Source organism: Cygnus olor, chromosome Z, assembly GCF_009769625.2.
Source record: "Cygnus olor isolate bCygOlo1 chromosome Z, bCygOlo1.pri.v2, whole genome shotgun sequence".
In the NCBI taxonomy this organism is placed as follows: Eukaryota; Metazoa; Chordata; class Aves; order Anseriformes; family Anatidae; genus Cygnus; species Cygnus olor.
In genome coordinates, this window is record NC_049198.1 from 15,139,148 (window position 1) to 15,379,687 (window position 240,540).

The 240,540-nt window shown below is 39.9% G+C and overlaps 3 protein-coding genes, 3 long non-coding RNA genes and 1 other non-coding gene across 12 annotated transcripts; 4 read left to right on the plus strand and 3 right to left on the minus strand.

The window, feature by feature from the left end:
- The first annotated feature begins 18,716 nt into the window (after positions 1–18,716).
- Positions 18,717–38,960, plus strand: LOC121061371. Its single transcript, XR_005815062.1, has 3 exons — positions 18,717–18,834; positions 36,567–36,746; positions 37,054–38,960. It is a non-coding gene; the product is annotated as an uncharacterized LOC121061371 (long non-coding RNA).
- A 2,848-nt stretch (positions 38,961–41,808) lies between these two features.
- GHR (growth hormone receptor) lies at positions 41,809–180,668 on the plus strand. Of its 5 annotated transcripts, none has more exons than XM_040540091.1 (10): positions 41,809–42,019; positions 93,328–93,412; positions 109,957–110,036; positions 163,883–164,012; positions 166,488–166,648; positions 167,701–167,879; positions 172,439–172,610; positions 174,769–174,859; positions 177,516–177,585; positions 177,866–180,668. In XM_040540091.1, the coding sequence occupies exons 3-10, from the start codon at positions 109,967–109,969 to the stop codon at positions 178,823–178,825; spliced, it is 1,833 nt and encodes a 610-aa protein (XP_040396025.1). In that variant the 5' UTR covers positions 41,809–42,019; positions 93,328–93,412; positions 109,957–109,966; the 3' UTR covers positions 178,826–180,668. The 5 variants fall into 5 exon arrangements, with proteins under 5 accessions (XP_040396025.1, XP_040396027.1, XP_040396026.1 ...); XM_040540093.1 differs by lacking the exon at positions 41,809–42,019 and adding an exon at positions 42,168–42,289; XM_040540092.1 differs by lacking the exon at positions 41,809–42,019 and adding an exon at positions 42,640–42,773.
- Positions 180,669–186,088: 5,420 nt separating this feature from the next.
- Positions 186,089–186,170, minus strand: TRNAS-AGA. Its single transcript has one exon. It is a non-coding gene; the product is annotated as a tRNA-Ser (tRNA).
- Positions 186,171–188,708: 2,538 nt separating this feature from the next.
- Positions 188,709–196,523, minus strand: LOC121061376. The gene is made up of 3 exons (XR_005815064.1): positions 196,363–196,523; positions 193,781–193,857; positions 188,709–189,035 (listed from the first exon to the last, which is right to left on the minus strand). It is a non-coding gene; the product is annotated as an uncharacterized LOC121061376 (long non-coding RNA).
- A 121-nt stretch (positions 196,524–196,644) lies between these two features.
- On the plus strand, positions 196,645–218,843 carry CCDC152 (coiled-coil domain containing 152). Of its 2 annotated transcripts, none has more exons than XM_040540097.1 (9): positions 196,645–196,923; positions 199,934–200,015; positions 202,307–202,412; positions 212,968–213,036; positions 214,207–214,271; positions 215,745–215,847; positions 216,991–217,118; positions 218,080–218,166; positions 218,707–218,843. In XM_040540097.1, exons 2-9 carry the CDS (start codon positions 199,953–199,955, stop codon positions 218,827–218,829), a joined length of 744 nt encoding a protein of 247 aa, XP_040396031.1. In that variant the 5' UTR covers positions 196,645–196,923; positions 199,934–199,952; the 3' UTR covers positions 218,830–218,843. The 2 variants fall into 2 exon arrangements, with proteins under 2 accessions (XP_040396031.1, XP_040396032.1); XM_040540098.1 differs by lacking the exon at positions 196,645–196,923 and adding an exon at positions 196,966–197,577.
- An 84-nt stretch (positions 218,844–218,927) lies between these two features.
- LOC121061373 (selenoprotein P) lies at positions 218,928–228,095 on the minus strand. Its single transcript, XM_040540096.1, has 5 exons — positions 227,963–228,095; positions 226,447–226,650; positions 224,400–224,612; positions 222,489–222,606; positions 218,928–220,709 (listed from the first exon to the last, which is right to left on the minus strand). Exons 2-5 carry the CDS (start codon positions 226,635–226,637, stop codon positions 220,062–220,064), a joined length of 1,170 nt encoding a protein of 389 aa, XP_040396030.1. The 5' UTR covers positions 226,638–226,650; positions 227,963–228,095; the 3' UTR covers positions 218,928–220,061.
- A 159-nt stretch (positions 228,096–228,254) lies between these two features.
- On the plus strand, positions 228,255–238,402 carry LOC121061375. The gene is made up of 4 exons (XR_005815063.1): positions 228,255–230,004; positions 230,633–230,878; positions 235,632–235,712; positions 238,177–238,402. It is a non-coding gene; the product is annotated as an uncharacterized LOC121061375 (long non-coding RNA).
- The last annotated feature ends 2,138 nt before the right edge of the window (positions 238,403–240,540 follow it).

The window sequence follows — 240,540 nt, forward strand, 5'->3', positions numbered from 1 at the left end:
ACAGGAGGAATTGCAGTTAAGTGGTACTTGATTACACAAATGATCAAGGTTTTATTTTTGACCAAAAATGAAACTCTTGTTTTTCTTAGAAAGAAAGAAACTTTCATGTGAAGTGCTTTTATGTATCTATTAAAAGCAAATCTACTGATTTTATTAAATTAAATATGGTTAAAAATATCTCAAATTCAGGACTACTCAGGATAGTTGTGAATAAGACAGGAATCTTCTTGTCCAGGCTCTGAAGCAATCATAGATCTGTTTTATGGTTATTAATATGCAATGCCATGCTTCACTTGCAAGAGTGTGAAAATCCTTCTGAAGCTCTAGTACCCACCCACATATGTGCCTGTAAAGAAGGTCTTGAAAGGACTTTTCTTTATTCAAAATAAACAGCTTTTCTGGAAAACAAACAAACAAATATTTGACAGCTTATTTGCCTGCTACTGAAAACATCATGCAGCCTAGTAGAAAGCAGACAGAGCACGCACTGAAAAAAAAAAAAAAAAAAAAAACCACAAAAAAACCACCAAAAAACAGAAAGTATATTTTTTCCTACAAAAACAAGGAGCAATAAAAGCTGTTCCTTATGTTTTTTTTTTTTTTATTCCAAATCTTAAACTCAACATACTACTAAACTTATTTTCATTTCCAGTGATATCCCAAATGCCAGAAGGAAGGGGTTTTAAAGATTCATCAGAATCAAGGTATTATTTGCTGTGTGAAAAATGTTGTGCTTTTGTCGAAGGAAGACAAACACTGATACCTACTTTTGCGATCAACTTTTTACTATGTTTTAGAATAAATTTCTAAGGATGAGTCAGGGAAGTTACAATAAAAGGGGACAAAAACCAAACAAATCAAAACAAAACAAACAAAACAACAACAACAAAAAAAAACACAACCAACCAAACAAAAAACAAATGGACTATTTAATTCCATATTATCTTATTATATATATTTTTAGTAATTTTCTAGGCAAAACAAATAGATTAAGCCTCAGAGGGTTCTTACCTCCCAATTGGGTACCTGGCAATCACAATACAAGCAGCTCCTTTCCAGAACGCACTCGTGGATTCACTGGTGATCTTACAAACCAGAAGATGTATATATTCTCATCAGCCAGTCGGCCGGCTGAGGGGCAGACGGGGTATCTCAGCCTGCGAGGAAGGCTAAACATTTTGTGCTGCCTTTCAGCACTCAGGTCAAAGAAGCCAGATGTGGGAACTACTGTGTTATGTAGGGAAGTTTGCAACAAGTAGCAGAAGAAAGAAGAGAAACAAGATGACAAGCGCGGGGAGGTAAGGGACATTGTGGGTCATTTGGAAATGGAAATAGGGTGACATAATACTTTACTGCCCCAAAGTACCACATGGTGTGGTATGTGATCTGATGGTGGTATTTGGGCTCTATAATGACTCACCTCTTTGTTTCATCAGAGTATTCTGGATCTATTTGCTCTTTGAAAACACAATGAGTTTATCTGCTCCTAGTGTCTACTTCTGGAGAGCTTCCCAGGAAGTAATAGTGGAGGAGTTAAATTTCTTCAGTTTTATTCTCTTCTCTGAAAGATGTTTACCTGTTTTCCAAAAAGAGATCCGGGAACTCCTCCTTTTGGTTTTGATTCTTTTTATGAGACTGAAAATGTGTATTTTTAAACTCTACTTTTACTCACCTTTATCCATTTGCCATTTAGCTATGGTTTTAAGGGAGGTTAATCCTGTCACTGGAGAGCAAGTTTTACTTATTTCCTTTTCAGTTCCTATGATCTTTCTTCAAGTAAGTTTACAGCAAGGTACCATTTTTATTACCATGCCATTTTCATCCTGATTATCCATTTCTCACAGCAAGGTGGTCCGTTTTCCCTTGCAGACCCTCTGGGTGGTTGGAGCTGTGTCCTCCTCTTGGTCTTTGTAGTCTATGCCAAGTGCTGAGAGATTTCTGCAAAGTGACATAGTCATCTGTGTTTATTGCATCTTTTCTCAGACGCCAAACATCCTTCTTCTCCCTTTATGTTTTTTTGTTTGTTTGCTTTGCGTTGATCTTTGAGCTTTACATGTGTACATCTCAGTTCTTTTCTGTTCTGCAAAATATTTTTTTTTCAATACAGTGATGTGATAACTTTGTTTGCTCTCCATTAATTTCAAAATGAAATGTATGACTTAGATTGCTCTGTGAAGCCTAAAAGCTGTATAGAAATAGGCTCTTGATATGTATAAGATAAATACAAGATCTGGATATCCTAATAGGTTCTCTCTGAGGTTCTGGGTTTTCTTTTACTTATTCTGATTGTAAATAGTCTGACATTCTAACATCATTTATACGTCAAAGTATTATCTCCATTTCTGCAACTGATTGGTACAGAAATTATGGGCAAGTTGCATAGAGGTCATACATGTAAAGATGCTTAAGGTGCTAAGTCCTTTTGCAAAATCTTTATGCATCTAGCATTACTCATCTTATCACTTGTCTTTTTAGGCTATTTGGATTATAAACTCTATGGAGAAGGAGTGCTCTCTCCACTTGCGTATACCTGGAGTACTGGCCACATTGAGATATATCCTGGTATCATCCAAGCGGTGTCTGGGCTCTGATGTTATATAGGAAGTAACAGTACATTTATATACACTTTCAAGTTTTATTTATTTATTTTTTGTTTATAAACAATTATGTATATATATATGAAGCTACATTTTTTCCTGCTGGAAGTTGTGTATACTTGATATACATCAATTATGAGACAAGTGATTATTTTGAAGAAAAAAATATTCTTAACCATAGAAAGAGCAGGGGACCTAAAAAATACATATTAAAGAACATCCTTTCATTTTAGCTTTCAAATGGTCAATTGTGGAGATCAGAACGTGAAATATGAAGTGCTTCCAAAACATTAGCTATGAGTTTGAGTGCTTTTTATTTTGTTACCTGCAGGTCAAAACGGGCAGTCACATTAAGATTGAAAACAGAGAAACCCTAGCACTGGTGTTCTTGCAATTTGGCATATGTTGGGTGAAAAATCAAAGAAAACATTCGTATATTGTCAAGATAGCTGAGTAGGAGATGCAGGTGCAGACCATCAATATCATACAGTATTACCTTTGAACTGTAATAGTATAGAACTGTTACAAGCATGTAATAAAAAGATATGGACTTCAGTCTGTACCTAAAATACAAAAGGTACTGAATAGAGGCTGTTTTCATAGCATAATTGCAGCTGTTTTCAAGCAAGCTATAACATGATAAGGAGGAAAAATTCAATGTCGGTAATATAATTGGGTATCATATATCAGTGTCTCTTAGCAACAACCCAGTAATATTCAGTGAAGGCCATGCTCAAATGGAGTAATAAATAACAGCAGAGAATATTTTCAATGAATGGTTACGCTTCAGATTTTTCCCTCTTTGAAAAAATGTGGATGTTAAAAAATCTTTCCGCTCTAGGTTGGAAACATGAATCACTGGGTTGTTTTGTTTTGTTTTCAAAAATCTGGTTATAATTCAGCTGTGATAGTGTTCACTAAGCTAAACAAAACTTGTTTCAAAATATTTTCTTTATCTTTGTTATACAGGTAGGTCCTCTGTCCTGCCAGGAATCCTGTCTTTCAGCCCCTGAGATCTCTCTCAGGTAAGACTCTTGTCTTGTGATGCACCCATAGTGGTGAATGGGTATCTATATAAACCATCATTTAAAGGTAGAAATATATGTATATTTTTTTCCTATGTTGAAGATGTGTCATCTCAGATACACTCACAGCCCTTCTACCTCAAAGTTCAACTCATTTCCAAAAGCAGGTAAACTTCTAATGTTCCAGCACCAGAGGGGAATGGATTCAATCAAACAATTAAAAACAGAAAATGCCAAGGAGCAGGAAAATATGAAAAATTGCTACTGAAACCCTGAAATTATAAGTTACATTTTTATTGCCTTATGATTCTTTATTCATCGCCCCAAAGTCAAAAAGTATGTGTGAATTAACACTATTGTAACAGCAACTCAGAAATGATCAGAAGTAAATTCCCTGCTGCCGTTCGCAGATATGTGACTTTATAACAATTTGTGTTACCTGAACCTCTCACCCCTGCTTGGTCAGAACTCTTGAGAAAATCCATCTTCTGGAAATTTCCCTGACAGGTAACAAGGTGACACTTGAAAGTAGATGACAACGTAGTGAAAAATTGAGAAGTATTGACCATAAAGACAGTATGTCTCCCTACAACCAGTGATCTGTATGCATGTTCGTTCACACAAGCCATTTACTTCACTACCAGAGTCACAGCATCTCAGATTTCTCAAAGGTGTGGAAACATTGAACTTGGCAAGGCAACATTTCTATCTCAACAGGCCACTGAAGGTTTTACCTGGAGTGGAAAACTAACCAAAACAAATAGGTTCTTTCTATTAAGAGCCCTTCCCAAATAACATATTTTTGGCCAGGGCCTCTGGGCCAGTCTCTGCATTGACAACACCTCCACTCACAAGAGATAAAATCCTGATGTCATTCCCAGAGTATTCAAACACTGATTGCAAAGCTAACTGGGTCTGCAAATTCTGTGAGTGAAAAAGCTTATTTTCCTAACTCCTCAAAATAAAATAGAAACAACCAAAGAAAGTACTCCCGTAGATGAACCCACAGCCTCGCGTTACACTCTGGAACTGATCCCCTTGCCAAGGCCACGCGAAGGGCTTGTTGACATAGGTGGGTGCAGATAGGGCATATCTCGCTCACCCCCCTCCAGCCAGGTGGACACAGACTGGCTTTGGGCAGGAAACCTTGAACTCCCATAATCATGCCACCAAGCCCAAGGCAATATACTTTGTCCCTTTCAAGACTTTTAGTTCAGGTTCAGCAGTGCTCTAGCATTGCTGTACAACTTCTGAATGCGAGCCAGCTTCTATCTGTCAGGCCCCGAGCGGGCAGGGGACAGACACACAGCTCTGCAGTTGTTGCTGGAAGCAGGCCATGGGTCCCACCCACTGATGCACAGTTGAGGTAGGAGGACAGAGCCTTCTATACAAAGCTACAAAACGTGAACCTAACTGTGGTCAGCACTGGAGGCCGCAGAGGAAAGCACGAGAAATCTGAAGCTGGCATTTCTAGAGCAGTGGACCCACTAGAAAACTTCATCTTATGGGCTTGGCCAGTGGAATAGGAGGGACAAACATTTCTTGCAGTGCTTGCGACAACCCATGCTGAACTGTTGTGCCCAATCTGATGTGCTGCCCTGAGCAGCACACATGGTGACTGCCTATATCTGTCTTACCTATCTTCCATTCTAAAATGCTCTTTTTCACTCCTGCACTGCAGACAGTTATAGGAGAGAGGTCAGAGGGAGGAAGTTTTAACAAACCTACAGAACACAAAGTATCTGTACAATCAAAATATACTTTTTTCGTAAGTCACCCAAAATGATACAGGAAGCTGGCAAGGCACGCCTTTAAATTCTTTTCCAAGGCCATTCTATGATATGCCTATAAATCCAACATTTAGAATAGATTAGAATATTATTTTTCCCTTTCTTCACTGGAAGTTTTCTTTTGGAAAAATCATTTTAGATTTATTTTTGCACAAAATAGATCAGCAGCAAAAAATGCAAAAGCAAATGTGATGTGGTACTTATGACTTGGAAAAGAAACCTAAATGAATTGTAGACTAGATACAACAGCATTAGCCTGCTAGATAAACAGCACAAGCAACCTTTTAGCTCTCATAATTGCACTCTGCTTTCCACAGGGTTAACTGTGCTTAAATAGATGGTGTGATGATATTGCATATGAAGGAATAAATTGGGTATTCTACCTGTTAATCACATCATGGTAAATGATTTTCTCTAAATCAGTTTCTGGAGATACATCAGTGTTCTTTCCAAGACTTCGCCAATTTTGAACTAACCCAGTAACACACTGGAAATCTTGCAGTCTGTATTTAAGTCCATGGTGGGGCTGCACAGATGTGACTTGTTTGATGGAGGTAAATCCAGTGCTTCCAGGAAGGGTCAGTGTTGAAACATCAAATGTGTTTGGGACTACTACAGATTTCTTTGCTCAGTCAAACCAACAGCTCTGTGTAAAACCCTGGCTGCACTGCTCTATAGAAATCTTTAAACTAACATTGATAGTCTATTTACAGTTCATCTTAAGTATACAAAAACTGCAGTCTCTCCACACGCTGAGCACAGGAGTACCTGGGTTTCATGACAGTGTCGTGGTTGGTCTGTTCAATCTAATACCTCAACTACATCATTTATTTCTTTGCTTGTTTATTTATTTATTTTAGACATGAATTTCCCATTTTCAAAACTGGTTTCTTTGGCATTTAGAATCTGAGTTAATTAATCCCTTTGGGCTCCTTTCTGTGTTAGGAAGAAAATGTGTAGAAGTAGAAAAAGTGAAAAGGGAAATTTTATTTGTGAGAAAGTAAAAATAAGCTCTTCTGGTTTCTACCAAATTCAAGGAAAACCCAAAATTTCATTCTGAATCAACACAAAAGGATTCAAAATCCACATCACAAACATAACATTTCATTTACTTTCTTGAATACTTACACTTTTTATTAAAAAAAAAAAAAAGTTTTTTCATTAAAAAATGATCAATTTGTAAACTTCATTTCAAATTAAAAAAAAAGAAAAAATGCTTTTTGAAGAGGTTGTAGTCAGATATTTCATTTGCAGCAATTTCAAAATTTCCTCCATGTTTCTTTTTCTAAACCAAATGTTTATTAAATTAATCTTATTTTCACAAATATTTCAACTCTGTTTTTGCTTAATTAATTATTAGAAAAAGAATTAAAATGATTCACCTGTAGCTACGAATGAACCTTGATCTCTGTAGGCATTCAAACTATGTTGGGTGGGATGTCAGTTAACTTGTGTTTACCTCAGAGCTTGTTATTTTTCCAAGTGTTGAAAAGTCTGATATATTTAGAATTGCTCAGTCCCAAAGAGCTTCATTCTATTAGAGCTCTAACCTTAGCTCTATTTATAGTTTCTTTGGTTATACAATAGAATCTCTTTGAAGGGCACCTGTGTAAAAATAAAAGTGAATTCTTGGGAAATGTTCACACATTACACAAGTATACCAAAAATGATGTCAGATCATTGTCATGCTTTTGTAATCATCAAATCTGTTGAAAATTTCATAAGCTCTACCCTCAAGTACTGCATGCAGTTTTGGGCCCCATGTTGTAAGATATAAAACTGTTAGAGAGTGTCCAAAGGAGGGCTACAAAGGTGGTGGAGGAGGGCAAGACGTATGAGGAGAGGCTGAGGTCCCTGGGTTTGTTCAGCCCAGAGCAGAGCAGGCTGAGGGGAGGCCTCATGGCAGCCTGCAGCTCCCTCACAAGGGGAGCGGAGGGGCAGGCGCTGAGCTCTGCTCTCTAGGGACAGCAACAGGACCTGAGGGAACGGCATGGAGCTGGGTCAGGGGAGGGTCAGGCTGGGTGTTAGGGAAAGGTTCTGCACCCAGAGGGTGGTCGGGCACTGGGACAGGCTCCCCAGGGCAGTGGTCACGGCACTGAGCTGCTGGAGTTCAAGAAGTGTTTGGACAATGCTCTCAGAAATATAGTTTGTTTTTTCGGGTGGTCCTTTGGGGACCGAGGAGTTGGCCTCAATGATCCTTGTGGGTCCTTTCCAACTCAGGATATTCTATGATTCTATGATTCTAACTTTGACTTCAGTGATATGTTGCCCTTATTTATACTCTTGTATCCAATGAGGCCAAACTGACGAAAATGACTTTTAGCACATGCAGTCCTAACACTGCGGCTTGTACAACTCCTAATGGAGTTCCTAAAAGCCACTAGTCTGCATTTTACTGGCCTTCCTGAAGTTGGCCTTAAAATTTGTTACAAATCTTAGCAATTGGAATATGCTTTCAATACACCAGGGTCTGAGAGACATTCAACTATGAACCCTTACATTAACGCGCAGTTTTCTTAGGCTGAGGCTTGGAATGACTATTCAGACTTGTCCCACAGCTTACTAACCACTTGAACAACTAGGAAGTTATATCAGATGATGGCACTCAGGTTATTTTGTGAAGTAATAATCAGATTACTAAGAGGCTAAAATAAGAGTTCAAACACCTATGCTTGTTTTGGTTATTGCCTTATAAAACATAAATAAGAAGGTTAGTTTTTCCAGAGCAAAATAATTTGGATTAAAATGATAAATCCTGTTTTATCTTAATAAAAGCCCAAGTAATGCTATACAATTAGAAGACTACTTGTGATGTTTAGCAAGCTGGTATCACATTTATCTAAAATTCAAAATTATTTCCTTAGTACATCCAGCATGACAGGGAAGAATCAGTAATCCAATGTAGAAAACAGTCATTGCCCTAGTTGCAATGAATCAAGAGATAAGAAAGAATACAGGAACATTACAATGAGAGAATTAGAGAAAAGAGTGGAGTAGACTGAATAGAGAAATATATGTTTTTGTCATTTCTAACTGCTTGCAGTGTTCAAGAAAATACAGTAACAGTGGCAAGATATTTCAAATATTTAGAATTAGCCTTATGAATAAATGAGTTTTTTTTTTGTTTTTTGTTTTTTTTTTTTTTATCACAGGTTTCATATTTCAGGTTACAATAATCTGTAGTTGATGAATGTCAAAGACACCTGCTGTATTGTTGGTTAGCTTTTCATAGAAATAACAATTTTGTCACTTCATATGAATTAGTCGACACAATTTAAATACACTACCTTCCTAATTTTAGAGGAAACAATTGCAGTTCACCTTCTAATTTTGCCAGAATATTCAGGAAATTGTGTTATACTGGCCTGTGCTTACTCTTGGAAAAAAAAAAATTGGTAGCATTATATATCAGTGTAATTAATAGATCTGGAGTGCTTATGGCTTTCAACAAATGTCTGCTACTCTTGACAGTGTGTGCTCCATCAGGAAATCAGTCACTCCTGACCTGAAGATATATTTTTCACTACCTACAAATGATGGGACTTGGTGGAGTTAGTAGGCAGAATCTTGATGACATTTTCATATGTAATTTGTTCATATATATACATATATACATTTGATAATGCCTCTGAGTTTGCAGGTATTCAAGCCTTCTGAGGGACATACTATAATTCCATGCCTTAAGAAAAGAGTACCTTCACTGAACTTAGTGTGAGAAGTTCTCTGAAAGAAAGATTGTATTCAGAATTACTAAATTTGTGCTTTTCATTAATACTAATGGAGCAAGTCTGAGATCTGAAACTTTGCCCGTTGCCAGCATGTACTATCTCAGTGTAGTGAAAACTGTCACTTCGAAATACTTGAGAATGTTTATTCTTCATGGAAGAAATCTACATGGAGATATATATATATATATATTTTCCTGAAATTTTGTATTTGTGACTATGTCTTAGCATGCATTCATGGAGCAGTGGGTTATTAATGAACTGCTACAGGCAGCACAACAGCCTGTGGAGTGCTGAGTGTCTCCTGAAACTTGCTTCTTGAAGGTGCTGCCAGAATAAAGATGCGCTGTCTAAATGTTTCTTTCCTAGAGCGTAGTTCAGAAGGAGATGTACAAGGATGGAAGGAACCCCAGGGTGATAGCTGAGCTGTTGGGCCACTCTGGTAGCATTGTCCCTCTCAACATGGTCTCTCTCACATGGGGCTGCCCATGGCAGTGTGGTCTCCCAGCTCCTCTGCTGCACCAGGTTCTCAGAGGGCTTCCAGTCCATGGGACAAGATGGCGGCAACTCACTGCGCCTGGCCTGTGGGGCTGACCAGCCTAACCACAGCCTCACAGAGAGCTGTCCCTGTCCCCTGCCTTCCTCCTGGTGACTTGTCCTGCTCCTGTGCAGTCAAAACAGCTCAGGTTCAAAACTTCAAGGAACTTGGCAGCTCGTGAGCTTCAGGGATCTTCTTTGTGGAAGGCTTCCAGTAGAACAGCCATGCTAGGTCAAAATGAGGGCCTGCCAACCCAACCCAACCCAACACAACACAACACAAGCCAGTACCAGTGTCTTATGTGCTGTACACCAAGCACAGGTTCTTCTCCTTGTACTTCATGCCCAGAGCTTGCTACTGTTATTTACAAAACTACAATGTGAGGTACATTTTTAGAGGTAAAAAAGCTCACTGGAGGTGATTTATGCATGACTTGAAACTTGCAGTCTCATATTTTTTATGATTAATTCTCCATTTTTATGATTATTTCAATAATGGCCCTTATTATTACATGTGAATGCAGTTGGTAGGCTGCGAGCAATCACAGCATTACTGTCAGCAAAGCAGCCCTTATTTGTGTGCCATGGGTTCCTCCTGAGCATACAATACTACAATAAGTGATTCTCTGGTATCCCTTTGTGTACCTCAACAGGTACCAATCTCATTTCCATTTTATGCTTACCTGTGTGAGTCACAAAGCAAGTACATCCAAGGTCCTGGGCTCTATTGATGAACGTACATACTAGCCTAGCATTATTTTACCATCCTAATGTATTTTTCTACAGTTCTGTTATTCCTTCAGCCAGGCACTTTATGGTTTCAAGCTTTTGCAGTAATAAATTGATTACCATTTATAAGGCCCTCTCTGTTGCTTGGAGACAAATGCCTATAAAACACACCTGGAGGAGGTTTCTTCAGTTGTACCTCCTTTGCCCAGTTCCTGTTCTGTTCCTGTTCAAGCACAGCTGGAAGCAGCTTGTATGACTATATGCTTGTTTGACTGATACAGCACATCACTAAGGTCTACAATTGAAAATCATTTGCTATTCCTAAACAGATTAGGGTGTTTAATATTTGGAGGCTTCAGCATGTTTAGGTATGTGTTTGTGCATGTGGTCAGAATGAGATGAAGCAGTAATGTGAATTATTGTGCTGAGAAAAGTTTAGGATTATAGCAGGATTCAGAAAAGGAACTTCAGACTAATGCCTGGCTGTGTTTCACAAAGGGAGCTATGACTTGCTACAGTGGTCACATTGCTGGCAAGTATTACATTCCAGGGCAAATATCCTCTTTAATTTTATATATGAAATCTTATTTGTTCTATGGTAATTCTTTAAATTTAAATTAAAGATACATAGAACCAGGTCTATCACGTATCCATATACTTTCAACAAGTTTAAATATGACAGATCTGTGCCAGCAGTATAAATTAATGTTGTCTTCCTTTTTTTTCTAACACAAAAGTCTATCCAGCTTTAATTGCAGCTTTCACTTAGAACAAAGGATTAGTTCATTTGTATGTGTGCAATGCTGTCATCAGTTTAAATATTGTCTGTTTTCACAACAAGAAACATTTTTATCCTTCTGACCTCCTGTTCTTCCCAGGACTATGAATATGCAATACCCAGACTCACTGAGATAATTGGAGTAATTGGCTCTAGTGTGGTTGTTTAGCTGAGAAGGCATATACAAGGATCAGGTATGCATATTCTCCCTACATGAGCTATAGCACAAAATAATATGAAATATTCAAGCAGTATAGATGGTAAAAGAAACCAATGCCCCTTGAAATAACTTTGAACATTTCTTTGAACTTTATTTCTAACATATATGGATGTGAACAGAAATATTATAGAAACAAAAACATACATTAATGTTTCAAACTTTCAGAAAAATAAAAATATGTTATTAGAAGCTCATGGTATTTTGAGAGAGTTCAAGACAACTTAAGAATAAGTCCAGACAATACTTTATCTTCAGCTCTTAAAATTTTAAATAAATAAATAAATAAATAAATAAATAAAAATCTGATGTGCAATATGGATTTGCAGCACCTGTAAAGTACCTCGAAAAGAGTTTCTAAAATAGTTCTCTTAATGGAGAACTTCATTTCATTCTGCAGTTTCATTGTCATTTATTGTTCCTGAAAGAGTAGTTAAGAAAATATGTTGGTGCTCATTATATAGTGCTGATTACATGATGAATAAGGCACTTCTTCAAGTGCTTCAAGTCTATGCAAGGGTTTCTATTCCCCATAGCTAGTAAGTGAAATCACCCGCATGGGTACATGGCCACAAGCACAGCTACTCTGCCTTTGAGAGGGAGGTCCATATGCCACAATAAAGGGCAACTATCAAAATACCACAAATGTATTTTTTGAGCCCACTAGCTATGTTAGTGTTTCAGAGCAGTGGTGGACTGTTCTGACTCTTTATGTGGCCTCCACCTCTCCAGAGAGGTGACCCAAAGCCAGCATCTTTATACCTTCCCTAACAGACAAAAGGCTGCCTGTAAGATGGGGGAAGTCCCCAGGCAAGCATTTTATTCAGATTTTATTCTGTCTTAATTCTTGTGTCTGTTTCTATTGACGACTATTGGAATGTGAACCAATGCCTGACTTTCAAATTTTCACTACTAAGATGTTAGAAGATGACTTTTTTTTCCCACCCCCCCTCTTAACCGGGAGGAAAACAAAATCTTGTACTTAATCTCACTTGCAGTATTAACATGCAATGAATCACCCCTGGTATATGCTGTACAGCAGTGACCATATCACACATGACAGTGCACCAAAAGCATGTAGCTCCAGAACAATCACCAAGCTATCACATCACAGATTACAACAAATATTGTCTTCCAATATTATATGCAAATCACACCATTTTAGCACAGAAAATAGAGATTTCAGAGTAGTCTGTGCTTATAGGAAAAAAAAAAATTCTGCTCTCTGTATTATCTCATCTAAAACACATCAATTTTTTATTGCACAAAGCTATGCTGCGTACTGCATAGGTTATGCAGAAAAGATAGTGATAGTAACTAACATCCTTTCCTCCAGCATTGGTTTTATTGTTTGCAGACATTTATAAGCTGCTAGACATGAAGAATCTTCTGTAATATTGCTGTCATCAAGATGAGAGAGGAGAGATGCCAGGCTATGAGTTATAATATATACATAAAATCCTAATGATGCCATTGCCTAGCAATACCATAAGTCCTCTGCCTTGTTATCAGCTTGAAATTTTTCTTCTTCCAACAACATGTCAAAATAATAATTTGTCAGAAATCAAATATTTTCCCATGTAATAGGAGTAAAGCCAAAGGACTGACAAGTGTAGGTTTAAATAACTAACTGTAGCAATCATTTCTATTGTTTGCAAGAACCTTTCAGGAGCCCTCTTTTAATTAGCACTGCAGTTGTTCCACTGTCTTGAGAATTGCTATGGCAATATTTACTGCTGCAATTGAATAGAAAGCATTTGTAGCGGAGAAATACACATGTCATGGCTGAGCTTGCACTGCTTTTATTACATGAATATGAGTGCCACTTAAGCACGTGCGAACTCTTATGAAAAAATAGGCTCCTCTGTCAAAAATCCCAGTCATCTGGGGAGTGTGGTTCAGTGCCACTAATCTGCCAGCATTTGGTTTCAAAATATATTTAAAAAAAAAAAGTACATATCCTTTCTGATATAGTACCAAAAAAAAAAAAAGCAGTGAAAAAAATCTGTCACATACCATAATTAATACTTCGATTATTGATTTTCAGTAATTTGAAAAAATAATTTAATATTTGAAGCTGAAGAACTTTTATTTATTTACTTTTATTGAAATACCTTCTTCTGGTTTCACATTCTCATTGTACTTTCTTCAGAAATATTGCACGCTCAAAATTAGATTTGAGGGATAATATTTTCCATGGCTACAGTTATATATATAGTTGTATATTCAGATAAGAATTCATTTGGATATTGCAAGGCCATAACTCACCTTCATCGTAAGGACTGCAAAATTTGGACTAGATTTGTGGTTTTAGTGTAAATGGGCAGTAACTGTTCAGACTAACAGAGTCACCAAGTATGAAACTGCCATACAGACTGAAAGTCTATTTCAACTCTAAAACAACTTGAATGACAGCAATAACTGTATGCTGGAGTTATGTCCATGAAAACATAGGAAACATCTCTGCTTTGGTATCCTAACTGGCACCTGGAAGTGAACTTTAGTACTAAGAAAACTGACAAATTTGGAAAACTTATAATAAGTTCAGTAATTTCTCACTGTGTGTGGAATGGTGGGGGAGACTTTTTCAATAAAAATTATTTTTGACGAAACTTTCTTCTGAAGAAATCTTTATGTTTAGAATGAAAAATGCAGATAAAAGCCATTTGACTGCCAGATGTTGAAAAACAAGAGAGTGGTTTAATTTTTAATCAAAACCAAAGCTTTCAAACAAACAAATAAAAACTCTTCTCCTGTAAAGACTGAGGAAATGAAAAGTTTCCTGATACATTCTACTTCTTATAGCTGCCATCCTTTCCAGCCATTTGCTGCTACTCACCCCTAAGAAGCACCATGGCTGTCTTCAATAGCCTCTTCATGAAACAGAGCCTATTAGATTAATAAGGTAATTAATCTCATCACTAGACTCTTGTTAATCTGCAACACTAATCTCATGTTTTGTTTCTGAGGTATGCTTTACCCTGGGTAGTAGGTTGTAACCTCTGCAGATTAAGACAGATTTCTACATTATTAATTGCTACATCATAATTAAACACCGTGTAAGAACAATTAAAGGGAAAGTTTCAAATCTTTCACTGATAGAAAAGTAACATTAAATTTGGCTCAAAAAATATGACTATCTATGCCAGTCTGTGTTTAATGTGGGATGACATCTTCTATACAAGGTGTATCAAGTTAGTTTGCTAATCAGTGAAAAAGCTACCAGCATGCTTTCCACTAGAAGGATTTTTTTTTTTTTTTTAATTATGGGTGCCAAAAGCAGCAAAGTTTTCATTTACTACTAGAGACACGAGACATTTGAAAAGAAACTTTTTCTGGCATTAGTAGTAGATACTCTAATAGAGATTGTATCACCTGTTTTTCCAGCTAAAAAAAAAGTAGAGGCAGGCATTGTGCCTCCATCCTCTGCCACTCTTTAAATCTCCCTCCATTTTTTTTCATAAAAGCTATGCATTTGGCATACACTTTAAAATGAGTTATTCTATTTCACTGAAAAGTAACAGTCTGTCTACCCAGCAGAGGGAGAAATTTGTCTTGAGAGCTGAACTCTGAACAAGTTGTAATGGAGAATTATACGGATTAAGCTCAAAGATGAGGTTAGAGAGCAAGAAAGGGCCTGGAGGGGCGGCCGCTGGGTGCTGACAGTGTCGAGACGACCCCAGTTCAAATAACTGAAAACCTGCATGCTCACTCTGCAAGTGTGTGCGTGGGCAAAATTTGTCAAAGAACCTGGGCTGGTAAATCACGCTCCTTTTTAGCATCTTCACCTGCATGTATGTAGAGCAAATTTTTTTTTGTCCCCCGCCCCAATAAAATGCACTCTCACCGAAGTAATACAGTCTTGTAGACAACATGAAGTGGATTTAGTTTATAAGCTGTATATATGAATGGCTTAAAACGGTTGTATAGACTTGGTCTCTGCTCATTTTGGCCTCAGTAAGATTATTACTTTTCTCTTGCTAGTTGCATCCAATTATGTGAATCTTTCAGATCTCACAGGATGAGCTTTTATCTTTGTCATAATTCCTTTTTTTATCACTAACAACTATATGGATACTTTTTCTGTCATTCAGTGACAGTCCTTTTAATGCTTACAGGTAATGATTGGTGTAAGCAGAGCAGTAATGTGAATCAAACATAAATGTCTCCAGTCCTGTAAAGTGTGTATTCCAGGAGGAAAATGTTATTAAGGAAATTGGAACACATAAATTAATATTTTGTAGTTGGTTATGACTAAAAATACTATTTCTATACAATTAAAATAATATTGAATGTTTAATATACAACATAGTGCATATTATATATTCTTTATATAAATTAAATAGATATATATTGAAAGGTAATTGAAATGGCTATATTAATACTTAATATCTGAATTGGGCAGTTTGTGTTATCTGCGCAGCATTCTTGGATAATGCATTCCATGTAAGGCTCTGGCTCCCTTATTTGTTGATAATATACTTGCTCTGAATTTTGCTCTGAACTTACTACTCTGAATTTTAGAAGCTGGAAAACAGCAGAAATCCCAGAATGAAATGTGTCTGTATAACCTTTCAGTTGCCTGGTGTTTGCAGTACAGTGATGCAGAATGGGATTTGGCAGAGCACAAGTACCTTTGTTGTTCAGCTGAGCAAGTCACTTGGATGCTCAGAGGAACCCACTTGAACTTTCTCCTTCTTTGATAGAAAGAAAGCTATTCCCTCATAAAAGGTCCTTCTGTGCTGTGAATGGAGAATGCAGAGTAGATGAAATAGTGTTTTACTGCACGCCATCTGAACCTTTTATCCACAATGAAGTGAGTTATTTTATCTTTGGTTTCTCTCTGATGCGTGTTACCATAGTCTCTGTGCAGCCTACAAACACAGATGAGTTTGCTTTCTCAGCTCCCTGACACAGTATTTTGTAAACTCCGTGAATATTTAGTCAGCATTTACAGAAGCTACCTCTAAACTGAGTGTTTCATTACCTGCGTACTTCACCTGAGGTGCTCGGGACATGTCTTACAAGCTAACAACCACTCGCGGCTTCTGCTGGCTTCAGCTGTACAGACTTGTCAGCATCTATGAAATCAGACCCTGGCTGCCTCAGGCTGGGGACCTGGAAAACAAGGAATATATTATTAGTGGTCCAGTGTGGTTGTTTTCTTAGTATAAAACGAAAATCCACAAAGTTGCAGTCTGGAATCAACTTCCACCGCAGTCTGCACTAATCCTGACTTAACTAAGTTTATAGCTATCTGTTTAAATTCTTGTCGTTAAACTCATCCTTTGAAATAATGCATGTGGTTCTTTCTTTTTTATATACATGAGCTGCACAGTGAAAATAGTAGTGCAATCCCTTCCAAGGGACAGGGTGTGCCAGTCAAGTTGAATTCTTTACATATGTGCCCTAATAAATGTCAGTATGTCAGTCTTCTCATGGGTAACACCAAGAACACTCCCAGAAAACTCCACAGAGCTTCTGTGATTATCACCTATTTGCTTAAACTGTGCAAACAGAAATCAACAAACATATTTTAAAAATGATTTTCTCTACACGAAACCAATGCAAAGAGTCATAACATTTGCATTTTCTCTTAGAGGATTAATTAGATTGCTGTAGAATGTATCACTTCCATAGGAAAATGCACTCAACTGTAAGAGGTTATAAACGCTTGATTATAAATGAAACTTTTCTCATGGGACATGTCTGACAGATACAGTACTTCAACTTTCATGTCCTTTCTCCTTTTCCTTTTTCACTATCATGCAGAAAAGAAAAAACAAACAAACAAAAAAACCCTGGGAGATAGAGTCTGTTTTCCAGCAAGCCTGTTCAGGTGCCTACGGTTATTTTGGAGACCAGGACTGCTGGGGAGTATAGTGCAGACATATAACCCACCTCACCCCTCCCTTACAAGACCTCCTGAGTCCCAGAAGCTTGCTAGGTTTGATGCAAGTCCATACAAATGCCTGGACCTGGCTGTGCTCAGTACTGTGTTGAGTCCAGCAAATCCAGGAACCAAGGAGAGCAATGTGAATACACTTTGAGGTGCATTTCAAAGGTAATACTGAACCTGATCTCAAGGGACAGGACTGGCTCCTGTAGAGAACATCTGCTTCCATGTACTTTTTCCTTTGAAGATTCATTAAGTGATTCTACTTATTTTACCTGACCTTGGGGCTTTTAGGAGGATGTACTTCCTTGAATGCAGCACCTGGGAACATGCCGGGTTCTGCATTGTACTATGGCAGAGGCAGCACGCCCACCCAGAGCACCACGGATGGTACAGAAAAGCATTGGAGTGGCTCTGTGCAAGCCAGACAAGGTCAAGGAGAATTTCTGGTAAACTAGAGCTAATAAAGCCTATTTGTTTCCTGGAAAAGACACGGGTGCTTCTTTGCACCACATTCTCTCCAAATAGCTATACTCCATGCACAAAGGGCATGCGGCACCCCTTCCTCTTTGATCAGTAGATTATTCTATAGGTGTGGCTACATAATCTGAATTTAGGTACCTAATTTAGGTGGTGCTACGAATCACCATCCCACATTTCTCTGCAGGCTGTTATAGACATTTGGGCTCTTGTGTATACGTGCTGTGTATCAAGCAATCAAACTAGTCGAAAACAGATGCTGCATGTGTTTTTTGGTATCTAGCAGAATGGAGATCAAATCACAGCTATGTCCTCCTGTTCTATTACCGAGAAAATAACTTCAGAAATAATTATCTGAAAGTTAATGTTGGAACAAAATGGAATGTTGAAAAAAATTTGACTGTTTCAGCTCACTGTTCTCCTTTCTTGAGCTTCTGTTCAGTTCAAAGTAACAAAAGTACAATTATTTCAGAGCTACCAAAGTACTTGATGGGGTCAGGGACCTCAGAGAAGAATCTTCTGTCAGCATCTGCTAACAAGGAGGGAAAGTGAGCAGAGGCATCAAACAATGGTTATGCCCCAACAATGCCCAACTTGTAGTACCTCAGGATACTTTTATTAGAGAACAAATAAATGATGAAGCTGAAGTGACTGTGGGACTGCAACATCTCTGGAAATTTACAGAAATTAAAGCTTTCACAAATATTCTCACAGGCAAATGCTACCCTGGCTGCAGGCAACAATGATAAGGTGAAAGAGCTTGAGACAAGAAAAAATCATGGTCAGTGCTTTCCTTTTTTTGAAGTAAAGAGTATGTTTGTATTCTCTGTAAGAGTGAAGCACTAGAGTAACCTCTTGGATGGCCTAAATGAGCTCACGTGTTGAGGATTTTCAACGGCTGGGGAAGTGCTGTGGTAATGACAGCCATGGGTAGGGAGGCAGCAAGAGCTGCGGTGGAGCTGAAGAGCAGCCATACAAATAACAAAAGCTGCCTTGTGCTTCTTAGATTTGCTAAGGAGGTTAGCCTACATTTGGACTGCTTTCCTGGACTTGTGAGAAGGTTAGTAATCTTTCTGGCTTGTAGCTCCTTATGCAGATTTTTTTTATTTTTTTACTGATTTATTGTTTAATAGTATTTCTTTGTCCTTTCATTAAAGTCTTGTTTATTCAAAGCTCTTTGACCTGTGAAGGGACTCCTCATAGCCTTGTGCCTTTATTCCCTAGGTTTCTGAGTGGGTGGCTTAAATCACAGGTAATTCTAAGTTTCAAGAAGAAAGTGGTAGAACTTATACTTATTTATTTAAGGTGTTAATGAACATAATCAGGTTGTGATTGCTACTGTCTAGGCAGCCATGAACTTCAAACTCTTTTTTATCTTTCTTTCAAACTCTTTTTTATCTTTTAATGATCTAAACCTGAGTGACTATGTGAGCAGTGCAACACTTCCCATGCTGAACTATTACTCTACATTTTTAGAAACTCTTACTGTATTGTACTTTAACAGAATTTTCCTCCCTTTGCACTTATTCTTAGAGAAGATCTGTGGAGTTACAGCATATAGCATTGGGTTGAGCTGTATTTGGCTCTGTAGTACTTTCCCCTGTATTTTTAAGTGCTTTCCTGGCTGTGTGGTTTTGTGGCTGGATCCAGCTCCGCTGAAATCAGTGTAAACGTTTTATGGCTGGTGGGAACTGGATCTTATCTTGCAGGCTGGAAACCAGTTAGTCAAATGTACATGAAAAAATCAGAGGTATTTTGAAATAAATGCATGATGCCTACTAAATTGACCCATAGCTGAATTAATCTGACAGGGAAATAAATTTATCTTTGATAGAATGGTTAAATAATTCTTTTGAAATACTAATTTATGGCTTTTTATGTTTTTTTTTTTTTTTTGTTATCACCCCTCTACAAGCTTTCCTGGTTCACAGGATCATTATTTATATAAGTAAGTCCAGACCACTATGGGTGAGTTTGATGGTAAATCTTTATCGATGATCTGGATGAGGAGATCTAGTGCACCCTCAGTAAGTTTGCAGATGACACCAAGTTAGGTGCATGTGTCAATCTGCTCGAGCGTAGGAAGGCTCTGCAGGAGGATCTGGATAGGCTGGATGGATGGGCTGAGGCCAACTGTATGAAGTTCAACAAGGCCAAGTGCCGGGTCCTGCATCTGGGGCACAACAACCCCAAGCAGAGCTACAGGCTGGGAGATGAGTGGCTGGAAAGCTGCCTGGCAGAGAAGGACCTGGGAGTACTGGTTGGTAGTCGGCTGAATATGAGCCAGCAGTGTGCTCAGGTGGCCAAGAAGGCCAACAGCATCCTGGCTTGTATAAGAAGCAGTGTGGCCAGCAGGTCTAGGGAGGTGATTGTCCCCCTGTACTCGGCTCTGGTGAGGCCGCACCTCGAGTACTGTGTTCAGTTTTGGGCCCCTCGCTACAAGAAGGACATGGAGGTGCTCGAGCAAGTCCAGAGAAGGGCAACGAAGCTGGTGAGGGGTCTGGAGAACAAGTCTTACGAGGAGCGGCTGAGGGATTGTTCAGCCTGGAGAAGAGGAGGCTCAGGGGCAACCTTATCACTCTCTACAGGTACCTTAAAGGAGGCTGTAGCGAGGTGGGGGTTGGTCTATTCTCCCATGTGCCTGGTGACAGGACGAGGGGGAATGGGCTAAAGTTGTGCCAGGGGAGGTTTAGGTTGGATATTAGGAAGAACTTCTTTACTGAAAGGGTTGTTAGGCATTGGAATGGGCTGCACGGGGAAGTGGTTGAGTCACCATCCCTGGAGGTCTTTAAAAGACGTTCAGATGTAGAGCTTAGTGATATGGTTTAGTGGAGGACTTGTTATTGTTAGGTCAGAGGTTGGACTAGGTGATCTTGGAGGTCTCTTCCAACCTAGATGATTCTGTGTGATTCTGCAAATGCACCTCACTTGGATATCCCACTGGAAAGCTACAGAAGCATGCTGGGGAGGTGGGAATGAAGTTTTGAAATAAGAAAGCAATATGGGGTGTAGTAGTAATGGTGGTCAAGATTAAAACTGATTCAAATGAACAGTGTATTTAGTGAACACTCCTTGGAGCACGCGTGTGAAGATAACAAAAGGCAGCATTGGGAATGACTGTTCATCTCCTCATTCATGACAAATCCTTGCTATTTGTGTCCCTGCTACTAGGTGCACAAGGCTTATTCCTCCCACCCTAACAGTGTTGATGGAGGCAATGGAAATTCCTGCAAGATAAAAGCCACTTTATCTCAAGATAATGAAAGGGGGGTTCCTGCCTTACATCATGTTAACCTGGTAGTATGAACGTGTGTCTGTATATGCTTCTTGCAGCAGTTTACTTCCACTCTGTACTCCACAGTAGCATCAGTGTAAGGGGAGATAAGTAACTGAAAGTTAGCATCTGTGAGTGCATTTCAAACCTCAAGAACATGCTTTTTCTGTTCTGGGAACAGCTAGATCTAGAATTATATGAGAGTAAGAGAGAAAGCTCACTGCCTGTTGTTCCTAAGGCAAAGTTTCCAAGTCCAAGGAAAAGTTTCTGTTCTTGCAATGCTGTGTTCATCTTGGGAGGAAAAAGGCATATTCTAAAATTGCAAGTGGGAGTACCAGGAGCCCAATGATGTGGGAATCTAGTGTGAGCTGTAGATGTACAGGCTTTAAGGAATGATGAGGCTTTATGAACAGTGGAGTGAGTTTGCAGTAGTGGGAACCAGGCTGACAGGAGATGGGAGGTTATTGTGTCAGAGGGAGACGGCACAGGGATGAATAAGAGCACCAAGAGCCAAAATGAAGAGGAGCAGTTGCTAAAGTAAGTCATATGCAGACTGTAGCATGTGCATTTCAAAAAGAAACGGTGGAGGAGTGCATAGGCAGATTGAGGCTACAATGACAGAATGACATGGGAATAAGGGGTTTCTATTAACAGGCCCTTCATTGCCAAGGAGCACTAACAGGAGAACGTTACTAACATTCTCTCACTTTGATCTAAATGCCATCTTTCCTAGCAAAACGCTTCTTTCCAAAAAGGTTTTCTTCTCTTGGAAGGTAACTGGAGAGGACTGCATCCTTGCTGAGTACTCCTTGCACCTGACCATACTGGGGGGCAGCACAGAGGCTGGTAGTCCAGCCACTTGAGCTATATTTCATCCAGCTCTAAGGATTCAGATGCTACGATGATAAGTGGCATGCCTAATTAAGCTGATTAGAAGGTGGATCATTAGAAGGGGGTGGGGGAAGGTAGAGGTATGATTTGCCAGCAAGAGGCAGATGTGTGGTAGACCTAGTCCCATATGGATTGTAGTGGGAAGCTGCAATTAGGAGTCTCTGCAGCACCATGCAACCACTTCCTACAGTTCCATAACCAGGAAAGCATGGACCATCTTCCCTCAGCCCCTGGGATGGCTCACAGTGAACTTTCTTTCATTCACTAGAGGCCAGGTAATCCTTCTACCCACCACAAGAATACACAATTAAATAACAAAATTAACATCCTCAAGAAATATCTCCTTCAAACTGCGTTCCTTTGGGGTCTTTTCAGCTAGTTGAAGCAAGCATTAGATGAAAAAAAAATCTTCGTTTCTTGAGGGTTTTTCCCACATGCTCTTAGTGGCCCTTTTGTACTTGACATCCTTGTAGGGAATTCTCTCTGCACAGGACACTGAAGTATGGCCATCTGAACTTTTAAGATGGCAGAAGTGATGGGCCTGCTGCCCTTCCTCTGCAAAAATAAATAAATAAATAAAGACCTTGAAATATATATAAATGGTTGTCCTCACATAGAATCTTTCTAGCAACTAGTTGTAAGCAGAAAACTGCTAAAAGATCTTCAAATGGTGGGGGAGGGGGAAAGTTCCGTAGTTGATTAGTGAAGATAAATTTCACTGACTATAAGACAAGGTACTCAAAACTTTATAGGTTTCGATTATAGGAACAATCTAAATTTTATTTTCCTGTAGCTTCAATATACATGACATCTGAGTCTGACTTGAAATGAACTTTTAACTTATCCAGAGCGTGGGTATTTTTTTTTCTTTCTGTCAAAAGCCCTTGGGATAGATGTCCTAAAATAAACTTAACCAACTGTCATGTTTTTAACCAATTATAAAGACCTTTCATGTGTGTACCATCCAATAGAAACCCAAATGCCAAACATTGCAACACTCAGCCAAGTGCTTTCTCTTGCAAACAACTTTGTCTGTTCCAGATGAGGTTTATATACTGAATGTATTGAGAAGAGGTAGTTGTATTCTGTGCTTTGAACTCTACTGTTTATCAGAGTAGCAGTACTCAACATGAGCACCTGCAAAGGAGAAATATCAGTGTACCACTGTATTTTGGATTGATGGTATTTGCAGAAGAGCCTGAGAACATCTGCTTCCCTCTGTCCTGTTGAAATCCATCTCAGGAAAAAATGGTTAAATCTTGAAAATTACTGCTGTACCCCAAAATGGTTTATGGTCTAGTTTCAGCTTACACTGTGGTATAATTTGAATGACAAATATTGTCTCTTGTTGATGATAAATGTGATCAGTTGTCAAGGTGTGCTCCAAGAGATGCAACTTCAACATATAGTCCCTGTCTGAAGTTAGAGGGTCAGTTTGTCTTTACAAATTTTGTCTCTCTATATATTTATTTCTCCATTTCCAGTTAGCCATTGATTTTTATAATGGCAGTGCAGTGGGAGTAGCTGCCTATCATTACCAAGTCCTTCTTATTAGCTTGGAGCCCAACCAATTGTAAAAAAGGGAAAAAAAAAAGGCAAAATTAGAATCCTCTTTTTTTTTTTTTTATTTCCTCAAATGGTTCATTGATTGTCCCTCTAACTTACTTTGGAGTTAGATGCACCTCCCCAGTCTCTTACAAATACATGGAGGGGAAAAGACATCTTTCTTCAGATTACGAAAATGACAGCTGCTTCTTGAAACCAAGGACTTTTTTTCCCCTCACTCTTACTTTTTTTATCCCCTGATTTTTGCTTTTTTTTTTTCTTCCCGCACAAAAAGAAGGTGCAAATACTAATAGGAAAAGTTATCCAACACTTTTGGTGATATTGTAGGTTACAAAATACTTATGCTCAATTTCCTGAATTGCTAACTACTTCCCCTGTGATCTTCAGTGACAAATTGAGGATAGGATCTAACTCATGTTTAGATATTCTAGTCTCTGCTGTTATTAAAAGGGTGTCCCCACAGGCAGTGGGGATAGATAAGCATGTTCAGAAAATGAACCTCTTTGAGATTCACCCTCTGGAGTCCTCAATTCCCCATCTACAAAGAGAGATAAAACACTTTGCTGTATCAGAAATATATTCCGAGGATAACTGCATTGAAGAATGTAAGGCATTTGCACTTTGACACTACAGCTGTGTCAGTGCTGGAGACAGACCACATTATGGAGACTTCACAATAAAAATGGTCAGGAAACTTACTGTGTCAGGGTAACTGTGTGATAGAAAATGGAGTTTGGCTTGGCCTGTGCTTCTAGAATTTCTTGTAGGCATTTGTGATGATTGAAGATACATGCTGGAAGGACAGTAATTCCTTCAGCTAGAGAAGAACTGAGATCCTATTTCTGCTCAGGGATGAGCAGAGCTCTGAAAGGAAGATGGATTCAAGCAGCATGCTAAAAAGGAAAGCAAACAGAGGCACCAGCTGATCTTAAGCACTAAGGAGAGTTTACAACAATGAGCAATGAGTAAGCGAGCTGAGTAGAAAGCAAGAGTTACTGTAGAGCAAACAACAGCTCTTCACTACCACAACAAGCACATCCCAGCGTAACAGCCTGACAGCAAAGGGCCCTCTTAGAGGAATCTGGAGGGAATGTGGCCTTTAAGTATTTTCTAGGAAATAAGTGCTCAAAGCTTAGAAGCTTAATCAAAGCAAGTCACATATTAACTCCTCTCCCCCACCCCCAATAATATATTTTATCTCTGGGAATAGAAGAGAAGGGTATTCTGCATATTTACTAGAGATGAGTGTTTTTATAATAAAATTATCATCAGAAAACTATCACTTTTATGCTGGTGTAGGCTTCTTTGGTGGATTATGGGTTTTGCTTTGGATTGTTTTCTTGCTGTTTTTTCAAGCTGAGTATAGGATTTCTACTATAGACTGTTGTGTTAATTTTCAGGAGCTAAAGCAGAATGGGCAATGAATCTTGATCCAGGGCTTTTCCTCACCATGGGGGCTTCAACGCTCTATTTTGTCAGGGAGGAAGGAAACCTATTCTGTAATGGCAGAGCAATGGGGATCTGAATGGCAGCATCTTGCCATGAAACTCCATAATTCTCCTGGAGCTCAGATGCTGATGAACTATAACTGGCTACAGAAAAATGCTGTTAGTGGCAATGTGGAGCATGAATGTCATAGGACACATCTCCCTGGTTACTTAACCCTTGGGAAAGGATGAAGGGTGAACTGAACCACCAGAGCTGATAGCCAAATTCAAAGTTTATGTTAAGGTTAAGCAGTGGTCCTTCTGAGGCATTCTGCCTTGCCAGGGGAAAGCGCTGTTTTCATCACCATTCCCTTACAGTAACTGTCAGAGATGCTGTGGACCCATCATGTGTAGTAGTTTCTGGTAGGGAAAAACAGGGAGATAATCAACAAGAGGCTACTTGGAGGGACAAGGCCCTTATTTAAATGACCTTCGGTTACGCAGATCACAAGGCAGAGTCTGGCAGAGATGTCCCCATGCTACTCCCAGTCTCTGCTGTGACTATAATCAGAGGTCATGCCATGAACTCTGCTGAATTTGGAGCTCTGCTGGTATTTACTATTCCAGCAAACAGTATACTTGCCAGACCAATGAATTAAGTAGCTCTGGGATAAAAGCTGCAACACATGAGACTCATTAGCTTATTGTGAAATAAACAGAATGTTATGGAATAGCACAGATTATCAGGAGAGGACCAACATCCTCTTTGTCCCCGCGCACAGGATTCTCAGGTTATGGCATAACTTTAGCAAGTCTTGCTACTCTCTGCTTCCAAAATTTACAGGTGTGTAACTGCTCTGAACTCCTTGTTTAACCAGTTGTAAGACCTCAGTTTGCTTCGATCTAGCGGTAGGGTCAATTCCTGTTGCTTACAAAATAGAGCAGGGAAAAGAATGATTACTCTCATGGTTAGAGCAACATTTCAGTTATGTTCTTCTGAGCTACATGTCATTTTCAATAAAAATTTCTTGGGTTCTGTCTTTGAAGCAGAAGAGGGGAGCTTTATCCTTCACAAGGATGCTAGCTTAGTTTAAAAACAGATAATGAAAGCTCCATGTAGAAGTAAGCTGCTCTGCTCTCTTGGCTGCCTACAAATGCCCAGAACACTCTTAAATAGCTAACATTTGCACAAATAAATAAAACACTTCTCTGAATAGTTTAAGGCATTAAAAAATGTATTGTTATGCTAGGTTATGGGAACTTGGAGGAAATCTTTTTTAATAAGGAAGTATCAGAGACAATTTAGGGATAGAGAGAAAAACAGCTGGACACATTAAGAGTTGAAAGGCAGTAAGAGAGAAATCAACATAGCAAAGGAAACTTTCAATCCTAATGTCCAGAAGGACTTCCATGATATTTGCAGATACTTAAGTATTTGGTGGAGGTAGAAGAGGTAGTAACCACGACCTGAGCTGGCAGCATTTGGAGGCAGAAGAAACCAAAAACTTCTGTAGAGAAGACAAATGAGAACTTAATATTAAATGTGTGACGAAATATAATGATCACGCCAAACTTGTACTTTGGAGTGCAGTGATTAAACACTTAAAGGACGAGTGGCACACTTTTGAATGTTGCTAAGGGTCTAGGAAATATATAGGGAGGAAAAGTGATCATCCTTACTCACAGGCAAATTAACCCTATTCTCTGAGCAACATGAAGATGATCGAGGTTATTATAGCAGGAGAAAGGACTAAGAGATTCTGTACATCTGCTCTACTGCTATCAGTAAGAACCAAATCATTCTCATCTGTTGTAATCAAATGTAGTTAGGTCAAAAATGAGCATGTGAATATACTTCAGACTTAGCCTGCCAACACTGGATTTTGATTTAGACTTGGTTCTGCAGTTTTATCAGCTTCGCATGCCTTGAAAGAGGCCATTTCAGTTTGTGACCCAGGACACTCTGCAGCTGTTTATCATTCCCTTTTTAGCAAAAACACAAGGTCTATGAATAAAACAGCAAGAGGAAACAAACAGTGAAACTATAACTAACTGCACTCATTAGCTCATTTTGCTATTAATCAAAGCACTGTTTAACAGCAATATTTATTTATTTTTAGTTTATTGTAATGATAAATATTCCCAGTAGCATCAACTTTTACTTCTCTAATAACAATCATGGTCTTCATTTTGCTGGAAAAATGAGTGTGACAATTACCACCCAATGGGAACAGATGAGGATTAAACTCAGCTGTATATAATATTGTTGTATACTCATAAACCTAGCTCTTCTGTTTGAATACTTCATGACCAAAATTGCTGAGGAAACTTGACAGCTATTACATGAATGAAATTGTCAAAAGTTTTTATTTCTTTTTCTTCTAGCCACATTGATATGTGATTCTGTTGCTTGCTACAGTTCTCAGCCCTGTTTTGATTATCAGACACTGGGTCCTGTGTTTGAGGTGGTGCTCAGAAGAGAGCCCAGTAGACTGTAGAAAGGGAAAACATTGCCAAACAATGAGCCCTGCGATTATCTACCTCATTAAGTAAGTGTCTCAGTGCTTGGTGTTACACCTTCATGTAGTGACCTTTCTGCTTGAATTCAGGTGTTGCATTTCTTCCCGCAGTTGCTGTGGTTAGCAAAGATCTCATTAGTATGTGAATGGTCAGGTCCTGGGCTGTGTCCCTTATTTAAGCTAGTCAGATAATAAGCAGTAAATATATTAAACAGCACAGTTCAGAACACTATCTACTTGCTTTAAGAATTCACAGCTTTTATTTCAACGATATGAATGAACAAGACAATTCAAAATAGCCTTAAATCTTTGTTTCTGACTAATATCTTCGCTGTCTCTTCTCCTCTAACATACTTATTCAGATGAATCTTTCAAACCTGTATCTTTAAGAGGCTTGAGGAAAAGAAAAATAAATTTTAAAAAAAATCCTTGAAAAATGGAAAAGGAAGATAATTCCTCTCCCTCCCCCTCCCATGCAATAGGGAAGAACTTAACTGACTTCTGATAAAACAGCACAGGAGTACAAGGTATTGCTGTCATGGGTGCAGAGACAAATAATCAGATCAGTGACCAGATAAGAGACATTCCTCCAACAAGTCTTTGGAATTTATAGTTTGATTACAGGAGGGGTCTGGGAACTATCACAAGGAGCCTCAGCCTCCCTGAGAATATTAAGCTGAAGTGCAGCAGAGCTGTGCAGCTGAAAGTAGGGAAGGAGAGGTGGGATCTGAGAATGCTGGCAAAGGTTTGCAAATAATGTTAATATAAATAAACATTAATGTTTTCCTTTTACACGGAACAGACTTCCAGAAAGCTAGGCCTGATATAGGATGCAGCAGCTGAAAGGGGTAATTGAAGACAATGAGGACAGCTGCACCAGTACTTTTAATTCCAACTGTGTACTTCTGAACTGTGATTTCCAAAATCTGTGTCAGGAGTGGGGGTAGGAGAGTTGTGGCTGGAGGACACCATCTGGGAGAACTGTCAGAACCTTACACGAAGCACCACTTAAAAGCTGAGTGCACTGGCTCAAAGCAAGCTTTTGCTTGAGTTACGGAGACAGGCAACTGGTAGATGTTTGGATATAGTATAATAACTAAAAAAAAAAAAAAAAGTTATTTTCACTCTGAGTTTTAAATTATGGAAGTTAATTAAAGACAGCCCAAGAAGGAAGATGACCATAGCTATATCTGTACAACTAAGTGAAACAGAACTGGTCGCAGATGGGCAATGCCCACACGACATAGCTTTTGGTAATGGGTTTCCTCTGGGCCCCCATCCAGCATTTGTATAGCATAATGACTCTTTCTGTGTGGTGGTTAAAATTGTGTGAAGGCTCAAGTTTCAGTCTGCCAGACCAGTGTTTTCATAGTAAGAAAGTGAGGGCATTTGTTGCATACCCCTGACATGTACTATGCTGCATACCTGGGGATTCAGCTGCTGGGATAGTGCTGGAGGACAGCGTAAGAGAAACGTGCCAGCCCTGGTGGCTTAGTCAGCTCCTCGTTGTCTACTGGGACCAGTTTCTAGCAAGTGTTTCTCCCTGGTGTTATTTAGGACTTACTGACTCAGGCCAAAACTATGCCAAGGAGTGTGTTAAATGATGTGGATGATTTTAGGCCCCAGTAAGTGAACTCATCACCCCGCCCTGTTTTGTTTAGCAATGTGGGAAAAATATTTGTGTTAAAGCGGAGAGGATGGGATTGAGTACAAGATGAAAAGGGAGTACAGAACTGATGACTGCACACAGCTTTGTCAGTGCTGCTCATTGAATTGTGGTACATACATCCCCATCCTCCTGTCAGGGCCTCCAAGGCCTGTTTTGTGTGCTGTGTGGCGTGGCCTCTCTTCCTCCAACAACTGCCAGCTCTATCAAGCACTGCAGTGACTGTGGCCTGCTCTAAAGGACCAAAATTGACAGAAAGATGGATCAGATAAGGGATTTTGTACAGAGATTAGAAGTATTAAGAGGACAAAAGGAACAATTCACTGAACCCTGGAACATGTGATATGAAACCTGCAGGCTCCGTGATGCTTCAGCAGAACTGAGCTGAGTTGCTGGGAGCCTCCCCGAATGGGTGGGTGCTTTCCCCACACACACAAGTTTCAGCAGACTGACCACACCAGGGGCTGACATCCTGCGGCTGGGATTTCAGGTTTTGTGATTCCAGAGCAGCCAAATCCAATATATGGGAGCAAAGCATGTGGGGTGTGTCACCGCCCCCCCCCAAAAAAAAAAAAAAAAGAAAAGAAAAAGAAAAGTTTTAGGCTTGGGTCCTCAGCAGCAAAACTGAGGTGACAACTGATGCTCACATGGGCAGATTTTGAATGACATTCTTAGAAATTCAGAGAATTCTCAGAAGTTTCAAAGTGTTCGGTCAGCTCAGCAATTGGATTATTAGAAAAATGAAGTTCAAAGCCCAAATGGGGAAATCTCCTGCTATAGCTATTGCAGCAGCCTCTTCCCTGAGAGGGGACTAAAGCAGTTTGATGAAAAACAAAGTGAAAGCTGAGGGGAAAAAAAAGCAATAAGGTAACTATTAATATGCCTGGGAGAAGCACTAGGGAGAAGGTGAGTAATTTCAGGTAAAGGACAGTTTTGATACACAAAAAGTGGACTTTTGCAGGCCATGAATGTCTTCAGGTTGAAATGAGAAGAACATGTGTAACTACTAGAGAACCCAAGTTCTGATGCCCCAAAACTCAACCCTGTGTTGCTTAATATGGAGTTTGAAAAAGTTCGAGATGTTTGGATGACACAGTAGCTGGAAATAGTGGACTAACCCCTGCACCTTAACTGCATCCTTCCCTCTTTTCCACGTGACTAAGCAGTTGAGAGTCAATGGTGTGCTTGCACCTCATGTTACCCATCTGTCAGGGTGTGTGTAGGCTATGTATCTCATTCTATGGGTTGGGAAACGTGTCTGTTTCGCTTTTTTGACAATTATTCAAAACTTTCCTTCCATCTCTGTTCTTGCTGTCTCTATAAACTTCACTAAAACTGGCACATCTGGGGGAAAAAATGAGTCAGTCCCAACATGTGAGTAGATTTATGGCTACAACAGTATTTTATTGGAACCACTGATATATACGCACATATGAAAAGACAGTAATCTTACTGTTGTAATTCTTGTCCTGCCTGCCCCAACTCATCCTACTCAGCTGTATGCTACTCATGCTTTCTCCACAACAGATAGATGGAGAGAAGTTGGAGGTTCCAGTCCTTCAGGCAACTATGAAACCTTGGTGCTGATTTTTTCGTTTTTTTCTGTATGGTGTACAAAACTGTCTATGTTCTGCAAATTACAGAAGCTACGCTTTATCATGTGATAGGCTTCCAGAATTACAAACTTCCTGTGAAGTTCTCTGCCTTCGGGAATATTAGTGGCTTCTTTCATATTTTAATTTAAGCATCAAGAACCCAAATGAAATATTCCAGCAGCACATCTGTACAGACAATTTAGCCAGGCATAGATTGATCTGCGGGGGAAGGCAGAGACAAACAGAACTTTAACCCTGTGCCCTCGGTGTGGGACAGAGACACAGCTGCTGGCCTCCTCCTCACGTCGTCTTGTGGCGGGGGTAACAGCTGAAAACTGCTTTGTCAAAGTAAACAAATTTATGAAAATGGGAAATGGCAGTTCTGTGACAGTTCCTTTTGAAAGGAAGTGCATGCAAACTTCTTGTGTAGTGAGCGTATAATAGTACACATGAAGTCATGAACACGATCACTGGGGTGGAAGTAGGTGGGATTCTTACTATGCAGTGCACATGCAAGGAGCACAAGTCCCTCAATGCTACAGGGCCCTCCTCTTGGCTGTGTCAACTGACTTACGGGATTATTTCTGTACAAGCTATTTCTAGATGTGGTCTGTGTCAGAGGTTTCGGCTGGCTGGATATCTAAGCATCTGTTTACAAGTGTCAGGATCGATGGAATGTTATCGAGTGCTGTTAAAGGGAACTGGAAAGGACATGTCTGCTGGTGCCTCACATAGGTGTTAGAGCTGTTTCGTTTTAAAAGAAATAAATAAAACTCACACTAGGTAAATATCACTGACACTGTGTTGAAGCCATTTAAATGGTATTTGCAAATGACTTCAGGGCTGCTGTCTAAAGTGTATTGGTCTCAAGTCAATAACAATTAAAAAAAAAAAAACAACAACGATTTGACTACACCACCACCACAGAGAACAGAAACATGCAACTGGCATAGAAGTTGGATTACGAAAGCTGATTACCCTGTTTGTTTTTTTCATATTATTTTTGTTCATTTGATCAAAAATATACAAATCCTTAAATAAAAAACAAAAAAAATCATAAACTTCAGGAAAGAACAGAAAGTAACATGCCTAGATTTAATTTTATATATGTCACTCTGTATGTATGTGATCATTTCAAGTACATAAAGCAGATTTTAAAATACTTTAAAAAAAAAAATAATGCATGGAGGTAGAAGGATTGTGACAAGCCAAGTAAAAAGTATAAGGAAATGTGGGAAGTAATACAAGGACCAGGGAAACCTAAACCACAACCACAAAAACAAAATAAAACAAAAAAAAATGTTGGCAAAGCATAGGCTTATGAGCATGATAATTCACATAATAGGGCTCTTTACTATTAAAGGATACAGCTCTGCACGGGTCCTGAATTCCAGAGGTGAGAAAAAGTCAGACTCAGAGAAAGGATCTGTGTAACAGTGAAACATGACTGCTACCATTGCTAGTCCAAACACCTCATCTGAAAATGTCTGCTGTGGAAGCCTTTTTTTGTGAGCCATATGACAAATTATTCAATGCACGGGGCTAGAGAGTCAGAGACTTTAGCTGTCCAAAGGACTGTTAGGAATGGAAAACATCAGGACAGATTGATTAGCAAGCTCTAAATGGAAAAGCACTGGTCACCATTTCTGGTGCAGTAGAAAAAACAGACAGACAAGAGGCTCTTCTAGATGTGGTTCTTACCAGTAAAGGGTAATTGTTTGAGAATCTGATGATGAAAGGCAACTTGGAGACAATGCCTATGAAATTACAGAGTTCACAGTCCTCAGAAAGGAAAATACAGAAAACAAGAAAACCATGGACTTCAAGCAGGCAAACTTCTATCCACTCAAGTCAATAACAAAGTGAAAGGAAAATGTAAATCATTTCTTGTGGCAGGAAGCACAAGCTATCCCTATCAAAGGGGAAAAGTAATGAGAGATGAATTCAGGTAAGCCAGAAGCTTTTAACTGACCTCAAGCTCACAAAGTTGCATGTGTAAGTGGAAATCAGATCAAATTCTAAAGCTTATAAATAAGAGCACGTGTATAAAAAACAATCAGAAAAACAGGCACAAAACCCATATACAATTACAAAAGTCCTCAAAAGTTAAGGTGCGTTAATAATAAGGAACAGCAAGGAAAACACTACTTGTTTTTCCTGTCTCTCAGAGGAAAGGGTGTAAGGCGATGACATGTAAATTGATGATCCAACAATGTTTAGAGTATTTAAAACCTCTTTTGCATGTGAGCTGCATGCACATGACTAGCATAATTAACATTCATGACAAAGGGTTAAGAATTCAATCTAAAACAGGGTAAAAAGAGAATGAGAGAGAGTGACAAAATGTTCTCAAGTCAGCCTGACCAGATAGACCACGACCTGGTATATTTTAAGAATTAGGTGAAGTAATCAGATTATCTATAACTTGAGAATTCATGAAAGATGGATGTCTAAGACTGGAAAAGGACAAAAATAGGTGCCTTAAAAAAAAAAAAGGGAGGGGGGAGGTAAAAGAAGAAGAGCTTGGAAATAATGACCACAGTTTCTACTGTGGATAGAAGAATTCAGGAATTTAAATTGTAGTAAGAAAAAGGGTTAGGCATGTGGGAAAACATTCTAATTGTAAATTTGTGGAGGTCTGATATAGGTGGCTTTGGTAGGTAGGGAGGTCTTTACCACTGAGACTTCTTAGAAAAATTAGTCAAGTAAGTATGAAGAATTAGGTAGGGACAATTAATCTTGCTCTGGTATGCACATCAGGAGTAGGTCACCTGTAGGTTTCAACTGCACTTGGCTCAACAACAATCCAAATGTTACCATGTCAAAGTGATGAAATGTGAAGCATTCCAAGAACATGATGAGCAGATAGTCTGCTCTGGTATGGGAGCTACGGCTGGATCTGAGTCTCCATCTATGAAAAATAGTAGTCATCAGATCTTATTTAGACTGAAATCACCTATTTTCCTGGAACCCTGCTTTATATTCAGCTTGGCCCCATCCCATGATGGAACTCTGTAGTCCCATAAGAAAATTGTTGCTCATATGACTCCTGGTCCTTGGCCTCTCCAAGGCACACGGTATGCATCCCATGGCTTCTGTCCAAATCAAAACATTGTTATGCAGATCCATTAATCAGAAAGGCTGGACATTCTGAACTGGATGACTCCTGAGGTCATTCCTTTATCAGCTGATTCTTGCCCTCACTGCCCTTCAGTACAGTTATTTGTACTGAGAATCATCAAAGTGCAAGCACGCAAGATGAAACAAGTTTAAAATAATCTTATGCAACAATTTCACCCAGGCAGTGGTTGAGGGCTAAAGGACATCAGATCCTGTGGATGAACAGCCAAACCATTTTTTACAAGTTGAATGGAAGTCCATGGGAGGACCTTGAAGAAGTAGGACAGAGATTTTTCAAGCAAAAGAGACGCAGTCCAGAGATCTGCATTTTGATTGCAAGGTAGTTATGGTGCAATTAAGATTTCTGAAGAAATAAGTGTAATCCCATCTGCAAAAAACAATTTTTGGGATGATCCCAGGAACTGAAGACCAGCGGGTCCGGGTTTTACACCTGATTAGATGGTGAAGTACTACAGGATAGGGGTGGGAAGCACGTGAATGAATGTTGCCTTTTGGAAGAGTCAAAGTGCTATCTCACTTATTATTATGAACTTTGTGTATATAAACAAGATTCTGTTTTCAAAGACAATTATTTTTAGAGCATTTAAATGACACTTTAACAGAATAATATCAACAAGATTTTCCTCTACTGATGTTAGATTTTTCTCAGAATGGTCACTTGATGTGAAAAAGAAAAACAAACAAACAGAAAACACATGCTGTTCAGAAGGTTCATGTCATCCTTAATAGTAAGCCTATCAGTTCTGCACAAAAGACAACAATACATACTCTATCAGACCGACTTGAATTCCTTGCCATCACGTACACTTAAGAGCTGTCAATTATGGACTTTAAGCTGCATTTTAAATTGAAGGGTGCTACTGTTCCAGGAACTAACAGCCTTATGAAAACAACAAACAATGTTTTCTGTGGTTTCATTCTCATTCTTCAACTACCCCACGAAATTTAAATTTCCTGCTTTATACACTGTGACCTTGGTCAAATTCTTGTCTGTTGCTTTTTGCATGGTAACGCTACTGCTTAGCTTAAAGTGAATTTGAGTATCCTGATCAACCAGATACAGTCTCTGCTTGAAATTCTCTCCTTTCCACCTAAATCTGACAAAAGAACTTGTGGAAGGGGTGGAATATGTAACAAGAGTTATAGGAAAATGCTCATAAAATGTGGGCAGACAATGAGTGCATGTTCTGAGCAATAAAATGCAAAATTCTTTGAAAAGCAAACCAGACAGGACTTTAACATGCCAGAATTTAGTAAGCTAAGTAGAGGAAAACAATCCAAGACAATCTTGTTTAATGTGTTTAAACTTTTGAGACACTTCAGAGACTAGTATTTTAGGCAGAAGCTTCATTGGATGCCTAAACTTGTACTGTTAGCAGAAAGAAATGGAAGCCAGTGTAGACTCATAGATGTAGGAAGTGGTCTCAGGCTCTGGAGTCCAGTTTTGCATATGTGCCTGGTTCACAACATCCAGCAAGCACTGAGAAGACTAAGGATGGAATTCAGGCAACTGCAACAGACATTTTGGGTTATGTTAGGTACCATAGGGTGTCTCAGATACACAGAGGGTGGTAGAAGATATGAGATAGTACCTCAAACTCAACAGATCAGATCCCCTTTAGCACTTCGGTGAACACCTGTCTTGGGCAATCAAGGTAAGCGGGTCCCAGAGTGAGATGCCTAGAGCCCCTACACATTGAACTGGGATGTGTAGTTAGCACTAAAATGCATTTTGTTCACCAAGGCTGAGATAGCCATCCCTGAACATAAAGATATCTCTGGACACCCACTGTATTCTGGAGCATAGCTGTCTGCACGTTTGTGATTTAGACATTATTTCTCTTAAAAATAACTAATGTTTGTCATTGTTCATTTGCAGCAATTCTTCTGGCTAATGTACAGATAGGGTGCAGGATAGACTGCTTAGTGCTGAAAGTGGGCTAGGACACCGGGTGTGAAATTCCTTGCCTTCCAAAAAGGGCTCTGAATATATTGGGTGAATCAAAACCTTCACTTCCACTCTCCTCCATCTCCCTTCTTCACAAACAAAACAAGCAAAATACTTACATCGTCACTTTTCTTTTCACAGAGTACCAGAAAGTCAATATATTCATTACAGAGTCTGCTAGGTCTCCAGTTTATATTAGCTGTAGATAATGGCATGATAGATGCCTTAGAAACAGCAGAAAGAGAGAGCAAGAGGCTGCATGCTGCAGCAGGGTGTTCTTTCATTTTCCTTTCTCACTTCGCCTGTGCCTTTCTCTCCTGCATGCATGTTCACATTGATTCCTTGGAGGTTAGTTGTTTTTTGTTGTTGTTGTTTTTTGTTGTTTTGTTTAAAAAAAAAAAAGAAAGAAAATTCTGTTTCAGATATTTGTTGGCTATGTAATTATTCTGCTTTAATACAAAGTACTCGGGGGAGCTTTGCTCTGTAGCTTTAACGGAAGTAACCCAGACAACCCACAACCTAAAATTTTCCACATATCCAGAGGCTGAGAGCAGAGCTGCTATTAAACATTGTTTTTACTTTTGCATACAGCTAGCACTGTGCTTTTGGTACCGCTCTGGGTACAAGTCTGATCATGGCTGGGATATGCCTCTTATTAGTGTGGTTTCCTTTTTGCGGTAAGTGGTAGTGTGCCGTAACAAAACTTTTTCTGCAATTCCATTTATGATGTAGGTTTAGATTAAAAGTATGCTTCTCTTATTTCAGTTATTCTTGTATCTTGGATTAATAGAGAACATGAAGACAGTGAAGTGAGAAGAGAGGAGGCCATAACCTACCTACCGAACAGAAATTTGACTTGCACCTATCCTATAAACAGAAAGCTCCATGGAACACATACTGTGTGCTTAGGAGATTGATTTACTCCATATTGAGATTATCAGTTAAGTTTCACACAGCACAAGTAGACTTTTTTTTTTTTTTCTGAAGTCAATATATAATGGGTGGTTGGGTAAACAAACATTTATGTGAACCAGTCTCTATCTCACTCTACAATACTAACCTGTTCCTCTTATGTCCCCCATTTTTCCCTTACCATCCAAATAAGATCAGTGGACATTAAGTGGAGAAAGATGTTATATTACTGAAAAAATACAGATCCATAGTCCTTATGCCTGGAGGCCAGTAACAGTGGAGTCTCACAGGATCTATGGTACCTTTCCTGCTTAATGTCTATACCAATGACCTGGAGGAGGTAATGTGCACTCTCATCGAGCCTGCAGATAACACCAAACTGGAGAGACCAGTCAGTGCACTCAAGTGCAGGGCTGTCTTCCAGCTGCAGGACCTAGACAGGCTGGAGGAATGGCCTGATGGGAACTGTATGAAATTCTGCCTGGACAAATGCGAAAATGCTGCCCTGGGAAGAAAGAAGCCCAAACGGTGATACAAGCTGAGGACTGACTGTGTCGGGAGCAGTCCTGCTGAAAGGGACCTGGTGGACTTGATGGTCCATCCAAGTGTCCTGCCAGCTGCTGTGGCAGCAGTTAAGAGCAACAGCACTACAAGCTCTGAGAAGGTGAGCACAGCCAGAAGATTGTAAGAAATGTTTATCCCCCTTCATTTGGCACCCATGAGAGGACATCCCAAGAACTGCATACGGCTTTGCCACCTGTCCATCCAAGAGAGACATTGCCAAAATAAAGTGAGCCTAGCAGAGGGCCACCAGGATGCACAGGGGCTGGAGCAACCACCTTGCAAGGGCAGCTTGATGGATGGGGCTGCTTCAACCTGAAGAAGGAACGGTTTTGGGGGCACCTCAGAGCAGCTTACCCCTACCTCAGTGAGCAGTTCACTGAGAAGATGGAGCCAGGCTCTTCACAGCTGTGCAAGGCAGCAGGACAAGAGATGGTGGGCATAAGTTGACAGGGGAAGATTCAGACTGGAGGGAAAAGGAAAAGGTGAGGACAGAGCAGCAGTGAAACAGGTTGCCCCAAGATGTTGAGCACGCTCCATCCTTGGAAACCCAAGTGGGTAAAGCCCAGAGCAACCAGGTCTGACCTCTTCACTGGCCCTGCCTTGTGTGGAGGTGTGACAAGGGACCTCCTGAGATCCTCCAAGATCTTTGCTGTCAGAGCAAAGAAAATAGATAAAAACACAGACTTAAGCTGTGGGTAAGAATGTGGAATATGAACAATGTCTGTATTTAATTTCAGTCTCCTACAGTTTCTCATGCAGTTTTGAAAAATAAAAACTGTTTTTCTCATTAATATAAGTAGTTCCTCACGCAAGAGAAACACATTCATAGTCACTTAAACTGCATGCAGAATGGAATTTTGAACTATTCACACTAGCCCTCAGAGCCTCTCAGCAAGCAGAGAAATATCAATTAAGAGTGCGTGTTGCAATAGCCTATTGGCAAAATGCCCAGCAGCAAAAAAGTCACTATTTCCTTCCAGCATAAACTGCACCAGCTAAAGAAGCCCCTTTTTCTAGCACGGACCCTACATGTGGAGCCCTTTACACTGTTTTAGAAATGTATGTATGCACTAATGAAGCTTTTTCTATCTATAGGATGTTATCGCCTGCTAAACCAAGCAGCCAGAGTTTGACCAGTGTAACTCCACCTGTGACAGACTTTAATGACATAGCTACTCTTACACTGTACAAGCACAGACTTAAGCCAGCACTTACAATAAGCGTTCACAGATAGTCTTGCAGAAGTACTGCCAATCCTCATCTAAGGAGCACTAGCTGTAGTCACTTTAAAGTGAAGGAACCTCTTCCAGATGAAGAACTATGAGCTGAGTTGTTAGAATCCCATTTGACATCCTGTTGATAAACATTGCATTATACAGTAACATAAATAGAAAGCACAACCAGATTCAGTCATCATTTTTTTTTCTGCTGTGCCTGGTTCCATAGCATCATGTTCAGAATGGAGATGACATTCAACACTACTCTTTGGAAAGGATTGAAGTGGACACTGAGTGTATAGAGAAGAGAATACTTATGTTAGCTGACGTTGGTACTGTTGGATATTTTGCAGAAAAACAAAATGTCAGAATAAATGGTCAACATTCAGGTATCTTTTATCAAGTGTATGCTAGTCAGACTTAATTTTCCAGGCTTGCTAAGGGGTTTGGAGAGGATCTGGATGAGTGATAATACACCATAAATGAAGGGGGAGGGGGAAAAACAGTGACATACATAGGCATATGTGAAATTATATGTAGTTAAAGAGGCATGTGTTTCCTAATGGATATATAAAGAACATTATCTATTCCTACATTGTTGTAGGGCTAAACTTAAGATTTGTGCTCTGTAAGGTACACGTTCTGAAACTAATTTCTGGTAATGATTAAAATACAACCACAAGCTAGCAGAACAGAATAAGTGAATCACAGAAGCCCCTAAATCCTTCACTGAAACTGAGTATAACAGTTATTAAAAATAATTAAAATAAAATCAGACTTTTTTCAATAAGATCACTGACCATGTATTATACTACTTTGTTTTACTGAAGCAATGAAGAAAATTCAAGATGTTTATCCTACAGAAATGTAACATGCACACCATTGTGTTTTGCAGCTTCAGGACTAGCTGTAGACAGTGTGGAGACTTGAAGCTTAATTTATGGGCGAAGTCTTAATTATTAAAAAAAAAAAAAAAAAGTCAAATTCTCTTGTCTTCCATCTTTAGCTAATTTATTTCACAAATGTTCAAACCTCTCCTACCTGTGTACTGATGACCTCCAACCCTGCAAAGCCCCTTTGCTATCACAAGCCAGGACCCCAAAACAGCACTTACCTACACTCTTATGTGTCTCCTGACCTCCCAGCCCTACCCACATCCCAATAAGCCTGCCGACTGAAAATTACTTAGGCTGCTTTTGCCTAAATCTGGTCTGGCTGGCAGTGAACTGTGCTTGACGTAAATCCCTGTGAAACTAAACCACTTGCCATATGAAGCATTAAAAAACATTATCTAGTACAAAGTAACTGCAGGAAGGCATAAATCAGTAATATAGAAGTCTACTGATTTATAATTATCTATGCTTATTTGTACATACAAGGAGGGAGCAGTAAAGTATTTTCCCTGGTTCCTCTGTCTGCTCTTTTAGATACTCAGCTATCACTGCTACTGGGCTGACATAGTTTGCAATAATCTGAGATATGTTCTCATTATGGTACAAGAATGTTGTGCTAAACACCATAAACATCTCTAGAGCTGGAATACAACTCTGCCTTTTCTAACAGAGTGCTCCAAACCACAAAACTACAGGGTCAGGATCAGGTTTGTGATTGCAGTTTCTAACCCCATGAGTTACTAATTACACTCTCCCATAGCTTCAGCAGCAGGAAATAAGAATGAAAGGCCTCTGGAACGACCACGGGCTTGGCAGCACAAGCATCTCTTGGGAGATGCTGATGTGAATCCCCTAACCAGTGGTAAGAATTGAAACTGTGTCCATTGCATGTGTGTTAATGGACAAGCTATTCTATCACTTGAGACTCTTGAGAAAATACAGAGTTCTGTTTCCATGATTTTTGAAGTGAGGGAAAGGCAGTAGATGGTTCTGATGTAGGAATAAGGAAGATGTGTCTTCATGCCCTGAAAGCACTTAGTTTAAAGCCCCTGTGAGACTTCTGGCAGTTAGTTATTGACATGTTAGATTTCAATTCCCTTACGCCAACCCAAAATCAATGAGGTCACACCTCACTGCCCATTCTGCCCCAGCTGTGTATTTTTGCCCTCTCATTTGGTCTGGCACTTACATGAGATGAACAGAGAGACAGCCTGAAGGGAGAGCTTGCCTGAGGACTGATCATTTATCATAGAATCATAAAGGTTGGAAAAGACCTCCAAGATCACCTGGTCCAACCATCCCCCTACCACCAATGTCACCCACTAAACCATGCCCCTAGGTACCATGTCCAACCTTTCCTTAAGCACCCTCAGCGACGGTGACTCCACCACTTCCATGGGCAACCCGTTCCAATGCCTGACTGCTCTTTCTGAGAAGAAATGTCTCCTCATTTCCAACCTGAACCTCCCCTGGTGCAACTTGAGGCCATTCCCTCCGGTCCTATCACTAGTTACCTGTGAGAAGACGCCAACCCCCAGCTCCCCACAGCTTCCTTTCAGGCAGCTGTAGAGAGCAATAAGGTCTCCCCTCAGCCTCCTCTTCCCCAGACTAAACAACCCCAGTTCCTCAGCCGCTCCTCACAGGACTTGTGCTCCAGGCCCTTCACCAGCTTCGTAGCCCTTCTCTGGACATGGTCCAGGGCCTCGATGTCCTTCTTGTACTGAGGGACCCGAAACTGAACACAGCACTCGAGGTGCGGCCTCACCAGAGCAGAGTACAGGGGGACGATCACCTCACTGCTCCTGCTGGCTGGACTATTCCTGATACAAGCCAGGATGCTGTTGGCCTTTTTGGCCACCTGGGCACACTTCTTATTCGCAGGTCAGATTTTGAGACACACCAGCTCCCCAAAGCCAAGCAGTATCAGACACATGAGCACCGGTGCAAGAACAAGGGCAGTGCTGACTCGGGCAGCGTGGGCTGCCAGGAACAGCACCACACCTGGCCCCTGTAACCCAACAACTTCCATGTGGAGACACAAGTGTTCGTGCCCATCGCACCACAGCAGGGAACAAGGGCGAGCTACGATGTCCCTACAGCTCCCATCCTGTGCCACATGATGGGTGGAGGAAGGCACTGAGGCACCCCTCAGGCAGCACTGAGGGCTGCCTGAGGGGTTTGCCGCCTTCCCCAGCCCAAACCCGGGAGGCGGCCGGGTTCAGGCCGCGGGGCACCCTGAGGTGGCTGCGGTGGCTGTAGTGGCAGCGGCGGCAGCAGTGGCGGTGGCGGTAGGGGTGCGGGGTCCCCGTCCACCCTCCCGCCGTGCCCTCCGTCAGGACGCGCTGCAGTGTGCCGCCTCCTCCCCTAGACGGAGCCGCACGGCCCCGCTCCTCGCCTCGCCTCGCCTCTCCTCAGCGCCCCGGCGGCCATCGCCGCTGCCGGGGCCCCGCCGCCGGCCCCTCCCCGCGGCCATGCCCCCCCCGCCCGCCGCCGGCCCCGCTCCCTCGCCTCGTCCCCCCCGCGGCTGACGGCCGGCGGGCTGTCGCGGCCATGGCAGGGGGAAGACGAAGACGAGGAGGAGGAGGAGGAAGAGGAAGAAGCCGCTGAGGGCAGGCGGAGGGGGGGCAGCAAAGTGAGTCCCGGCCCGGCGACGGTGAGGGGCGGCCCCGCTCTGCCCGCCCGCCCTCCGGGGAGGGGGGGGGGGAAGGACGAGGGCGGCGGCGCTCAGCGCGGCTGCGGGCGGCTCCGCTCCCTCCCCGCGAGTCGGCACCGGCCCGGCCGAGGCAGCGCCGTGCCCGCCGGCGCCGCCGTGCCCCGGTGGGGCCGATGGCGCCCGAGGCGGGGCGGGCGGCGGCGGCGGCGGCGGCGGAGGGGCGAGTCGGGGGAAGTTTGTGAGCGGCCGGTGAGTAGCGGCCGGGCGGCGAGCGGGCAGGGGGCTGCCCCGGGGGGCTCCCCCCCCGCGGGGACGGAGCGGCGGGCAGCGCCTTTTTTCCTCCCCGCAAAAAGACCGGCAGCGACCAAAGCCCAACTTTTTCCGCTCGGTTATGCATCTCGGTGTGTGTGGTCCTCGGGGAGAAAACCTTGGGGGGGGATGTTGATAAAAACAGGCGTAAACACACGGCGCAGAAGGTGTTGGGGGGGAGTAGCCGATGTTGTCGAATACAGCAGGAGCAAGGGTGAAGCAGCTGAAAAAACTGCCGCCCGAATCGCATCCCGTGCTATAAATCCTGTGAACCTTTAAGCGAGCGTTTGGGTAGGAAAAACTGAAATCGCTCCCCGGATAAATAGGTGCTTAAATGCAGAGGGCTCCCGGTGGTAGCACAGGCTGGGCTGCTCGCGCCAGTGCTGAAAGTGCAGTTGGGAAGGGATCAGTGTAAAGAGGTCTGGTAAGTTTTATTCCTTATGTATTTGAGAGCTGCTATTTGCAATGCCGAGATTACAGAGGGCTGCAAGTGAGATGTTTTGTGGTTCCGAGCAATAAAAATGAGTATTGCTGAAAAGTTTTTCGGGCAGCTTGAAATGTTTAAGTAGGAATGCAGTGTCCTTCATCTCCACCGCATCTCAGTCTGGCAGCACTGGAGTTGCTGCTCGCTGTGTTAATTCAGGACGTTAGCGTGTTTTAATAATTATAAGGGATTTACAAACAAGATGGTTTGCATGGCTTCTCCAAGGAGTCGTTTTGAAAATTGCCAGTAAGTGGTAGTAGTACTTTTATTAAATTCACGAAGACAGCTGCTGAAACTTACTCTAACGTGCACAGAAGTCCCAGATACCTCACGGCTGGATATTCTCGAGCCAAATTCTCGCTGTATGGTCCAGCTTTGTTTCCGTTCCTGCGAGCCGTCTCACTGTCTCCCGGTGCCGGTATGCGCACGCTGCACAGAGCAGCACTGTGCAGTCGCATAAACCTGGGGGCCCTGCGTCCACCTTTGCAGGGGTGCTGCTGCCTGTAGCGCCCTGCAGGACGGCAGCACAGCACCCAGTGAGTGCCCGGGTGTCTGCAGAGCACTGGGTGCCCTGGCTGGGCGCAGGGAACTCGGCTCTGCCCGTCCTTGCTGGCCGAACGGGTGTGTGGTGCTGCGGGTGACCTCCCGCGCCTGATTCCAGCAGGGAAGGGTAGAAGAAATCTTTGCTGGAAATTCACTTATTTCTGGGTTGATATCTCTGTGTTCCATGGTCTGGATCGGTCCCTTTAGCCCGTATCACTTACAGGGCTTTATTTCCCTTGACTGTACATGTGTTTCTGTTCTTGTATATACGTTAAAGATAGGCCTTACTTCTTTAAAAAAAAGATGCCTTTTGCTTCAGAAATTGTTGTGTTTTTTTTGTTTTTGTTTTAATCAAAGTGAGTATTTACATTCCACTACTAAAGGGAGCATTGGGCTGAATAAATGTAAGATTTTGTATCTTATTTGAAATACTGGACTTTCACGGACAAAATAGAGGCTGGGAATACTTGTCACTGAGAAAGCAAGATAATAAAGTAAAAGCTATCTAAAATAAAATAATTAAAAAAAATAGTTTATCAAACATGGTAGCACCTGCACTCAAGCCAGGTGAAGCAATTTCCATCTTAAGACAGGTGTCAAAACAAATTCAAAGCTTTGCAAATAAATAAAAATATTAATAACAAAAAGAGGGGATAAAGTTGTTGGGGAAAGGCAAGGCAAGGATAACAGCAGCGCGGTAACAAGTCCACACAGGAGTCCCTGAACAACGGTTTTGTTAAAGGGTCAGGTTCCTTTTAACTAAAAGGATGTTGCTGATTTTTTCATCACCTATTGATCTGATGGAAAGATGAATCTTTGGCTCAGCGGAGTTGGGTTGGTAATTGCAGGAAGAGGGCAGCGTGAGGAAAGCAGGCAGAGAGCAGGCACCACAACAGTGGTGAAGGCAAAAGGCTGATGCAACGAGATACGAGCTTGGCAGGAACAGATTTATGTCAGGGCTTGAAGGAACACTTTGTGCTCCAATTGTAATCGCAAGGTAAATCTTTCTTTACTGTATACAAATCCCAGGTTAAGTTCTTGGTGTGAGGTGGTTGCTTGTTTTACACATCATTTTAATTCATGAGAGGTGTAGCAAGCGTCATCTTACCGGAGCTAGTTCTCAGTGTAGGAGACATACATTTTACTAGTAAATTATAAAGGCTGTTTCCAGACAGAGGGAGATGTTTTCCATATCATATATGCTGCAGATTATGAAATCAAAATACATCTAAGCACGATATTTTATTGAATATCTATTTAGAAAGCAGGTATTCGTTTGAAAAGGAAGTCATCACCAGAAACTTTGGGTTTTTGCTGATAAGCTAACACAGACTTCAGAAACACTCTGCAGTAGCATGGTGTTTTGCAGTAGGAGTGGACTTAGTGTTTTACCTGAACAAGGTAATGTTGCGTACAGCAGCGTGCTCCACAGCCCAGTGTCTGTCCTGCTGCGTGGCAGAAGCAGTGGTGATGTTTTGAGGAGGGGAACCGCAGTGTGTGAACGTGGTGATAAGGGCGAAGGAGAGGGAACGGGGCTGTATGGAGAGCTGTGGAGATGTGGTGGAGACAACAAATGCTGCATGGGGAGTGCGGATGGAAAGAGGTGGAGCTCTGGTAAATTTAGGAGAAAATCTCAACTTCTGTGCACTGAGAGAATAAGCGCAGTGCTCATTCCTCTGGTGGGGAGGGAGTTATGCTTTCCTGTCTCACCTCCTCTGTAGTCGTTCAGAGAGATGCACAGTGTTAGGGTATGATAGTGCTGGACCAGTTAAGCCTGTGGATCAAGCACTGATCACTGTGTAGAGTACACAGTCTGGGAAGTCAAACTTAGAGTGTATGAAGTGAAGATGCTTCACCAGCTTTACACTCATTAAGGAGAAAGATTTCTGTCTGTGATCACTTAATAAGCTTATGCTTGTAATCCCAGAACAAAGATGATATATAAATATGAATAATCAATTCCTTTTGGATACCATTTAAACATTGGATAATAACAGGGAGATAATTGACATTTAGAACTCGAAAAGCTGTTTAAATACTAAAAGTCCATTGCAGTCCTCAAACTCAGTTTATAAGTAGTCAGTCCAAACATAAAGTAATATTTCAGATGCTCCACAGGGTAATTTTGTGCAATACAGGTTTGTCAGCAGCTAACACATAACTCTGTGGGTTAGTTGGAAAGAGCTGGGTTATTAATAACAGCTCGGTCTGCTCGCCATCGTGTTGCATCATTCAAGTGCTTAAATTGAGCTTGAAGTTTTGCTCCTTCAGGAGAAAATAAGATTGGTAAAACAGGGCCCTTCAGTAGGAGAAAAAACATATTCTGACCTGTTGTCAGGAGTTGTTCAAGCACAGCACTAAGGGTCAATTTGCTTGTACCCAGGTTATTGTCGCTTTGCAGCCCTGTGCAGCCTGATGCATGCGCTCAGTATCGCAGCTTTTACGGTGGCAGCAGCCATTCAGGTGTGATGAGCCTACAATTTGGGGAGGACATAAGTACTTTTACCTGTTTTTTCCCAGGTAGAAACATTGAACAGCTGTTTCCAGTCTTGAAAATCCACTGCATCTGTGAAATAGTGTTCTTGTTTAAATCCATGTGGGCTGGCTCCGTATGTCCGTACACCTTCAGGATGCATTGTTGGTAACCTGCAAATAGAAACTGTATGTGCATTGGTCACTTCTGTGAACAGATGCCTAGGTGGCTGTCCAGGGTGCAACAGTTTTGTGCTTTATTCCATGCATAGCTCATCTCTACAACCTTACCGATACATCTGAACAACTCCTTTTTTGTCTACTGGAGTGTGGGGAGTGGATGGAGATGGTCTGACTGTAGAGTTTGTAGGCTGTGAGAAACACAGGGAAAGAACCAACGCGTTTTGTTTTAGCGGTCTCAGTTATATGAGCGTGCTTGTTAATTTTTGCTTCACTTCACAAACTGTGTGCCTAATTGGAATTCCTAGCTGCTCTCAAATGTTCAGGTAGCAGCCAGATTTCTGCTCTATTTCATGGTTGTTTTTTTGTTTGCCTGCCTTTTTCATTCACATATAGGAGTTTGTCAGTGTTACCTTGAGAACGAATTGGTGCAGTGGGCTTTCCTTTACTGCATGACTGCAAATATTGTTTAAATTTGGTACTGAATGCATATTAAATTGCGTTTGCTCATGAACAGTGCTATGAACCTACTTTGTCACTTGTAATTATTTTGAGTGATGTCTAGTATACTGCGTTCATCCAGAAGAGCTCAAACTGTTTGATGTTTTGACTGCTCAAGAGGTTGCTTGTCACTTCATGTAACGCTGCAAAAAGGGAATGAAGGAGTGTAAGAATGTGAGATTCCTTCTTGGTTCTTGTGATGGTTCTTGTCCCTCGCTTTGGACAAGTTGAAGGTGCCTGAGTGTGATGATATGTGGGGCCAAGCTTCATCTGTTCTGCCTGTAGTATGGAAGGTCTGGCATAACAATTGAGAGGAGGAGGGCAATTAGAAGTGATGAGCTGGCGTATCTTTGCATGTGATTACTGAGAGTAGTCGTAGGAAGAAGATATCAGTATCTCTGTAAGAGCAAAAGGTATGTCTGGGGAATGCTATGGAACTTGTACTTACAAAAAAAAAATCAAGAAAACTACGGCTTTTGAACTGACTGCGACAGTGTGAACTCGAGCACAGAGCAGCTCTAAGGGCTAAGTCAAATGTTAAGTAAACAGCACAGAGCGCATCATGGTCAGGGCTCTGAGGCTCTGCACACCCATCTGCACCTCCGAGCACGCACAGATCAAGCCTTGTCAGCAGTGCTTTCAGTGGGGTTTCAGCCTTCCTGGCTGATTTTCAGTGTTTGTAGGGCATACTGTAGCTCCGTGCTTGCCTCAGTGAGTGGAGCCGCTATCAGGAACGATTTGCAGTGTGCTTTGGAAAATCCTGCCTTTTATTCCCAAATTCCTGTGCAGAAGTTCTTGGCTCATCAACACCTGTAACCAAACTGCAGGCAGCCAAAACTTCTCAGGCTTTTCTTGCGCTTGTTCCAGACAGTGCTAATCTGCCGGTCCAGGACGCATAGGCAAACCCTTCGTGCCCGCGGCTGCAATACTACTGCAGCAGGATGACAGAGGGATTGTGAGAAGCAGCGTCCTGCACTTGTGTCCAGCCTCTGGAGAGCGGCCGTGAGTCTCAGGGCTCAATCGAGCTGGGTGGTGGTGGCACTGCTCAGCAGGCGCCTGTTACGTGATACGGTCACTGCCAGCTCTCTGTAAGCAGGCCAGCTCTGTGGGTGCAGGACAGCTTGTACTGCACAGGGGAACCGTAGCCTGGGACAGAGAGAAATGTCCCCACAGCCTCCTGGAGAGGAGAGCTATTTTTGTGGGTGCATGTGATGAGCTCCGGTGTCTTCCAGCACAAAGGTGCGTTCAGCGCGGGTGGCCATTATCAGTTCAGAAGCCATTTCAGAAAAAGCACTCGCTCCCCTAGAAGCAGCCTGCACCTCCTTGCTGCTGGTTTTTAGTTAAGTATTTTGCTTGAATAGCTAGCTTACTTGACATAATAGGTAGCTTTAAGAGAATGGGTTTCTTTGATTGTGCAGGATTCAGGCGCCCTTTTTTCAGTGACGTGTAATTTCTCCACCATGAGGCGTGCACAAGTGTGTTAACTACAGAGGATACTGTCTGATCGCTCTTAAGGCTTTGGCTGACTGCAGGCGCAGCAGCTGGTGGCATTAAGGAAGGTGGCATTTACCTGTTTGAGTGCAAGTGGTGTGAGCAACCTGCCTAACTTGCATCAGAGCAACAGGGACTGCAGCGTTTGCGTGAGGAATCTTTATACACCATTGATTTTTTTCAGGCTTTTTGTGTGTAACTGTAGATCGCATCTGACATGTGTGGACATGCAAGGGAAATAAGCCATACATTGTACACTTGTGTCTTTGATGCAGCTTGTGACATAGGTGAATGCATATAATGCCAGGATGGAAAAAGCAATGTTGTTTACTGTTGTGCCTGTGCATTTGTTTTAGCCTGTTCTATTTTTTTTTTCCAATTATAAATAAGCTAATGTTTTATTAGAGTAACAAAAAAGATTGTGAAAATCGTTGCAGGACCCTTTTCCTCTCTTCTACTACTGTACACTGAGGACTTTCTCTGTAAGAATCCAAGGCAGTTCTTTATGGATCCAGTGAAAATAAAAAGTACATCTATCAGAAAGAAATAAAGTATGATTTAGGAAGAAAGTCTCTCCTTGTGACTTTCATGCTGTGCATTAATTGCTTACTTTAATGTTGAACAACAGAATGAAAACCTTCATACAGAAGCAGTTGTACTATTTTGTGTGCTAAGGTATGAATTTCAGATGTAATTCAGTTTTCGAAGAATTTTGTCCTATTGCTTGAATGTTATTTCAGGCCTAAGGTAGCTGTGTGCCCAGTTAACAACAGGAGATCTCAGAGCTGAAGAGGGAAGACGTTTTCCACAATGGATGAGCATGTCCTAAAGGTGTTTCAGTTTGCTAAATCATACAGAGAAGGAAAGTCAGTTATATGGTATGAAGGATCAAAAGCCAGGTGCTGAATATAGATTGTGGATAATTTCTGAAATAAAGGGGAATATGAGTAAGTAGGAAAAACAGGACATGAAAGCCTGGGGTATTGTTGGATGGTACTGGAAGTACTGAAGTTATATACTTTGAACTCCTGTTGTACTACCTTAAGGTGAAGGCTAGACAGTATAGGACCAATAATTAGAAAGGCATGTTTAAGACTAACTGTAATGATTTGTTTAAGGGTGTTTGAGATGGCTTGAAACATTTAAAAAAAAAAAAAAAAAAGAAAAGAAAAAAAAAACTCAAGATAATTTGAAAACTTGAATGTAACTTGAGTTACACCCAAAAGTATATTTTCATACTGATTCTTATTTTTTCATACTGAAAAGACTATGCCATTTTCATGGTAGATCTGTGGTAAGAGTAGAAATGTTTGTTTTGCCAGAAGCTTGCACTGCTGTGCTTTCCAAATGGAAAGCATATTGGTTGCAGTGTTGTGCAGGAGCCTGTCAATGCAGCATCTTGTAACCAGACACAGGGAATGGAACAATGGTATTTTTGCATCAAACAACTGATGTCTTTCACCAACTCATTTTATATGTGAGCAGTTGGTACACACAGTTTGTTCATATTGCAGCTTTCATTTCATTTCCTGATACTGAAGCATGAAGAAACTGAAGATGACATTAAACATGAATGACTGCCACCATTTGTTCTTAAGGCTGGCACAGGTTTCTCTTACCAGTTACTTATTACTTTACGGATTTTTTAAAACTAAATTTAAAAGGTTCTTGCCCAGGCGCCAGATCTGACAAGAGGCTATGATGTGGTAATCCTGTCCATATCAAGCAGAACTGTACCCTTACTGGCAAAAAAATCCTCATCCTTCCCAGCAATCAGGTCTCAAACACATGAATGCACCAAGTGCCTTGAAAATTAGTCTGAGATGTACGTGCGTTCCCACTCATGCAACCTTGGCTGTGGCTTCTTGGTCGACCAGCTGCCTGTTCCTGTTGCTTTTTGCTTGCTCTGTTTAGGAGTGGTCTGGCTCTTGGGCCTCTGGAGCCACAGACCAAAACCTGAGACTGAGAGGTGAATATGCTACGTCAAGTAAAGTTTTATTTAATTTTGAACCGTTAATCACTTTCTAGCAGGGGCATGAACTCTTTTATAAATACATCATGTTTATATCACAGCATATGTAAACATGCTTTATATTGACAATTTTCATAGGCACCATAGGTTGGAAGGCCTGTATAGAATCATAGAAAGGTTTGGGTTGGAAGGGTTGTTAAAGACCATCTAATTCAACCCCCCTGCCATGGGCAGGGATACCTCCCACCAGACCAGGTTGCCCAAGGCCCCATCCAGCCTGGCCTTGAGCACTGCCAGGGATGGGGCGTCCACAGCTTCTCTGGGCAACCTGTGCCAGGGCCTCACCACACTCTGAGTGAAGAATTTCTTCCTAATATCTAATCTAAATCTCCCTTCTTTCAGTTTAAAGCCATTATCCTTTATCCTCTCACTACACTGCCTCACAAAAAGTCCCTCTCTAGCTTTCCTGTAATCCCCCTTTACGTACTGGAAAGCTGCAGTGAGGACTCCCCAGAGCCTTCTCTTCTCCGAGCTGAACACCCCCAGCTCTCTCAGCCTGTCCTCATAGGAGAGGTGCTCCACCCCTCTGATCATCCTCATGGCTCTTCTCTGGATCCGCTCTAACAGCCCCACATCCTTCTTGTGCTGGGGGCCCCAGACCAGGACGCAGCACTCCAGGTGGGGCCTCACAAGGGCAGAGCAGAGGGGCACAATCCCCTCCCTCCACCTGCTGCCCACCCCTCTGTTGGTGCAGCCCAGGACGCAGTTGGCCTTCTGGGCTGCAGGCACACACTGCTGGCTCATGTCAAGCTTTTGTCCACCAGAGCCCCCAAGTCCTTCTCTCTGCAGGGCTGCTCTCAGTGGGTTCTTCTCCCAGTCTGTGCTCATGTCTGGGATTGCCCCGACCCAGGTGCAGTACCTTGCGCTTGGACTTGTTGAACCTCATCAGGTTCACATGGACCCACTTCTCAAGCTTGTCCAGGTCCCTCTGGATGGCATCCCTTCATTCTTGTGTATCAATCACCACTCATCTTGGTGTCATCTTCAAACTTGCTGAGGATGCACTCGATCCCACTGTCTGTGTCACTGATAAAGATATTAAACAGCACCAGTCCCAGGACAGAACCCTGAGGGACACCACTTGTCACTAGTCTCCACCTGGACATAGAACCGTTGACCTCCACTCTCTGTGTGCAGCCTTCAAGCCAATGGGTGGCTGCAGCCAGTTTCATAGAATCATGGAATGCCTTAAGTTGGAAGAGACCTTAAAGACCACCTAGTTGCAATCCCCCTGGCATAGGCAGGGACACCTCCCACAAGACCAGGTTGCCTAAAGCCCCATCCAGCCTGCCCTTGTGCACTTCCAGGGACAGGGCATCCACAGCTTCTCTGGGAAACCTGTGCCAGTTTCACCCTAGTGTAGTCTACCATGATGAAAGTCATTAGACCTACTGAATATTCTGTGGAAAAACTACTATGAGTTGGCCAAACAGAGAGGGGAGGAAGTATTGCATTCAAACTTTGCTGTGTCACTGTCAATATTGACTGTGAGTAAGAAGGCAGATTACTTGTAGAGGCTTCCATAGCTGGTTTTCTTATCATCTTCTGAATGTTTTTAAGCAGTCATATTGAATAATTAATACAGGCAAATATCAGAATGGTAATCCATTGCTTACTGAACATGAAGTCAATGCATGGCTTAGAAAAAATGTGGAAGAACTGACAGCAGGTTCTTTTAGAGGACGAGTGAACGATCTCTAGCTCTTGCCACATCATTGTGTTTTGGAAGGGTGGCTCTGGAGGGCAGTGTCAGAATGCTGTGTTTGTGATGTTACTTAATACTATAGTTGATCGGTATTTCCTGAATGTTCTTTGCTTTGATTACTCCTGTAACAATACAAATAGGTGCTTTTAAAAAGTGTTATTAAAATTCCCAGACAGAAGCAGTGCAGTTGTTCGCAAACTGTGGCTTGTGGAGCACGTCCAGACAATGCATAGAGAAGCCAGTTCTGGGAAAGTGCTGAGCTGTGCACAGCCGAAGGAAAAGGCAGCCGTGGCTTCAATTGCCCATTCAGCAGTCTGCAAGCATAGCTGCCTTGTATTCCTTCCCTGCTGCTCGCTCGCTGGCTTGCTGAGCAGAAATTGAAGTCTGCCTTAGAGTTTGTGGAATTGTATATGAATTCAGCACATGCTTTCCTGTGATGCCCGCAGAGAAGCAGCAGCGCATGATAAAGGCCACACATTACGGGACCTTAAGAGAGCAGAGCTGCAGAAGGTGGTGGAGGTGTAGCACTGGTGGAGTTGGAAACCAGCTAATGGAGAATAGCAGGAAGCCTGAGCAAGCAACCTGGATTCATTACAACAGTTACTGGAAGGAAGTAAGGCATCTTCTGAGGAAAGATGGGTGTTAATCTGCATTTTGTTTGGTTTGTGCAGTCTGTAGCACAGCTGGCTGGCAATCACTTACTTGTAGGCGCTATAACAACACAAGTAGTTAATAACTTAAAAAGAGAAATTCAGACATCTGAAAAGCAACAATAAAAAAAAAGAACCAAAAGTACATTGAATTGTAACTGTGCTTCCAGGTTAGCATTGATTCTTTAATTTGTATAAGCTTTGTGGGATACATTAAGGGAAGGAGATGTGTACAGTAGTAAGTTCTTGTACTGTAGCTCACAGATGGAGTGTGTGTACTGCTGAGTGAACAGCACAAATGTTTTTGGAGGTTCTACATTATAAATAGCTGATTTTTGGCAGCTTTGGCCTTGGGCCTTGACTTTTGACCCCTACTGCTCTTAACTATTCATTCCTTTGTTTTTTTCTTCACAGAGTGCTTCAGCTAGTACAGAAAAGTACTAGTGCCACTTACTATGTTGTTGTGTCATTCCCAACAGTAAAAACAAACAGAATACTCAGGTTCTCTCCACTTTTTCATAAGACCTGTGTGCTTCTGGTGGGTGAGGGATGATGGTTTCAAAACTCTCCTGGTAATTCCTTTCTGAAGAGCAAAGCAGGACCTTACTGGTAGGGAACTCTCTGCAGATAGCATTACAAACCTAGGTTATGTTTTATATGGCATTAGTATTTCGTGCCATTGTTTGTCTCATAGGTCTATCTGTTGACATCAAAGGTTGGCTGCTTTTCTAACCGTTGCTACCAGCAATTCACTAGGTAGAAAAGTCACTTAATTGTACTAAATTTAAGAAAATGTTGAAAAAGTAAAGAAATGCCATGTGAACCATTGGAAATAATTATCTTGGGACCAGGAAGACCCACAACAATGTTCTTTCATCTTCAGTTCTTAGTACAGTCTGGCACTGAGAGGTTGTGAAGGAAGTTCAAAATAAGTTTTGCCAAGATTACCCAGTGAAATTGCTTGTTGCCAGGTGCTGATGCTGATCGAGAGGGAACAGCAGCCACCACTGGGGGAATTTGTTTTCTAAAATTACTCAAAGTCGATATCAATACAGTTGTTTATGTATAAACTAGGAGTTTATTAATAGTTTGCAGACTACCCGACAGTTTGAATGACAAGCAAGCAGGTAGTAAAGATGCTTACGAGTAAAGTATTTCTCATCTGTCCTGATAGCTGTGGGAATTCCTACAGCATCTTTAATTGGGAAATTTAATGTGGCTTTGAGAAAGGAGTTGTAGAATAGGCTGTAGGACTGGAGTGAAAGATTCGGTCTGTATTTCCCAAGCAGTAGCTCCTGGAAGCAATCCGCTTCTTGTGGCTAGGAACACAGCCATATTCCTGGCCGTGCCTGCATAGCAGGCTCTGCAGCAAGCTCAGAAAGACCTCAGCCAGACATGAGTGTTCAGAGGATGCTTAGAGTGCTGCGCTCGTGGCACTGGTTTCCAAACCGTGGCAGAACCACTACAGGAATTCTATTGGGTTTTGATTTTGTTCTTTGTTTCTTTGGAAGAGGGGAATACTTGAGTGTTTCAGCGTTGTTTTGAATGTATTGTGCTCTCTGTGCAGGGTTGGATTAGTAATAAGCCAGGTTCTTCTTGTGTTTTAAGGATAATGTACCCAACCCAAGATTCCAGGGAATCTAAAAACAGGCTATTCCTTTTGTTCAAGCCATTATCTGGCAGTTGCGTGAGCTGAAAGATTTACATGAATTAAAGATGGGTGGCAGAGTATGAAGTCAGGCCATTAAAGTTATCTTGCTGCTGATCAGACCCCCTTAAGCAGTTTGTTAATAAAGAAGTGACAGTCCAGCGCTACATGGTGTAAATGTATTTAATTGTTTCAATGGTAGGTGCAGCTAGGAGCGATCTAGCATCCTGTCTGAAGTCTAGTTTGTTGATTATTGTATGACCCAGTTGGCAGCAAGCCTGCCTTGTGAGGCACAGGACAATAATATCCTTCACAGCTACTTTGCTAAGTAATTGGAATACACTGCCAGTATTATTTGGGACAGATACGTATTGGATAAGCCATTGCTGCCAAGTTGCATGATAGAAAGAATTCTTTTTTCCATCATAAAACTTTCCTGCACTGTTCATCAGTAAGCCGAGCTTGAGGAACCCTGCTTCTGGTAGGATTTAAGGGAGAGTTTCTAGTCAAAGGTGACAATAAGCTTGTTCTTTTGCTCACTAACAAATCTGCTGGTTCCATGCTGTACTAGAACTCTTAGGCATTTGCTCAAAATCCTGCATTACTCTCTGAAAATTCAGATTATGATGTCAAGTTTTTATCAAACAGTGATTTTTATAAATTCAGAAAAAAAAAAATTACCAAACGATGCCAGTAGATACCTGCTTAGGCAGATAATTTCTCACTGCAGTCTCTGCCAGATGATAAACTAAGTGCATGAAACAATCACTTCTTCACCAGTCTCAGAAAGGCTGAAATTATCCTTTTGGGAAAGACGGGAATCTGGTAGGCTCCAAGTGCAAACCAGTCTTTTTGTAGAGAATTACCTACAGGCTCTTAGAGATGCTGGTTATTCCTCTGCAAAAAATTAATATAAGCTCCTGATAAAGTTGTTATGATCTTCTTTCTTCTCCTGTTTGAATTTCTCCATCACTTGAATTCTTCCTGAAAAGTAGATTGGCACAGGTTCTCTTATTTTTTAAATTAGTCATGTCAGCTATGCATAAAGGAGCTAGAGAAAAAGCATTCCATATCCGTTGTTAAGTGTTTTATTTTCCGGATTAAAAGCTGAATACTTTCAGCTCACATGTCATTATATGCCTGTAATTCTTAATTACTTTCTGGCATGTTCTTGGGTGTTTTGTAGACAGGAAAATATATTTGACTTTTTTTAAACACACAGCTGAAATGCTTCCATAATTGTAGGCTAAAAAAAAATATTCTGTGAGTTCTGTGAGGCTGAGAACTATAGGGAGAAATAAATGTGTGGATATATTAATTTCTTAGTGCTTTGTCTCTTATTATCAGTAATCGCTTTGCTCTGAAGGATTGAGACTGATAAATTTCATTATTGGAAATTGGTTATCAAGCATATTTGGATATTCAGAGCATTTGTATGAGAGCATGGTATTTTATATACTGAAGCTTGTGAATTTTTGTTTTATATAGTACAGGAAAATGTGACCTTCACATTCCACATTATGTACACACAAATCCGTAAGTGTACATGTATGCAGAAACAGATGTACAGTTCTGACGCTTGATACACATTCAGCGAGCTACAGTAACTCTCCTGAAGCTGTTGGTAAATAGAAACTCCATCAGTGAAAAACCGACAATTTCCCAGCTGTGGTTGCCTTTGCTTCATGAGATTTTATTCTCTTGACTGTCAGTTGGCAACTTGACTGCCCTGATGATTTGCTGGAGTATAAGAAGCCTATTATTTCTCAAAAGAGCTGCAGTTTCTGAATCCAAATCTCACTCTTCAGAGCTGCCACAGTTAAGAGAGATGCAGCTTTGCTGAGTTTGTTCCAACGCATAGTCTGCTTAAGATAGTTTCAGAAATGGAATACGCCCAAAGACAGAGGATGAAAATTAAACACACGTATTCTGTGTAGGATTAATTTGTTCAAGGGGCTGACATTACTCTGTTATGTAGGCAGCAATGTATGCTGCTGCCCGGAGTGCCTGAGCTGCTCTGCTGCTTGGGAGCATTTACCACCTGGGTCAAGCCAAGCCGAGACTCTTCTCCCCCTGGGAAAGGTGGCTGCGCCCTCTCCCACATAGGATCCTGGTTCCCACTTTGCCAATGTCAGCACAAACCATTGTGCAAATGTCAGGTGAATCAATTTGCATTTTGAATCAACAAGCTCATATAACCATATAGGAGGAGAACAACAACCACGACCTTTTTCATCCAGGTCAATGAGCTGATGCAACTTCTCCCTCAACTCTCTGATAGCAGGAAGGGTTGGGCATCTGTGGTGGTGGGCTGCCTTGTCACCAGGAGGGGTGTCAGCTCGTTCTGGCAGCAGACCACAGCCATGTTGGTTTTTGTTAGGCATGGGGATGCTTTTTGACAGCCCCACATACCAGGTGCCAGTAATCTTGCTGCAGAGCCAGGGTCAGAGGCAGCCTTGTAGTGGTTGGGTCCCATGTGCTGCTCAAAGGGGGATGTTGGGCTCTATTCTCCTAGCAGCTACTGCAGGAAACTGCAAGGTGGCCCAAGATCCTGCTTGCAGCCATCGGGTGACCCAAAGGGTCATGTATCCACAGACAGGGGATTCGAGAGCTCTACAAGCAGGGCATTGCCATCAAAAACAAATTTTAGTTAGGCAGGGATGGGCAGATGCAGCAACAAATGGGAATGTGACCTAAATGCCTGGTGTGTCTAGGTGATATCATAACTTTGTTATTTTTGTATTTCAGTGTATGTTTCTAATTAAGAAATCAAGATTTTCTATTTAATCCAAAATATTGTCACACATCTGCATAATTTTAGCATTGAGGTGGTTTCCATTCCTATGAACCATTACAAAAAAACAGAACTTCACCTAAGAATGTGAGTTGATAACCAGTTTGTTTGTTTTGTTAATTATAAATGGGTCTGGTACCTCCTGTGATGGTAACTTGCCAGGGACAACCTAGCTCACAGCCGAAGAGAAAGGATACAGTAAGCATCTTTCACATGCTCTGTGCCTCTGAGGATGTTAATCACACAGAGGAATAGTGCAAGCACTTGGAGGTTAGTTAGTACAGTTAACCTTTTTGCAGCTTAATTTCTTCTGTGAGGCGAGTAAGTGCATATTGGACACCTGATTGGACAGGTGTGTGGGTAGGTATCTACCAGTATCATAAGCTTTCTCAAAATACCAAGTGTCATTAGGCCAAGACTTCAGTTGCTGAAGGGTACCTATATGATCAAATATTAAGTATCTGCATTAAATACCTCAATTATTAGCCTTCTCCGGAGACTTTATTGACTGTGATAAAACCTAAGACCTTAATTCAGCTAAGTTTAGTACTTGATCCTCAGTGGTACACACAGGATTTCCCTAGTGTGCACTGCCTGCTGTGATAAACAGGAGCAAAAACTCTTGCCTCAAGTGACAATAATTTATCACTCATACGGTGTCATAACCATGGCTAGCAGTTCACTAAACTATGACAGAGAAATATGAAGAAACCTGCTCTAGAGAACTGGCAGGTTGCATTCTTGACTGCACTCAGGAACAGCAGGATAATTTACAGTGCAGAACAAAACAAATGTAATCACATGCTTATTACTTGTGCTTTTAAAAAACTCATTTTTTTTGTTGACACACTCTATGTATGCCTGTTGAAATCTGATGCTCCCTGATATTAACTGTTTATGCCTTGCTAAAATAGCTGAACGAAAATATTTTTTTCCTGAAATCTCAGTTTTTAAGTCAGTTTTGAATGTAGCCTGATGAGATCAGTAAAGAAATGGAACAGTAAAGGAATCTTTGGATATTGAATTTAGAGTGAAAGCAATTAGTATTTTCTGTGCAGCATATTATATAAGCTTTTCATTATAAGCTTGCCATTGACTGGATGAGATAAAGTAGTAATTCTGAAAAAAAAAAAAGTTTCCAAGAAACCAAGCCAGTTTATAATTTTGAGTTGAATTAGGCTAACAGTTTCATCTACAAGTAGCTGGGACTATTTCACTCAAATATTTTAAATAAAATGATTAATTCCTCAGTCTGAAGCTTGATTTTAATGGAGTCAAATGAAAAAAAAATAGTTAAACATAAGTAATTTCAAATAAGTTCAAGTTGTAAGTTTAAATATTTTCAAGTGCATTCAAACAAATGAAAATGTATTTTATTTTGTTTTGCATAAAGTGTTATGGATTGACTAAAAATAAAAATTTCAGTCCTCCTTTAAAAATATATTCCACTACAAACAGAGCCAAGTGAATTTTTTTCACTGTGCCAGAATGATCTGTTGTTGAACTGTTTTTTGCTGTTATGCTGTCTCCTGCCAGTTCTTCTTTATAGAGAAGCTAGTGTTTTTATGAAGTTTATGAAGCTATTAAGATGCCTTTAAGCAGATAAAATTTTACTAAATGAGTATTTACTGATGCCGGAGACTATTATCTTATCATTATTATCTTGCATAATCAATGTCAGATGAGGTTTAGGATATTAGTAGTGGTGCCGCTAATGATTAAGTGAGCGGACACTTTGTGTTTCTCTTTCTTCCTCTGCTCCCCTGTGTGTCTCGCTTCTTTCGTAAGCCAGATACCATTCTTTAGGTTTTCTCCATTGGTCAGTCTTTCATATCTGTATTGCTGTCTTCTGCACGCTCTTTGGTTTGTCAGCGACCTCTGCATGGAGAAGCTGCCCAAACGTGACGTGGTGTTCAGTAGCACCCTGGAGAAGAACAATTAATCTTCAGTCCCGTTAATGCGTTACAGAATTGCTCTTGCCTTTGAGACGATGACATCACGTTGTTGACTCGCATTCAGTTTGTGGCTTACTCCAAACTCCTCTTCCATTATAGGGCACTTTTTTTTTTAAAAAAAAAAAAGAAACATTTGTTGGTGGTAGCATACTACAGTCTAACGCTTAATTTTATAATAAAACAATGATAAAAACTGCCTTGCATCATGGAATTCCCCAGATATAATCACTTAAACCCCTGTGATTTGAGATGTCTTACTCTTTTTTTTTTTTTTTTCCTTAACATGCCCCAAACCAAAGGTGTTTTAGAAAAAGCTTCAGCCTGAAAAATGCTTTACTGAAGTAGACAAAATCCATCTTTATTTCCATGTTAGGGGTGATCAGAACAGATTTTGCTGAGGATCTGGACAGCTTCCACCTCCAGCATTAGCGTGACATTGGAGTTCTGCCTCTGGCACTGTCCTGTGTCAGATCAAACGTTCAAAGTCCTGTTTGCTTTGTGGTCAGTAAAGATCCCAACACTGCTTTTTTCATGGATTAAGGTGATAACTGTGGTGGCCAAACTAAGCTTCTGACAGTATAGTTTCCCCTTTGGCCTTAACTGCTACTTATAAAACTTTGCAAATGTAACTACTAAACTGGCAGGCAGTTTTCTTCAGCTACATGTTGAGCCTTTCTAAGAGCTTTTGCTCTCCCTGAGGTTTATTGCAAAATGAAAATGTTCTCTTTGTCTCTGGCATGACTTCAGGTTTGTAAACTTTGTTATCCAAAGAAATATTGAGTTCATATTCCAAAATACTTGGAATCTAGTTGTTGACTTTTGGGTACACAGGGCCATTGCTCTCACTCAGCACAGTTTTGCCTTTAAACTTCCGGATGATCCCTGTACACATTTTCTTGTTTATTCCCTTTTCTGTCAGAGAGCTCTTTCCTGGAAAACCCAATGTGAGTACGGTTTCCAAACTGTGCTGAGGGTGATCGTTCACTTTTGCTGTAAGAGCTCTTGATGGGATGGATTGTGGACGTTTTGCGTGTTTGCACTGAGTTTTTATCGCTGGAGATGGGGATATTCGGATTACCGGCAAGGATGAGTGAATGGGATATATACCCAAAGAGGAAGACTGGCAGGTAGGAAATGGGAGCGGGGTTTAGCAAGGAGATTCTGCCTGTAGGGCAAGTGGTAGGGGGTGGTGGCTGGGAGGGGCTGTGTTGGAGAATACTTGCCAGTGGTGATCTTCTGACCTTCACCCATTCTCCTTGGCACAGCTTGCCCCCTTGCCCTCCAGCCTGTCTCCTTCCCCTGGATATCACAGCTTCTTTCTTCCTTTAAGGTTGACCTTGACTGCACATGTGCTGAAAGGTGAGCTCCCACTGAACAGCCTGGTTCTTTGTCTTGGCTGGATTCCCAATCCAGGTGCTGGATTATTTCATCTTTTTTAATTGTTATTTTCTTGGCTTTGTGGGGACGGGAAGGACAGAAGGCAGCGTCAGATTATAAAGGCTGATTTACAGAGACTTTGAAGGTGGAGCTGCTCTGTCTTGAGGAGTAGTGCTTTGTTTGTACAACACGAATCAATTTGCGTTCCATTTTCACCATAACAGCTCAGATACAATTAATCCTCACCATGGGCTACTTGGATGAGTACTGTATATTCAATTGAACTTTTTAACCTCCTAAATGAATCACAGAGAGAAAGTTAATGCTATTTATATTTAATTATGCATTTGCAAACTGGGCAGGAGGGGAGAGTGTACACAAAAGTGATGTTAGCCTTTACGTTCAAGCTAATAGAGGGAAGCCTGGTGTCTTTTTGAGGGATGATGAGTATAAGCTTCTGCTACAGTCAATTGACTGTAAAAATGGGGTTGCTTTTTAAAATGGACACTGTCCACTTGCATGTTGTGAAACTCAGTAATGTTAAAAAATGCCTTGTGTGAGTATAGCCTCCCTTTCCTGATTGGTGTTGTTTATTTCTTGATAGTTCTATCGTTAGAGGGTTCAGGGAGCTGAGCGGAGATGAATGCATCTGGTAAAACTCACTGTGTTTTACCCCCTGTATTCTTCCATATCTGTTCAGCACCTTTCTAGACATTTGATCATACAGGTCACTATAAAATGCCTGAAAGCATTTTGTATTCAGAGTTGCAGCAAGCCTTTATCTTGCTTATGATGCACGTTTATAGCCTTCCTTGTTGCCGACAGAATTTTGCAAATCCTAAAGTTTGAAGCCCCAGGGAGGAAAAAAAGAAAAAAAAAAAAAAAAAAGAAACTGATTTTTTTAAGCACAGTTTTAAGCCAACCCAGTGAATTTTGAATGCCTGTGGTATGCTTGACAAATGAAGTAACTTCTTAAAGCAGTCCCATTCACTGTATTTGGTATATGAATGCCTCAACTATTTAAACGAAGAGAGTAGAAACAGTATCTTTCTCTACATCTTTCCAGCCCATGAGCAAAATGATTTACAGATAAAGAAATTGTATATTAGAGAGAAAAATGAGTCATCAGAAATACCGGTCCTCTTCTCTTTCCCATGTTTGATTATTTCCATCGTAAACTGTGGAGTGGTCAATGCCTTTCTGAATAGGGCTGAGGATGTGAGATAGGTCTCAGAAGCCAGAATATTTTGCAGTTTTTACCCTACTTCGTTTGCTCCATTTAGAGTTGCTAGCTTTAAACATGCTAAAGGCTGGTAAAGTTTAATAACTGTGAAGGATGTTTGTCTAGTTTATGCTAATGCTTCATTTATGATACACTGCCTTTATTAAGCAAGAAGGAAGAAAAATGAACAAATAGTATTTTATCTCATTTCTGAAATTGTTAGCATGAATGCTTATATCCCACGCTAGATGATGACAATGAACTCCCTGGAAATATTAGAGTTGCTCTCCATTAAGAAATGTGCAGTGCTGCACCTAATGAAGCAGCACTTAGCTTCGCTAATGTTGCACTGGAGCAATACAGAGGTTCTTTTAACACACAAGTGAATTCCCAGAACTCTTGCTTTGTAAATAAAGTCTGTTCCCAGAGAGTCCCAATTGATAATGACAGTTAATGTAATACCTGCTGGCTAGGCCTGGCCTTTGCTAAAAGAGTTCTTTGAAACTTATTTATTGATTAATGCAATCAATTTAGTCTGTGTCCGTCCCCCCTCTCCCAAACAACAAACAACCATTAATTTGGCCTCAGTTTTTCTTCAGCTGATGGGGTGCGTGAGATTAAAGTCTCAAAGACCTTGCCTATGTTTTTGTTTGTAAAGCACTTGGTGATTTTGATTTTACATGTGATTATGGCCCTGGGAATTACTATTATATGAATATTAAATAAATGTAATTTTCTCTTCAGGTCGACCAATGGCTACCCAGAAATAGAGACATAAAACATGCCTAACTCTCCCTTTCATCAGTTCTTCAAAAACTATTTTTTTGTTATTTGCCTGTGCAGAAAATGGGGTTTAGTTACAAGGTTGAGATGTCTCTCTTCATGTGAACAATACGTTAATGCATTAGAGGAAAGCATTCCCCTCTGCGTGCTAAGAGTCATCGATACTTTCCCCTTGCATGCTACTGTACAGAGATCAAATAATGAATGTTTGCCCCATGGTGCTGACCTTAGCCAGCTTTCCTGCTGTGTCCAGAAGTGATGGGAGGTGTGCTTTGATCTGCAGAGATCCGCAGGGATACCCATAATATTCCATTAGAAGTCAGAGGATTGACTCGATTGCTGTTATCAGAGAACGAGTAATGCTAAACATAAATCATCTAGTGGTGACATCCATCTCATGTTTTTTCTGTTCCCTCTCTCTTTATATACATTTTGGTATATAATTCTGCATACTGAATTACTTCACTGTTGGGAAGTAAAAAACTTTTAAAGGGAAACATGTTTTTGTTTTGTCTTTTTATACTTCTACTTCAAAAATGACACTGTTATGAATTGATACACCTTGTACTGGGCACTCTATGGATGCTCAGTGGAAGATACGATTTGTTGTTAATAAGCTGAAAAATGAGAGTCCCTGAAAGGATAAGTAAAAAAAGAATTAACCAATGATTCTTAGTAAAGATTTAGTTAATAGATAATTATTATTCTTTATTGCCTAATGTTGTTTGCTTTGTGCTTCTGATTGATTTTGAGTCATTTTTAGAATGATGGCAGTGTCTTCTCTATGCTACACCAACAGGGGAGATGATACGTTGTGGGAAAATAGAAAAGAATATATATAAAATTTAGCAGGAGATTTTAGTTGGGGTGGCAGTGAAATAAAGTTTAAGCAACAGTTTTTGATGAACTAGATCATGATTTTACTATGCCCCTTTAAATTGGGGTAGTTTGTTCCCTCATTCACTCCATGCATCCCTGCTTTCTTTTGGCTTCACAGTTGTACTCTGAACTTCTTGTTAGAAGTTTATCAGGTTGTTGGAACAATCTTCCTGTTCTTGATCTTAAAGGAAACAGGGTTAGAGTAGTTCAAGATTTATAGCTCTATATGTGCTTTACTAGTGACTAATCTGCACAGTGGAGAGAGGATGCAATTGTAAATGTTTTAAGGCACATGGAATGCAATAAAGCAATTCAACCTACAGCAGGTCCATAAAAAATTAAGGATTATTGCAGTATGCTATAGAAGCCTTGTCATGGTGGAGGCAGTCATAAAACATGCAGAACAAATTACACAACCCTCTCTTATTTTGCCATTACTCTGTACAAATAACAACAATTATTAAGCATTTATTTCCTAGCTGTTGTTACAGACTAGTATTTTAGTCCCAGCTTGTGGGGAGAAATGTGATTAATAAAAAGTACCCTACTTCGTAGGAAAATACATCAAATACAATAGAAAATTATAACATTTTGTACAAATTTGAACATGCCATGGACTTATGGATTTTATAGACTGTTAAAAGGCCTGTGATTTTTTTTTTTCGTTCTCAAAATTTTTGAGTTCTGCAGATTGTTTGTCCCACAACATCCTAGTATGGACCTCCACATAGTTTTGATCTTTGTAAATAGTTTCCATTTGAGACTTTATCTCCGCTGAAAAGGACTCAATTGCTAGTGTGGTGAACAGTTTTCAAAACTGATATGGAAACTTGCATTTTTCTCAATGTGTTAGGAATGATTTTGTCATTTCCATAGTGCCTTTCAGCAGCACTTCATTGGGATTGCCTCTTGACAGCAATGTGGGATTGTCCCAATGTTAAGCAGGGCCAGGCAGTGATGGCCAGCCATGTGCTCCCCTAGTGCAAACATGCATCCTCTGGCCAGGAATATTTCCAACAAGTGCTTTTTCTGAGCACTGAGTTGTTGTAGAGCCAGTCCATCTGGTGAAATGTGGTACCAGTCCTTTTGCTCCTCCTCTGTCACTCAATACAGAGATCAATATGGCTTCAGCAAGCAGTTGGTCAAGACCTTTTCAGGTTTGTGTCACTGTGGGTGAAAAGGGGCAATCATCATGAGTCCCAGTAGTGGAGGAGGGAATATGCACACAGATGCTGTGGCCAGACTGGCCAAGGATTTTGAACAGGAGGAAAGCCTTCACTGGAGATCTACTGTGAAGAGCAGGACACAGAATTTTAATTTCAATTTATTTTACTGAGCAAATATTCTGCTGTGTTTCTGTGCCAATTTTTTAGGGTGCCTGCTCAATTCTGAATGAAAGTGAATACCAATAAGAAAGCCTGGGGACACACAGTCAAAATTTATGCTGTTGGTGATGTGCTGTGCGATGGGTAGATTCCTTTCTTGCAACAGGTCCCAGGTGGGACCAGGTATGGTTAGTCCTCTCAACAACACACACCATTTAATACTGAGATTTTTTCTCTAAATCTTTTCTGAATCATCAGTCACCTGTGATTTAATCTATGGGGAGGGACATGGAATTGAGACACATGGGGGTGGTGATGCTGGTTTGTACCTGCTGATCTCACCAGATCAACACTGAGGAAACAGGGAGGGGGGCTATAATTAGCAACTGAGTAACTGAAGTACACTTGCCTAATATTGTTGCTAATTCTGTATATGGCCCTCCCTTTATTCAGTTTATTTTACATTGGTTTTCAAAGGCTTGCACTGAGAACTTCTTCTGTGTGAAACCTGGACCCAGTTGTCCCAGAAAAATTTTTGAATGTATTGATCACCTGCAAGAGATAGTTTTTGGTTTTTTATTTTTTATTTTATTCTTTTAATCTCACTTCCATGATGTATAATTTGGCTTCTAAGTTTTGTTTTTTTTTCTCAAACCTGGCCCTGGAGATTGGCATGGCTAAACAGTGCTGTGTAAGGTGTCCTGCAATGTCATCTGGGTTGATGCTTGATGTATCTTGCTCATATATGTAACGTTAAGGTTAGATTAATGAGGGGACTATTAAATTAAGAATAAGAAGTTGGCTTCTGTTATTGTAGCCAGTGATCATCTGGGCATTTTCACCTAATATCTAATTTCATATAATTTTCTCCCTGTTTTTGCAATTCTTTTTCTTAGTGAAAGAATCTTTTTTCTTTCAAAATATTTTTTTTTTGTATTTTACAATAAAAAAAAAAGGGGGGGGGGGACAGTGTTAGTGTCCTTGATCTCGTCTACACTATTCCTGTTGATCAAATTAAAAATTTGAAGTTCTAAAATCCTGTCTGAGTTTCTTCTGCAGCAATCTCCAATATCCTGCAGACCAAACATATTTTTCTTTAATGAAAGACAGCATACCTCAGTGTACTTTTAAAATATATTTCCATTTGCGTAGGAATCATAAAGAATGTGATTATGACCCAAGAAGTTCCTTTTTTGGAGTAGACGTACCTAATTACCTGCAGTTTTTTAAGTCAGGTGTTATACAACAATATCATAATCACACAAAACTACTCTTTTTAATGGCTTTCCAATAGAGAAATCACCAAAGATTTTATTTATTCATTTATTTATTTATTTATGTTGGTGCTTATCATACTGTGTAATTGGTTTCTGGTAGTATCAAACCAGTAGAAAATATGTCTCAGTAACATAATTAATCCCTAAATGTTATGATTCAAGTTTAGCAAGATCTGCTTTTATTGAACCTCATATTTAACAACAATACGCTGTGAGTTGTGTGCTCTGTGTTAATGTGCTGTAGTTTTGCCACTCAGTGCAGTAGGATCACAGAATCATTTAGGTTGGAAAAGATCTCTAAGATCAAGTCCAACTGTTACTGTGGCACTGCCAAGTTTACCACTAAACCATGTCCCTAAGCACGACATCTATATGGCTTCTGAACACCTCCAGGAATGGTGGCTCAAGCAATTCTCTGGGCAGCCTGTCCCAATGCCTCATAACCCTTTCAGTGAAGACATTTTTCCTAATATTCAACCTAAACCTCCCCTGGTGCAACTTGAGGCCCATTTCCCCTCATCTTACCACTTGATGCTTGGGAGAAGAGGCCGACCCCCAGCTCCCCACAGCTTCCTTTCAGGGAGCTGTAGAGAGCAATAAGGTCTCCCCTCAGACTCCTCTTCTCCAGGTTAGACAACCCCAGCTCCCTCAGCCGCTCCTCATAAGACTTGTTCTCTAGACACTTCAGCAGCTTTGTAGCCCTTCTCTGGACATGCTCCAGTACCTCGATGTCCTTCTTGTGGTGAGGGGCCCAAAACTGAACACAGTACTCGAGGTGCGGCCTCACCAGAGCCGAGTACAGGGGGACAATCACTTCCCTAGTGCTGCTGGCCACAATATTTCTGATCCAAGCCAGGATGCTGTTGGCCTTCTTGGCCACCTGAGCACACTGCTGGCTCATATTTAGCCAACTATTGACCAATACCCTCAGATCCGTTTCACCGGGCAGCTTTCCAGCCACTCTTCTCCTAGGCTGTAGCATTGCATGGGGTCGTTGTGCCCCAAGTGCAGGACCCAGCACTGAGCCTTGTTGAACCTCGTACAGTTGGCCTTGGCCCATCAGTCCAGCTCATCAGTCCAGCTCATCCAGATCCCTCTGTAGAGACTTCCTACCCTCGAGTAGATCAACACTCATGCCTAACTTGGTGTCATCTGCAAACTTACTGAGAGTGTACTTGATCCCCTTGTCCAGATCACTGAGAAAAATATTAAAGAGCACTGGCCCCCGTACTGAGCACAGGGGGACACTACTTGTGACTGACCTCCAGCTGGATTTAATTCCATTCACTGCAGCTCTTTGGGCTCAGCCACCCAGCCAGTTTTTTACCGGGTGAAGCATACACCTGTCCAAGCCTGGAGCAGCCAGTTTATCCAGGAGAATGCTGTGGGAAACACTGTCAAAAGTTTTACTAATGTGTAGATAGACAACATCCACAGCATTTCCCTCATGCACTAAGAGGGTCACCCTTTTCATAGAATGGGATCAGGTCAGTCAAGCAGGACCTGCATTTCATAAAACCAGTGCAGACTGGGCCTGATCACCTGTTTGTCCTGTATGTGCCGCACAGTGGCACTCAAGATGATCTGCTCCATAAACTTGCCTGGCACTGAGGTCAGACTGACAGACCTGTATTTCCGTGAGTCCCCCTTCTTGTAGATGGGTGTCACATTTGTTACTGTCCAGTCAACTGGGATAACTGATGGAAAGCAGCTTAGTGAGTACTTCCAACAGTTCCCTCAGTACCCTTGTGTGGATCCCAGTGATGGGTTCAAATTGGAATGTGTAGTGCTTGCATCACTTTGATTTTGGCTTTCAGCACTGTGTCATTGGGCAGTATTTACATCTGGAGCTATATATCATAACTGGACCCAAAAGGTTATTTAAGTACATAGCAGCTTCCTCAGAAGATTTGTGGTGGTCCAACTTATATTAATGATAAAATAGCATCTAAACATTACTGAGAAAATGGTTTTTAATTAAAGGAAAAAAAAAAAGGTAGATATAGTTTAGATATTAGGAAGAAATTCTTTCCTTTGAGGGAAGTGAGGCACTGGCAGAGGTTGCCCAGAGAAGCTGTGGATGCCCCATCCTTGGAAGTGCACAAGGCCAGGCTAGATGGGGCTTTGGGCAACCTGGTCCGGTGGGAAGTGTCCCTGCCCATGGCAGGGAGGTTGGAATTAGATGGTCTTTAACATCCCTCCAACCCAAACCATTCTGTGATTTCAGTGTGTGATCTTTTGGGTCTATAATTGGTTGCTTGCATATCATATCAGTTATTAATAATAGAAGAGATTTGTGTAGCATTTATATGTAGAAACTTTTATGTATGTTGAATTTAACAGGATGCTCCTTAAAACATCATGGTTTCATTATGTGTGAGTTGTATTCAGCAGCCTGAATGTACAGAGGGAAAATACGTGAAATCAAATTTTGGGAGCAGACCTATCAAAACTCATTGGAAAATTAGAAAGAAAACTTCCTGGGACTTACATTCTTATATGCTGTATGTAGGCCACTTACTGTGGAAGTTGATACACTCTTGATGTCTGCTCTGCCACCTGATGCAAGTGCTATCCCTGCACCCAGAGGAAAGAGACAGTGCAACTACCAAATTTTGATCCTAAATAATTTGGAGGATGGAGCAAAAATAAAGAAATTGTGCAGTTCATATTGAGTTCATTCAAGACCAATAATTATAATTTGGTGATAAATCTCTGGCTTTCACTAAGCCAGTTCAAGTTTTGCAAAAGGTAAACACAAGATATGAAAGTCTTGAATCTATTCATGCTAAAGACCCATACTTAAAGAACAATTCTCAGTTTAAATAGAAAGGGCTTTTGTCATTGTTTAGCTCTGTTGAATTGTAAATTAACAGGCAATTTTCTGTAAGTAGCAAACCTTTTTTAAGCTGGCAACTGGCATGTAATCCACTTTCAAAGCAGGTTGGCCTACCTGAAAAGGACTATCTGAATAAAATAAGCTGATTTACATTAATGTAATCCTGAAATACCAGGATTTTTGAGGGAACAGAATACACCTGAAAATAACTGTGGCTGTTATTAAACCAGAGGATAATCATTTGCACCTCTGCGGAACTAGAATAGTTCTGGTGCTAGAAAAAACTAGCCCAAAAAATGCTCCAAGAATTTTAAGTATTGCTTTAGAAAACCACTCATAGTTCCATGAATGTGAAACCTTTGCCTCCAGAACGCTAAAAAGGGTCCTTCCTAGCCATAATTTTGTGGAGTGAGAAGTTCGGTTTATACTTGTCAGGCTCTTCAGAGATGTACCTAAATTGTGTAATGCATAACAGTTGTGAGACATTCTTGTTTTCGATATTATACACTATTATTTTTATTTAAATACTGTCTAAGGAGATTGTGGATCTCCAGTACTCTCAGTCAGATTTAAATAAATATATCATGGGTATACAAGAATAAGAAAAGACTAACTCAGGTTGCACACCTTATGGCCTGATGCTGTTTGTTTTAAGCCAATGGAAATTCAGATGTTTCCTTTATCTTAAACCACTGTGACTCTGAGCTTCAGCCTTCCACATTTTTCATTAACAGAAAAACAAACTCTACTTTCTAGCTAATAAGGGGACAGTGGTGATTCAACAATGGGATTATAGATTATCTCAACCTCATTGAAAGTTCATTACAATGATGGAATTGCTTAACTATCTATTAATGCAGAAACATAATGTAAAATTTGCACTCATTCGGGTTAGCCGATTTGCTTCCAGTGCATAATCTTCTGTCTGTGTCTCTGCTGACAAGTCTTAGAAGTTGCTATGCTTATGCAGAAGAGTTTGAATTAATGGCACTGTATAATGAGGGATGTTTTTCATGGTTGTGCTAGACCTTTTGAATCTGGAATTATTGCAATGCACTCTGACCCCCCTTCAAAGCACAGGCTAGAGAAACTTAACCCTGGGACGTTCACATCGTGATATTGATGTGTTACAGCTGCAGTGTGTTATGCACTGCACATGCAGAGTCAGACACAGCAAGCCCTAGCACACTTGGTCCAAATAGGACAGAACAGACACAGAAGGAGGACAAGGTGCAGATGAGGGGAGTGATAATTCAGTATCACACAACAGACAAAGGCGGATTCAGTCCACAGATGAGCTGATGCCTGGTCTGCTGGACAGTCAGTATGGTACAGTGCTGAAGGCAAATGAACATTTTGGGTCTGAAATGAATTTCTGATAAGATGCTGACCACTTATGATACTCAAATTAACTTTGTCAGTAATCATGCTCCAACTATTAGTCTGTATTGTTTTCTCCTTAATGTAGAACAGTTTTATTGTATAATTTTTCAGACTTCACCCCTCCCAAACAAAAATATCCACAACCAAGAAACGAGTGTCTTGTGTTAGTATTAATATTTTTGTTGGGATCGTATTTAATTTGCTTCTGTCTCACAGTAGCTTGGCATGTATAAAACCAAATCCCAACTCAATGACATTTAGTTTTAATGTGCATTTAGAATTGCCTTATGTGATATTTGATTTCAAATTTAACATTCATTATAAAAATAGAGAGGTAAATTTATGTGACAAATAACAGTTCTGCAAGATTCTACTCAGATTTTTCTGGTTTTTAGGAATTGAATTTGTATTGATTTTTTTTTCTTTCAAAATAATTTTACCTTTCTGTGAGAGTAATGTAGTCTACCACGGGATTAGACTTCCAGGACCAATGAAGCACTGCGGGGAAGGAAAGCGAGAAAAAAATGTCTGTCTGTGCCATAATAAAGTTTTCTTTTGAATATGGAGTGGAAAGGCCATTGCCCATGAGCTACTTCACTTACATTTCACTTTCTGCTATTATATTGAAATAAATGTTCATTTTCAAGTACACCCTTTTGCTTGTTTGGTGTTTGTACTGGGTTTGGACATAATTTCTGCAGGCATGAACAATTTTTCTATGTTCTGTAAAACATCTGGCATGCTTTTGACTACCGTGACTTATTGTGACTTACCTCAGCTTCTGCTGAGGTCAGTGAAAGTAATCAAAGTTACTCTAGAGGCAAATCCTTTGAAAATATTTCCCACGTGCAAGCAATGATGATACACTTTGAGGTAGCATGTGTCTCTTGCCACACATAAGCCTGCCTCTGAGTGATGGGAGTACCATAACCTTGTCTTGGTACCTACAGACCAAAGTTCCCCCCTCTTCCAAGCTTTATGCCCACCAGTCTTCTGGACTAAGCACTACAGTGGGAGTAGTTACTTCCTTGGCCCTCTAGATCTGGTTCTTAGTGGAGATGTGATATGGCTTTGTACTGTAACGCAGTTTTTAAAGTGCTACTTACCCAAGGCAAATGCATATATAAAAGCTATATGGTTCTCTGCAGTGTCTATGGTACATAAGATTCTTCCATTAAAGTGTAGTGAAATGTGACTAGTCATTTCTCTGATTGTAAAAGTATCCTTAATATTTTATTCAGTAACCAAGGGCATAATGTGTGTCTATGACTGGGATTATTAACTTATTAATAACTTACTATTAACTATTGGAGTCATTCAGGCACGTCCCAAAATCCATTTCTTGATATCAGTAATTTTTTTTCAACGTTGCATTGACTGATGACAATATTTAACAATTTCTGGTGCTACAGTCATTTTATAAGAAACTGATTAGGTTTTTTATGTTTTTGATGGCTTGTCCATAGTAATTGTGTTTTTATTTAATTTATTGGAAACTTGTATCACTATATTGTTCAATTTTAAATACCATTACTCTATAATTGAGTTGTACTGCAGCTATTTTTTTTTCGTTTAGTACCAGCATTTATAGATATGTTTCCATTTTCTGTAGCTTTTTGTAGTCATCCCATAGTTTTGGCTCCAGGTAATTACATACTGATATAAATAGAGTCTGACTGCGAAGCTAACCTTTTTTCATGTAGCTTTGTATCTAACCCACTGCTAGACTGCTTATTTTAGAGTATTGCAGAGCCGCCATATAGTTTTAATGGGAAAAAATTAGTTAGAATGACAAGCTTCCAGTAATGTGAAGATTAAACTTTGAGTCAGCTTAATCTGGGAGGGAAAGGGTGGTAAGGTAATAGGCTCAAAACTGTCCTCGTACTTATTTTATTTTTTTTTACTGCTTTGAGGACAGTTAGCTTCTCAGAGGGCTGACATCAGCTATGAACTGAGAGTTGGTTAGAGTTTAAAACTTGTGCGTTGTCATTTTATTGCTTTTTCTCCTCTAGTAAGGGTAGTAGCAAACAAAAAGTGTTGTAGTAGGACTACTGAGTCCAAGGACTCAAATACTGGTTCCGGGTCTATTGCAGTACTCCTGCTGTAATAGGACTCAATATTGCTCAAGTAGAAGTTGTCAAAGATACTAGGTAGACACAATGTGACATTTATTTCTTCAGGTAATTTTCCTGTTTGATTAATAGCTGGAAAAATAGAATGTAGCCTTATTACAAGAATCTATGAAAATTGAAATATGTTCCAAGGTATTTGCAGTAAAAAGAAGGTATCTTGATGACTGAATTAAGTCTTTTTTATTACATGCTAGTTCTGATAACTTCCTAAGTTAGAATTTGTACTTCTCTAGTATAAGTAGATTTTATAAGCAATTAAACTCATTTGTGATAATAGAAAGAAAAGCTGCATGTATCCATGGCCAAGTGACCATCCTGGCATTTCTTTTCTGAAGCAGAAGTGTAAGATGTATGTTCATCTTCTGTTAAGAAAAATCAAAACTTATCTTCATTGTTAGGTCTTTTTTTTTTTTTTGAACAATGGAAGCATTGTTCTTTTCCCATACCAATTTTGTTTATTTAAACTTGACGTTTCTTTAAACTATTTTAAGTATTTATATATTTCAACTTTAGAGAAATTAAGGGAATTCACTTCACTTCTTCACACTTCCATCAAAGACTGTCATAGTAAAGCCAGCTAGGTTTGTATGATGATGTATGACTCTATTATAAACTCAAGTGAGTACAGATCTGGTCACAGCACATTTGTCCTCTAGCTTAGCCAGAACACTTTCAGGCTACTAGCGAAGTTAAGACCAGATTCAGTATCTGTTGATGCTTTGAAAGATACAAATGCATTATATTTTTGGCAAATCCTAGGTGGTTTGTACTTTAGTATAAATAATGTGATGCTGCATTGTATTATTTCATGTACACTTAACACCGTACACTTGGAGTTAGAATGATTTGGGGAGACTATCTCCAGAAGTAGCTTTTGAAGTCTGAGAGTGTTATTTTCCATCAGATGTGATCGTTTAAAGTCTGGGTGGTTTTTTGGTTGTTTTCCTTTGTTGACCAGGATGCTTTTCTGTGTGTTTTACAGAATCAGCATGATCCAGGATTAGAGCAATCTAGTGTTCTCTCTATATAGGGACTGCGAGAGGCTAAGATGCAGCCTGAGGTACAATTCAGGGATGTCCCTATTAGTCAGTCATAAGATACTAAAAACACATTAGCATCTACACAAGCACATATAGCTTGTACAGCTGCAGGGTGGGGTTTTTTAATGGTTGGCAAGCATTGTATTGCACACCAGCGTGAGCTGATTGTCCTTTGTATGTAGTTGGAAGGATGAGAAAGGCTTTGTCTCATCTTTACTGTCCTCACAGGTTACTATTTTGCAATTGGTGTTGAGGTTCATACTCCCTGTAGATTAATGGATGCTCTGGCTGGAGCGAAACACAGCCGGCCTTCAGCATTCATCAGTTTGTAAGTATCCTGTGTCTTTTTACACACAGTAATAACTGTCAAACCACTGGATTTTGATGAATAAGCTGTAGGATTTTTTCTTTTGGTGCCCAGCTTGGAGCCCATGAAGATCAGCGGGGCCTTTCTGCTGGTTCGTCTTTTGGATGAGGCCCCACATAACCAGTGGTAAAGACAGAGGAATTATAAAACCATTAGGAATAATCCCAAGGAGAAATCCTACCACCACCCAGCCAGGGGCTGCCCCAGCCCGGGCATTGGGCACCTCCCTGGGGATGGGATGGGCCACAGGCCTACACATGAGCCCAGCTCGCCACGGCAGGACTGTGGGGAGTGGGAGGCAGGCCCTGCTGCGGCCATGGTTGGGCAGGGGCTGGTGGTCTCAGGGCTGATACGGGGTGAACCCTTGGGTGTTCACAGGTGTTTGTAACTGGCATACAGGTCTCTGTGCATTAAGTACTGAACTTTAAGTTAATTACAAGTTTTAATTTCTTCACACTGTGTTCTGTCATTTTTCCAGAGTTTTTCTGGGCCTTTTCTTGCCATCCTCATAAGAACTTGGAAGGCAAGAGCCTTCGTCTCTGTTGAACATATCCTTTGTTAATAAATCACCTGCTCATTGCTTAGAAACAGCATTATTTCATTTCCTGACCTGACCTCTCCTGCTAAGCGTATTTGAAATAGTTTTATTATTTACTGTAGCTTTTAGTTCAACCTGTTGAGTCCCCGACCTGTTATCAGTATTTGCTCTTACTCTACATACAGTCTCATTCCTGTTCTTGTTATTCAGCTAAAGATGTGTTAGGGTGCCCATGCACACCAATATTGAATGTGATTATTTCATTGGCTCTTTAGATGAGCTCCTTTACCATTTCTGTTCAGTTCCTCCAGTTTTGTATATGGCAGGCGCAGGCATGAGCAGGAGCAGGTATGCTTCACACCGCTAGCAAACTGCTGCTCTTTCTGTGTTCACACTGCCGTTAGCACTGGGGAGGCATGTTGGTACCTTCTCATGGCAGCAAGGTAACTGGTCATGAGTGCTTGTAGTCTAACTAGAAGGCAAATTTTTAAGAATTACCGTTGCAGTTGCATTTAGGTAGTAGCTAATAGTGACAGTGCTTCCAAAATCTCCGTTTTACTACAAGGCACGCTTCTGCAACTGCAGGTGCCTACAGACTGGTTATCTTTGGCCGTCTCCTTAACACTTTAGGCAGACCTAACTTGGGAGTAAGGAGAGCTAGCCACAGGGATCCCTGGATAAAATCTCAAGCCCAGAGTAAACAAGTAGCAAATACACCTGTGAGGAGTCGGTGCCTCTCCAAGGTCAGGACTGCAGTAAGACTAACCTGACTGTGAAGCTAAGATCTGAGAACAGTGAGGGAGGATCTAGATATAACATCCAGCTCATTTTTCATCCACAGCAGCACAGAACAGAATGTGAACACAGCTGATATCTGCCGGTGTTGTCATTTCATTTAGGGTTCCCCTCACACAGATAGGATTTCACTAAAGTATTAACATCATTCACTGCCTATTTGAAATTCTTAAATCTGTGTTTCATTAAACATTCAAGTTCCTTAGTAAGAATACCAGAGGACCCCATTTTTTTCTTCTTTTTTCGTTCAGTTATTTGAAGAGTAAATACAGCTAGGCTGCCCGCTTGGTGTGATTCATCTTTTATCTCAAGGTTGTGTATAAAGAAAGCTTTCTTCATCCCTCTTGCTGTAATATCACAGTGCACAGAAGTCAAGTGATGTTTGGTATTATGTTCTGTATACTTCACAGCTGCATGTTAGTCATGTGGAACTATCTTGTTAATGTTGGTGACAAATCTCTCCAGAAAAGTGAATGTAAGATAGGTGTACAAAAAGAATGACCTTTTATAGTTCTGGATGGTGTGTCACACATGCCTATAAAGGACTCCTACCATAATTCACAAGCCTAACATGGGAAACAAGCGTGCATGTAGCTGGCTGGTATTAGTTTTGGCAATAGGTGTCTTTGTAGCCTAGAGTATTAATTAAAGTTCTAAGGGCCCTGGGGATTACTTAAACATCCGTGTGATTATCTTAGTGTTCAGGAATTTTATATGTTTATTTTTAAAGACCATCTTTCCTTCATTTTGATTCCAGGAGTAGGATGAGAAAGATCAGAATGCCATAAAAGTTTCTGAAGTCTATTTCTGCATTAAATATGTATTATGATAAAAGACTTCTCACTGATGCTCAGATTAGGAATTATATTCAGAATATTGTTCCTGTTGTGATTCCCTGCTGAATTTCTCCATCTGGTAATGTTACTACTTAGGAAGTGATAACATATGCACGTAACAAGTTAATTGTAAAAGCTCAGAATGGATAATTTGATTGTGCTACTAAAACAATAGTAGTGAAGCATTCTGGTCTGTGGTTGCCAGCATTAAATTACCATGATTGTTATAAATCATACGAGAGGATTGTGGGAAATAGAGCTTTCAGCTTTTCATTACAAATCCCCCATTTTCTGTCCAGTGATCTGAAGGGGAACAGCGCTCAGCCATCTGTCTAATAGGCTGCGGTGGCACTTTACAGACCATTACTCTCAGTGCTCTGGGGGAATGAGAGTGGGAAGAGGCAACATGCGTGAATAATGTAGTATCCTTAGGATCACAGTGCTTCTTGCTCTGCAGATTCATAGCAAAGAATTGAGTCTATCTATACAACTGCTGTACAGGGGAGCCCTGGCAGGTTTCCACGTCAGACTGTGCATATGTTAAACAACCACAATTCAGAAAATGTGGGGGATGAATAGGAATTACTAGGAAATGTGCATATTTATTGTGTTGCAAATTATAAATAATAATATGGTTATTTCTGAGATTGTGAAAAATATGCCTGGCAAAAGTAAATGCTGTCATGGGCAGTTTCTTTAGCAGGCCTATTTCTCAAAAGCCTGTAACAACAGAAAGCTGAATAGTTCATATAGGTTACTAATCGGAACAGTTGTGCAAATCCTATATAAAAATTCATTAAAGCTGGTAGTAGTGCATCTCATTGTTATTTAAAATCACTTCAGATACCCATATGCTTGAAGACTGGCTAAGGTCAGGCTGAAAGGGTAAAGAAGACCTTGGTAAAAGGATTTGGGCCAGAAGGCTTCTTGGCCCTTCCTTCTGAAGTTAAGCCAGCAGAAGAGGCAGACTGGTATAAATGGGCTGCCATTCCCCATTTTCTCAGAGTTTCATTTTGATACCATTGGGCCTTTACTTTACTCAACATGGATGACAATTTGACCAGACAGAGCCAGATGATACATCGAAATTGCCACTGTCAATGACTCCGTGTCCCGCTAAAGCTTGAAGGATGTCTACCATGTGAGATTTGTTTCAGCCCCATCTTTTCCGTCCTTAAGCTTTACCATCTTATAGCACTAACAGTGCAGTTTCCCCAAGGCTCAGAGGTGACATCTACGCTGACATAGCTGAGGTGCTGTTTGGGCTGGAGGATGGAGTGGTGAGGCACAGCTTGTGTCCCTATGGGCAGGCTCTCGCACCCTCTGCCCTGGGGTGGCCATGTTCACACCCTCGATTGAGAGCAGCTGTGGAGCCCCATGCCAGGGCACAGGCAGCGGCTGGGGCTGTGCTGGTAATTGACCATTGTGTAAGGATGATGGATGCCAAGAATTGGGCACATTTCCTGGTCCTTTTCAGTTTACTAGTAAAAACATAGTCAAAATGTTACAAAGGCCATGTGATGCTTCTGGCATTTTTTAGCATAAAAATAGCTAGTCAGCACCAGGAACAAGTTGTATTTTATATATGCTTTTCTCTGCTGTATGAGGAAAGTTTCTCCTTTTGCATTTAAAAAACAGAATCCAGTTCCAGCATACCTCAACTAAAGTATTCTCCACCCTTTTTTAAGTACAAATACTCACATAGGGGGAAATAATTGTTAATTTAAAACTGAAGCTTTAATACGTTCAAACTTTTCATCTTATGTCTTCAGAATCTTCATTTGATGTTACCCATGGGACTGGGACTGGAATGCAGGCTCTTCACTCTGAGCCCTGGTCCAGCTGTGGATATTCTGTGCTTGCTCTGCAGCAACAATGGGGGTTCACACTGCCTCTCAGGGCTCATTTTTTTCCCATGGTGTTTAACAGAGCAGCACTAAAAGACAATTAGTTCTTGATTAATGAGTTGTGAACTCAGAAAAGGGAGGAATTTAGCTGGTAAATGAGTGTGTTGCTGGCTCAATGTATAGCCCAACTATATTGTTTTCCCTATCAAAAAATGAGTGAAGCTTACAGGAGCAATGACAAAATCACTATTCCTGTGGCCAGAGGGCATGATATTTGGGTTAGTGTCTCTTGCCAGTTATGAGACATACCTAATGCTTAGCTCTGCCTGACCCTTCTGGTGACATTGTACTGTAAGTGCATATCGTATGGCCATGATGTGTGGATGAGTGTCGATATTTCTGAGATGCCAGTATCCACATCTGTTGCAAATATGTGGAAAGTCCATGAGTTCCTAGTCTCTTGTTTCTGCCTACCACACTTCACTGTCAATTCATGCCACACCCATCTTTTTCCTAAAATAATAATAATTAAAAAATAAATAAAAAAGAAGAAAATCCAGATTAAAATAGTACTCTACAGAAACTGATGTCTACTCAAGTATATAATATAGGAATGTGTCCATCTCTATTGGAGAAGAAATACGACAGTTATTCTTAAAGTAAATGTAACACATGCACGTGTGCTGAGGGAGTTGGCAGAGGTGATAGCCAAACTGCTCTCCATCATCTTTGAAGGTCCTGGAGAACAGGAGAGGTGCCTGAAGACTGGAGGATAGCCAATGTCACTCTGGTCTTCAAGAAGGGCAAGAAGGAGGATCTGGGAAACTACAGGCCAGTCAGTCTCACCTCTGTCCCTGGAAAGGTGTTGGAACAGCTTGTTCTGGATGCCATCTCCAAGCAATTGGAAGAGAAGAAGGTTATGAGGAGTAGTCAGCATGGATTCACCAAGGGGAAGTTGTGCTCGACCAACCGCATTGCCTTCTATGATGGCATCACCAGCTGGGTAGATGGGGGGAGAGCAGTGGATGTCATCTACCTTGACTTTAGCAAGGCTTTTGATACTGTCTCCCATGACATCCTGCTGGCAAAGCTGAGAAAATGTGGGATAGAGGAGTGGACAGTAAGGTGGGTTGAGAACTGGCTGACTGGCCAAGCTCAGAGGGTGGTGATTGGCGACGCAGAGTCCGGCTGGAGACCTGTAAGTAGCGGTGTTCCCCTGGGGTCGGTGCTGGGTCTGGTCCTGTTCAGCATCTTCATCGACGACCTTGATGAGGGACTAGTGTCCGCCCTCAGCAAGTACACCGATGACACAAAGCTGGGAGGAGTGGCTGACACGCCAGAAGACTGTGCTGCCATTCAGTGAGACCTGGACAGGCTGGAGAGATGGGCAGGAAGAAACCAAATGAGGTTTAATAAGAGCAAGTGTAGAGTCCTGCACTTGGGAAGGAACAACCACACGTATCAGTACAGGCTGGGGGATGACCTGCTGGAGGGGAGCTCTGAGGAGAAGGACCTGGGGGTCCTGGTGGATGACAGGTTGACCATGAGCCAGCAGTGTGTCCTGGTGGCCAAGAGGGCCAATGGGATCCTGACGTGCATTAAAAGGAGCGTGGCCAGCAGGTCATGGGAGGTGATCCTCCCTCTCTACTCTGCCCTGGTCAGGCCTCACCTGGAGTACTGTGTCCAGTTCTGGGCTCCCCAGTACAAAAAAGAGAGGGGTCTCCTGGAAGGAGTCCAGCGGAGGGCCACAAAGATGATACGGGGCCTGGAGCATCTTCCCTATGAGGAAAGGCTGCAAGACCGGGTCTGTTCATCCTGGAGAGAAGAAGACTGAGAGGGGATCTTATCAATGTTTACAAATATCTTAAGTGTGGGAGACAGAGGGATTTGGCCAACCTCTTTTCAGTGGTTTGTGGGGACAGGATGAGGAGCAATGGCCACAAAATGGAGCACAGGAAGTTCTGCACCAACGTGCGGAAGAACTTCTTCACAGTGAGGGTGACAGAGCACTGGAACAGGCTGCCCAGGGAGGTTGTGGAGTCTCCTTCTCTGGAGATATTCAAGGCCCGTCTGGACGCCTACCTGGGCAGCCTGCTCTAAGGAACCTGCTTTGGCAGGGGGGTTGGACCTGATGATCTTTCGAGGTCCCTTCCAACCCCTACAATTCTGTGATTCTGTGATTCTGTAAATTATTACTAAAACAAGACAATTGTGATTTTATTCATAAATGCGTATTTAGAAATTACATCCAAAGAAACTGTAACTCAGTTCACTAAGCAGAACAAAGACTGATGTATTTTAATTAATCAGAAGTCAGTGTGATTTTGTTCTTACTGTGGGCAAAGCTAATATTTAAAAGCATTAGCTATTTATGCTCAATCAAAAGATAAGTAGTGGTGGTAGAATCACTTTCAATTGACTTTACTTACTATTATTTTGGCATCAGATAAAAGTAACATGATACTTTCAATATAGAATTCTTGATTTCAGATAGAGACTTTTCAAATTGATAGTGTCTGTGATATGATGCCAACCAAATTTGCCTTGATGTTCTTTTGTGTTGGCATGGTAATGAAAAAAAAAAACCACACTTATTTGCTTCAAGTATATGAAATCTTTTGCTAAAATGAGATTGGTGGCTTATGAACTCTCACATCTGAAGGCTGTCTGCTTTGAATAGCTTCAAGAGCTGTTCCAGTAATTTACTTATCAATCTAGTGAGAATTTTAAAACAGAAATCTGAATTGCGTGAAACAAATACAAAAGAAAAAAAAAAAAAAAGAGGTTTGATTACTATTTTCTTTGGTCTTTACAAGTTGTCTCATCTAACTTTTTAAACCTTCTACCTTTTAAGTTTAGATTCAGGTGAGATTTTAAAGATAAAATTGTCTTTCAACAAAACCTTTTCTTGTATAACATTGAATTGGGTACTGACTTAAGGAAAGAAAAGCTTTTGACATTTTTGCGTCTCAGTTCTGTGAAATTCGGTTTAAATGTACAGCTGTTAACAAGTTATCCCAAACTGTGTTTTTCACTGGGACAAGAGAAATGGATTTGGAGCAAAAGGTAGAAGGAGTATTCTCAGTTAGAGGATTTTATGTATCATTTAAGTTGTTTTGGTTTGAGGTTTCCTGAAAATACAGGGGAAGGAGAGAGCACCATGAATGGAGGAATGAGAAGCTCTATGGAAGCCATCAAGTAAGGCAGGATTAGCTTTCAGGAGTATGGTCAGAAGAATAAGTGAAGGAGACTGATGGTGGGATCAGATTCTGAGTTTTGTTCAAAAACAGATCTTGGGAAAGCTCAGTGCTATGTAAAAGAATCTGGACTTGAGAGTTTGAAACCCAAAGTGGAGAGTTTGAAACCCAGAGTGGAAGATGAGTCCTCCAGACAGTGACTGAAAGAACTGTTTGAGACAGTAGTTTGAGACAAAAAATGGTGGAAAGACACACAATGCTTCTAGTTTAAGGAGGCAGAGGTTTTTTGTTTGTTTTGTTTTGTTTTTTTAAGATGAGAAATACTGAGTACAATTTTAACATGGGAGTGGTGGGATATAGTGAAAGGTTAGAGGAAAGCCTGAAGGAGAGGAAATAGGACAGAGTGCAAGAGAAGGCCAGAGGAGTTAGAGTAGGCAAGAAAAAAAAATTGACGCTCACTGGAGAGCAATCTTCAGATTGTTTCAGCATTAATCCACCCCTTTCTTCCTTACTCAAAAATAAAAGTAAGCAAAGGGGAAAAGTCACGCAAGGATCCCTCTGACTGGGGACCTTGTGCTGTGTCCAGGCAGTTGCTGTTACTGAGAACTTGATAGGCAACTGCCTAATACCTGTTATGCATACTCCTTGGAGATCTCTGGGTAAGCAGAAGATTGATCTGGCCTGTAACTACCTCTTTTCCTGGATTTATGCCTTGGAATAGCTTAAATGTTTGGACATAAAAGTGAAAACGAAGTTAATTCAGTTCTTTCGATGTAATCTCAGTGTTATCTGCCTAATGTCCCCTAAGCACATTTTGGATACCTGGAAAAGCAGCTGGGCCTCTTACAGGCTGGCCTGGCAAAGGAGGTTTCCATGCTTTTTGGCAAAGCAACACTACCTATACTATCTGAATGATGCTACCCATTAGTCATTGCTTTTATCAGCAGAGCCAACCTGTGGGTGGGTGCAGAGGCAGGTTGTTGGTCAGCATAGGCTGTGCTGTCCTGGGAGCTTTCCTGCTCTGCTTTGGACCTTTCTTTGTTAGTTTGAAATTTTGCCTCAGACTATCTCCTGGCTTGTGGTGACTGAGATGTGGGGATCTAGATAACTGACATGCAGCCTTCTCATCATTGTTTCTACCCTACCAGGCTTTTCTTGTCTTCCCTCTTGCCCTGACTGTACAGTTGTTCTCATCTCTTTGAACTAAATGTACGTAGTGACTAATGCTTTATTAATCTCCTGGTTTTTTATTGCTTGTTTCATTTCAGCCTCTTCCTGAGCTGTTTTAGACCTCCACTTTCAATTTTTTTGTAAAGCATAGTGAGTGTCAGTTGAGCTCTTTATTTCACTGTCACAATTCAGTATGTATCTGTGCTCAGTCAAGTATGTCTTCTTTAATGCACTGCTTTCTTAGCGACAGGTGTATCTCTTGGAAATATGATAGGTCGCAACCCACAAAGTCATATTTATCCAGCAGCTGAAAGATGATCAGGAGCCATTCATCAACAGTGTGAACTCCTCTTGAAGATAGGACTGAAGGGCATGACATTCAGCTATACCTGACATATCAGATAATCAATGTGGCAGCTAGGACATATCGAAGTAGGGTGTCTGCCTATGATTCAGTAAAAAGATGATGGGCTTTTAGACGGGTACTTGAAAACTGCTTGCCTATGTAAATTATCAAAAGGAATTCAGTTCTCTGTTGGGCTGAAACTCTTCTGATTTCTCCCAGTGGTCCTCTTTTAAGCCATGGCTACAGAAATGGATTGCTAGTAGCAGGAAAAACTAGTGCAGGAGAAGTACAATAGATTCATGACACAGTAACTATAGCTTGCTTTGGTCTTTCAGTCTGACTCTACCGATAATTTTCATACAAAATGCATGAGCTGTTTGGAGAAAAGCACTTACCGCAGTGAGAAGCGCTCTATTTCTCACATCTCTATTGCAACCTGAGTCACTGGGAACAGTTTCTTTCTTTTTTAGGTCTCTGAGTAATCAGCTACCAAAGTAAGAAATATTTCATAAAAGGGCCAAATCATGGACCACTTAGAGAAGCCCAAAAGTTATGGGTCATAACATTATCAAAACAATCCGACATCAGCAAATCATCTAAGGACTAACTGTTACCTGGTTTTAGAAGAAAACAAAGCATGATGCACATTGCATAAATCTTATCTACACAGATTTTTTTTTTTTTTTACAGATTTGTGAACAAAGACTAAAATGATACTTGTCTCTTACTTATATAGCCACTGTTGTATTTTTCAGTCTGAAGATGATACATAGTATATAATTTGTGCTGCTCTGGCAGACTAACTGCTGTCCACTGTTCTGATACATTCTTTTTGTGAAAGCAAAGTAATGTCCATCAGAGTTATGGAGAACAAGTTCAACTGAAATTTGTTTGATTTTTTTTTAAAGCAATGTTTCTTTTCAACATGATGCTTTTTTTTTTCTGTAAAGATCATTTCAACTTTGGTATTTTATTTATGAAAGTTGTGTTGTGGTTTTGTTTCTGGAAAACTGACTTTGCTTTTCTTTATGCTCTCAGTATAGAACTGCTTAGAAATAACTACTTGTCAGTAATCTTTTCAGAAACTTACAGTATAACAAAATGAAACCCTTGATCCCTTAGCTGAGCTTCTTAAACACTGACAAGATAAATTAGAGCTTCATTAAATTAATGATTCGATAATTAAAAAGGACGATTCAAAGGAATGGCTTAGAAAAATGGATAAAGTATAAATGAACTCTGCATTAAAGTTACCATTAAATGGAAGAACAATGAATCATAAATTGCATCTGTATAAATGCACATGCTTTCTGTGGGGAGACAGTAATTATTATGCCCAGGAGCATTCTCTGTAACATCTCCCACTCAGCTACTGTCAGCCTCAATTACTCCATTATGATAAAAATTTCTGAAATGATCTGAGGTTAAAGAAAAATAATAATAATAAAAAAAAATCAAATCTCTTTGCTTTAGTTTTTTTCCTGTTTTTAATAGTTTGGAGGCATTGATAACTTTGAGTTCCCCTTTATACAGGGGTAAGTACATTTACAAACACTCTGATAAACATACCTCAGAAATGCAAGAAAATTGCAAGTCACATTCACTTTTTAATGACATCATTTACAAACAAGTTGTAAGTGTTTCATGAGGAAGTTGTTAAGGATTATCTGATTTGGCACACAGTGGTGTCTTCAGGGATCCCTTTTGATATCTGCACACTGAAATGGGAAGAAGAAGCACTCTTCATTTCTTTTCATTGAAAGTGTTAAGGGAATTTTGCCATTACTCGGTATTTTTGTCATGTAGTGTATAACCAAATCGGAGAGAACCACTGAAATGCACCTATGTTACAAAAGTGTATATATATAAATACATAAGAACATTTGTATTCCTAATATAGTCTCATTCTGGCTACAGGCTGGAAGCTGAATACTGCCATCAATGGTGCTCCTGCCAAGCCCTGAAAATAGGCCTCTTTGAATTCCTGAGTCTGATTTAAGATTGTTGATTTAATATTTTTAGAAGAGAAAACAAGCCTAAATCAGTGGAGAAATAATTGGCTGAATATGTGAATTGCACAAGATTCATGTTCTCACTTGGCGCCTCAGGGAAAACACGCTTTGAAGGAATTCTCCACACCAGTCTCCCGTGTTAATTGTGACACACACAGAAACACCCAAAACATCCTGCTGCAGATGCTTTCTGTTCCCTAGTTAGCCACATGTAAAGAAACCTTAATTTGAGATAGAGATGCTCTTATAGTTGGACTTTGCTTTGCGTCAGATAGGGAGCACATTGCATCTCTGCTGCGATGTACCAAAAAGACCAAAACTAAAGAGGCATTGTGGAGCTTTTACTGAGGCGTGTGGTGAATCCACAGTGAGTCCACACAAGTGAGCTAGACTGTCTCAGCTGTAGGTTTGCTTTGTGATTTTAACTAAAACTACACACATTTTTAGAGACAGAAAATGGCAGAGTATCATAAAGCCATCAATATTCACTGCTTAGAGTGTATTTTGGTCAGTCAGGTAATTTCTGTGATCTGCTCTGGTTTGGTCACTAATGTGGTGTGCTGCCTTGGTTTATTAGATGACCTTCCTGTGCCTTAGATCATCTATTAAAACTGAATAATGAAGAATATACATGAAAATTAGGTGCAGGACTTACAGTGAACTTTTAAGAGTAAATAAAATCTGAGACGAGAACTCATGACAAAAAACAATGTGTGATATAAATGTATCATATGCAGAAATCCTATAATTTAAATATATACGTGTATACAAACCCATGAAGTCTCATAGAAGATGGATGAATGGCTATGGATTAAATACTCAGATTCCCCAGATGCTTCACTGTGGTTGATTTGCAAGGAGGTATCCTAGAGGTGTGTTCTTCTGTTACTGATTCAAGTATTAACCGAAAGCAAATGAAGACTGCTTTTGAAGTAGAGCTGAAGAAAAATGTACAATATCATTGCTGTATAGGGGCCAAAGTTTGTGACACCAAAAATCTCTTGTGGTTCTCTGTCACTGTGAATATTACAAGCCAGTAATTCTGTGTATAATCTTTATTGAGAGAAGGGGCTGAATTTCAGATCTTCCCAAACGAAATATTTGTCTCTGAAATAAAATGCTGAGTGCCTTCGGCCGGGAACTTAAGAAGAGGGTGTGTTTGCTGATGTAGTAGGATTTTTCTTATTGGGTCATTCTTTACATTCAGCTCTTAGAAACTAGAAATATTTGAAAGCGTGAACAAAAGGAACATAAAATCAATGAGAACTGTTTCTTCTCGAGTAATCTATAGTGTTTGGAAAAACACTGGTAAGAGTTATTTGGACTTGCGTACAGCTCCCACAGCTTTGCTAAACAGACAGCTCTTTAATACGAGGCCTCTTTGTTATCTGAAATTATGGAGGAAGGCAGAAGAGAAGTGCATTTAGAGTATGAAAATAAACAAAGTATGTGTAGCTTGCGAATAATTCATCCAGAAAATGGAAGACAGTAGTAAAAACGACAACTAAAATGTAAATCCAGTTAGACGCCATGACTTTTTTTTGCTTATTTTTTTGAAAATAGTGATTGTTGATGAACAGAAGTCAGATCAGTGCTTGATATTAATAAAATGATTATTTTTAATGTGATTATTACATTTATTCCAGCACCGTTTGAAGCCACAGGTATCTTCGCACATTGCAGGAACAGCTGAGGAGACTAGGATCGTGGCTAAAGGAAGAGCCCATGACTGGGAATGTAGAGTGGATGAAAGGGCCAGTTTTAGGTCTTCAGCTCTACATGCATAGGTACCTCCCAGCTGCACTTTCCCACCCTGGCTGACTTCAGCTTCTTTTTGCATAGCAACTGACTTCTGCAAATCCTTTCTTTAATGCTTTATCTATTCACTTGCTTTCCGTTGTTGGCACCAGTGATGTTGACCCTGGAGCTGTACACTTGGAATTGTATATAACTCCATTGGTTCTAGGCATTGCTTTGCATAGCCCAGCAAAGTCCTTATTTCTTGACTTTACAAAAGGGCTGAAGAAGTACAGTTCAGGACTCCAGAGCTTGGAAATGCATGTCTTAAGAAAAATACGGAGAGTTGAGAAGCTCAGTCTCTTGCTTCATAATTTTGAGTGCTCATCAAAAGTTGTGTTTTATTCTTCTATTGAGGAAACCTGATCCCTGCTGAGCTGAAAGTGAACCTATACAATGATAACTGTTAGCTTTTCTGGGAAAAAAAAAGCAATGGAGCAGAAACTGGGCAGCCAGTGAGGCTCTGAGGCAGAAAATGAAATAGCTGTTTTGAAATAACAATGTGGACTTTTTGGATTTTCTGTTGAGAGAAGGTTGAAACAAAATGACCACCATCTTAGTTCATGGGTAACACTTCATTTGAATTACAGCCATCTGAGGAACTCATAAAGCCAGTCATTTTTAAATGAAGATACATAATAGTACTTAGAATATCAGCTGCAACATTTCATGACCAAATTAAATTCAAATGTAAGTTGAATTAAATTCAATTTAGGTTGTGTCAACAAATTTACCTCATCTCCTTCCTTTATCCTCAAGAACACTCTCCTGAAGTGTGGATTACCCAACTTCCAAAAGTGGAAAGGAAATGAGAGCCACAGAGGTTTTAACTTTGCCCAAGTTACATACTGAGACACCAGTAAGCTTAAAATAAAATTTGTATTTCTCCATTTTAAGTCCTGTAGTTTTAAGCACTAAACTGTTCACCACTTTGCTGATTAGTCATGAGCATTTTTGATCCAGTAAATTTTGTTTGTTTCTGTATTAACAGTTTGCCAAATGTTCCCATATGCTATGTTTTTTCATAGAGCAGTGATGACTTTGGCATGATGCATTTAATAGGTGATTTTCTTAATATTTTATATTTCCTTTTGGAAAAATGTTTTTGTCTACCTTCTTACAGTCCTACAGTCCCTTACAGTTTTACAGTCCCTGAACCACTGGTTTTTATCCTTGCATTAGTTTTAGTTCTCAGTTAAAATTAACAGCTTTGTTTTCCTATATCTTTTTATATTCTATTTGCATATTTAGAAATGTTTAGTCAAAAAAGAGTGGGAGATGATGAGAGGAAAGGGAATCTTATTATTCAAAAGACAGGCTTTCCAGTTTTGTAAAAAATTATCTGGAGCTGGCTGATCATGAGTCAACAGTGCCATTCTGTTACAAAAACACAGATATAGTAAGATGTATAAAGCTAAAAGAGAACTACATGAGGTAATCCTTTCAGTTTGTCTTTGGTAAAATATCAGATAGGCTGCTATTTCAGACTTTGGTTAACTGAAGAGAGTCTAGAGGAAAGCTCTGGGAACGATCAGCAGTCCAGAAAACTTGTTTGAAAGAAATGGTTTTGTTTTATCTGGAGAGGGAGAGAAGGAGAGAAGTGTAATGGTCCTCAGGTAGGCAAAGGAGTATGATGACAAGTAAAAAAAGAAGTAGAGAGTTTGAAATACTTAAAGAAAGACTTGCAGTGCCCTTCCTAGTAGCATGGATAGTCATGCACTAGAATGGATTTCCTGGGGAGGTTGCAAAATCTTTGCAAGTCTTTTGAAAAATGCATGCCTTTGTCAGTCCTTTTGAAAAATCCAGTAGACAGACTTGAGAGTTAAGAATTAATTGATCTGGCTGTGAAGAGTGGGAATAGACTAGCTGATGTCTGGCAGTCTTTTCCAGTGCTATTTTCTGTAGGTCTGTTATACCTACAGTAATTCTTCCTAAATTTGTTTTAAAGTAATTTGTTCAAAAGCCAACCAAATCCTGGGCTACATCAAAAGCGTGACCAGCAAGTCAAGGGAGGTGATTGTCCTCCTCTGCTCCGCTCTCATGAGACCCCACCTGGAGTCCTGCACCCAGCTCTGGGGCCCCCCTTACAAGAAGTACATGGATCTATTAGACTGAGTCCAGAAGAGAGCCATGACGATGATCAGAGGGCTGCAGCACCTCTCCTGTGGAGATAGGCTGAGAGAATTGGCTCAGCCAACTGAGGGGTTGTTCAGCCTGGAGAAGAGAAGGCTAAGGCCTTACAGCGGCCTTACAGTAACTAAAGGGAGCCTACAGGAAAGCTGGGGAGGGACTCTTTGTCAGGGAGTGGAGTGATAGGACAGAGTAATGGCTTTAAACTAAAAGAGGGGAGATTCAGATTAGATATAAGGAAGAAATTCTTTACTCGGAGGGTGGTGAGGCCCTGGCACAGGCTGCCCAGAGAAGCTGTGGATGCCCCGTCCCTGAAGGTGTTCAAGGCCAGGCTGGATGGGGCTTTGGGCAACCTGGTCTGGTGAGAGCTGTCCGTGCCCATGGCAGGGGGGTTGGAACTAGATGAGCTTTAAGGTCCCTTCCAACCCAAACCATTCAATGATTCTGTGATATTCAGGCTTGAAAAGTAAGCTGCAGTAATGGAGATTTTTTTTATTCAGTTTGTGGTAAATTCCAGTTTTCATTTCAGCCTTGTAAAATATTTTTTTCTGTATTTGTGTTCTTGATTCCTCAGTATCTGTTTAAGTTTGTTAGTCTCTTAAGTGTGGACATGAGAACTGGCTACAATAATACAGTAATACAGCTTTCTTCTCAGCTTGTACTTGGTATGTCCTTGTTAATTTATCAGGGAAGTTTCCCTTTTAAGTTACTGATATGTCAGCAACAGTTTCATCTAGTAGAGTTCAGTATTTCAAGCTGCCCGGATCTCAAAATACTTTGCATAAACATTGTCTGAACAGTTCTTCATAAAATTCCTCCAGTTCAACTTGATAATTAACTGTCGCTGGGAATATGACATGCTTCACTCGTGGAAGACAGCCTGAATTCTGCTTTCCTAGACAGCACAACATCTATCTTGTGTGTCAAGTGAAATTTTAATACCTACTTAAGAAGTTCAGACCTCTTGTCTGTTTACATACTTTACAAACCCGATGGCTTCTTTTACATCCCAAAGAGGTGTACTAATTCCTATTACTTGTCCCTGGGCTGCAGTGCTAAACTCATGAGCTATCCTGTCCACAAGCTATACTTGTGTAAGTGTAATGCAGTATAAAATATATATTCGCCTTTCATCCCTACTGTGAGTGCCAAAACAAATATCAATTGTTACTTAGCTTAGTGCTGCTAAGAAGATGTTCCGGTTATTGTTATGTCAAAGAGACAAAGGCTGCCAAATCTGTAAGAACAGAAATGTGGTTCAGTAAAGTATTTAAAATATGAAGGGCAAGGTTTATTCCTAGAGCCCTAAGGGGTTGAAGGCATTGAGTGGGGAATAAAGGCTCTAATTGGAAGAAGAATGTGATCCCTCATAAAGGGAACGCTGATGGGACAAGTGGAAGGGTTAAAGGAGGAAAAGAGGCTTAAAAAAACAAACAAACCACTGGCTGTCTGTATAGATGGTTGTAAGGGAAAGATGGTGGAAGGTTCTGGTGTATTTTGTTAGTGTTTCTTTGAAAGAATTTAGGGAATCCCCGTGCAGAGAAAAGTTGATGAGAGAATTTAGGAAGTGAGTTCACAGTGGTAAAAAGGTTGTACACCTGGGGGTGTGAAACCTTATTGTATTAGAGAAATAATTTGAAGCAGTAAGAAGTTTGAAATTAAGAAGGATGGAATGACTTAATAGCACATAAAAGTTTCTTTGAACAGAATATTTGCTACAGATGGCTCACAGCAAAAAAAAAAATGTCCTTACAGTGACACTGATCACCTTCCTCACTGCTCATAAGTGCATCCCTTTAGGTCCCATATACATATATATATATATTTGTGGCTCATTACAAGGATTCAGGTGTAGTTTTTTTAACTAAAGAGGAGGCGTATACACATGCCTTCTCTGAATCTGAGCAATAAGCTGGTTTTGCCTTTTCAAGCTTTTATGTGCGTATGTATGTAAGTGTGCTGTACATAAGTCACACTGAAAACATTTGTCAAGTGCTCTGGAGAATTCAAGTGACCACAAGTTAATGCTGGGCTAGAGCCACAGTAACTGAATGCATTTTCAGCCCAGAGTCACGAGAAGATCATTCATCTTACTTTTTAGACTTAAATTCAGTGTATGTGCCGAATGTCCACATAAGTTATAGCCTTAGTATGTTTAATTTAAATAAATACTGTAACATTATCAGCACGACTGTATATATGTATATATGCCCATATCTGTAAAAAGCAGGTACGTCACCTTGTGGTTAAAAGCATATATATATGAAGTGACAATGCTTGGTATTTGTCTAGTCCCAGGCCACTGTTCCTCCCATTTCCTTTGTTGGATGACCACATCCTTAAGTGGAGAAAGGCAATTGCAGTGAACATAAAACTACATGCTAAAATGTTCCTGTATGTACCTTACCCCTTCAGTTTCTGAGGATGAAACAGCCTCGATCAAGTCAATGACTAATGGGGAAGTTTGAGCCTGCCCTGCTGCAGCATTTCTCTTCTGTCCAATGACTTCCAAGTCATAATGCAGAGTTAATGCCATCTCAGCAGCATTGCATTGGAGCAGCTCACTTGAGTTACAAGGGAAACAGTGAGCAGTATACACAGTAAAACGTCTACCTTCCTTCTAGATAGTGGCTGAGATCTCCTGGGAGCCTATGCACTTCCCAGGCATTCTCTTCAAGCAGTAGCTTAATTTCATTTAGCTCTCTCTCTTTTTGTGCAGTTCTGTGTGCGGTTCTGGGCACCACAGTACAAAAAGGACACGAAACTCTTGAAGAGTGTCCAGAGAAGGGCTGCTAAGATGGTGAAGGGCCTAGAGGGGAAGATATATGAGGAGTGGCTGAGGTCACTTGGCCTGTTCAGACTGGAAAAGAGGAGGCCGAGGGGAGACCTCATCGCAGCCTACAGTTTCCTCACAAGGGAGAGCGGAGGGGCAGGTGCTGATCTGTTCTCTTTAGTGACCAGTGATAGGACCCGTGGGAATGGTGCCAAGCTGCGACAAGGGAAGTTCAGGCTGGGTATCAGGAAGAGGTTCTTCACTGACAGAGTGGTCACGCACTGGAACAGGCTCCCCAGGGATGTAGTCATGACACCAAGCCTGTCAGAGTTTAAGAAGCGTTTGGACTGTGCTCTTAGTCATATGGTCTGAATTTTTGGGTAGACCTGTGTGGAGCCAGGAGTTGGACTCGATGATCCTTGCGGGTCCCTTCCAACTCAGGGTATTCTGTAATTCTGTGGATCTCTCCCTGGGAAGGAGGTTCCTGCCTGCATACCCAGAGCAGCACTTTGTCCTGCCTGCCTTGAGACCTGCCTTTCAGATGCTATCTGAAAACACCATGAATAGTTTCACAAAGATGGGACTTTTTTCCAGCACTAGGTCATCATTTGGATACTGCTTTGAAGACCTTTTGACATGTTTGGGTCCATCTCATCCTCTCTAGTTTTATATTTTTTGTTAGGTTAGTGGGGGAGGTGCTGAGGAGGTGAAATGGACACAGATCCTGACATCCCAGTTAAGAGTTGCATCTGATCTTAGTTTGGAAGCAAAGAAGTCTTGGACAGGCTCTATCCTATAATTCAGTGTTGCAATCCTTTCATTTGCCACATCAGTTAGAGTAAACAAGTTTGTTTCTGAAAAGAATATCTCTCTGAAAAAAAGGCCTCACCTGTATAGTTTATTCCTGTGAATCTATGTTCTCCTTTTGCTCAAGTTGATGTGTTTCCAAGAATCATTGAAAATGTGGCTGCTTGCCATTTAAACATCTAGCTCGTTACCTTGTGTGCAGTACTGCCTCTTTTTCACACATAATGAAGCGTCAGAGCCAAGAGCAGATAACTGTCTTCGTGCTTGTGTGGCTTGTTCTCAACTGCAGCGTTGCAGATAAACAGTGTCGCTGCATGGAGTCTGTGCTATCAGCACTTGCTACCAAGAGTGAAACAAAATGTTCTGAGTACAATTAGGTAATCAGAAATTAGGACATTTCCCTCACGTTGCCCATAAAGTAGCTAAGATCTTTTCTACGGTTGAGCAGGATTTCAAAATATTTTGGAAAGACTACTGGAATATTTTTTCCTTTGTAGTAGGATTCTGACTTTGTCACATAGAGATCATTTCCACTTGCTAATATCTTACCAAGTGTTTGGAAAGAGGAATTTGTCAGTAGTCTTTGTTAGCTCATTTCAGTCAACAGCTGCCTTAGACTTCACAGCTTTGTTTCAGTCTAAGCTGTCCCTTTATTTTTGAATAACACAGTTGTGGCTCACAGGTCAATTAGTCTCTGTGAAATGAAGGGATCTTTTGAAAATTCACAATTAAATCATCTTAGGACTCCTTACGGAATTACGTAAAAATGTAACCTTTTAAAATGTGAGCAGGCTGTTTCTGAAAAGTGGGATATTAGAACTTGATTGTGTATATTATGGGGTAAAAAGTAAAGCCTTATCATGTATGAACCTATCCACTCATCTTGTTCCATGGCATATATCAGTGGAACTGGTTGCAGATTTCACTTCAGCTAACAACACATAGAATGATTTTTTAAGCTTGATTAGTATTGCATGTTATTCTTGTTTTGCAGGGAAAATTCCTTCATTTATTGTCAAATGTTTGTTGAATTTTGCTCTATTTTCAGTTCAAGGATTTTCTCTTCTGGTAGTTTTTTGTTATTGTTGCTTTTTTTTAACATAATTACAGAGGTGTCGCTTAGCCTTTTACACATTGCGCTGTCCTTTTAATGAAAAAGGTAATGTTACTTTCTCAAAACTAGCAGTTAATGAGTTTCTACACTGTAATTTATTCTCTAAAGTATTAGGAGTGAGATACTACTCATCCAAACCCAGTTGGTGATAATTCTGATTTTCCTTCTAGGCCAGCTGATTTACGTTGAAATGTATATTGAAAATGAGTCTTGATCAGTCTTCCTGACTTCCTTTTGCCATTTAAATCTGTGTTCATCCGTTTTAATGTCAAGGTTAGCATAGGGTGCTGCTGCTTGGCAAGCCCCCAGTGACAAAGGGGGTTTCAGGTGGCCGTCGCTGTTTGAGTGAGAAGCCCAGGTGCTCCTCGCAGTGCCATTGTGGAGGCTGCCCAGCTGGTGGCCTTTCCCAAGACTGCCTTCCATAAAGAAGGACAGTGCCAAGGCAACCGTTAGAATTTTGTTATGTCATCTTCCTGCCACTGTGACCTTCATCGTTCCAGAGCTCATGTTTTCTCTGTTTCCCCTCATTTTGCATAGGTGCTGGGATGGCTGGAGAAAGTCGCACTTTGCAGCTGAGCTGAGGGAGGCGTGAAGCATCATCCATCCCCTGCAGACATTTGAGGTAGCATGTTAACTTTTATCTTACCTGCAGGAGACTTTATGGTGAATGTTGGGTAAGCAGAGTGATCAATAGAGCCCTGTAGTGCTCTGCAGGTAATCCTCACAATTTCTGTAATTCATTCCTACAGAAGATGATAATGCTATAAGAATTCTGATTGAGATTCCAATCATTATCTTCTGGCATACCCCCCAAAACAGAAGTATTTGAGTTAAGGCTATCAAATTCCATCCGTCTGTAAGTTGATGGCTTCATTTTTGCTGAGCTCCAGTGGCCAGCATTTGAAACAAAGGGCCCAGTAACTGATAGAAGTGCTTAAAAGCCATTTTTCCATGTCAGAGAAAAATCATTTCACTATGTTTTCATGAGACACTTTCCATTCATGAAGTTAATAAAAGTATTAGTTGCTTAACTTTTTGAATGCAGAATATTAAAACAAGTGGGAAAACGTTCTGTGTTTTTCCAGGGAGAGCGAGCTTGGAAATGCGTATTGGAATATAGTAGATAGAAAGTCTTGGTTTAAATGACGTTTAAATGGCATCCAGAATGAATTCATGTAGTGATTCTGGTTCATATCTGGAGTGCATTTCTGGAAGCTTAATCAAATTATAGTAGGGGTAAATCTGAATCAAACATATCATAAAAATACACTTCAGGGTACAGGTTCCAGGCTCATGATTGCTTAGGCTGTGGAACTGGAAAGCTGTTATCTAGAGTTAAATGATTACATACGGCTTTACTGCTGCTATTTGTGTGCAATAACAGTTTTATGAGGCTTAATTGGTTATTCCTGTGTAAGTGTACACAAATGTAATGTTACTAAAAAGAATAGAAATTCTTTGGTTGTGATACACTAGGTAGAACTTGCCACACTATGTCCATACTTTTAATGTTTCTAAAATTAGATGGTTGAACTCTAGATGCCTTCATTGTACCATGAATCTGTGCTTAAGAGACTTTTCTAAGGATATACCAATTCCACTAAAAAAGTAAAAAGGTCAGAATAGTGAAAAGTTGTTTGTAAAAATGTTTGTAACATGGGCATAATTTACCATCATAAGGAGCCTCCTCATACAAGACCTTCCTTGTGGTGGTTACTGTGCCTTCTCATATTAAGTTGAGCACCCTTGAAAGTCATTTATGAATGACTTCTCTCATTTTATAGCTGAACCATGGCAATACAACCATACAGAAAGCTGCTTCTCTGCTCTCTTTTCCTGGCTTTTTATGCTGAGCAAGCTGGTCATTCCCTAGCTAAGCTGCCTGGTCTTTGTTCCTCTACAAGCAGCAGAACAAGAAGTGTGTCTCGCACTTGGAGTGCCGAGCTTGGACACAGTGTCTGGACTCACTTCTGAGCACCACCACTGGCTCACTCTGTGGTTCTGCCACCTTGTTTAACCTCGTTGTGTTTCAGTTTCCTATTTGTAAATGAAGGCTAATAAGCCTTAACTTTCAGGAAGGACCAAAGCACACTGATCCTCAGGAAATGCTGTTACTCACACAGCGTGTATCACATTTGATCCAATATTAACACCACGTTACCAAAGGAGAGTTCAAACCATTTGCATTTAAGTGTGACCATGCACTTGGAAATTTATAGTGGATCCTTGGGTGGTAAAAATCATTTCTGTGGTGCTTTCTCGCTTGGTATTTTCCACTAACTAGTCTAGTCTAACTAGACAGAAAACATTTTGGCACAGGGAACGGGAACTAGCTTACTCCAAGGATAAGGGAGGGGAGATTATGCTGGCCAGATATCTTGAAAATTACATACCTGTAATTTATACTATCTATGCCAAGTTAGTTTTAGATTAAGAATTGAAATGTGATAGCTGTTCTCATGTAGATCAAATAAGAGCCGAATCTTTATATATTTACTTTTTAATACAGATTTGGCAGTACCAGCTCAATTATCTGGAGGGAAGTTTACTTCTCAGCTCTTGGTGAAATTGAGACATTTAATGCATTATGCACAGTGGGAAATGTTCATCTGCACATTTTCTAGACTGAGATTAATAAAGTGTTCTGCTCTGAATAAGGATTTTGTTTATCCTAAATGAATGTGTTGCATTCTTTCCTAAAAAATTAAACAGATGCCTTGTTATTTCAAGTCAGGGATACTGAAAGTGACCCATAGAGGTGGCGAGAGTAATTTGTGCCTCATTGACATTTACAGCCCCAATGGAAGATAACACGAGGCACACCTTTAAATAGATTTTGAGAGTGCTGGTAGTTCTGCTGAATATGCTGGAAAAAATTTTAATATCTGGCCAAAAGTAGCAGAGATGTTTGTAAAATAACTGCTCTAAAATATTCCAGTAAGTGGCATTTCTTTAGCTATTAACACTTACCAGCAACCAGGTCAGAACACCTCTCTGTCTTTTAAATAAAGCTCTGCTTGCATACAACATATGGAGTAGGAAACCATTCATGGTGCCATGAGTGCCTGAGAAAAGCTAAGGGTATGGAAATAAAATTGGCTGTTCTGTTCCTCCGCAGTCTGGAAAAACTTACAGGCATACAGGGCTTCTCCTTTTGAATGGCCTTTTAACTGCAGGGAAGAGCTTGCCTAAGCTGAGAATGTCAGTATGTGCATGTTATGTTGACAACAAGTGTATCCAGCAGTTTAATACCAACAAGCTGTAATACTTTGGTAATCAGGCAAATTATCTGGTGATGTTAGGCTGCCACAAACTGTATCCACCATGTGTGGGTCATGTCCGCTAGTTTGTGACTGGGATCAAATCCAGATCCCTAGATCAGAATTGTTATTAGTAGACAAAAAATACATATATGCTTCGTTATAGAAAAGGAAAACAATCTTATTTTTTAGCTTTATGGTTATTCTTCATACCTTCACTTTATCAGTTCGTCATACAATCTGAAGTGTTTGCTTTTTACCAGTTAGTGATACAGTCATCAGTAGGACAATTTAATTTGATGTTAAATAAATTGAATTAAGTTCTGCTGCTGTTGAGTCATGTGGTACTGCAGATCTGAAATCAAAGTTAAGATTCAGTTTGAATAAGTCTGGCAAAGTCAAGTATTATGTTCTGGCAAATGGCTACAGGCAGTCATATTTCATTGACTAATATGCCTAAAATAGAAAGGAAACTAAGAATGTAAGCATAAAAATATACCGCACAAAATATTTACTTAATGTTGTTGTGTTGTTTTTATAAAGAGAATACTCTGCACTCCTGGGTAGCCACTTTTATTCTGGCTCCTCGCTGCTCAGATTGAATTCTGGGTACAATATCTCATAAATACACCATTTAAGAATTATTTGTGAAAAGCAGATTTTCCGGGCTAAATGTGCTACACTGAACCAGTGAGAAAAATCAGGTAAATCTGTGGAAACCTATCCTCCCAGATACTACTTCGTGTGCTTTAAAAATACACACCAGCAAACCAAGTCTTACCCTTTAGATACCACTCTAGGGTTTATTATGTGTGACTAGTAAAAATACATCAGCATGGTCCAATCTTTACTGAAGTATGTGTAAGCATGGATTTTGGAAAGGCTAGTCTCAATACTGCCCCTTAGCTGCAGCTGTCCCCCTGTTAGCTGAGCAGCAGCAGGCTGTTCTGCCACATCCACCCTCCTCTGTGCCCTGCTCCCACGGGAGGCAGCTATTCCCTTTCACCACACTTTTAAGCAACTCTCCTCCTTCCATGTTTTTCCTTAATGAAGGCAGTTGTCCTCCTTTTTCCATCACCAGCAAAGGTCAAGAAATAGGAGAAAGGAAAGGAGGGGAGCAAGGGGCTGCTCCTGGAAAAGCAGCAGCTCCCGGTATCTCCCTGCAGCTATGGCAGCAGGAGGAAGCCGTCTCTCCTTTGGACTGTGGCTGGCAGAAAAAAGTGGGGGGTTGATGCAGTCTTCATGGCTTTAAAAAACATTTCTCATCTCTTCCAGGAACAGGTGGCAAAGGCTGAATAGCATCTACTTGTGCAAGACCTGCTTTATTAACTACATGCCGTAAATAAAAACCTACTTAAAGAATCCAATTTTCCGTAAAGAAAGAAAAGCTAGTCCTCATTTTCAGATGTTTCTCTGTAAAGCTGTACCACCATCTCCACTAATTTGTGCTACAGCTCCTAGTAACATCTGCTTGTTACCATATCAGATGACTTTCAGTCACACCAGTAAATTAAATGTACTACTCCTGTCAGGACAAATTCTTCTTGGAAAAAAAAATAGCTTTCAGGTTGTTTCAAATAAGCTGGTTGCTTAAAAAATGACACACCACATGATACAAGTTTCCTACCACTTCAGTAGTATGATACTTCAACATTTCAGTCTCAAATCTGTTCTTTAGATCCTTTATCAAATATGCTTACAAGTATACCTAGCACTATCGATAGCAAGATCTAGAATAAGTATCTGTATCACTGAATGTGAGCCCTGTGCATGTTTTAATTATTTGAGACTTGAAATCTAACAAAATCCTTTTCTCTAATATGGAGAAAAAAGACACAGTGAAATTGAAGCACAATTATAAGCACTTCACAACACTTTTACATTCTGAGGACATTCCTGTTCTGTAAGGGTACAGCTGTTGGATACCTCCCTACCAGCTGAACTATTCAGGAGAAACCTGGCTGACCCACAGTGTGTGCTTTTCTGTGAGATTTGTCTGAGATTGGAGGAAAGCCTGCTTGCTGAGGGAAAAATAAACTCAGTTCTGAGCCAGCCAAAAGCAGGCCCTTCTTAGCCAAGAAACTAATTTATAGACCACCGAGTAATCCTGCAATTAATTGTTCTCTGCAACCCATAGAACAGCTGACATCTGGATTCACTTTCTAAGCTCTGAAAGGACTACAGAATTTGAGGGGCTTGGGACTTCAACATGTGTTTAAAGCACCCAGTACCAATTTATATTCAGAGCTGGCTGAGAATACGGCTGATAAGCTCTCCAAAATCTTTGCAGGCTATCGCTTATACAATCTGTGAAAGCAGCAGCAGGAAGATATCTTCTTTGAATGAACTATACTGAGTCATTATTCTTTATAGGATACAAGTCTAGTCACCTGTTAGCAGTTCTGGTTGCTGAAGAGAAACTTGTATGCAGTAAGTGAACGAAAAATCAGTACTGATTTATACATCATGGCAATTCAAAACTCGAAGCTCCATCTACTGCAGTATTCTTTAGTATTAGTAATGTTGGCAAAATGATCATCTATCATTTTAAGTGTGATTTTAAGTGTATCATAAGTGTGACTTATCTAAGGCCACGCTGTAGAGTGTAGTAGGACCTATGAGCAGTCAGTCAGACTCATAATGCTCATTGTGATTGCTGTTGCTTACATGTGATTCAAGTGTGATTGCTAAGTGTCATACGTATTTTGGGAGCAGATGCTATCTTCAATGATTTCTAAACAAACAGAAAGGATCTATGAATTTACATGGTAAGGTCTTTCTAAAATGGAAGCCTTTTATTGCTCAAAATTAAGTTTTCTGTGATATTAAGAACCACAAAAGGGACTGTCAAGCTCTTTCCCTTCCATGCAGGAGGTTTCCACACACGATCATGCTTGTGAGACTAAAAGCTGCAGCTTAGTCTGCAGGGCCAGCTGTTGAGTAGGGTAGTTCTTGGTACGCTGATTAAAAGGGAGACCCAGTTGCTTGGACTTCTGTTGACCATCTCATGTAAACGCACCCTCACTGCCTGTTTCACCATGGCACTGGGTACAGAGGCATGGCTGCTATTCAGCCATCAGATGAGTTAATTGCCATCTTAGACCAGGAGGGCCCCCAGTAGGGTTGTACAAAACTCTCTGTGGCTACAGTGCAGTGTCCTCACCCTTAGTCTGCTCATTTTTATTGTACTGCGTGTGTAATGTGAGTCCAGAGATCTGGCTTGGTGTGGGATTTATTTTTGTGGATAGCCCTCATGAAATAGGTATGAGCATGAGCAGTTCTGGTAGTAGCGGATGAAGGATCTGGCTCTCAGCAGCCCCTCAAGGCAGGTATCTTTCAAAGCCTCTCTGTGAACATCTATTTCTTTCTGGTCCTGTGTAAAATAACAATAACAGGAATGCAGAAATGTGGATACTCTTCTCTGTTTTCCTTAAAAAATAAAAATAAAAGTTGAATCTGCTCCAAAGTTTCACTTTCTTAATGACAGTTTGTACTGTGTTGGTCTTCCTGCAGAGGAGGGAGTCATCACTTCGGTGGAAACAGACATACTCACACGTGCCAGCCAGCTTGCCTTGCAGAGGATGCCTTTTTAGCTGATGAGTGCAGAGTTCATCTCTTTTATCTGTGATGCTTAAAAACAAAGGTTACAGTGCAGAGCTGTGACTATTAATCTCAGACATTTGAGAAGTGGTAAACATGGAGGGGGAGGTTTACATCTACTGCACTCTTTAATGCACTGTGGCAGGTAAATCACTGCACACAGTTGCAGTCCATGCCTTACTCTGCTGCAGGACTGTGGTGTAAATGCAGGCAAGCCACTTCTCTTTCCAGTGTCTCCATTTCCCTGTCTATAGATGCATGATGACCCTGACCCCCTGTTGTGGTTTAGCCCGGCTGGCAGCCAAACACCACACAGCCGTTCGCTCACCCACCCCCCTCCCTCTCCGGGATGGGGGAGAGAAACGGGAAAGTGAAGTCTGTGAGTTGAGATAAAGACAGTTTATTAAGACAGGGAAAAGAATAACAACAATAATAATAATAATAATAATAATAATAGTATTAATAGTAATAATGTGTACGAAATAAGTGATGCACAATGCAATTGCTCACCACCCGTTGACCGATGCCCAGCCTATCCCCGAGCAGCCGGCCCCCCCCCCTCCACCCCGGCTAGCCACCCCTATATATTGTTCAGCATGACGTCAGATGGTATGGAATACCCCTTTGGCCAGTTTGGGTCAGCTGTCCTGGGTCTGTCCCCTCCCAGCTCCTGCTGCATCCCTAGCCTGCTCGCTAGCAGGACAGAGAGAGGCTGAAAAGTCCTTGGCTTGGTGTAAGCACTGCTCTACAACAATTAAAACATCAGCATGTTATCAGCGCTCTTCTCATTCTAATCCAAAACATAGCACCCTGCCAGCTACTAGGAGGAAAATTAACTCTGTCCTAACTGAAACCAGGACACCCCCACTGTAGACTGTGTATGGAGAACACTGTCTGAAAGCATTGAAAGATCTCTTTACGAAAAGATACAGTAAATTAGCTTTAAAATTGGTATCCCTATTTCTGCTGCTTATTTTGAAGACACGACTTGAATTCTTTATTAATTGGGTTTTCTTAGAGGAAATGTTGAGCATTGGCTCTGACCGAGCTCTTTCAGTTTCAAATGTGAATTTTTAGTTGCAACCTGCCATCATCCACTTCTGTCGTATTCACCTTCTGTGTAGTGCTGTGCTAGCTGCAGGTTGCCACTTAGAAGATTAACTGAATGAATTCCATTCACTAAACTAGTGACTGTTAAGTGGGTCACTAAACAGAAATTACCGGGCATGGCTGTTCAGTTTATTGCCCTTAAACGTCATGCTGACATGCTCCCTGCCTCTGCAATCCACTTGTCTCCACTTTCTTAATAATATTCTCATCTCAAACTCACTCTACAACCTGTGCTGGTCCACGGTCACATATACTCTAACTTCTCCAATGGAAGGGGAAAAAAAATTTCTTCAAGGCTTCCCATACGTCTTTCTCATACGATCTTTTTGTCTTCTACTCATCTTCTTCCTGCAGTGGAACTTCTCCTCTTCATGGGATGGCAAGTAATCAGCTGAAAAAACATTTTCAAATTTCAGCTGAGCAAAACTCAAATAAGTCTGTGTGTATATGTGTATATTTAGTGTATACAAGTGCACACACAAACACAGACAGACACACAAAACAACACACACACAAACTCTTCTGTTCCTTATAAGGAATTATTTCATGTCCTGTCCTAATTGGAATGCTTCAAATAATGCCAGTGATAGAATTGAAAATGTGATTGGGAAGAAAAGTTGGTTGAAGTCCTTAGAAGATAAATTAGGGAACCCAGTAATACAGTACACTGACTTGAATAAATTCAGGTAATGAAGTGAGCTGATTTCACTCTCTGTTTGGAAATACTGGATGCGCTGATCTTGGAAAAATCTCCAGTTAAATATACAGCGATTTAACATCATACATCCTAAGCTCTTGGTTTAAAAGGTGTCTTTGATAGCTGTATCATAAAAATGTGTATCAGAAGTGTTTGATTCGTTATAAAAGTTCTAGACATCCTGTTTGGATGTATGTTTAGTTGTAAATAAAAACGGATGTGTTTATAAACCACTTGTAGTGGACATAGTCTGTTTTGGTATGTGAGATGCTTCATCAAAGCATACTTTAAAAATAGTCAGATTTTATAATTTCCAGATCTTACCACTGGAATTGGAGGGAGAATTTAATTGGCTTTTTAAAACTTTATAAAAGGTTTGGAGAGCAATCAGCTTTTATTCACCAGTTACTACTTACCTAATTAAAGTCTGTTTGACAATGCTGCATGTAAAAATACAAAATAATCTTTTCCCCATGCTGGTATCATTTAGTCTCTCATAACTATGCATTGACTTAGACAATTAAGGATCTAGCTCAGGATTTTCTATATGGCTATGCAAAGTGTTTTATGTGTGTGTGTGTGTTCGGTGCAGTAAGCTGCTTTTTGGTGAATACACACAGCTTATGTGTTCAGATTTGTATGCCACTGAAGCACCAAATCTGTGGAGAATAGGGTCACGCAACAGTATTGGTATGATCTTAGACATGAGACATGGAAAGCAGCTGCAGTCATGGTGGTTCTCATTACCAGAGAACTTCTTGAACAGAGAATTTTACTTCATATTGTTCTGAAGAATAGTTTTGTTTAAAAGATGCAAATTGATTTTCTAACTCAATGTCAGTTTAAACCAGACTTAAAGTAAATGTAAATTAAATCAGTATAAACCATACTTTAAACTGATACGAACTTCAGGACATACAAAGTTGCACCAGTTTAAATGCACTGTTTATAGCTATGCCTTCAGTCGAGTTTATTAATCTTTACATGTTGATCAAGCGATAAAGTTGGTGGCAGTGTGTGAGGTCTGAAAGTTCTCCTGCTCCTTTCAGCAGATGACCAATGTGAATATGTGAGTACTTTTGAGTCATGAGTGGTCACCCAGAAATCCTGTTCATGTCCTTTGTCTGTCTTTTACCAGCTTTCATTTAATCCAGTATTTAAAAAGACTTCCTTAATGCCTTACAGGCTTTGTTATGTAGTCTTTAATCTGATTAACATTACATGAATAATCTAGTATGCGACTGAACCATGTAATTCATTTGTCCCATAGTAGTGAACTGTTAAGTAGTTCCATTAGTCTAGGATAAATACCAGAGTCTTTAACTTAAATTTTACAGCTTTTTGAAAATGTTTTCCTTGGATGAGAAACATTTTTTTATAAATACAATTAAAATTGAACTCGTTGCTCCCAGATGTCCTGAAATTACTCTTTGACGTCTAAAAGGCACGTTTGGGTTCAAGATGATTAACACAAATTGAGGATGCTTGCTTGGCTATAACCAAACCCCATTTCACCTGAGGTCAGCAGGAGCTACATTGTTTGTATCAGCTTCTCTTGCAGCACCCATCTCTGTCCATGATCAGTTGATCCTGTTACAGAAAAGTGCAAGAGATGAGATGCATATTTCTTTCTAACAAGTGTGCTGAAACTGGCTATAGTAACTGGCTATAATTGCCCAAATGTTAGCTACTACGCTTATTGTTCAATGCAAATACTAGCATGCAGAAGAGGGCTTGCAAAGAAAATACTAACTGGAGCAGTATAATTGGCCTGCTGTATGGTGACAGTCAGTAGCACATATAAGAAGGTGCTTTAATATTAAGCATGTAAATAATCCTGTAAATTCCAACCCAAACTCCCAATAATGCCTCACAGGTTGCTTGCCAGCATCATTCCTGTGTTCGCAGTCTTCATCATTTCTGCAAGGTGCTAAGAGCGCTGGTTGTGTCAGGGAAATTACTTAGCCATGTTCTTGTGTTAAATATATAAATTTACCTGCTTAAAATCAGATGTCTATAACTGCTTTGCTGGATTGGGTCTAGACTACTGAGCCCTGTTGGGATTTAAACTTTACTGATAGCTGAAAAGCTGATAGCTGACATTGAAAAGCTACTTGTTTTTTGTACACTGGCACAAAATTGTTTTACAGCACTGGGAATATCATTTAATTTCTTTATGTAAATTGAGAATAATTACCTTAGTCAAATGTTTTTCATTCAGAAGAAGCAATTTTTTAGCACAGATTTCTAGGAGGTTGGTTCTAGGTGCAGATTCAGACATTTCTTTTCCTTTCTTATTATAATATTTGACATTAAGTTGATGTGATAGATTTCTTTAAACAAACAATATACTTTCTGCTCAGAAAAAAATCTTTTATTTCCTTTTGCAATTGTACAAATCAAAAAAAAAAAACACTGAATTTTGTGTATTGATTGTCTACTACCTTAATAAATAATAATAATAAAACAAAGCCATGGAAAAATTACCACTGTTGTGGATAAGAGTGTTTATATAGCCTGAAGAAATTACCACTCGCATACATAGGCTGAGGTACACTTCCTTAGTGATACAAGAGCATGTAAAGCTAGGTATCAACTCAAGAATTCACATCAGCATGAGAGCAGCTAGATGTCATTTCATTTAGCTGATATGCATCTACTTTGCTGCTTTCTTTTCTTTTGGGGGATGAAAAGCAAACAAAGAAGCTTAGACTTTTCCAAGTTGAAAAGTTTCTGTATGTGTGGTAGACAGAAACTTAATTGTATTGGTTCTATTTTAGCAGATGTCTTCCAAAGGAGGTGACCTACTAGGCTTCATGTTAAGGTCCTCCCTGTATGTACCTGGTCCGTCAGGTTACTGTTGTCAAAGCATAACAGATTGTATTGTAAATAAAGAATTGATATGCCATATACCACAGCCATCCTGGGACTTCATAATCTGGTTCTTAGAGTATCCATTTACAGCTGCTTTAACCTAGAAGAGCTTTCAGTGCAAGCCCAGCACAATGTCTAAACTGCGGATTCACTGATGGTCTCCTTAACAGCATGTAAGAATTGATTATCATTTGGCCTGTTACCAGTTTAAATTTGGTTTAAATCAGAGTAATTAGCTGACACATCTGTCCATGAGAAAAAGAAATCAGCTCTGATCAAAGTATTGAAGTTGTCCATTACAATAGAGATACAAGTAAATTAAATCAGGACTTGTTGAAATATATCAAATGTGGTCTTGAAATGGAGCTCTCATATAGTCTGTATTCCAAAATGAAGTTTGTTTAGGTGAAAAAAAAAAAGGAATTTGGAAGTGTGAAGTGAGCAGTTTTTTTCATAGATTCCATTTCCAACTTGAATACTTCAAACTCTCATAAATGATTTGACTTATGTAGAGCTCTAATTAATAACACAAAATTGCCTCTTTTCCATTATTTTAGTTTTTTTATGAAGATTTACCTCTTAATAATCACCAAATTTGCATGAACCCATGCATAATAATTGCAGCCATCTTCCAGCCCCTCATTCTTTCCCAGTCTTCTGTTGTTGTGTTTATTTCCTCAGAAATGCACCCCTTATGGGATTTTTTTTTTATTATCTGCAGTGCATAATTTCTGTTTCTGTGGTATTATTCCATGTCCTTTTCATATCCTGGATTACCACACACGCTGGGTGAATAGTGTGTTGTTCATCCCAACTGAGATGGTTCGTTATTTCTGTTTGTTGACATGGACAAGTATATAGCACTGACAAAGACTCTATAAAAACAGGCATTCATCCAAGTGCTGCTGATGACTCAATCAAGCTATAATATCAGCAAGCAAGCAAAGAAGTCTTTAGGTCTGTGGCAGCTTTAGAGTGTGCTGATTTGAAAGGCTATAACTCATTTCATCTGCAGAATGACTCTGTCCTGTTGGCATTTAGTGAAATGAGGGTAAGCAGGCAAAGTGATTTCAGCTATGCATATTGAGCCAAACCTGTGTGAAATATGTTATGCAAGCACAGAAAGATTTTCTCTTAGTGTCACTGATCTTGCCATGAGATAGCTTGTAAGGAATGTACACGCTGCAAAAAAATAAAGGTTCTTCCCCCAAAAAATTCTGCAAGGGTATGTACATACACATTCTGTAGTTGATTAACTATGCTTTAGAGTGGCACAGAGCTTGAGAGGCTGGACTTGCATTCGCTTCTCCTCAGCACTCATTCCTACTTGATGATGGCTGTATTTATGTGTTTGCATCCACTGCAAGCTTTTGTGTCCTTGCCTGTTTGTGATTGATGGAATGATGAAAGGTAGAAATATAAAGAAAAAAATATTAAAATCTTCTCAGATTAGTCCTTCACTCAGTAATGTTGTTCAGTTTGCAGCAGAGAAGCCACCTTTGGTTCTGGAATAGTTGCACATGTGTTATTTGGCAAGCAAAGTGAAACTGAAGGAGGTTACAGGGGAAAAAAAAATCTCATGTTTGGAGTACTTGGAGTACAGTGAGTTAATGGAGATGGCAAAAGCAGAAATTCCTTCTTAGGCATAGTTTAATGAAGTGTAATATCCTTCTCTTTCCTTCAGGTCCTTTCAGGTTCAGGACCCATCTAAACGTAAAGATCTCACTTCAAACAACAGTTTTGTTTATAAGCAAAACTCTTTATGATTTGCGCCGAGTGTCAACATAGTTATTTGTCCAGAGTAGATGCAAACCACTCAGTAGGCTGTAACTAAACAATTTATTTTGTCATGGATTTTCTTAGCCTGGCTTCCCCTGTCTATGCTGACTGTGTTCATGTCCCACTGGAGAGATGTGTTTAAATTCACTTGTGATTGACCTTACTCCAACACTTCTATAGAAAAGGGCCAGGAATTTTTCTATCCTTTTATAACTCCTGGCTCCCTTTCTCCACTGAAGCAGTTAGCCTGAGCTGACCTCTAGCCAAATGTTCCTGTGGTCAAGTTTCAGCTGCCTTGAGGACAGTCAGCTGTTGTAATTATTTTTCTGGTTTTAGCTCTCTTCGTTCTTGCGAACTGCAGGAGTTGGGCAAGATATAGACTATTATTCTTTAGAATAGCAGGTATTAAAGACACTGAAATGTTTTGTTCTGCTCAATAACAGAGACTTTATTAGTGGTATTTGTCTTTCATACACAGGCAGGGAGGTAGAGATTACTAGATTGTGAAAGGTCAGGTTTATCCTAAAGCTGATCAGAGGAGAGAAGCTGTCTCTCACTAGGTTAACACTGCAGCCTCTGAACAATACTGTTCTTGTGAGCTTGCACAAGTGTTGTAGAGGAACAACTGGAGGCTGTTGCAAACCACATGTGAGAACTTTCTGCAAGGTGGTTGTATGATGGTGGAGCAGATGGTGCTGCAGAGGAATCTTCTGTCTGAAATTTTATTCTGTACCGCCAAAATCAGTATCGTGGTGGGGCAGCTCCTGTTATGCTGCAGATTTTCTCCCACGAGCCTACAGCTGTGGTGATGCAGCCCTGCCTTGGCTTTTGATACTTCTCAAGTAGAAGTCTTCCCTGTGTCTCAGCAGAGCTCTCTGTAAATGTGCAGGATGCAGAGAGGCGACACAGGCCCTGGTGCTTCACACAGCTTGCAGAGCTCCTTCTGCTTGGAGGGTGACCTTGAGCACAAGCCCTGTCCCACGGGCTCTGGGTTTGAGCTCCAAGGGAAGAAGCACAATTTGCCTTTTCCAGGTCCTTTTGTACAAAGTGGGGAGCGTGGCACTTCTGTATTTTCACATGAGGGCAGTCACCATGTTTGACGTCAGTCTTGTCCGTACTGGGTATGTTCAGACTACACCTGTTGGCTTTTTCTGTTACAATTTATTACAATTATTTGTTAAAATAAATGTTTATGCATTGATTTTAACTGGAACAATTTCCTGATGGCGTTCACTGCAGGCAGGTATGTAAACAAGACTGCTAGCACACGAGGAAGAGCAGTACTGGAGCAGGATTGTTTTTATCTGCAGCGGCAAGACCTTACTGAGGTTTAACATGATGGTTGACCTCTGGGTTATATTTCCAGACTCCTGGGTTAGCGCTCCATCTGTCAAACCACTCCTCTTTGCAGGAAGCTGAGATAACTGCATGTCCCAGCACACAAAGGGGACAGCCCTGCTTGTGATGGCTGCGCATGGGAGACGGTCCCGTTCTCATCACTGCGTTGCTCGGTGCGGTGTGGTTATAACACCCAAGCCTCTGCTCACAGATGTGCTGTGAATGACTGACTGTGATGATGATTTTGCATGGAGAACTCCTATGAGGGTTGTTTTTTTGTTTTTTTTTGTAATGTCATTAAGCAGGAAGATGTAGGAAAGTTTGGAGAAGAGCAGTAGGAAAATGAGCAGAGGTTGGTAGACACGAGAGAACGGGGAGGTGTGATCAGAGGCAGTATGGGATGTCTGGGTGTTACAACAGAGAGGGCAGAGGAGGGTTGTAAATACAGTGACGTGCTCAGGGCTGTGAAAGAGAGAACAAAACTTTAGGGAGAAAGTGGAGCAGCTGTAGGGGGTGGGTACTGTTTGATAGGGGACAAGCTGTCTAAGAGGAGGGGAACTGGCAAGTACAGTGAAGCATTTCTGTAGAAGATTTATTAATAAGAAACAATAAGAATCCTCCAAACATAAATACAGACGGAGATGGGGAAACAATTGAGCTAGCTGAAAACATCGCTGTTCTGGGATGAACCTCATGCTGTGCCAGTGTTGCTCCCCTATACAGACAGGATCACTGGCCTGTAGTTGCTTTGTAAACTTCTTCCCAGCCCTGTGCTGCTCTCCAGCAGCTGCAGCCTTCCACTGCTCCTCGGTTCTGCTCCACAGACTCCCACACCAGCCCTAATCCTTCACGAGCACACATCCAGCCCCGCCATACAGCTCCCTTCCTCCCTGCCCACGGGAGGACAGGCTGCTGCCTTTGGGCAGAGCCACGTCTGCTCGCACAGGGTGAGTGCTGCAGCCAGGCAGCCCTGCGGCAGCCCCGCTGCGGTGGGAAGCGTCCTGGGTTAGGCTCTGCAGGGTGGTCCGGATACATTCTCCCTGTGCTGGGCATGAAACTGGAGAATTACTGAGTGGTTGTGTTAATGAGGATGTGAGAAATAGCTTCAGATTTTCAAGTTTTGTTCTAAACTGCATGAATGAGGAACCTGGAGTTTGTACTAATTGTGGTGGTTTTTTTTTTTTTTTTTTTTTTTTTATTTTAAGCAAGTCAATCTGTTCTCTTGGTGAGAAAATTAAGAGGGACTTATCTTTTAAGTTCAATGTTAATGTAGTTTTCCATATTCAGCCTGCTTGTGTTTTACAGTTGCTGACTGAATTCACACTTTGCTCACTCACGTAGGACTGTTTCAATAGCCAGATTGCCAGCATCGGTCATGTTAATCAGTAGCACCCACTTAAGAGGTTGTTGGCTCTGTAGTGGGTTCTGTGGCTTGGACACTGCTGATATATTCTGTCAGATGGAGACAGCAAATGTCCAACTGAAAGCACTTCAGTGTAGAATCAAGGTTTGCTGTACCCTTTTATGGTCAAATATAAAAGTGCTAGCCTAGTACATAACCCAGGTCCTGCCCTTCCCCATTGTCTCCAGATGCTGGTGATAACAGCACAAGCAACGTAGCATCCCTCAAACAGGGTTGCAGGTTGTGAAGAGGTTGTGGCACAGATAAATTAGGGAGATTTGGTTGTGATGTCTGTGTGGCACAGATAAATTAGGGAGAAGGAGGAACGTGCTTTCTGGGGAGGTTACAAAAGCTTGTTGGGTTGAGGACTGTCCGTGTGGTGTGCTGCATGGACATGCTTGAAGGTACCTCCTCAGCAGTGACACACTGACAAGTTTTCAGTGCCAGACAATCTCCCATGGCAGAAGCTGAAGCGCAGCACAGCAGAGCAGGGCACCGAGGCACATGCTTGCAGCTGTGTGGGAAGCCAGTAGGAACAGACCAGAGAATTAGCCTGGGTTACTTGTCGCCTACAGCTGCTGCAGCATTCATTCTCTGCTCACTTCTCCCATTTTTATTGCATGTAGTTCTAGACTCAGAAAGCATTGTACATGTCCTGCAAAGACAAACACAGCTTCAGGGGCATGCAGGCTGGAAAGGGAATCATCGTGTCTTTGTTCCCTAAGAGAGAGGTTGTTCTTTTCTACTTTCACATTTAACCTAGGCTAGTCACTGGGATCCATTCCCCAAAGGCTGCTCTGGAGGGGAGTGTGGTTACTTTGCTTACTTCCTGGAATCAGGCTAGAGATTGACAATACTGATTTTTTTCCGCTGTGTTAAATGAACTAGAGACTCATGAGCTAGTCTTCATATAAAAATACTATATACTATCTGTCCCAGGCAGCAGGATGATGATGTGACTATATGAGGCAATAAACCGTAAACTAAATATGCTTCTAGTTTAAATTTAATCAGAAGTTCAATAAAAATAGATAATAGTTTGTGTCATATACCTGTAATAATATTAGTTTATAAATAAAGTCTCTTTTTGTCCTTTATTATTACAGAATTAGAGTTATGGATCTTCGGCATCTGCTGTTTACTTTGGCGCTGGTCTGTGCAAATGACTCACTTTCTTCAAGTGATGGTAAGTTTTATGGTAACCTTTCTGTGCCTTTGTATGTGTATAGCTTTATATAAGGAGTATTTTTATATTATATGCGTCAGGACTGTGCAAGTTCCTTGATTGTGGTAAGCTGGGTGCAAAATGTGAAAAATATGTCAGCTAATCTTATTGTGAAGAGAGTGGATAATATTGAGACTATATGTTGCAGAATAAAGGTGAATTTTGTAGACTGCATTGTGTGCGTGGTATGTAATCAGACCAGATCAATGCTGGTGTTAAACGTTGAAATTCACTTCTCTCAAGTACCAAAGTTATGAAAGAATTGTATGAGGTTAATTTTTTATGGAAAGTTTTCCTTTCCTTAATGAGTCTATTTAGTATATTTCTATGGTAAATGTAGAACTATTTGGAAGTATAAAGGAAGGACTTCAAGACTTCACATATTTGGTCTGAGGCCAGTATGAATAAGTTTCATAAGAAATACACTTAGAAATTCTTAAGTAGAGGTTATAAAAGGGATTTGAAAAGAACATGTAACCTCAGACAGCCAGATGGCTGTGGGTAGCCAGCAGCAAACCTCTTAGCTAGGCGAAGCTCTGTTCAGGGTTTGCATCCACTGAATGTGCCTCTGGCTTTCCACAGTTCTTCCCCTTCTCATCCTAATTCACCTCAATTTTTCCAATTGTAAATTAAATGTAGGGCTGGAAATTACTCCCTCTAGCTGAGCTTTCTCTGATGCTTTGTGTTTCTGCAACCAGCAATGATCTAGAGCCATTTCCGTCTTACCCAAAGGCCTGCCTTGACCCTGTTTGGTCCTTTGGGATGGGTCTTTTACTCATTTAGAACAAAAAGTTCCTGTTAACTTCATTGGGAGTTTTTATGTTGTGTCAGACAGATCTGCTTACATGGATTATGATCTGCTCCTGTAAACAAATAAAAAACCCAGTCTGCTCGGTCTTATTCTGGCCTTTGGAGAGAACAGTGAGTTTTCCATAATTACTAATCTTATACAAACATGTTGCCTCTTCTCCCAGGACTGCAGAGCAGCAGCACTAGAGTGGTTCCTGAAGCAGGTGCCCCTCCTGACCTTCTGGCCCAAACCAGTGCTAGCAGGGAGAGTCACAGAGGGCAGCTGGATGAGTAATTTCGGAAAAAGTGGGGTGGAAACAGCTTCCACAGAAAGTTGTAAACAGACTGATAAAATTTTCAGTGAAAATTTCTCACATCTCTCGATTTATTTTTTTTCTTTGCTCAGTGGCTCCAATCCTACTTAAGTGTTACAAAATGCAAATTAAATACATACAGAGTTGCAAGCCATACTTTGTTAGCCCTTCTGGTGTTAACTTTGCAATATGATGCTAAATCAAAGGTCTATGACATAGTTACCTGTAATCATAATTGTCCTACAGTTTAAAGGTGTAGTAATCCTCTATCTCCCTGATAAGAGTTTTAGACACCCATATTTGCAGAATGGATGGAGAAATACAAGGGCCATTACCTTATGTTAATGAAAACTTTAGGCTGAAATAAGATATAGTTAGAACTCAGATGATCAGTTTTCAGAGAATTCTTCCATAAAGTTCATTTTATTTATTTAAAAAGAGATTCAGATAGGAAGAAACCTATATATAAACCTATATGTGTCCTGATTTGCAGTATTACTACTACAGGATTGTGTATATGAAATGAACAGAGCTTTGTCATCCCCAAAATAAATTTTAAATCACTAAACTACTTCTAGGGTTGTAGCACTTCTGTTTTGAGGGTGGGGGAGATGGTCAACTGAGGAAGTCCAACAAGGAAACGTAACTTGAACAATAATTTTTGAGATAACGTGGGAGAACATCCATGTGTAATTCTTGAGTAATACAGATGAAATAATAATAATACAGTTTTTTAACCACCCAATACTGTTTTGTTCTACTTTTTTGTTTTTCCATGTGAGTGTGCCTGCATCTGCAAATGCTTCTCATGAGCATACAGCCCCTCTCTTAGCTTATTGCTAGGTGATGAATCCTGACAATCTTGCAGAGCTCTGCCCAGCACTGTCTTTCTGAGGCCTTCCTGTAAACTTAATTAGATATACTCCATACCTGATATGTTGCTACAGGGGCTGATCTGCGGTGTCACAGCTCCTGAAGAAATCCACTTCAGTAGTTGTAATTTTCATCATAGCACAACAAAAAAAGGACACAGATTCGCTAGTCTTACACCAAATCACATTGCTGACAGAGTGTAATATTGACTCGTATGTAGAGTGATTCACATAAGAACTGCACGTTTTCACGTCTTGAAAGTAAAGCTTATATTCAGCTGTACAAGCGCCTGTGCCTCGAGCTGGCTCTGAGCAGTGGGGTCAGATCCACCCTTGGCACACGGTTAAATCCCATACGTGTTTCCTCCTGGCAGGGAAAAGGGTGTGAGGCCAGCAGCTGGCTGGAGAACTGCACAGCATTCAAGACCAGATCTTGGACATTTAGTCACATGTTTGCTGTCTGCTCGTTCTGCTGGAGGCTTTCCATTGATTTAGTTAGTTTTTGTGCTCTGCTTTTGCTAAGAGCCTGGCTTGCCAGCTCCTTAAACAGAGGCTTTAGCTGGAGTGTGAAGTCACTGGGCTGCCCACCATCACTAAGGCGGAGATGCTGAATGTGACTGAGTTATGTCTGCTGAATCGGGCTTAGTGTGTAGTTCGGAGCCACGGAGGTCTGGGACGTGCAGCCTCCTGCCAGCTGGGTGCTGAGCCACACGCTGCCCGTGTCCTGGAGGTGCTGTACAGCAGTGAGTAAACGGCACAGCAGAGGCAGTGGCAGAAAGAAAATGTAAAGGCTGCGGCAGTGGGAAAGTAATTTCTGAGAGGTGTGTAACTGGCATAGGTAGATGGGCCTTGTGCCCTGGAGATTTAAAAGCAGAAGGCCCATTTTCACAGCTCTGAAGACATTTTTGTCAAGTCAGCAGAACTAAGGCTCCTGAGAATTTCGGTTGCTTTGAAGATGAGGGATTATGTGCTTTTGAAAATCACACAGCTTTGTTTATAGGTAATGTGGCACGTGAACAAGAGGCAGGAGTGATTCATGAGTATCTCACCTACTTCAGTGCAATAGTAATCGTGTTTCAATGAAAAATAAGAGCTTATATTCAAATGCACGTAAGCAATTTGTGTTTGAGATTAATGTAACCGTGGTGTTTCAAATATGTATGTAACCATATATCTGGGTATTCTGTTTTAATGTACCAGCTGACATCAAAAGTGGCTGAATAACTCCAGGCATAGGTTGCAAAATGTTTAGGAGGCAAAATAAGTTTTGTCTGCTTGTTCCTTCTTTACAAGTGATCAGTGTAGGTCACGTAAGGACACAGAGGAATAAACAGGGAATTAGACCCAGTTAATAAAACAATACTTAAGCTCAAGCAGTTCCAAAACTAATTTTCTCCCAGTGAAAGAAGTAGGAAATGTCTTTTATAATTTTTGATACTAAATCAACATTTATTTTAGAACGTTACAGCTATGTTAATTCATTCTCTGAAACAGGTTTAGGGAGATATTTGTATTTAATGATAGAACAGTGAAAATATTTTTGAATGAACTGTTTTTGTACAATGATCATTTTAGGAGCTACAAGTCTGAATTTATTGTGCCTTTAGTCTGATTTCAGAAATGAACTTAATCACAACTTTTTTTTTTTTTTACATTATTGTATGAAATTTATGTTCAAATGCTCAATTTTCTTCATTTTTATACAAGTATGATTAATTATTTTCCCTTCTGAGATACATCAAGTCCAGTTTTTACTTGCATCAAAATGTCCTTCTGTTGTGCTGGTATTTGTTCCCTTGCTGTACTTGGATGCTTTGTATACATGCCATATCCAGATTAAACCATCTAACGTTAGGTGTACAGTAGGTGTCAAATCTGCCAATTACAGATCTAGGGTTTGAATCCATGAGCCATGAATAGGGTTTTAGTGTCATTAGACACTCCCAGGCACCTGCGCGAGACTCAGAGATGGCACAGAACCTGCAGGACGTCTGCATCCGCCTGAAATGGCCAGAAGCTTTTCGGGCTCTATAAAAAAACTTGAGGTCAGGCAGCTCAGATGTCCCTGTATATATGTTTTTAGGCAACTAAATCAACTCCATCAGTTGTTCTTTGTTCCAGGGACTGTACTGAGTCTCTCTCCACAGGTTTCATGGGAGCTTGGACACCTAAGGATGGTGCTCATCCACGTATGAATCGTGGAGTATCACTAGGTACCCAAAATAACAACGTGAGACTTACAGATAAAACATAAAACCAGTAGGAGCTCTGTGCATTTTGAATTAGAGGCTGGAAGGCAGGCAGCCTGAGACAGCTACAGATGTTAGGCTGCTGGATTTTGCCCTACCTCGCTCAAAGAGAGTTGAATATAGGTGTCTGCATATTGAACTGAGTCTCACCCTTACAGCTGCCTTGTTTGGGTATGCATAATTCTGTGTGCTTTCTGCTAGGCAATGGTGTAGCTGCTCAGCCACGTTGCCAGCCATGGTGAGGGGTCTTCTTACTGGGTTGAAAGGATAACAAAGGGCTTCTTACTATCAGCATGAAGTTACCTAGAAGACCAATGTTGTCTAAAGCCTTAGATTTGACTTTTGTGACAAATAGAAGAATTCTTAGTCTAAGCAGTGAGGTACTGTTGAATTGCAGCATATTTTCTGCTGAGGAAAGGAAATTTGTCCATCTGTTCCTGTAGAGGGAAGGTAGCAGAGAATTTACTGTCTGGTTTGTAATACTCAGAAAAGGAAAGATCAATGGCACTGTGGGGTTTTGGCTGAAAACACATTTTGTGATTTAGACAAACTCAAATGTTACAGGTTGCAGTCAGTGCAGTGACAAAGTATTTCTCATAAATGAGGAAAATTCTTTTATTTTTAATGACTTTTTTGGTGATTAGGAATATTTGCATGAATAACTATCCTAATCTTGTCAGGAGTGGCAAAACATAATAAGAAAGGGCAAAGTCTTTCCCTAACTTAAGCTGCAAACTCTCTGTCTTCCTCTTGGTGAATAATAGTACCATAATATGGTATAGTCATCTGTTCATTGTGTTCATTTTCTCTTCCCTAATTCTTCCAACTGGTGTATTTTTGCTTGTATTTTTTTCTCTGTGTTACCCACTTTTTCAATTATCTGCAGGCATATAATTAGGGGATACAAACCAAAGCAGAGCTGGCAGTGAAAACTGGAAAGTTCAACATTGATATCTGCTTAGTGAATCCTATTTTACACAGACAGCAGCAGAATAGTTAAGAATGCATATTTAAAAATGACAAGTTTTAAAGCAGATTTAAAGCAGACAAAGCCTTCAGAATAATTGCCTCATTTCCAGAAATTTAAGTATCTCTGAGCAAGAAAAATGTTCCATTATGTAGGAGAAATTGCCACAGAAGCATTTCCAGGAGCCAAAATCAGGAAGCTTGGCACAAGTAAACGTTAAGTTACACCACTCTGATCCTGCTAAGCCGTTCTTGCTGGAGGGAACATTCATTTTGGCAGAGAGCAAAGTAGTATTTCCATCATCACTTTCCATTGTGATTAGGCATGGCTTTGATGGCTAGCAGAAAATTTTGAAGGAGGGCCTTGAATCTGTGCACTTGGAGTTACTTTCACTGCTCCTGCTTCCTGGTAAGTAGTATGTACTTCAGATAAGCCATTTTTCTGTGACCATCCCATGGAGAAGAAAGGATTTTACTTTGTCTTTTTTCTGTAACGGGTAGCATACATGGTATTTCAACAGGAAGGGATTTGGGATTTCTAAGAGTGGAAGGTACATCCTGGAAATGAATTGTAGACAGGCATATGTTTTATAAGAAAACAGAAAACAAAAACATGGTCCTGGAATTTTGAGGGATAGTAGCTTTAAATTATGCCCCTAAAATCCATATTTAGGCTTGTAACTGAGTACATCCAATAGTTCAAATGCTAACCGGGATTGCAAGAGGCTTGTCTCTTTTGTCCATTCCTCCAAACCACATCAGTGACTCTAGTATTTAGTGAAGAGCCTTTGCATATCTTCACTCACAAGCCTGCCAAAAAAACACATCATGAACAATCAGCTTCACTCAGACACCCTGCAGAATAACGTACATGCCAGTTTTCCTATCCAGTTATCTCAGTTATATGTAGCTTTCTGCTGTTGTGTAAATTTCCCTCATTGTTCCCTAGTTGCTATCATATTTACTTCTCTTTCAAACACAACCTCACCAATTTGCTGTCCTTTGATTGCTGCGTTTTGAGATCATTTGCAAAAATGAGCTGCACATCTGTAGCTGGTGTCAGGAATAGTGAGAAGGAAAAGTTAAGCTATCAGCTGCAGGGCTTGTAATGCCAATGTACATCTTTTTCCCAAGCAGCCAAACTGCCAGCACACATACTGGTCCTCCTATGAACTGGAATTGCTTCTCCTTCACTAGGGATGAGCTGCACCCAAAACTGCTCACTCACAGTGGTCACTTGTGGCTCACTTTTGAGAAGCAGTGTGGCTAGTCTGAAACAAGAACTTCTGCCCATACATGCATTGAAGTGCACGAATTTAAGAAAGAAGATCAGATGTTGGAGACAGCAAAAAATGTTCACAGCACTTTGTACAGTTATCTAAGAAGATAAGTATGAAAATTCATAGTTAGCTTTTAACTTCTTTTTTGGTATTTGAAATGTAATTGTATATTTCATGTGAATTATTAGAATGGTTTGCACTGTACTAGCCAAATGAACCTCACTTAATAAACTGTGCGTAAGGGAAAGGAAAAGGAGATCAAGCAAGTAAGCACTAATCCATATTATGGAAGCATATTGCATGAGTTATAATGAATCATTCCATGGAGAGGTATATACAGAGCAAATTCTTTCAGTGTTACTCATCTGTAACCAGAAGAAGAAATTGTTGTCACTGCACATTCACTACATATAATGAAATGACCATGGGAAACAGTAAAAATTTTTAATGAATGTAAGCAATGATACAGTTATCATTGTGTAGTAACTTACACTGCCTGATTCAAAATACAATGGACTTTTAGAACCAAGAGACGGTCTGCAGTGTTGCACCTTTTTGTTCCATGCAGTGGTCTTCAGAAGTGATAGGATCCAATTGGAAACAGAATAAAAGCGTGACTGGGAACTGGAGAACCATCTTTGAACTGAACTGGTTCATACCATTGTACATGAGGGAGCATTGTTTGGCACCTCAGCAGTATTTTGGCACATCAGTGCTCTCTCTTCCAAAGGACGGAAGCATCAGAGGAACACTCCAGAGCTGGAGTTCTCAAGGTGCCATCACTGAGTCACATGGAGTGACTGAAAGCTTCATGCAGGTAACCACCCTCAGCAGAACAACGATTTTCAGGGCTGCAGCAGCACTTCCACCGTGGTTGGGTACTTTGTGAACTGGCACTGCCATTTGGAGGATGGTTTGGTCCAGCCTAGCAGTCAAAATCTTGGAAAAATAGACTGCAGCAGTCCCTCAGATGTTTGCTTCAAGCGTTGGCGGTTCCACCAGTCTTCCGTGTTACTCTCTGTGTCAGTATTACTGGTAACTGGGTGATGGAGAGGGGAATGGGAATGCGATAACACAAGGCTCTGGCAAGGTTCCCCTTGGGGAATCAAAATACCAGGCCTGGGCTGTTTTCCTTCTCTCTTACTGGAAAGGAGCTAAGAAGAATAGCCTAAGAATGGTGCTGTACGTGACAGGCAGAGCTACAGACTATGGGCATGGACTCTTTAGCTTCTGAATCTGGAGGAAGTTCTGGTGTTTAACAAGACAGAGCTTTTCTACTTCGCTTTTCCTTCTTCTTGCTCATTACAGAAACATGCTGTAAAATGAATCACAGAATCACAGAATCATCTGGGTTGGAAGAGACCTCCAAGATAACCCAGTCCAACCTCTGACCTAACACTAACAAGTCCTCCACTAAACCATATCACTAAGGGCTACATCTAAACGTCTTTTAAAGACCTCCAGGGATGGTGACTCAACCACTTCCCTGGGCAGCCCATTCCTATACCTAACAACCCTTTCAGTAAAGAAGTTCTTCCTAATATCCAACCTAAACCTCCCCTGGAAGTTTTAAGTTTTTTATGAAGTAGTAACAGAAAAGGTTAGTTTTCTGCAGAACTTTGAGCCCCCCACTAGAGATTTTGAATTCTCCTAGCTTAACGCAGTGAAGATTTTCTTTTCCTGAAGAACCAAGTGATGGGTTTTGTGTGTGTTTGTTTTTTAATGGATTATTTTACAAATTAATTCCACACTAAGGAACATAGAATTGCTGTAAGATAGGCTAATAGTGTTGGTATATCATCTGCAGAGCCACATGTAATTTCTGTTCGCTCCTACCTTTTATTCTCACTAAGTTGGTTAATTCCCTAGGAGTTTCAAGGAATGCAATAGGAAACTGTTAAATATTAAGAGTGATTGGGAATTTATAAATTTAGCATTTATATCAGCCTTGGCACCAAAGAAATGGCATGCAGCAAACCTGACACCAATTTTAAAAAGGCTCAAGGAAATTGCACACCAGGAAGTTTGTCTTCAGAGCAAGGCAAATTTAAAGACACGTGAAAAAAAGCATAGATGGATAAATGCATGGAAAAATGTTGTATATTTTGGAGTTGGTATAAGCCCTGTTTCTTTCAAAAAGCACTTAGTGTTTGCACCCGTAGCTACTGACTCAAAGATTTCAACAAGCACACAGAAAGTGGTTGTTTGGTCCCTATAGTGGTGATTTTCAGAGTGCCTTTGTGCAAGACTGTAGCAAAGGTTCTTTGAAAATTGTCAGGGGATAAAACAGAAGGCTGTCCATGCATTAAAAATTAATCAGAAGGGGAAATAAAGGAATAAATGATCAGCTCCCACAGCAGAAACATCTGAGGATGTTTCTCTTCCACAGTTAATAAAAAGAGAAATTAAATAGAGAAGAACTTTTCTGCTTGGAAAGCTCCGTGGTGGGACATGACAGAAATCTGTGCAATCCTGCATGGCGCCAAGGAAGTGAAAGGAAGGGTGTGAGCATGCAGCAGCCATCGGGGGCCTCCTGGATTCCTGCACATGCCTGTGCAAACACTGCAGAGCTGCACTGCCAAGGTGATGGACTGCAGTCAGGCTGGGGAAAGGCAGAGAGATCCACCCACATTGAGAAGTGTGTCTTCTCTAGGCTGTCCCTGACTGTCACCCGGAATATATTCAGGGAACCATACTGAAAGGAAATACATTGATTCTTCCTCTGGTCTGGGATTTTGTTTGTTTATCATTCCCCTAGCAATGTGTAGTCTTGGCTTTAGAGGCAGGGCTGACGTGAGAAAATTTAGAAGCAAATCTGAACTCACTTGGATTAAAAGCTTGTATTTGAATCCATATAAGCTAGAACCCTGTGTTTATTGCTCTGTAAAGACAAAATAACCAGAACAATAACATGCCTGGCTGGCAAACCCCATGTGCGTCATGTTTCCTTTAAAAGACACTTACTGCTTGCCACGTATGCCCACGGTAAAACAGGAAAAACTATATTATCATTTAAAAAATGCTAAATTTTAAACAACAACATATACAAAGTAAAATAACATCATTATAGAAAATGTCTTTTCTGTCTTTTCAGCACTGAAGCACAAAACAAAGACTAATGTAATAATTTGACTTTGAACAGGAAATTGCAAGTGTTAGCGAAGTGAATGTAGGTAATAATTTAAATGCTAACACTGTCTATTTATTATTTGCTGGTTATGATTAAATAGTTAATACTCATAATTATTTCAATGAAAACGCTGATGACAACTATAGTTACTGTTGTATAGGATTTAATTCAAACCATCTGTTTTCATCCACTTGTATATATCCTTGCTTGCAGTGAAGTGTTTTTCTGGAAGTTAAAAGTGATTATTAAGGGAATGGAAATTATTAATGGTTCATGGCTTGGCAAGGAAAAGAAATGCTTTTTAAAGTTCCTAGTGTCTATATTCAAAGGCTTCTGCAACAGAAATGGTTGAGGGCAGAATGTAATGCAGAAGTGTTTTCTGCCATAGGCTATGTATTCATATTTGGGGTTGGTCTGAGTAAGGTGTTAGGAGGTAGAAGTCACTGGTCTGACTTCTACACCACTTAACTAAATCCATTTATTTCATAGGGCAAGAGAAATATGAGTAATGTATTACAAAGAAGGTATGTGATACTGGTGAACAATATGGAAAAATGCTGGTATATACAAAGACAACATGATTTATCCTCTAGCAAACTGTTTCATTCCATCATTTATTCTTCATTGGATTTGTAGTGGATGGTTGTTCATGCTAACTAGTTCAGTTAGCTTTGAATGTAACAGCCTCATCTGTTTTAGTCAGAAACTGCCCTGTTATCCAAGGATGCCTCCACTTGGCTCCAGAGCTCAGCACTTCCTGCTGTGAAGATCTATTAAACCACTTCACAGGAAAAACACATCTACTTCTACTCTACAAGTAATGAAATGAATGTGAGGTCAATAACTTACTATCTTTCTTTTCTCAATCAGTAGCATTTGCACAATAGGAAGCTGTAGAAGATAATCAGAAAAACCCAGGGTATCTCCTGTTACTCATGACACATGCTTTTCAACGCACCTAGAGCCTCTCAGAATTAAATTGAAGTCCTGGCTGGAATGTGTCATGCTTTGCAGAGTTAGAAGGCAAGAAGACTTTGCAGCCCTCTGGGGAATCCAGCTATCACAGCTGAGACTGTTCAACCGCCCATTCCCAGCCCAGCTAATTAAATGGTTACATTCATTTCTACAGAGATACTTGCACTGGTATTGCAGAACCCTCCACAATGAGACTTCACCCTAAGAGAAGCAGGAAAGACCAAAGCGGTGGAATTCAGTGTGGTTGCCCCAGATATCAAACTGCTGTTGTCTGTCAGCTTTCCCCTGTCCATGAACACTGCTGGTTGTTCAAAGCAGGTTGCTCCGAGTTACTCTTTCTTTGCTCCACAAGTCAAGAAACGTTTGTTTTTTACCAGGAGGCTTTATAGAATCTGGCCCTCTGGGCACATTTGCCTGTGGCGCAATCTTGTGAGTGTTTTGTTGAGATAAGTGGGTGACAGCTTCCAGTTAGTGATCGGCAGGAGGGGAGGAGGGCTTCTTTCCAAAAGTGCTGACCACCTCAGCATAACTACATCCTCCTTGCAGAGGTCTCAACCTGACGTGTTATCTTATCCCCCCAGAACAGCAGACTTGACAGCCTGCTGCACCTTTTTATCTAGCTGGTAGACTTACAGAGCAGTTCTAGTTACAGGAAAGAACTGTGCAAGGATTACATCTATCAGGGTTACTGTTTGGTCAATGTTGTCCAACTTTGTAACAGAAGGCTTGATTGTAAGTTATTGTTAAACGCTGTTTTTCAGTTATGGTATCTTGTTACTGTTGGAGTTAAACATGTTTTTTCTTTCCATTTGTTCAGCCAAAAGTGCAGTTTGTCTTAAGAGAGTTAGGCTCTGTTTTCTTCCTGTTTAGAGAAGTGTCAACAGTTAATGTCTTGCTTTTTAACTCCGTTATATTCCCTTGAAATCCCTCAAGAAACATGAGATTATGACCATGACAAAACTTTGCCCTTCCATGTGTTTTACGTCTCAGCAACTTGCAAAGATGTGTGAAACACAATTAAGATCTCCAAGATGCCTATGTATACACACTGACTTTCTAGAAAAAGCATTATTTTTCACAGTCATAGCTATCCCTTAAAAAAAAAAAAAAAAAGAGAGAGAGAGAGTATTAGACTTAGGTTTTTTAACCTGCTTTAAGAAAAGAAGCAAGGACCAATAAAAAATATAATGCCTTACATTGATAGGGCTTGTGGTTTTAAACAGAGATGGTCTCTGTCTGTTATTCTAGTTGCCTATGGAAATTCCGTTGTGCAGTCAATTATATTTATAAAAAGCCACTGTAATCTTCTAACAAATTACTTTTACAAGATCCCTGGATATTTCTCCTTTACTAGAGTTAACCCTCCCTGTCTTCTTAAATGGGTGAGGAAGTCCCACAACATTTTCTTATTGTTAGCTTAGTACACCATAGCTTATTAATAGCAGAATGTTAGAAAGACGTGTGAATTTTAGAAGAACGCATATGAAGTTCTCTTTCCTTTAAATCAGAGCAAGGCTTGTTCTTAGGTAAGGAATAAAAATTCCTAACTCCAAATCTGGGATGTCTGCAGCACAGATGTGTCCCTTGAAAGAACAGAGCTGGCCTAATCAAATCCTTGCAGCCCAGCATGTGGGAGATGTCCAGAAAGACTCTGTGCAGAGCACTGAGACTATCATGAGTTCTCAAGTAGAGTTTAGTTCAGTGCTAAGGCATGAGTGAGATTTGTTTTACCGATTAAGTCTGTTTTTTCTGTTTGTTTTTATTTTTGTTTATAATTAGTATTTAGCTTATACACGAAGTGTGAAATTACCATTTTTAATGTTATTGCTTTCTGGAGGGAATATGCCCCAACTACCTGAGTTGTCCCTAGCAGCTGTACCTGCCATCAGTGTCAGCAGAAAGACAAAAGGGTTGCAATAACCTGAGCCCTTCAGATGAGGCTGGGGTGTATTTACAGGAATGGATGAGCTTCCTAAGCCACTTATTTATCCAATAGTAGACAAAATCCCCATGACTCTAGGAAGAGTAATAGCTTTGTAATAGAGACATTGGTCTTAAACAAGCTTTCAACATCTGGCTTTGCCACAGAAATTCTTCTGTGTCCATTGCAAATTGATTAATATCTGTGTCCCAGCTCCCCAGTTATAAAGTAAGAAGGCACTTGGAGAATAAATTCCATAATCTTCTCAAGTTGATCAGATATTTTGGTGATGAAATTGCTGGAGTTATGCAATACTGCCTGTCAACAGCATTGCATTTATTGTGCAGAGGAAAACAACAGAAAAATATATGTAGTCTTCCAACGCTGACAAAGCTGGCGGGCTGCCTCCTCTCCCAAGGCAGGAGAAGGCATCTGTCTGTTTCTCAGTAGGTAGGGGACAGCACTATCAAGCAGAGAAAACGCTGATGTTTCTCCCACTGCGTATTTGATTTCTGCATAAATCTGCATACTTGCAGGAACTCTGCTTTTCTTCCAACAGGCAAGAACTTGTACTACTGTGAGCCCGTAACTAATTGTTACCATGGGAAACTATGAAATGGCCACCCACACTTCTGTGTCTGAATAGAGCTTGTGTTCAGACACATTCTTCAATCAGTGTGTGGAGACGTACATAGTGTATATGTATGTTTCTTCCCCATGTAGCATGGGGAAGTTGAAATACAAAAGGTTGCTTTTAATGTTAAAGATGTTGGCAGCATCAGCAACACCTGGAACACTTCGTCTGTGGGGCTGCTCAGGTAGGAGAGGTACCCAGACTGCTGCTTGGTGTTGCTTCAATTCACTGGTGTGCCCAGAGCATACAGCGAGACACAGCCACTCACGTGAAATTTTTCCATTTCTTGCTTTACTTGTTGCCCTGTGTGACCCTCCAGCCCTTCTCCCCACTGAATAACATGATACAAAAATAAAAATTGAAATTAAGCTTTTCAAAGAAGACAGTATTTTGATTAAGAACCTATTTTTCCCCTTTGCCTGTTCACTGGAAAGTCTGAATTATCATGTGTGAAGTTTTCTAAAATTGTCATGAGACATATACCTGGCTAGAACATCTCCACTTGGGTGAGTGGAGCTGGGAGATGTGCTGAGTGACCCAAACAGCATGATGGCAGGCAGCGACCAAGGTGTCTCTGCTAGGACAGGGGCTGGGGGTGCTGCTGGCCTATGGCTTCTGCTAGCCAGCAGCTGCTTGAGGAGGAAGCACGTACAAGCAGGTTCTTGTATCAACATCTAGATTTAACGTTTAACAGGTTAGAATTGACTATTTTCAAGCTGCTTAGTTTCTGAAAGCTTTTAGATGTGCTGTTGAAGGCAGGCTGCTTGCTAGCAAGCTGCATTGGAAAATCATTAGGGTCAAGAGATATAATTGTTTCGCTATTTGTGTGTCAGCAGAGCAGACCAAGGGCTTCTGTGACTGTAGAGAGGATCTCTGTGAAGCTGGTTAAAACATATTGAAATGTTGTGGAAAAGGCTGCATTGTCACTGGCTGAACTGCACGTTTGCTTTGGACTGTGAATTTGGCAGTGTTTTGTGAGACGACAGAACCACCAGCGCTAGAGTACAATGCTTGGCTTCCTCCCTGTCTTCAAAACAGCCTAATCTGCCAAATTCTTGTGTGTACAAAATACTGACTGGATTAATATAAATGTCAATTATAACATCGTTTGGGACGGCAAGCAAACACTTGTTCGTTCCTGACGTTTCGGTGGTGTGTGTGAGCACCTTCAGCACCAGCAGGTCCCATCCTAAATAAAGGACCGGGCTGCACATGTCACACAAGCATGAACCTTAGTGACCTTTTAACTGTGAAGCTTTGTGTCTTTTGTCATGTTGGTTCCCTGCACTCCTCTCTTTTTTGTTTTTGCGGTGTGTCTAATCTGAAAAGATGGGCACTGTAGATATTATTAATCTGATTTGATTATGATGTAAGTGCTACTGTGTAGCCTTGGAATTTCAGGGATGAGAAGATGACTACAGACACCTAGATTCTTGATGGGAGCTGGAAAAGCAATAGGCATCTAATTGCCACATTGTTTGTTTCCTCTTATTTCCTTAAATTACAGCTTTAAACAAAGAGGTCTGGTATCAAGCTAAAATCTTTTACCAGTTGTGAAATTAACAGCTAAAAATGTTGAAAGTGAAAGTAGCAAATAAACATCTCAAGAAGCATACTGTTGTGTAGTACCTAGTGTTCCTGTTCTGAGCAATTCCCTACTAGAGAAGAGACATGACTAAAAACATGTGAGTATAAAACCTGTTTTATAAAAGTTTTACTCTTTTACTTATTCTCAGAATTTTAAGAATTAGTTAAATGAAATTGCTTAAATACAGGCAGAACATGGTTCAAGCTACAACAGATTTTAATGATCCTAGAAGATGTCTTTCTCAGTGAAATATCAATATTGCAGATTTAAAGGAGAATATTTTTAATTGTTTTTCTGCCCTGAAGGTATCTTGTCTGGCTGTTTATCTGTATTTTTGATGAGTTACCTTAATATTTTGTAAGTGCTATGTTGGCCACTTAAAACATCTTTATTTTTATAGATCTCTTAGTAGATAAATTGCTGGTTTCAATTCGTTCGAATTACATAAAAGTATCCAGATATTTGTCATATGATAGTTGTGATTGTAGAACAGTAGGAACAATGAGAGTTTCTAATTGACTGCATTTTTCTTTCACTTTCTAAAATACCTTACTGAAGAGGATGGATTCCTAGGAGAATGCTTTACTTTAAAGTGTAAAGTGTAGTACATAAGAACATATTCTAGATGTCATATTTAATTCCTTTGCCAAAGTAATCTTTTGAAACATGAAGAAAAAATTGTAATAAAACAGTGTTATTTTAAATAACTCAGAGAAAAATTGCACTTAGTTGCATTTTCAACAACAAAATTCTGCTATTTAAACGGGCTGAAAAACTGTTTTGATTTTTTTTATTGTATTTTGTTCTGATTTTTTTTCATCCATTACTGTGAACTTTCATCATCTTGAGCTTAGCCCAAAGGTTTCCTGTGTTCCAGCTTTTTAAGGTACCCAACCTGTGTAAATACATCAGGATAGTTCTAAACCATTAAAAACAAGAGGAGATAAATGTGTTCAAAGTTCAAATGTGTTCTGCTGGCTTTTAACATAAGTGTGAATCATGTCGCAATTTAGATGCTTAAAATAGTTTGTAGTTCATAAAATACAGCAAATGAAATCTCTTTAGAGGAGGCAGAAATACATAGTGGGCATTTAAGTTTGGTGCTGTGGGAGGTTTCTTACGGGAAGGGGCTAGTTTTTTTCCATTTGGGTAGTTCAATCTTTATTTTAAATTATTGTTAGTGTACTTGGAATGTTGTGTGTTTTGAAAGTTGTGGAAACTGAAATCCTTTTTTTTTTGGTCCTTAAAAATGAAACAGTATAGGAAGTTAAAGTAAGTATATGCTTCTAGAATAGCACTAGATCACAACTAATAAACCAAATTCAGTCATCCTGGTGAATCAGATTCTTACCTCTTTCTGTTATTTCCCAAGACCTCCTGCTTAATTACACACAGCTTGCAGAATCAGTGAACAAATGTTTTTTAAAAAATTTAAAAGCCTAAAAGATGACATTTCTTGGGCCAGATACAGTGATGCTCCTGTCTCTGGACTGAGGCTGACAGCTCGTCCTTAAATCCAGCAGGCACAGTGTGCCAAACCAGCAAAGCCATGTGGGAGTGTAAAACTGTTCAAGATTATCTTTTTTCCATCTTGCATTATCATTAGTACACTGACATAAAACAGCAGGTATTTAAGAAGCGAATACAGTAGGAAGGAGCTCATCTCAGTCTGTGTAAGGCAAATTCAGCCGTTTAGACATACTAGGGCAGCAGCTTTTGCAAGGATAACCAGGATGGGAACCAGAGAGCTTGAGTCAGGGAAGGGAGGTGACTAGTGAAGTTGCTCAAGTGTCTGTGTTGAGACCTGTTCTTTTCTACATGCTCATAACCAACTCAGAAAAGGAGGCAAACGCTGAGGTAGAAGTAGTTGCTCTGCTAGGTTACTTAGAACTGTAAATCAGTGGGTCAGCCAAAGAGCTGCAGAGAGACCTTACAGGGCAAGTGTCCAGGTAATGAATCAGCAAATTAAAGTCAGTGTAGATAAATGTCAAGTGATGCATGTAAGCAAGATGTAGTCCTCATTTTGCATATAAATTCAGGGACTCCAAACTTTATGACTCAGCCATGGGATTTTGCAGCTGTGATTGCTCCCTGAGGCCGGCTCACTGCTCATTGTGTGCAGTTCCACTGTTCCCAACCAAAACAATGTACAGCAGGGCTGGAAAACTGCAGAGAGGGGCATCAAGGATGAACAACACTATGGAACAGACTTTGTGCTAAGAATGGCTGTGGTCATACTCTTCAGTTTAGAAAGGAGGGAGAAGGAAATTAAGAAATGTCTATAAAAGTGATAAATGACAGAGCGAGTAGTGTGAGGACTGCTGTCTGCCCTAGTAGAAAAAAAAAACAACAAAAAAAAAAAACAAAAAAACAGGAGTTACCAAACTAGGAGAAGGGACACACAGAACATGTTCAAAGTTGTTTTTTCATGTAATCCATGGTTAGGCTGTCACTCTCCAGAGCCATGGATCCTTAACACAGGTCAATGTAGAATAATGAAAATAATGCTGGTTGGGTCTAGTCCACTTCACAGTAATTAGTGCGGCTGATACTGCTTTTGGAGTAACATGTCAAAAAATACTGTTAATTGAGACAAATACAACACAGACAATATTTAGACTGCAAAAGGTTGCCCAGAGAAGCTGTGGATGCCTCATCCCTGGAAGTGCACAAGGCCAGGCTGGATGGGGCTTTGGGCAGCCTGGGCTGGTGGGAGGTGTCCCTGCCCATGGCGGGGGGTTTGGAAGTAGATGGTCTTTCGGGTCCCTTCCAACCCAAACCATTCTGTGGTTCTGGGATTAAAAGCAGTAGAAGAGTAAGGGTCTCTAAAGTCCATTTGCTTTTCCATAGAAGTTTCCTTTTTCTGCCAACCTTATGCTAGAGTTTAAAAACATTATGTCTGAGGGAAAACTGTGTTACTGAGCAGAAGGAGTAGAAACAGCGCAGAATCTGTGCGGTTCCTGTGTTGGTGTGTCCTTCATCCTGGTAGTCGTGGTATTTCCACAGCAAATACTAGAAATAGCAAAGTCACTAGTCAGCTTCAGGGAGTCCTTGGCTCCTTCTCTGCTTTTGGTATGAAGTGTCATTCCAGTTATAGGTTTGTTTTTTTTTAAAAAAGAGGGGGAAAAAAAACATCAGAAGAAAAACTTAAGAACATTTCAGAACAAGGATGGGCAGTAATCAGAGTCTCTTCTGGAAATGCCTTCTGCAGCCAGAGTTTTTCAGCTGAGGAGGCTTTATCCCTCCCCAGGATCTGCAGCTATGTCCAAGAACACATGCTCTTGGCAGCAGACTGCTGCTGTCTGATGTAGCTGGGGAACTGAAAATAACTGTTCTAAGGGAAAAACTTCAGACGTAAAATACTTCAGTTATCTAATGTTGTTTGTTTTTAGTGTATTTTGGGTGATAAGAGAATTGGAGGGTTTGGGATTCTTTTTTTGCTTTCCTCTCAAAAATCAGTAGCTAAGCAGTTTACGCATGAAGATAATACAGGACATAGTGAAGTGTGTTAAACCTCCTTTCACTTGTGTAATCAGAATTCTCTCTCCGCCTTTTTAATGATGTGGAAAAAATTTAGTGACAGAAATCAATATTCTGTCTTTGTTTTGTACTCTTTCGAAAGTGCAATTTGGCTTATTTTCCAATTTCATCATTTATGTTAAAGGCAAAGTTGTGCAGCTATCCATAATGTTGGGTAAATAGTTACCAATAAAACCTTAACACTTTTGGTGAAAAAGGATTTAAAAAAAAAGAGTGGTTCTTGTATCAGATCATTGTTTTAACAGGGTGTGCTGCTTTGAAATAACTGTTTATAGTGCCTGTTAATTTAAAACAGTCTCACCAGCAACAGCTGTGGGAGGATTACAACCCATCAAAGGTAAGATGCAATGTAATTTAGAATCAATAAATCCCTAGACTATAGTGGTGTTAGAATTTGATTTGAAATAAGTGAAATATATTATTATTATAACTAGCATAGCATATTTTGATAAATTATCTTTAAAAGCAGTTGATGTCTTTATATAAAGTGCAGACTTTGCAGCAGAACTATATACATAGATAAAAATGACCAAAATTTACACTTATAAAGGACCTTGCGTTTGTGACTATCGAAATAATTAGTAAATTAATAGAGCTTTAATATAGAATCACAATAACATGTTCCCCAAATATTATTTTTGTTTAGCAAATGAGGGAAAAAGATACAGAGAAATAATGATTTTCCAAAAGTCTTAAGGGGAATATGATGGTTGAGCGTGTCATGGCTTGGCAGAGAAAAAACATATATCATAATAGAGAATCAGGTTTCTCATTTTACTGGCCTTCACGTTTTTCTCTTATGTTAGTAACAAAGGTGATGTTTTTAAGTATTGAACTGTACTGATAGATTGTGATTCAGTAATACAATGAACAAGATCAATAGACCTTTGTGTACCTTTACTGCACAGGTCAAATCTGGTGTTTGGGAAGAGGGTGAAAGAAAATAACTCTTTTGCTTTTTTTATTTTATACTTTTTTTATTTTTCTTAACTTCAGATACTATACCCCTCACTGAAGGCTTGAAGTAGAGAGATTTTGTTTGTAATGCCTATATCAATCTTTAGGTTCTATTAGCTCTTAGTCTGCTGATATAAAAAAAATTCTTGGCAAGTAATATCTTGATAGTTTCACTTACTTACCGTATATAATTTACAAGAATACTTTGGCTTTCTGAAACAGAGATGTGTTTATGCAATGATGTGAAGGATGTCCAAAACCTGAAAAAATATGCAAAATGTACAACGAAAACAGTATTACGGTACTTCCCATGCTGTTTGACAACAGTGAGCTTATGAAGGTGTGCTCCTTACAGATCCTTCCCACTGGGGTCCTTTTTGAAAGATTGTTCAATGCCACGTGAAAGAGGAGAGAAGAGTTGAATGACAGTGAGTGAGATTAAGGCTAACCACATAGAGGACTGTTTTGTGGAGAGCGTAGCAAGCAGGTCAAGGGAAAGGACCATTCCCACTGTTCAGCACCGGTGTCTTGTGTCCTGTTTTCTTACTGTGTGGAACTTCCCAGCAGACTATTGACAGAAGACAATACAATGAATAGCCACTATATGGATGGATGGCTGAGCACACAAGAAGATGAATAAACTAGGCTTTTTTAACCCGAAGGGGAGTCTGATTTCCTACAACCATTAGCACAGCAAGGGCAGTTATGTGTCAGATGGAGCTGGTTTCTTCTCAGAGGTACACAAAAAAGAACAAGGGGCAATGGTCACAAGCTGCAACAACAACCATCCACTTGGACATAAAGAGAAAATTTTTCCGCTGCAAGCAGTTAAACACTGGAGAAGTTTTTGCCAGAGAAGCTGCAGAATCTGTCTTCAGAGATACTCACCATGGGACTGGGCAAGGCCCTTGGTCTAGCTTTGAAGTTGGCTTTGCTTTGAAGCAGAACTAGATAATCACCAAAGAGACTTCCAGTTTAAATTACTCTGTAATTCTGTGATCCCCAATGGGCTGAGATGGTGGCTAGTCAGACGTGCCTGTATAGAGGACCTGACACCCAAGTATTTCAAAAATGGAGAGCAAACCCTCTCCAAAGTGGGAGTTGTATGTAGATATGTCCATGCATGTTGCAATACTCTTTTAGTAAAGGTTAATTACAGTTATATCACTTTGATACTTATTAAATTCAAAGGTAGGAACAGCATATCTACATTCTGAATGAATAACACAGATTTTATTGATTTCAAGTTGCATTAGTATTTAAATACTGCTGGGATCAAATTTTCAGAAGTGCTCTGTATTGCAGTTTATAGTCCTATAAAGATAATTTATTAATCTCTGTCCGAACATTTATCTTTCAAAAGATTAAATACGGCTGTTGGTCCCTAATTTAATTCTGTAAGGAGCTGAGAACCCTATGTACCCAACAACACTTGAAATAAAAGGTTCTTCCTGGATTTATTTTACCCCTTTGGGGGAAATTTGCCAGAATTGTTAAATGATTCAGGGAAGCTAACACTAGCAAATTGTTGTAAACTGTACTGAAGGATGTCAGTTCTGCGATATCCATGGCTCTGAGTGGTCACTGAGCAAAACATGGAAATGCAAATGATAAAAGTGCAGGAAGACCAGAGCAATTAAAAAAGGTGAACTGAGTAGGAGAGTTTCTGGAAAAGGATAAATGAAGAAGGCTGATACTGCTTTTACCTGAATATCCGTGCAGAATGGGTTCCAGCAAAAATATATTCTCGTTTTTACTTCTCTGGAGAAAAAAAGGGTTTGTAACAATTACATACTTTTAGCATAAAACAGCATGGGCAAGCAATATTTTTAGCTGATGAAAATCCAACACTCTGTATGTGAACTGTATACATACCACAGTCATCCACAGAATTCAGTAGAAACCTATTTCTGTGCTTCTAAAATTTGGGTTGCAAGACACAAAATGTATTAATGCTTTGAGTTAGGTTGGCTCCAGAAACTTAGTTTATGTTTAGGAAATGGTAAGATCCTCAGCAGTCTGAGTAAGTAGTTTGACCTTCCTGTCTGCTGTCACAAGCTGGACAGCCTTGTTTATGCTTTGAATAACGATTAAGGATCTTTATTGAGGTGATTCTCTAAAAAGTAGGTAAGTACTACCCTGGAAACAAATCATTACCTACGTCCATCAAGCTCATGGCGCATTAGTATCTTACGGACAGACAAAACTGGAATCTACATACAGTATTGCCATGGAAGTTTGAGATGTTTGTTTCTGTGTCAGAATAGTGAGCCCTATATCTCTTCCTGTCATAACTAATTGTTGATTTATGACATTCATCCTGGATGTGATAAGCTGTTCCATATGTTAACAGGACTTAGAGTTCTCACAATTATGGCCTTTTCTTCTTAATGACTGGCACCATTTTTTACGGACAAGCACTAGAGTTTAAAATAATGTTTTTCAGATTTGTTTTCTTTTGTGAGGACTAGTAACAGGTTCCAGGGAGACATTAAGATTTATTGTTGGAAACACTCTCAGTGGGTTTAGAGATGTGGAACTATCATTTTCCTAGTCTTGCTGCCAAATGTCCAAGAAGCCTGTTTCCAAATGTTATTATGGTGACAAACCTGCAGTGAATCAGCAGAATTTCGTACATTGTTCTACAAATAACCATCTTCTAGCTCTGTTTTGAGCTGTATGAAACTCTTTGGAAGAAGACAAAAAGAAGACCCTCATGTAGGGAAAAAGATTAGGAAACATCATTTGGCCACTAAATGTAAACACAAGTAACAAGCGCACATACGTGTATGTTAACTATATGTTTTTTCATATTTACCTGAATATGTTAATCTCTTATCTTCACATTAATACATGGAGAGTAAATAATTAATTTTAATATTAAAGTTGGAGTCAAGAATGAACTGGACAGCTGGGTGTGGTTGGAGTGGATTAAAAATGCATAAAAGAGACCTGAAGTAAAAAGGAGAAAGGTACGAATACCAATACCAATACAAAGGAAATCAAACTTGTGGAAGCTTTAAAAAATGCTGGGAACCAGGACAGCAACATGATGCTGGTTCTTCAAGAGGTGCAAAGCTTATAAGAACATCTTGTCTCTCTCTTTTTTTTTTTCCTTTTTTTTTTTTTTTAATTATGTGTTGTTAGACATTACCACTTTTTGTTCCATTTTAGCAACAGGCAAGAAGTCATCTTGAGACTTTGAAGGTGTCAGGAATCACTTTCTGTGAGGAAAACTTGCTTTTGAAAAGCCTTAGAAGTTCTCAGTACATCTCCAAATATTAGTTTTTATCCAAAGTCGAGTCTCTGAATCTCATATAATTCAACTGAAGAATCGCAGCCTGCTTAGTTAGCATTTAAGCAACTATTCTGCATGGTCTCTACTGAATTATGGAATCAGTCAGTCACAGAATAATTTCAATTAGAAGAAAACTCTTCAGGCATCTAATCCAACCTCCTCAGCAGAGCTGATTTTGAAGTTAAATCAGGTTGCTCAGGGCTTTAAGTTTTGAATGTCTGCAACATTGGAGGTCCCACAAATTCTCTGGCACACCTGTTCCCTTACTGTGGAAAAAAAAAAAAAATCCTTTAGGTCACACCAGAATTTCATAGAATCATAGAATATCCCAAAGTGGAAGGGACCCAACTTGGCGGGGATCCAAAGATCATCCAGTCCAACTCCTGGGTCCACACAGGACCACCCAAAAATCAGACCATGTGTCTGAGAGCATTGTCCAAATGCTCTGTGAACTCCAGCAGCTGGGTGCTGTGACCACTGCCCTGGGGAGCCTGTCCCAGTGCCCGACCACCCTCTGGGAGCAGAACCTTTCCCTAACACCCAGCCTGACCCTCCCCTGTCCCAGCTCCATGCCGTTCCCTCGGGTCCTGTCGCTGTCCCCAGAGAGCAGAGCTCAGCGCCTGCCCCTCCGCTCCCCTCGTGAGGGAGCTGCAGGCCACCATGAGGCCTCCCCTCAGCCTGCTCTGCTCTGGGCTGAACAAACTGAGGGCCCTCAGCCAGTCCTCATACATCTTGCCCTCTAGACCCTTCACCATCTTCATAGCCCTCCTTTGGACACTCTCTAACACTTTTATATCCTTTTTATACCATGGTGCCCAAAACTGAACAGTGTTGCCTCCAACAGTTTTTCATACGTCATGGACACCACAAGTGAAGCTGCTGTAGATCTTCACATTCACAGAATCCAAGAATACTTAAGGTTGGAAGGGAATTCTGGAGGTCATCTGGTCCAACTCCCTGCTCAAGCAGGGCCACTTGAACTGGTTGCCCAGGACTGCACCCAGGCAGCTTTTGAAGATCTCCAAGGAGAGTGACTCCACAACTACTCAGGGCGACCTGTGCAAGGGCTCCATCACCCACATAGCACAGAAGTGCTTCCTAACGTTCAGAGCCTCCTGTGTTCCAGTTGTGCCCATTGTCTCTTGTCCTGGTGCTGGGCTCCACTGAAAAGAGCCTGACTCCATCTTCTTCGCACCCTCTCTCAGCTATTTATAGACATTGATGAGGTCCACCTAAGTCTCCTCATCTCCAGGCTGAATAGTCTAAACTCTCAGCCTCTCCTCACAGTGTGAGGAGTCCAGTCCCTGGATCATCTTGGTAGCCCTCCTTTGGACTCTTCCCAGTATGTCCTTGTCTCTCTTGTACTGGGGAGCCCAGAAGTGGACACAAGACTCCAGGTGCAGCCTCTCCAATACAAAGCAGGGGGGAAGGATCACTTCTGCTGACCTGCTGGCAATACTTTGCCTAATGCAGCCAAGAACACCACTAGCCTTCTTAGCAGAAAGGACACATTGCTGACTCACCTTCAACTTGGTGTCCACTAGGATTTCCAGGTCCTTTTCTGAAATCCTGCTTTCCATCTATATGGCTGTTCCTCTCCAAGTGCAGTACCTTTCACTTCTTGTTTTACTTCACGAGACTGATGTCAGCCCATTTCTCCAGCCTATCGAGGTCCCTCAGGATGGCAGCATATCCCTCCAGTAAATTGGATGGCAATTCCCTCAGTTTTCCCTCAGTTTTGCCTTCCCTCAGTTTTGCGTCATCTGCAAATTTACTGAGGGTGTGTTCTATCCCATCATCCAGATCAGTAATGACGATGTTAAACAGGACTGAACCCAGTATTGAAGTCGGAGGTAATCCACTTATTAGCGGACTGCAATTCTCTACCAGCTCTTCCTGAAGTGCAGGTGCTGCAGAACATTTCCCCCAGTTGGCCTGTCCAGTGTCTGCAGAAGAAAAAATCACCGAGGGTCTCAAATCTCTTAGGTTTGGAAAGTGATTCTCTCTTATATAACATTTCTGTACACCTGTAGCTAGAGATGCTTTGGAAGATAAGATGACAATAATACAAGAATAGCAGGTGCTGTTTAACCATGATTTGTTTTATTATAAGTAGATGTCCCCAAAGCATTTTATGAATTGTACCTCTTTCTCTCCAGTGAATATAAGGCTGCTGACTGTACTGTGTACTGAATCTCACCTTTGCAAACTCTTACATGTATGACCACATCTTTCTGTTGCTTGTGGATATGGGAATCCGTTCTGTAAATCAGAGTACAAACATAGTGAATGTTATATATGCTATATTTTGTAGTACCTATCCTTTAGGAGAATTGTGGTATTAACAGCAACATATTTACCAACAAAAATGTAGTTTTGTTTAGAATAATTTTTTATTGGCACTGAATATCCTACTCATTTGCTCCAAAACATTTGCAATCTCTTTTTATTTAACATAAAGCCTTCTCATTTGTTGTGCACATTTGCTGAGTGTTGATAACTTTTTCTGCTGTTTTTATTCCACAGTGATATATTACAGTGTTTGGCTATATTAGGTAGCATGAATATGTTGTTCAGTCTCTGCAAGCCTAGACAGTTTTAACAACTTGGTAGAAAAGGTCTGTTATGGACAGGTATGTGGAAAAATGCCAGCCTGACTGAGAGTTCAAAGGAAAGCAAAAAAAATAAAAAAAAATTAGCTTTCCAGCATCTTGGAAAAACACCTGAATATGTTTGCACAGATATGCTGGCATTCTGGGGAATATTCAGAGGTTCTTCTCCTTCTGTTTCAGAGTGTATACAAATTAATACAAGTGGAGGAAGAAGGTGTTTTTAACGTGCAGCCTTCCTTTCCCTGCTGAAAAGCTTCATTCTCAAACCAAGCTAAATATCCCTCCCTAATTAGTAGCAGATGCAGCAGTACGTGCACAAGCATGTGTCAAGAGGACATTTGGAAATCAGAGCAGAAGGTACGGTGCCAGATAGGAAAGGAACATGTGAAGCTGTAGCAGGGAGTTGTTGGGAGAGTTCAACAGTTGTTTTATAAAGATAGAGAGGCAAAGGGGACAGCTGTTACTGGGTTTTAGGTAAAACTGCAAATCAAGCACGTGACCCTTGCTTCTCTTCAGCGGAGGTCTTCATCAATTATTTAGATGTGTCAGAACTCATCAATTAAGAGACACCTCCATAATTGATCTTCAAAAATCTATTTAAAACATTTATATATTCTTTCTCCTGTCCCCAAATCCATAAGCCTTTCAGTAGCATAATGTACACATTTTCATTTTCCGTTTTTTAATCTTGCTATCACATTGCTGTGTAAAAGGGCCAGACCAACTGCAGAAGACATTAATTGACTGTATACCAAAACAGCAAAACTGCCTCCTACAAAGAACATAAAGAGGCAGAGAGAATTAAAATGAAAATACTTTTCTGTCACTGCATTTAGCAATGCTGCTACTATAATGTTATTATTTTTATTACTTGTAATGATATTAAAATGCACTGATGGGTAGTATATGATTAAATGTAAGTTTAGAGTCATTACTGGGAACCTAAATGTACTTGCCCCAGTCTCAACATACTTATCCCTTCAATTTAAAGTACATCCCCAAAATACTTTTTGTTTATTATTTTAAAACAGTATCGCTGATAAATATTTGGAGTTACATTGCAAGCTTTCTTTCAGTCTCACTCCACATGATGACTACATTCCTTTTTGTACCTGTTAGATTATGATGTACAAATATTGAAGCTTTTAGTGCATTTTTTTTTTTACCAGCTTTTGTAAACTGATCCAAAGTAGTTTAATTTTATTATCAAAAAATGAGATTAAAAATCCCTTTTTCTGGCTCATGAATGAACATAGGAGTACAGAGCTGTGGGCAGGCACTCAATCCACAATGTCATGACCAGGCAGATAGGGTAGCACTTGTCGAGTAGCATCAAACGGCCTTAAAGTGTTGTGAAAAATTCTACCTTTACTTTTTTTCCATTCTTGTGTCTGACTTCATTGTCTCCTACGTGTGGTGTGGAAGTTTCTCCTCTCAAGGTTACCTGATGAAACTGTCTGCTGTAGCAAAGTGATGCCTTCAGCTTTCTGTAGTTAAAGTTAGCAAGTTGGTGGTGCGGTCCTCCAGCAGTGTTCCTCGCCATGTAGCACTCTTCCAGACATGGTTCTTCTGCTCATTCCTGTTCTGAAATGCTCTGTGGAGGAAGGATGCTTCCAGGAAACCTTGTGTTACATTTCCCAAAGCCACTAACACAGTTTTTGGTGTTAGGAATGTGGGAATGAGGTTGGCAGCTCTGCTACTTGCAATTGCTAGCATTGTCAGAAACACATCAGTTTTCATTTGGGAAGATTGTAACTGCTCCCATATGGTCCCTGCTTTCCCCATTGTTTTGCTGCATAGTGAAGAGAGAGGAGACAGCCTTCACAAGGGCAAGGAGAACTCAACTGTAGCCTAGCAAATCCACAAAACCCTCAGTGAGGGTTACAAAATAAAGACATAAGAAAACATAGCAGCCCTCGTTGTGCAGGAGGAGCTCTCTCCAGTTGCTGTTTCCGGAGGGGGTTCTGGATAATTCAGAGAGCTCCTCTGTGGATGCAAGTTCAGAGAAATGGACCAGCCTTCAGTCACAAGGAGTGTTTCTAATTCTGTAGTGTAGAAAATGATTAACGAGACTTTTTTTTTCCCCTGAAATATTTTTCAGAAGCTCATCAAAATGATCTCAGTTCACAGAAAAATGTGGCTTTGATAGAAGTGAAATATTCTAACAGAAAGGAATTTCAACTGAAAATTTGTAACCTGTACTCACACCAAACATGCTTTCAGTTGCTTCTTTTTTTAGAGTTATCAAGCTCCTCGGGACATTTTCTACCCAATATTTATATTCTTATATAAGCTTTATTTTTTAACCTTATTGCAGAACATGCCTGTAGAAACTGTCATGTACTGTGCTGTAATTACTGCCCAGACCTACTACTTTGCTAGCAGTCATCTTTAATGAATCATGAAGGATCAGTAAAATGTATTCATAATATTTATTTTACTGTTGTTAAGTCAGTGTGTTCTTGTGGGATTGTGTAATCTAGAGAGTTTCAAAAATAATTACAAATATTGTTGACAACCTGGAGGCCATCCAGCAGAGGGCCACTAGGCTGGTTAGAGCGTGGGAGCGATGGTATACAAGGAGGAGCTGAAAAAAATGGGTCTGTTTTCCATTACCTGCAGGAGCATTTATGGATGTGCCTGTTTCTTCTCAGAGGTATGTGCAAAAGACCAAGTGACAATGGGCAGATGGAGCGGCCACGGAATATCTACCATTACTGATACTCAAAACAGGACAGGGCAAGGTCCTCATCAGACTTATCTAACTTCAGAGATGGCTCAGCTTGGACTGAGTCTGGACTAGATAACACCCACAGGTCCCTCCTAACCTAAATTATTCTGATATTTTCATAAATAAATCTATCAGTCTTAGTTTTTGTGTTTCAAACCTGAAACACAAATGCCATGCCTATCACTTTGCCACCCCTTTGTAGCTGGGAAGCCTTCCTGCGCTGGCCTCAGCCCCATGCCCTGCCTCTCAAACCCTGCATTGCTGTGCTGGGGGAAAGGATGGGTGAGAGCAGACAGAAAAAAAAACACCTAGTTGCTTTTACTTTGCCCTTCTTTAGTTCCTGTTCTTCATTATTTGATGATTTATAGGACAGAAGCCATATCTACCTTTTAAATATATATATATATATTTCTATTTTAGAAGTAGTAATGTTCATTTATGATGTCTGACAATGCAATTAGATCACTTCTTCCAGAAGTAATGGGATACTGAACATTCTTTTTTGACGGCATTAGGGGTCCTGACGTGCATATTGCAGTCATGTACTGTATGGACTTTTCCTGTGGCCGTGCTTTCTAATTATTCTGCAGTATGTTCCAATAAGATAGAAATCTCGCTAAACATATTTTCAGGCCTTACTGTCTATACACTTCTAACAAGGAAATTATCTTTGTTCTTCTAAGAAATTCTCTAAGAATTACACCGAATGTAGTATGATCACCTTTGCAACAGCTGCTGTAGTAATCACAAGATAACCAGTTTTCTTCATTTATCTGCTCCGCTAGATTTGTTCAGTTGTACTCTCTTCTGATGTTTAAACATATGGTGCTAGACAAATCCCTGCTTTTGTTTAAGTTTAATAATAAATAGGAAAAATGGCCAGTATTTTCATTTACAAAGATTGTCAGATGTGAGAACTAATTGTATACATAATGGCATAATGTCTGTGCCACCCCTTAAAAAAACAGTTAGGTCAGTTCTTCTGTCTGGGGATCTGGGGCTCTCTGTTCTTAAATAATTACCACTTGAAAGAAATGGGCAGATACATAGATTTTCCGTGTTTTCTGTGATATAGACATGGAGGCTTCATGTGTAACAGAGTTTCTATGCAGAATATATGGATGGTGGAGCTAGCAGAGTAAGAGAACTTCAATCTGGATCGGGTGTTCTTGCACCCAAAGACCAACTTTGTGTGCTGCTCAGCATTTCCAAGCTCTCTGATGCTATGAGGGATATAGGAAGTGTTGCTAACATTTTATGTGATTGAGATTGCCTAATTCTTCCTACTAAAATGTTCTCAGTTGCTTCTGGCTCACTGGGGAATTGTCATGTATTGTGTCTATCAAATCAGGCTTTGATAGTCCCATGAGAATTCTCAATTTTGTGTGTGTGCACTAAGTAGAAATTTGCTTGCACGTAGTAACTAAAATTTCCAAAGCCTCTGACATCACACCTTGGTTAGCCTCTCCTAGCAATTAGTGCTGATGAGCCTGCACGTGTTGCCTTTGGAGGATCTCTGATCGTGCTCTGTCCCAGGGCTGCGGAGACAAAGCTGAGTTTCTCTCAGCGGCCACAGCCAGCTGCTGCGGGCTGGGATGTGGCCAAGCCCTGGAAATGAGAGCAGGAAGCCTGTCTCTTGTGTGCATTCAGTGACCCTCTTGTTGGTGCCAAGACAGCGTGGAGGAGGGAATAGGTTCAAATTCAGTGGGGACAAGAACTGAACTGGGGGAAAGGGATATGGGCAAGGGTTGCATTTATGCTGTCGTGTGGGCCAGGCCTGAAGTAGCCTCAGTGGCCCAGTAGCTGCCTGTCTACATTATTTACCTGCCTGATGCCTATCCACATTACTTACCTGCTTACATGCCACTTTGGGGCTCCGTCCTGGAGCGATCCTCTCCACATTCCAGGAGAAACTTCCCGGAACTATCAAAACTTTGCTTGGATAGTCCTCCAGAATGAGCTCACCTGCTGTGCCGTAGGGTCCAGCTCCCTGTGCAGCCTCTGCCTGTGTTACCTGCTGCTGTTCTGGTAACATGGTGCAGGTAATACCTAAAGGTGGTCTGGCATGGTGTGACGCCCAGGCCGATGAGGTAAGGAGCGGCCAGAGTTGGTGTTCACCTGATGGCAGGAGGCGTGCAGCACCACATCCAGGGGCATGCTGTGGTGCAGGGCCCCACGTGCAATGGATGTGCATCACGAGGAGCTGTGTCAGACTGGTTTAGACTGGATGGAAGATAAGGAAACCGTGCAGCAGCTTGCTCTGTATTTAAGGGCCGCTGAGGCAAGCAAAGAAAAGATTAGGGTTGCCTGAATGGAAAAAGCAGGACTGAGCACAGCAGATGATCCTGTGGTAAGGACAAGAAGTCAGAAGCAAATAAGGGCAGGTTTGCGATACTAAGATACAAGGGATCACAATGGCAAAGAAATGTGCAGAAAAGCCTTGTGTAAGCTCTACAGCCTACTCTCCTCCAGAGCCTGAATTAGAACTGGATTCCTTACCCTCATCGGTCTGCTGCTTCATACTGGATAGATGCAGATCTCACTGGCAACGTGCATGTCCGAGCCAGCTGCTGGGTGCCAGCAGATGGGCCTTTCCCACCCAGGCAGTGTTGTTGGAGTTGGCATTCAGTCAGGTTGGCCCATATTTATTACATATTTTCTTCCTCTATACGTCTTTTTTTTTCTTCTACTGGGCACCAGAGCTGCAGAAAGAAAACATAAATCTGCTGTTGACCGAGAGTCACCTAGGCGCTGTGCAAGAAGTGCTCCAAAGTTTGGTCTCATTAAATGCAGCAGATTTGCATTTTAATGTGTTAAAAAGGGAACATTTTATTGCATTTCTTTTCTCAATTTAATCTGAAAGGGCCTGTAGTACATATTGCAGAAAGGTCCCATGGGTGCCTTAGCTAGGTACACCCTGTTCAGAATGAGTAAGCATGGTAGAGCCAGTCCCACCCTCTGTTCATTTCATAATGAATTTGTGTCTTTTCAGTGAGAGTGATAGGACTTAAATTGCTCAGGAGACACGGTGATCCTGACATTTTTAATTTATAGCCCAGCTTTCCAAAAAGCTGGTGAAATGTTAATGTCTATTTAGTGCATCTTTGATGTGAACTTAAAACATGTTTTTCATAGAAGAAATTGCCATTGTCTTTGTCAATAAGAGGTTTCTCACCAGGGTGTCTGTGACAAAAAGTAAATCCAGTTATAAACTGTGTAACAGATGGCTAAATGCTGCAGTAGCTCAATATACAAGGCTTTTAAAAAGGTTGACAAGGATTCTGTGGCAGCAGTTTAGAGGGAGCTTTGTCATGTTTTAGGGACTTAATACCTTCTCATCTGTAAGACTTGCAAAGTGCATTTGCTGTGTTTTTGTTGCAGTCCCTAAACATGCTTCAGTAATGTTCAGGGTCACACAATGTAGTTGTAATTCTCATGAGCCTTTTTGGATTTCAAGTTGTGAAACAAAATTCACACAAATGTTTGCCAAAATGTGCTTTCTGGCCTTTTAGGTAGTCAAGTTCTGTTGTCTCAATAGCAAAAGCTTAGTGTTCCCTATGGAGCAGGCAGGACAATTGTCGGATGAGCCCTAATTATACTACTACAAGATGCCAGTGTAGATCCCTTAGCAAACTTTTTTTTTTTTTTCTGGGTTGAACTGAAGGAGCTGGTTTCCCCCCTCCCGCCTCACAAGGTTAACTGGGAACTTCTGGCCCAAAACAAAAAACAAAGCTGCGTCCTGGGGCCATGTTTGGATCTGTCACTGCAGCAGCCCCAGCAAGCAGCCACCTCTCATGGGCATTCAGCAGCAGCATGCCGCACACCCCGCCTTCGCTCATCAGAGGTGTTGAAAATCATCTCAGAACGGCAAAACTCAGAACTGCAGCAACAAAGGGTGAGGTGTCAAAGGGAGAAGGAAAGAAAACAAGTGTAGGGGGAAAGCGCCTTGAGAAAAGAGGAAGGCAGGGAACTCATCGGTGGGAACACAGAGGATGATGTTACAGGGGAAAAAGAAGAAAAACTGAAGTTCAGATTTCTGTCACTAGCTTAAGTGATAAAATCTGAGATCCGCAGTGCTCTCACACAGCTTGAAAGGGAATTTGTTCTCTGGTCTTCCAATCACATGCATTCTCTTTTGGCAAAGCAGATTTAAAATCCCAATGTTGCCTTTTTTTTTTTTTTTTTGACTCCTGCTCTCCTAGGAGCATAGCACCAAGTGTTCTCTGTTCCCACTGGAATGAATGTATGCAAGTTGTTTGTCCTCTTGGAATCAATTATTTTACTAACCGCACTGGCCTGACAGATACCATGTATTTGATTCTTCAGAGCTTGAAAATGAGAGATGTCTTTTGCTCTTGTGGCTTACAGAGCTGTCGGTGCCACCGTCTTCCCTTCTGTTTGCAGAGCCCTCTATTTCTGCTTGCAAACTGATCGTGTTATCAGCAGCTCGTTCCCAAAATGTATGCATCCTCTGCCTTATTTTCATGGGTGGTGTAGAAGTCACACAGAGAGTTAATGCTGCATGAATGCTCCTTAAAATTTACAAGGGAGGAAAAAAAGACTGTAACGTGTGAGTGTCTGTAGGAGGTCTCTCAACAAATAAATCTTTTTCTATCTGTCCCTGGGTACAATCTCAGCAACAGAATAAGTACATGGCAAAAGTTCAGGGAATATTCTGTCCTTTCAGTTCTTCAAGTCACTGTTGCCTTTCGCAGCTATGCCTGGGAAGCAAGCTAAAACTCATCATGAATGCTGAATGCATTCTGGTAACTGAGAAATAAATAGAGGCATTCTATACACAAGATCAGGCATATTGGTTTTATTGATGCTAAATGAGTACATGTTGAAGGATGTAATTAAGCTGCCTTTCCTAGCAGTTTGGTGTATCCTCCCTTACAGCATTTCTGCCTTCTTTAAAAAAAAAAAAAGACGGAAATCACTTTATCCATATACAATCAGGTAATATAAGTGAGACCATCCCATGCTTCTTGGCTCCGCTCTCAGTGTTGTATAGTGACATGCAGGTGAGCCTGAGAGGGTGTCATTTACAGTCAAGGGACTTAGTGTCAAGTTCAAGGAAGAGCGCAGGACTTCACAGCTTTGTAAACCATAAGTTTAATGCTATTCTTGCTATACTCTTCTTTCTGAGCTCTCCATGTGTACAGTGCACACAGCTCAGGTTTCCTTGCAGCAGTTAAATGGAATAGCAATTACTGGCACAGAGCTAAGAACTGGAATGAGCTCACCAAGTATCTTTTGACTAAAAGTAGAAGAGAAAGTTTGTTTCATATTTGTGTTACATAGCAAGTCTTATTAAGTTTGTCACTTACTGACCATGGACAAAACTGGGCAGATAAAATAAAGTGAAGTAGAGGAAGTATTTTAAAACACCATTGTTTGATATTCATGTCTATCTCCCTTGCAGGCTTCTCTTTTCAAAAGCGTTGTAAAACAGTAATAATTGTGCCAAGGAAGACCTAAAATACCTTAGCCTGGCATCCTCTCTCTTATATCTTAAATGTTTGGTAACCAAATGTGTGGTAAAAAGCAAAGAAACAGCGAGCACTAAATATTCTGCCTTCCTTCAGTGATGTGTGGGGAGTGGTTGAAGTCAGAGGTGGTGCCTTGATATTTGTTACTTTTGAATATTTTTTTTTCCTGTAAAATTGAAAACTGTCCTCTTGAGCATACATATGTGAAAGTTTAGGATCGTAAATGCTATGTAATAGGGATGCTCACAACTCAGCTACAGGATGTTCCTCTGAACCTGCTACTTGGTAGTTGCATTAGCTGCCGCCTTGTTTCTGTATTGCTAGAGACAGTGAATAACCAGTCACAATTTATCTTTTCTATCCTTTCTGATTTTGTAGATTTCTCTACTAAGCTGTCTCTTTTCCAGGCTGGAAAGTTCTAGCTTATTTAATCATAAAAAATCTGTTCTTTAGCTCTCTCAATAGCCTTGCCTGAAAACAATTTATGATAGGAAATCTGCTTCCTTTCCAGCTCCACTGAAAGGGGAAGAGGAGACGTGTATGTGTGTCCATGATGAGTACATAGGCTCATGCCCTCTGCACCGTGCTGATTTTGGCCTTGGACGTTAACTCTGCTGTATGGCTTGGACAGTGCAGCAGGGTGAGGGCAGAGCAGGGCACAGGGAGCCCCAACATGTAAATCTGCTGCTGCCAAATGTGACAGCAGCTGTTTGAAAAAAGTTTTCCAGGCTTTCTGCACTGTTAATGGGTAATGCCTCTGTGACTTACCTTCTGCAAGGTACTGTTAGAAAAGCTCCTCTGCTCCTCTGAGCACTTCAAAGTTCCTGTGTTTCAGAAGCAACTGATACTTTAATCTGCTCCTCAGTTAACACCGGTTTGAAAAGGGCTTGGCAGTTTTATGAGAAAAAGGATCCTGATTTGAGTTCAAAATATTTGCTGAGTGATTTCTAAAAGAAGAAAACTTGTAAAAACATATTTGATTTATAGTTTGGTGAGACATAGCAGGCACTTTCCAGGGCCAGGTGTAGATTAATCTGTCAGCATTTTGCCACTGTCATAGGAATTTCCAACATGTGCCACCATGTTACATGCCTGCAGGATTCAAAAGGGATCACAACTGGTTTTGGTTTCCCAGCTCAGATAACAGCATGAACATTTTGCCAAAAGACCAAGACCTACGCTGACCTACAATGGCATTATATAAGCAGTCACTTTAATAGAAGTGGTAGGTCTATCTGTGCACCATGTGATAAAATTATGTCCCATGCAAGAGACTGGTGCAACTTCAGGCACAATTTTGCCTACAGTATGGTGCATAATGCAATTAGGGCAGATGTCCACCAGAAAATGACCTGTTCTTAATTGAAAAACTGTTTTTGAAATGAAGAGCACCAGAGTCCTTAGCATGAGCAAACTTGTTTTCTCTAACCTTCTGTGAAAAGCTGAGCTGTTCTGGCTGGTGCTTTCTGTAAGAGGCCGGCACCTGACACTAAGATATTCACCCCAAATGAATAAATTATAGCAAAGCATCATGCATTTGAATACCAGGTTTTGTAGTGGGCTCTCTAAAGGAAGGCTTAGCAGATGTTTCTGGCATCTTTTATCTCTGTTCCGTCGTGCTAACACTCTGTCTACCCGCTCTCACTCCTCTTTCCAACAGTTTTTTGCTCTTATGCTAAGATAATGTCCCAGAAACTACTGAGGATTTTGGGTTTGCTCTTCCACTTAAAACTGTAACTTTTCTTCCTTCTCCTTTAAGATGTGGTGATTTAAGTTGGATGATTAACTCGAGCTTAATCAACCAGAAATGAACATGAAAATTTTACAAGGTGTACATCAGTATTTTCTGTATTCCTTAGTTACCGTTTTTTGGGCACAATACATAGTTTGAAACTCATCTTTTTAATGATAATTTGACATTTCCATTTCTTCTTCCTGGTAGAGCTAAGAAGGTTAGAGAAAGAATAAGTAAAATATGGGAGTGAAAAAAATGTCTTCAGTTGTTCAAATTTTGAACAAAGCAAAGCTGGGTGCTAAGCTTGTATAAAACTTCACGCTGTTCTTATTTCCTAAACTGGCTTGTTTATTCCTCACTAAAGCATGCATATCTCATAGTTGGAGATGGTTATATTGTCGGCACAGGGATGCTATCCAAAATTTCAGATTCATTTTATCAGTATAAACTCCTCTCCGTAAGTCTATGTGTGACAGGTGCAAATCATAGAAGCTAGTTTGTTTTGTCTTTTATCCTTGTCCCTGCTGCAAGACTCTCATCACAGGTCATGAGAAGGGGCTGGCTTGGGACTTCTTGAGCCTTTTACTCCATGCTGTGTGTCCCTACCTCGTTTTTATGCTTGCAGAATCACAGGCACTCAATTTCAGGCACCTTGTAAGGGGAAAGGTTTTTTTATTAAACAAGCGCTTTATTGCCACGGAAACAATGAGCCTCATCATGCCTCATGCTCATCCCCAAACCTTCACTGTTTCTCACACGGGCTGGCACAAGCCGCTCTGCAGTCACGCAGGAAACTGGTTTGAGGAGCTGATGTGGCTGGAAAGTGATCCTGTTTTTTTTCACCAGTGTTAGCTTGCAGCTGCCTCCCTTCCCCAGCCCAGCATGCTGCATGATCATACTGGTGCAGGAGGGAACAAGTGGCCTGGGAGCCTGCTTCTTGCAGAAGCAGTGCTGCACCACCCAAAGGAGCTCCCTGGACTGCAGTCAGTGAGGTGAGATCAGCGTCTCCAAACGGCCCTTTGGAACACTTTTATTCCTTCCTTAGGGGCATCAGTGAAGCTCTCTAAGTCTTAAGGCAAAAATCCACATCCTTGTGCCCGTAAGGCATGCCAGGGAGCCCAGGGAAAGGAAAAGTGGGAGAGCCCACCCCGAACAAGGAAGGCTTCAGGGCAATGTGGCACGTGTCCATAGTCTGGGAAACGCTAACTGGGGGAGCTTTGACAACACTGTGTTGGGGTTGTTGGAGAACATATGCCAAGTTTACTTGTAGGGATTAGACAAAACAGGAAAGATTTCCTGTGCTCCCTTGTTTTGATATTAGAAGAGAATGCACAAAGAATACCCAGCCTGTAGCTACCGTATGTCCTGTTTAATGCAAATATGTTATTTTAGTACATGGTTTCATTTACTGTTTAGGTTTCTTAGCTCTATCTTGATATGTTCAAGGAAAACTGAAATCTGTGATAGCATTGGATCCTTCATGGGCAACAAAGGGACCAAAACTCCTGAGTAAGGTCAATGTAAATGATGTTCTTGGGAGCCTTACATACAGTAAAACTGCATCAGGTACAAATTTTTTGTAACAAAACTCATTGCTGGTGTTGTAAGTGTGAATAAGGGTTTTGCAAGCTGTGGAATGTACTTGCACCATCGATTTTGTGTTTGTGTTCCCTGAGAGCAGCAGTGTTTGCTGAAAAAGCCCTTGCAGAGCTGTTCCTCACCGCAGTGCACTGCAGCCCTGGGAACAAGACCGAGATATTTCGCAGCACGAGTCGGTTGGGTGTCCTCTATTCTCACAATTGTTCCCATTCATCTTTCTCTGTAACATCTGGAGACTTTTACCAAGACAAAGCGTATGAGAAGTGTGTCTTCTGTTTTCTCCAAGTCCATAAGTCATAGTATCTTTTGGCTGACTGGTGAGACAGAAAGAAGGGAGAGAAGTTGTAAAATATGGAGGGAATTTTCTGTGTCATCAGTGGGACCTCTGTCTTTGCAGCAGTCGCTCATTTTTTACATTACTCTTCTATCTCAGGGAAGAAGGATGAGCTTAAATATTACAAACTTTATATCCAGGACCTTTCCTGTATACGTATATTAGGTGATTTATTCATTTTTTAAACTCAGCTGATATGTATTTCAGCTCTCTGTTGTTTCTATGAAGATTACTTTGTTAAAGAGAGCAAGGGAGCCATGTGATTGCCTGTCCACTGCCAGGTGCGATCCACGCTTTGCCCACCTTTTCAAAGGAAACAGTTCTAGGAGCTTCTGGAGAGAAGAAAGATTTTCATTTTTCTTAAACTACTGTCAGTTTTGCTATTTTGAGATAAAATGGTTAGTATTATTTGATTGTTTATTGTCTTGGGCCTGACTCTGTGCTGTGCTAGGTATACACTTAATAGCTAATCATACATACACCTAACACCATATCCTGTGCAAGCATAGCAGAAGTTATTTTCATTTTACTCCTGCAGTAACCATGAGAATATGATGATGTGTGTCATTCCACATAATGTTGTCTTGGTCACTGACATATACAAGGTGACAGAAACACTGAAGTTCACCACAAGCTCTGCACTTGGCTGAAGCTTCCAATGCTGATTTGAGCATGAGATGGCCCCCGTGCATTTTGCCTGTTCCCCCTGTAGATCGATGTGCTTGGTACGCCAACGCAGTGTTGAGTGTTTCAAAGTTAGATGGAAGCAAGCAAGATAACCTCCTTAGCCATAATTGTTTTCTCCAAAGCACAGTACGATTAATAGCATGGCACTTCAGACTGTCAGCCCTTCTGCCTTCTGCCAGATAAACCTTACTGTCTGTTTGGCTTATGTGAGTTAATGAAATCTGCGGTCTCTGAGATGAGACAGCTTGTGTACTAACCAAAACATGAGAATAGTTACAAGCCAAATCTAACCAGCCAGCACATAACAGGACGTGCTGGATGGTGGTGACCATTAAATATAGCTTGGCCAGTTCAAGGAGAGGTGGGTCACTCTCTTCTGACGTTACAACCCACTGGACTCTCACACTTTCTGTGTGGTACCCCACTATCAGTAAGGCTGTTCCTCCTACAGAGACCATGGGGAACAGTGGAATGCTCAGCAGATTTTCCCTTTTAATTAAAAAAAAAAAAAAAGCATTTTGAGACCGTTCTAGCATGACTTTTAGCCTGGCTATAAAAGGAGGGTGCTGAAAGTCACAGGAGAGGGCATGCTGAGAGACTTCCCAGTCAGATTTGCAGGCCATAGGTCATGTTCTGTTCTTCACAACACAATACTTGCCTTGCTAAAGCCAGCATGATTGCAAGTTGAAGAAGAATTTGTCTCAAGAGAAGCAAACAAGCATCCAAGCTTGAAGTGCTGAACTATGCTTTCATATATACTGAGGTCAGTCCAATCCTGTTACCAGTATTCAGCACTAATGAATGTCTGCTGAGGAGGTGCTTTTTGGTAGAAATAGTGTTGTTTTGATATAATCTTTACTGCAAACATTTTAGGATTCAAAGCCATGGTTTTTTGCAGTCTGCAAGGTTAAAAAGGTTAAACTTCAGCAGTTTATATAGACCTCTCAAGCTGTTGAGGATAGTTCTGGTCTTGAAATCAATGATGAAAGGCAAATACTGTGGGCTTTTATTGATGAATTTGCTTCTTAGACATTCCAGTGAGTGCAAGTAAGACTGAAATGTTGCAACATACTCTACAGACTGTTTGCTTTTCACAACCAGTCTTTTTTCCTCTTTCATGAGCTTACTGACATCCTTTGCCTTAGCTTTTGCTTTTCTGTTGTGCTTCTTGAATGTCAAGCCTCCACAGAAAAAAATTGTTCTTTATCTGTTTTCATAATTTCATAATTTTGTAGCTCCCCAGAATCACAAGGAAGGAATCTTCTGAAAGAACCAGCATTTGTTTCAGATTACTTTTTTTGTGTTATTCACAGCTTGTGCACGACCCTAGGCTGATTCTTAAGGCAAGTGCCAATTCGCATAGGTTTTCCTTTCTGACTTCTTTGAAAACCAGAATAAATATTACACGTGGCTGTAACACAAAAGAATCAGTATAGCCTATTTCAGTTCAATAAACACGTGTCTCTTTGTGCCTATAGCGTAGGCTTTCTGTTCATAGGCAGGCATTTACTGCTGAAATCTTACCTTCCCATTTACAAATGTTTGGTCAGTCTCCTTCTATACCTTCTGGCCTCTCTCACGATCACTCAAGTGCTCATTTCACCAAGTAAGGTAGTGGTAACAGCTGGCATCCCTGGTTCAGTTTATTTTATTTGTCTCTGCTGTGAGCTGTGAGGCTGTCTCTCACAGTCCAGACTTGGAAGCAGCTTTGAATCTCCGACACTTGAGATCAGCTTGGCACTGAGCAGCGATTCCTCACTGGCTTGGAAACAGCTCCCAGTCTCGCTCCGCTTCTTTGTTTGGTATGAGATAACAATAAAAAGACACTGCAGAAGCTTTTGCAGGGTGTCCCCCACTGCGGTGGCTGGAGTGGAGCACGGGGCAGCTGCGCCTGTCTGACAAGCAGATGGATGGTGCAGGGGCACCTCAGCCTGTGTCGGACATCCAACATATGTCTAGTGCAGGGACGAGTGAGACTGGGCCAGACAGCACTCAAAAGTCAATGGGATGGAGGCATTCAGATACAGATCCAACATGTTTGTCTTGGAAAATAATCAAAATATTGTTGACACCTAAAATTGTGACTTAAAAAAAAGACACATTTTCAAATCTACCTTCTTTCAGTTTAAAACCATTGCCCCTTCTCACTGCACCCCCTGACAAAGAGTCCCTCCCCAGCTTTCCTGTAGGCCCCTTTAGGTACTGGAAGGCCTCTGTAAGGTCTCCCTGGGGCCTTCTCTTCTCCAGGCTGAACATCCCCAACTCCCTCAGCCTGTCTTCACAGGAGATCTTCACAGGTGCTCCAGCCCTCTGATCATCCTTGTGGCCCTCCTCTGGACTTGCTCTAATAGGTCCATGTCCTTCTTGTGCTGGGGGCCCCAGAGCTGGGTGCAGAACTCCAGGTGGGGTCTCACAAGAGCAGAGTAGAGGGAGACAATCCCCTCCCTCACCCTGCTGGCCACACTGCTTTTGATGCAGCCCAGGACACAGTTGGCTTTCTGGGCTGCAAGAGCACATTGCTGGCTCATGTTGAGCTTCTCATCAGCCAACACCACCAGGTCCTTCTCACCAGGGCTGCTCTCAATCCACTCATGGCCCAGCCTGTACTGGTGCTTCGGATTGCACTTGAGAGAAAGAAAAGAAGGACTTGGGGGTTCTGGTGAATGAAAAGCTCGACATGAGCCAGCAGTGTGTGCCTGCAGCCCAGAAGGCCAACTGCGTCCTGGGCTGCACCAACAGAGGGGTGGGCAGCAGGTGGAGGGAGGGGATTGTGCCCCTCTGCTGCGTCCTGGTGTGGGGCCCCCAGCACAAGAAGGATGTGGGGCTGTTAGAGCAGGTCCAGAGGAGGGCCACGAGGACAATCAGAGGGCTGGAGCACTTCTTCTGTGAAGAAAGGCTGAGGGATCTGGTGATGTTCAGCCTAAAGAAGAGAAGGCTCCAGGAACACCTCTGTAGCTTTTCCGTACTTAAAGGGGGCTTATAAAAAAAGGTGGAGAGCAACTTTTTACTCTGGCAGATAATGATAGGAAAAGGGAGAATGGTTTTAAACTAAAAGAGGGGAGATTTAGATTCATTGTCAGGAGGAAATTCTTTACTCAGAGGGTGGTGAGGCACTGTAACAGGTTACCCAGAGAAGCAGGCCCCACTGTCCATGTCACTGACAAAGATATTAAATAGTGGCAGTCCCTATACTGACCCCTGAGGAACACCACTCATCACTGATCTCCATTTGGACATTGAGCTGTTGACCGCTACTCTTTGAGTGCGACCATCCAGCCTATTACTTACCACTGAGCGGTCCATCCATCAAATCCACATGTCTCCAATTTAGAGACATGTCAAATCTCCTGTCCCCAGTAAATCAATGCTGTCCATTCTCCATTTACTATTTACAGCCAGGTTTCTCAGCCTCTCATTGTAAATAAAGCTCTGTGGTATACAGAGGATCAAAAGTTTAAGTTTAGTTTTCGTGTCCTTTTAGTAGTAGTAGCTTTCTATAGCATGAGTTTAAAAAGAAGCTCTATCCAAGTGTAATTAAAATTTATATACAAATATATATATATATATATCCTGGCTTTGTGTTTTTTTGTTTGTCTTCTGTTTTTGTTTTGTTTTGTTTCCTTTCTGGGTGCATTTTTTATCCTTTTTTTTTCTTGTGCCTGTTTCCCCCTACTCATTCTGGGCTGCATGTTGGTCAGCATAACATCTTAGAGTGACTGAAAATACAGGCATATTTAAAGGTTAGTGCGGAGTTCAGCACTGTAAATCTCCAGGTAGAGATTTTGATACCTTGTCTGACAACTCCTGTTGAAACACAGACCGTAATGTATAATTCATCTCACTTTTCCAAATTCTCACTGGCACTGAAGGGCCATCATGATTTAGCATTTGCCTAAATAAACTGAGACAATATGATTTAGTGTATAATCAAGAATTAAATCTAAGTAAAAGGGTGACATTTCACAAGGTCGCTCGTGTTCATGTAACAAAAGCAGCTGTCTGTACTGCAAAAGAATGGTAATAATTAAGAGGACTTTCTGAACCCAATTAGAATTGTAATTAAGAAACATCATATACTGGAGGAAATACGCTAGATTAGTTGTCTTGAATGTTATTTTTTCTCTCTTCAGACATTACTTTGTCATTGAAATGTGATCAAACAAGTAATTTGTCTTTTATTTTAGCTGATTCAGTTAAGTACATCAAAGCTGGTTAGTTTTCATAGCATTTTCTTTTCATCATATGGATGTTGTACACCAGCTGCTTTAAATCCGGTGATTGCATTTATTTTATGCCCTGATGTGTTCTAATTCTAGTTTTACCATACAGTCTCTCTCTCATACAGTTTCTTAATTTGCATGGCTGAGAAAATAACAGCCATAACATTTTAAACTTAAGAGAGCTGTCAATGAGCATATTTTATACCCAAAAAAATCACAACTAGCAAAATCTTACAAACTATTTCTACATATTACTGCTGGGGCTTCCCTGAGCAACACAAAAATTTACAGTTGATATGTGTCCATAGGTATTAGGATGTGACCATTTGTGTCATGGGAAACTCCACATTTGGTATGATGGTGAAAGCCTGCACTGCAGCAATGCAGGAGTTTAAATTTCCAAATAAAATGCTGTTCTAGAAACAATGAGTGTTTTATGTACCCAGTAAGTCTGAAGACACTGCTAATGTATCTGTACTGTAAGTACGCAGAAGTTAAATTAACACTCAGACTAAGACTGCACTATGATTATCCTTTTGTTATCATAAAACTACTTAAATATAATTTTAAAAATCCAAAGGTCCTTCAGAAATGGCATGATAAAAATGAACATAAACTTACTGTAGTTTGCTAAAATTTTGCACCTTAAAAAATAGGAAAATATTGCTGATAAAAAAGAAGATAACATCCTTGTTTTTGGAGGTCCAGTGCATTAGGACTAATGCAAAAGACCGGTGGCTATGTGTCATCATGATTACACCTATAATACATCCTTAAAGACACATTCTTGGGTCAATTTCTTAGATAGATTTAAATATACTGAGCCAAATTCTTAAAACCACATAGGATGTAATACAAAGCTGCCAAAATTATATGCATACAGGAAATAAGAGAATAATACTCTTCCCAAAGCTAATCTGCATCTTAGTTCTCTCTTAAACTTGTTTAAATCCATTTTTTCTGGTGATGTTGATTCATAGTAAAAACAGCATCAGTTAGAGATGAGTTTTTCACTGAAGTGGAATGATTTCCTGAAGTAAAATTTACAATCAACCTGTGACTCTGGGATGTTCTCATGTTAATTTCTATTCTTGTTACTATTTCTATTTAATATTAAGAAAGTACCTCCAAAGATTAAGCTTCCTGCATTCATCCTGTTTTTGTGCTCACCTGTAGAGGCAGTGAATGAATCACTTAATTCCATGAGTTTTAGTGTTCCATAAATGTAGTTTTGGTCATTCTGTATAATTATATTTTATGGTTGTTGCTCAGAAAATGGTGTAATTATAACATTATTCTTGAGACCTGTCTGAGTACAAGACTCTCTTTGTGCAGGGGTGCAGATGGAATCACAGTTGCTGAGGCCGTAGTGAAGATACATAAGTTTAGCTAAATGCAATCAATTGATCTTTGGGCTCTTCTAAGCTGTTTTCAATTGCTAAAGCAATAGAGCAAAATCAACAGAATGATTGCTGGCTTAAATTTTGATTTTGTTGATTCCTACAAAATAGCAGAAGGATAACGGGATAAAAATGGACAGAATGAGAAAAGCTGGGCCAGAAGCAAGGAGACAAATGATCGCTGTTGGAGATGAGTTCTACAGTTCTACATGAGGTCTTCAGAACAGGGAGGGTGTATCTCATAGTGATACCTATCACATGCATCAGTGATTAATACATGCATTTAGAAACAAGTGTAAATGGAGCTTCTTAACTGGCAATACAGCGTATGACACGTTAAAGCAAGTTTTTGATGCCAGGGTTTTCTGAGGAATCGTTTTGGCTTTGACAGCTGTTCCCCCTTCCCACTTTTCAGGATCATTTGGGATTCATGTACCAAACCTTTCTTAATCCAGTTTTCTTTAAGCAAAAAGCAGAGAAATGCATATGTCGCAATCATTTTAGGGGGATTATGTGCCATTGTTTGGATGACAACTTGAATGAGGTGATGTCCAAAGCACTTAATGTGTTGTGTGTTTAAAGTCCAGAGTGTGATGACTTTAAGTGCATGTTGGAAAGCCACTATAGGAGTAGTGAATACCATTGTAGATGAATTGTAAGAGCATTTTTTGACTGACTTAACATTTTCTTTGATTGTTTTAAAGATTCACTGGGTATGCACTTATTGATATTGCCTATTAATTTTTCATTAATCTAAACCAATTGTGAAAACTATTGCTTATGTATTAATGTCATTCAGTGGAATGAATAACTCCTTGGCATAGTATACTGAAAGTCCATGGTTTTGTCAGAAGTGGAGTATTCTTAGGCAAGCTAAAGGCTAATACAACAGCAATTCTAGAGACTTAGGTTGGTCTTCAGTTAACTTTAATGTTTGCTCTGTGTTTTGTCCAGTCAGGAAATGGCTCTGGTTTCAAATTAAAAAATAAAAAAAAAAGTAAAAAATCATGGCTTCCCCTTGATGTCCTCCTGCGTTTATTTGAAAAGACTAGTTTATGAAAAGATGTTGGAGGAAGATGGGAAACAAGCCAAGAACAAATGACCTGTTTTTTAATAGTGGTCAGTCTTCACCTCTTGTAAGCCCAGTGGTCCTTAGTTCCATGACTTCAAGTATATCTGTGGAGCCTGTATTTCAAATACTGGTAAGAGAACGCCCCAACACCTCTCCCTGTGATTTTTACCCAGCTAAGCTCTGAAGCACAGGACTGACAGCAATGGATCCTCAAAAAGAGGGAGTGAATGTTAGAGAAAGTTCAACAGAGGATACATAAAACTTTAATCATTTTTGGCAGTCTGTCAGAAAGAAAGGAAAAAAAAAAGAGAGAGAGAGAGAGAGAGAGATTTCCTTTATAAATATGTCCACTGTGCTTTTTAATGTGATTGTTTTGTCCAAATCTGTTCTGCGCATGAATCACTAAATGCAATAGTAAAATCAGGATGAATCTGGAGGCTTACTTCAGGCCACTCAATACTACACAGATGATCAGAAGACTCTTTTAGGCTCATAGCCATATGCAGAAGTAAAAGCTAAAGGAAAATATGTATTATTCTGTTAACATTCAGTTCTCATCTGAGTCATGAATATTACCCATTTGTGTGTTCTCTAGTGCATTGTTCATCCTAGTGTCGAATCTCAAATATCTTGGGAGGCTGGGGAGTTGTTGTTTTTCCACTGTTAATTTAATTCCATCAGCCTAATATTATTGGCATGTTTTTTTCTCTCTTCTGGTGTTTACATCATCCTGAATTTCAGAATAAGTTAAAATGTATCCAGCTCAGCAACTTTCCCATTTTGGGAGGAACTTCAGATACTCCATGTTTATAAATTTAAACGTGTCACATGTATTTCCTTTCATATGCAAGAGTTCAGCTGGGATCCAAAGCCCATATATCTGGGCATGGCCTTGAGAACTACTTGATAGTCTGGTTGTTTTGTTTTTCTTTTTTAAAGAAAACTTGTTTGTTAATTTATCGAGATTTGTACATGACACAGTGGCTTCATTATTATCCACTAAGAGTGCAGATTGTTGTTTCATAAATGCCTTTAAAAGGACAATGCTCATAGGTCAACAAGAACTCCACATAAATGAGGGACAAAACTCTCGTCACATTTTCCTTTTGAAGTCTACTAAAATGGATATTCTTATAAGAAAACTGCAGAACTTCAAAGATTCAGGTTCTTACTAAGTTTGAAAATAAACTAAGCAGAAAATGCTTTTATTCTTCTCTAGTTTGTTTTTAAAATTTCATTGGATCTTCTTTGACATTAGTAACTCATAGTTTATGATTCATTGCAATAATAAAGCTCTGAATTACTGAACAAGTAAACATCCTGGCTACAGTAATAAAACAGACACTCCAAAAAAGCAGAGGAGTAATACTGCATGCCAGAAAGTTCTAAAATACTCACATTGATTCAGTCATTTTTATTGCCCAAGAAAAGATGTCACGGTCCAGATGTGCAAAAAGAGTGAGACTATCACATTAAGCCCTTGTATTCTTCTCAGTCTCTGTAAAGATTAAACTGGGTAGTTCTCATCACGAAGAATTGTGAAGAATCAGCATGACTTTCAGTCATAAGATACTCAAAGCAATATGTAATTTTCAGTTGTCAGTGATCAGAGTGCAAAAAGTAGCTCCTCGGACTGCTTGGAGACCTCATCCGTTGTTTGGTGCATGTGCCCCTGTTGTGTGACATGGATCTTGCAGGACTTCTCAGGGGAATTGCTAAATGACAGCTCGGTGATCTCTCTTGGAGTTTCACTCCAGGTGTGGAAGGTAACAATTAATTCTCTTAGTACTAGCTCCTTAATTTTTGTATTGATACATGTGGACTGTAACAGGGAACTTATCTCTGTACTGAAAAACAACACTTATGGGGCTTTCCTTCAAATACATTCAGATAGTTGTTCTGTGGATAAAAAGTGGCATTTTTCCTTCATTTACTTCACTTGATTAAAAAACACACTAAATTGTGCTATTTCAAACTTAATGAAACAAGGGTTGTTGTTTTGTACTGCATGAAAATCTCTGTGGAGTACAATGAAGGATTTTTCTGTCTAGTATGTACAAACATTATCCCACATAAATCAGGCAGTCATTATCTTGAAGACCGGCTAAAATCTGCAGAAGCCAGAAGTAGCAACAATGGCAAGTTCAGGAATTTACAACTTGAATCTGGTCTTCCAAAAGCAATGTGAATTAAAAGGAACAAATGTCAAGAGCAAGGACAGGCTGAGGGATGGTATCTTCCTGAGTTACTTCATTCAAAAGTAACGAGGGTGGGGAGAGGGAATAAATAACAAGAAACATCAGGATGAACTTGTGTATAACAAGTACTGTTGCAATGATGAAACACCACGTTTAGGACATAGTGTCATTTGTAATTGATAATACACAGCTGTGTGTCTAATGAAACCTGGCAAATTCGTGCCCCTGCTTTTATGGAGCACTGATTCTGGTGAGCCTAGACTGAAAACTTTTTAGATTTGCGAGGAAGACTTCTGCGGAGTTGTCCGTACCAGATGTTCTTAAACAGAGCTGCACTGTGTCATTTTTCTTCTTTCCTCAGCCTTGCCACCCACACTGTCCTTAGGGCTGCCTGCTTTTTTCTCCCTGACCTAGTATCTTTTCTGGGTGATCACCAATAAACACAAGTTCTTCTGTACACTGTCAGGATGTGTACATGCCAGACCAAGAAATTCTCATCTTTACTATTAAAACACACATCCCATTTGTGTTCTCTCATGCTTTTCTTTCCAAATGTATCTTCTTCTCTCATCTTTTCTGCCTTCTGTTTCTTTGTCCGTCTTTATCTTGTGTCCCCAGCGTTTGCTCCCGTAATCCACTCCCACCACAGATGTGAGCTATGCTGACTTCTGCTTTGTGAAAACACTCCCCGTGTTGTTCTCGCATTGGCTCACGTGTTGTTTGCTTTTCTAACACAACTGTGCAACCGTCTGCTGCCACCTCATGCAGCGATGCGAGCACTGCATCTGCCGTGCCTGGCTGCGGGGCTCTGCTCGCACACTGGGTGCTCCTGCCTGACCCTCTGCTGGTGCTCGTGGGGCCGTCACCCACCCCGCGTCCTGAGGTCAGACCAGGACATCCTTAGCGTGTGTGTGTGTGTGTGAGTACTCGCTGCATGCCTGCTGTTCTCCCTTCCCCACAGCACGTCCTGTTCATAGGAAATGAGCAGGTGTTGAAACAAGGAAAATAAGTTGTCAGATTCATCCAGGACCATCATGATGTGCCCTCGTATAACTTTTACATGGGGGTAATTGTGAAGTTGCAGTTCTTGACTTGGGATCACAACCTAATGGTCTTACTCCCCGGACCCTGCGAGTATTTTCCTCATAGAGTTTGGGGAGACAAAAGAGTTTGGTCAGCCCTCCAGTTTCTGAATGCCAGATTATACTTCAGCTGGTCTTCCTGGGAAAATAGCAGTCCTGGCTCTGAGCACTCATTTGTGGCAGGAGGGTGGCAGCTAGTCCAGGAGCAGGAGAAAGAAGGATGTTGGAGGTGGCTGTCAGCAGCGTAGAGGTTGCTTGCTCTAAGAAGGGCATGGAGACCTTTCAGGGTATTTGTTTGCTGCACTGCTCTTTGCTGTTGCGAGCTCATCTGTGCTTCCAGGGATAATGCACCTTGTCTCATATGCCCTACCACATTATGTTAGTCATTGCTGAACATCTACAGCAATGGCAGGAACAGATAAAACCACTGTTCATTATTATTCTTACAGATGCTTTCTTGAAAATGTAATTTCAATTTGAGTTACAACTATATGAGCAATTATGAGATAATTGGAAATTGATTTTGTTACATTAACTGACTTTCATTTACAAATACTGTGCCCTCTGTCTCTGCTTCCCTTTATATGTCACACACGTAGGCATGCAAGTTTATGTGGCTTGCCTGTAGCAGAAATCGTGGTTCCACCACTGCACATAGGAGGATGTGATGTGGAAAGCGCATGACAAAACACATGGAACATGACACACATCCACATCCTCACTCATCTCTGTACTGTCTCATGACCCGTAGTACTGAATAATGCTGCGTGATTGTTCTACCCACAGCGCTGGGCTTTATTTACTTAATTTTCTTGTGTACCCAAGTAGCACAGTGTAGACAACACATCTGTGAGCCACGTCAGCTCCTGTGCTGTGGAGGTTCAGCAGCACAGAGAGCGTGGGAAGATACACTCGTTGGGCTGTGATGCTATGGAAAAGCTCTGCTTCTGTAAGGCTTTTATTCTTTTAACCATATCTGTCTCACTCGACAAAAAGAGGCAGAAGTCTGTCCTGAAAGGAAATAGCTGGCCATTGCCTCCTCATTCAGTGTTTTAAAGCTCCAGAATTGATCTCTGATTTTTTCGCTCATTGACTATGCTGCAAACTTGCTAAAAATTCCTTCTGGCATTCCCCAAAACTGTGCATGCTTCCCGTCTGTTAGCAAGAATGCCTGCATATTATTGCTCAAAGCAGTGGTCACCAAATTAGTCTTCAATGTAGGGCTGAAAACATATTCCCGTTCCCTGTTCCTGAGCAAAACATTATTATTTACTGTTACAATATTTACTCTTACTCCATGGGCAAAAATCTCTCTTGTGCAGCATTTCCCTTCATTTTTCACTGCAATGTTTTATCCATTCTAGTGTTGTTAAACTTGGCTTTCTTTCTGCTGAGTACTTCATGAAAAGGATCTCGTTCAATACTGATATGAAAGAAATTACCTTCTTTTCCCCAAAATGTTGTTCCAGAACTTTGCTACTGGCCCTTCATGGACAAGTTGTACCTACAGCAAAGGCTGAGTCAGACTGGCAAGCAACCTGATTATTAGAAGTGACCTTGTTGTTGTCTCTGCTTACTGCATCCCACTTTCCATATGTGTGGTGTCTGTTAATTTATTAGTACTAGACAGTACTGTTTAAAATATCGTCTACTGTCTGCAAATGTTCATTTTGCTGTGCAATTTGAAAGAATCAGAATTTCCTGGTACCAGAGAAATCACCCTACCTCTATTAAAGTAAATTGCGCAACATTTGTTGAGCTTGGTGGATTCAGGAACAGAGCCTAATTGATAGAGCATTCACTTTCAATGTACACATTTGAGCTACAGTAAATAACACTCCAGGACTTCATAACTGTTTCCAATTTTAAATGTATTTAATTCTGCTGTTTATTTCTCCGTCTTTTTCTACTATGCTTTAGCGATAACACAGTGTGTATGCTTCAAGAGTGGATTACATGAAGATAGGTACTGTTTCATAAGGTTTGTTCTGTCATTGGTTTACAGGTAGGAGTACATTTGCTCTAGGTTTAATAGGTTTCAGACATTCTGATAACTGATAATTCTGCATGAACCTTTTAAAATTACCACACGAAGTACTTCAGCTTGCTCAGCAAAAATATGCCCTCCTTTTCCATTTACTGCTTAGTTAGCTTGATTTTCATGTGACAGTCATATCCTCATGGTTATTTCTCTTGCCTAAGCACATGCTAGTAGGACATGTTGTTTCTGTATGACTTGTGCAATGCTCCACCTGCAGAGCTGCTAGAGCTCTGGTGGCAGCAAGACTGTCCCTGAGGTGAGGATAACCTGCTTTGCTACACCCCAGTTGTAAACGTCAGTTCCTATTGGTATTCAGTGACTACTGTTCTGCCCTCAAGGCCAATTCCCTTTAAAATTAAATTTTATTAGAAGGACTTTTAGACCAAAAAAAAAAAAAAAAAAGGAAATTTAATCTCTAAAGGAATTAGCCTTCTGACAGCTCTAGATTGTCTTTAAGACTTCTTTTGTTTTGAGGCCTTTCCGTATATAACTTTCAGTAAGCTGTTTCTGTATCACACTCCCTTTTAAATCATTAAAGTATACATTGCATGGGAACTACACTAAATGGAAAACTGCCGTCTGGTGACCTATAAAGAAATGTAAGTAAAAGAGATGGCACATCTGCATTCCTGATTCTTTCCATAAACTGCACTACTGTTTCAGCTTCTGTTTTGGCACAGTTTCTTCTAACTGAGCCAGAGTTTATACCATGGCTAATCTGTGGTCATAACAGAATGAAAGCAGAATGCAAAGCGATTTTACTCTTCCACAGCTCAGCTCTGGTAGCTGAACATTTCAACTAAACCCTGGGGCGGGACTAGGAACTTTTGTACCAAACTTTCTTTGTAGTCACAGTGGAAGCCACAGATTTACTAGCTTTCTTCCATGTTTTCTGCTGCTGAATATATGTATTTAGCCAAGCCATTATCTTGAATGAGGTGAGTGGTTTTATTCATGACAATTTGACCATAACTTATTGGATCAGGTATGAAAAGAGCAAGTATGTTTCTGTCTTACATTTTGCTTTCCTAGTCTATTTTAAGTCTCAGTTTGACATCCTTTACTTTCAGTAGCCTGCTGCCTTTATGCCTAAATGCATTCAGCTGAACTATTGTGTTCATTTATCACAGTCTGGTACAGTTTGTTCAGGAGATGGAGCTCACACAGGGTCCTGTACAATGTTGATCACAAAAACAAGAAATTCAGGAGATCTACCCCAAGAGTGCCAAGCATTACACAAGAAAATATTACAAGGTTTTCATCAGTCAGGCACAGAAAAAATGTGGCTTTGAAGGACGGAAACTCGACACATAAATTGGAAATGATCAATCAGAAGATCATTTTTGTTACAAATGGAACTGGTCATAAGGGAACAAAAATAGGAATTACAAACCAATAAACCAATAGTATATGAATCCTAGACAAACCTGTTCAGTGCTCAAAAATTCTTGTGCATGTTGAAGGAACACTTGCGAGATAAAGTATCAAATCCTGTGACAAGAGAGTGGAATAGAAAGTGGGGCCTTAAGAATACATTCCTCTGAATTTAGGGTATAAGAGACCAAGTCTCAATCTGCATGCTGTGTGCATTGCTAATTCTGTCCATTGTAACCAACGGCACTTCTAGCTGCACTATTACCCATTTTCCTAGAAGAGTTTGTATGCCTCATAGTCCTTAAGTTAGCTTGTATGTAAAGGTGGTAAATAGAACAGAATTCAGTATTAAGATACAGCAGTGTCTATACGTAAGAGCCTGCTGGACATCTCAAAATGTTTCGATTCTGTTCAATTAATTTGGTCATGTTAGGGAGTTACTGTGTGACTTTTTCTACTCCTGTCCTGGAGATGAGGACATGGTCTGCATGAGCCATAAATATTGTAAGTTCTAGTTATAAATAAGTGCAGGCATCAGCAGAAATATTCTAACTTAGGAGAGTTTTCCAGTATATCATTTTCTTAAATTCTTATACCTGTTTCAGTGAAACTAGCTATATTTGTTCTTAATTCACATAGCTGAGGATAGAAACAGGAAAAGCCATAACATGTACTTCCTTGCACGCTGTTTATAGAAAGAGGGAGAGTCGTGTCTTGTTGATTATAGGTATTATGCAATTGAGGCAATTTTACTCATGTCTCTGAAGCAGAGGCACAAAATTTCATTTATTTTTCTTTGCTTTGTTTTTAAACAATGACTTGAGAACTTAGTGAAAACTGAGTTACAGAAAAAAATACTAAATTTAATGTAAATTAAGTTAAAGTTTGAAAGTTGAAATTATGATGAATTAAAAAAATATAAATACAATACTGTTCTTGAATCTCATATTCTATTTTATTTTAGATCTATGTTATAATAGTTTGCAATGTCATGGTCATGGGTTAATGCGGATTTCTGCCAGGTGAAGATTGTTTGATGAATGATGTGAAACTGTCTAAAAATTCAGATCAAGGTCAACCAAAAGCATTTTGGGATATATGCCAAAGCCATCAAATATTGAATACCATACCATGCAAAATCAGGTGCCATGCCTGAATGTTTAATTTCAATATTTTCTGAAAAAGAAGTTTGATTTTTTTCCTTTTGCTGCAACATTTCATTTGAAAATGTCTTTCAACTTAAAAGATTAAATTTCTTTGAAATTCACTAAAATGGAAATTGCTGACTAAGGAAAAAAAACATTTCTATTTAAATCTCTTTAATCAAACAGCAGTTATTTTAGGTTGGCAAGAAGAATTTCAAACTGGGGGGGAAAAGGGGGTGGATAGGTCAATATAGACTTATGAAACCTCTTATTTACACTCATGAGTTCAGGCCTTGTTCAATGTCCAAAGTGTGAAATGAGGCAATGATATGGGGTGAGGAAAACAGAAATGCGTAATATTCATGTTTTAGTTACTGCCTGATATAGACACTCATCAGTGAAGAATGTAGAGGACACGATTTAAACCAATAAGCCAAAGAAATACAAATTATTTCGGCATTCAGTGTCTGCGTCTATCTGAGCTGTAAATAAAGGAGCTAACGTTCAAGAAGGCTACAAAATCCCCGTGCGTAGGAGGATGCATCTGCTGGAAGTCTGTACCTTAGTGCTTTCTCAACTCTGAGTATAAATCTTTTGTACCAAATATTTACAGCTGTGAAGCTGCAAAAATATTTCTGCAGAGCTTCCCATGCAGACTCCAGTAGCATTGTGTTGTGCTCTGGCCAGGGGTCATTTCACCGGTCATAAATACCTGACTAACACCCAAATTTTAGGTGCACAATAGAGAAATTTTCTTAAGTAGATTATCATATTTCCCAGATAGTAAGTGAAGAGAGGTAGACACCTCCATATGCATCTCCCTCTGGAAAGCTCTACAGGCCAAGTAGGAAATGCTGGCATTTTAGAATGACAGCTTGATTAGACCCTGAAAAATCAGGAAAGAAGTTACATACTTAACTTTATAAGCAGTGAATCATACCCACAACTTCAGTTTTTATTTCTTTCGCGGGGCTGACAAGGCTGACTAATTGCACTAGTCGTTTCATGGATCTACATCACTTCAGTTTTTACAAACAATAGAAATGATGAGTATCAAAACAGCACGTGGCAGAACAGGCACATGCGTAGAGCTGCCCTTATCTCTGTCAGACCAAGGTTATATCTACGCAACGTAACATACACAAACCTTAACTCAGTTCAAGGTAGCAATTCTAATGTTAGCACTACGGGCCCTGACACATTGCAAAACTGCTCAGCTGGGTAAATACAGAGCTGCGGTTAGTCTAATACTGAGCTCTGCAGTACCACAGTTTCCTTAAAAAAAGTGCAGGGCTAATTCAGGTATATCTGCACTGAACTACAGCTCCAGCATTGGCTTATCCCCACTCTTGGTGTCAGGCTGTGGGAATAACATTTTCACACACAGAAAAGAGAGCTTGACCCATCTTTCAAATTTGGCGGAATTAAAATCTTGCCTCATTGTACATTGGCAATTGAAAGAAAAGTTAATTACATATAAAAAATGCTGAATTTCATTTTAACAGTACATTAGTCTGGCTTGTGGATTTCTTTATTTTGTCTCATTCTGTCTCATGCCATTTTTCTTGACAGATCTTCTACGGTGGCCACAAATCAGCAAGTGCAGATCACCTGAACTGGAGACATTTTCATGTTATTGGACTGATGGAAATTTGTATAACCTCACTGCTCCAGGAACAATACAACTGTTATACATGAAAAGGTAGTAATACGGAAACAATGGAAGAAAGAGGAAAAGAGAGAGAAGTCATATGCTCTTGTATTCCTGTTACCTCATTGATGAGATGTGATATGTGATATGAACCAGAATGTTTTTAAGGGCATAAGACTGTGTTTTAAGTGCGTATTTTTCAATGTCACATTTGTTTGCTAAGCATTATGCAGTCACAAGCATTATGTGGGAGACAATTTATAACACATTCCTACCAAATATAGGTCCAGACTTCAGAATCTGAAGTTGAACACTGTAGGGCTTTGGAAAGGAGTTTTTAATGGGGAACTTCGGTTTATTCCTTATCAATTTAATAGCAGCTGTGAGATTCATTGTGTGTGTGTACAGAAGAAGAGTTTGGATACAAGCCCCTTTGAATTGTTATTAAAGTTACATAAAACCTTAATTGATCAATTGCTAGATTGAAGGCTGAATGTGCAGGTCCAGGTAAAAAGCCTGCTCAGAGTCTGGGGATTATGTTTCGCTGAGACCTGTTGGATTCAGATTCATATTTCACTTAAGCTTTTGCAATTTTCAGGTTGTTAGAATGATTAGCTGAAAAGAGAACATGCACATTACTATGTTACCCAGTAATGGCTATTTAGGAAACAAAAGCCTTTTGTTCACAGGAATAGGAGGAGAGTGTGCGTTCCTGTTACATCTAATGTACTGGTTTTCAACCTTTTTGATCTACAGACATTTCCTACAGGTGATGATAGATTTGCTTAGGAAACAAGCTTAATGGCTAGGCTTGTTTTCTAACCACTTTTCCCAGAGTGCTCAGAAATACAGGGATCCAGGTTAAAACGACTATTTAAATGTAAATGTTGAGCTGACAGTTGTTAGTGGCGTGCACCAAAAGCACAAACTTCAAAAATTAAACATACAACAAAGTATCACATACATTGAACAGATCATATATTTCATCTTGGCCTAGAAAAAATTAGTATACTGCAATAACAGATGTGAACTGAACAGCCACATTAAAATTATTTCTGTTTCAATATGCAAGCAATATTTAAGGCTCAGGACTGAACTACATCAGCTAACACAACCTCCTGCTTAAGTCAAGCCATAGTATCTGACCTCATACGCCTTTATCAAGTCCTGACTTTGCCAGGAGCATTTCCTTTAGAAACCTGTCTGGTCTCATCAGCTGAATACAAGACCCTTGCCTATTGGCAGAAATGCTCCTCGTTCCATTTATGTAGCATCTGCCTTTTTTACTTCTTAAGCACCCACTCCAGCATTGAAGGATGCACTTGGAATAATTGTTTTAGCCTAATCCCTCTTCTGTATAGTTTGAAAAGCTCTTAGTAAGAAAAGGCATTTACATGATGTTTTTAGCAAACCAAGACTGTAATTTCTGAAAAGATCCCTACTCAGAACAGAAGATCTGTTCACTATGAGATTTGTTTTCCTAAAATGACTTCAGAAATACCGAATATCTGAATACTTCAGAAATACTGAGTATCTGATGCTTTTCCTGTAGAATATTTCTAATAATCTGGTTGTTCCCATTTTGCTTTAAATAAATAATTTTGGGGGTTTGGACCTGCTGGTTTGGTTCAGTTTGGTTGTATGACCCTACACAGGGATCTGTGTTTCGCAGTCTGAGAATTCATCCCACTCTTTATAACTCTGCTGATTTCTCTTTGTTTAAGAGATGAAATGATATATATGAATATTATGTTTCCTGCTGCAATTCTTTTATTTACAGAGAACATTTGTAAATTTTTGAACAAAGTCAGAATGGAAAAACATCAGTGGTTTCATTGCTAGTACTTCCAACTCTGTGTTTTAGAAGTTCTGTATCCCAAGAAATTTAGCCCTTCCTCACTCCCAGCACTGTATTTCTCTTCCTTTCTTTCACATCCCGCAGTTCTGGATTGTTTTGTGCCAGGTCTCCTCCAGCATTTGCCCTTGGGCACTTTCCCATTGGTGTAGTCAGTGCCCCAGTGCCTACATTCCCTTTCAGTTCCCCTGCAGAGGTTCCCTCTCCTTAGCCTTGCAGGTGGTGCAGCACTGATCTGCCTCAAGGACTGGCTTTCAGTGTTTCAGATCTCATCATTTAGGTGGGCATCTTATCGCAATTTAATTTTGCCTGAAGAAAAGTTGTTTAAATACATATTAAATTGACTAAAGTTTGTGTTTGCTGGCAGTCATTAACATAACAGTATGTGGCCTCTGACTGTTCTTACAGAAATGCCATCCAAAGCATAGAAATGTCACTAACAGTACCTCTGAGAACCTAAATACATTTATGTAGCTTGCTTGGGTGGTTATTTGTCATCAAATCACAGTATTATCACAGTATTGTAAATCGTAGTAAATATTGGCATGTACTTCTCATTTCCATAGGAGATGTGACTTATCAACATTGTGTCTTGTAACATCTATAATTTCTAGTTTGTAAAATCCATAAATCTCTCTCTCACGTATCTTATATTTTTGTTGTCATTCTAGGAATGATGAAGACTGGAAAGAATGTCCTGATTATATAACTGCAGGAGAAAATAGCTGTTATTTTAACACATCCTACACCTCTATATGGATACCATATTGTGTTAAGCTTGCCAATAAAGATGAAGTATTTGATGAAAAATGTTTCAGTGTTGATGAAATAGGTATGCTTCTATTGTGCATTTTACCTCTATATTTTTATACTGCAACAGGTGTGATTCTATACGCTTTCATATAACTCATTCTGTATTTAAATTTCCCCCCTCAGAAAAATTATTTTCTAAAAAAAAATACAATACATGGGAGGGGATTTGGATTTGAAAAATATGTAATGTGATCTACACCCAGAAAATACTGCCACTGTTGAAAGCAAGCTAAAAGGTTAAAAGCAAATTCGTGTTTTTTTCTTTATGAAGACCAGTGTTCTCTCAGACATGTGGAGATGTTTTTGCTTTTGCTGTCACTCTGAGCCCTCTCAAATGGATGCTATGTAGCCTTGGTCAGCCTGAGTAAGGATGGTGTTAATATCTTGTTTCTGCAAAATTCTGGAACCAAGTAGGTTTTTGTTCCTCAGTCAACACATGTGCAGAATCAGGACATTTAGCATTTCCAAGCGAGACTTTATATTTATTGCAATATGAACTGTGACTGTCTGGACTTTCCAGACATTATTGCTTGTCCAGATCAGTGATGTATGGACATGCAGTTAACACTTTATTCCTGCAAGTGACTAGAGTACTCACTGTACCCTTTTCTTCAGTGCAGTAAAAGCCGAATCACTTTTCAGATACAATTGTTTTTCAGTGTATTTCTGCATTATTTCTGAAGTCGTTACTGAATATTTATAGTTCTGTGTTACTTCAATTATAGTTTTTATTTAGTGAGAGAACTCTAAATATAAATTTTGATGGAGAGTTACTTATGCCTCAGTGTTTTATAAGCTGCTATTGGAAAATATGTTTTAATAGGTAATTCATTCTTAGTCTTTTTTATTAGCTATTCAGGTAAAATTTATGCAGAACATGTTGGTAGCAGGGTGCTTTCTTGTTATCAGGCTTCCAGTGACTTTGTCATTGACTCATAGGTTTTGATTTTAATCAGCAAATATGTGATTAATATGCTTTTTTAGTCCTGAAATCATTTAAGAGTGTGTAGTAAGAATGGTCATTTCGCATTGAAAACTGGCTGTTTCATTCCAAATACTCTGTTTAAACAGTACTACCTGATCCCCCTGTCCACCTTAACTGGACTCTGCTAAATACTAGTCAAACTGGGATCCATGGGGATATCCAAGTAAGATGGGATCCACCACCAACAGCAGATGTTCAGAAGGGATGGATTACTCTGGAGTATGAATTGCAGTACAAAGAAGTTAATGAGACAAAATGGAAGGAGGTATGGAGCAAATATTTATTATACGATAGTCATAGTACACTGCAGGCTTGTTCTATCCTCTTTTATGCTATTTTGAAAAGCAACAGGTTTGTAAATGCTAATTAGACAATATCTTAAGTCTTAAACAATATACCCATATTCTTTTAAAGTTTTCTCGCAAACATTGTAACATTATATGTAAAGATAGCTGGCACGCAGGATGATAGTGAGACCCTGAAATCCCTGAGTTAGATTAGAAAGTATGGCAGTAGTCAAATATATACAAGTGTTTCAAGAATAAACTATTTCTCTATTGTTTTCTTAAACCTCATCTATTTGAAAAAATGCATGGCATTTTTAGTAGTTAGAACAGGAATTTTTTCCTTGGAAAGTGTCACCATGTTAGTCCAGATTCTTCAGGGTACTTATAAAGTTCTAGTATTTATAAATATTGTTTCAGTGGATTAAAAAATAAGTAAAAGATTGAATTATAATTTAAAATTTGATACAATAAACAAAATCAATGCAACACAGGTAAGACATACAGATTTCATGCAAGACAGCAAAGTGAAATTTGTGACTGTAGGGGTAGTCCATGAAAATGTATACTATGAAGTGTATGTGCCTCAAATTTTTTTAAGTTTTCATTTGAAAATCACTGATTTATCATATAGTCAGTTTTCCTGTTATGGGGAAAAAGTTGTGCCCAGCTTACCTAAATGTATAGGCTAACTGCCAATATGTTGCAGAATATTTGCATATGGAGACTTCTCTCTGAATACATGCTCAATGCAGTAAGAACATCTTTTCAGAGCAGAAGCCGTTCTTTATTTTCTTATTAATATGAACTGAGTTAAATGACAGAAAGGAAGCAGATAGTACTTTTAATCTACAATAAGCAAGTTTACCAGCTGAAACATAGTCAAGTTGGTTTGTTGGCCTTCATCTATGAAAGACCTTGGAGCCCTTCTCACCTCTGATCCTTTTCAATGTTATTTTTTTCTGTTTATCCTCATCCTTGTTAGTAAGTCTGAAGCCAAACAGGACTTATATTGTCTATAACTTTTTCCTAATACTTGTCTGAATTTCTCTCTATACTTGTTTAAGTTATATATATGGGGTTGAAATTAGATGATCTTTAAGGCCCCTTCCAACCCAAAACATTCTGAGATTTCATGATTCTATATCTACTGTATTGCCTCTATATTTTAAGTGAATTGACTTAACTTTAGGGAGTTAATCAGTACTCCTTAAGAATTTGAAAATCTGCAGAGTTTTTATGAGATTTACAAAAGCAGGTGGAACTACAGGTACTTCTTTAAAAATGCACATTTTGATTTTTTTATAAGCCTTTAGATATCAGTCATAAATCCCCTACTAAACCATTGTTCTTGCTCCAGTATCATCAATAATTAGCGTATGCCTTGAGAATGGTTCTCCTCATGAGAGCAAACCTTGAAGTTCGGTATTTCTTCTTGCAGAAAACAGATACTGCTGAATACTGTACTTGCCTCAAGAAAAACAGTACTATAGATTATGTTGTACTGGAGCTGTACATATTGTATGTTATTGTACCTTTCATTTTAAAAGCACAAACATGACATTGAGAACCTATCAATTAGAACACAAAAGAGAAATTTCTGAACAAAAACTTGGTATGGACATAGACAATGGCGAAACTCTTAGTAACAGTAGTGTAGCAGCAGTTTCACTCTGCGTTCATTGCATTCACAAACACCTTCTAAAATAAGTGTTGAAGCAGTAAAGAGAGGGATATGTGTTACACTTACTAAATTGCTAGTTTTATGCACAAAGGATAATCTCAGACTGCATAAATATATAATAATGGTTTGTACATATAACTGATCCAAAAAACGATATAGAAATGAATTCATAGTGCTTAAATTCTAAGTCACCCCCTTGCTGAGATATCCATCTAATTTTTTTAGAGGTTTGGGGATGAACCTGTTTAGTATTTCATACATCATACATTTTTTCAATCAATTTGCTAACTGAAAATAGATAATGTATGTATTCAAAGAGGACTAAGACATTAATTGGTAAACTATTATAACAGTAAGTTGCAGTGATAAGAGGATCAAAATTATTTTGAGAACCTTGCTAAAAACAATACAATCCCCACCCTTATAGAGTGTCTGGTTTTGAGACAAAGCCAAATTTCGTCTGGTTCAGAATTTGAAAAACATTCATTGTTGGTACTAGCTCCTTGCTGGGCATTGTTTTAAAATTCTACTCTTTTATGATGAAGTGTTGTCCATTACAGTCACTAGACTAAAATTGAAGAGGGCTAGACCAGCGAGGACTCTGCTGGCTCTGCTAAGTTGTTGGATTTTGGACCGGAAAGGTCAATTTCTTAATGCAGTGAAATGTGCTTAGGGCAGGGAAGCATGGCATGCTACCTCCACCGCTGCATCCCCACAGCACTGTGTCTGAGCCGGTCAACCCTCCGGAGACACTGGGCTTACTAGTCTGCAGGGTGCTAAACTCATCCTCCTACACTGCCTTAGGTGTGCAACCTACTACCTGCGTGTGGTGTGGGTGTCCCACTTTGCACTGTGCCTGCCCTAAGGGTACCTCCAAACCTCTCCCCGGCCGTGCATCTCCCAGGCCTCACCGCAGGGTCAGCGGCAGCCACTGCCACGGGGCCTGTCGGGCCTGGGCCAGCCTCTGCCGCCGGTGCCTCTCAGCCACTGGGGCTCCATCCCACCGGGGACAGAGCTGCTCCTTGGCCTGTTTTAACGCCACCTTGCAGACAGGCAGCACTGTCACAGCCCAGCATGGCCGTGCGTTTTCACTCAGCAGAGTATGGCAATCAGATCGTAGCCCTGTGCTGACTGAACGGCATGCTGCAGACACAGCAACCCAGCAGTCTGCATCTGAAGCTCCCCTTCAGATACTTTAAATGTTTGTTGTATGCTGCGTGCATTTTCCTTAATTATATTATCACACCTCTCCCATATGGTTTTTAATTAATTTTGTCCATATGAGAAATGCAATTCATCTCTCCAGTTCATGCTCTAACTTCTCTGTTCTATACATCTTATGTGAAGTTTTGTTAGTCCACTGATGGACTGGAGGCATCCTGCCCATTAACCAGTTACCTGCTCTGTAGCAACCCTTGCAATTTCAGGTCACTGCAGTTACACAGCTGCAGCAATTCTACTTCACATCCTTCGGCGCTCCATTTTGGCCTGCATACTGCCTTTTCCAAGTGCTGCTGTTATCTGGGGTGCATAAAATTTTGTGTGGCCAGCACCCCTCTCCTAAGTATCTCCATTACTTGCTCCAGAAAAAAAAAAACACAATGCATTGTTACATGCTGTAAAACTGCAGTGTGCTATGTTTTGTGGCTTCATCGCACAAAATTAGTAAACTAGATTAGCACAGATCATATTCCCTTCCCAACACTTTCGAACTGGATTGATTTACCATATTAAAAACCTCTGTGATGCATAGAGCAATGGTTCTGCAGGATCTTGTGCTCATCCAGTAACAGAGAAAAGCAGTCTGTCTGATCACTGCCTCGTCCAAAATCTCACCACTTACCTGTCAGAACACTCAGGTCTAGAGGCATAAAGGATCACGAGTACTCCACAGATCATGGCTAACAACAGAAATTGTTTCAAATTTAGATTATGCAGCCATAGTGGTTATTGGATTGGATTGTTCATTCTTCTTTGAAATCCCCAATAGGTATTGTTTTTCAGATGTTTTAATTCTTAGCCCACAATGAGTTTTGCCAGTATCATCCTTCTGAAGTAAAAGTAGAGTATAACAACTGCCACATGGATTTATATTTTGTGCACATTTTCCTTCTTTTTCTTTACTTTTGTTGGGCTGTTGGAGCTCAAATGCATATTCTGAGAGAAGCAGTAGAAGAGAGATTTCACATATTAAGACTTACGGTGTGACTTCCAACATAGTTTGATATGCAGCAGTAAGTAAGAATGTCGTAATTAATACTTAATATAGAAGTCTCAAGACCTGCAGTGTGATACCAGTTCTACCAAAGTCTCCATACATTATCCCATTTTATATATAGTTGAAGATTTGGGGAGCTATGCAGCCTTCCCAAAATAATTATGTTTGTAAGATATAATAAATTTGGTTAGAAGACCTTTAAATAATTTTTCTTCTTACAATTAATTCCATAGTGGAAATTGCAGTTGTTTTAAGATATCCATGTGACTTTAGCAAGGTTTTTGGCACTATGGAGTCAATAATGTTGTGTCAACAGTAAGAAGGATTTTCAGCTTGGTAAGATCAGTGGGCGATATTCACACTACCCACTTAGAGCATATAACTGGGGGCAGCTGCCTTTTTTCACTGTTTATTTAGAGACCTTGGATTCTCTTTTGTTTGGTCGTCTGAATCACAACAAAACGCAATAGCTAGTAAGTCTGAAGTAAATGATGTGAATTTTCTCTGAACTCTTCTCAATGTATTCTTGAAGTCCAGGTAGCAAAATGCCTTTAAATGTTTATTTCTGAAATCAAGAAGCAGTATTAAATTGCACGTACAACTCAAACAAATAAATCACAGTCATTCTGTCTTTACAGTTAGAACCCAGGCTCTCAACAATGGTTCCACTGTACTCTCTGAAGATGGGACGAGATTATGAGATACGAGTCCGATCAAGACAACGTACCTCCGAAAAATTTGGGGAGTTCAGTGAAATCCTCTATGTATCTTTTTCTCAAGCAGGCGTTGAATTTGTTCATTGCGCTGAAGGTAAATAAGTGAGGTGCAATGAAGTGTTTTTATAACCACTGCTGTCTTTATGCCTTTTTTTTTCTCCTTCCCTTTGATGTGGTATACTTAAATGGATTGATAATTCAGCCTACCACATGAAAATCATTTGGTGAGATTGAGAATGTGCAAGTTCCATACACAGGTTCAGAAATACATTCAGCAAGACTGTTTCCCAGCTCATCAGAGAACAAAAGTACAGATAGTTTTAAGAAATAATAACAGCTTTTGCAAATGCTATAGAGCCTAAAATAAAGACAGCTAAATCTCATCCTTCATTGCGTAAGCTGAGCACTCCAGCAACAAAGAGGAGAATTTTCACTAATAAGGTGTTATAATATTTGCTGACTTTATTATCAGAATGATGTGACTTCCTGATCTGCCCAGTACAATCAAGGACAGTGTTATTCTTTCTTTTGTGCTTGTAGCTGTTTTTAAAGTGCTGTTAAAAACAGAAGAAGAAGCAACCATTGGGCACCACATTTTTTCTATGAAAGGAATGAGGCGGTGCCTTTTCCTAAAGCATTCTCAGGTCTGAACTACTAAATTAACTCTTCAAAATATGAAGTCATCAGCAAATTGTTTTAACAAACTGCTTTGCCTCTTTTTCCAGAATATTAGTTTAGGAGTTAAATCAAACCACTCATAACTCTTATCTTTCTAAGTCTTGACATAGTCCCCTTTTTAACTCGTTGCATTACTAATTTTCATTCCTCATTTATATTATTATAGCTAATATTCCATCCACGTTGTTTTGTTACCCCAAATCAATCTGCATTATCAAGGTTTTCATATGAACAAAATTAAAATACTGTGAAAATCTAAGGCCATCATACTAGCATGGTTTTCCTCAGTCACTACAATCCAAATTCTGCAAGTTGATTCTTATCTGTACGTCTCACATAGCAGCAGTGATCTTATTTGCTGGATCAGTTTTCTTCCATGTACAGCACTGCTGAATCAGAACACAAATTGGAAGTACACAAAGCAAAATTGAGAAAGCATAAGATGGGTCTGGCAAAATGTATTCTTCCTTGTTTTGTATTTCACCTTTAGGAACACAGACTTGAAATTTTCTGTGTTAAAAGTTATGTATTTAAATTGAAATATAGTATTCTAAGTTTTTGTAGAAGGTAGACTCTGGTCTTACTGACATTAGAAGGAGTTACTGGTTCTCCATTAAAATAGGGACCTGTCTAACACAGACATCTCTAGATAGAACTTTAAATACTCAGATTCAAAAACGCGCAGTCAAAACTTTAAGATGGGAGCAGATGCCTAAAACTGGTGCCTAAAAATATTTTTTTTTCCCAAAAGGCCATATATTTATGTTCATGTTTAGAATTCTAAAACTCCCTGTCCAGTATTTCTTGGCCCAAAAAATGAGTGAAGTTGGTATGGAAAACTTAAATTTGGGAACAAATTAAAAGAAACTAAGGCTAAAGCCAAAATAAAGTTTTCTATACTTTGTATTCTACAGTGTTGGTGTAAGTATGATGGAATTGACAGTATTTAAAAGATAAAGCATTTCATTTATCAACTTTTTTTTGTTCCTGCCAAATCACTTCAATTAATGACCTTTTTTTATTTTTTTTTTGCAACTGATTGTTACAGCCCATGACACAATTAATGTTCTGCCTTTAGAAAGAGTAATATTCTGCCTTTGGAAAGAGTAATATTATGGCTTTTGACACCACCATATTTTAGTTTCTAAGAGAGAAGAATATTTTGTCTATGATTTAGTGGAGTTACATGCTATTAATGATGTTCTCTCGGCTTAGGCAAACAGAACCCGTAGCATGCTCTGCAACGAGACTACTGGTAGTGTGTCCCAAGCAGGCAGAATTTTCTTCTTGTCTTGTTTCGTTACATGTATTGTCAGTGCCAAGATCCTGTTCATTTCAAAAAGCTCACACTGTTTTTGCAAGGAGTCTTGGTAGTGTCATGAATGCAATACAGAAACTATTGATACCAAAGGGTGTTTTTATTTCTTCTTGCTACAGAACTTCAACATTTATGTAACCAAAAATTCTTCTGTAAGTTTTTATGACTTTGAAATTCTTGTGGCAGAGAAGGTGGAAGTTAAAGATGCAACAGAGATGCAGATTCCTGCTAATATGTTTTTCTTCTGTGTTTTCAGAAATCGAGTTTCCATGGTTCCTAGTTGTTATCTTCGGAGCATGTGGGCTGGCCGTAACAGTGATCTTAATCCTGTTGTCTAAACAACCAAGGTAGGGATCTTTGTCCATCAGATTTTATTTACTTGTAGTTTAAAAAAGGGTGCTTCAACTTTTTCAAATTTGGGGGAGTAGAAATTATTTTGACTGTTGCTGTCCATCCACTTAAGTTACATGGATGTTGGTATATGTACGTAGTGGTCCTTGAGCAGGAGGAATCTGATTATTTTGACAGCTTCCATTCCTTTTAGATTGCAGAATATTTTATAATACAGTATTTACTTAGTTAATTTACTTCGGCTTTGAAGGGGATTTTTTTTGTCCATTCAAATTTTGTAAATGCTGTCTTTACACACTTCCTGTTCAAAAGTTTCACTCAAACATATGGCTTTATATTTGTTTTTGTTCTTAGACTATTCCAGTAATCTGACTAGTTCTTTATTGAGCCAAGGAAAAGAACTTGAGTCATAGGGCAGTATTTGGTATCTGTGGATAGACTGCCGCTCCTGTAAATAACAGGAACAAAATAAAACAAAACTCAGGATTGTGTCGTTTATAAAAATGACATGATGGCACATTTATAAGAATGACAGAATGGTCTCAGAGTGAACTCATCCCCTAAAACGTGTGTTCAGGGATGGGTTTTGGCAGAACTAATTCACCTTAGATGTCATTACAATACTGTCCTAGACTATGGAGCAACACCATGGTCCAGCCCAGTGCACACAGGCATGTTGTTAGTGGTGTTATATATACACATGAAAAATGAACACTGAGGTGTTTTGCACGTACCAGTATAGAGACAAGTCACTGAAATGAAAACAAGATGGTGCAGTTGGAGCTACCTCTAAAAAAATAATTTAGGCAAGCAGCACTACACTTTAGCAGTGTTTAACTTCCAGTAAGCCACTCCCTACAATAGCATCCTGATCCTGGAGTTAAGAGCAAGGCTCCCAATACAATGCATGACGAAAGCTAGATATGTCAGATTGGTGCAGGGAGATCTCACATGTTGGACCAGAAGCTTACCACTCAACACACTGAGCAAGGAGAGGTTTGGTCACAAAAAATCCTGAGGGATGAAGCATGTCTCTGATCACAGCTCATTTTCCTCAGTGCTAATCATGATTGCCGAAGAAGGCTTTTCTCCACTAAATACCCTTTATCCAGAATGTGTTTCTGGACCTACAGGCCTCCGTTTCCTCCAATCTGGTGCATATGCATGTTGTACAGGGAGTGGCAACACCTCCTGCAGAGGAGATAGAGGCTGCACAGGTTTCCAGCAATGCAAAATATCCAGGTTGTTTCTTCCTGTATCTGAAAAGATCCCAATTCATATTTCTTCAGCTCTGATCTGACAAGTTCTGAACTAGGCTCCCTAGGACAGATGCCCCAGGTTTAGGCTATTTAGGCTCTTTGAGAGTAGAGAGATGCAGGCTTAAGCTACCTGAGGCTGAGAAAGGTGCTGAGTGTAGTTTTCCCTCCTTGATTATTTCTCGAGGCAGAGAGCGGTAAACTCTGTCAGCTGTTTTGTTAGATGCAGTGCCCAATCCTGCCAGAATATCTGATTTGTGGATTCAACTGGAAATGCAAATCTTAAACTAGTACACTGACAGCCCAGCCAGTGCACAGCTAGCACAGCCCCTCCAGGGATTAAGTGGAAAATTACAGGATTTCTGGCTCTCATTGAGGCTCACTGGGCAGAACTTTTGAGGGTCTGCCAAAAAACAAAAACAGCTGGGGAATGTAGGCCTTCTGTAGTTAAGCAGAAGGTGCCTGAATTTCTCTCTAGCGCTTCTTAAGACTCCTTTGGTAATCCCTGGACTTTACCAAGGGATTTTACATTACATTGCTTTACATTACAGCAAAAGTAATGATTGGATTTGTTTCTACCATTCTCACCATTTACCTTCTAAAATAGGCAAGTAATCCAGTATAAAGACAACACTGAATTTCTCTTCTGGGGAGTAGAGTTTATCTGTTTGTAAAAGAAGCAGGGAGGTAAAATGGAGGAGGATAGGCATCACCCACTGATGCTAGATTATTATCAGTGTTATTTTCCCAAAGAATTTGAAATTCTTTTTATGAAGGGTTAGAAAAATACCTGTTTTCACAGTATGCACATGCATAAGCAAGTTGCTTAGTCTTTATCTACAAGGATGAAACTTTGTTGTTATTATATGTTACTTTTTGCATTAATAATTCAGAAAACAGAACAGTCATAAAGATAAAATACTGGCCTACATTTTTGCTGTTGTGTTTCTGTTTTAAAGTAATGTGTTTACTGTTCTAAAGTAATTCATTCTTTTCACCAACTCCCTTTTTCTGTTCCCCTCTTTAAATTTATTGGGCTTATGCAAGACTACTTTATCCCTCAAAAAAAACTTTGGGAAATTACATAAAAAGGGAAAGTATTGACAATGCTTTAGGAATTTACTCTCCTTCTATGAGTGTTAAAGTAACAGAATGGTGTCAGAATGGAGTCCAGCATAAGTGTATATGATTTCAACAAGACAGGCTGCAGAAAGCTTTTTTTATTATTTGGAATGAGAGAAAAATAACAATCATTCTTTTCCTTAGCACTACTTTAAATTGAATTTTCAAGCATTTCAATTTTTAAGTAAGTCTAAACACAATGTAAAGCTTTTTTCTTTCTAGCTTCCTCATAAAGGACTGCTGTAAATTAAAAGCAATCATTTATTTTTTCCAGGTTAAAAATGCTGATTTTTCCTCCTGTGCCAGTTCCAAAGATTAAAGGGATTGACCCAGATCTCCTGAAGGTAATGTTGTGCTTTAAAATCTACAATGGGAATTGCAGTAGTAGTAACGGCTAACAATTGTTGTCTCAAGCAGAACAAATTTGTATGAAAAAAATGCTGCGTTTTATGGCAACATGGGGGAGCTGCCACAAATTAGTTTTCAAAAATACAGGAACAACAAAAAAAAAACCACCTTGCAGTTATTAGATCAACCGCAGTTACTTTTGCTTAAATTGACATCATAAAAGCGCAAACATTGTTATTCTTTCCTTTGCAATGTCCTTTTTTTCTTGTTTTATAGAAAGGAAAGCTAGATGAAGTGAACTCCATCTTAGCCAGCCATGACAGCTACAAGACACAGCTATACAATGACGACTTGTGGGTCGAGTTTATTGAGTTGGACATAGATGACTCCGATGAAAAGAACAGAGTCTCAGACACCGACAGGCTCCTGAGTGATGATCGTCTGAAATCACACAGTTGCTTGGGAGCAAAGGATGATGATTCTGGACGGGCCAGTTGTTGTGAACCAGATATTCCAGAGACAGACTTCAGTGCAAGCGACACGTGTGATGCCATCTCTGATATTGATCAGTTCAAAAAGGTAACTGATAAAGAAGATCTCTTGTGCCTTGACAGGAAAGATGATGACGAGTCCGTTCCAACTCTTGCTGACACAGACGCCCAACAGCCACATACCAATACTCAGTCTGAACGTAGCGAGTCGTGGCCAGCTTTTGCAGACAGCACCGACTCAGCTAGTCCATCAGTCCATACCCAGCTCAGTAACCAGAATTCCTTGACAAACACTGACTTCTATGCGCAAGTGAGTGATATTACTCCAGCAGGCAGTGTTGTACTTTCACCAGGGCAGAAATCCAAGGTGGGGAGAGCACAGTGTGAAGGCTGCACAGAACAAAGCTTCACCATGGACAGTGCCTATTTCTGCGAGGCAGATGTGAAAAAATGTATTGCTGTGACTTCCCAGGAAGAGGATGAGCCGCATGTGCAGGAGCAAAGCTGTAATGAGGACGCTTACTTCACCACAGAGAGCCTTACCACTAGTGGTGTCAGTCTTGGGGCTTCAATGGCAGAAACCCCAAGTTTGGAGATGCCTGTCCCAGACTATACTTCTATTCATATAGTTCACTCTCCGCAAGGCCTTGTGCTCAATGCAACTGCACTGCCTGTGCCAGAGAAAGAATTCAACATGTCTTGTGGCTATGTGAGCACAGATCAGCTGAACAAAATCATGCCGTAGTTCTCCTTTGACTAGGTGCGTGCAGTATTTCACAGCAGAGAGTCAGCTTGGGCTTTTATGCTGAAACCAAAACGAAGTCTAAACGTTTCTCGTGGTTCTTATAATTTTATCTCAAATGTTGAAACATAAAATATTCATCAAAATATTCCTATTGTTCTGTAAATATTATCTATGAATTTGTCTTGAGACTGTTTTACTAGCCGTGACTGTCTTGTTCTCGTGGGTGTTGATTTTTGTGATACTAAACATTGAAATGACTATGTTTAATGTACAGTAAATCATGCTTTTTGATAAAGCTAAAAATCAGGTGGTCTAAAATCTAAGAATTTAGTAAAAATCATGCTGTTGACAGAGATCTTTATATCAATAATTGGGAACTGAGCATAGGTGAAAAAACAAAAGTAGTTTGAATAAAACATTTATTTTCATCTATATAAATTAATAAAATGTATTTTAATATTTTAGTCAAAAAAGCATAGATGTTTTATATTACACTACACACTGTAGTTTAATTATGATGACCCATCCAAGGAACGTAATTACTGCGATCTTAAAAAGGAGTTTTCTGTTTTATAAATTTTTTGTTTGCAGCAAAAATTAAAAATAGATTTTTACAGAGCCATTTTATACCTCCAGAGAAATCTTAGAGAAATTTTGAAATATTGTAGGAACTTAACAGTGACTGATCCTATTACTTTCTTATGGTGACTAATGTAGAAATATATAGAAAATTTAAAGTTTTATAGAAAACTTTAAACTATACAAATTATTTGGACAAAAGATTCTGTTCTTCGTCGAGTTCTGGTTAATGATAATAATATACTTTTTTATAAGCAAGATTTTGTTGACCACAATATTAAATAGCGTGGAACTACACTTTAATTGAAAAATTTTGAAAACACATGAATAAGCTCTGGTGACTTAACAGCATAATCTTTTCACATTTGACCAAGTTCTGAAGCCCTCCAACAGCCAAAGCTACTGCTACAGTTATTGTTTGTGCCACATAAAGTATTGATTAAGAAAATAAAACAAGGACTTCAGGATTTGGCCAACAGTTGATTTTTAAAGCTAAAACTGGGTTGAAAGTCTTCAATGGAACAAGCAAATTGAATACAGTATTGTTCAAAAGAGTTTATCTTCTTTGCAGCCTAACAGCATCTCCTTTGACTGCGTTAGGCAGACTTTCTTAGGAAAGGCGAGAAAACCAAAACTCAGTGGGAATGCTCTCTTTGTTATTAAGTATACTAAGAGCTTGATAGGGCTTTGCAATGAAATGTTATTGCTTCAGAAGTTACCTTGCTAGGCTATAGTTCCGTCATGACGGGGTTCTTCTGAGAAAGCAAATGGGGATGTTCATTGCTGTTGTCTGACCTGAACAGCGTGTGAAGTGCAGTGAATGCAGGTCTTGCTCATGATGTCTCCCACTGAACTCACTGATGCTCTCTTTGTGACCAAGGGCTACAGGACTGGGCCCAACTATTCAGTGGGATTTTTACATTTAGCATGTACTTTATGGTAAATGTGCATTAGATATTCTGCTAATTTGCTGCTATATTTTTCTAACAGCTACATTATTTAGTTTCATATAAAATTTCATAGATGATAGACACTAATGCAAGTAATGCCTATGTGTGTGTTTGGAAGAAGTTTCTTACTCTGTTTCTATTGCCAAAAATAGTTAAATACCTCAATCAAACTCAGAATGTCATTTTGGTACTTTACTGGTCACACAAGCCATTATAAGCCGGTCAGAAGATGTGTCTTTCAGTTTCTATTTAACTTTCCTTATGTCAGTGTTTTGTTTGTTTTCCTCAAAGTTTAATAAATGTATTGTCTTTGATCTGTCCTGACACACTGTGTTTATTTCAGATAACTGAATGCTTATGTAGAAGAGAGATTCTGTGAGGATCAAGTATTTCTTATTGAATAAAGTAGAACACATCTTTCCTTAGAAGAGAAGCAATACCTGCTGGATTCAGTGTTTTCACTGGCTGATATGTATATAGTTAAAAATAGAAGTACAGGCCTAAATTTATAGATTGGACATGCTGTACCCAGAATTGGCCCAGACGTGTTACTAATTTAGCAGACCGGTTTACCTTTGGCTGGAACAGCCTGTGGTTGCAAATAAATAAACTGAATTAGCTCAAGATTTATACCTACAGTTCAATCTACAAATCAGATATTCTGACATACCTCGATAGTTATTTACAGTTATACCCAAAACCTACCAGTATTTGAAAAGTCAGAAACAGCAGATAGTCTGTCTCTATGAAAAATGCCATATTTTGAATGTTTCCCAGTGTGTAATGTAGTAATTTACTACTGCCAGTCTTCTCTATCCAGGGCTAGAGAGGGAGCTGTTGGAATACAACTGGACACTGGTAAACCCTTTCCTCCCCAGGGAATCAGTGTATGATTCAGTTCCTCCTACACAGGAGTCCAGTGACATGTGAGGTATATAATCAGGCTTCCAGGTGCTGATCTGAACAGCACAGGTCTAATGGACATTCTGTCTCATCTAAAAGCCAAAAGGATGGTAGATTTGGCAGCTGAATCAATCCTCAGTGGACAGAAACAGCTCAAGGAAAGTAAACGTATTTGTGTCAGGTGGGTCTGAATTACCATTTTAGCTAAGAGTATAACAAGCTACCTAGCTGACCAGATACAGCTGTCTGCTTTAGGTGAGCTGGTGAGATCTCTCCACTCTTCATACCTCAAGGGGACCATTGACGTTTTGTTCACACTCAGACACAAAAATATATGTGTTAATTAAGCTGTCTTAATATTTTGCTGGAAGATAAGCAAAGGAGGGCTATTGCTGTTCTCTTATGGTTCATGGTCTGTGTAAAAGCTTCAGCTACAGAACTCAATGCAAATGAACTATCAAGCTGAGTAAATGTGGTTACTTATAGCTCCTGCTTGAAGGGGTAAGCTTCAGAAGGCTTATGGCTTTTTTAAGGCTGTAGGCCTACTTGAGCTCCAGTGGGGGTTTCATGGAAGCAAAATACCAGAAGTTATCTTCTATTAATTAATGAGATAAACTCATTGAGCAAAATCCTTGATGAATACCAAGGAAGAAAGGCAGGACTACATGGCCAACAGCAAAGGAGGTAGGAGCTACAGTGATCTTCCTACAGGAATATCTTTTTTGGCCACAACTTCTTCTGAGTGCAGCTCACTCATATAAGCAAGAGACAGGAGGAGTACATGGCTCAGGGTAGGTGTATGCTTGCAGGGAGGTAGTGTAACAACCTCGTTTGGTGGTAACTATCTCCAACCAATTTAAAAGGACTGAGGAAAGCCAGCTTGCATTCCTGCCTGTCTCCATCTGTAGTGTAGCTGAAGTATTTACACACCTAGTGTCGGTAGGCTGTGCGTACAATTCACTTGCTCAGGAGACAAATCCAAGTGTCAGGCTTCCAGCTGTCTAAACTTTACATTTTTATGCTGGCAATTCATCGTTTTCCTGTGGAACAGAGCAACCTATTATTTCAAGATATGATGCACTTGTCAGATACAGAAAAGCTTTTATTACACTGTTGCAAAGCAGCTTACTTATTTACTTTCACCTTTTCTTTGAAATGGAGGAAAAAATATACCTGTGCTGTACAGAATTGTCTCTCTTATACTGTAATGATACATATTGTACCAATGTTGGACATATAAGTCAATGTAAAAGTGACAGAATTCACTCTTAGAAATGCTGACTAAATTTATACTTAATAAGTTTAATCAATGGCTAAAATGTTCAGGGTGAAAAGAAACACATTTCATAGGGACACTGTAAACATGGAGTATTTTGATGGTAAATACAGTAATTTTTACTGCATCTAAAGCTTTTGTCATGTAAAATGGCCTTAATTTTTCCCATTCTTGGAGTGACTTTTTGGTCGTATATTGTCTGGTAGAGGCTAGTCTGTATGGATATCTATATTCTGTAACCATGTTGATTCTCAAAAGCAAGAAGGACTTAATTTTTCTGCACTGACTGCCTTTTGGCATCATCGAGAAGCATGCCTTAGCTTGATTTTTATCCGTTTTTCTCCATCAAGGACAATGTGCATTTCCCAGGCTTCCAAATTACTGAAACAAGAGACTGAAACACCACCATCTATACCAGTTTCCACAGATATAAATAATTTTGTGAAACAAAATAACTTAGCTTTCTGTTCTTTACTACTTGAGTTGAAATATTTTTTCCTGACTTATTATACAGGAGATGAGATCAGCAGATCATGACAGCTGTTCACTCTTTCTGAATGAAAATTAACATTATCAAAGGTATATTCTGTTTTTCAAAATAGTAAGTATGCTAAAGAAGAAGTGGAAGGTTCTATAGACTTCTATAGACTTCTGTAGTTCTACAGACTTCCCCTGTTTTTATTAATTCTTCAAGTTTATGGTGGCAGTCAATGTTGGGATCACTCTACTGTCCTTCTCAGCTTCGTACCACCACTTAAGACCACGGGAACAGACAGTTCCAAAATGTCAGAGGTCTAACAGCTGGGGAAGAAGGCCAGCTTGGCTGAGTGGCAATCTTCTAGAGCCTAGGTGGACAAAGGAAGTGTATGGGCACTGGAAGCGAGGCCGGGCAAGGTGGGAGGACTGCAGCAACACTGTTTGCCATTGTAGGGAGAAAATTTGAGCAGACAAAGCTCAATTAGAGTTGAAGCTGGCCAGAACTGTGGGAATAATAAAAAGTTGTTTGTTTGTTTGTTGACTTTTTAATACATTAACAGCAAAAGGAGAACCAGAGATAACATTGGTCTGTTACTTGGTGAGGGTGGTCACCTCACAAACAGGGGCGTAGACAAAGCAGAGACTTTTAATGCCTTTTTTGCCCGTCTTCAACACCAGTGATGAGCTCTGGGACTCCTGGAGACCTGAGTTGGAGAACTATGACTGCAGTAATGATAAACTCCCAGCTGACCCCAAACCTATGTGGAATTTGCTGCTGCAGCTGGATGCATATAAGTGTATGGGGCCCAAGGGAATTCATCCCGGGATACTCAAAGAGCTGGCTGATGTCACTGTGACTTCTGTAAATTACTATTCAATGGTCTTGGGAATCTGGAGAAGCTTGTTCCAGTTTTCAAGAACGGCAAGAAAGAAGACTCTGGTAATTACAGGCCTGTCAGTCTCATTTCAGTGCCTGGTGAATTTATGGATAATATTATGGAGTTATTTCAATTGAGTTATTGAAAACCTGAAGGACAATGCAGTTGTTGGTCACAGCCAACATGGGCTCATGAGGTGGAGTCCTCTTTAATGAACCTAATTTAATTTTATGACAAAGTTACCCACCCTGTTGACCAAGGGAAAACAGTTGATGTAATCTTTCTGGATTTCAGCAAAGCTTTCAGTACTGTTTCTCCCAGAATCCTTCTGGACAAAATGTCTAGCATATAACTACACAAGTACATAATGCGATGGGAGAACAGGTGGCTGATGGGTCAAGCTTAAAGGGTTGTAGTAAATGGGGTTACATCAGGCTGGCAGCCAGTCACCTGTGGGGTTCCACAGGGCTCCATTTTAGGGCCAGTTCTGTGTGTTTTCATAAATGACTTGGATGTAGGACTTGAAGGTATACTGACTGAGTTTAAGGACAACACTAAATTGGGAGAAGCTATTCACTCCCTCGGGGGTAGAGAGGCCTTGCAGAGAGATCTTGAAAAATGAGAGTGCTGGGCAATCACCAACAATGGGAAGTTTTACAAAAGCAAGTGCCAGATTCATCACCTGGGACAGGCTGGGGGACGAGATGCTAGAGTGCAGCACCATGGAAAGGGATCTGGGAGCTTTGGTTGACAGCAAGTTGAACACGAGCCAGCAGTGTGCCCTGGCAGCCAAAAGGGCCAACCGTACCCTGGGGTGCATCAGGCACAGCATGGCTAGCTGGTCAACGGAAGGGATTGCCTTGCTCTGCTCTGCGCCAGTGTGGCCTCACCTCCAGTACTGTGTGCAGGTTTGGATACTTCAATATAAGAAGGACATAAAACTATTAGCCTCCACAGGAGGACTATGAAGATGGTGAAGAAGACATATGAGGAGCATCTGATGTCCCTTGGTTTGCTCAGCCCAGAGCAGAGCAGGCTGAGGGGAGGCCTCATGGCAGCCTGCAGCTCCCTCACGAGGGGAGCGGAGGGGCAGGCGCTGAGCTCTGCTCTCTGGGGACAGCGACAGGACCCGAGGGAACGGCATGGAGCTGGGACAGGGGAGGGTCAGGCTGGGTGTTAGGGAAAGGTTCTGCACCCAGGGGGTGGTCGGGCACTGGGACAGGCTCCTCAGGCCAGTGCTCACAGCACCAAACTGCTGGAGTTCAAGAAGTGTTTGGACAATGCTCTCAGGCACATGGTCTGGTTTCTGGGTTGTGCTGTGTGGAGCCAAGAGTGGGACTCAATGGTCCCTGTGGATCCCTTCCAATTTGGGATATTCTGTGGTTCTATGGTTAGCTAATACGGCAATGTATGTATCAGTGCAGTTGCAAGTTATAAGTCCATCTGAAATGCAGCCAGAGGCAACCTTTATTTCCCTGCACTGAGGTGTGTTATCACCAGGGCTTATTACCACACAGTCTGCAACAAGGAGTGTCTGACACAGGGTGCCAGATTAACTATTTTGAGAGGAAAAGAGAGAATAAATAAATAAAGGGTGTTGTTGTTTGTTTAATTAAAGAAGCAATGCAGATTTTGTTGGGGAGGAGGGGTGGTCAATGCTACAGAAGATTACTATTATATTACACATTTTCCAGTTGTAATTCAGAACATCCTAGTTCACCAAGATGGAGGAATTGGTAATAACCAGCTTTTATAGCCAATTGAGTTTGAGGAGAGAACACTGGATGTATTTTTATGCTGGAGTTCCCTCTGTTAAAATCTAATTTCATTGTACAAATTCTGATTTCTGACTAATCATTAACTGGACACATAGCCAGTGCTTTAACTCCTATAGAAACCATGCCCTTAGGCCAAACAGAAGCAAGATCCAAGTATCACAGAATCACAGGACTGTAGGGGTTGGAAGGGACCTCGTGAGATCATCAAGTCCAACCCCTCTGCCAGAGCAGGTTCCTTAGAGCAGGCTGCCCAGGTAGGCGTCCAGACGGGCCTTGAATATCTCCAGAGAAGGAGACTCCACAACCTCCCCGGGCAGCCTGTTCCAGAGCTCCGTCACCCTCACTGTGAAGAAGTTCTTCCGCACGTTGGTGCCGAACTTCCTGTAATCCATAAAATTGCACAGAGCCTCTTCAGCTCTAGCCGTAGTCGGCAGGATTCGAACCTGCGCGGGGAGACCCCAATGGATTTCTAGTCCATCGCCTTAACCACTCGGCCACGACTACACACAATTTATTGCTTAGTGTCAACTACTCAAGGCTCACCTTACCTGTTTTGTCCCACCTACACTGGGAATTTCACCATCCTTGTTCCTAGGTGCTTATTCTTATACTAGACACCTCACCTAGTTTGTTTTCTCCTCACCTCGTGATCTCATCCCACACCTCTCTGGACTCAGATCTAAGCTCTGAGTGCTTCCTCCACCAACAGGTTCCCAGTCATGCTTTCTGATGTACCTAAGTGCTGTAGTTCTGCCCACTGAACTCTGGTCTTACTTCGCCACTCATCTCTGTTCATTCCCTCTTCCTTGTGCTCAGCATTCAGCCCCCACCCCAAAAGTAGCCCAAATCCATTTCCATGATTTGTATATTGCTTAAGAACTCTGGCATAACTGTATTGAGTAAACTTTTCCTCACCCTACTCTAATCAGGGCTACTAGAAAAGGTACTAGAGAAAGTTCAGAAGCAGATGAAAGGGAAGAAACACAATAACAGTGGTGTTTAAGAATCACGTCCAACAGAGCAGCAGCCAAAAGGAGTCAGCAACGCACAGGGTAATTAGTTGTAGGTGGAGCTGTCGGAGTGGTGTGGATGACAACTGTAGTCAGTAGTTGAAATGAAAAGCAGATGCAACTATAAAACTCAATGCATGTGGTAAATTGACACAATTTTTTTACAGGTTTAATTTTTTTTCTACAGGCTTCAGTATTTCTTTTTCAGAATATGAGCTTCTTTATCCTAATAAATGAAATTTAGCAGATGAATTATATATCAGCTTCCTGAAATAGAGAATCCAGAGAATCCTTCCACAGCATGTTTCAAATTGTGAGAGAACATAGATGAACTCCCCTCCTCCCAACTGGAAGGAAAGAAATCTGCAGAGGCTTACCCTTAGGGAGTGGGAGTAAAAGTGAAGTTGAAGACTTGACAACTTTCTTTAGCCTCCAGTCACAGACGCTATAAATGATGCTTCCACTACCATCTTTGTTCTGCTTTTGAGCTCAAGAAAATAAAATCTGTTCACTAAGAGACACCTGAGGCCTATGCACACCAGGTAACTGCTTCCTCACACTCTTTTTTTCAGTAGTAAAATTAACAGAACATATATTTTGCATATTTTTTTACTTGTATTGCATATGAAGCCTTATGGTATTATACCAGAAAGATATTAAGTTCAGAATCATACAGTTGTTGGGTCACTTTCCCATACTAAGAAAGAAATTAAATTTCCTGATCTATTTCACAGTAGCTATCCTGTAGCACATACAGTGCTACAATCTTGAATTACAAACAAAGGAAATAGCAACCTTGCCCTTCTGAATGGAAAACTTCTTCAGGAACTAATTCTGTGAGCCAACTAAATGTGCTTTCCTTGGAAGAGTAAGGCACAAGCCTGGAAAGTTACCAACATGATTCCTAGCAAAAGTGTGCTACTAAATAAGTGGGTCCAACCCAACAACAGACCATAAGTTTGTTACCCAGAGTTAAGATCATTATCAGCACTCTGCCCTCTCTCTGTAGCCTAGCAGTGTGGAATTCCTTAAGTTAAGTTTTTGCCTATGTGTTGGAATTCTTTCATGGCTCCCCCCAACTTTTTTTTTTGTATCAGAAAGATTTGCTAGTGCCTTGAAAGTAACGTGAAAACTTCTAAGAGAAATTTCCTGAGCCATAGACAAGGGATTTTAATGGAAGAATGTGCAATTCTGGAGAAGCATTTGTGTGAACTGCAATTAAATTTGTAAACACAGAGAACTTAAAAATGCAAATTTTTGCTTGGGTGTAGTTCATACAGTTTGTCATAGTAGTCAGATTCCAACATCAGGCCAGCCAAAGAGTGACATATTTTATTAAAAGCTCTAGGGATACAAAGTCTGTTGCTTCTATAGCATAAATAACAACTTTGCAATTTCTTTCTGGAGTATGATTGCTATTAATTAGTTGATCTCCACCACCAATCCATCAATTACAACACCAATCAATCAATTACAACAGTGTTCTGAATTTACTTCAGTGACAATTAAATGACTGTTCAGATGCTCAATGAATGCTCTTAGCCTGGTATTGATAGTCGAGCACTGTCACAAACACAAATACAACAAAACAGATGCATAGGTGTTGATACAAGTTGTCTTCCTACTTCCACGGTGTAGTAAATGATGCTTCAAACACACGCATTTTTTTCTCACAGGACTTCCCCCACTGTTTAATTTCAACAGAAGAAAGGTTAATAGTTGGGGGAGGGGGGGGGGGCGGGGGGGGTGTTGTTGGGAAGAAACAAAACAAGCTAGAACAAGAATACTCTCTAATTGGACTCCTTTGGATAGGATCAATTAGACCAGATTTAATCATCTTGGAAAATGGTGTTTTAGGTGTATTTAAGAAACTATTCTCCTTGCCAATCTGACCTATACAAACACATCCATGTGGTTCAAACACTCGCTACTACCCTGATTTTTTAGGAGTATAATAAAATTAGATCAGGAGAAGTTCAGTATTACTTTAAAAGAGACCTAGAATCACAAATAAATTATAAAATAATTGCTATGAATGTGCTTAAAATTGTAACAGTTTGGCCCATTGGTATGTCAACAGAAAGATCAATCATATGTAACTGAGAAAACAAAGAAATGCAGACTAGGTTAGGATTTCAGTGGAAAAAAATACAATTATTTTTCTTGAATTCGTCCTTCTTTCTCTCTTGCTGTTCTCTTTTGCTGTTCAACCCTAATGTTCATCAGTCTTCTTTGTCATATCCTATTCAAACTGGATAGAATATCTATCTGTTAAATGCGTCCAAGCAGACTGTCTTTTTCTAAGCTTGCACAGCAGCTTGCAGGAGAGAGCTTTGGCATGGTTGGAATGCTGACATGGCTGCAGTATAAAAAATAAATGGTAATTCATAAAGTGAAGATCATTAGACAAAAAAAAAAAAAAAAGCAATTGTTTTATTGACTTCAAGTTTTATTAAAAAAAAAAAACAGTAAAAAAATGTGTGTCTGCTAATTATGTTCTATCAGAAACTGGCTCAAAGCTGATGATATTGACACACTAACAAAGAACATTTGATTACTGAAGAACGTTTAAGCTACACTCAGGTCGAAAGAATTTGAACCTGTGTACAGATAGACATTTTCTTCCCTGTAGCAGCAATTAAAATTTTGTATTAATATAATTATTTAGTCTCGGTATGTCCTTTCTCTTTGGGTTTTGGTATGTACTTATGTATTTGAGAGAATTTAAACAGAATCAGCATAAATGAGCATCTGTGTCAGACACAGACCAAATAAGCTGTACTACAAATTAATGTTTTCAGTCCTGCTTGGGTGATGGTTGAGACTTTTAAAACAAAAATATTGTTCTGACAAGCTAAATGACTGTAAAAGTCTCTTAGGCTCTAATGACATGTGAGGGGCTTTTTTCCCCTTAGAAACAGCACGTACCAGTCTGTCTATGCAGCAAAGTGCTGGAACATGTTGTCTATCTTCAATACCATATGGCTAAATATTTTAATAAAAGTTATGCTGCAGACAAACACTGGCTATTCCAGACTAAGATTTGCAGACAGCATGATACAGTGAGCTGGATTTCCATCCACAGTCACAATCACTTAGAAAGTTATTTCAGAAGGCAGACTAAAGCCATTTAAAGTCAAGCATGCATTACCACTAATAAAAAAGTTTGTGTGATTTTATATCTGACCCTAATGACTCCTTCTGGAGGCTACAAAAACAAGGGTTTTTACAGAGGCACAGAATGACATACATCTTAGGAAATTTCATTTCCAGTTCACCTAGTGTTTACCTTTCTCTCTCTTTTTTTTTTTTTTTTTTTTTTTTTATTTCATGCATTACCATTATTTTTTCAATGAAGTTATAAAGGAAGGATTAGGTCATCTGTTGCCAAGTGAAAAGACACAAGTACAGAGGAAAAAAAACACTTTGTGGAAGAACATATTACCTTATTTTACCTGCTTCTGAACAAAATAATAGCTCCAGAACATGCTGAAACTAAGTGGCCTTTTATGTTATGTGATGGCTCCGATTATGAGGAAAGATAAGGTCGATTATGAGGAAAGATATTAAACTTTGTCCCATAGCGCCACATCCACACATCTCTTAAATATCTCCAGGGATGGTGACTCAACTACCCCCTTGGGCAGCCTATTCCAATGCCTAACTACCCATACCATGAAGAAATTCTTACTGACATCTAAGCCTCACACAACTTGAGATTGTTTCTTCACATCCTATTACTTGTCACCTGAGGAAAAAGACTGACACCCACCTTGCTACAGCCTCCTTTCAGGTAGTTGTAGAGAGCCATGAGGTCCCTCCTCAACATCCTTTTCTCCAGACTAAATAGCCTCAGTTCTCCCAGCCACTCCTCACATGTCTTGTTTTCTAGTCCCTTCACCAGCTTCATTGCTCTTCTCAGAATACATTCCAGCAATTCAATGTCCTTGTAGTGAGAGGCTCAGAAGTGGAGGTGTGGTATTACTAATGCCACGTACAGGGGGAAAATCACTTCCCTAGTCCTGCTGGCCATGCTATTTCTGATGCAGGACAGGATGCCTTTTGCTTTCTTGGTCACCTGGGCACACTGCTGGCTCATGTTCAGCTAGATATCGACCAACAGCCCCAGAGCCTTTTCTGCTGGGCAGCTTTCCAGCCACTCTTCCCCAAGCCTGTACTGCTGCATGGGGTTGTTGTACCCCAAGTGCAGCACTGGGCACTTAGCCTTGTTGAATGTCATACAACTGGATGTGGCCCACCGATCCAGCCCATACAGGTCCCTTTGCAGAGCCCCCCTACCTTCAACCAAGTCAGCACTCCTGCCTAACTTGGTGTTGTCTACAAAATTACAGAGAGTGCACTCAATCACCTCATCAAGATCACTGATAAAAATATTTTAAAAAACTGGCCCCAATACTGAGCCCTGGGGAACACCGGCTGTGCTGTCAAACAGATTTAACTCCATTCACTACAACCCTTTTGGCCTACCACCCAGCCAGTTTTTTACCCAGCAAATAGTACATCCATCCAAGCCATGAGCAGTCAGTTTCTCCAAGAGAGTGCTGTGAGAAACACCATGAAATACCTTGCTAAAGTCCAAGTAAACAACAGCCACAGACTTTTTTTTTTTTTACTAAGTACGTTGTCTTACCATAGAAGGGAATCATGTCAGCTGAGCAGGACTTGCCTTTCATAAACCCACACTGATGGGACCTCACCACCTGGTTGTCCTGTACGTGCTGTGTGACTGCACCCAGGATTACCTGCTCCATATCCTTACCAGGCACCAAAGTCAGACTGACAGGCCTGTAATTCTCCAGCTCCTCCTTCCTGCTCTTCTTTGTAGAAGGGCATCGCATTCACCAACCTTTAGTCAACTGGAACCTCCCTGGTTAGCAAGGACTGCTGGTAAATTATTGAAAATGGCTTAGTGAGCACTTCTGCCAGCTTCCTCAGCTGATCTGGGTTGATCCCATCTGGTCCCATAGATTGTCCAAGGTGACCAAGCAGTGTAGTAGGTTGCTAACCATTTCCACTTGAATCATGAGGACTTCATTCTGTTCCCTACCTCTGGCTTCCAGCTCAGTGTGTTGGGAACCCTAAGAACAATCAGTCTTACTAATAAAGACTGAGGCAAAGAAAGCATTAAGTACCTCAGCCTTTCTTCATCTCTAATCACTAAATTTCTCCCATATCCAATAAAGAGTGGAGATTCATCTTAGTCCTCCTTTTGTTGTTTATGTATTTATAAAAACATTTTTCACTGTCTTTTTCTGCAGTAGCCAAATTAAGATCTAGCTGGGCTTTGGCCCTTCTAATTTTCTCCCTGCATAACTTCACAACATCTCTGCAGTCCTCCTGAGTTGCCTGCCCCTTCTTCCAAAGGTCTTAAACTCTTCTTTTCTTCCTGAGTTTCAGAAGAAGCTCCCTGTTCAGCCAGGCTGGTCTTCTTCCCCACTGGCACATCTTTTGGCACATAGAGATGGCCTGTTCCTTCAAGATTTCAACCTTCAAGATTTCATTCTTGAAGAACATTCAGCTTTCCTGGACTCTTCTGCTCTTTAGAACTGCCTCCCAAAGGACTTTGTCAACCAGGTCCTGAACTGGACAGAATCTGTCCTCCAAAAATCCAAAGTAGCAGTTCTGCTGACTGCCCTCGTTGCTTCTCCAAGGATAGAGAACTCTATCATCTTGTGATCGCTGTGCCCACAACAGCTTCCAACCATCACATCAACCACAAGACCTTCCCTGTTAACAAAATACAAGTCAAGTGGGATACCTTGCCTAGTCGGTTCCCTCACCACCTGCACCAGAAAGTTACCATCCACACATTCCGGAAATCTCCTAGTCTGCTTCTTCTCCATGGTATTGTATTTCCAGCAGATGTCTAGGAAGTTGAAGTCTCTGATGAAAAGAAGGGCTAGGGATCGTGACACTTCTCCTGGCTGCTTACAAAATATTTCATCTGCTTCTTCATCATGGTTGGGTGGTCTATAGCATAATCTTACAACTATATCTCCTTTGTTGGCCTTTCCCCTGAGCCTTACCCAGGGACACTCAACCTTTTCATCCCCATAACTAAGTTCCAAGCAATCAAGACCTTTCCTAATGTAGAAGGCTATCCCACCTCCTCTCCTTCCCTGCCTAAGTCTTCTGATGAGCCCGTAGCCATCCATTTCAGCCCTCTAATCATGAGAGCCACCCTACCACATCTCACTGAGGCTTATGATACAGTAGCCCTGAGACTGGGCTAAAGATTCCAGTTCCCCTTGTTTATTTCCCATGGTAAGTGCATTTGTGTAGCGGCTTTTAATTTGGGCCCCTACTGAAATGGACTTACTCACTGGCATTCCTGTACATTGAGTTATCCATATTTAAATGAGTTACAGTACCTTAATGCACTTAATAAATATGTGTTTGCATATATTTACATGTTTTCATCCTTTGGACACAGAATATTTTGCACCAAAAATGAAGCTTGGCAGACAGCTTTCACCTAAACTAGAAAAATAAGTCCTTATTTCAAGAGGAAAACAACATAGCACACAGTATCCTGCTGGCTAGGATGCGTGATAGTAAAATTTCTTCTTCTGTCTGATTAAGCTGCGCTGCAGCTTGATGTTGTAGTGTGCTAGATACTGTAATATGTGTGACAGCAGTGCTCTAAGGCAGGTTAAAATCTGCTCTTCCATGTGCTCTTTCTTCAGCGTAAGGGGAATCTTGCAAAGCTTAATTCTGGTAAGTGCTGTCACTGTTGCTATTTTAACTGCAGGTGGCACATTCCTTTGGTATGGCTGAGGTAATAGGGGTGGGTATTAAAGAAAGTAATAATAGCATAAAGAACAGTAAAAAATCATGCAGGCCTAAACCTACTAATGGCATTTTAAATGTATATAGATGCTGCTGTTGTTGAGAAACTGTGGATGGGACTGTCATGTCTTGGGTCTTTGACACAGAAAAGTTTCTCCTACGGGGATGTTCGTGATTGCAGTAAAATGCATTTGTGTTTACCACTATTAGAAACTCTCTGTAAGCTGCACTGCATTAATGTAGCAACACCCAGCCACCTGATAATTTTTGTCACAAAAAAAAAAATCTCCCTACCTGCATAATAGACAGTAGATATACATTTTTCAGTGACCACCAGACTCTTGAACTGTCTTGCTAGAAATGTTACTACCCTATGAAAAGGCAAAAAAAAAAGAATGAACTCTACATGAACTATAGACAAACTCTCATATTTTGGATGTTTGCAATATTAAATTGCTTACTAATTTAGCAGCACTATTTTAAAAGCTAAAACAAAAGAATATTTGCTGTCTTCTAAACTTATTATAAGTTAAATATTCCCCCTCCAACTTATAATTTTTTTTGTTTTGTATATTTCTGTGTCAGAGTCTGTCATCTTTGCTCTCTCAGTCCATTTTCTGCTTTACTATCCAGTAATCATCTTCCCAGGGATTCTGTTTGATGGCAAGTTAAATATGACTCAACAGGACGTCCTGGCAGACAAAAGGGCCAGCTGTACTCTGGGATGCATCAAACACAGCACTGCTAGCCGGTCGAGGGAAGGGATTGTCCTGCTCTGCTCTGTGTTGCTGCAGCCTCACCTCCAGTACTGTGTGAGTTTTGGGAGCCACAATGTAAGTAGGACATAAAACTATTAGAAGGTGTCCAAAGGAGGGCTATGAAGAAGGTGAAGGGTCTAGAGGGCAAGATGTATGAGGACTGGCTGAGGTCCCTGGGTTTGTTCAGCCCAGAGCAGAGCAGGCTGAGGGGAGGCCTCATGGCGGCCTGCAGCTCCCTCACGAGGGGAGCGGAGGGGCAGGCGCTGAGCTCTGCTCTCTGGGGACAGCGACAGGACCCGAGGGAACGGCATGGAGCTGGGACAGGGGAGGGTCAGGCTGGGTGTTAGGGAAAGGTTCTGCACCCAGGGGGTGGTCGGGCACTGGGACAGGCTCCTCAGGCCAGTGCTCACAGCACCAAACTGCTGGAGTTCAAGAAGTGTTTGGACAATGCTCTCAGGCACATGGTCTGATTTCTAGGTTGTGCTGTGTGGAGCCAAGAGTGGGACTCAATGATCCTTGTGAATCCCTTCCAATTTGGGATGGCCTAATCTGTGATTCTATGATGTTTTTATGTATGGACATATGGAGCCACATTATTGCAAATGTAAGAGATGGTCACAGGGTAACATTTTTGCCTACTAATGAGAGTTGGATTTCAGTCTTCACTCCCTGTCTTCCTGCAAATGTAGTCGATGGAATAAAACACCACTAAATAACTAACTCTAAAAACAGGCTGTGCAATACTTCATGGTTTACTGTGCTTTAAAATCCTCGACACTTAGGACTGTGGGTTGTTTTTTTAAAAATCTTTAGAGCAATCAACAGTGATTTTGCACCTTTTTGAAGGTCTGAGAAGAGCACTTATGGCTTGTGACATTTAACTTTGATTTAGCATTGATCTAGTTTTCTCAAACACGTAACTTTATTAAACTTGGATTTTTTTCTTTAAGTCCCTACCCTTTAGAACAGGCTTTTGAGGGTGCTGCAGTTTTCAAGTACAATGGGAAATGTATAACAGATTTTGTGAAAATTGGCCAGTGAAGCAGGGAAGGTGACCTAGAAAGCACAAGTATCACAGAAATTCACTGGGAAATGACAGTTCTCCTTTCCATATCAATACTAGTCATCATGACACATCTAGAGTTCCAAGCCTAGGCTATGACCATGAGGGCACAGCCCTTTACCCTCTTGTATCTATCTCAGCCACAGATCTTCTATGCACAAAATTTGATTTCATCACTTTGGCTGTGTCTATATCCCAGTGGACAGCAACCCTCAGACACTATGATCATGTTGTTGCCTACAAATAGTGCTTGTGACCATGACTGGTAGGTTGTTATCTCTCTAGACATGCTCAGACATAAAGGATCCTGCACGCTCCCAGAGCTTCTGATCTACACAGACAAGCAGTTCTGGTCTTGAGGACAGCATCAACAGGCACTGAAGATGTTACGTCTTTCTTCTCTGATACAAATAAAACCATACCACCTGAGAATTATTTAGCATTTCTGAGAACAAGTCCACTTATTCTGGTATGCAAATGTATATCGGTACTTAATTTTACAGCGTGATGCTGAAAAAATCGAAGTCAATTAAATAAATTAACAATTACTTCTGCCTAAGTCCAAGCTTCTAAAACAATTCATCTTCAAGAAGCTTAAATCATAAAATAATCTTCTCCTTGAAGATATTCCAAACTGAACTTGATAAGTCATGAGCAACTCCGTCTGGCTTTGAAGCTGGCCCTGCTTGGAGAAGCGGTTCGAACCAGACAAGATCTAGAAGTCCCTTCCAAACTAAATTATTCTGTGAAGACAAATAGTCACCCAGCACTACTAACGCTGAAACCTAGTTGTGATCATTTTAATGACAAGATAGTTAATGTTTTCCTGTGACGTTTTCAGTAAAGGTCTCTAGCTATTGAGCCTGTTCTACAATTACAACATTTACTGATATAAGCCCCCCTGCTGAAGAGTTCCCACTGCCTCAGTAGAGTTTGTTTCCATGGTAAGGTGGGATACAAAACAGAATATACAGATGCTCCTAGAGGAATTATAGAGATGTTGGTGTGTCTCAGTCATCAACTGAACATTAGCCTGGAAAATAAGCATTTTGTACCTAATAAGGTGAGAAGAAGCTGGAGGGGGAGTTGTTTAGTTTTCCTGTGTAACTACAGGGCTTGGTTGCCACTTGATTTCACAGGGATGGTCTTCAGTAACCCAGTGGGTTTCTTTCATTCCTATGTGTCTACTTTCAAACAAACAAACAAACAAAAAACACTTGTCAGAATAGAAAACATGCTAGGACAGGGTAATCCTAACTGGATTTGTTATCAATTTCCGTCAGAGAAACAAACAAATAAATAAATAAACAAAAGAGTAACTTGCTCCGTCTCATTTGTAAGCAGATTCTTCAGTTTCCCAGCCTACCCAAAGCAGCAGCACAACCTTCCATCACTACGAGCATTGCAGCAGCACTTACACACCACGCCCCCAAATAGCAGCCTTCCTACAGAGCAGATAATGTCCTGACTGCTGTAGTGAGCTCCAGCTCGACCTCCACAGGCCCTGTAGCATGGTTCTCCACTAACATGGCTATCATGGAAACCTTACTCAGAAGCCCTTTGTGGTCATTTACCTCAGCGAAAGAAGTGATCTGCACGGACAGTATCACTGCTTGGTAACCATAGCTACAGGCACAGTATAAATACTTAGAAACTGGAGATAATGGGAATCAATCGATCTCTCTGTCACTCACAGACCTGCTCCCATATGAAGTCTATTCACCTCTGTTCAAAGGAATATTCAGACGTGAAATTCCCCCTCACCTAACATTAATGTTGATGTCAGGAGCCATTTGATGAGATAACTCATGCACTACACAGGCAGCGAAATCAGGGTCTTGACAGGTGCTCTGCTGAGGTGTTCAAGTTCTGTTTATTTTGTGGGGGAAGCAGAGGGGCAGAGTCACTGCCCTTGGGGTGCTGTCATGACAAAGGCACCCGCTTGTCCCACTCCCCCAGGCACATCATGGCCAAGGAGGGTGGAAGCAACCCTGCTCCCAGAGCCGGCCTCCCGCCCCAGGGCCACAGGCCGCCATGCTCCTCACCGAAGCCCACTGAGGGAAAAGCTGCAGGCAGCCGTGAGGGGACGTGGGGCAAGGCAAGGCGGCGGGGCCCAGGGGAGAAGCTACCGGTGCCCTCTCTTGGTTATGACCTGAGCCCCCCCAAAGGACCTCACTCAGACTCAGGGCACAGGCTGCCAACAGGCTGTGGGGTTTTTGGGGGGACAGGCAGGGCCGGTGGGGTGCAGGGGCCCTTACCTCCACCTCGTGGTAAGGGCTCTGTGAAATCATTTGGGGCAGTGTGATTTGCCCTGCTTCTGGGGGCTACCCGGGTGCCAGTCACTTTGGTCCGCCTACAGTGTTGTACGTGCCCAGAGGGTCCCCAAAGAGTGAGTAATAAAGCACGGGAATGTCAGGTGCCTACCCTAAAGAAGGGTGGGTGGAGGTCAGGAAAACGGTGAGGCCATCTACTGGGTAACTATCACATTCAGATGAGGTGTGCTGTGAAAAAATCAGAGTTTCTCAGGGTTTTCCAGTTATAAATACAGGTTTCACTGTTACACAAAACAAAAATGAAACCTCCGAAACCATCAGAAACAATACTTAAAAAACAACGGTGAGAGATGAGGGGGTGGAGATTAAATATAGGCATCGGTTTTATGACTGCTGAAAATACATGTTAATTCTTTAGTTCTCCACCTAGTAAAATAAAAATAGGGAATTCACAAAAGTGTCTTTGGAGGACATTACATATGTAACAATAATTATACAAAAAGTGATGAATTTTCCTACTGGAAAAATAAAACATTAATAATACATCTTATTATTTTTAATTTATTGTTTTTGTTCAGCAGGAGTTGTATTCCCAGTGGCACTGTTGCCTAACACTGCTGAGTGCTGAGCACATCCTGCCTTCTACATAAACAAATGATGCCATGGAATAGGGAAACACACAAACAAAACAGCATACAATGTGGCAGCTCCCTGAGCTTCCATCCTCAGTCAAAATTTAGAGGGCAAAATAGAGCTTTAAGAGCATGATGAGATGGGACAGTGAAACAGAAAATCATTTAAGATACTGCCCATGATAAGGACTAGAAAGATCAGGGTTTTCATAGTCTACATTTAGATTATTGACTAATAAATTATTAACGTACTTAATTGCTTTACAAAATTGAATGTCCTAAATAAATATTTCAAACTCCATTTTAACAATTCATTGCATTATAATAACAGCTGCAGGTCATTAAGATTGCTAACTTTGAAGAAAATAACTAACTTAACTTAGTTCTTTAATATTAGGCATATTCTTAAAAACCATTGATTTTTTTAAAAGCTCATTATCTTCACCTGACAAATTAGCATTGATCCTTCTAATGCTAACTAAAGGAAACAGTGGATACAAGACAAAATTATTAAACACACAAAACTCATGTCTTTATTGTACTGTTTGCTAAAGAAGCTGCATTTACATAAAGAACTGTAAATATTGAATGAATGAGAAAATTCCATTTGGTTCTTGGTCAGCACTTGTTCATTTACATGTATATTTCAGCATAACTTCATTTTAAGTACATCTGTCTGGAAATCTCTTCAGTTTCTGGGTAGTGCACACATTCTATCTTCTGGTTCAGCTCTCTCATTTCATCTTTTTACTATTTATAAAAAGACAATTTTTATACTTCCACCGAGAACTGATGATTTTGTCCAGAATACATGCTGTATCTGGTATTGGAATCATTATTTGATGAAGCCTGATATTCAAAGATATTTTAGATATTTTTTGAAATGCTCATATTGTTTCTTTCAAATTCATCTTGCAAATGCATGTTGAAGATTCTGTACGTAGAGTTTCTAGTAAAAATAGGAATTGTGTTAATAATCTGGAATTATATGGATGTGCCTCAAAAGACTGTATTTTTATTCATACTGTAAGGTATATATGCAGCAGTGTCTCATCACTGATATTAATGCAAATTGTTTATAAGAAAAGATGTATGTAACTTGAAGCCTCAATAGTTAGAGCATGTTCACAGTTAAAAGGTCTGTATCTTGCATTAATGTGTGCCTCATAAAAGCTCATTTACTTAAGAAACATTTTTTAAGTTAATCAAAATTAACAGAAATTCATCTGTTGCCAATAAATTACGCATAGCGGAGAATGAGTAATTGTTTCAATTGATTCAGTTTCCTGCTCTTTAAAGTGAGACTAGGATAACCAATCTGTTTTAGCAGTATATATAAAAAGAAGTAGGTCATATGTTTTAAAAGCATCCTATGTGCAGATTGCTGATATTTTTAGGTAAAATAGTGTCATTGTGTCTCTGGAGAGGATTCAGGTTTATTTCCGAATCACAAAAACAAAAAATCCAAATTCTATGATGTCATCTAACAGTTTGATAGATTTGCCTTGGGTTTTCTGATATTCATCTAATTTCTTAGAAATGCCTGAGCTCATGTTGAAGTTTCGATTAATATGAAAAAAAAATAATATTTTTTAAAAGGTATTCTCTGTTCTCCTTACCTTTTTGCATATGAAATCATTTGATATAGTGTGAATGGGAAATACATACATTCATAGATCTATTTTTAATATACACATTGATCACTGGATGAAATCTTCCAGATATAAGTGAACCACAGCCATGAAGAAAATCAGTGTGGTGAATCTTGATAAACTTTTAGACAACTTCTCAGAGATAGAAAAGGTAAGTGAGGAAAGTAAAAAATAATTTTTAAAAAATGAAATCCCTATTTACAAATATTTTGTGATGTTTTAATAAGCTTATCATTTCAAAGTTTCTTCTAAGTGGTTTTGGCTTACTAATATGCCTTGTAATAACAATACTTTTGTTTGGAAAGTGTTTGTATTGACAGTATCTCCGAGTGATACTAGTGATTTAATAGAATCATAAAATCACAGAATACCCCAAGTTGGAAGGGACCCAGAAGGATCGTCGAGTCCCACTCGTGGCTCCACATAGGACCACCCAAAAATCAGAGCATGGGTTTGAGAGCGTTGTACAAATGCTTCTTGAACTCTGGCAGGCTCGGTGACTTGACCTTGGAGCCTGTCCCAGTGCCTGACCACCCCCTGGGTGCAGAACCTTTCCCTAACACCCAGCCTGACCCTCCCCTGTCCCAGCTCCATGCCGTTCCCTCAGGTCCTGTCGCTGTCCCCAGAGAGCAGAGCTCAGCGCCTGCCCCTCCGCTCCCCTCGTGAGGGAGCTGCAGGCCGCCATGAGGCCTCCCCTCAGCCTGCTCTGCTCTAGGAGGAACAAACCAAGTGTTCATATCCAACTCATCCTCAACCAGAATCCCCAAATCTGTTTCAGTGGGACTGCTCTCCAACCTCTTTTTCTCCAGTCTGTACATACAGCCAGCGTTGCCCCATCCTAGGTGCAGAATTCAGCACTTGCTCTTGTTGAACTTCATGCAGCAGGTCATTGCTCAGCTCTTTGATTTGAGAGATCTCTCTGCAAAGTCTGTGGAATCTGAGAAGGCTTCTTTTTCTATACTGGAATTTTAATGGTGCTGAGGCCAACTTTGGCTTCTCAGGAGAAGTGCGGAATACCTTTTTGTAACAAAAACATTTATTGGTGATACCAGTATTACAGAGCTTGGCTGGACTTTCCTTTCAGGAATTGTTCCTTTTTTTTCTAGAAAAATATCTTTACTATAACAGAAGCATCTGTTCTTGTATTCCATATGCATTGAGCTCTCTATTTGTCAGTTCTTAGGAGACTGATCCACTGAGAAAAATTGGTATTGTAATTCTTGTTAGACCCACATTGACCAGCTCTCCGGTAATGGATCCTGTTCAGTAAGTCCATACTAGGGATAATATAGATTGGACACCTGAAAGAAATATTTTTCTCATAGAAAAAATATATTATACCAATTCCCATTCACACACATTACTCACTTTGGTGCTCAGTGAAGGCATCAGCAGCCTCTTACACAAAACAGTAGACAGAAACTAACTGAGGAATAATGTAGAATATAGACTACAGAATTCAGAAGAAAGAACTAGCTTATAAGTAGTGAAGTAAGTAGTATTCTTCGTTCAGCAGAGTAAACTATCAACTGCATGGTCTTTCAAGTCTAAAATGTGAATGTCATGAAGTTCAACAATGCCAGGAGCAAGGTCCTGCACCTGGGTGACTGTGTGATTAATTGATTGTGAGCAGTCCTGTCAAGAAGGACTTGGGGATACTGGTGGATGAAAAACTGAACCAGCAATGTGCACTTGCAGCCCAGAAAGCCAGCTGTATCCTGGGCTGCATCAAAAGCAGCATGGCCAGGAGGGCAAGAGAGGTGATTGTCCCCCTCTGCTCTGCTCTCATGAGACCCCACCTGGAGTCCTGTGTTCAGCTCTGGGGTTCCCAGTACAAGAAGGACACGGACCTGTTGGAGCAATTCCAGAGGATGTCCACAAGGACGATCAGAAGGCTGCAGCACCTCTCCAATGAGAGGCTGAGGGCGTTGGGGTTGTTCAGCCTGGAGAAGAGAAGGCGCCGGGGAGCCCTTACAGTGGCCTTTCAGTATATAAAGGGAGCTTATCAGAAAGATGGAGAAAGACTTTTTACCTGAGCCTGTAGTGACAAGACAAGGGGCAACAGTTTTAAATTGAAAGGGGGTAAATTTAGGTTGGATATAGGGAAGAAATTTTTTACAATGAGAAGCATAAGACATTGGAACAAGTTGCCCAAAGAGGTTGTGTATGCTCCATCAATGGAAGTGGTCAAAGTCTTCGAGCAACCTACTTTAGTAAAAGATGTCCCTGCCCATTGCAGGAGAGTTGGACTGGTTGATCTTTAAAGGCCCATTTCAACCCAAGACATTATATTCTATGGTGAAATTTCCAGAAAGTCAAATAACACAGGCTTTTGACTGCAGTATTGTGTCAATGTTAATTTCTATATCAATTTAAAACTCAAAATTCAAAATTTATATCAAAAGATATTAATGTAACATTAGTCTTTTTCCAATTTTCTAGAAAATATCAGAAATTAGTGAAGCAAACAATCTACTGGTTCTTCAGCTGGAAAAATCTAACAGGTTGTTATCATTAAGCCAATCAAAGGAGGAATCAGTAAAAGAAGGTAAGGTTTTTGGTTGATTTTTGTTTGTTTGTTTGTCTTTTAAGAAGTCTGTTTTTGCTTGTATTCAGGAAGTTCTGATAAGTATTTCCATTATTTTCAGACATATAAAATACAGAAATACAGTAGCAAGGATCTAAGATACTGCGTGAAAAATAGTGATGCTTAGTCTTGTGCCAAGTAATGGAATCCACCTCATTTTCTCAAAACAGATAAATTTAATTCACAGATATATTTTGAGAACTGTATTAAAGTAACTATTTTCCACTTGAGTTTAGTATCCACCCACTTTATTAGATTTTTAAGCACATGCAATACCTATGAAAGAAAAACTTTGTGATATTTTTTCTGTTGATTGCATTACTTGTTTTTCCAAGGAAACAGGGAAGGAGGAAAAGGGTCACCTAAGCTTGAGACACCTGATGACATTATTGATCCCAAGTGCTTACCTTTTTCTTTTCTTTACCTTTTGAGCTTCCTATGAACAGCTGCAGTTTACAATTGCCAGCATTTCTAAGCAAACTAACACCAGTAGTTCTACTTAAAGTGTTAGAACTGTGACTTGTGTTAATCAACAAGCAGCTCGAATATCTGTGTAGAACAATAGGGCCAACATTTGGGAAAAGTAAGATCAGCATTGGCATTACCATGTGTCTGGCTGAGCTGTTCCGTTGTTTTCAATATGGCAAATGTCATGTTTCATCTGGTTGACAGAAGTGTTTTGCCAACTGAAAAATGAGCCAGATGTATTTTTGAACGCCTGTTCCACTGTCTTCTGAAATGTCAAAGTTTGCCTGTAATTAGAGATGGGATGTCAGACTGGTGGTCTTCTGAGATAACACGAAGAATTATTTTTCTTAGTTGTTTGTGTGATTTGGTTTGTTTAGGATAACCCAGTTCAGGGGCTGGAATACATTTTCTACCATGCTGACAGGGATATTAAAGTTTTAGTATTCCTTTTTGAATATTGCTTACTTAAATTAATTCTGGGCTGTTTTAAGGACCTTTGGCATTGGTGGAATATGAGTGTTTGTTTTGCCTATACATTTATTTGACTTCCCAAGGACTGGAGATCTGTCCAAAGTGATTAGACTTTGTATCTGTGTGAAATGTAATCTCTGAAGAGGTCAGAATTAAACAATGTGACAGCCCATTTTCAGTTTATAATGTCACTATCAAGTTTCTATCATAGTGGCATTTCCAACTCAGTTACAAGGTGTTAAAGAATACCATGTAATTCTTCAAGCTTGAGTTCAATTAAGCCAATACTGCTGTTGTAAGTTTATTCTGTAGGCTTCACTTGTGTTACTATCACCTTTATTGTGATCAGAGTTTTGGTCATATTTCTTTTACTTTGTATAGCAGGTATCATTATGGTGCTGAACAGTTAGCAATGATAATAAAAGTTTATATCAATATTAAAAAGATTCAAACTGTTCCGTGGAAGCTAAGTAAAGAAATGGCTTTTTACTGTTTTACAGGTGGGAATTTTAAGCATCCACGTCACAATAAAACAGTTGTCAAATAAAGGAGTAATTAAAGTGAAAACTATTAAATTAAGATTTTTTTTAATACTTCTTTTCTAGAAGTATATCTTTTCAGATGGGTATTTGACAAAAAGAGAAATAATATTTAGTATTCATCATTGATTTTATGCTGTGAAGGCTTTGTGGTTTCTTATTCTCCTGTAGTTCATAGAGTTGCTGAAAGGTGCATTTTTTTGTAGAGCTTTTGACAGATTAACTTGATAAAAGTTAGGAAACAGCGTAGAAGTAAACTTAGTTGAACACTGAAGTGAGGTTGCCAGTAGGTTCACTCAGACTTTTTCTGGGACGCAAGTAATTCAGCGTATTCACAAATGAATTGGAAAAACTTCTGAGTGAGTAAGTGAAGTTTGCTGGTGATACTGATCTGTTCATTTACAATGAGGATCTCATGATACAGAACGACAAGGTGATAAAATGAGGAGGTGAAAATCAGTAGCAGTGCATATGGGAGACTTCATATATAAACAGCAGTTGGCTCTAGTTGGCTGCTTCTCAGGAAAAAGGTCTTGGTGTACTTGTGGACAGTTCTCTGAAAATATCCGTAGTCATATAAGCAAAAATAGTGGTAGGCATGATTATGGAAGTAACATCTTGTCCCTTTAAAGTCCATGATTTTCATACATGTTCACATCCCCACATGTTAAAATGGACATATCAGAACTAGAAAAAAATAACAGAGAAGGCAGAAAGGTTTTTTATTGTCAGGGAGGAGCAACGGACAGAGAGTTGGGAACTAATAATGTATCAAGACTCACAGAGGCAGGGTCCTCAACAGCAGGGACCCAGTCCCACCATACCCATGCAGGGCTGGCCCAGTGCTGCCAAGGTCAGACAAAATTCCACAGTACCGAAAAAAGTACACAGTGATTGTACAGGTCCAAGGTCAAGGCAAGAGGACAAGTCAGGATCAGATCCAGAACCCATAACAGGGGCCAGATATGTTCTTTTCATCCCCAGTAGGTTCACGGTGATGAGGCAGGTCTGAAATCAAGGCAGAAGTCACTCCCTTGGTTGGAACCAGTGCAGAGATCAATGGGGTATGTGGCTAGGCACAGGTACAGCCGCAACACAGCTGTGACTTAGCTCAAGTTAGACAAAAGGCAAGAACCATAGCTTAAAAGCAGCTCCCAAGTGAAGGAGGGGTGGCTATTTCCAAGTTATCATCTAACCTTGAAACAGCTTTTTTCAGGGGCATTGAGCTGGCCCTGAGCCCAACCAAACACCAAGGAGAGGATTGGGGAAGGATGTGCTTGGGGCCCTCAGAAACATGGCCATACTAGTGGAACATCTAAAGAAAAACTTAAGTTGACTGATATCTTTTCACCCTGAAGTGAAAAAAAATACATCTGGTATGACTGATAGCTGTAAAATTATAGTGTAGAGAAAGAGACTAGGTAACGATTGTGATAAGAACTTGATGGAAATCAAACTGGTTGATTGATTTAAAGCAAAGAAAATTACAAAAAATCCACACATTACAAAATTATGTTGTTGAATTCCCAAAGAAGCTTGTGGATATCAGAAGTATATATTAGTCCAAAAAGATTACAAAAAACAACAACAACAACAACAACAACAGAAAAAAAACATGTAAGAAAACCTTATCATGTTTATTAGAATAGAATAGAACAGAACAGAATAGTTCACTTGCAAGGGACCTTCAAAGATCAAACTGCCTGACCACTTCAGGGTTAATTGAAGTTAAAACATATCGGTGAGGGCATTATTGAAATGTCTCTTGAACGCTGACAGGTGTGGGGCACCAACCACCTCTCTAGGAAGGCTGAGAGGAAGCACTTGGAAAGGAAGCACTAGGAGAGAAAGCACTCTAGGAAGCACTGAACAGTGCTTGACCACCTTCAGGGTAAAGAAGTTGTTCATCATGTCCAGTCTGAACCTCCCCGGTGCAGATTCATGCCATTCCCACTCATCCTATAATAAGAGAAGAGACCAACACCTCTCTCTCCACCTCCCCTGCTGAGAGCAACAAGGTCACCTCTGAGCCTCCTTTTTTCTAAACTAGACAACCCAAGTGTCCTCAGCCTCTCCTCGCAGGACATGCCTTCCAGCCCTGTTACCAGCTTTGTTGCCCTCCTCTGGATGCTTTCAAGGACCTTAACATCATTTGTATATTGTGGAGACCAGAACTGCACCCAATATTCAAGGTGAAGTTGCACCAGCACTAAATATAGCAGGAGAATCACCTCTTTTGACTGCCTGGTTATGCTGTGTTTAATGCACCCTCAAAAGCAGTTTAGCTGCCAGGATATGTTGCTGGCTTACGTTGAGCTTGCTGCTGAGCAGCACCTCCAGATCCTGTTCTGCTGATCTGCTCCCCAGCCACTGGTCTCCCAGGCTGTGCCTGTGTCTGGCATTGCTCCATCACAGGTGAAGCATCCAGCATTTTCGTTCACTGAATTTCATGACGTTGATGATTGCCCAGTGCTCTGAGGTGTCGAGATCCCTCTGCAAAGTCTTATCTCTCTGGAGAATCCAAATCACCTCCCAGATTAGTATTGTCAGTGAACCTGCTGAAGATGCTTTCCACTCCTGCATCCAGCATATTGATAAAAATGTTGAACAGAACTGGCCTAGAATTGAGCCACCATCAGTGACCAGAAGCCAGCCAGATGTAGTCACATTCACTGCTACCCATTGAGCTCTGCCCTTCAGCCAGTTCATCACCCAGTTCATTGTTACTAAGGCAGAACTTTCTCCCCGTGAACCCTTTTTGACTATGTCTGATAATAGCTTAGTTCTTTAAATGCCTTTCAGTGGCATCCAAGATAATTTTCTCCATAACCTTTCCAGGCACTGAGGTTAGACTAACAGGTCTAACCTGTGTAATTTCCTACGTCTTCTCTCAAGAACTTTTTGTAGATGGGTATAACATTGGCTAGCTTCCAATCAGCTAGAACCTCCCCAAGACTCCCCAAGTATTTAACACAAAGACAGTACCTCTCACTCAGATCTTCCTTATTTATGTTTTTTGGAAGATGAGAGGATGCATTATGGCAGTGTCTGTCCAGCTTTTTTACTCTTTCCTGAAGTGTCTTCTACTGGGTACTAAGAAAGGGGATAGTGGAACTTTGATCTGACTCATTAGAGTCATTTGTTTTTCTATTAATCACAAAAGACAATGAAGAATAAGCATTCAGAAACAGACCAAGAAGCTTCATTAGTGATGAAAACAAAGAGGTGAGTTTTTATACAAAAGAGATTTTAAAGAGGGAAAGGAAAAAATTGATAGAAAGAAGAATTTATTCTTTCCATAAAACCTGCGGTATGAAAAATAGCAGAGAATGCACAAGAGACAATGCAGGAAGTCAGACCAGCTGGGAAAACTGCAGCAAGGACACTGTAACCAGAATAGACTGAAAACAGATGGAATTCAGTAGAGAGATTTAGGCTTCTTAAATAGTGGTGCCTCGCATCACTGAGATATTTCACTGAGTGAAATGATTTGAGGCGATAGTTATGCTGATAAAACTGAGGAGAGCGACCTCGAGCTGTTTAGCAGCAGATGGAATGGTGGAAAAAAAGGCAACAACAACACATCTCAAAAATACTCATGTTGTAGTAGTTGTACAAATTGGTAAGGATATTGATAGGAAACAGAATTGCTAGAAGCCGAGAATTCTTGTCTAAAAGTAAAAGATTACAAAGCTGCTAGTAGCAGTAAAGGAAAAATCAAAGGGGGGAACTTGGAACACAGTGGAACATCCAAGAAGTGTTTCTGAAAGCTACTTGGTGATAAGATAAACGAGAGATGCCAAGGGCAAAAATATATTTAGAAATTAATGTAATTATTAAAGCCATTTTATTAGGTTAATAAGGTATTCCAGTAGAACTCTAGCACACCACAATACTTGAAGAGTTTACGTAACATTTTTGAACTGCATTCATTAAAGGCGATCAGGCAACAGTTTCACAGCCGAACAAAAGTTACCATGTTAATGGAGATCAGCAGTGATTGTAATGTTAAAAATATTTCAAAAGGTCATTACAGCTTTTTTAGTAATTAAAAATTAGAATAATTATAAAATATTTCTAAGGCATTTTGCTTTTTCTTTTTAAAATTGATGGTAGTAATCTTTGTAACTTTATCAAATTCACCTGCAACATTCAACCTTCAGAAGACAGATTTATGATTAAATTAGTAGCATACTGTATATTCAGAATCAGAACACTGGAAGTGCTATGTCAAATAGTTTGATTCTTTGTAGAACTTTTTCTGAAAGTCAAAGCACTGTGGCATTAAAAACCACTTGTTATTATTGGTGGAGATATAAAGGAGTCCTGTGCAGAACTGGAGAAGATGTATGAGACCAAAAGCAGCATTGATACTTCCATTCTTACTCTGGCAAGAGTTATCCTAACAGACACTGGCTGTGAGAATGGCTTTAATATAATGATAGGGCCAGCTGTGGCTTGGAAAAAAAGATTTCTTCTAGCCTCATGTCCTAAACCACTTCCCAGAACCCAGCTTAGCCACTTTTCCCAAGAGTATCTGTAGAAGAGTTGGTCCAAAAGCTGAAATTGCTGGGTCTGGACAGCTGCATCAATTTTTCAATGAACAATGTCAACATACATTCTTAATGTATGTACATTCTCAAATTGAATAACATTCTTACGTTCATCTTACTACAAATTTAACACAGGAGCAAATGAACTTATAGGACAGATAAACAACTCAGCCTTAGACTATAAGGCTTAACAGTAGACCACAAAGCAATTCACAGAACAGCTAAGGAAAAACATGAGAGACCACATGCTGGTGAATGTTTCACATATGATTCCAAATAAACATGCTGCTTTCAGCAAAGGAGCAGAGAGCAAGAGCAGCGTGGAAGGGAAGGCTCTTGTTCTGCCTACCCTCAAGGAGTTGTGGCTGCTAGTGCTGGTGGGGTGCAGGAAGTGGAATTTTATTCTTGCTGAAGAACTCTTTGTTAGTATGAGAAACAGAAATGAGAATCACATTTCATGCCCCAAGAAATCTCCAACAAGTATCAGTGAGAACGTGAGGGCTCCATGAAATCCTTGATTGCCAGAAGTCTCTTTGGAAATCCGTAAGGTACAAGAAGAGTGGGATATGCAAAGGAAGAAATAAAATGTATAAAACTCAAGGGGGAGATGAGTGTGAAACACTAACCAAATATAAGGTAAAAAAAGACGAGCAAGTTGGTAAGTGTATACATTTTCTGAAAGATAATAAATAGGCTTTGCTTTGTCTTAATATGCTCTTTGCTAAACCAAAGTGAGATTCAGGACCACAGTTTTTGTTTAGTGTAAATCCTTGCAGATACACTTAAAACATTTTTTTTTCTCCTCCTAAGTGTTTTCTGTGCTGACTAAATGGAGTCCTGTGGTGCAGACTACAGTTCTGAACAAAAATATACCATAGTTTTTTTAAAAAAAGCAATTGTATTGTTTCCACAGAAAACTTAAGGTGGTTCTATTTTGACTGAAATAGTGTTTTGGGTTTGTTTTTGTTTAGTTTGGCCAATAATTACTTCACTTTTTTCAAATATTTCTTGCAGAACTTGCTCTGTAGCTGTAGATATTGCTTCCAAGTAACAAGAATGGGAAAGACATGACATTTTCTTAGCATCTTTGGGATTAAATATTTGTTGACTATGGTTTTAAAGATGTTAAAGGGAAAAAAAAAAAAAAAAAAAAAAGGTCATTGATGCACTTGCCCTATAAGAAAAAAAGCAAATATTTTCAGTTCTAAGTTCAGATGGAAGACACTGCAATAAATTATAAATTAAACACGGGAAAAGATCTGTTAGGCTGTTCAGTCTTTCTGAATGTAGGGAGTGTTCTGTACAGAGAAGGAGCCACACAAAATCCATAACAGATGCTAATACCAGTGATCTACAAAGCTGCAACCATTTAGTAAAATTTTGTTTTTTCTTCCTTAATGCAGCCAAGCCAAACCAGGTGCCCACTAATTCTGTCCAGTCACAACTATAATTACAGAAGCAATTTGTCAATATTTATCTTTTAAAGATAGTAAAGATAAGGAAATATTCTCGGGACTAGACAAAAGAGTGGCTTTCACCTGAATAGCTGTGATTCATTGTAAGACTGGCTGCTGTACCCTTGTTTACTCAAATGAATAGATGTTTACAGTTTGTGTAAGAATTACAAGCATTTGAGTTTATCTTCTGCATTTTCAAAGGGGAGAAAATTTGTAATAGAATGTGTCGGTAGAAATGGGCATGCTGACCTAAAGCTTCAGATTTTGAATGGGATTTTTCTGCAAATGCTGTTGATACGGTGTGTTACCTAGCATAGGAACTGAGAGCAGGCAATGTTTCTGTGCTGCTCCTGCTCCCTCTACTGCTGTGTTGGAGGAATTGAACAGGAGAATGTCGGCGGCTAACACTCAGCTGAGTGAATAGCAACCGATGGAACGGTAGGTTACAAGGTCAAAAGGTTTGAGTGGAAAACTGAATCTTGGAGGTGGAATCATAATTCATCATCCTTACTCCATTATTTGTGACATATTCTTTAATTATAGGATCTACAGTTGTCAACAGACCTTTGGCCTTGTGAGACAAGGAACTGTTATTTAGCATAACGTTATCAGCTGCGGGAATTAAAAGCAACTTCAGAAATGCAGTGGTACTCTGAAAATAGAAAGCAAAGTTTCAAGACTAAGCTACCTCAGTTTTTGTGTTCCCAGTCTTCTCAGTCTTTGAAAGTTTTGTCATTTTACTGATAAGGCTACAAGGAACAGAAGAGATAAAAATAGTATTTAATGAAAATATAATGTTATAGTAGTCCATACAGTCCTTCCTTTTCCGACAGCATCCTGTCTCATTCATGATAAGATTTTGATTTTCTATAGCTAGAAAGATGATGGTAGTTTTATCCCCAGATCACTATATCACTCCGTATTCTCTCCACCTCCTCTTTCTGGGAAGAAACTGTATACCTACACATGTATTCAAGACGAATTATGATTACGAGCATTCATAATTCAGATATGATAGAATTAAGAAAGGTTGATGTGAGTGGTTGGACTCACATTATCCTTAAAGCCTGATTTCTTTTGTCCTGCCTTCATCCTGTCCTGAGTTTCCTGTTTATCCACCTCACTTTGCTGCATGTTTCGTTGTATGTTTTTCATCTTACCACTGCTGTCCTTTTTCTCTAGGCAGCTGCCACTCCTCTTCGCCATTAGTTGCTTCTTGACTCACAGTTCTGTCATCTATCTTCCAAGGCACGCCTAGCTCTGCTGTGTCCTGCTCCTCCCATCTACATCTCAGTTTCTTTCACAGTGTCTTTCCCAGTCTCTGCCTTTTTCATTACAGCAAAGCATCTTTAATCACCAACAGAAGGAAACAGCATGGTTACAGAACAGAGAGGCTGACATCAGCTTTTATTACAGAGCAGCAGTTATCTCTTAGGAGATATAGTAGGAGAAGTCTTGTTCAGTTTTGGGAGTGTCAATTTGAGTCTTGAAAATTTAGTAGCGAGTTGTAAATGGTCTCTAGGAAGCACATACAAAGAGATTTTCTGAAGTCAACAGCTTGACTGAATTTGAAATGGCCACATCTTCAGAGTGGAGGTCAGCTAAATGTTTGATAGAGGCTAGGTCTCCTCCACTGACAGTTTAAATGTTCCTGTTCTGAAGAATATATCTTTTAGCAATTCATGTGATAGGAGGACAAACACATGAAAACTAATGACAAAGGACATTTTAGGAAAGCACCGTTTCTCAGAGCCCGCAATGGATTTTTTCATGTTCATTTTTACTGCTGTTAAGTATGCAACTCAATTTTTGTAAGCTTGTTGTTAGTTTTCATACCTTTATATACTTTTTATCAAATTGTAATACTCATTGTATGTAAAACTTACATAATTAACAGCCTTAAAATTAGTATTTAGCCGGCTTCTGTAAGCTAAACGGTGTTTTCCTTGCTGTATTAAGATAGGAAAATGTTTAATAAATGTCATTAACTGTTAAGCAATTAGACACCCTGGAACTGTGTCTTCAGCACTGATATTGTCAGCAACCTTTAAGAACTAAAACATTGCAGCAGACAAAACTAATTTAATGTAGAAAAGTAATTTATTTTGCTTTTAAACTTCCTTTATTGAAATATTTATTTGCAGATAATGTTGTGTACCAGAGTTCTCCAGTGTTCTCTTCCTCCCTTTATAGATTGTGGAATTTAATGGTGATTACCAGAGTGCTTGATACACTATTTGGAAACTCACAAATCTATCCAATAATAACTGGCTTATTATCATTTTTCAAAGCCCTGTCCTATACACTGTGTTCACTGTATTTTTTTCCCCAAATGAACAGTAATTCCTATACATGCCCAATGTTTGCTGTTTAAATAGCTGCCTACAAAATGCTCAACAGGCTTTCCTTTAGCATGCCATTGTTTTGCCTGAAGTTCACCTTCACATGCAGATACATGGGATGACAAGGTTGCTAAGTAAGCAAAATCCCAAATATGAAGTAATTCACATTTAAATTATTATTTTAAACGCCCAATCTTAGAACAACACTGTGTATAGCTTCTTTACTTTTTCTGAATTCTTGTGGTCTGTTAACAGAAGGCTACAAATCTCTAAGCTGATTTATACAGTGCAAGTAAGCTTTAAAATAATATATTCTGTAAGTTACTTGTGCAAAAATGTCCTTCTTCAAAGTCGTGTGATGAATTAAACAAGGTTAACTCACAAAGAGAAAGACAACACTGATTCTTTAAAAAGAGTTTAAATCACCTTTACAGTGGGTAAAGCAGTATATTTTTCCTACTATTCCAAAAAATGTGGATTGAATATTCTTGGAAGACCAAACAGAAGGATTTATGCTCTAAAGTCTGTTACTCAAAAATGTATGTTTTTCTCTTGCATTTTTATTGTGTTTTTAAAATGTTGCCTAAACCTGGTGTTCATTATTCTTCTTCAATTGCTATAATGAATTCCAAAATTAAAGTGGTGAGGAAGTTATTTAAAACTACTGGATTTCTCATTTCTTCTAGAATGCACTGCCCTACAGAATGTGATCAAGGGTCTAACACAAACTCTTGAAAATCACTGCAACGTGAAAGGTAAAAGCAAAAATGTTCTTATATATTCTGTGCAGTAAATTAAAATAAGTAGACATTTACAGTTTTTCTTTATATTAACGTGTGTTTTTTTTTCAGAGAGAGAAATTCACTGGCTTTGTTTCATTTCAGGGATGAAACAAAGTGTATCTAAAATCAATCCTGTGCAGATTTTGGAGGTCTATGTGCTTAATACATGTCTACTGCTATTATTCTACTTAGAATCCACCCATAAAAGTTCTGTCTCAGTGAGATCTTTAATTAGTAGTTGGATTTAATTTTTTTTTCAGCGCAGCACAGAAAATTTTAGAAAATTTCAGAAAGTATTATTTGATCACTAAACTGTAGTTCCTTTAAGCATTAATGCCTCTTTTTTTTTTTTTTACCAATGTTCTTTGTAAAAACAGTCTTAATCCTCAGCTTAATGTCATTAAAATTTGGCTGTTATCCATAAATACTCAACAATTACTCACTGTTGTTTTAAAGTTAAATAGACAAATATTTGTTATATTTTTATACACACCATATATCAAAGTATCTTTATATCACAGTTTAATTCTAGAGCTTATACTCTATTTTATAGCTGTTGTGTGTTCAATGAAATTTAGCATAAGTATTAATAAACCTCTAAGATTAGAAGTATATGGCTGTTTTTAATACTCAAAATGAATTTTACTAATCAAGAAAGCAGCAACTGCTTTTTCTGAATTCTGTTTTTGAGATACCGCTTTCCAGTTTGCATAATTATTGTCGCTGTAGACAGTCTTTATAAGAGCTTACAGACATTAACTGAGTTGTGGTTTTGAGAAACAAGTCCTTTAAAAGTTGCATCTCCCAATTTGAAAGTGCTGTGGACATTATTATAATCTTTTGTTTTCTGAGACAGTTAACTTTGCATCTAGGTTTTCTGGACTGCATCGGTAATCAGAAGAGTAAAAACAGTTCAACTTAGTAATACCAAGCAAATATTATGATTATACTACGAATTTTCTTTTTCAAAATAGGGAGGCTGAGATTATATAGCTCTGTAAATTAAGATTAACACCTCTAGAAAATGTAAAGTTTTGTAAAGTTCAGGCAAGTAAAAAAGTGTAATTTACTTATTCTCCTTTCATGCTAATAACTGCCAAAATGTACCTTTTAGTGTATTATTCTCTTTTATTTATTATTTAGATGAAAACGGTAGACTGAAGGAAAACATTCACATTTTGGAAGAGAAATTAAAGGCTTGTGAACAGGTTCGTCACAAACGATCATTCTTTAGTCAGAGGAATAGCAATATTTCTGTCTCTATTGAAGTATTTCATATATCTTTATGCTCTTGGGTTTGCTATTGATCACATTAGTGTTGCACTTTTCCTTAAATTATCATGTGTAAAAAGAGAAAATTTGTTCTAATGACAGTATCAATATAAGAATGTGTTACAGGGCCTAAAAGGTCAAAACTACAAAGTGCTGAGAAATAAGATGCACTTTTTGTGTGTGTGTGTGTATTTAGTTTTAAATTCCACTTCGCATTCTAAAGTATAATATTCCACATGAAAGTGCACATAATTTGATTATATTCAAGATAGCTGCTCTACTGCCAGGGAATCAAGAACTGTCTGAATTTTGTCTGTGGTTTCTTTGGGAGTAAATGCTGTAAAAAGAATAGGTCTCTATATCTCATAATAAATTCAAGTTACCATCTCTGTACTTTTTATCTATCCCACTCTGGTTTGGAAAGGAGGTAACATGAGCAGGGCTAACCACGTGTTGTGTTAGATCTCTGTGCTATGATTGCATATCTCTTACCTGCATAGGATTAAGGATCTTATTGCCAGTTTCCTTTGCCTGTGTTTATAGTAGTCATAAGTGTATATTAAACTTTTATACCAATAGAGCTGTTACCTTGACAGTTTGAGAATAAGTAATGCTTTCGAAAAGATGTATGCAAATTATGATTATACATGTCTTTTATGTATAAATGCACAGCTAGTGATGTTCTGAAGGCACTTACTTGACCACCCTGTATATGCTATTACCGCCAAATAGTAACTGCCTTTGTAAGTGACTTAAAGAATTGCTCTGGTCAGTGTCTACCTACCACTGAAGGCTCTTGACAAGAGCTTTGGAGTAAGCACCTCTGCAAATACAACCAATTCCTTTCCAGTTCCAGAGTATTTCTCATTGGATCAAACTTAAAATAGGCATGCTCAAACTGTTTACTTGAAAATCAGCACCACCACCGTCACTACCACTAATACCACTGATGTTTCCACTGCTGCCAGTGTAAAGTTGTGGAATCCTTGGTATAAGCAGTATTAACAACCTTGCATACCTTAAATCCCATTTCTGTTATATAGTCCTACATTCGAAAATCCAGTAAGGTAAAAATGTAGTCACTTAACTAACTGCAGCACCACCTCATATCCTAGACTGGGGAAAGGGATACCACTTCTACATTTGCCTTTTCTCCTCATAAGTGAAATTCCTAATTTTATTTTAACTGGTGGCTGTAATAAAATGAAATTTGCTACATCTTTCATCTGTAGACTTCCACCAGGTTGTTTAAGAAGTAACTGGAATTTTAGAATTGAACAGATGCAACATAAAACCAGTACTGAATTATAGAGTACTGTACATTTTGACGTGAATGTTGTGCTTTGCAGAAGACTTTCTAAGTAAGCACAGAAACCTGAAGATTTTTATGAAGCTTTTTACATTCACAGGAATATAAAGATCAGATTGAGAAACTTATGATAGAAATTCAAAACAAAGAAGAAGCCCACAAATTAGAAATAACACGGTTGAACTGCAACATAAGAAAAAAATGTAAGTTCTCTCAAGACTGAATGATACATAGTTGGGTAAGCCACGTTGTAACCTGTAAGAGCTATAAAGAGCTATACTCCTTCTAGCACAAATACAAGAATTCAACTTCTTAATGGAAAACACTGGAAAACAGTTTCTACTTAGAGTACAGATGTCATACTGACAAAACAAAGACACTTGAAAGCTCGAAGAGGATAGTGTTGAACTGAATTTGATCTTAGATCAAGAGAACAGAATCATAGAATCATAGAATCATTCAGGCTGGAAAAGACTTCTAAGATCACCTAGTCCAACCTTTATTTCAGTACTGACAAGTCCACCACTAAACCATGCTACTAAGTTCTACCTCTACACATTTCTTGAAGGCCTCCAGGGATGATTACTCAACCATTTCCCTGGGCAGCCTGTTCCAATGCTGCAAAACGCTTTCAGAAATTTCTCCTAATACCCAACCTAAACCTCCCGTAGTGCAACTGGAGGCCATTTCCCCTCATCTTATCACTTTGTGCCTGTGAGAAGAGCCTGATCCCCACCTTGTTACAACTTCCTTTAAAGAAATCAGAGTACAAGGTCTCCCCTTAGAGAATGGCAGTGGGGTAATATTACAGCAAGGTAAGATGAACAGAAATTCCAAAACAGATAGAACAGACACAGGGAACTTTGACCTAAACATCTGAAGGAATGAAATTTTGGGTTAAGTGCTATGTGGAAAATTGCTGAAGTGTGAGCTAGACTGCTGTGAGGGTGTTCCAGCTATGCTCAATAAGCATGACAACATACATTTTTTTCGCAGATAAATAAGTCTGCAAAAAGAAACATCTGACTGCAGTATTGATATTCTTTTCATTACTGACGTAGCCTTGAAAAGTAGGATTTTTTTGGTTATCCACTTAGCTTAAAAAAGGTAACCAAAGTCTTTGTAGAATGTGGTGCATCTTTAAGGAGACTTCATCTCATTGTCATGGGACAGGGTGGTTTCCACATAGCTTTGATGTGTCTTTTGTTTGACTGAAATTGTTTTCCTGTGAAATACTGACCTGCTGTTCAAGAAAGTTCTAATATTTGGGAAATGCTGTTACTATTTTTTTCATCTGATCATATTCTATAGTTTAGTCATCATATTTGGTGTTACTGTGTTATTAGCTGAAGCACAAGAGGTGGAGTTTAGAGAACAAATAGAGAAAAAAGAACAGGAAATACTAGAGCTAACTAGGCAGCTGAAAACTCAAGATGAAGAGAAGCAAAATGAAATAATTAAACTGCAGATAGAGGTATGTGTTATTCTGAGTTAAAGATCAATTACGTATTGGGTAAACTTAGAAGACTGTGGAGTGAAAAATCTCATAGTTAGTACATAAACTAATGTGACGGAACCTATGAAACTTAAAAAGTGATCATCTTTACAAAGATCAGTGGCACATGCTCTCTTCTGTAATGGTATCTGGGTAGTTTCTGCTCTGAAATCTAGAGTCCAACCTGATACATATGGAGAGTGAAGTTTGCAGTGTTCTTGGTTTAAATTACTTGAAAATTTTGCTATTTTTTGAGCTATAAAAATTAATACTTTATGTTTATTCTTAATCTTTTGTATTTCTAAATGCTTTGAATGTGGTTTATTATTATTATTATTATTATTTATTTTAATTTTATTTTTTTAAATAAACGTCCAAGAGTTTTAAAACTTCTAATCCTGCAGAGGTTTGAGTAATTGAATTCAACATGTATTTCATGGCTCAAGTTTTAAGACACTGTCCTGACTACAGAAAAATTATGAAAATACTTTAAACCTTTCACATACTGAAAAAAAAGCAAGGTGTGAAAGTGTTTGGGCTGAGTTATCCTTGGAACATGAGGCAAGGGGGATGGTTTCAGAATTTTTTAGCATCCGTTCATTTTCTCCTCCTGCGTACATGAAACAATTTTTTTTAACAGTGTTCTTTTCATCTAGCATTTCAGAAATATTTATATTGTGTAATGTATTGGGATTAGAATATTTGCACTATCTGCTTTTTGCAGTATTTTGAAGAATTGTTTTTTTAAGAAACATACTCTATAAATGCATTATTTTCTAAGTAAGCTTCATTGTCCTAGGATTAAATAGTAGATAAATTTGCTAGTGTTACTTTCAGGTACACAATCCATTAAATATATATATATATCCTTGTATTAACATACTTTTTTTTTTCCCCCCTTGCTGGGCTGTTAATGTTCTCTCTTTCCTGATTCTTTCAGTTCAATGCTAAATTGGCAAGAGTCCAGAACAAAACAACAAAGTCATTTTCAGATGCTTCTGTCTTGCCACAAAGTATCTATCGAAGGGTATGTGATTTAATAGCCTCTAATCTGCAAACTCTCAACTATTGCTACAGCCTGTTTCAAACAGCAGTTCTTTTTCAAACAGAAACTGTGTTCTGTTTGTTCCACAATAAAACTTCGGGGAAAAAAGTTCCGTGTCTTACAGGGCTCATCTTCACTGTCTCCAACACACCTCTCCCACCTCTAGACAACTAATTTCATGTCTTTTGTGCTGATGTTGGTATAGATAGGGTTTACCTTAATACCTTTGACAAGAACAACAAGAAAAGCCTACATGTGAAGTGGTTTTAGTACAGATTTTTTAACTTTGGAACTTAAGGTAGTAATGACATCAATAACTGATACAAATTATATATGCATTATTGTTTTTATAGGCTGGAAATTTTGTGATATCACAGAAAAAGGATTTTGGGGAAGTCATCTTTGTAATGTTGTGATAAAAAATACTGAGAAAGATATTCTAATATTTTGTATTAGCAATAGCATATTGCAGATAATCCTACCCAATGTTTATGAACACAGACTTTTCTTGCATTTTTGCAGAAGTTGCAGCATCTCCAGGAGGAGAAAAACAAGGAAATTGAAGTTCTCCGAAACACCATAAGAGACTTAGAGCAACGTCTTAATAAAGGCCAGGACTTGCACTTCAAACGGAGGCGGTTTTGAGTAAATAGTATGAGGCATTTCAGTAGTACAAACGATGAGAAACAACGTATTTCAAACCGTTAAAAGTAAAGTGAAAGTAAAAACAACATATGAAGAACTACTGAATACTTTTTATTGAAAATTCTCATTTCATATATTCCAAAAGTATGCATTCTGTTTATATCCAGTACTACTTTCTTGCTATTAGCATTCACCATAAAAAGATTCAGGTTTCGCAGGAGTAATAGTTTTCCTATTAAATCATCATTACTTATGGTGTATGCTTTCAAAGCAGCTTTCCTTTCTTGAATACTCTGTTCATTCAGGAATCCTTTGCACAACTGTATCTGTAATTCAGCTTGGTTAAATAAAATTAGAGAATGCTAAGCTACAAACAGAGAAATTACACAAATGTCAGTGGTATATTACCTTACTAATCAATACAGATTTAACAAATTCAGTACTGCCATAAATGAAGATAAACACTAAACCAAGACTGAGTTTGTTTTGTCCCTTTCTTGTTACAAACATTGATTCTGCACAAAGAATTGTTAACATTTCTCACTTCAGACATGATCTTATTGATTCAGTGTGATTTTACTAACTGTAGTAGAATGTATCAGTGGATCCTGATACTGCACCTAACCCACAAAAGTAAAGCATATAACTGTGATTTTAAAATAATGCAATTATTGCTTGTATCTTACACTTGAGTTAAAAAGTTATTTTGGCACACCGTTTAGAAATAAGCTTTTCTTGTACATAATTTGTATCCCCAGGTCAGAAAAAGCTTTTGAGTATATTCCATCTTAATAAAAAAAAAAGAAAAAAAAAAGAAAAAAAAAGATTAAAGTGTCTGTTTTGCTTTTCTTCTATTCTTGATTGCAAAACATCAGACAGGAACCCCTAGGTCATAGTTTATGTTCCTGTCCTCACAAATGCAAGCAGAATGTTAGAAGAGAAACAAGGAAGACAAATTAATCAAGAATGCCGACACCTCCCACATAGAACTGAAAAACAAACTCTGGGTTAATTAAATTCCTTTATATTAATAAACTTTTTGTTGATGGAGTTTGACAGGTATTGTGTAATTCCAAGAGCACTGCTCTTTGCAAAACCTTAACTCTACACTCCTGTCACCTGTCTTGGTCTAATTTTCATTTGGGAGCAATGGAAATACTTAATCTATCATTTTTCCACTATTGCAATTAAATGAATTTAGGCAATAGGCCATCCTTGCATTTTTAAGGTGCTTAGTTTGTTTTTCATGCTCAGTTTCCTGCCCTTTCCTGTCACTGTCAGGTGTCGCTAGTTTCACTTGCTCCTGCTGCTGGTGACTCTCAGGCAGCAGTGAGCAGACGTCACTGTCAGGACTCAGTGATGTCCTCTGCTAACAGCTGGCCGTGTCACCTGCAAGAATTTGGAAGTGCTCCACGACACTGTCAAGTGACAGAATTTCCTAGCTCTTCAAACAAAAGGTGTCGACAATGACAACATCAACTACTAGATGTTGAGTCTGACGATGCTGTCTGCCAATTTCAGGTTAACTGGTTTTTACAGCTGGCTTTCCCTTTTTTTCATAGTTTTGTACTTTGCCTAAGAATTTCCACACCATCTCCTGGATGAACAATTTCTACCTGTTCATGGCTACCTGTCTGATCATGTATGTTATGGTCAAAAACTCTATGACGCCGACCGCTGTGAGGATGACGTCTTTGAGATTCAGAAAGAGCCTGATGGTGCTGATTTTTGGAATGACGATGGTGGTGGTGGTGGTGTCTGTGTTTGCGCGGTTGTTGGTGGTGATTTGAGTGTTGACCACTTGGTTTGGGTTCTACCTCTGATAGCTTTTCATCTGCTTTTTTAGTGATGTTTTCACATGTTTCATCAATATCAGGTTCCTGCAAAACAGAAGTTTATACAAAGCATTGTATTTAATTAAACTACTTGTAAATATTAATCACCTAAGTATTTTCACAGTACTTAGAACTCAAGCAATGAGATATTTTAAACTGCTGTTTATAAGTATTTTTGAAAAACTCATAGAGTAATGTAAGGGGTGAGCTACAGTCTGTATTTCCTTGCAGAAAAGAACAATGCATTTAACATTCCAGCTTCCAACAAAAATCAAGAAAATACAAAGACTATCCAAAAAAGTTCACTCTGTAACCTGTCTGCCCTGGAGGTGGGTGGGGAGGGGAAATCCAAACATGTTGGCTTCAGGAACAGAGCCTACCACACCCTCTGAGAGGTGATGCAATTACAAAAGAAAAACTGGGAAGAAACATCTGCCTCCAAGATTTGTTCAAGGCACAAAAATCCCCTGTATCACCCACATCCCTAGCTTAACTGCCACTTTTCTGTGGTTGTACACTTCAGGCACAGGTAAGCACGCCAGTGGAGCAGCTATGAAAACCAATCTCATACCACTACGAGTTGGACTGAGGAAGATTTTTCCATAAAAATAGATAAACTAGTCAGCAATGTATGTTCAGTTGCTGAAATTAAAGCTTTCTTTAAATAAGAACATGGCAGCTGGCAAAGTTGTTCAAAATGGTTTCTCCATCTGAAGATTAAAGCACATTCATGTGTCACTGCTGCCTGGTTGGCTGTAACTCTGTGTAATAGGGCAGGGAAGATTTTCTGTTACATACTTTTCATGTCTTATTTCAGTTCCCAAACTGTTGTGTTTATCAGACTGCATGATTCCAACTGTGATTATTTCTGTAAGCACTAGGGGCTGAACGTGAGCTAGGCGCAAAGGTGCTTTGTGCCTTCTGAACATCATATGTGGTGTTTAGCATTTAAATACTTTGAATTGTTCCCCCTAAAGCTAGCCCAGAGGAAAAAAAAAAAAAGTGTTTGTTTCTGAAAGTGCTGCTTTGCTGAAAAGAAAAGAAGATATGAATGTATCAAAAGGAACCTTGTTTTACAACACTGAAAGCTGGACAGGCCTCTTAACATTAAATTTTAGAAAATATAATTTACATAATAACTAATGAAAATATTCCCATATCTGACCTGCCTGAGGCCTACATTTAGCTGGAAAGCTGTATGATAGAAACCAAAACAATGATTCTTGTCGAACTTTCATGACTATGTATGTACGTTTCTTGGTAATCCTTGAAGTATTTTTGATCCCTAGTTACATGTAAAACAAAGCTACCTTTTTTTTTTTCATAATGGTAATAATTGTCACACTGTATTATCAGTTTTTAAAATTAACTATTGTATACTGCATACATTTACATTTATTTATATACAATATATTATTGTATGTTGTATACATTCAAATATAAACTAAAAGGAATAGTAACTCACACCAGCTCAGATTTGGCTCCCAGGTTTCCCACAAAAATATTATTTAATTACCTACCTGTCCCCAAAAACAGTATCTAAATGCTCACTAGCTCCAGAAACAGAATTACCATACAAAGTTGTATTTAGATTTCTGAAAATGATTTGCATTTATGTCAAGGGCAGGAATTTAAATAATCAGTCTATTCTAAATTACATCTAATTCATTTTCAAAAATATGTAAATGTTCTCTGTTAGACCCACGAAATGTGTAGCCTCAAAATAATGTCTTTTGGGATTAATCACACTGAAGAAAAAAATTGTAAGTACCACTCAAATCCAGCTTACTTTCTTAGTATATATAGAATGAAACTAGAAAATACCGTATAAGAGCAATTTCCACACTTGTTTTCACAGTATGCAATCTTAATAGCTTCTTCTACGTAGTTGAAAGACAGGAAGGAATAGGGAAGACCCAGGTGATACACTAGGCGGCCGCATCTAAGAAGAGAAAGAACTTCATGGTTACATACACATAAAAATATATATAAAATTAAATATTTCTTCTTAGCATACCTTATTTTACACGTCAGTCCACCCTTAATGTACAGACCAACAGAGAGCATTTTTCTCCAAGAAACTTACAGTAAAAAATAGTATCTGCCTTACAAATACCTGTCTGCTCAGCTGCGTCAGTCATAGTGTGAAGCCTGATTTCTGACTGACATAACAACTCTATGGGCAGAAAACTCAGCTTCAGCTGCACCCAGATTACCAAAGGTACACATTAGCAAGACCTATTTTGCTAATGAGGAGGGCTGTTTGCGTAGTGGTACAAATCACCACTTGGTTTTTGTATCCAAAGAACCATAGAATATCAGAGTTGGAAGGACCCACACATCTCATCGAGTCCCACTCCTGGCTCCACGCAGGACCACCCAAAAAACAAACCAAATGTCTGAGAGCATTGTCCAAACACTCCTTCAACTCCAGCAGCTGGGTGCTGTGACCACTGCCCTGGGGAGCCTGTCCCAGTGCCCGACCACCCTCTGGGTGCAGAACCTTTCCCTAACATGCACTCTGATAGAAGGAATGTTTTAATGCAACTTTTTTTTTTTTTTTTTTTTTTTTTTTTTAATGGGAATGAGCATTGTGATCTATCTCCATTAGTGATCTGGTGTGCATGAGGGGATTTTTACAGTGCGTATTTGCCCCAGTCTGTACATTAATGTTCTGGTATGTCCTTGACCAGCTGGAATAAAAGTGTAAACTGTACACAAGGGCACCTTCTTATGCGCCCTGCCTGCAATGTCAACAGAAGTTCCTCCAACCTTAGCTCGCTACACATTTGCAGTACACATCTAGGACCAGGGATTGGCAGAACAAAAATTCCTAGAACCAAAATGGATCACAGCCAAACTATTGCCAAACCAATTAGCAGTGTCAGTGTAGGTGTATCCTATGTGTCGACAGCACAGAACTGTTCAACCTTTAAATGTGGGCCTGGTATCAGCTTTAGGGCCCCTCCATGGACAATATACAGTCTCGTTCCGTTTGTCTGTCATACAACAGCAACCTTCCATACCGGGGCATATTTGCTCCCTAATTTAGCATTTGATTCCTAATTTCATCATGTTACCCAAGAACAACAACAAAAAAAGAGGTTAAATAACTTTCTATAACAAACTTCATTATGCTTCAGTATGAACTGAGAATGTTCTTTACGCTAGCATAATAGTAACTGAGATGGACATCTTATAAGTGCAAGAATTTTCAAATAATTTCCATCACTTCAAAACCAGAAAATCAGGATTTCAATTAAATATTTATTACTAGTTCTGCCAAAAGATACATGTCCCAGTGACACTTTCAGCAACTTCGGCCAAAATGTTTTCGTGAGAAGTCAGGTAGCTCAGGTATCTTTTCTGGTTCTACTTTCAGATACATGGATGTAATGAAGTTGTCAGAGAATAAAAACAGCTTAAGACCAGAATCATCAAATTCTACACTCAATTATGTTATTCTAAAATTAATAGCAGTAAATATTAGGCAGTAGATTATGAAGAAGAGTAATTATGAAGAAGAATGTACTTATCCCAAACTCACTTATGCAAAAGCAGACTTTTCTTTTTGTAGCTTCCTTTTTCCAGTAAAAGTGCAAGTGCTTTACTCAGTGCAACTTAGATTATAACGTCTTTGTTAGGAGATTATTTTAATGAATTAATATAGAGATTCACAAAGCATTACTCTAAGTATGTCCAATTATTTTCCTGTTTTTCCTTTTAAACACAGACCTGTCATAGATGAGAAAATCATCTTTGTTTCCATTTAAGGTGGTCCACACATCAGCTTGCTGTTCATCTTGTTGGTAGACGGTAATGTACTCTGAAACACTTTCTTTCAGTAGGTGAAATTTCTTCTGGGAATAAGCTCCTTGATGGTTGACAACCACATACGAGACATTGACAAGTCCTTCATTCTCTAGCTTCACTCGCAGGTCCTCCAGTCTAGAGGAGAATGTGAAGAAGCAAGACCATAAATCCATCGGGAATTGTAAGATTTTTTTTGCTTTGCAATACAAAAACATTATTCTTAAATGTATGCATGCTTCCAGACATAAGTTAATTTCCACACTCAACAAAATGTAACGTGTTCCATGTTCCTTACATTACAGCTATTTTTTTCCCTCTGAGTTTTAATGTCAACTATCTAAAAATATTAAAACATTCCTGCTATTTGCCATAACCATCCATTATGTCGTTGGACTTGATGATCCTGAAGGTCTTTTCCGATCTAAATGACAGCATGATCCTATACTGTCACCAAGCCAGGCTCTACAAAAGCTTAGAAAGCTAAGTAAAGAAGACATCTGTTTTCAGATGAATTCAGTGATATTTTTATTGCAGTTCTTTCACACTCTTCATGGTCTAACAGAGATAGCTTATGAGATGTCTTTATTCAAATGCTGAGCTTTGGGTCACATAGTTGGTTAAAGAATGCACAGAGTGAATATATCAGGAAGACAAACAATCAAGAAAGCAAACCTTTACAATATAATAGGTTTGTATAGCAGTCAGACATGATAGTCAGAAAAGGGATGTTACATTAGCAGGATTGAAAAAATGGCTATATAGAGTGTGTTCAAAACCTGGCTGGCAGGAATCAGTCTTCCTCTTTTTCTGTTCCATCACAAATCCCTTTTTCCTTGCTACCTAGTACAGAAAGCTGCTTTCTTGCTGTAAAACATTTTCGTTCATTTGACCAGGATCATTCCAAATAAATTACTCTACAAAACACTTTCGTTTTTTCACTTTCAGGAGGTACTCTAGAACTTGAAAGAATACAGCCTTTCTAAAATGCATGGAATCAAGTCCAACTACCATGAAAGCCAACCACAAAGTTCACTTTTGACTTTGATGGAGGTAGAAATTTACCATTTTTTCAAAATCCATCTCTTGAAAAATTTGAAAAGACTATTATTATATGAACTTATGCAGCCTAGGGGAGAAAACACATGTGTTATTACAGTGATCAAAATCAAGCTGTGAAACCAGCAGTATGAATTTTTAAGCCAAAGTGATTTCACAACCACTAAATTAATCCAAGGGTTGTATGTAATTCCTGTTTGGGTCAGCTCAAAGTTATTTTCTTGCTCCTGTTACTGTCATGGTACCTAGTTATTTCTGCTGAGGTAGGTTCAAGAAACCAGTGCACTAACATCTCAGGACCTAGACAAAAATTTAACAGAGATGATTCCCTTAAATGCCTGTTCAGTTTTTGCAAGGCCAGTTCCTACTGGATCTTCTGGATTATTTTTTTTTGTACCTAGAACCTCTGAATAGAGGCTGGGATAGCACATTAAAAACATGCATTTTGATTTGTCGTTCCCTTTACAGATTTTACATAAAAAATGAGTGATAACTGGTCTGTTTCAGATGTTCTAGCCAAGTCAGAGAATTATGTTTCTTGGCTTCAGCATGTTACTACATTAATTATCTGTTCCTAGCTGAAGCATCTCTCTTGAGGAACTGTTTCTGTTGGCTTTCTGTGTGTTTTGGGTTTCATTAATGTCAAGTTGATCATATCTGATGCTGTAAATACCATCTGGAGAACATGATCTGTTAGTCAGGATGAAGCTAAGAGCTGAAGAATCTTTGCCACTGGCACACAATCCTCCTACACCAGGCCACATACGCCAGCTGGGATTGCCAATGGCTTTTGAGGAAGCTAGTGTTCACTGAGTGCCTCTGTAGTTAGGCACATGTATTATTATCCTCAGATGGCGTTAAAAAATCGACCACTCATGTTTTAACGAACACTGGGAAAGAGATTTACGCTCACCTGGAAGCCTGCAGGAGGCACAGATATCAGCTAGCTTGGAGGAGAGCCACCACCGTCACCGAACCCCTCGAGTTCAGCATCGGGTTCTCCTCCCCGACGCGCCATTCGGGGGGCTCCTGGCAGTTCTGGGTCTCTGTCCCTCCTCCTGGGAGGAGACAGAGAACCAGAACTAGCCCCAGCCCTGCCCACATGGCGGGGCTTTATCTGAAAAGAGAGAAAATAAACAAAATGAGATCAATGCCTAAACGAAGTTCAGACCCTGAAATTCCCATAACAAAACAGTAAAGTAAAAAAGTAAATAAAATAAAAGGACATAAAATTGAACTACTGTTGACTCCTTAATCATATTTCTTCCATTTTGCAGTTGAGTTCTTGTATATTAAGTAGATTATAATTTGTTGTTGTTGTTGAAAAGTGTTCAGAATAACTGAAATTTCTTTTAATGCTACTAAACAGCCCCATTTCCTGTTTTTTGAAATCAGTGGTGCTGAGCTAGTTTACACCAGTAAGAATCCAGGCCATTTCACTCCAGATTATGGTATGAATCCAACCCGCTCAACAGCAAGTCCACTGACTTAAAAGAAATTGCACCACCAGAGTGTTTTGATACATAGCAAGCATTACAGATCCTAGCAGGAAAAAAAAAAAAAAAAGACAAAATTTTTTAAAAGTCAGTTTGTAGCACTTGGATCCCGTTGAGAAATCTCTGAAGAATACAGGAATAGAAACAATTTTGCAAAAGCAGGAAATGAAAACTCAAGTTTCAGATTTCCCATATCTTACAAAAACTCCTGACCACACTGAGTCCATTTAATGTTTATGAAAATCAAAACATACAAGAAATTCTGTAATTATCCTTCTATTCCAATAGCATAATAATTTTGGCTTAATACGTGCAGGAAACTCTCAAATAAAGTATTAAAACCGTTCCCAAACACATCCTAGGCTGCAGAATTGTATAATTCCAACACACACATCAGAGTCTGATAGTAAACACAGGATGTTTTGGAAACAGTAAGTTCTGATATAGGCTATGCTTATCACCAATCTTGTCACATTCTAAAAAAAAAAAAAAAAAAAAAAAAAACTTTTAATTATTGATCTTTCAAACAAGAGGCAGCTGCTGCAGAGCCAGCATCATTTTGAGAAATTCTGCTGTCCCCACGTTCCCTGCCTGCAGTTCTACCAAAATCGTTTTTGTGTACAACACTTTGAGGATGAGATAGTGGCCCAATAAGCGTCAGCAGAGGCAGCTGTTCACTCTTTCCACAAGTCTGGGAAGCCGTCCACCTTTACGGGGCTCCGTCAGGAAGGTGTGAAGCTCCTGGGACATCTGGCGATGCTGCTCTGCCTATGCAGCCTCCAGACGGGAGCTCTGCTCCAACTCAACACTTCCCTTCGATTTCGTTTTCCAATGGAAATTTCCACAGTCGGCCTTTTCAGCCGGAGAAACAAGCGGACACCCTGCCAAATCTGAAGTCCCGGCTCTTTGTCAAAGTGAAAACAGCAGACTTACCCCTTCCTCCCCACTCGCCTTGGCAGCCCCGCTCCGCTGCGCCGCAGACGAAAGCAGCGTGGGGAGCAGGGCTGCGGTATTTATACTGCTCTTGTTTATCTCGCTGTGCAGACACGGTTCAAAGTTCAGGGAGCTCATTCCAAACGACCTTGCAAGCAAAGCAAACCCCTCCAGCAAAAGTGGCCAAAATATTTCTGGGTTAACTAATTGCGAACAGAAACGTTTTGTCACGCGGAACGGCAAGGAGTGCCAGGCGCGAGGGCTGAATTTCGGGTCGTGCCAGGCGCCGGTCACCCCAGAGAGCTGGAGGCAGTGGTACAGCCAGTGGGGAGGGGTGGGCCAACGAGTCCTCATTTTGTGAACACAGCCAGAGGGGGAAGGTACTTCTCCATTCACAAAAATGCTGAGCTAGCAGGTTTTTGCACTTATGCTTTATCTCGTGGTTGCTTAGAGGGTGGTGTACCCAGGCTGAGCGCCTGAGCACTGCAGAGCTCCTCTTGCACAGCTGCTCTGGGTTACGTCAGCTGGCATTAAAACTTGTGGAGAATCTGCCAGTTCGACAGCTTATGCCGGAGGTCAATGTCCAGATCTCCTTACATTTAAAGCAGTGTAGATGCACGAAAGCCATGGAGCTCTACCTACTGGTGGCAGCCATTTATCTCTGCTACGTTTTCTTTCCACATTGTCATCACTGAGATGCCTGAGAACATTTGTGTGAAGCTGTTTTCTTACCCCTTCCTCAGAGAGGGAACTGTTCATGCATGAAATGTTTTACTTTGACAGCGATTTGCTTGAGATAGATTTCCTTCAAAGTACATGTTCATGGATGTTTATGGAGAAATAAGTGTTTAAAAGCAGTATGCCTGCAGAGTTTAAGGTGGTGAGATTTACACTGCTTAGCTCTGTGGCCTGAGACTGTCTCCTGCATAGACGAGCTTCATGCTTCTGGTCGAAAGTCTTGTTGGGCACGAGAAATGGAACTGCTGACCTCAGGGTTTATCGTCAGGATGTGCTACACTCAAGCCAGTGGAAAGAAGGACAAAGATCTGAAGTTTTATTCCATAGTCTCTGAGGACACAGTGAAGAAAGCAGAAACAGATGTCTGACAGGGACTGGTTTGTTTGTTTGTTTGAAGTGGGACGTGCTCATGTTGCTTATGTTGTTAGTGAAGTGAATCTCTGTGTACTCTGCCAGGCCTCATAGCTGGAACCAAGCCCTCAGAACTGTGATGATGTCCTGTACTGTTGCAAGAGACAGATTATTTGCTGAGCCTGCTGCCTCAAGATAAATTGTTGATTTTCAGTGCTAATAAAGCCCTACAGGGTTTGCTGGAAGTATTTGGTACACATCAGGTCTGTCAATTCCTAAATGAGCACTGAAGCAGCTAAAAAGAAATGCAGCAGGTACAGCTCTATGAACAGGGAGAGGAGTAAGATACAGCTCAGTAGTAACTGACAATTGGTGTCTTACCAGTTACTGCAACCCAGGCGGAAATACTATGAAATAAAGAGCAGTATTCCATTCCCATTTCTTCTGCAGCTATGCAGAGGGACATGCACAACGCTTAATTAACCAGTGCTGAGCCTACGAGCTGTATGTTATACCACTGAGCACAGCTGAGACTCGCAGCTCAGAACTACTGAAGAATAAAGGGTCCAGACAGAGTGAGCTGAAACAGCTGACTTATAAATCAGCTAACTTCCTGATGAGGATGGAAATCCACAGTGGTCACTGCTGAAAAGTTAGTATTTGCTCCCAATAGTATGCAGAGACACCTGCAGACCCTCAGTTGCCTTACAGAGATGAGAAGCAGCAGTTCTGTTACCAGCTATCACTGTGCTGATGATTACTGTTTATTACATTATTTAGTATTACATTACATGATAGCTATTACAACCTTGACAATGTTGAGAGGAAGGCCTTAACCACATTCATAATTATAAGCCATAAGCATCTTGCCCTATAACATTCACCCTACCTAAGACCATTGTTCTGCCTCAAGGTTTCTTGAGGAAGAAACTTTTTCCATCTTAAAGCAAGTGGTAAGGAATATATGTTGGCTGTGGGTGTAGATGGTTCTAATTCAGTTGTTTTAGAAATGTATGACCCCCTAAATATGTTTAAACTTCTGTCTGAAGCATTCCCATTTCTGAGTGGAAAAAAAATCAACTTCCACATTTTTTAAATAAATAATTGTAAAATTTATAGTATAAAATTCTAAATAATTGTAAAATTTATAGTATAAAATTCTAAACATTCAGTTTCTTACAGCCTGCCTCCGTTAATTAGAAGGCTCCTGTAGCGCTTTATCCATAGCTTCTAATGAAATAATTGTCCTAAATCTTAATTTTGATTTCCACTGCAAGTATTTTCTTAGTTGTTGAGAATGTTCTAGTCTCACTGCAGGAGGCAGTTATCAGCTCTAATTTGGACAAGTCTTCAGTTTCAAAGAAAATAATTTTTATAATTATCATCCTGTTACTACTCACTCTCTTTCCTAGCAGGGGGGAAAAATGGTTCTGGGGGAAATAACAGCCCTGTTCCCTTCATATTGAGCATAAACTGTACACTTTTTGATATGTATCAAACTTCTCAAAGCATAACAGCACAGAAATGCCAATGTGAAGGAAATTTGGAAATTAACTGATGTTTACTGTTTCTGTTATCTAGATTGGTAATTGGTATCATACACATTTCTGAAAAAAATCCCAGATGGACATGGAATTATGAGGCTGTTGGCAATTATACTCTGGTAAAGTCTGCTGTAGTGATTTGCAACGTGTGCAAATAATGAGAGAACAGAGGCAGAACGTGGATCCAGCACAAATTCTGTCACAAGATCTCAAGACTTCAGTGTCTTTGCTCTTGGGACTGAAGGATGTCACAAACAGGGAATTCAAAGTCCATCAGCAGGTTGTAAGTCTCCACTGATTATTCTTGTATGTATTCTCATTTTATAACATTGTAACTATGTCAACTCAGTGAACTTACTCATACTTTACAGAGGACTAATTTACAACAAAAACAGGCCATTGACTTAATGCTTAAACTTAAACTTTGGTTAAATGCTGTAAATAAAGGTTAATATAAGTGAAAACTAAGAATATATGTTACAATAAAATAGATTCAGCAAAATAATCGGAACCACAAGTTCCTTAGTTAAAGTAACTCCGGAAAGAGGGAGAGCAGTGCAATATTGGTCTTCTGCCAGAGCAGTGCAAGATAGCCAAATGCATACTTGACAGAATTCAAAGGAAGCAACAAAAGATGTTGCTTCAGACACTGAGTCCTGGAGTTTGCTTCAGTGAACTAAGGAACAGCTGATACACACAGCTGTCTATTTAAAAAATAACAATGGGTCTAAAAGAAGCTCCGATTTTTTAAATAGATGCTTTGTTTTCCTTCTTGGAAATTCTATTTTAATAATGCAGTATCTTTCTCTACTTTAACCTATCTGTCTCACACTGTAATTAACAAGGAAAATCATTTTTTCCATCAGACATGTCCTCAGTTATAATCATTGCACACGTTACAAGTTCAAACTGACCCTATTGCTGAATATCTACGTATGTTCTGAGTTCCTTGTTGGCTCCGTTTCCTTTCTGCACTTATCCTGCAATAACTGTGTCAGCCTACAAGTTCCACACCACCTCAGTGGGCCTAAGACCTGTGGGCATCATATTGTCTGAGGACGAGCAAATTACCTAATGGTACGTACTTAAGAGGTCGTTAAGAAGAAGTGGTTGAGATCATAGGTATAGGAAATCTTCTATACTTTTGTGTGCTTTAGCATATTTAGTAATACTTAGCAGTCTTGTGATCTACAGAAGAAAACTGAAAATGCCTTTGGTTTGGTTCTGCTTAGGCTCCTGGTGTGGTAGACAATAAACCAGGAAAAACAAACATAATCACACAGTGCGCGAAGCTGGCTGGCTGTACAGATCTCCTACATGGATCTCATATTCCACACAGTGATCCCTGATCCCTCTTTCCACAGGGATGATGCAGTTGCACCTGGGATTCAGCAGGCAGTTTTAGGCTTTCCAGTACTGGGCACTGAGTCTGTGCATAACTAAAGCGATTAAAGATCTGGACTAAGGAATATGAGTTCATGAGTTCAATAGGTTAAACAACCCCTCTGATTTTGCTGTATTTAGACAGTTCTCTTCACATTAACAGACCAGGCCTTAAAGAGGGTGTAGCTGTAATTATAACTTTAGAATATCAGCAATACAGACAACTCCCATTAATGTCTTTATACCCAATAACTCTCCTCAGGAGATGTGGAAGAAAATGATTCATTTGCTAAATTCACAGCAGTTCACTCCAGGTGACAGTAAAGGTCTCTCACCAGAAATACCCATAAAAACATGTTCTTGTTAATGATTTATAACAGGTCATCCAAGCATAGCTCATTGCACTGAACCCTAGCTGGAGAATGGAAACTATAACAGCATAGTGCATAGGCTTCAGTGACAACATACTGTGAACTTTACAGGAAATTCAAAGCTGTTTTTTGCTAACCTGTTGTAAAATACATGAAAACTGAAGTGAAAACTGGGTCCAGCCAATGAATGAGAGGGATTTTGTATGCAAAAGGCTTTTTTCAAGATCTGTTGAGTTGTGATGAAAAAATTGACAATGTATTTTCAGTCAAATTCCTTTTTGTGGCTCTATGTTGCCTTATTTTCCTGATATATAGCAGTGGCTGCCAACATCATGGTCTGCAACAGATGTTAGAAGAGCTTAGGGGTAGATTCAGATAGCTGAGTGCAAGATGGAGATCATTTTACATGAAATGGAGTTTGACAAACTTTAAAAAAAAATGTGGCTTCAAATACATGATGTTGCAGATTGATTGCTGATGATACTTCTTTTCAGATATTATAGACCTGGAATGCTGAACTGTGAAAAAATCTTGTGTGCCCTTCTTAGGGCAAGAGTATGCGAGTGTGCCACCAGCACCAGTAACAAAGGCATAACTGACTAAACCAACCATTTATTCCTATCCTGTCCATCTTGGAAATTCAAAAGCAGCTGCAATTTCAGCATCAAAGCATTCTCAGTAGCTTGTTGTCTGTGAACTGCTGAAGCAACTTGAAGATGAAATATAAAAATAGATAGATCTAAGTGAGTCTTCACTTAACAGAGTACACTTTACAGCTACAGCATTCAAGGAGATGAAATTGATAGCCATCTACTCCTCTGCTCCCACCACGAGTAAAAACTATTTTCACAAAAAGAGGGTTTCCTAGAACCAAAATGAGCTCCAAATGTAAATAGTTCAATTGGTCTCTGTACATAAATAAATATTGTAAAGCAATGCTGACCTTCTAAAGACTGGTGGAAGGTCTGAACTGTTTTATTAAGCATATGTTATATGGAAGTAGAGGGAGAGTTGCATCTGCTTGCAGCAATCAAATTCTGAACAGACTAACCACCTCCCTCTGTTTCTGAAAGCTGATGGAAATCTGGAAGAGTCAAATCTTCAAGTTAGATCAGTAAACACCAGTTAATATGAGAGAAGGACTTGTATCAACTATCTTAAGGTAACACCTTTCCAGTTGTCATCAGTGCTATTATTTAAAGAGAAAGCCATAGTGACTAAAACTCAGTCCCTGCCTGGATTTAATTTCTGATAACAAAACTATACTGACTTTACAAGTTTTGCATTCAGCAAATAGTATTTCAGCAGCTACATTACCATTTACTGATATATAGCTACTTGGTATTTGCATCCCACACTCCCCACACTCAGAATGTAATGAGAATGCTGCATAATTGCATACCTTCTAGAAGTGTTAATTGCCAATTTATTTAATGGACAGGAATAGCTTTAGTACTGGAGCACATAATATATTTTCATAAATTCATATCAAATGGTGAAAAAAAAGATCAGTTAGTAAGACTATCACCAGCTTTAGATTTGCATGTATTTCCTACTATCGTAGAATCACAGAATGGTTTGGTTTTGAAGGGACATTAAAGACCACCTAATTCCAACCCCCCTGCCATGGGCAGGGACACCTCCCACCAGACCAGGCTGCCCAGTGCCCCATCCAGCCTGGCCTTGAGCACTGCCAGGGACGGGGAATCCACAACTATTCTCTTGAAGATTTCACATTCGTTCTGAAAATTATAATTAAGTAACATACACTTATCTGTGTATGTTTTGGATGAAATACATATGTAGCAGAAGTTCCCAAACTTGTGATGTTGTTACAGTCCAATAATTTACTTTTCACAGGTGCAGTTCTTGAACATAACCGTGAAGTCAAAGTAAAATTCTCCCTACAGAATATTATTTCTGTCGTATATTGGCAATGGGCCTTCAAGGACTGGGCGCTATTACTCCTTACAAACGTTTTATCCCTACATTGGCAGTCTTACTATTTTCCTATGGCTTTGGTCTCCTACATTTTGGGCTGTTGGGGGAAGAATTAAAAAAGAGAAGTAGAACTGCAATGGCATTCCAGCATAAAGGCCACAGTATGCAGCACAGCACAGAGGAAATAACATGGTGTTTGAAAGAAAGAGAAGGGAGAGTATAAAAGAAGATATAATGACATCTTGCCCGAGGACAACTTTGGAAGTACCTGCACAAGCAATCATACTATGTCACATCACTCCAAATCAAAAAGACATGAAAAAATCTGCCCTGCAAAATTCACTAGCAGCCCCTCTTGGTTGCTTCAATGGAATTGTCTCTATTTCAAATGCTTGGATGAACTTTTTGACTTGTCTAAGAATTCACACTGAACAGGCTTCATATCGTATATCTAACTACAGGCAGCAACAACATTACTCACTTTTGAGTCTCCTCACTATCCAGTTCCAAAATCATTGGCTCAACTTGTGGAACTTGAAAAGTAACTGAGTCCTTGATCTGACTAGAAGTAGTCATCACAGCATGCCTCAACATCTCTCCAGTCAGTAGAGGTCTGCGTGGCTGTTCATTTGTGGCCCCAGATCTGTAAGGACTCTTGCAGCACTACAAAGAGAGATGTGTTCCAATTTTACTTTGTTAAGTTCTCATCTCTAGCTGACCTTAGCTGATGTTCAGGTTTTTGTTTTGTTTTCTCTTTTTTCTGGCTGTCTCTTGGCAGCAACACTTGCCCAAAAATACTAGTCTCATATCCCTGATATTATTTACTAGATATTATTTAAATATGAGGCATATAACAGTCTCAAAGGTAGTTTTACAGGGATTAAAGCTAAGGAGGTGATTGTATTCCCAGCAGAGCCCAGAGTCAGTGTTTCTTGGTGTAACAGCTTAGCAGCTCCCACACCCATCTTTGACCAATGGTTTAATCCAGCCTTCTACACTGTAAGCTGCATTTCTCTGAACATTTGCTTGTCAGAAAAAAAAAAAAAAAGGCAGAAAAACAAAACAGGGATTTGTGCTGATCCTGCATCACAGTCTTGGCCAGATTTCCTGTAAGAACTCATGAAGAGGAAACAAAATAAGAATGTGAAGTGAAAAACACTTGCTGCACTTTAAAAATCATGGCAATAAAGCTGTAGAACATTCTCTCCAATACAGCTAGAAGACATTCAGAAGGAGAGGCAGACCAGAAAGCTAAATGCATAAGTGATCAATCCTATGACTGCAATAATAGTAATAATTAACAATAAATGATTTTCAGTTGTATTCCCTTTTTCATTGCAGAGTTCCTGATGTCTTGCTTGCAAATGCTGTAGGTTAATGATGAAATTTCTGTTGATTGTTTAACACAGATATGTGCTTAAGGTAAGTTACAAAATACCTACTTAAGGGATCACGCAGGGTTTCAGACATCTAGTTCTCCTGAAACTGAATGTAGGGCTTCAGTCTCCACCATTCAGGCAAATCATTGTGCCTTTAGCAGCTCAGGCACTGCTTGAGGCTTGCAGTGTGGATCATACATGAAGCTGGCATTAGGAACTTAAATGAAAGAACGGGTGCTTTTTCAGCAGCACATGTAGTTTGGTGTCTGCTCCATCTGTGCGCCTGCAAATGGAGTAGTTTAGCTGCTGTTGTAAATGGCACAGTTACAGTCAATGTGACACATAGCACACATGGTCTTGCATGGATGGGTGGAATGCTATGCTAGAAAGAAAAAAGTAATTGAAGATTCTCCCCTAGATACCAGGAAGAATTATTTCTAGGTTGTCTGCTTTCTCATTTTTTTACTGCACTCAGTATTATCTACCTTAATTGCATGTGGGATGTTGCCCTGATTGTCTCCAAGTTCCAAAGTAAATTTTCATCTATGGTTAACATTTTATGAACATATCAGTCAGACTTTATTTCTCCTCAGCAATAAGATAGTCCATAGGTCTACAGTTTTATAGGAAGATAATGTGGCCTGAAAGGACGAGTAATCTAAAATTATCTGTTAATATTCCTGTGTGTATAACACAGGGAACAGCAGAACTGATAGTGCACTAGGTCAGAAACTTTTCTGCTAGTTTAGCTTTCATCCTTTGCAAACCCTTTAGATTTCCATGGATCATTAAATAGTACGGGAAAATCACCATGTTTCACTTCCTGATGTTCACTGTTGCTTAACAAATAAACACAAAACAAAAGCATTTTTTGCAAATCAGGTTATGGAAGATTTCCTTGTGAAAATCTGGGTTACACATGAAGATGTAGTATATACACAATATCCTTATAACAATGTTTTTGTATGTTATTTCCACTCATGGTGCACTTATACAAAAATGGATTATGTTTAAGAACAAACACAGGTAACATTTTAACTTTTTTTTTTTTTAACATTTTCCTGAAGAGGTTTCCCAGCCAAACACTGACATAGCCAATGCTGTTGAATTTATATGCTGTGATAAAATGAAAAAATCACAAAGTACTTAACACCTACTGTTACTTTAGCACTAAATCACTATGCAATCCTTTTAGGAATGCTTCTCATAATTCTGCAAAAGTCAAGTCACTATGGTTTATGGATCTGATAAACCCATGAATTCTAATATTTGTTCTTTCTTCCAGAAATTCAAAATAATATAAAAGAAAATATTAGGATTAAAAGAACTCAACAATCCTCTCTCCCAGCATTCACCAGACACTGTTCTCTCTGATTTCACTAGTCAGCTAACTTTCCTGGGGCTACAAAAGTATGAAACTTACACACAGCAGACCAGATTTGGCATGGAGCTTGTAAGGCGGCAGGCAGTACTGAGTAGACATAAATGCACATCCTGTACTAGCTGTGCACTTCCTCTGAAAACATAAAGATAACAAAGGAACAAGCCGATACCCTTGTGTCACAGATGCACGGTTTAAGGATTTTTAGTATCAGTTCACAATTCAGCATGTTACAGTTTTTAAGTATTACATTTTACAGTTATCACTATAATTTTGACTTTCGTTAGCTCCTTACATCTTCCCTTTGCTCTTGAGACAGTAATAGAATGAGGAGAATTATCAGAAGAGCCCTTTATCATTCTGTCTGAGGCACAGCCCATATTTATTTTCCTTTACAAAATTCAGACAGTCACTGGTATTGTCTCACTATGCATACCTATCAAAGTGGTTCTATAGATATGTTTTTCTCTTGTGTAACAGCATACATCTGCCTTGCTCTAGGCATGACATTAAAGCCCTTTTATGCACGGAGCAAGACATTGTGCAATGGAAACATGCTGAGTCTTCTAACATAGAAAAGATTTCTTACATATGATTGCTATCGTTATAGGAATAAGCAGTTATTTCATAAGGCTTTTTAAATATAAGAGAACAGAAAAGGCCACATTATAGCTATCTGAATTCCTTCTCTACCTGGATGAATCATTTGGTCATGATCAGGACATTGTGGTAGTATATCTGGGTGTGTACGAATGCACTAAGCAATTTTCACAAACATTTGAGGAGCCAGACAGGATTCTCCAGCATGTTGAGTATAGATCAGGCTGCTGGGTAGACAGCTTTGAACAAGATAATCTAATGGTCCCCTTGGTCTTCATTTATAATCTGAATCAACTGCTTTTGGAAAATAGTTACTTGCTCAATCTGGCACATCAGCACACCTTCTGAATTCTTGGTCTCGCCACCTGCAGTTTATTAATTCCCTCATTTCTTCAGACAAGAGGGTTTTTTAATTAAATAATGAAAGTGTATGATTCAAACTTCTACCTCAAAAAAGAAAAACGTATGATTCACATTTTTCTATAATTAGTTTAGTATTCATTTTTCTCTGTTTGCTACTTTACAGATCTCCCTGGGAAAGGCTGCCAACACTTAGTCTGGCTGAATGTTCTCTGCCTTCTTCAACACTGCTGTTCAAAGTCCTGAGCTGGAGAACATCTATGCTTCATTATGATGCCCAAACTCAGTGGAATGTTGTGTCCAGAAGTCTTATCAGGCTATCTTAATGAATACAGATTTTTCCAGAGTGTCACTGAGGTGATTCAAGGGAAAAAAAAAAAAAAAGGAAAAGAGAGAGAGAGAGAGAGAGAGAGATTTTTTAGTCATAGAAATGGCTAATATGGATTGAACTACGGATAAAGATCATTCGCATGTTTGTTTAACACACTATAAACCAGGTTATTTTGAGATTTACAACTTGTCACCCAACACTACGGAGGACAGACAGATTCTTTACAGATCCTTGGCAGAATGAAGACAGGCCACACGATTCTGGTTATAATTAGAGATTTATATTACAGAAGAAAGAAATCGACAATCAGCATAGTTTGTTGTCTACATTTTCTAGCACTTAGCATAGCCTGCAGTTGCACAGAATTTCTAGAATTCTCAGTCACCTTTTTTTTCAGTCACCTGGCCAGACCCTCTGCAGACTGGGTCAAATCCTTATCTATCGGTTCACGATACAGTCATAACCTAGACTCAGGCTTTATGTAAAAGAACGTGTCACTCACTCAGTCCTGGGAGGGAGGAAGAAGACGATGGTGGAGACATCCCTGGCCACTAGGGGATCACGGGTTGTGCCGTCCAGCTGTGCCTCCAGCCCAAGTCCCACTTAGGGTTTGCTGCTGCCTGAATTTTACAGACAGCGTTCCCCATGCTGTTACACTTCCCTGTTCCAGGACGGGTGTCACCATCTCCAGGCAACCCTGCAGCTGGGTGTTGAGAATGCTGATGGGCTTAGCCACGGTGTCAGAGGGTGTCCCCACACCCACACAGGAGAGAGAAGGGGGCAAGGGTACACATTAACCGCCAGCTTACATATTAGGGGTATTCACCTTATGGCTGGTTCTGCTATGCACTCTGCCAGGGGTCAGGAGAAGGAGGCACCAGTCACACAGCTGAGTCATACCATTCTGTGACATAACTCCAGAATCCTAGAGGTATGCTAGGCAAACACCACAAACACCTCTAAGAGAGAAAAATGAGAATCTGAAAAGTTACAGCTTGGTCAGTCTAATTTCATATTTGAAAAGTTATTAGAAAAAAATTATAAATTGTTCATTCAAAAGCTTCCATGTAATCTGACTAAACAATTAAAAGGGTGAAGCCATAGGAAAAAAAAAGTAGGAAAGAAACACTATAGAAGATGCTTTGGAAAAAAAAAATGGTCAGAAAAAAAAACATAAATTAATGAAAAATAAGCAAAGCATCAACCTTGTCTGGATAAGTAGAAGGTACTGAAAAAATAAATGATTTTTAATTACTGTGTAGTGGTTTGGTCCTATAGTGATAATTTCAGCAATATTTTAATTTCAAACTATTGAAGATAGAGTACTTCAACTAACATTAGTTTTAAAGTTGTTCAAAGTGAGGCTGTAAATACATGAGGCATCAACATTCCTAATGTACTCCCATATACCAGAAAAGAATGACTGTATCATTCTTCTAGAAATGAAATTTCTTCTAGACTGAAAACAATAGTCTGAACAGACCTACTAACACAAGAAAAAATACATATTATTATATTAGCAAATCCATTAGGCAATAACATGAGGAAATAAAAGGAACATAAATTTTACTTCAAAGTTATTTGTATTGCATTACAAACCACCAGTATCGATAAAACTGACGCTCATTTTGTATTATTGCATTATAAAACACTGCACAGGCACCTAGGAGTTTATATATTAAAAAAGACTATATAAAACTAAATTTGAACTTGACAGAATGGCTATTACTTACATTTTGCTTGAGGTGGTAGGATTTATATACTGAACAGATGTGTTAACTTCAAAAGCATTTACCCTTTTAGTGGAGGATGAATATGGTGAAGCAAATCGCATAGATTTGGCACTAGGGAAAAGTGCTGGAGAAGGTCATAAAACATGTTGATTCACGGGAATAACGTGCGCAAGCTCATAAGAACATTCAGCCATTGCAGCTATGATTGACATAAAGGCTTTCAAAGGGATGTCAAAGTGTCTGTTTTGACATCCTAAATGCTAATGGTCTTTTATGTGGAGGAATACATTTTCACCTGCTGGCAGACCACAAAGTCTGGCTGGCTACAGATGCCCCTGGTGATGAGGGCCTAGAGGAGAACTCCAGGCTTGGCGGTGCCCACATTCAGCTGTGGCAGCAGAGGGGATGTTCTCTGCCAGCAACGCTCCCTTGCCTTTTTTCCCAGGGTGCAGTCCAGAGCCAGTGC

Bases quoted from the DNA above. Each gene is read 5' to 3' on its own strand.
- GHR (XM_040540091.1), top strand. From the start codon at position 109,967: ATGGATCTTCGGCATCTGCTGTTTACTTTGGCGCTGGTCTGTGCAAAT. The intron at 167,880-172,438 runs GTATGGAGCAAA...CTGTCTTTACAG, and splicing joins ATGAGACAAAATGGAAGGAG to TTAGAACCCAGGCTCTCAAC. The intron at 172,611-174,768 runs GTAAATAAGTGA...CTGTGTTTTCAG, and splicing joins ATTTGTTCATTGCGCTGAAG to AAATCGAGTTTCCATGGTTC.
- CCDC152 (XM_040540097.1), top strand. From the start codon at position 199,953: ATGAAGAAAATCAGTGTGGTGAATCTTGATAAACTTTTAGACAACTTC. The intron at 202,413-212,967 runs GTAAGGTTTTTG...CATTTCTTCTAG, and splicing joins GGAGGAATCAGTAAAAGAAG to AATGCACTGCCCTACAGAAT. The intron at 214,272-215,744 runs GTTCGTCACAAA...TTACATTCACAG, and splicing joins AATTAAAGGCTTGTGAACAG to GAATATAAAGATCAGATTGA.